The sequence below is a fragment of the Paramormyrops kingsleyae genome, chromosome 2, assembly GCF_048594095.1.
Source record: "Paramormyrops kingsleyae isolate MSU_618 chromosome 2, PKINGS_0.4, whole genome shotgun sequence".
Lineage (NCBI taxonomy): Eukaryota > Metazoa > Chordata > Actinopteri > Osteoglossiformes > Mormyridae > Paramormyrops > Paramormyrops kingsleyae.
In genome coordinates, this window is record NC_132798.1 from 16,857,646 (window position 1) to 17,142,917 (window position 285,272).

Below are 285,272 nucleotides of genomic sequence, written 5' to 3' on the forward strand. Positions count from 1 at the left end.
ATTAATTTTAAAGTACAGATAGTCTGATTATTCAGAAACTTCAGGTATTTGCTTATAAGAGTTGTGTAAAACAACTCCAGAATTAAGGTGCGTCCGGCCATTTACAGTAATAACAAAAACAGAGGGAGCGTTACATGCATAGTGGTGGAAGAAAATAGCTCTTCACAGTTACTCCATTCAGGAAAACTTTCGTCATCATCTGTAACCTTTAAAACAACTATTATCAAGTTTTAAAAACTGTTATTGTGGTATTATTGTTTTCAAGTATACAAAACTTCACTTCCCACGTGTCTTTAGAACTATTTTTTTCGTTCTTTTTTCATCAGCTTAAAAATAACCCGCCAGACATACTGTGCGCTCCCCAGACCCTTTCCTAACTTTCCAGGCGGTGGGGACGGGGGCGGCGACAGCGGTTTGACTGACGGCTTGTCTGACCAATGGCATGGCGCGCTGATGGCTGCGCGTTCCCGGTGCAGATGTACGGGCACCCGGGAAGAGCGGCCGGTGACGGTTTTGCGGAAGGGGCGCGGTTAGCTGTCACCGCGGCGCGCTCCCGTGTTTGCCAGGGCTGCCCCCGCTTTCGTAAAGCGCCGGATTTTGGTAAACTTTGGGCGAAATGTTAAGCACTCTGGGCGGCGGCGGAGGAAAGCCTGCTAAACCGTCGTTTGTCTCCTATGTAACTCCAGAGGTATGTAATAATAATGTAGGCTTCGGTCTAAAGGTGTTTTTGACTTGGTTGGGGCATGTGCGACTGAAAAGAGGCGATCTTGTGTAAAATCCATTGCTGGCACTGTGATTTGTTGTGTTCAAGTTAATTCAGCCCGGATCCTAAGCCGCACCAGCGACTACTCTGCGCAAACTAGTTATTTCACAAATCAGTACTTGGTTGTTACTAGTTGGAGACAAGGAAAAAAACACAATGGCCGGAATTGTGGTTTGGACACGGCTAAGTAGACCAGACCATCATGTAGGTGAACACCATTTTAACCCTCAAAAATCTGTTCAATCCAAAGTGGTCAAAATTAACGAGGACAGGTGGTTTCGTTTACTTAGTTGCTATGGTAAGTTTAAAGTATGGCTTGTGTAGTCCTCGTAGTACACTTATTAAGTCCTTTAATTATAATGCAACCGGTCTGTTTTGGTTTGCATTCTTGATGTGTTTCGGTGATAAGTTCTGCTTCAGCTGAATGCATAACCTATCTGATGGGCGATGGGAGAAGTAACAGAGACAGAAGATTGCAGAAGTCTTTTTGAATCGGTATCTGTGTGTGTGTGTGTGTGTGTGTGTGTGTGTGTGTGTGTGTGTGTGTACATGGCTTTGGGATTCGATCTCGTGCCTCCAGCGTTACTTTGACTTCCAGATGCAGGTTCCCATGAGAAAGGTCTTCGTCTTATTGCGGGATGGCGGACTGAAGGTGGGGAACGCAATTGGAGCGACACGTCTGCGAAGCAGCTCCGGTGAACCCCAGTTACTTACCTTGTACTCCGCAAAGCTGTGCTGCGTTGTGTCAGTGCTGAAGTTTTTTAGGTCTTGAAATTATTATTAAGTTACTTATTGGCAGAGATGCATTATTTTGAGTACATTCCCTTCTGAAAGTCCCAGTTTGCCCTGGGGAATAAGAGCAGTGGCTGACAAATCACAGTAAAATAACTTTAAAGAAATCGCAAGTCACAGATCATCCGCTTGTTTTACTTTGCAGACTCCTCAGAGTATGCAGCATAAAAAGGGAAGCGATCCTGGCAAATTAGCCTTGCAAAATGTGCCCAGCTTGAAAGGCTGGGTGTCTGTACTAAGAAGTTGTCATGTTAATATGGCATTTAAGTGTGGAAACTTTCTGTTGACCTCCCCAGATAAAAGTAGTGGCCTGTATTGCAAATACTTTCTTCCCTTGGTTATATCCACTTTTCAATCAGGTCTGTTCCCTGTAATCAGTCATTTGATGGCAACTGTTTTTGTCAGCGAACAGCTGTAGAAAATGCCCATTGGCACTGATGGGCGTAGATCTTTTTTGCTGAGTCTTTATTAGTCTGACAAGTGTGGCTCCGTAGCAGTTGGAGTGGAAGTTAAGGCTGGGGAATCTTCCCTGTTAGCAGCCGATTTTGGCTGCTTTTTAAAAGCTGTTGGCCGCAGTTGGGGGGGGGGGTTCCTGTGTTAACAAGTTGGGATTTAACCTGTAAAACACTATGACAAATTTCAGGATATGGCTTTTGGGTAAACTAATATCCCTTTTTTGTTTTTCTTTGAATGTCTTTGACATTTTATTTTAATAGTGATTATATTTTGTTTTATGTTGAAATGTATTCCTTTAAACTTTATTTGAATCGCTCTGCTTTATTATAGATGTTTTTGGCATTTTTCCGGTCTCCTGGCCATAAAGGGGTGTTTCATTTGTTACTGGTTCATTACTGGTGTTTCGTAGCGAGGTTGTGACAGGAGTGATACCTGTCTTTCACCTTTAACCAAGTCCTGTAGCGTATAAGGTCTCAGCCCCACATGCATCTCTCAGGAAGTGAAACACAGCATCCGAGCGCCACGCCATGCGGGGGACGGCACTCGCATCCTGCAGCTTTCACGCGTTGGACGTCGGTCACATGACCGCCACACTGCACAATGCCTGAAAAAGCGACATGTGATCTGTGCATGGCGGTGCTGATTGGTGTGGGTGACCTGTTCTGTGGTACTCCAGCAGAAATGGGTGGCAATATGAGGCTCAGTGGGTTATGATGCTGTGATTAATCGGAAGTCATTGGGTCTAATGCCAGTGTTGCCAGGCTGATGTCATTATTTGGTCCTTGAGCAAGGCTCTGGACTTCCAATAGCTCCATGGAGTGGCTAACCCTGTATTCTCAAAAAACATGTCGCTTTAATCAAAGCCTCGTTAAGTTAACTGTAATGTAAATACTTTAGCTACAACAGACAGCTGTAAAAATGGTCACATCTTCATTTGTTTTGCAAGAATTTGTTCATGATGATGCATATATTTTTTATTGCCATCTGATAATTTCATTAACTTAAAAAGAATAGCTGCTATTGGCCTATATACAATCTCTCTTCAGTGTTTTTTATGATTATATAGGGTTCTTGCACGGTTACATAGTGAGATCATGGTCTGAATCACATTAACGTCCCATTTATTAGAAGTAAAAATATTATTCCGATAAGGTCAGTTTTTAAACTCTAATTTCAAAATGAGTATGCAGTTTGGATTCAGAAATGTGGTGCTTTAAGCATCCAGAGCTACGTGCGTTTTAAATTAGCACTTTACTCCGCTGCAGTAAAATTGCTTCACGCCTGCATTTGAGGTGTGAAACATCATGGAATGTGGTGCTGTAATTGAAAATAACTTTGCCCCGAAAATAACTTTGCCCCATGCTCCGGCCAGAATCCACAGCAGTGCAGTAATGCTTTGTGTTAGTGACTGTAAACTCGTTCTGTGTTTACTTTGGATTGCATGTCAGTATGTTAGTGAATTTGAAGCTTATAAACAGCAGTGTTACTACGCTGCATGTTTTAAGCTTACAGACTGCTCATCAAAGATGGCGAATCCGGCCTCGTTATGGATGTAATGAATGCCGTCTACAGAGACTACAGTTGTGAGAAAGACAAAACATGATATGACTCCTAGCAGGTGGATGTGATGTTTTATATAAATTTCGGGTCACGATATGAGATGTTTCCGGAACGTCCTTTTTGCAATAAAACCAACTCTGTGCATTTACAGCTGTGCCTGTCCTTGATATTACAGTTAGCATTAGCGTCAACAATGAGCTGTGCTACTGTAGGTTTTTGCATGTTCTTTGCATTTCCACCGAAGACCTTGATTTGCTCCTGCAGTCCTGGTTAGGTGGGTCATCGTCTCCATTTTCCCTACTGTGTGTGTGTGTGTGTGTGTGTGTGTGTGTGTGTGTGTGTGTACTTTCCGCTGTGATGGACTGTCGAAGGTCTTCCCTGTTTCATCTCCTGCGGTTCCTGGGATAGGTTACAGGATCACTGTGGTGCCACATTGGATAATTATTTGTGGAAGATGGAGGGATGTTGCTGTTACATTAACCCAATGCCACTTAATCCGGACTGGCCTCCTGTAAAATGATGATGCGTACAGTGGAGTAACAGTTTGACCGGGCTGATGAGATTTTGGCTCTTTGTGCTTTTCTCAGCAATATCTATTGTCTTTATCAGTCTTCCTCTTTTCTGACTGATGTGTACTATACTATCATCTTACGCTAAGGGATTTTATTCTGTTGAACGTCATGTCATTCTGCATTTTTTATTTTGCTTACGTACAGGAAATAAATCAAACTGAGAAAGAATGCTCAAGAAAGGAGAAACATCCTGATTTGTTGCCAGGTAAGCTCTTAATTAGAATTAAATCTAGCTAGTTCTTCTTGCCTCAAATGTATGTAAAATAAAACTGTAACAATCCAATATGAAATAAAATTTTGATTTGTTTTGGCTTTGCACTGTATAGGTTACCAACGTGACCTTTGACCTTTAGGAAAGTCGCTGCCGATTGGCAGGTCTTGTTACGGCACTACTCCACTTGTAATTGTCTTGTCTCCAGGAGAGGTGATCTTCTGCAGTGCAGGGCCCGTTCTGAAGAGCATAAAGGATGATCTCTTCCAGCGGGTGGTTTACGGCACGCTGCTCTGCACCAACTTCCGGGTCTCGTTCATTAGTGACGAGGCTCCTTCAGATGAGGAGGCGGTGGGTGCTGGTCACGTCTTGGCAGGGTGGGGGCCTGAGGTGGCCTCTGTGCCTTTAACGGTAACTGATTGAGGGAGGTTTTTAGGTGCTGTTTCAGATAGGGCCGTGAAGTCGGACGAGCTACCTCAGATCTGTCTTTTTAGCTTGCGTTCTGTCTGTAACAAAGTACTGAGCCTCGGTAATAGGATTCGTTACAGAAACATACCTGTCGGAGGGCAAAACGCTTCTGAAAAATTGAAATATAAAGTTTTTCTTTTCTGAAGGACCCAGAGTCCATCATCGAAAGGTGTGGTTAGAACACAAATGGTGAATTAGTGGTTTATTTTTTATTTATAATAGTATTAGAAGTACACCAGAACCACCAGTATGCCTGATATGCTGCTCAATCCAGTATAAGTAGTCTGATCTGATGCCAAAAACCAGTTTGACGATGTTGATTCTGTCGTCTTTTTTTTACCCATTGTATCACCAGTAGCACTTCGGGTAGAAGGTAAAAATCGGACAATAGTAAAGCTGACGACGAGCTGGATCAGACATTTATTACCCATCGGGGAAACCATGGCTCATTCTTCGTGTTTTGAAAGCTGCTCGGTTGACCAGCTCAGTGTCTCCTTCAGTGTTCTGCCATCGGATGTCGGGAAAACAGTGTCATTGACGTGCCGGTGGTACATGGAGCAGTGTGGCATGATGGGAACTGCTACCCACATTCCTTATGTAACTCTTTGTCCGAATTCCTTTGTTTAACTCTTAGCTATACTGACTGTGGGAAGCAGCTAGACCTTGAAATGGTTCATGATGACTCATGATGTCTGGTTAACCCAACCTGGTTAGTAATAATAAATCCAAAATCTTGTTATATTTTTCAGGCCCAGCTATTCAAGAATAAGCTGTATGGAGAGAACGACATTCCTCTGACGTGTGTCGATCACATCTACGGAGGTACAGCTGATTGCGAGTGAACACAGTCTTGTGTAGGATTATTGTAGTGTTAGTGATTAAGAACATGTGCAGAAAACTCTATATGATAAACATATTTGATATGTGATCATTTGTGACCATAAGGTCTTTGTGCTTCCTAGTAAAGAGTGCAGGTTACCCATGACCCTGTACTGGATAAACAGTGATGGATGGATGGATGGATGGATGGATGAGTGATATGCGATTTGTGTCTGCCTTTCCTCAGGTTTCGATGACAAAAAGAAGCTTATAATAAGTGGCTTTGTGAAGAACAAGTACCCCTCCAAGATCATCGTCTGCTGCAAGGATCTGAGACTCTTCCACTTTTCCTTGGCTTATGCCAAAGAGGAGGACGCCAAAAAGGCAGGAGACCGAGCCGCTGGTGGAGCGACCCCGCCCCTTCCGGCTGCGTCCGTCACTACATACTGCTGCTGTTGTGTCGGGGGTCCTTTAAGTATTCAGATTTTATTTTATTTTACACCTCACAGATTTTTCAAGGGATTGTCTACCATTGCCTTGAGCCCAAATCACTGAAATGCGTGTTTGCCTTCTCCTATGGTGAAAAGACGCTTTTGAATAAGGGTTTGTATTTGCTTTTCTTTATATAAGTTGGAGTAGCTGCTGCTTTTGAAATAAGTTTGTCTTATAGGTTGCAGAGCTTGTCGATACTGCTTTTGAACAGAATATCCCCCTGGGATTAGTAAATTTTATCTAACCTAATCAACTAGTAAATAGTAAATAAAAATAAAGTTTTAAAAAGCCATTTCTTGGCAAAACTTGTTGTAGGCTTTCTACAACCAGACTGTTTTCAGCTCTGAAGTGAGTCCAGGTCAAAGGACCAGGGACAGTTTGACTGTCTCTGTGCTTCTGAAATGTCGCTCGGTCCTGAGAATGAGCTGATCATTCTGTTTTTTTATTTGTCTTCTGGGGGTCCTGTTATGCTCAAAGAAGTGACTGAGCTATTCTTTTCCTGGCTTTGCTGGTTACTTCCGAGTAAAGGTCCTCAGAAGTAGAACAACTCATTAAAGTAGAAGGAATTTTCTTTTTTTTAATTTCAGAGAACCAAACGAAACCAAAGACTGTAATGTTTGACACCTCAGAGGACTGGGCCCAGGAGATAAAACGCACCAAAGGCAATTGTAAGCTGATTTCAAATAATGCAGATTTCAGCATCTCTGCGAAGTAAGTCTGCCCGTTTTAGCTCGTGATGATTTTTAGCAGAGTTCTCACCTCGTCTTTTCAGTGTCTGCTTGAGATTTGTTTGGTTTGATTTGTTTGGTGGTATTCATGTAGAATCTTTGGATCTAGAATTGTTTCAGATGGAAGAAGTTTCGTTTGGTACATTGCTAAATCCATGGCGTCGGTATTGGAGTATCGTATAACAACATATAAAATTGTAAAATAAATAACTTATAAACCATAATGGGTCAAGAGAGGCAGGTGTGTAGCTGATAGGCAGTTGAGTTTAACCCTTTGTTAACGTAGGAGCCAATTTCTGTGTTTCCTGGATCTCCTGTGATTTTGAACTTCAGTAATGTGAACGTTGATTGTAAGACTGCAAACATGGTGAGAGCTGGTGAATTTTCCGGTGCGTTGTTACCCTGTCCTGTGGAATTTCTGAGTTGTTATGCTTAGATTGGTTCTGGAGAAGTAGGGTTAGAGTTTTATATAGTCAGTGGCCAAGGTGTGTAGCTGATGAAATGTTCAGCTGTATGAATGCGGCAGGAATTGTTGCTTTGATGAAAACCTAAATGTATTGTGGTGATATTTTTGTGGCTGTTCTCTTCCTCAGGCTGCCGCAGTTTTTCATTGTCCCCACACATGTTACCCAGGAGGATTTAACAAAATTCGACGGGAAAGGGATCCCGGTTGGTATTTTTAGGGTCATTCATGTTGTTTTGACCTCCATCTGTCTGCCATAAAGAGGGGAAAAATGTCTGGAAAAAACTTTTATGCTGTGAGAAAAGTGTCAAGCTGTGTTCAAGATGTACCAAATGATGTGAATGCTGCAATATGATGATGATGGTTATGAGGGTCCGTGACAAGAGAATGAACATGAATTGATAGCATTGTAGGCTAAGCTAAAACATGCTAAGCATTCATTACTCCATGCCTTGCACTTTTAAGAAGAAAACATTGACTTAATTTATGCTTTGTGTTGTGTTTCTCTTAATTCCTCCCCAGATTTGGTGCTGGTCCCATCACAGTGGATGTGCTTTGTTCAAAACGGCCTCGTTGCCACTCATGCAAGAAGATGCCAGCTCCCAGTTATACAAAAGCTATATGGAAGGGTATTGCACACTCTGTCTTGCCATTATGAGTGTTTCAAGGAAATAAGACCATTTTAATGGGGCTTAAGATTTAATGATCACTGAGCAGCTGAAAACATAACTGCAGATTAACTGTGAGCAGTAACAGTGCCTCTAGAGATGGTGGAGTCCATCTGGGCCGGACCCAGTACATGTCCCTGTTTGGGGACCCTGCAAGAGCAGGACAGATGGGGAATGTGCAACTAGGGCAAGGGAGGGGCGATGGATAAACTTGGGGAATTTCTCTCCATATACTTCGGGCTTCCTGTGAGGTGTAGGCCCCCAGTGGAGGGTTAGGGTACTGCACTTAGCTTGTTCTTGGTTCACCGGAATCTCCTGCAGGATGCTGAACGCCGTGGCGCAGACTCACCTGTACTCCGTGAAGACGGAGGAGCTGTCTGACTCTCTCCCGACAGTCCAGGACATCCAGCAGTCCTACAGCAAGTTCAAACAGTTCTTCCTGCTTGGTGAGATGCTACTGTACAGTAAAGGCCAGACATCACCATTACAGAATCGTACAGGGATATTTATCATAAATATATAAAACCATAACTTCAAACAGAAATTCAGAACACTTTACTGCCGGTATGTGCAAAGATACCGGAATTGTTTGTGGTTCTCAGTGCCACATGGGACATGGAAGTACAGGACAATGTTACATATTCTTAGTACAAGCTCTTCTCTGTACAATATACATGGAACTGAAGAACATACTTGAAATTACAAATTTACAGGAAGTGCGGTGCAAAGATGCCTTAAAACAAATAAATCTACATAACAGTACCTTGTGCAAATGACTGCAAAGTGCAAGGGAAACTGTAAACAGAGAGGAAAGTGCAGATTTGAACAGATGCAGAACAGATTGATAACTTGGCTTTTGTTCAGGAGCAGAAATGTAACCTTGTTTATGACCCTTTCAGCTCAGAATATGTATCAGCTTACTGTCCTCTTCTTTTATTTCCCGGCAGATAATACTAATGATTTCTGGATGACCGACGTGAAGTGGTTCTCCTCGCTGGAGGGCTCCTGCTGGCTGGACATTATCAGGTCGGCCCGAAGCCTTTATGATGGAGCTTGTGGTCTCCCTGATCTGCGCGCTGACTCCTGGGGCTTCTCTCCCGTAGGCAGTGCCTGGCCAAGGCCGTGGAGGTGGTCGAGTGCCTGGAGAAGGAGAACACCAATGTTCTGATAATGGGTCAGTGGAAGATCTGGTGCATTTCTTCTAAAAAAGGATCCATCCACTTATTGGTGGATTTTGCTAATTCATGCTATAATACTATTGCACCCATTTAGTTGATGGGTCATTTGAAGACGCTTAATTAAAGCTCCCTATCTGTATAATCATGGTATATCATGGTGATTCAAGGGGGGAGTTCTTTTGCCTCATACCCGCAAGCCGCGTGTGGAGTTCACTGGGGATTCCACCAGTTTCCTCCTGTGGTTTAGAAACGCGTGGTTAGGCGAATTGGTATCTAACTGGCCCGTAATGCATGACTGCGGGTCCCCTATGAGGGCGTCCCCTGCCTGGTGCCCCTTGCGTCCTGTGATAGGCTCTGGGCCCGCCGTGTCCCCCACTGGATAAGCGGTCATCTGTGGATGAGTGACATCTGCCTGCTGCCTTAGTTCTCTTGAAAGTCCTCAGACTGACTTAGTGCCGTTGCTGAAGTCACTTCTGATGACTCTGCTTCTGCTACAGAGGAAGAGGGTTCGGACCTCTGCTGCGTCATATCCAGTCTGGTCCAGCTGATGTTCGACCCGTACTACAGGACTCTTGGTGGCTTCCAGAGCCTGATCCAGAAGGAGTGGGTCATGGGCGGCCATCGCTTTCTGGACCGCTGCAACCATCTGCACCTCAAGGACAAGGAGGTGGGTGAGAGCTGAATGATCTTGCCGTCGCTTCCTTGCTTAGTAGTGGCTGCTCTTGTCCAAAGCAATTGTGATGTATTCTCTGTGGTCACAGTGATGGCGGGAAAACAAAATGACAGACATTGCGTTTCTTTATTTAGCGGAAGCTTTTGTCCAGCGGCGTACAGGTGAGGAGAGCTTGGGGTTGCTCAGCATCCCTGCAGTAGATGGCCTAAGGGCCTTGCTCAAGCGCCCAGTGGCGTTGTGATTACTTTGCCAGCGATGGGATTTGAACCCACACACTTCTGGATATGGAAGCTGATCCCTAACCCATTTAGCATTTAGTGTTACACACAGGGCAGCTAATGGTGTTACTTACTGGCATCTTAATGAAGGAAGGAGTTCGTAATCGTAAGCGATTTACACTCTGCTTTTTCCAGCCACTTTGTGCTACCGATGGTAAATGAGATCTCAGCCCATTTGGTATCGCTTCCTTTTCGGCAGGCAAATCGACACGGATTAAACGATTAACCCTCTCCTGACTGTGCCTTCAGCCTAGTTTTAATATTAAGCTCTATGCATAGCTCGCATCTCCACTGTGTGGCAGGTAATTCCTGCGTCTCACCGAACTGGACGTGATCCTCCTTGGTGGGAGTCTGTTCTGATCGGGCCGCCTTATTAAAGCTATATCCTGCCTTTTTATTTCTGCTGCTATTTATGTCTCTCGGCGCTGGAAGGGAGGAAGTGGAAGCGACGGCTCACGGGACAGTGAAAGGGTGTGAATGTTGGGCTGATCTGTGACCCTGAAAGGGGATGTAAGACTCTGTCTCTCTCTCCCCCCCCCCCCCCACCAACAGCAGTCCCAGGCCCCCGTCTTCCTGCTCTTTCTGGAGTCCGTCTGGCAGCTCCAGCAGCAGTACCCCCCCGCTTTCCAGTTCTCCGAGACGTACCTGACGGTGCTCTCCGACAGCATCGACGTCTCCGTCTTCAGCACCTTCCTCTTCAACTCCCCCCACCACATGGCCTCCATCGCCAAGGTTCCATAAACGTTCCGCAATAATTTTTTTCTGTTTTTAACTAACTCTCGATTCTTTCTGTAGGTAAATATTCAAAATACAGTTTCCGATTGAACAGTTCAACAGATATAAAGTCAGCCATTGTTACCCTGTAGTTTAAAGCCACTGATTAAGTTTAACCAGAGGCGATTTTAGTGGGCCCCTCCCCCTGCATGGTCAAATTTATTACCTTTATGGCAAAGTGTAAATTTAATAATATCAACAAAGAGAATTCAATAAACACAAGACCTTTATTTTCCCTTTTGTGAAAAGCAGAATGCACAAATAAAGCCGATTTGTTGTTGCAGTAGGCTGCCCCTGGGGGGCCCCCTCCTATCTCAGGGCCCCAGGCCATTGCCTGCCCTGTCTGTCCTGTCGCAGCGCCTCTGAGATTAACCAGTCTGCTAGGTGACTAGCATGCCTGCTAATATTGGGTGTAACAGGCTAACCTTTACATGGTGGAGGCATTGGGTGTGAAAGTGTGTGCTGTAAATGATTCGGGCCTAGTCGGGTCTGCTTTAAATAGCCGTGTTGATTAAGCTCATCGGATACCGCACACGGCCTCGGTCCATCTGCCTTCCTGCTGGCGAGTCCTGCCCAGGCCCGTCTTCCAGCATGATTTTCCGTCAGCTCACGGCCTCCGTCTCTCTTGGCAGGCCATGTTGGAGCCGGGACAAAGGAGCCCAGTGAACTGGCCGACGGTTTGGGACTGGTCTGTGCAGTTCGACAGCAGAGCCCAGGATTTCTTCATTAATCCACTGTATATGGAACGCAGCAGACAGGACAAGGCTCCAAGGAAAATGCCTCGTCCCAAGGTGCAGGCCGCAGGGATTGTGATTGGCCAGTAAAGCCTCATTGCTTCCTGGTTGGATAAATGATTCATTTATGAGCTGCGGGTGGGGGGGTGGGGGGTAAAATCAAATTATTTTGTATTTTACCTTTGAAAGTTTGAATATTATACGATATGAGCTTCGTTTTGGCTCCAGCAGGCCCTCGCCGACGCTTACGGGGGCGGCGTGCCGCAAAGTTAGCATTGATTCCGGAATCTTCTATTCTTCACTTTAGCATCAGCGGCACCAGTCCCTGCCCAGTTCGGCTTTCAAGTTCTCCCCGTCTGCCAAGAAAGGCTTCTTGAAGGACGAGACCGACAGCCTGAAGAAGATGCTGAGGGTGAAGCGGCTGAGCCGCTGGATGAACTCACCGGACTCCGCCCAGGCGTCCACCCGGGAATTCTTTGTGGCCTGGCAGCGCAGGCCGCTGGACTACCACGGGCTACTTCTGCCCTGCCTCGAGGGGCCCACCCTGCGCCTCTGGAGCCAGAGGTACCTGCGCTGGATCCCCGAGGCTCAGATCTTTGGCGGCGGCTCCATCACCATCTTGAAGAAGCTCGCCGACCTGTTGGCAGAGGTGCAGGACCTGCGCGGCAACCTGGACCGGCAGGCGTGCAGGGCAGACTTCAACCACCAGGGGGTGGTGGCGCGCGCTAAGTCTTCCATCCAGCTCTCCTCCGCGTTTCCCTTCACGATGCCCCGAAGCAGGTCATTTAAGCCTGCCATCCCCATCGGGCCACTGCACAGCCTGATTACGGACAGCCTGGCTGACCAAGAGGACGAGGAGAATCTGGGTATTGTTTGAGGACAATGGCATTGGCCACAGTCGACCGAGAACTGAGTCCTCACTGGAGGTGGTTGTTGGTTCTGATGCATTGTGCCTAATATTTTTAATCCTTGATGGTTAGACACCTTGTGTCAAACTGTTTGCCTAACATCTTGGGACTATTTTTGCGGGTAATTATTTGCCTGGATGCACAAAAACTTAACATTAATGTACTAGTACGTAGATGAGGTCAGCAGAACATGATTTGTTTGATTTGCTTTTTCTTATTTTGAGAGGGGTCAGTTTTTGTCATGTTTACCTGAGCTGGAATATGGTCTCTGTAGTAACGACATGAGAGAGGAGGCGTTGAACACTGGTCTGTGGGATTTCCATGTGCAGCTTATCACGGTGTCCATAAACAAATAGATTCACTGACAGGGCTCCTGTCAGGTCTGCCATTGACTCCCCATATGGCTTCGCTTTGGAAGTAATAAATCTTAAGTAAATATAACCAGCAGACCATTTGATGAGCATGGTTTGTCACTGCTTCCCTGATACATACACATTACCTGAGCACCAGGAAGCAGGTTAGCATTAAGCATTTTTTGTTTAATTACACAGTTTTCAGGAGCATTAAGCTTATGGAAGTTTTACTTACACAAAAATATTCTGCAAGCAGAAGGAAAAATGATTAAGTCAGAGATAATCAGATTGTAGAGGAGGTGGGTCCAAGCATCTCGAGGAGGCAGGACCAAGACATCTGATTGGTTGGTCCCACCTCCCATAGTTGCTTGGGCTTGCCTCCTCTACAATCTGATTGGTTATCTCTCAATCAGTCATTTTTTTTCTTCTGCCCTTAGAAAAATTTTGTGTAAGTAAAACTCCCATGAGGGAAGCTAGTGTGATGCTAGGAATCCGACTGAGTGACAAAACATTAAAATGACTTTATGACCTTTTTGGGTGTAGGCTAAAGCCTCTTTATACTTATTTTGGACCATTTATGCAATGTTGTTGCTCATTTTTGTGCTATAAGGATCCTGTTTTTGTATAAAATTTCGTTTCAGTGTAATTTTGAGGTTAGATATTTAAGACACTATAATATCGTTTTTAGATCAAAATATACATCACACGCCTATAATTTTGAAACCAATCCACAGCTTAGAAAAAAATCCTAATTTTCTGTTTTGTATTTAATATGGATTTATTTATCGATCCACAAATCACGCTTCTTCATATCAGCTGTTATTCCCACAGTTATGTCGGTTATGGGTCAGATTGGTTAGAAAAATAAAGGATTCCGTGATGTCGAATATGAACAAAATTGTTTTACAAAACAAACAATCCCTCTCTCCTAATCATTTGTGACATGAATTACTCTTTGTACTGAACTTTTTTGAGCGTATGGAAGTATTTTTTTTTTCTTTCTCATTTTTGACATATGTGCATATAAACACGCACAAATTACTTTTTGTAAAAAATTTCTATTTTGGAAAATGTTTTGATATGTATAGTCTTTATATGACATATATATGAAATAACTGAATAGCAATGTATATTTTTAATTGGATGTAAATAACATTAAGATCCGCGTGTGGTGTTGTCTTAACACACATTTGCTGATCATTTATTGCACAATAGTAATTCAGTGGGATGTTTCCTTTAAATGCCGTATGTCTTGTGTACATCTGGGGTCACCAAGTTATTATTATCTGATTATGAAAAGTGTCTCAAACGGTGGCGATCTGCTGTCTCAGACTGCGATGTAATGGGTTTGTGATGCATTAATGAAACCAAACCGGCATGGTGTGGTATGGAGAAACGTGTGAGATGAGAAATTACTTTTAGCGGAGGCCTGAAATTCATGTGGTTACATCAATTTCCCAACCCAGTCGTCGGGTCCACAGAGGGTCCTCGTTTTTACTCCCTCCCAGCTCCCTGCCAGACAGTCCACGTTTTTGCTCCAGGGAGCTGGGAGATCTGGAAACACTGGGTTAGATGGGGAGGCCCTCAGCACAATGCTACTCCTGAAAATAAGCTCTTCCTTGATGTTCTCCAGAATATGTCCAGTCATCTCCATTGTTTCCCCACTGACACACTGAAACTGCTCTGCATGTAATGTACACTGCTGATGTAAAATGAATGTTGTGTATCTGTCAGATGCATTTGGTATTAGGGATCAATGGGAGCAGAATGTGAACCACTTAAATTATTTATCATTGTTCTGTTCAGAACAAGGTCCAGTCAATGAACTGAAAGAAACTGATATAAAACTGTATATGAAGCTAAAGTGTGTGTGTGTGTGTGTGTGTGTGTGTGTGTGTGTGTGTGTGTGTGTGTGTGTGTGTGTGTGTGTGTGTGTGTGTGTGTGTGTGTGTGTGTGTGTGTGTGTTTTTTCTCTCAAACTTTTGGAATAATTTTTTTTATGGTTGTGGGGAGTCACCACAAGCTGTACAGGGTAGAGCAGAAACTGTCAAAACCTTTTATGTTTGTGTTTTATTTGGGTCAAATGTCACAATATTGTAAAAGTACAGTAGAAATCCTTACAGTGTTGGTTGAACAAAAGTTTATCTTTCTTCCTGAATGTGATTTTAAGTAAAAAAATATTGTACCAGTCAAAAATTTGGACACACCTACTCAAAGGAAGGTTTATTTATACTATTTTCTATGTTTTATAGAAAGACAACAAAACTAAAATAATTTCATTTACATTATCCATCGTGGGAATGGACTCAGAAGGTTGCTGGGTCAAATCCCGCGCTCCAAATCCTGTGCTTGGCAGAGTGATTCTACCATTGGGCTCTTGAGAAAGGCCCTTAAAAGGAATAGCTCTAGGGTCTAATAACTTTAGCAGGTCTGCCTCTGCTCTCTCAATTGTATGCTACCTTGATAAATGCATGTACTAAGTAAGCAAATGCTAAATCTTGTATTAAGATTCCTTGAAGTAGCTGCTTTTTGCCATGATGACAGCCTTGCAATCTCTTGGCATCCTCAACACCAGCTTCATGAGGCTGTGCTGCTTTCCCAGCTGTCCTGAAGGAGCTTCCACATATGCTGAGCTCTCATTGGCTGTTTCTCCGTCATTCTCCACTCACATCCCTCCCAAACCATCTCTAATGGGTTTAGGTCAGGTGGCCAGGTCATGTGATGTGCCACTCCATCGCTCTCCTTCGTCGGATGCTTGAGGGTGTGCTTTGGGTTGTTGTCCTGTTGAATAACAATGCAGGTATGATGGGAGGCCTGTCCAAATTTTTGACTGGTACTGTATGTTTGGTCGAGCCATTCGGAACTGGGAGATCACTGCATTTCCTGGAATTCTTTTCCTGGTCACGAGTCATCCTATATCCTGTTTACAGAATTCTGATGTTCATTATTCATAAACCAGTTTTCACCATAAGTATAGCCTTTGTAAAGAATTTAATATAGGTGTACAGTTTCCATTAACTTTTCTATCCTTGTTGACATTATATATTAATAAAACATGTAAATAAAGGCTATTTTTTGTACAAAGGACAGGCATTAATACAGGAGTACATAATGATATTATGTTATGTGTTTAATATTTTTCTTTTGATTTGGTTTCTCGTTTGAAACATTCTTTGAGGGTTTATTTTTTCAGATGTAAAGAGTTCCTATACTGGGTGATTTAAAGGGGAATTTCAGCCCAACATATGTGTATTCTGTGCTTTGCATTATTACAGTTTTTTCTTTGTTAAAACATTATTCTTCTGATGTTGGCTGTTTTTTATGTTATTATTTTAAAGTTTTCTTCTGAAATTAATAAGGGACCATCTTGCCTGGATGTTGATTAAATGTCCATTGAAAGTAAGGTTTTTGCAGGTTGTTGATTTTCCTCTGATATCATCATCAGTAGTCACCACATTCATTGTCTTCAGTCATCCAGCACCCAAAGCAGTTTCTGATTCTACGTACTTTTACCAGAAACCCTTCACTCCGAAGCTGCAAGTCCCACCTGATCTACATCAACTAATTGCTGCAAAGTCCGCAAAACTTCCGACTGCCATCTATGATTAATACACCAAGAACAAAGCATTCATTTACATACAAAAGTTTTTTTTTTGTGTAGATCCTTGAACATGAAGTAGAACTTTTAAAATGACACCAATTTTGGTGGAATTCCCCTTGATAAAAACGCCCACTTGATCACACACTAGGTGGTCACATGATGTTTTGTTCACAGCTCCATGACTACATTAAACTAGCTTGTCAGGAAGACAAATGTGGTTAAAAACATTTCCAAGGTTAACGTTTCATTAAAAAGAAGCACTTAGATGAGCAAACAGAGCAGCGACCAACACCTGGACATGCCTGAATGCACATTCTTTCCAAAAGTGCAATAAAATACTGACAAGACTGAAAATTGAAAGTCTCGTTAGCTATAAGAATTTTTTTTCATTGTTTGTCTAATACTGCTTAGTAAAATAAGTAAATTCTTTCAACTGCATAGGTATATTGCGAGTTTTAATTGTTTGCTGGTTCATATTGCAGAAATACTTTGACAGAAATGGTTTTGAATGCTCTGATTCTATCTGTAATACTCCTTTAATATAGTGAAATCAGTTTGTTTCCTTCCTCAGCCTCTTGAAAGTCCAGTTAAACCAACTGAACGATGATCTCCACAAAAAGCTTAACTTCCCTAAAAGGGGATTTTAAGGGATACCTGAGCAACCATTTGGCTTTCTGTCATGATTCATTCAATCCTGGATCATCTCTTCCAGGAGACGCAAGTGTTCAAAGGGTTTAAGTGCAACATGTTTCAAAGTGGACAGACATGTGAAGAGTTCAGAAGCTGAAACAATGTCTGGTTGTGCAGTTGGACAGATCGCTGCTAATTTAAAGATACTTTCTGTCACTATTATTGTTTTTCAATATCAACACAACTATTACTAAATATGCTTTAAACTATTAATGAAGACAGACATAGTGGTGTGTAGCTTTGTGTGTTAAGCCTCTAAGCCCATAGCCAGAAGGTTGTAGGTTCAAATCCTGTGCCTGCCAGAGTAATCACATTGATCCCACTGAACTTTTAACCTCTGCTGTTTACAGGACTCTACCAGGCCGTGCTCTTTCACCCCAAGCATTGCTCACTTGTATGTCACAAAAGTGTCTGCAAATGAATATGACAGACTGCATTATTTCTCTTACTTCCTGACTGGTAGCAAGAGTGGTCACTCCCTAAAAACCACCCTTATGCCTCAAAGAGTGACTTAAATGGGAAGAAATGCAAAAACTAATTAAAGGACGATGCGTGTCACGCGCTAAACCAGGAGTATAGTAAGATATGGAGGAGAGAGCCGGAGAACGGGAACTTTGGGTGGAAAATCTGCTGGTTAAAAAAACAACATATAGCACATGCTGCCACCTGCTGTCCTGAGTGCAGATTACAATATTTCCAGCATTTAAACACGCTCCCCAAACCTGTCATTGTTTTTCTTCTGAGATAATAATTGTATCAATTAATGAAAGTTATTAAGTTATTAAAGTTATTTAATTATAAAAATTACATAGTTTTGAAGGGGTAGAATGGAATAATTAACTAGTTCTCAGTGGTGTTCATGTTCCTCGGTTTCAATCTTGTTGTCCTTTGACTTGACATGGACATAACGGATGTGTATGGATCCTGTGGAACTGCGAGGTTAGTGTGTGACAGGAGATATTTCATTCTTCTGTTTCTTGTTTTAAGAGGACTATGCCTGCATGCAGTTCTAGATGGCGCTGGAATATGAATCGTACCAACCGTACTAACAATTCCTTCGGGTTAAATTCCTTCTAAATTTGTTCTTAAACTACATACCGGTATGTAGTACAGATTCCCCTCCTTCAAGTGTCACCATTCTGATTTTCTGGTTTGCTATGAAACATAGATAGATGCTGAATAGGTTATTTGTGCTGGAATAGGTTATCAAACCACAGCACAGGTGACCTAGCACTGCTATGAAAGGTGAACCGCATTTAGTTGTCTGTTGGCGGTGTCTGATGATGTAGGTATATTTTTAGAGCAGGTACCTCCCAATAAAAGAACAAATAAGCAGTGAATAAATAAATAGGACACATTGCAAGTTATCCATCCACCAAACAATTTCGACAAGTATTATGTAAAGTTTCACTAATTAATGCGATCAAGTAGCTGTAGCTGTATTTCACTTGAGTGCATTTTATCCACATGAAGTTCCACCCTTTTGTTCTGGAGAGGTTCTGAAGAGGAAAACTCGGGATAAGTCTAGAGATCATCCTCATCCCTCACGTTACCTAAAGGGGACCAATGTGTCACATCCACGGCTGTCGTCATCATTTCCACCATATTGGAGAAATAAGTTGGAGAAGGAGAGGAGTGGAAAGTGGAGCATAAGCGGACGTGAACAAATGATTATGCTGACAGTGCCGTATACATAGCAGAAAAAACATCTTAAGAAGCGTACCGGGGAGTGGATGCGTGTGCGGAAGCGCTGCACCGGCGCTGTACTCGCAGGGGGGAGGTAGGGATAGCCGTGTGCGTGCTCGGCAGCAGGGAGAGGACTCGGGAGTCCCTGTCAGGCTGCGGACCATGACTTCCCTAACGCAGCGGAGCTCCGGCCTGGTGCAGCGGCGCACCGAGGCGTCCCGTAACGCAGCTGCCGAGAAGGAGCGCGACTCCGCGGACGAGGAGAACGGACCGCGCCGCGGTGACGAGCAGGACAGCGACGACGGCGGGGACGCCAAAGAAACGCGGCTGACGCTCATGGAGGAGGTGCTGCTCCTGGGCCTCAAGGACCGAGAGGTTTCCGCGTTTTCTGGTTCTGCTTTTTTATCCTTATTATTTATTATTAGGGGTCCAAGCAGCGTAGCTGCAGGATGCCTGTTGTATTTTGTTCTTCTTATTACATATTATTATTTTTAGTGTTTATTATTGTTGTTGACCTATCATCATCATCATCATCATCATCATCATCATCATCATCATTATTATTATTATTATTCTCTACTATAATAGTTTGTGGCTGTGGTATAAAACAGTTTGATTACTTAACCGGCATGTTTAAAGGAATCTTGCATTAATAGAAGCGTAATTATTGTGAACTGTGGCTGTAGATAAAGCTACAAAATGTTGATTTGACAGATAAATCTCATGACAGCGAGCAGGAGGTAAATCCGCTTATTGGTTAGATGAATCGTAAATTGCTGTCATAAACACCCAGTCCTTTAGGGAAATGAGCCTGCCTGCCCTTCAAGGAAAGCGCCTTTCCTGCTTTATAAAGTCTTGTCTTCGGTGTTGCAGTTCCTTGGCTGAATTTACACGTCGCTAAATTCCTCCGAAAGCCTTTCGTAAAATCCCATAAACTATTGATCACCCACGCATGCTTTGACATAAGTCCGAATAAACGTATGTTTTTACGTGCCACAAATGATAAAATATAATTAGTACATAGCTATTTATATTCTCCTTTTCAATCAGTCTCACTAGCTGAGATGTAGCCTATTCATCATCATCATCATATTATTATTATTATTATTATTATTATTGTTATTATTATTATTTTTAACTTGGCTAATGGAAACTCCTATTTGAATCACGGCACGTGCACGTTGCTTTACATCTGTCTATAAATAATTTGGCCATCAGCCGACTGTAGTACATCCCACGCAACCATTATGCTTCATTTAGCGCGCATCCCCCGAAATATCCATCTCTCACACCTAGAAAACACCGCATTAAAAATGTATTCTCAGAAGCAGCTTCACCAGATACACAACGCTGAACCTTCGAAGTTTCACCTCCCTTCATTAGGCAAATAAATTCATCAGACAATGAATTAAATTCTACTTTCTACGACAGAAAATGTAGTTCTATATTTCCGAGTTGTTCGGCCCGTTTTTCTGTTCCTTTTTGTGAATCACTCAGCGTGTTTGCAGCAACTGTGTCAGTAAGCGGTTGGGATCAGGGGGCAGGGCGATCGGGCCACGCTGCAGATGGGGCCACGCTGCAGATGGTGCACCTTTATCACAGATTATTTTCGGAAGTCAGGTGGAGATTAAGTCAATTCATTCAGTGGTGTTCCTTTGAAATTTAAGATGGGGTAGGATCAGTGACTTAACTAGAAATTTGAGGCCCCTCTAGTATAATTTGCAAGGGAGAGGGTGGGGGGTTCCGGTAGATTTTGCCAGGCTTGGTGGGACCCCAACAATATAAAAATGGCCCCTAAAAAGCACCAGCCCCCACCGAATCTGCGAAGGGTTCCGTGCCCCTCCGACACCCCTGGGGAGGGTCTGAAATAAAGTGACTAATGCTGCTCTGTCTTTTTTTATGCTATTTTTTTGTGTATATTATGTCCCTAAAAACAAAACCCATTGCACTATTAAATATATATATATATATATATATATATATATATATTGAAACAGAATGTCAATGTTTTTGCAGGTTTATGTCACCTTGAAGGTTAAAAACGGTTGATTCCAGCAGTTCCTTTTGTTGAAACACAACCTTGTAAGATGGTGACTCAGGCCAGTGAGGGAAAGCTGTTTTCTGCTAATCTGTAGCAGGGATGTGCATGAGTCTGCTGTTAGATGGGCAGTGGTGGCTTGATGGTTAGGGTAGTGCACTTGTAATTGAAAGATTGCAGGTTTGAATCCCCCACCAGCAAGTCACCACTGAGGTACCCTGAGCAAGGTACCGTCCCCAAGCACTGCTCCCCGGGCGCTGAATTAACTTCCCCCTGCTATGTCACGGAACTCACATATGGGTCAAATGCAGAGGACACATTTCGTTGTTGCGCACTGTGTGCTGTGGTGTGTTGACAATGATCACTAAATTCTAAATACAGCCCTGTATATTCAATAACAAAAAATGGCTCTATGACTGTGACAGACAGGTGAGTTTGTGTCTGCAGTTCAGTCCCATAATGTGCAGTGCTCTTCCATCTTTTGGGCTGGGCTGTGCCTCAACTGTTGGGTGGTATCAGTCTGAATTGAGTCTCGATAGCAAGAGAGGGAACGAGAGAGGGAGAGAGTGAGCAAAAGTGAGAGAGAGACAGGGAGAGAGAGCTAGAAAGGGGTGGGAGCTAGAAAGGGGAGAGGGAGAAAGGATGAGAGAGAGCTGAACTTAGCTGACTGAAAGCAGAAGAGGTCACCAATTTCAGTAAAGCGTGGTAATGTAATCAGATCACTGTTTGCCTGATCAGCCACTTGAATGAGAGGGAGCCTGGAATGGTCATACTGTTGTTTTGTTTTTTTTTTTGCATTCGTGCAGTTTCAAGGCATAAGGTGTTTAGGGAAGCGGGACCTTCTGCTGTCTTTGTGGTATGGTATCTTGAGTTCAGGATTCATGTGATAGTACAGCACATGTTTCTTTTGGGAATTTCCACCCACTTGTCAAATGTTAGCGCTCTGGTGACTGTCAAAGAAGGCCGACCGGTTTGAGCTCCACGCCGGCTGTGTGCCGGCAGTTGAGTGTCTCCACAATGCTGGGGAAGAATCCTCAACAGGGTGTCTTAAATCTCTGCTTGACCTGGGAAGCCTTTGCCACAGTGTATTTGTTTGAGTAGCTCTTGAAGCATTACAGTTGGGCCTCACTGGAGTTTATTTTTGTTGTTTATGTAAACATGACAGTGCACGATTTCTTTCTTGATACTGTGGTCCAAGATTTCTCATCTTCTGTTATACAGCTAAGTTCAGTGCCCCCCCCCCCGCCCCCCACAACAGAGTCAGACAATCTGATTTAACATCATGATATTGTTAAACCAGTGTTTCCCAATCCAATCCTCAGGGAACCCCGTGCAGTCCACGTTTTTGCTCCCTCCCAGTTCCCAGCCAATCAGGAACACCGAATACCTGGTACAGGTGTGTTGGGAGCTGAGAGGAAGCAAAAACGTGGACTGTCCAGGGTTCCCCGAGGACTGGGTTGGGAAACACTGTGTTAAATGATTAAGATGCATGTGATTTGTGATGGACCTTAAATCCTGGGCAGGTGTGTGACTCTCATCCATGCAGACTGTACATTTTACATATAAAGTCCAGAGGAGCTGTAGCAGGTATATATGTGGTCGTATGGCAGGAATGAGCCCTGTTGGCTTAACGTGACTGAAACATGGTGACCTGTTGTATTGTGCTTGTATGGGGCTGAGCTGATAAGCAGGCCTGTCTGGAGGCGTTTGTCATCGTTTCCATCCCCTGATGTGCAGGAGGCTATGTGGCTGTGTTCTGCTCCATCCTGCTACCAGTCAGTGATGACTGCAGACCTGCTGTACAGAACTGCATGTTGTTGATAGACTGTAAAGGATAGAAGCTGCTGTGTTCTCATGGCAGGGGTGCAGGAAAGGGCGGGACGATTCCCAGGGTCCCTCAGTGATGGGGGCCCTAAAAAATTGGGTAATGCTTTACATTAACTTCAGCTTTTATATTGCATTCATAAAACATTCAGTACACCTTCATAATGTATTCATTAAGTATTCATAAAACATTCATAAACATCATGTATGTACCTTAACATCCTAACATCCCTTACCAGCTGTAATATACTGTACATTAATAACAAACATTATATAATAATAACAAACATTCTAATTGTATAATTATGTGTTTGTTATTAATGTATCTTAAAGCTGTTAAGGGGTGCTAGGATGTTAAGGTGTACTTGCATGCTGCTTATGAATGTTCTTTGAATGTATTATGAATGCATTATGAAGGTGTACTGAATGTTCTATGACTGCATTATGAATGCATTATGAAGGTGCACTTAATGTAAAGCGTAACCAAAAATTGGAACATAATTGAATTTGTCTGGATTGGGGGCCCAATATGATTATAACAAGCATCGCATGGATTCATTAAAATGTTTCTATGAGGCTGGACTGTTATTTTTTATAAATAATTGCTGTTAATGTATTTTAAACTTGATTTTGTACGCCATTCTTGGAAAGTAATTAGTTTGTCGTTCATTAATGAATTTTTCAGTGCAGACCTGCTGTTTAATTCTCACAGTCTTTGTCTTGGAGTTGCTCCTGGCAGCTTAAAAAACAGACATTTTCCAGCTCCCCAAGACACAAAAAATGTATTGTATGCAGTTATATATAGAAGAATAGATTATTTTAATGCTTTGCTTTCAGGGATCCTGAATCGCACATATTTCCTGCAGCAGATTCAAAATGCAGTAAGAATTGTAATTAGGAGTCAGTTCAACCATATTGTAGCCAGTCTATACTGCCTGTCCACTAGCAATACAAGAAAAACATTTAAAATTCTTTTCCCTGCTTAGCGAGCGCTAAAGGGCAAGGCCCCTGCTTATCTAAGAGAACCAGCCAGCATGTACAATGCGGAACCTCCACTGAGGTCCCTGACTGCAGGCCTCGCTGACTGCAGACCTCGCTGACTGCAGGCCTCGCTGACTGCAGGCCTCACCGACTGCAGGCCTCGCCTACTGCAGACCTCGCCGACTGCAGGCCTCACCGACTGCAGGCCTCACCTACTGCAGACCTCGCTGACTGCAGGCCTCACCTACTGCAGGCCTCCTTGCAGTTCCTCCCATAGACGCTTCAGCCTCAGGGCTTCTGCTCTATAGTTGTGTATGTGTGGGACACCCCCCACTCTCAGAATTTAAATCTGTCTGAGCCATGGTGTCACTCTCTCCTGCTCCACATGGCGGGATTCTTTGTACCCGGGCCAGAGTTCATGCCAAAACTGCAGATGGACATAACAGATCACAGGCAGAGCTACAGAAATGAGAGCTGACCCAGAGAGAGGGTCGTGACCCCAGCTTGACAGAAGATAGCAGAAGATATACAAACACATACACTACTGTCTGCCCTGTTTATTTTTTGTTCACATGACAGTGGGGTCAGACAGCCAGAGGACTTTACACCCCCAAAGGTGTTTTTTTTTCTTTTTTTTCTTTTTGAATCAAACTATGGCACCTTCTTCACTCTGTCAACATCTGGCTTTTGTTCTCTATTCACTTTCTGGTCATTTACACTATAATTACCCTAAACTCACATATGTCTCGTTAAACTCTTTTAAGTAGAGAAGCTATTTTAGAGAAGGCACAACATAAAATAAATGTAATTAATGTATGTACTTTTGGAAATTGTATAATAACTATTTACATTTGGGAAATGTATTTTATTTTATTTTAAGATGTTTTTATTTTACATCAGAAAATCTGAATTATAACCTTGAGTTAAGGGTGGAGCATAATTTGAACAAATTGTATGTATATGGGATTGTATGTAGGTTTTCATTTATTTCACATTTTCATTGTTTGCTCTTATATGGATGTGTTGTGGTTTCCAATCTGAGAGCTGATGTAAACATGACTTAAACACTAAGTACATTCAACAGCCAATTGATTAGGTGAAATTCGGGCCTAACCTAGGATGCATTTCACAGCCCTAATACTCACACCTTTCTCTCCCTACCGATTCCTGGGAATTAGTACTTTACTACAAAAGGGCAGTTTTCCTGAGATGTCAGACACACTCTGGCATTGATTGTTAGCACTTGTCCTCTTGAGCTGAAATATCAATCCAGCTGAGCATGCAGACAGGGCATCATTTGGGATCAGTGACCACCTTGAACGGATCGTCTCTAAGGTGGCGTCGTTGTCTGTGTTGCCAGGGTTACACGTCCTTCTGGAACGATTGCATGTCGTCGGGGCTCCGCGGCTGCATGCTCATCGAGCTGGCCCTCCGGGGCCGCGTGCAGCTGGAGGCCTGCGGCATGAGAAGGAAGGGTCTGCTAGCCAGGAAGGTGGGTGTGGGGGCCAGGCCAGCCGCCCTCGTTCACAGCATTACCTTACAAAATCACTGCATGCATTAGCAATAAGTGACAGAAATATTTTAGCTAATAAAACAGCAACTTGTTTCAAATGATAACTTTTATACGACAATTCGACTTTATTTACAGTCATGTTGTAATCCTCTGCTATGACTGGCACCAAAGATTGATACAAATATTGATCATTATTTGCATGGGAAAAATAAACATTTCTCTCGAAAGGTGTAATACGCTTAATTTTCGAATACCTCCATATTGTATGCTGTGTGCTTGGGGAAGCCTTGGTTAAAATGGAACACTTATTATGAAGCAAAATGAAGCACACCATAGCAGTGAAAAGTCGTGCAAATTTGCTTTTATGTAATCAAAACAAATGTTTTGCATCCTACAGTAACATAGAATATGTTTCCAAATTCTTTAGTGGTTTTTTTATCGCTTTGTCTTATTGCCACATAAGGGAGGGTGGGAGTTGTTCAGAGCCACTCAGCTATCCATTTTCAGTGACTGCTTATGCAAAGTTATCATGCTAATCTGGTTTGGATGTAAATCAGGATGCGCACTTGCACACGCACGCACACTGCTACACTAAAGACTGTTTATATCATTACTTCATTCCCTTGAGCTGAATCCTTTCAAGGAAACCCCAGACAAATAGCACTGAACCGCCAGATCCAGATCTGAAACTACTGCCACATTGTGAATATTCTTATATAACATGGTCATTGCAGTCAAGCCGCATTTCAGCACTCTTCACCTTGCCGTACGTTCTTCTTCCTCGTGACAAAAAAGCCACTCTCTCCTTTTAGGTGATCTGCAAATCCGACGCTCCGACGGGGGATGTCTTGCTGGATGAAGCTCTGAAGCACATTAAAGAGACTGAGCCACCTGAAACGGTGCAGAGATGGATCGAGCTGCTCAGCGGTGAGTAAAGACCCTGAGGAGGCTGCATTCCGCCCTCAACCACCAGGCACTAAATTCCTCCCACACCCAGAGGCTGCTCAGGGGCCTGAGTTCGCTGATCTTCCCTCAATGGGAATGATGCTAATATATCGATGCTTATACATCATAGCAGTTAGATGAATCTGAGTGGTAGAACTTTGCTGGAGGATCCATTGTAGACCATCTTGTAGACCATCTTGAACAGCAACATATGAGCCTTGCCCATCAAAGGTCCTCCACTGATGCAGAAAGGATGCTCTGTTGTGACGTTCTGCTGTAAATGAATATAGTTTATGACCTCATCTGCAGGCGAGACATGGAACCCCCTGAAGCTCCACTACCAGCTGAGGAACGTGCGAGAACGGCTGGCCAAGAACCTGGTGGAGAAAGGCGTGCTCACCACAGAGAAGCAGAACTTCCTGCTCTTCGACATGACCACGCACCCGCTGACCAACAGCGACATAAAGCAACGGCTCATCAGGAAGCTGCAGGAGGCCGTGCTGGACAAGTGGGTGAACGACCCCCACCGGATGGACAAGCGGATGCTAGCCCTCATCTTCTTGGCCCACTCATCCGACGTGCTGGAGAACGCCTTCGCCCCACTGCTGGATGACCAGTACGACCTGGCCATGAAGAGGGTTCGGAACCTCTTGGACTTGGAGCCCGAGGGGGAGAGCATGAAGGCCAATGCTAACGAGCTTCTCTGGGCCGTGGTGGCCGCTTTTACCAAATGAACAAGGAGAAACTCGGACAGGTGTGAACAGGCAGGACCTCTTGGTGCTCGCCTGCCATTCTGTTGGTTTGTTGGCATCGCTGACATGTTGTCACCTACCCCCTCCGCGACAGAGCCTTGCCGTTTCACTGCGGCATCTTAACGTTTAACCCTTAATCACGCTACTCTTGTGAATCTGGGACATGAAGGCTGCACACAAAATGATGCACTCTTTAAATGATACAAGTCTCTGTTCCTTGATGTCATGCGTGGTTGCCTTTGGGTTTCCAGATGTGCACATTGCTAATGTATGATCCTCGGTGTGGATTTCCACTTTCACCCATAACTGGATTGATTTGCTTTTTTTTTGCTGAAAACTGGATTGTTGGCAGATCTGACCACTTCTTCTTCTAAGAAAAACATTACTCCTGAGCCCAGATGCAAGCCAAATGTTTTTTTTCCCATCTTATTTATTTTTATTTATAACCTCCTTAACCTGGAGGCTAAGAAGATCATGTTACCTCATGCCATCTTAATATGGAATAAATGGCTTCCTTAACAAATGGGCATCTTAGCATGCTCCTATATAGCTGAATACCCCACGAGAGTTTCCTTGGAGGGCGGTTTTCTGGGAGAGCGTTGCAATCAATAGCCCCCCCCCCCCCCAGGTACCCAGGCCATTAAATTAATATGTATTTATAAATATCAGGCTCTTACTGTGATTACAAAGACATGTTCAACTCCTCCAGGTACTTGAAGGAATTGCATAAATGCTTTTAGCACTTAAGTGAATACCAGGAGTCACAGTGTGTGTGTATATATATATATTTTTTTATTTTATTTTATATATTTTTTTTTTTTAAGGATAAGCATTAAGGATATTAAATTATTCTTCCAGTCTGGTGACATGAAGCCCTCCCCCTTTTTAACGTCACTTTATAATTTAATCCACAATGGTGTGGAGGCCGACCACAGGTTTCATTGTGCTTTTTGGCATCTTGTTTTCATGTCTTTTCCTGGCTGAGATGAAGGTTATGGAACGGTAAACCTGCAGTGGATGGAACTTTTAATGACTATTCAGTTAAGATAAAACTATACAGATCGCACATTTATCACTGTAGGATGCAAGTTAGGGGTTTAAAATGCCTCTCATTTACTGTGTATGCGTTTGTTTTTAATACATATAATAAATAGTACGTGTTCATAACCACACAAATGGTTTTTCTAATTCCAGTTTTGGTTGATGTTTGTACCAATCAATTTAGTCTGAAAAATCACATGACCCGTCTGCATTCTTGTGATTGGATGATCTGGATTCAGGGCTATACCATTGCTGCCAATTCTACAAGCCCACAATGCACCTTTTTTCCAAATCACCTTTAGGGAGAAGGCTTCCCTGGCGGCATTGTTAACTCTAGGCTTCTTCATAAATCACAAAAGGTTTTGAGATTTCGTTTCTGAAAAAGTGTGCTGAACGGAGAACTTTTTGAAGTGGAAGCTCCACTAAGAAAGTACAAGAACAGAGTAGCTGGCTTGATAGTTTCCTTAATTTAAAAATACTTTAACTTTGTTTTTCATTTCAGCATTGCTCCAACATGTTTTAAAGTATACTCCTGGTATAAGAGACTTCCTGTGGGGACCATTAATAAATAAATATATATGTTTGATGTGTCATTATTATGGCTTGGCAGCCACATTGGGTTTTTGTCAAATGGTTGGAAATTTTCAGATGTTTGCTCACAAATGCTAATGGCAGAAATCAAGCTACTATTAAATTTTGCAAAACCACATAATTTTCCCCTTATTAATTTTAGTGTAGTAAAGGATTATAGTAGATTACATTCCATCATAGAACCTTATTTTATGTAAGTGTTGCAAATGGCTTTTTGAAAGTGTGGACTGCTGTTGGTTTATTTGTTTCACAGGTTCTTTCTTCAACTTTTCTGATAAAGTGAGGAGGTTGTATGTTTGATTCAGTGCATTTCTGTCTGTAGCACAAATGCTGTACATTACATCAGGTTGCTATGCTGGCCCTCTTCTCACTCCCAGTTGGCCCTCTTCTCACTCCCAGTTGTCAAGACATTAAGATGATGAACAATAATTTGCTGTTTTCGCAGAGAAAAAACACAGGCTGAGGGAGCTAGATGAAAAAGAGAATTCAGTATATAGCCCATAATTAAAATAATTTTTCCAGCTTTGATTTTACCAACATGTGTTTTCGTGGAGTTTAATGACCTCACGATTACGTTTAATATTTTTAATTATTATCAAGAATTTATGCTCAAACTATGTGAAACTCGCATAACTGTTTTTTTAATGTTTCAAATGTTGAAATATACAATAAAATTGCTGCTGTGAACCATTTGTCGAGAGACAGTTTCATGACTTAAATACATTGTTAGAGAACGGCATGCTGGGTAATGGGATGGAACTTTGAATTAGATAAACATTTTTGAACAAGATTTAAATGAGATGATATATATTTTATTTTGTGTGGTTCAGCAGAAAGATTAATGTCAGTTCCCAGTTAATATTATTTTTCTTGTATTTATTGTGCTAACCTAAACAATAATGGCTACCTAATAATAAGATCTTTTGATGAAATTCCAGATTACTATTTAGTACAAAGAACTGTATCGATGCTTTATTTTTATGATAGTACCAAAAACACATAAAAAATAAATCTTATGTGTGCATATCTAAAAAATACATGAAATATATACAATAAATAAACCGTAAAATAAACAAAGTGCCTGACACAGTTTGTTAAAATATCTAAAATAGTATACAATCAAAATGCCATTTCAAGGGCAACTAGTACACCATGAAGTGGCATCTGCATGGTGCCCAGCAAGGACGGCGTCAGGATACTGATTATAGACCTGGAGTCTGCAAGAGCTGCTTGTTCTACCCTTATCTGCCAAGGTTTTACAGTACTGTAGGCATATCGCACCATCAGCACATTTTTAAGTTCAACTTTTTATACTGCTTTTCCAGGAGGGGTGGGGGGGGGGGGAACCATTCGCTATTGGCGGACTTAGGATGATAATAAAGCTTCACGCTGACAAACTGGCCACCTGACTCACAGACTGAGCAAGTGTGACAGCTCAGGGAAGCAGTGTCGCGAGAAGGCGGAGTCTGGGCAACATCTGCAGCTGTAACACCGCTGAAGGGGCAATGTCGACAGCGGGCCCTGCTCGTGTGGGCACTTGTCTGGGTGGGGGTGGGGGGCAGGATGACATAAGCAGGCTAGGGAATATAGCACCAGCAGTCATATGATGTTAGAAAGGCTGGTGGGGGATGTACCCTGGAAGGGATGCTGAAATCGTCTCTTTTCTATAGATTAATGGGAGGATCGATAATCCATTCAACTTTGCCACAGATGCTTTCTGTTTCAGGTGCTCATTCTCATTCATATCACTGTCTGCAAATGCTGTAAGCTCAGGGAGAGAGATCCTGCAGATCCAGGAGTCTGAAAAGATCTGACGAGCACCGAAAGTGTCCCTCGCTGCTGGTGCTGGCAGCGTCCTCTCACGATCGAATATCTGAACATATATTGTTCAGGCACCTATTCTGTTAGACAGCACTTCATCATAATATTAAACGCATCTTGAAATAGTATCCCATGATGCAATCACACAACACACAACCTAGTCTACCGGTGACGTTTGCTTGCTGTGTTTCCATGCCGACAGACGACTCTGTAACAGTGAGCTCATACTAACACCTGGAAGTCCCATATGCTCACTATCTTTTCTAGAACAAACTGAAACATAAAATAGGTGTTTGAAGGCCTTGTTGGAGAGAAGCCTTTACTCGCTGATGGAATGAGAAGGATTGCAGACTGCAAGTGATTCAAGTCCTTGGATAGATGTTTGACACTGTTTTTAGCCAAGGTGTCTGAATGTTCCCCACCTCTTTGCAGTACCAGCGCGAGTTATAGGTGGTGTTGTCCCTGACAGTGTCTACACCTGGCCTCCTCAGGATGCATGTATGGCCCTGGGATGGGGGAATTCCAGTGCTGGTGGTGGCAGTAATGGCACAGCCATCCAGTCTGATCCTGGAGACCAGTTTTAACATCCCACAATGCACTTGGTCTGCATTTGCTTTGTCAGAAGCCATGCTGTTCTGCTGGCATCATAAATAAACCAGCAATAAGTACACTGTCACATTCTGACTGATCAGTCATCGTCAACAAGGGCTTAGATTTAGGGTATCACTTTATTAGTCATTTCTATACCCAATCCATAATCCTCACTAAGGTCCACAATGAATCAGCAAGCAAAACATTTTGTCTAATATTTTTAACTGCGGTTCAGTCATTATAAGTAATCAAAGATATATGTGGCTATGCTGCTCAGCTGTCTCTGTTCCATTTGAGTTTATTGTCCAACCATGGTTCAGTCGTTGATGTTTTGACCTTTGACCTGTATGTTTTGCCTACTAATGAATCAGGCCCAGGAATAATAGAGTCAATTTGTTTCCATTCATCACAAACTACATTCTTTAGTATTTACAGAAGCCAGCACTAAATCACCTAATCATTGTACTAATAATACACAAAATATCCAGTTTTCCATTTCCTTCTTGTAAGGAGATATGAATTTGGGTACTACTTAATATTAACAAGGTTGCACATTTTAGGATGCAAACTTACATCCTTCTGGTACAGTAGGCCATTTCCTGCCATGCACTTGTTGCGCATTAATGAGACAGGACACTGGGAGAACTGGGGAAACTGAAGGGATGCGACCTTCAGAAGCAGGACAGGCGAAGAAGAACGACATATAGTGGAGTCCTCCTCAGCGCCATGCAGTGTGAGTCGGACCTTACATGGTACCGTATGTTTGGAATACCATTGATAGGCTGGGAGGCAAAACCCAGCGTTCATTCGACAGTGTCCTCCTCATGGAGTATTGAAATAAATCGTTTAGACTTAAAATTAAGGTATTAGTGGCTTAATTTCTAAGTAATATGGAACATCTAAAAATCACAGATATGGATCAAATCATTCTTCTCACTCTAGCTGTCCCATTCAGGGTTTCCCAGCCCTGTCTTGGTTTAGGCTCCCAGCTCACCCCATAATGGGTAACTGGTACAAGATGGATAGATGGTGCATTTAGTCCCCATTTTCCTGTATGCATAAAAGCCCCCAGTCTCTGTTGAAAATCCTCACTTTTCAGTGGAAAAAAATCAATCACCAGTATGAAGCTAGCAGACTACGTTCATTTATCAGAGACTCATTTGTCCAAAACAACATGCAGGTGAGTACAGCTTAGGGTCAGAGCGCGGATTCAGGCAACACCCAGCACCTGTGGAGCAGTTAAGCGTAAAGGCCTTGCTCAAGCAATGATAAGATTACTCAGACAGGCGAGGCATTTCAGTCTACACACTGACCTACACACCAGTGGAAAAAATATGGAATATGTGTCATCCTTCCACAGGGGCCTAGCCAGTCCTCTCGGCATCCTTCGAATTTCAGTGTATGTGGAGCTGTAGTAAACACAAGCATCAACTAATATCACTAATACACCATTTCAGATAACATAAATACATTCAGGCTTGTTTATGTTTCCATTCCAGCTGTGGATGCGGTGAGCCTGTTAATCTGTTAGTCTGGAGCATTTGCCAAGAAAACAGGCTGATATGAGGGAATCGGAGAGGCATGAGAGAAATTGTCAAACCGTATTCAGCCATTGCGTGATGTTATTATTAACGATGGCGGGGTTAGGGCTGGGTGCGTGTCCGCGCTATAGGATTGCACCTGGTTTTGGCTCAGCGTCATGCCTGACGTTTGCCATTGGCTGTAAAGTCCGCTGCCAGTACTGGTGGGTGTCCTGCGATCTGGGAACGCAGTCTTGGCTAGCCGCTTAATTGCGCTTCCTCTGAAATAATAAAACGTCCTAGATTCCTATAAGCTTTTCTAATCAAAGCCATGTGGAGCCAGAAGACTCCTGTGTATCTCGTTTGCGCCGGCGTAGGTTGCATGGTCAAGAGCTGCAGTCACAAAAGAGGTTTGACGGCTGTCGGACCGAATTTGATTCCTGCGTGAGAAAATGAGCAATGGCGCTCTGGTTCACAGCACTGCTGTATGAGTCAGGGGTATGAGTAAAAACGGAGCCAAAACCACAGACACGGACCCAGTCCAGCGGATGGCCGCGGATTCGTGGGACCTGAGCTGCTCATCTGGCTGAAAGAGTTTTACGCATTGGCCGCACTGGTCAGGTAGCGGCTCTGAGCGGTGTAGGTGGACGCAGAAAACTGTAAGACACGCATTATTTAGAATAAAATATGTCATTGGTCATGTGTAACCTTATGAACACTTGCCGGGGAAATATGCATTTCAGCGAAAACACGTTTTCCATTACGCAAGAGAAAAGTGATTCGATGACATAACAAATGTTCAGGACATATTTTATATATTTTGACCACAAATACATTTCACTGAGCTCTGATACTGAGTTGCAATTAAGATCTCCTATACGATTGTTTCCAAAGATAGACCTATGGTTTACATGTAATAACAGGATATCTTGTTTTGCGATTTACTTTTTTGTCAAACTTACATTTAAAACGTTTGGTTCAGACACACCATGCAGTAATGGAGTGTTCTGAGGACTGACAATCGGATTTCTCTAAACCATCATTTCTAAAATTCTAAGACACGGTACATTTTCATATACCTTCATATATCTTTTTATAGCCTATATCTTATTTCATATGATTTTCTACATACATACACCACTTTATGTTGGTGAGCGGGTCTAATTATGCCCATATGAAGCACCGTACCTTTAAAAAGTTTATTTTAAAAAACTTTTAACAGAGACGTTAAGTACAGAGTATATTCGACTTAAATTAAGTCGATCACATGCAGAGTGCCGCGGTTATACGGCAAAACACAATGCAGTAAAGCCGCCCATCACTCGGGGAAGACTCCCCCACATATGAAGTATAGCTTTTTGAGCTATATAAAATCATCTTCCATTTTACTCCGGGGACCGCGGCGAGTTCGATTGGACACAGGAAGCAGAAGCGGGGCGACTCCTCCCTTTAGCAAAAGCTTTTTTTTTTTTTCACTTTTACGGGGTCTTACTCGTGCATTTAGTGTCCAGAAAACTGAAATAGTATTTCTTGCCTTCTTGGCTTGTTATTAATTTTTTGCGTTTAAGACTTGTAAGCCGGCTTCCAGAAAACAGTCAGAATGCATTAATTTGTTATACCGCAGCTCAATTCTTGGATCTAAGAGCCATACAAAGGTACAGCACAGTTCGCGATCGGGAAATTCTTAACGCTATTGGTTAATCTGTGCTGCGGGAGGAATCAGCTGCAAAATAACTTCGTGTGGAATTAGTGAGAGCTGCTGCTCTGTGTACATTACAGTTTATCCTGCCCCAGTGTTTCCCCCAGCCCGTTTTTTGTGCTTTCTGCTGGGACACTCCAGGATAACAACCAGCTAAGCAGACTCTTTGCAGAGATCTGTTTTGACCTGCTTAAAACCCACAAGAAACCCGATAAATACAACCGGAGCCTGTTCAGGTACAAATCCACAACCAACTGTGTGCAACATTAGTTTTTTTTGCCCTTTTTGAAATAGTTTGTCTTGGGTTACGTGGACCGCACAGCTTGTGAGGACGAAAGGAAGAAACGCTGGACGGCTTGGATCACTGTAGATGTGCTGCGATGACCAAGATACGATAAGAACAATGATTTAAAAACTTAACTGCGACGTGTAAGGGTTTGGGGTTATTGTTATCGATACATCGTTACTGACTTTGGTAAGTTTCTTTTTCTTGTGCCGCGATGGGGGGGGTTGGGTTGCTCTATTGCATTACAGTAATACGGTCCATTCAGTTCTATAGTGATAAATTCATATGAGAGGCTTATTTATTATGCCGATTGACGAGCTGAAAGAACGACACTGACACATCCGTGTACCAGTGGGTGCGAATGCAGATCACATCTGCGGTTTTTACTGTGTACTGGTACTAATCCGAGTTTCGTGGCACAGGTAAATTATTCCGTTTCAAGGACGAATAAAAGGCAAGGAAATCATGAATGGATATTAAAGCAGCATGCATGGTATATATCATAATGTTTCATGAACGTGAAACGGTTCTGATTTCATTTTTGACGTAGTTCGATATAGCCGCCTTGGTATTTCAGGATTCATACTTGCGTTTCAAACGCAGGTACCGATCACATTCCAGTGGTTTCATTTTATATAAAATGGCCGTATAACACTTGTTTATGCACCAGTGCTCAAATATTTTGAGGAGGTTGGATGCATCATTGGAGATTGTTTATAAAGCAGTTGTACTGTGTGACTTATCTCCCCTATTTACTCTGATTTGATCTAATGTGTGTTGAAACGCCTGGTTTGCGTTCTGCTTTTCCTCTGGCGGTATATTTGCGGAATCGGCTTCATTAATGACCGGGAGGTGCTGATTTGCTTCCAGGTTTTTATGCACGATCAGATGGTTTAATTGTGGCTTTCTTTCCCTCTCGTTTTCCTCCCTAACCAACTCTCCTAGCGGAGCTTCTGGCAAATCCAGGCATCGGGTTTCCCTGGGCGGAATAGCTGTTACACAATGAGGGTTATTATAAAACATATTAACCCCTTTCATAACCAGATGAAAGAGCGAAGCTTAATTTAAAAAAAACCTTTTAATAAAGTGAAGAAATTCTGCTTGTAGAAGCGAGACATATGGAATACATTACGTCAAAAATTATGTATACAGAATTACTATAACGCATATTTTATGAAAAGAACAAAACATTTTCTTTCAATGGCATGGCTTTATAAATATTATGATATACAATAAGGCCTTTCAGTCGGCGTGACAGATTGCTCCGAGCAAATCCTCTCCAAATGTTTAGCTCGTACAGACAATATGCATATGTCTTCCCGACTGAGATTAAGTTAAAAATCGCAGGAGAAGATAAACTAGCATTTGTAACTTTATTCCAAGCCGGGTGAGTAGCTGGAGCAGCAGGCGCCAGCGTGAAGACAGCCTCCACCCCGCGGGGCTCCGCAAGCCCGGAGGCAAGTCCGGGTTTAAGGCACTCCCTGCGGCTCTTAACTGCTTAAATAATGAAATTAAACTAAAACACACAAGGTTATCTTATATGGAACTGGAGACAAAGGTGTTGAACTATCAAAATAGCTTTAAAGAATATATGGCATTTTATTTTATATGGCGTTTTAATGCTATAAGCAGCTCGGCAAGCAGAATAATAGCCTAAATTATTAATTTTAATAAGGTTACGGATGTCTGCAGTCCTACCTGGTGCTGATTTATCGTCATGTGCCTGTTTTATACAGGCTACACTGCACGGGACATTTTTGGTGCTTGTCACCTAAATTAAATAGTTTTGTGTCGCGGTGGGCTATACGTCCAGTAACTGGTGACAGCGGAGACTGCGACAGTGTGTTCATTGGGTGCCCGCTCTCAGTTCAAAGCAGTTTTATTAGAGCGCGCTGTGGTTACGCGGCGGACCGAGACTCGGAGGCTGGGAGTCATGTGACCTCGGTGCATAATTACCCTCGATCCGCTGTCGGATGAAAGGTTCGGGTTGGTGGGTGGTATGGCGTCCCGCAGGTTGCGATTGCCTTCTTCACTGGCGTGGCGCTAGCTCTCCTGCCCTGTGCACTGAAAGCTGCAGCGTGTAAATGGCATAGGAGGGGTGTGCGGGACACCTTGATGCCAACTGCAGGTAGACACATGCATATTCAGTTCATTTACGGTTTATAGAAAATGACAGGACAGCTGGCAAGGTGGCAGGTTTGTTGCTTAAGTATGTATGAGAATCTGGACTTTCTGTGTGTCGTTTTAAAACAGGGTAGGTTGTGTTGATGAAGCGACAGTATAATTAAAATAGAGACTACAGAAAAGGTTATTCCTTGACAAAATTGCTTCGATTTACCTGTTTGCCAGCGGTTTTGCTGTCTTACCGGGAACTGGAGGATTTCTCTATGCCTTCTTGTAGCTGGGACTGTATGTTCTTTGTGAGATGTTAGTTTAAGCACCTGCGCTTGTCCACAGAGGTAACTTTACTACCAGTCAAAAGTTTTTTTGCATACCACAGGTTTTTAATACTTCTCATTTTATTTCATAAACTGCCGATTTTTTTATTCTTGTTAAGCATTGAAAAGTTGAGTGAACAACTATAAATGAAAATATAAGTCAAATAAAACAAGTTTTCTTTATAACATGGAAGGAGTATGTAACAGAGCGTGTCTGACATCCTATTAACTGGTTGTGTGGTGATGGCAGTTAAATTCTAGGCTGTCCTTTAACTTTAAATGTGCTACTTAACCGATTCATCCCATGAAACAGAGTAGTATCCCTTGTAGAAAGAATTATTCGAGTTAGCTCTGCTGTTATAACTGCTAGAGGATGTTACATTGATGAATCAAAGGTATGACATTTTCTTGCTAATAAAGGTCCACAAATGGTGAACATACTGTAAATTTATTTGTTAGCAGTGAATACTGGGTGTATTTTTATTAAATGTTAAGTGAATGACATGCAAGTGTAGAAAATCTCAGTGTGTGCAAAAACTTTTGACTGGTAATGTATATACCTTTACTCTGCATGCTGATCCACGCAGAGTTCCGGAAGTTGCTGCACCACATTTAAAGTTGAAATGTAGAAGTGTTTGTGTGGTGGCTCTTTGCTTTGCGCTGTCAGGTTGTTGTCTGTTCATGTCTCCCAGCTGAGAGATCTTGAAGAAGCTCAATATTAGAACATTATTGAAGCTGTACTGTGTGTACAAGTGATATAATTTTACTCAAAACAAAAGGTAAAAATTGAATAACTGTTTGTACGGCTACTGTGCAGTATTTCCACAGTGCTGTATGTTACAGCCTAAATGGCTTATTTACATATACATGAATGCCTAATTACCTTTACTTGATGTATAAACCAAAATTAAATGTGCTAAATTTTGCACATGTTGTTTGGCATTAATTAGTCTTGAGATAATTAATTTCATCCGTTTGCATAATGAGTAATGGCTCTTCAGTTTTCCATTATTTATTGAACAAATGGAAGTTGGCATTAGAGATGGTTGTGCTGTTGGGCTGGATGTGAAAAGCTGCTAATTAAAAACAGCCCCCTGAGGTGTACCTGTACGAGTCCCTCCCCATCTGGGGGGCTTCGCTCGTAATTTGCACGGCTCGGACGGCGCCGAAAGAGCCGCTGCGTTTTCGCAGCAATAGCCAGGGTGCGACATCCGGGGAACACCCTCCCCGGGAGAGTCACGCGGCAGGTTCTGACAAGCGCCGTGGAATCGGAGACACCGTGGAGATCGTTAGCGCGACTTTCATTTAGTTTTCAGATTTCAGTGTAAGGCCTATTTGTTGGAGAAGCCTCCGTGAGCTTTGGTAATAATCATTTTAACAGGAGGTCGTGTCAGAACAGCTCAGTGGTAATTACTCGCCCCAGCCATTCAGTGGGTTTGTTGCTTAAACTAGAAAGGAGTGATACTTTGGGATTCATGTGTTAAAGGCAAATATTTTGGTCGTTATGGTGAATATAAGAGAGGAGTAACGTAGAAGGAACTGATTATTGCTCCATTTAGCTACACAAACAGCTGAGAAAGTGCTGTTACAAAACATCCATTTTGTCTCTGTTGGTAGAGGCCAAATAGCAGGATTCTTCCGGAAACTTCTGTGGTATTAGTTTGTGCGCATAGCAGTGCCTCCAGGAAATTCCCCATAAGATGATCATGAGGGCAGAAATGGTCTCACCTTTGCGAGATGCAGGTACAGCCTTGAACTGCAGTAGCTGTGCAAGTAGAAAAAATTCTGGGGAAATTGAACATGTCGTGGGAGGAAGGTATCTGTGGTTAATCTCGTCCTTAGGGTATATCACGTACATAAGAGTCCTTATAAAGACTTCATGTCTTCAGGGTTTGAAACCGTGTTCTGTTAGAAACCTGCGACCTGTACACTGTCATGATTAAACAATAGGCCTGTCTAGCCAAATCAAGTCAAATTGTCCTACCATCCATAGACAGGTATACAATGGCACAAAATAATTTCCCCCCAGGACCCCGGTGAAACATGCAAACAGCAAGTGTGTGTGCATGTGTGTGTGTGTGTGTGTGTTTGTGTGTGTGTGTGTGTGTGGGGGGGGGAGGTGGGTGCAAAACACATGGAAGTGTGAAACAGGGGGGCTGGTCACAGGGGTTTGTATGCACAGTGAAGTGTGCATGTAGACAATAAGAACAGCTGCATTAAGGAGTAAATGAATGCAGTAAATATAGTGGAATGTAGTGTAATGTATAGAGGTTAAATAAATATAGTAAATTAAATTTCTATACAGTGCGAGTTGGGCAGGTAGATGGGATTGCAGTCAAGAGGAAGGAGATCAGTGATGGCGCTCACACACTGAACATAGCGATTCCCGTCTGCTCGGAGCAGTGCGATTTAGGGAATCTAACAGAGGCAGTTAAGTCGGCATATCAACTGGGACTGAAAGATTAATCATTTTAAAATTGTGATTCTACCGCTTTACACCACGGGGCTAACTGTACACAGGAAGTGGGGGCAGATGTGAAAACAAGTCTGATGGCGAAAAGGTGAAAGAAAAAGCTTTGAAAACAAGGAGAAAATGGTGTAGACGCAAGAACACCCCTCCTGGTGGTGGCTGGGAAGAGGAAAGAAATTTTTCCAACCTCAGCTTGAGGAATAACATTATCATACCAAGAAAGGAGCGACACAATGAATCCATAGTAAAAACGTTTGTTTGAAGTTGTTGTAATTAAGAGAAGATGAGGTTTAATTTTATGTTAAAATAACAAGAACAATAATAATAATCATAATAGGCCTAACAGAGAAATTTATTGCTCAAGAATTGCGAGAGAAAATCACTATCTCAATTCTGAGTGGGAAAAAAAAAGATTTATGTTTTACCCAGAATGGTGCCGTCCGAATGTGAGGCTCTCCTGTGATTGGATGGCTTAGTCTGCAGCTGTCCAGTGATTTTGATTCCTGTCTGCTCCCCTTTAACATTATATTTACAGGACAGTCTAGAAGAAGGTTGTGGGGGGTCTGAAGGAGTGTTGTGAGTGTACGGTATACGGTAGAAGGTGTAATTGAGTTTATTGAGGGACCTTTATGTAAACAAGAATACCATCCTTTTCGTTGGTTAACCATTTAGGAACTGTCTTTTGAATGACAGTCAACAAATGGCCCCCTGCCTCTTTAATCTGAGTCTTTGATCCAGCTTGCCAAGCCCCAGTTGCTGGGTTATACATTTTTCTTGAGCATACTTTACCCACCGTGCCCCATTGGCGGGAACCCAAAGCCATTCCAGCTGGCTTTGGAAATAAGGTGTCGAATTATGCAGGTTTTTTTTTTTTTCTTGTGGTTGGGCAGGATAAATTGTGAATGATAAATGAGAACTCACAGCAGACTGTCCCGTTCCACTGGTGGTGGGGGAGGAGATGCTGAGAACCGGGAATACTGAGAACCGGGCCCCTTTTGGGACAGAACGCCAGCCTGGTTCTGGCTCGCCTGATTGCGGAAAGTCGGCATCGGGTGTGAGGCGGTCGTGCCAGAGCTGTCAGGGAAGATGGGTGAGCGGTTTTATAAATCGATCTTAGGTAGGAGCTTGAACGCCATACCTGCTCTGTTAAAATGATTCCCGGCACAGGAACCAGAGAGCTGCGGCTGTGGCCAAACCAGCAGCAGACAGAACCTTTGATGGTGCCATTTTCCCTCTTTCTGGTTGGTCATGGCTGTGGGGTGAGACCCAACAGCGCCCCCCAACCCCCAACTTTGGGACATGCTGACAATTGAGTCTGTACATCTTTAAAAGTCTGGAGTGTGGAGCATTCCTTCTGACTGGCAAAATTAGACTTGTTCTCTGTTTGTTTACAGCAGCCAGATGTTTGCAGAAGTTTCCAGCTAGACTGTGTGTGAAGTAATTATAGATTTAATAATGCCAGTTAGGGACGGGAAGGCTTCTCTCCCCCAGCCCACGGTGACAAGGAACTTAACTGCTGACTCAGCTGCATGTACAGTATTTGCTGTTTGTCTTGCCGTGCTTGTAGGTGTTGCGGTCTGCTGTGTGACAGTGCGTAACTTACTATGAAACACACTGTGCTTTCATGTTTTTATTATGTTACAGAAAACAGTAGCTTGGAGCCTTGTTAGGGTGTGGGCTGTTTCTGATATGCTGTCAGAAAGCAACAACTCGGGGCAAAGGAAGACATATGAAGCAAGAGTTTGCCAGCGTATCTTGCAGCAAGACCCGTAATTAATCTGAGGAACTTGGCCGGAATCTCGGGGCAGAGTTACAGGCAGTATGTAGCATAGCTGCAAGGGGATCAGCCATGAAAATGAGGGAAAAAACACCAACATCATTAATTAGTGAGAGATCTTTACCACCGAGCTGTCAAAAGAGGGGAGATTCATTCCCGGATTTCTTATTGGCTGTAGGAGGGGGAGTGATTATAAACAGGGCGTGTGCAGAGCCGAGGTACTCTGGGCGAAGATGAACTGTCTCGGTTCAGTAAGGGGCCGAAGCCTTTAGCGTGGCCGTGTGTGTATTGCTTGTCTGAGACTTTGCAACCGTGTGTGACCTCCGAGGAATGCGTGAGGTCTGGGGCGAAGTGCGAACAGTTATAAAACACACGGCCGTCAGCTGGCTGGGTTTATGGCTGAAATCATAACAAACCACAGCGGTGAGAAAAAACAGGCAAAGCCGTTCAGTTTGCCCACATTCCCCAGTTTCATCTCATTAATTGGACTCCAGGTTAATTTGGAATCCTGACTCCGAATAGCGTTTGTTGAACTCATTAGCCTGAGGGTTCACATACTTTTTCCAATCTATACTGTGAATGTCTGAATGATCAATTCTATATGTATAACAGTGTTTCCCAATCTGGTGCTCAAGGACCTACTGACAGTCCATGTTTTTGCTTCCTCCCAGCTCCCGGTGGACTGTCTAGCAGGAAGCTTAGAGGGAGCAAAAACATGGACCAGCCCTGGGTCCCCGACGACCAGATTGGGAAACACTGATGAATATGAAAATGCAATAATGTGTGTTACTAGTCAATACAGATTGTGTTTGTTAATTTTTGTAACTTAGATGAACATCAGACCATGTTTTAAGACAAATTCATACATAAATGTGGATAATTCAAAAGTGTTCACATGCTTTTTCTTGCTGCTGTATGTTACTCCGGAGAGGAGGCCATTGCCTTAGCTTCAGGCGTGTTTACACTTTTGTCGCCACGGCTCCGGTGAACCTGGAAGCTCTTCCTGGCATTTTGAATCTGCGGGAGGTGGCAGGTAGGCGGCCTCTTATAAGAGACACAATCCTCTTGGATCTTGGGGAATAAGGAACTCGGATTAATGGGATAATCGGGACCAAGACCAGCTTTGAGTCTTTCAGTTGTGTAATGAGTCTTTTTGAAGTCGATCCTGAGATTGACATTCCGCCAACGGGTAAACCTGCCAAAATATATATCATGTACAAGTAGAGGAGGCGGGACTAAGACATTTGATTGGTTGGTCCCACCTCCTCTAGGTTCTTGGACCCACCTCCTCTACAATCTGATTGGTTCAGAAAGATAACCAATCATTTTTCATTCCCTCAGAACATTTTTGTGTAAAACTCCCATGAGCGATTAAACTGCCAAGCTATGTTCTGAATCTCATTATTTATGAAAACTATTATAAGGTGACCTTCTATAAATTGAGCCGGGCCATTAAAAGGATCAAAATGGCCCGAGGTAAGAAATAAATAAAATAAAAAAAAAAAAAAAAACTTTCCAAGGCCTTAAGCGCCTAAAGTGCAGGAGGTTTTGTCATTTTCGTCCCGTGTGCTGTGAGGGTGCTGTGAGGGTGCTGTGAGGGTGCTCCCCGGACAGGGTTCAGTGTGCTGTGAGGGTGCTCCCCGGACAGCGTTCAGTGTGCTGTGAGGGTGCTCCCCGGACAGCGTTCAGTGTGCTGTGAGGGTGCTCCCCGGACAGCGTTCAGTGTGCTGTGAGGGTGCTCCCCGGACAGCGTTCAGTGTGCTGTGAGGGTGCTGTGAGGGTGCTCCCCGGACAGCGTTCAGTGTGCTGTGAGGGTGCTCCCCGGACAGCGTTCAGTGTGCTGTGAGGGTGCTCCCCGGACAGCGTTCAGTGTGCTGTGAGGGTGCTCCCCGGACAGCGTTCAGTGTGCTAAGAGGGGGCTCCCCGGACAGCGTTCAGTGTGCTGTGAGGGTGCTCCCCGGACAGCGTTCAGTGTGCTGTGAGGGTGCTCCCCGGACAGCGTTCAGTGTGCTGTGAGGGTGCTCCCCGGACAGCGTTCAGTGTGCTGTGAGGGTGCTCCCCGGACAGCGTTCAGTGTGCTGTGAGGGTGCTCCCCGGACAGCGTTCAGTGTGCTGTGAGGGTGCTGTGAGGGTGCTCCCCGGACAGCGTTCAGTGTGCTGTGAGGGTGCTCCCCGGACAGCGTTCAGTGTGCTGTGAGGGTGCTCCCCGGACAGCGTTCAGTGTGCTAAGAGGGGGCTCCCCGGACAGCGTTCAGTGTGCTGTGAGGGTGCTCCCCGGACAGCGTTCAGTGTGCTGTGAGGGTGCTCCCCGGACAGCGTTCAGTGTGCTGTGAGGGTGCTCCCCGGACAGCGTTCAGTGTGCTGTGAGGGTGCTCCCCGGACAGCGTTCAGTGAGCTGTGAGGGTGCTGTGAGGGTGCTCCCCGGACAGCGTTCAGTGTGCTGTGAGGGTGCTCCCCGGACAGCGTTCAGTGTGCTGTGAGGGTGCTCCCCGGACAGCGTTCAGTGTGCTGTGAGGGTGCTCCCCGGACAGCGTTCAGTGTGCTGTGAGGGTGCTGTGAGGGTGCTCCCCGGACAGCGTTCAGTGTGCTGTGAGGGTGCTGTGAGGGTGCTCCCCGGACAGCGTCCCGTGTGCTGTGAGGGTGCTGTGAGGGTGCTCCCCGGACAGCGTTCAGTGTGCTGTGAGGGTGCTCCCCGGACAGCGTTCAGTGTGCTAAGAGGGGGCTTGCACTGTCACCTAAAGTGTGTAGCAGAAACGGCAGCTTTTCTAAGCTAGAAAGGCATCTAATAGCCATTTGCCGTTAAACTTGCGCTTTGATAGAATAGACTGAAAACACTGGGATCAAAACTGGCTGCCGGTCGTAGGCGCATTCACTTAAATTCCTGTTGTAATATCACTTGAATGTCAAGCACAAATGCAGAAGGGGGCTCGGCCGCCTCCTCGCGAAGGAGGTGATGTCATCGTTCATGGCGGAGTGACACGTGCTGTTCGCTCCAGTAACCGCAGGAATGCAGGATGCAAACTCTGCCCTGTAATAAGTGGCTGCAAAGCCCAAGAAAAGAGCAGCCCCTGTGTGAAGGAGCGGCGCTTCTCCTGGCCACGTCTGGAAGCTGCTTTTAAGCTCCATATTTCACATCTTTTCTTTAAGATTAATAGTGCAAATGGCTCACAGTGTCAGATAAGAGGAATTCCCAGGTGGGATCTGGTTGCCTTCCTACCCTCTCGCTTTCCCTTCTTTTTAGAAGGCTTTTTGTGTACAGGGCTGAAGCTGAACGCTGGATCTGGTCCACGTCTGCAGATTTGTGTTTTCCAGCCGAGCCCCCGGACACCTGGTCCCCGCAGCCGCCGCAGTCGGACTGCCGTCCTGAGAGGCCCTCAGCTGGTGTGTTTACACGGTCAGGAACGCTGCTGCACCGCGTGTCCTTAAGGAGCAGACTAAATATCCATTTTACCTTTTAAAATGTTAACAGAGGAGAACTGAAGTAATCTTAAAAGTATGCATTTGGAATAGTGATGTTTCATTCACCCCCCCGGGGGGGGGGGATTGTCTTTTCGCCTGTCCCATCTCACTCTCCATGAGATACACAAATTGGGTGTGAGCAAGGTTGGGTTTCTCGGCATATGGTTGGCCTGTGTCCCGGGGGGGGGGCGGGGTGCTCCTAGCCTGCTGAGTCACATGGGGCTGTAGGCTTGAGTCCTGCACATGCTCAGTGTGTATCTGGTGTTTGCCTGTTTTATGCTGCCTGAAAATGACTCCAGGCTCCACCTCCAACCGCGACCCTGCATCAGATAAGTGGTGGATGAATGTGATTATGTGCAAATTCTGTTGACCTTTTATCCTGCAATTCCGTCATAAGCCTGATTATAAACAGGAGAGCTAAACAAGCTTGATGCGTGACAGGATGTTAGTCGCACCTTCTCTGTCGCCTCACACTCTCTGCACTGTTTAGCTGGAGTCTTTTAGCCAAACTCCCTCTTGCACTTAGACACCACAGCACCACATTTGCTGGGACTCAAACCAACTACCTGTAGGGTTAGATAACAGGCTGCCGCAAGGTACAGCCATGGGAAATATTAAGAGACCACTCTATATTTTTCAACTAATCTGCATTTTTAAATCCTGGTTTAATCCTGGTTCTGCTGGAGGAAGGCTATACTGCGAGGCAGGCTGCTTCCAGGCTTAAAGTTTCTAAGACAGCAGTACATAAGAACAAGGTGAAGCAGGAGACACTGGCAATAACCAAAAACCAGCCAGGCAGAGGGCAGAAGCCACTTTCTAATGGCAGAGATGGCTGTCATCTTATCCTACAGTTTCTATGGAATCAGAGGATGACATCAAGTGACCTTCAATAGGAATGAGAAACATTAAGTGCAGGTATGAAGTCCACTGCTAGGACAGTTCGTATCAGGCTCCTAGAAGCAGGAGTGAAGTCCCATAAAGCAAGGAAGAAGCCCTTCATTAATGAGAAACAGAGAAGGTCCAGGGTACAGTTTGCAAAAAGATTTTTTTTTTTAATTACAGAAGCACAACCATCAATTGAGAAAAGACTGAAACAAAAAAATGTGCTGTGCTCTCTTTATGTTTTACATTTCTTAGAAATGAGAAAAAAGAGTTTGGTTTCACTTGAACGATGCAAAATCAGTGTTGTAGGTAATCACAACATGAATGCAAACTCAATGGAGACATTCACTTTTTAACAATAGAAAATGGTTTTTGTGTGATGCACGACTGACATTAAGCTGACAAAGGGAGGAGAATAGCAAGTAAGTTTTCTGAAGCTGCTTCTGGATCACTGCCAGCTCAATGTCATTATCTGGATAGAGGTCCTTGTGCTAATTTGTAGATTGTATATAAATTAGCTTGACATTCTGCTGCAGAAATATCTTTTAACAATTGTTATGCATAAAAGAGCCGGTATTGTGTCAGGATCTGTTCTAGTCATTCACACAGATCTATGGCTGAGACCTTTTCAGCAGATGGTTCAGGTCACAAGTCACTAATGCTGCCTTGTTATTGCATACTGCTATGAAAACAATGTTATTTTTTACCATATTTGGACGTCAGGAAGCTAAGGTGCTTATTGTTTCTCTAACCATCTTGTCCATGGTTGAGATGAGGGGCACTTAAATTAGGTCCCGTTATCTATGTGTATGGAGCAGAAGGTGTTTAGCCTGGGCAGTACAAGCGTGTTCAGTCCTGTCTGAGCCTATAGGGTCTCTTAATATTGACTTTGATGCCTCTCACCTCTTTATCCCCAGGACAGAGCGCTAGCATTAGCGTTAGCATGAGTGCTCTGAAGTTGGATGTCATTTATTGTTGAGCCACTGAAGTCATTAGCGTTTAGGCTAAATAAAATTGGAATTTTAATCAGGAGTCCTGGACTTGAGTTATGAAAAGCGGTAGCTATGAAATACATGCACTGAATGTGAGATAGGTGATGTGGGACCCAAAGCCATCCTCTCTTAGAAGGCTGGGCTCTGTGTTTTAGGTGGTGTCAATGAAGATTAGTGAATAATACATTAGTTTTATCCAGTAGAGCCCTTTGGATCTGGGAGGCTTCTGTTTGCCTTGACTGCCTGTCTGGATTTACCGGGGGACTGCTGCAGTCCAGACTGATCTGTTGGCGTCTGCATGCAGGCCTGTTCTCTGGAGTTCACACGTTCCACCTCTTGCGCTACCTTACAACAATTCGGGGAATTCGCTCAGATAGTTTGTATTGAGTGGGGCTGGATGGCGGTTTAATAATAGTATATCATTCGGGGCGGGGGGGGGGGATCTCAAAGACATGGGTTTCTGACCACGTTATCAGGAATTTTATGCGGCAAGTAAATTGTTTATCTCTGGGTACCGATAAGGAGTTAAACAGAATCAATATGAAACTTTGGTGTTTACGCAAGGATATTGGTCTTATTTATAACACAGGTGCCAAGGTTTTTTGAATGGATTCAGGGTATTTTGAGGATGCAAAATTCAAAAATCACATTACTTTTTGCTGAATTGCTTCTCGTTTTTGAGATAATGGACATCCATGAAAATAATGCATTCCCCCAATCTGACTTGTGTGTTATAACAAATGCAATAGCTTTTGGTCTGTCTTTTGACTCTTTAACAGTGTCTTAGGTAATGAAATATCCCATATAATTATTTTGTATTTCAATTTGTAGGCCTACAATACTATAGAAGCCAGAATTCAATTGAATTTGCAGAGGAAAGAAGTCAGCTACTGTACAGTATAAGTTTATCAACCCAGTCTTGGTTAATACCCAAAAAGTTCTGTCTTAGTAAGTGTGTGTGTGTGTGAATATATATATATATATATATATATATATATATATATATATATATATATATATATATTTATTAAGAGTGATTAAGAGGCATCCAGTCCTGAGTGTCTGCTGCCCTGAGTGTCTGCTGCCCTGAGTGTCTGCTGCCCTGAGTGTCTGCTGCCCTGAGTGTCTGCTGCCCTGAGTGTCTGCTGCCCTGAGTGTCTCCTGTCCTCTGCTTCCTGGAATGGGCTCCAGGCCCATTGTGATGCAGCATTTGATAAGTGGGATGGACACTAATCACATCTTCTACATCATGTCATGCATATTATTTCTTTGAATTCTGAATTCTTTGAAGTCAGAATACATGAACCTGAAATGAACCTGACTCTTGTGTGGTTTAGTTGCATAATTAGTTGCAGAAAGTATATTTGTGTGTTGTCTGGTGTTTATGATTAATTCAAGTTAAGTCAGTAGCCTTCATTTCATAGTAAAATTCCTTAATGGCTTTCTTGGTGCCCTGAACTTGGTAAGGCAGGCATGTCTGTAATCTGGAAAATCCATTTTGACGGTGCTTACTTTTGTTTTCTTGATGCTGGACATGTGAATCTCTGTGTTCTCTCTTTCTGCTGTTTCTCTTGTAATGTGGCAGCAGTTTGCCAGCATTTTCATGTGGTTCCAGGTGGAAAACATTGATATAATTAAAATAACATGATTCTTCCCCAATAAATTGGCTTCCCTTCAAGTCTGACTACAACTGTCTATGATCTTTGATGCAAATTCATATCCAGTTGGTAACCGGCTGTTTTCCAATGTACATTCAAATTGATGACAGTATTTATGTGGTTTTTGAGGCATTTAACCTTGCTTCAGGTTTATTTCTTATAATAAAATGACTAATGCATGGTAACCAAGATCTGAGACTTATGACTTCTAAACTGGTTTTTCTGTAGTTTTTGAAACCGTGGTGCTCTTGCCCTGTATTCTATCTTGTTGGGGACTTGATTTGGGCCAGATCGAAGACCAGAACCTGATGTGCTTTCACAGGTATGCTTACAATGCAGGGTGCTTTCACAGGTATGCTTACAATGCAGGGTGCTTTCACAGGTATGCTTACAATGTGACGTGCTATCATAGGTGTGCTTACAGTGTGACATACTATCACAGCCATGCTTGCAATGGGACCTGCATTCACAGGCGTGCTTACAGTGTGATGTGCTTTCACAGGCGTCCTTACAGGGTGACGTGCTTTCACAGGCGTGCTTTCATGGGCCTCTAGTCTTGTATTTTGTTTGGATACTTATGGTTAAGGTTAGGGCTGAGTAAGAGTTAGGGTTATCATAGTTAGGATTAGGGTTATTCCGATAGAAATGAATAAAGAGTCCTTCCACAATGATAGGAATATATGAACTGTGTTTATGCGTGTGTGAATCCACGCTGAACCATTGTGAGCCAGTCCCGCCTCCTCAGCCCCTTCTGGTGGGACAAAGGCGGGGACATGTCAGCTGTTTAGAGCACTCAGGCTGTGTCCTGCTGGAGTGCAACAGTGTCTAAAAGCTTGTTGACCCATTATCACTGTGTGGGTTTTAGGAAAGAAGGGAGGAAGATTTGAGGTAACCAACGGTGTCGTTGTGTATACTGTAGATTTCTAATGCTGATTTAGAATGAGTGGCAGCTGTTAGATGAGTTTGCATACCATCAGCCTCTTTACTGTAAGTTGGGATTGTAATTAATGGTGTTTAACTTAGATTTATTCGATTGAATATCTTGGAATTTATGAATACTTCTTTGTCTATTGGAACAACAGTGTTTTATTCTGTTTAAATTTCTGTACAATACAATTAAGAGAGTCATTGTGTATTGCAGTGAAGTGAATCAGGGTGCATTGGGAATCTTGTGCAATGAAGAGGTGAGTCACAAAGGGATGCAGTGACGTGAAATGAGGTGCACTGGTAATCTTATGGGTTCCACTGAAATAAAGGTAGCTGATTATGAGAAAGACCTCGGTGTGTATGTTGATGCTTCCATGTCCTACTCTTGCCAGTGTGGGGAAGCAATAAAAACGGCCAGTAGAATGTTGGGTTACATCTCTAGGTGTGTGGAGTTTAAGTCAAGAGAGGTGATGCTACGATAATTCCTTGGTAAGACCCCAACTAGAATATTGTGTGCAGGTTTGGTCACCATACCTTAAAAAGGACATTGCTGACTTGGAAAGGGTGCAACATAGGGCTACAAGAATGATTCCTGATCTTAGAGGAATGTCTTATGAGGAGAGGTTAGCTGAGCTGAATCTGTTTAGCCTCGAGCAAAGAAGATTAAGGGGGGACATGATCTAGGTATATAAGATTCTAACAGGTCTGGATGCCAAATGGCTACTTCAATATTAGTTTAAATACTAGAACTCATGGCTATAAGTGGAAATTAGCGGGAGAACATTTTAAAATGAATTTGAGGAAGCACTTCTTTACACAGCATGTATTTAGAGTATGGAATAGTCTTCCTGCTAGTGTAGTGCAAGCTAAAACCCTGGGTTCCTTTAAATCAGAGTTACATAAGATTTTAATAACTCTGAGCTATTAGTTAAGTTCTCCCCAAATGAGCTTAATGGGTCGATTCGCCTCCTCTCATTTGTAAATTTCTTATGTTCTTTTGTTCTTATGCAGTGAAGATGCGAGTCACTGTGCTTTGCAGTAATGATGTACCAGTCGATCGGCTAGTCCCCGGAAATGGACGATTTTTGCCTTGATCTGTGCTGACCAGCAATCAGTCATTCTTGAACTAAAACCATAATCATATTTTATATCTAGGTTTATTAACATTACAACATACATTGCAAAAAGATCGTAATCTATGTTATTGATCATGATAATAACCAAAAATATCATGGTATGACATTTTGATCATATCGCCCAACCCTAGTCTGTGTCCCCCACCCCTCGCCTTCCCTCCCCTCACTAATATCATGTGACAGTGAGGTAAAACACCTATCATATCTGTTCGTTGGAGGTTCTTTGCAGTGTGGGACAAAGACATTAAATTTGCTGTGTGTACGACATGTGAACAAAAATCCCGTGTACTGTAGGACATTTGGAATTACCAAACTAATTCAACGCTTGTGGAGCAATTTTCATTTTGACAATTTAAAATATTTATTTAAAATATTTTGCTTGCAAATATTTTTTATTATGCAGTGAAGAGGCGAGTCATTGTTGTTTGCAGTGAAGTGAATCGGGGTGCATTGGGAATCTTATGCAGTGAAGAGGCAAGTCACTTGTTTGCAGTGGTGAGGTTACAAAAGATGTTCCACCCAGTGTTGGTGCACTGCCAGGAAGTGCAGCTCCAGCCCCTGCAGTGCAGGCGAGGCGATGGTGTCTCTGCACTGTTCTACCTGCCTTCTTTCATTCTGCCCATGGGGTTTTTAAATGACATGTTTGACAGTATTACTTAAAGGTACATCACTTCACTGGCATGTCCTCTGTGGCAACACGGGCGAAATCACACAGCAGATCAAAACAACAGCCTCTCTCGTTCCCTGCATATCTGCACAATCACCACTGCGGTCTGCCAGTTTATTAAATTTAGATAGAGACTGTCAGATCTGAGCATGTGAAACCTGCCCTGGTTCTCTCGAGGGTTTCCATAGTTAATCGATGTCTTTCTGCGACATTTAAGGCTTGTCAGTCTTTGTGACATGGTTGGTGTGTGGTGTCAGAAACTGAGATTGATTTTTATTTGTTTTCACTTTGCTGCAGTTTTTCCCCATACAGAGGGACTTGTATATAAAAATAAAAAAAAAAACTTAAGCTGCTGATCTGTTTTCTTGTTATGCTGTAATATCAATGATGTTTAAATGTCAGATGCCAATTGGGACATTTTAGCACTGGTTACTTTTTGCCTCGAGTAGCAAGTAAACAGGATCTGCAGGGCTGGAAAATCCTGGGTTATTTTACTCTAGAGAAAAGCACTCATTTAGCTGCGGTCCATGTCTGCCCGTGGACCTAAAAATGCCTACGCGTGGTCTGCATCCCTCGCTTCGTAGCAGCAGCAACAAGGAGGGGAAGACACTCCGCATATCTGCAGTGCCAGCGCATCTGTCTTGGATCGACAGCAGCTGTACTTCTTGGTCTTTTGTTAAAGAAGAAATCGCAGCGCAGAGCTGGAAACTCGAGCTGCTGACTCGCTTGAGGTCCGGTTAGCTAGTGATCTTGTGGCTCGTCGTGGTACCGATTGCTAATATGATGTAAATTTTATTGTTATCAGGCTTTTCATCGTGTTTTCCCTCATTGACATGTAACCTGAAGTCTAATTTAACTCTCTTTGTGTTCACCTTAGGTGTCCACCTGAGGACGTTCTCTCACATGCTGCCTGCACCTTCCCCTGACTGGAGATGTTTGTCTGTTCTACTCGTCTTCTAGACGTTGTACTCGCATCTGCTCCAGCTTGTACCAGAGAAACCTGCAGGAGAAATGATGGCCTCTCTCCTGACCTCTAGACTTTCTTGACCATCTTAGCACCCCAAGATGGAGGCTGCCTCAAACCAGAGCGACCCCTCCTGCCATTCCTGGGATTAGTCATCCAGAGCTCCGGCCCTCGGCCCACGATGCGGGGCCGGTCCGGTCGGGCCCATTGGAGATGCCCATAACGCAGGAGAATGCCCTGAGCCACCTTGTTCTGCTGGAGCACTGGCTGGCAGAGCAGGGGCCCGAAGGTGGGGCAGGGGATGGGGGGCCCCTGTGCCAGGCAGCAGTCCACAAGTTGGTGGCCTACATCCAGCTGAACTTTGCAGAGGGTGGGTGTGAGGGCGAGGGGCCACCAGCCGGGGCGGCGGACGCGGCAGAGGTGGCAGATGTAGAAGTGCACGCTGTCTGCCTCACCCGGCCGCCAGAGGGCGCTGAGGAGTTTGGCCTCAGCTTTGGGAACATCCCTATATTTGGCGACCCCGAGGGGAGGAAGAAGGGGAGCAGGCGGAGGCGCAGGAAGGGGGACAAGGGCCCTGTACTGGAGGTGGGCTGCATCTGGGTGACGGAGGTAAAGAAGAGGAGCCCTGCTGCCCTCTGCGGGGACATCCGGCTGCGGGACGAGGTGCTGTCACTCAACGGCCAGCTGATGGTGGGGGTGGACGACACTGGAGCCAGGTAGGACTCTTTATCTATCACTATTTCCCTTCTCTCTTCTCTCTCATTTTTTCCTGTCTTATCTTTTCTCTCTGCCTCTGTTTTTTCTCTCTTTCTCCACCTGTTTTTTCTCCATCTCTTCCTCCATCTTTTGTCCGTCTCTCTCAATCCTTCTCAGCCTGACTTCTCTCCCTCGCCACCTGTCATTTCTCTCTCCCTCCATCACAGCCGCTGTCTTTTCTCTCCATCTCCATCTGTCTTTTCTCCCTCTCCCTCCCCCCATCTCTGTCTCTCTTTTCTCCTCCTCTCTGACTGTCTTTACTCCCTCTCTTTCCCTGTCTCTCACAAATCCTCTGCTGGCCCTTCTGAATAGTAAGGATCTCTTAAGGACATCACCAGTGGAAAAGCACTAAGTGGTCTCTGGGGTGGTTTAACCTAAGCCAGCCGTCTTAACGCCACACACGCCTGATGTATTTGGTCCTCGGCTCAGATCGGGGTTCCTCATCGCTTCGGAAGGATCCGCATATTTCCTGTCTGTTCCCGGCTGACAGAATCTGGCCGCTGATGGACCAGAAAGTCTGAGGCATTCCCGTAGCAGTAGCTCTGTAGCAGGTGCTGGCATTCCACCGATTTCCGACGGTCTTTCCGTGTCTGGATCGTGTCCCACCGTAGAATCCCTGGCAGTGCAGCTGCCCCTCCGAGCTGCCAGGCCTCTGAGTCTCTGGGGGGGGGGTGGGGATGGAGGAGGGGGCTGTCTTACAGCTGCCCAGCACTGCTCCTTCCTTGGTACTGCAGCTCTTTCTCCATCTCTGCTCTGGTTTGGGCCCTACATGGACATCGACCAGGCCACAGTCAAACAGGACAAAGGCAAGGTTTTGAATGACGGGACAAGTCTAACATACACATGGCTTCTCCTCTGGCTCTGCATGTGCTCAGCAGGGGCTTCTGTTTAATCCCTCCCAGCATCCTTTGCCCTAGTTTAAGTTGAATTCCAAATGGTTTTACGCTTCAGGCGAGATCGCGGGCTGTCAGCACACACTCCAGCATTAAATACCCCCAGTGGGTGATTTTACACCCGGTTTGTCATTTGGTGCCACCGTGGGAGGGTGGGGCCCCTGTTCATGCTTCCCACGCTCCCCAACCGCCCCACCCATGCTGGGAATTCCTGATGGAAACTGTTGTGGTGCTGCTTCCCAGAGCCCTGGGCCACGTGGTGTGTGAGACCATCACCCGTCTACTCCCAAGGCATGTATTCAGATTTGACCAGTGCCTGCCTGTGAAATGGCGGCACTGGGGGGGTGGGGGGGGTGTCTCTGGTGTCCCCGGCCCCACTAGGGAGAGATACGGCTGGACTTGACATTGGGTGTGGCCGCTATCCGCGGGGAGCAACATGAGATGCAACAGGCCCCTGTGGTTATGGTTTTGTGGTCTTTTAAATTTAGACTCCCCTCCCTCTCGTGCTTTTGAGGACTTGGGTTCTTAGGGACCGTCCCAAACGTTAAGCGCTAGGAGCCGGAGGGTCGTCCTCATGCCTTGTTGTGTTAGATGAGGTGTCTCAATGGGAAACTGACATGGGACAGAAGGTTGTGTGTTTGTAGACCTATTCTCTGATCTTCAAGGAGAGCAAGTCTCACCTAAGCTAAACCGCTACAAGCCGGTGTTTATCACTGCCTACTTCAGTTGTTTGCACGATCATTGTTATTTAGATGTTCGCTCAGATATGAGCCCATTTCCGGTGTGTCGCTTGATCCCTTTCTTGCAGAATCCAGTCCCAGTAGCTTGGTGATGGTGATACAGCTGTCACGATGAGCCGGGTTAGCATTGGTGCTAATATTACCGCGCTGCAGCTTGCGTGTGAATGAACAAACAGAGTATTTATGTGGGGGTGGACGGGTTCCTCTGGGGCTCTGCAGAATGGACAGCTGGGGGCTGGCCTCAGGGTCCTTTGGGCTCACGGTGTCCTGATTAGACCGCCGGCTACTTAACTGCTGGGGGGGATTCCTGTGGGGGGTGGGGGGGGGGCAACATTAACAATCCAGCCGAATCGCATTGTTTTGGATGGGTGGGGGCACACTGAAGAAGCTGAGGGGGCTGTAAGCCCCCCCCCCCCGCCCCGGCCTTAAATCCACCCCACACACCATGCAGGGTAGCAGAGGGTCACCAAAATTGTTGAGTTGAGTTTTTTGCAAAGCAGAAGACTTTTTGTCCTGTTTACTTATTCTGTTAAGTTTTTTTTCTGGTTTCCTTCACAAGTCTTAAAGCCCTGCTTAGATCATTCTGCTGCTACTGATGACTTTCATCCTCTGCATATCAAACAGACGGGTCAGTTTCTGAAAAAACGGGAACTTATTGGCTGGATTGCGCCTGTCCTTGATCCATTTTATCCTTATCTAGAATATTTTCGTATACAGCATGAGGTATTTTGCATTTGCATATAGGAAGGAGAAAGAATGCAGCTGAACAAGAAATTGGCAAGAGGCTTTGGTTAGTGGGCTTTTAATTAACAGTATAATTATTAAATTATCACTGAGCTACACATTAAGGTTGTTTTTTTTTTTATCACATCCTCGTGTTCAGAGCAGCCCTCCACGCTGTTTCTTCCCTCAGAAATTTCACTCAGCATCTGTCTGTGCCACACATGGACAGCAGGGATTTCCTCTGACAGAGGGCTTCATCGACAGCTAGCAGGAGACCACTACAGGGTATCGAATCAGCTTCAGTCATTGGTCTCCTTCCCTCAGGTTCAGCCAGGATGGTCAAAGCGTTTTTGAAGTTCAGTTAAATACACAGTTAAAGTTAAATACACGGGACGGTGGCTGTAATTGCGTTTTTTTTTTTTTGTGTTTTTATGACCGTTGATCTTTTTACCCAGTTAGGGAATTGCTGTTATCTAGTGACTTGCCCTCCCTGTGTAAAGATCTGTTAGCAGTTTCACAGAAGGGCCCATAAAGCGAATTGCCTTACAGTGCAGCCTGGACAGACTCTCGTGTATGTGGCCAGACCTTGGCTGTTTGCCTCTGACTTTGGCACCCAGGCGCCGCTGGAGTTGGGTTTAGAGGACGCAGAAGATCAGAAATGGTGGTTGATGCACCATTGATGCTCTGACTGTAAGGCCGGAGCCAGGCCACTGCGGGTTTTGGTTAGCGTTGGCAACAGCCTCAGAGCTGGGCCAGTTCTGTCTGAAGTGGAGCTTCCCAGAGACCTGAGAGTGAAGTGAGCACCCTGTGGATGAGGGGTGCAGCGTTCCCACACGGGTGTTACACTCCGACATAAAAACGCACATGGAGTGTGGTCGAGGGCCCTTAGGATGAAGCAAAGCGACTCTTTGAGCATATGATAATTTATGATCAGCTCTGCTTATTTGAGGATGATGGTTTCTGGCCTGGGTACGGCGAGGGGAAAATGCGGACCTCAGCAGAAAAGCCATGCGGAATCCTTGTCGTGGGGGGGGTGGATCGTGATATGGGCAGCTGCTCCATCTGGAACTCCACTGCTCCTAGAGAGGAGAAGGCGAAAGGGACAAGGGGTTTGTGTGGCTGTAGTTTGAGGCAGCCTGCTGAATGTGATCTGGGCATTAACCTTACCTTTTCATCACTGCTCCTGTGATTTAGAGCTGATTAGAATTAGGTGATCATTGTTGACACACCACAGCACAACAACGAAATGTGTCCTATGCATTTAACCCATATGTGACATCATTACATAGCAGGGGGCAGCTAATTCAGCACCTGGAGAGGGGATTCAAACCAGCAATCTTTCAATTACAAGTATGCTCCCCTAACCATTAAGCCACCTCTGCCCACAGTGATGGTCCCACAGTTTGGCCCCATACAGTTTAGTTGCCTTTAGTGCCCTGAAATCAGCACCGGCCAAAGGGAGTGTTACCGCTGGCGCCCCCTATCTGAGACTAAGTGAAATTGGCTTGCTAAGTTGGCGCTCCCTCAGGAAGTGGAGGCATAGGCAACTGTCTATGTTGCTGAATGGGGTGACTGGTAATGACAGTATGTCCCCCCCCCCCCCCCCCCCCACACACACACACATACGGGCTGTTTGCGTTTACACTGAGTATTGTGGTGAAAGCACACATGCATTGCACAGATGGGGTGGTTATCTCCCCCCAGACACCCCACCGCCCCTCAAGCTTCCTTTTCCCAAAACCACCACACCGCACTACCTCAGCACTAAGCAGCCCAAAAATACACCCAGAAGGACCACCAGGAAAAACACCCCATAATATGCTCCCGAACCTCCAAACCGAGCCTAGCCGTGCCTGCCGACGGACAAGGATTCAACTCTGCTGCCTGAATTGGCTGCCTTATTGTCGGCTGGCTAAAGCTCTGCAGCGCAAAACATCTGTTCATGAACAAGTGATTACGGTGATTTAACGAAGTTTTCTAACGTTATTCGGGAAGGCAAAAGTCTGTGCGTACAGTATATGCACACAAATAAAGCGTTGAAAAGTGAAATTTGAGCCAGCCCAGGTTTGATGGAGGCCTGCTTCCAGAGGCTTCATTCTTTCAGCTGCAGGAATTTCTGGAACTGAGCCCAGTGTACGTGAAAAGCGCACATTTTGCAGTCGCGTGGGAGCGCCCCCGGCGGCATAGCAGGGTGCATAGGCGTGTCTCTGTAGGCAGTCTGCGCATCCCTACCCCGGGACTGGCTCAGAAAGTGATACAAACGCAAAAAAACCAAGGAGCCTCACGTGGAAGCATATTTTGACAGTTTAATCTTTGTCCTCTGTGTTGCATTTGCTGGAGTAACATGTTAAAGGACACTTTAAGTATTCATGTCATTCAACTGTTCTCCGTTATGGAACATTACATTTTGAGTGGTACGAAATTTAATTTTAGGGGTGGTGTAACAGTTTACATGTCAAAATAGTCAAAAAAGTAAAAAAAAATTCATAATTAACACCAGAAATCTAAATATCATTCAAATGCTTGCCTATGCTATGCATTTTACTACAGATTGAAAAATCATTTTTTAAGTTTCTACATGATGTCATACAACAGAGGGAGGCCCTTTGAAGTACGGCTGGCACATGTGGGTCTTACTGTATCCGTCTGGCAGCCCTGCGTTTCACATCTGTCTCGCATTGCTCTGTTTTACGCTGTAAACCCGTCGTTTCGGTGCCTAACTGTGCAAAGAAGGACTGTGCAGTTGGATTTATTCGGATTTGGGCTTCGCCTGCTCCCCGTCGTTCCGGAGCTTCTTATGCAGCCGGTTTTAGGCGCTCCTGCAGCTGCTGGGTCTGCGGCATCCGGGTGGCTTATCGGACTGGGGGCTTTCGGCTCGGCTTTCGCTTAAATCTACGAATCACCGCCTAGTAATCTAACTATAATAAAAGGTTCTATTTGGTGACAAAAGCCCACAAAGTGTCACCGTACGGTGCGGCTGTTTGACTGTACATTTAACGGTGTTGGAGAAAATGTTTCGTCAGCCGGAAATTTTTAGAGGTCTGCATTTTTTACTTTGTGGTAAAACGTGTTTAAATTTTCAATCTATAATTAGTTTGTTTTAAAAGGTAGCAAGTGCTAAAATGATTTTCTGTTTCTGAAGTCATCTTTAGTGCGGTAATTCAACATAATTTTTTACAAACGTTTCCACTAGATGGCAGTAAAACATCGCTTTACGACACTTACAGAGACCTTGTGTTGTGAGCGTGTTGCTACTATCTGCGATTTAACCTACTCGATTTTAAAGTGACTGACTTTAGTGTGTAAAATGAGTAGAATGAATGATGAAAATAGCATAGCAAGTGTAGGTCTACCTTAAATGTTTATACGGTCCTATACACTTAATAAACTGTTTGCTAATGAATTTGCTTTGAATGTTGTGCAATCAAGATAATATAATAAATACATTTTCACGTGCGTTATTTATGTATATTGTCTTGGTTGTCCTTAGTTTGGCAAGCATGACACCCAAAGTAATTTCTTGTATGTCAAAGTACTTGGCATCAAATAAACTCCTCTGATTCTGTCTTGGTTTCACTGTGACCCTTATTACATAGAACGGGTGCAAGGCAGGGAACAACCCAGGATGGGGCGCCAACCCATCACAGGGCACATTCACACACCATTCACTCAGAGAGGGACACCTATGGGCAATTTGGTAACTCCCCTCCCACATGTGGGGGATACCAGGATACCCAGAGGAAACCCCATGATGACACAGGGAGAACATGCAAACTTGAACCCTGGCCCCTTTTGTTCCATCAGTCTTATATCATATAGTCTTATAGCTGCATGTTCTGTTATGGCTCAGACACTGTAACACAAACCCATAAATGGCCACATCAGCTTCTTGATTTTTTTGTTTATTTCAGTGTTGGGTGGAGCCCTCCCTTACCAGCCTGTCCTCAAAAAGCCTGTCGATTTTTCTGCCAAGTACTGGTGCCACGTGCTTCGGTTTGCCATCCTGACCCGAGGTGTTTAAATGCCCCCTTACACAGCCCCTTCCTTCCTGATCTGAGTTAACCATTTCCAACACTCCATGTATAATTTAACGGCTCAGCTTCCCATAATTTTTGCCAGCATAGACTGCGTCCTCTGAGCAGGCGTTGTGCGGACAGAATGGAATCTACTGCCTTTCATAACTGTCTGCTCATTCCACAGTCCATTCACATGTCACACCACCAAGGATTTTCTAGTCCAGTATAATTTCTTTAAAAAGAGCTTGACTGCTGACTTACTGGATTCATGCATACATCAAAATGCATACGTTACATTTATTTATTTAATGGATGCTTTTGTCCAAAATGACATTCAAATGAGGAAAGCTTATAGTCAAAAAAATCAGAATCAGGCAGCTTCCAGCATCAAAGATAAGATCAACTTCATTGATCCCTGGGGGAAATTCTTGTGCATCTCTGGAGCAGTTGTGGTTCTGGGTTTTGCTCAAGGGCCAACTGGTTTTCTAATTACTATGCCAGAAAAGGAGTTGAACCCATGACCTTCTGCACACATGCAAAATTCTTCAGCTGCATACCACCCATTCTATGCTTCTCATTCATTATTTGTAATTCTGTCAGAGAAATTTTCACATTTGTTTTACTTGGATTCCCTTTGAAGTCTGACAGCCTGACAGTCTGTTTTTTTTCTTTTAGTTGTGTAGGGAACCCTGACTTGGTATAATTGCATCAAGTCATTAATTAAGAAAATGCTTGTTAATATTTACCTTTCAGTCTGACTTTCAGTGTGCCTATGTTGTCTGCTTTGGTTGGTCCAGCGTGTGTCCTGGTTGCCCATGGAAACCAATATACAATCTGAGTGGCTCCGGGACCACAGCGATGCGAAGCGTTTGTGTGGTTATGCTATGGCGGCTCAGCAACTTAGTAATGATATTGTCTTTGAACAAAAGAGTATCGGGGATTTCACTAACAGTTGAATAAACAGGTCACAGAGACAGCATACCTCCAGCAGAATAAAGGCAAACAAATCTGAGGTCTTCTTTGTTCACAAAGAAATTATTTTAACAGCACAGCAGTAGCATTACCTTGTATCTGAATAGCTCTGTAAATAAACAGACTGAGCCGAGGGGAAGTGGTGCTGTGACCGATTTTTCATTTTTTGCTCAGGAAATGCTGGACTTTCCTCGCTGTATGAGTAAAGAAAATTGTTCTAGAGGCCCGGCGTTGGGTTTATAGAATCCATCACCCATTTCTTTGATTGCAGATTGTGCATTTCAACATAACTGAGTTTTAATCTAGTCCCATTAAATCTGAATCTCTTTGGATCATTCAGTTTTTTATATGAATTATAAGTTGTTTCCATAGTAACAGTGAGCACCTCTCCCTGATCTGGAAACATCAGTGATGATGCACCGTTTGGGGTACCGATAGTGTCTCTGTTGTGTCTCTAGTGCTGAGGAGGAGTCAGAACCCCAGAGGCAGCATTTACACAGGAAAAAGGAAAAACTTTATTACGGAAACTACAGAGGGGTGTAGGTCCTTATGTGGAGTTTGGACTCACGACAAGCAACAATGCCACGACTGGGGAACACAAGATATATATAAAAACGTATGAACACATATAAACACTGGTAATGAGGCGTACACGAGGGGCAGGTGTGGGCCATAACAATAATCTCATAACAAGTGGCGAGAAACAGCTGGGATAGACGCCAATGAAAGGGCACAGGATGGCTAGCAGTGACATCTGCTGGCCAAACAGGAACAGGACGGGGTTGACAGAGACAGATTGTGACAGTCTCCTTATATACATAATGGGGGGGGGGGGGGGGTTACTGTGTGCCGTCAATCACTGCTTTAAACCCAGGGCGATTGACAGCAGACGTTTCCACAGGCTACAGCTTTGGGAGCCTGGCTAATTCCAGCACTGGGTCTTGCAGCTTTACACAGCTCCGCAGCTCCTGTTCACTGTGTCTTCCTCAAGGGAACAGCAGCAGGTTCCCTGCAGGCATTTAGCTGTTTAGGAGTGAGGCTCCGCCCCCAAAGTACCTGCCGCCAATTTGCCCCATTGCCCTGAATTGTGGATCGTACGCACGTGGAATATGCTAACGCTGGCATCACCACTGAGTGAAGGATTAACTTGTTTCTAAATAGTTAACTAGTTCTCCGGATATTGGCTAGGCTAGCAGAAAGGGAGAAAATTCAGGTTTAAACTGGTTTAAGCTGTAACTTGAACACCATGTGAACATCTTTTCTACTGAGAATCATAATAAAACCTCTGTTTTTATATATTACGCATTGTATAGCAGAGAACTTTTGGGGGGATACTGAGCCATTATATCTCTGAGGAGCTTGTGAGGTATCTGGTTTTGGTTGAAGATGTCACCCTATTTCACATTTTCAACTTGATAACCTCACAAAGGTAGGAGTCGTTGTGAAGTAATTAGACTGAGTCTGGCTTATGAATAATGAATTCTTAATGAATTCTGGGATGCTGCTCCTGCTGATGTCGGGGCCAAAAGAGCTGGGGGTGGGAGACTGGAAAGGAGCCTGTGAGGCAGTGACTTTCTCAGGAGGCATCGACTACTATCACTGGGAAGGAATCTGTGCTTATACAGTAATCATCACAGTGCAGGCAGGGGCAGCTGACAAGGAAAAGGTTCTGCGTCAGATTCACACTAACTGCTTAAAAATGACCAGAATTGCACTTCTTTACTCGGTTTTGAAAAATGGTGATTGATCCTCCCCACACACAGCCATACACATCAGCACACCATATTTTTTTAACCTGATACTGTTTTGATGTTTATCTGTGTTGTCATTAATTGAAACGGGCAGCATCCTGCGCCCGGTTGTGGTACAGATATCCGGTTCCGGTATTGTGGCGTTTATGAATAGCCTACCTCCGTGACGGACGCATTAGGTCTGCGATGTATATATTCGTTTTGTCCTGTCGCAGGAAACACCTTTAAGCACAAATGATTACCTTGCAGAACAGGTATTTCCGAGGTGGAAAGCAACCGTGAAGTCTTTTCAGCTTGGGGGGCCATCCTGCTGTGTGTGCAAGTGCCCCCCACCCCACCCCGTCAGTACTCTGGCCCACGTGGGCTTGATTTGAAGCTGCTATTTTTCAGCTGCTTCTCTTCCAGAAGCTGCTTTTTATTTAATGAGAGCTGGACGGGCCCGGGGCTGCGGCTCCTGACAAGTGTAATGATAGTCTCTTGGCCCGTTCCTCTCCCTGCACCAAAGGCTGGAAAATGCCAAGACGCTCTTGTCATTATTCGCAGTAAAACCGCAGGCTCTCAAAAAGCAGGAAAATGCATAGGATTGGACCACATCAAGACTTACTGCGTTGCTTCGTGGAATATTCCCATTTTTATTTTTATTTATTAGAAAATCTGAATTTTTAAGACCGATCTTAATGGAAACAAATTTATCAGAACGCATTCCTGGATGCTTTTTAAACTTGTAAATAGTCCGAATTAATCTTAAACGTACAGTGCTTCTGTTCACTATAGCTAAAATCAAAAGCCTTTTCTTCCCGAGTTAAATACGTTTAGACATGCACGGCGGTAATATATTAGACATATCAAGTGACAATAGTTTTTTATGGACTGGGGCAAAATCCAAATAGAGACGGCGAAAGTCGGGAACATCGGCTACATTTCCTATAGGCTATAAGCGATTTCCTTACTAACATTCCTGGCAGGAAAACACGTTTTTTTTGCCATAGGCTTGTCTGCGTTGGCTTTGTAAAGAAATATTCATGTCCCCGACTAATAGATTAGTTCGATTCAAAGAAATTGAAGAATAAAAGCACTGTCTATTGTAACCACTGCAGGGTAGAAAGTTGAAATCCTCATATTTGCTGTAACCTAATTTATAAAGCGTAGCTTGATATCTGCCCGTCACGCGCTCCTTGCCTAATGATAGCGGTATTGGCAGGGGAATTGAACGGTTAGACATCAGACAAAATGCTAATCTTTTCCCCTCAGATGATAAGGGGAATATCATTATCATGGTGGCCAAACCAGTCGGCGAACCTGCGCTGACACGTCTCTGTTTCACAATTAGGTTTTAAGTCCGTGTCACGGCAGGGAGCGACGTGCACAATGCAGCAGCGCGGCCGTCCCCTAAAGTGTTTTTGCCAGTCGGATTATCGCCTTTTTGCGGCGAAGCACCCCTCCCATTCATAGCGAACACCAGCAAGTCCCAAAAGCGGCTGTCTGAACTTCTGAGAAGAGGCGGGGATATCTATATATGTTGTATATGTATATATAAATGCAGGACGCTTGCAATTCCCTCACAGGAGTCATTTTGCAATAATTTCTGGAGTCTTCAAATTTAGGGATCTCCGTGGGCTGTTGCGGAAGATCCCTGCGAATCACCAGAGGTGGGGTAAGGCAGCTGCAAAGCGGACCGTGTGAACATCTGGGCAACATCAGGGTGGTAGAAGGACGGCTGGGCTCCTGAAATAAAAGTTTGCGCTGCGGAAAAGTGAAGATGCACTTTTTTTGTTTCATACTAAAAAGAAAGTGAATAAAAAGACAGTGACTGCTGGTATGGACTTGAGAAAGTATCGCAGGTGATCAGATCGGTGAAGGATCTTCTATGCTTCTTATCCTATCAACTCTGGATTCAGTCAACACTCCTGAGTAGGCTGGCATAGCGACGCGAAAATGAGATACAAGATCGATCCAGGTATAGTAAATGTTTTAAAAAAGTTTTTCTCCTTCTCTATAACAGTTTGCATGCACTTTTAACATCTGATGAACTCATACGTAACTTAGATCGGTAGTAATTACCACCGGCTTAAACCTCTGCCGTGGTCCTGTGCCTGATTTCATGCGTCGTCTCTCTTGCGCGACGTAGCCGACATTTTACTTTTGAAATATAATAATGCATTTGTATTTTAAATAGGTTTAAGGTAAAAAGTGAAATTAAAGGAAAGTTAATCGTACTTAGAATATGTATATTTTGTAAAACGTCCACAGTCCCTGCCAGCGATTCTGCACTTGTAGCCCCCAGGTTGGGCGTAGGACCATGCTTTCCTTAAAGGCACCTTTGTCACTACTAATGGTAGCGATTACACCTTGATGATTGTAGGCTCTTCGGGCATTTTTGGAACGTGAGTACTAATGAAGGCTTGGCCAATGACCATTGTGTAAAACATGCGTGTTATTACAAGGCACGGCAATTGTACATGTGACTGTCGTTCTTCTAATGACAGACACGCTGGAAACATCAGTTACAATAACGGAGGCTTCTTCCAGTTCTCGGTAAACGGCTGCGTCTATGTTAACGCACATAGCTTAAGGTTTTGAAATGGAGTTACCCTCTCCAAGGATTTTAATCTATAAGAACGATTGGCCAAAGGGATTGACTCTCAATTGCAGTTTGAGACACTGCTTTTGTGTTCCTGCACACACACACACACACACACACACACACAGTGATTTTCCAAGCACTCAGAGGCAGAATTAAAGCATAAAGTCACAATCTGCCTGCTTAGTGGAGCCGCAAAGTGGGAACATTAACCCAGCAATTTTTGCGTTATTCAATTGGCCAGCTTTCGGTGAATTGAGTGAAATCGGTAAGACGATCCTTCATTGTTAGGGCCAGGAACGATTCTGTTTAGAATGGCACCTTTTTGAGTGAAAGATGGAGTGATCAGGGAACTTCACAGAGGGGCCGGAGTAGTGAGCGGCCAGGTCGTGTGCCCCCACTCATGGTGGGAGGGGTCACACCTGCAGAGCTGGGGCTCACACCTGGCTGGGGATTCTAGAGTCATTCCTCCAAAGACAAGATTTCAAGTTAGAGCAGTGTTTCCCAACCCAGTCCTCGGGGAACCTCAGACAGTCCACGCTTTTGCTTCCTCTCAGCTCCCAGCACACTTGTACCAGGTATTCAGTGTTCCTGATTGGCTGGGAGCTGAGAGGGAGCGAAAACATGGACTGTCCGGGGTTCCCTGAGGACTGGGTTGGGAAACACTGAGTTAGAGTAACATAAGGATAAGTGCCAAAAGACACTACGGTCTCACTCAAGTGTTTTGTTTTTAGGATCAAAGCATAACCATGGACAGAAGGTATAGCGGGATGTCCAAAGCGGCGCTATCCCGGTCTGAGCAGCTGCCATAGCTTTCTCCAGCCATTCGAGTTGGGTAATGCAGTGGAGGTTGCCTCCTGAATGAGAGGTTTTCATCTCAGAATTTTACAGTTGTGCTACCCGATGCCTTGCCCCACTTACATGGGAGGATGAGAAACAAACCTAAATTGCATCATGACTCCCATTGTTTTGTTGGAACTCATATCCATATTTGTGTGTCACCAGCATGAATGTGGTGCCCTTCTCCAGGTTGGAAGCAAGGGCAAAAGAAATTGTCTGATGTTTTTATTTGACATGTTCTTTTTGTGGCTCTTCAATGTCACATAACCCTCTGACAGCGTAACTCTGACTATTACTCTATTGTTACTTCTTGCTTGAAGCCAGTCCATTTATACATCATTGTTGTAGCCTTTCAATTAACTATGTAAAGGGTTATTACTTAAGCTTATTATTTAAACATTGTCAGTCTCTTTAGTATTTTTATTATTATTATTGTAGTGACACAGATAATTGGAAGATTATTGAGGTCAGCCTTTTCAGATCAGAGCGGAGAACAACCCTGAAATAGTTAGTCATGGTGTACAGGATTGACAGTAAAGTTACTCTCCTTTTAAGCCACATGGGATGCATATGGTATAAGTCAATATTGCATGTTTGCGGCTTAATTTAAGTTAATTAACGATCTTTCAGGATTTCATGGGAAAGCAGCTTCCCTCTGTTTACCAGACGTCGGGAAGGTCTCTGGGTTTAAGCCACAGCCAAGACTTGGTCTTCTTGCATATATATGGTCTGCTGTGACTCAATTTTCCTGCATATATTTGGACTGCTGTGACTCGATCTTCCTGCATATATACAGGCTGCGGTGACTCGATCTTCCTGCATATATACAGGCTGCTGTAACTTGATTTTCCTGCATATATACGGGCTGCTGTGACTCAGTCTTCCTTCATATATACTGTATGGGCTGCTGTGTTTCTTGTAATAATACTCTTTTCTTGTGGTAAAATTGTTTTGTTGTACACACAGCAGATAGGAGTTAAATCAGCTCTAGAGAGAATATACCAAGGCTTTTTGGGTAAATTATACGATGTTAAGTTGTATTGGAATAAAACTGGAAATAAAATGTTTGCTCTAGGTTTAAAATTATTAATTTGAGGTTTTAGGAGCTGGACAACAAACCTCTGACTATGGTTAGACAGCGTTCACAGAGATATGTTCATTTCCTGAGTAAAATAAGCACCCTGGTCATTGCGTGCAGTGTAAGCTCTGGGGGTAAATCCAGGGAGAGACGTCACAGCGGGGATTATAAGTGAAAGGAGAAGGAACGCATGGTGATGGGCCTTGTCCTCATTCCTGATGGATCGGAATGGTGCTCCTAGGAAACATTACTCAAGAATATTTCTATGGAACAATCCGGTCCGGTCTGCAATCCTAGAGCTGTTAGTTTTTCTTGTTTTTGTTTTCCACCCTGGCGATGGCGCCTACCCATAGCTAGACGCAGCCGGTTACATTCCCGACAGTTCCCCTTACATGCTTGAAGCGTAAAGAAGCCTATTAGCGGTATAGTGATATATGGTGAAGCACAAAGTGCCCAAAATGAAGCAGCATTAGCTTTGTTTCAGTCTTCATTGTCTCTTGTTCTTTAATTTGGGTTTCTATGTGAGAGTCAGTTTGGAGTATGGTAATGCAAAGAGGGGTTAGTTCCATACGAAGTTCAGATCTCATGTAATATGTGGAAAGGGATATCCTGAAAAGTGCTTTGTGGTTCAGTGTGTTAGGCGGCTGTGCTTGTAATCAGAAGGGTGCTGGTTCCAAACTGGTTTTGGCCATGTGGATTCATCACTCAGCTCTTGAGCAAGGCCCTTAATCCCCCCTCCCCCAGTTGCTTCTGTCTGACCCTGGTTTCCCAAAAAATGTTCATTGTTTTTGATGAAAGCATCAGCTAACTAAATGTAAAAATGTAATCCCATGATTGGGCCACAGTATTCTACATGTGTGTTCTACTTTGACAGAGCTCACACGTAACTCGTGAATCTATAAAGTAGGCCACTTTATAAGAATGAAATATTCTTTTAGTGAGGTAAAGTCAGCCCGTAGTGCTTGTTTGTTCTCTGTTTAGGGGGTTGTGCTGTAAGCATTGCCAGGCTTAATCGCTCCTGGCTTTGCTGCCACGCCGCTCCTGCTGTTAGGTCCTAACAGCAGCTGAATTTGCTGTCCTCCTGCCAGCCCTGGGCTCCCTCCTCCGGCTTCACGTTTGGACCTTATCAGAACCTGCTTTGTGGAAACAAATTCTTCAGTGTGGCAAGTCTAGGCAACTGCCGTGAACCCTTGGCCCACCTGCAGCTTAATGGAGGCTAATTGAGAACAGGCTAATGGAGACCTTCTCTGGTGGAATGTGGCGGTGGGACTGGAGAACTCTGCTCCTTCTGCTCCTGGGTGTGTTATCTAAATATCATTATCATGATTTACAGACATGCTCATTTGTACAGCTTAGTATGGCAGCGTGAAGTTTAGCTTGCTCGAGGCAACAGCATCACCTTCTCCTCTCTGAGACTTGAAGCTACATCTTGTTCCCACCTGGATCCTTATCTGCTGTGCAAGTGGTTGCACTCATAGTGTGTAATATTATCGTATTGCTGAATTCATGCTGTTATCCTCTTTGGAAGATAATAGTCTCCATCCTCATTGGCATTGTGTTCTAGAGGAACATAATTAGCTTTGCAATCATGGAAAGGGGACTTTGGGAAGACTCAGTATGATGTTTATGGTGTTATGTCTTTGGCTGCACAAGTCAGTCAGTTTGATTTCATCACTATGCAGCTCAGTGCAAGGTCTTTAATGCACACATGAAGCCAGAATCTAACAATTTCTTGGGCATTGAGGCAGATCATTCTTCTGAAACTTTTCAACATGATTCGAGTGCGGAACACTAGACAGCTACTTTTCTGGTTGGCTGACATGTGATGAATTAATGGAGTTAATCATTAGAAACGTCTCGTTTCTGTGAAAGCAGTCTCCTGTCTTTGTGCTGCACTGGACCAAATCCAAATAACATCAACTTGGGTACATGGCAGTAAAGAATTTCGAATAATGAATAAGGGTGAGGAACCAAAACCAACTTTTACCTCATGGTTATTGTGTCCAGCTTGTTCGCAGAGTGGCATAAATAACTCAAACTGCTTCAGTTAAGGGGGGTCCGTGGCTCTGTGGGTTAGGACTTTGTTCCTGTGATCAGAAGGTTGCTAATTCCAATCCCTTGGTCGCAGAGTGATTTCACAGTTGGGCCCCTGAGTGAGGTTCTTAACTCCAACTGATCCAGGTGCTGGATAAACCAGCTTCCTCAGTTGTATGTCACTTTGGATAAAGGCATCTGCTAAATAAATGTAAATAAATAAATCGACGAGGGAATGACAGATAGATGCCAAAGAGAGAAGGAACTTCAGGGTCCACCCCTCTTTTCAGCTGATCCAGATGTTATCGTTTGTGGCCCACACCCTGGATGCGAGACGGAATGATGTAATGGCTACATCAAATCCTGAGGAGCTTGATGATAGAGGAAGTTTATATTTTATACTTGTGCTGAGTCCCTGTGACCCTGCCCAGGAGAAGTGGTTTGAAGATGGGTAGGTGGAGGGATGGATGGATGGATGGATGGATGAGCAGTAGACCTGTGTATTTCGTTAATGATGTTAACAGCTGCAGGAGCAGTCTAGGGCTGTGTTGACAGTCATGTGATTAAGCTGATCATCACATGTCTCGTACAGGACTGTCGCCTTCCGATTGCGAGCATTTGAGTATCCTGCTGCATTCTTTCAGGCTAATCTGTTTTGCACACTGCTTGGAAGTACAACTCTGATTTAATGTTTTTGAATTATTTGGAGACAGCGTTTCTGATAGGGCTTGAGGGGGAAAAATACAATTCACAGAGAAACATTTTTATTTTTATATAATATGGTTTTATGTATACATTTTCATACAATGTGTAGATGTTGGAATACAAATTTTTGTCTGGGTGTCAATACTGGCTCCTGGAGGTTAAGCAAAATTCGAGGGTGAGAAATGCCCCTTTCTCTGTCAGAATCGGCCCGTTTTCTTTGTCTACATGGGCTTGGGTTAATCCTTAAAAGAAACTTGTGTTAGCAGCCCTTTCAGTGTTCTGGTAACTACCTCTGGAGTGTAATTACGCTAATGCCCCTGCGAGGGCAATCGATGGAAACACAGAGGACTTGCCGGGAGCCTGACGATCCTTTCAGTGGAGCCTTGCAGCTTTTTATTTCTGTTTTTTTTTAGCCCTCTCTTCTCTAGTATGATTTGTCTGCATTTACAGTAGTTTGTCTGTTTAGGCTTTGTGCATCTTTTTAAGGCTGGGTGGCTTTACTGGAGGAAGGACAGATATCTTTAAGGTGTTACTGCTGTTTTACAGGCTAAAAGTACAAGTTCATGGGAGTTTTACACAAAAATGTTCTGAGGACAAAACAAAAAAAATGATTATCTCTCTGAACCAATTAGATTGTATAGGAGGTGGGTCCAAGCAAATAGAGGAGGCAGGACCAGTCAATCAGAAGTCTTGTTCCCACCTCCTGCAGTTGCTTAAACCCACCTCCTCTACGATTTGATTGGTTATCTCTCCAATCTCCAGACCAATAATTTTTCGTCCTGCCTTCAGGACATTTTTGTGTAGGTAAAACTCCCTTGAGCAAAGTGGAAGCGACAGATAGCTATTGTATCCCTGAGCACATTCAGCTGTGGTTCTCGTCTCATAATTTGCCCCTTGAATGGTCACCGTGGCTAGCTTGTTTAGTGCTGCAAATACCTAATGACATTGTTTTCTAATCATTTCAGTCTGGTGTGGGTTTTGTTGTGGGTTTACTACACTTCACAATGAGAATGAAGTTGTTTGAATGATGTCACAATTGAAAAAGTTTGCTATTTGACAATGGATCACGATTTCTGAAAATGAAAACCTGGCTTGCCGTCATGTGACATTTTCTTGGGTTTGTTTGTATATGCCTTCCTAGTTTGATGCTCATAATATGTTATATATGAATCTTGGTAAGACCTTTGGGTCCAGTGTTTATGATGTCCTGGCCTGAACTCCCTACCTTGTTTGCTGTGTTCATTAGCTGCAAGACACAGGCTGAAACGGCTTTAATATTTCAGTATTGGCTGGACTTTAAATATTTTATTACTCTCCGACGTGCTTCCTAAAAATCTCTTCCTAAATATGAGGATAAGACATTTTTGCAATTCACAAAAAAACTCATTTTGAGTAGCAGAGGGTCAGTTTATCTTGAATTTGTTACCCCTGCTCCCATTAAAGCTTAGATGCTTATTTAATGCTTTTATCCAGAGAATTTTTCGTTTGTTGTTTTATTCCCATATTTTATTCCCATTTTCCTCCCTATCTGGGATGGCCAGTGTTTGTCTTCACTGCACGCCTCAGATACATGAGATGCCAGCAACCATATTTTTTATATTCTGAGGCCTGCAGCCACGCTTGGAGGAGAGTGCCACCCCATTGGTTCATCCAAGCAAAGCCGTTCAGCTTTGGGACTCTATGTTGCTTTGGACAAAGTCACTGCTAAATATGTTATTGCTTAAAATTACTTTCATAAATGGCGACTTCTGCTGCTAGTTTGTTTTTGTAACTTTAGCCAACTTGCCAAGAAAAGAAGCCCCAAGGAATCCGAGGCCGACTTCCACTCCTTTCCCAGGTACGCTCTCAGAATCTCAGCCTAGCCCGGAATGTCCTGGCAGGTAGTAGGTCGTCATGGTAGCACCGTGCGTGGTTCCCTTTTTGACAAGCTGGAAAGGCAGCTCACTATGCCTGGAGGCATATTACTAAGAAATCTCCCAAGTGGGCCACGAGTATCGGTTTTAATAAGCTGCCCCCACCCCCCACTAAGCTGCCCTCCCCTGATTTCACTGTGGCTTTCCCCATAGCTAATACTCACCCCGGTCACTGGACCCATGGAAACAGCTTTTCTTGGAAGCCCTGTAATCTGAGTCTGCCCTTTGTGCATTTAAACAGGTCTCCAATGAGGATGAAACTGTTGTTATACCTACTTGGTGATTAATTAATTTGCAGACATCCACATGATAGGGTTGGACAATCTCTTTCTCATTATGGTCTTTCATTGGAAGTATTATCATTCACAGGCTACATTTTTGTGTAGAATTAGGTGATCAGTGGTCATTGTTAACACAACACAGCACACAGTGTGCAACAACAAAATGTGTCCTCTGCATTTAACCCACATGTGACTTTCGTGACATAACAGGGGGCAGCTAATTCAGCGCCCGGGGAGCAGTGCTTGGGGGAGGTACCTTGCTCAGGGTACCTCAGTGGTGCCTTGCTGGGCGAGGATTCGAACCAGCACTCTTTCAATTACAAGTGCGCTTCCCTAACCATCAAGCCACCACTGCCCACGGTGTATGGGATGAGTGTATGTTTGCTGTCACAGGTGACTGGGCCAATATGGCTGCATATGACTCATGTTATGCTCTGTTGAATTTAATGGAGGTGAATTTTGGCATGTTGAGTGAGCAGCACTGATGCCTGGCACATCCAGATTGGCAGTTGCAGTTTCTGTTTTCGCCTCAAGCATAGGATATTGCACGTTATTCCTGTTTTTGTGTCCATTTTCTCCCACAAAGGCATGTGATGTATGTGCATTGATGTCTTTAAAGTACTGCCATCTTGTTCAAAGTGCACCTTTACGGTGCTTCCCTGGACAAGCTCCAGACTTACCCTGGTTTTGCTTTTGTGTGTGTATATATACATTCCCTTTTTCCTTAGGAATTCCAGAAAAGGGATGAAAAATGAAATGAAAAGGTTTTCTCATTTTTTTGTGCCCTTCAATATTATGAACACAAAAATCTGTCATGTGTTTTTAAGTCCTTCCACAGTGTCTTTGCTCAGTACTTTAGAGGGTCTGTGGAGCCTGTGTGCTTTTTCCCATAATGCTCTTGTCTGGCTTTCCGCCTCGTGACATTTCTCTGTGTCAGAAATAGAGCTCTCGGTCGCTTGATTAATTTTGGTTACTCAATCATTAAAATACATTGATTCACATTTTTCTTCTTGATAGCTCGGGAATATGGGAGAAGAAAGACTCGCACAGTGGATGAGGGTCCAAATAAAGAGCGAAAGCATCATTTGTGTGAAAGCACTAAACATTAAAAGTGAATGAAAATGCAGTCGTCTGTCAGTATTGCAAAATAGATCTTAAATATCACCACAGAACGACCGCAATGTAAATATATATTAAAATAAGACATTCAGGTACAATGGACTCACTCAATAATGCGAGATTAGCCATAAATATGTGCCATTTAGCCTCGCAGAGTAGCCTATCATCAGATTGGGTTAAATTATTTCGCCTAATTTATTTTCCTTGATTCCTGTATGTCAAAATAATTCCTGCTAAAACAAAGGTTAGTCCCGTCACTCACTGACTCAGCCGCATCATCTTACATAATACATAACTCACATGCAGACCTCATGCAAAAGCAGCAGCAGTAAACTTTAGATTGATTTTTAATTTATTTTTTACATGCATTAGATAAAAGGAAAAGGAAACATCATTAAAACTGCAAAACTTGCAGTTTCGTTTCCAGTGACTGAGTAAAAAAGTTTTAGCGTAGCTTATTGATGGTTTAAAGTGATCCCAGCAGACCATCGCGGTCCTTGACATGTGACCGTTGCACGTGCAAGAAATGCCATGTTGATATTAATATCACTCACTAGTGATGCGCGGGTCGACCCGTGACCGGCGGGTGCGGGCGGTTTTAGGAGAGACATTTTTAAAATATCCTGGGTGGGTGGGTGCGTGCGTGCGTGCGAAAAAGTTACAAAACACATTTCATTATCGATCAAAACGTATTGTAAACGGGGTTCGAATTACCACGAGGATCTCCTAGTTCCTCTCGCAATCACAATCAGGGAAATAAAAGGAAATAGAGCTATCCGTAGATAATCTGATAGAGTTCTAAGATTTGATGTTACAGTTTTAACAACTAGTGTGTTAACATGCGCGCTTGTGTGTGAACGAGTGGCCAGTGGCGACTGAGGCAGTCGTAATGAAAATGAAATTTGCGACACAGTCTGGGTCCATTTATCACATACGACCTAATTTTCAGTTGGCAAAGTCCAATCAGCCACCAAATGTATTTGATGAAAATTTTGAATCCTGAAATGAATTTTTAAGAAGACATCAGACATGTTGTTAATATACATATAATACTACTGTTATATGTTACCCATATGTGCATAAGTGTGTCTATAAATAACCTCACGTGGAGTCATTAACAAGTGCATTTGTAGACAATGAAACAGGAAGCTAAGACTTAATTAGCATATTAAAATTAAATATTTCTATCGTCTTGGAAGTGATTGTCTAGCTGTAGATTGCATTTGTCAAATACAGTATGCAGATTCAAATAAATATGTATTTACATAAAAATAAACCAGCAGAAGTGCATTTTGGGTAGCTGACATGGCATCATGCACCATACTAGGGATGTACCTGGCCTTGCAGCATGCATGCTGGGTGTCTGTGCAGGGGACTGTCTCAGTGGAGAGTCACTGTGGAAGTCAACAAGTGAGTGAGCCAAACAGCTGCTTGGTCCAGAGCCCAGGATCTCAGCAGCACAGGCTGGATCCAAGTCATGACTTACATAATGATAAAACAACACGTTTCGCTGGGAAGTTTGCTCGTTCCTGTGCTGCCATCATTTCAATGCAATCCCCCAGAAAAATAATTTTATTCAGTCATGCAAATTTGATCCTTGGATTGGGCTTGATGCTGGTAAATGAGCTGTAATCTTAATTTTTCTGCCTCTTTTGTATGAATTCTCACCTGTCTTTCACTGTAAGTCATGCTAGTCATCCTGTTTTTTCAGGAGTGATCAGAACAGAATTGTACAGATTTTTAGAGTTAAATTTTGCTTCGGGAAGTTTGATGTGATGGTGTTGGAAGGTATCGAGGTGTCTCCATAATCGCAGAGTCAGATTCTCAGGAACGTGTTTAGACACATTTAAGGACCTAATTGTTGGTGAATGCTAAACAAAGGAGTGTAATTAACTGTACAAGTCCGCACTCCCCTTCCACCCTGCATAATGGCTTATGTGCTGTTGTTGTTGCTCCTGTATCTCCTGCCTCCTTGGCTGTTTCCCTTTGTCTTTTTTCCCCACTTTTCACTGTGTTTTTCTATCCTGTCTGCAGCCAGAGTGTTTTCACTGAGGTTCCCTGCTTGTTTTGGTGATTTTTTTTTTTGTCGGGTTCCGCTTTGTCTGGTGCTGCAGTTGGGGGTGTAAGCAAAAGCTTTATTTGGCATTTGCCTGAGTGCCGTCAGTCTGACAAGCTTGGGGGGGGGGGGGAGCAGAGGGGTTTGAGGGGATTGGACGTAATCTTGAAAGCTTCACCGTATGTGGAGAACACCCAAAAATCATAAGCGGAGTGTCACGCCAGAGTGCTGCGTCACCCCTGGCCTGCTGTGACCCTGTAATAAGAGAGAGAGGGTTGTGTCCATTTTCCGTGGAGCCCCTGGAGGGGCATAGGCATTCGGCAGCACGTAACGGTGCATAGCCCCATCATCTGCCCAGTTTGGGAGGTCAGAAATATATGTTAGTCTCTTTACTTTGACTCTGAAGGCAGCCTTTTGTTGGCTGTGCTATCATTAACATCATAAATGGTGACAAAACGATGCCCTGTGGTGCTGGGAGTGGTTTGTGGCTAACTGGGGTAGGATGCTATGCCTATGCGCGGAAGGTTGCTGGTTCAAATCCAAGCGTCAGCAGAGTCATTTTACTATTGGGCCCTTGAGTAAGGCCCTTGACCTTTAATTCCTGCAGGGATTGTCTGACCTTGCTTTCTCAATTGCATGTCCTTTTTGATAAAAGCGTTTACTAAGTACATGTAACGCAGGACCTTAAATGTTAAATTTTTTTTAACTGTGATAATTAACTTGTCACATGACGTATCTTTAGCAGGAATGCATATTCATGATTCTGTTTGTAGTTCTAAACAAATCCACCTGCCAGGAATCACTTCTTAGAAGTTAAAGTCCATCCTGCGAGATGCCGCTTCCAGTTGGCGTTGCAAATAGTTAACTCTCTAATGACCTTACTCATCAAGCCGACCTTTTAGCCATTCAGCTAAATGATCCGTACACAAAAGCAGACAGAAATTAACCATGTAATCTCTTAAAAAGACCAAAAAAAATAGGATGATCTGCAATCATCACCTGAGCTCTTAGTGGTCACACGGTCGATTACAATAAAAGCTGGAAAAGGCTGTAGAGGAAACACAATAACGTAACACATACACAAGCCATTAGTGCGTCTTCCCGGAAGTGTTAGGAAAACCGTCAGGAGGTTTAGGTGATGACAACACATGACTGAAAGGTATTCATGAATAGTGTGCTGCTTTGTTGACATGTGCTTCGTTATTTTTGTTGTGTCCTGATTAAACAGGGCTGTCAGTTACTACGCCTTTACTATGCTTCATAATTATCATTCTGTTCTCACGACTTTTCCCGTTGAAGGCCACAGTTGCATTTCAAAATTATTTGTTTTAAATTACAGTACATTGCCTAATTGTAGTTGCAGGAGCTGAATGCTTATGCAAGCAACATTTCTCAGTTTTGGAAATTCTTTTCGAAGACTGGCTGACAAATAATTGATTTAGACTTTTTTCCGCAATAAGTTCGCTACTGGCAGGACAAATATGCATGTGTATCACTTTTTATTCAGGCCAATCCTATCGTCTTACGGAGGGTTTCAATCCTTCTACAAGGCACTATGTTTTATTTGGGTTTTATAATTTATTATGAGTGTGACCCTGAACAGGTCAAACAGTTACAGAAATGGATAGATGGAAGTTATTATTAGTTAAGTGGGTGGTTTTTAAGCTAATTAACATTGATTCTAATTTCCCACCATAAGACATGGCTGACCGTGCTTCTGAGTGCTGGGATTATAAATGCTTTTCAGAGAGTATGCATGCTGGGACAGCCTGTAACGTCCATCTGGCTTCCATTCTGACCCTTCATGGCGTCACTAATTTCTTGCACTTACTGTTCCATAAGGTCATTTGGATGTGAAAATTCACCAGGGGAACGTGAACATGACACACTAGCCGTAAACTGCTTCAGACTATTTCCCTCATTCAAGCCTTAAATGAACAAAGAGATGTAATGTTTCCAGACATGTCCCTTTCTTTTGTTTGTTACCTATGGCAATGCTCGCATTGTAGAACTAAATGTTTTTTTTGTTTTTTTTTTTGTTAATGGAACAAAATGCAATAAATATTTTCTCCGCTGACAGAAGGCTTTCTGTGTTGCTCGCATTAAGCACGCTCTGTCCTCGCTGTTTTTGCAGTTACCTGGCTGACCAGTGCTGGAGCGGCGGATGCATCTACTTGATCATGCTGCGTCGCATCAAACGCAAGGCCCCGCTCCCCCCCTGCGGCGGCGATGGCAGGGGGGGCAGCATGGGTGCTGTTAGCGAGCCCCGGCACAGCTGCCCGCCGGAGCCCGGGCCCGGCCCCGCCCAGAACGGCAAGCGCACACGTAAGCTGGGTGTGGTGTCCCGCTGCCCGCCCCCCCGAGGCCCCGCACAGGAGAATGGCTACAGCTCGCCTGTGGAGTCTCTGTCGCCGATGCGGCTGGACGGCCTGGCGGACACCCCCCCAGAGAGGGGGCAGAGGGCCACCCTGCCCGCGGGTCTTCATATCCGCACCCATAATGGCGTCCTTGTATGCACACCCCCTGCCCACCCACGGCTACGTTACTCTGAGAGCTGTAAGATCGACACCATGAGCGAGTTCTCGAGTCAGGTAAGCTCCAAGCACTCTTCCTGTTTTGGCCTTCGGGGGGCAGCACCGAGTCAAAGTCCATCAATGGGCCGCGCTTCTCAGTCCTACTAAACGATTAAAGCTGAAATGAATTCAAAACCCAATAGGCTGTCTGTAGCTGTCTGATCAAAGGCCCACATCTTTCTCCAGTCTTCATTGTTTACTTGGCGTTCAGAGTGCCATGAATTTACCCTGGTCTTGACCATGACAGCAGCTGAAATCATGAAAACTGCCCTCGTCACTCACACATGCAGAAATGGTCCTGGCTGCTTCAGGAGAACTGCGGCAGTTAACTGGGGAGATATGTAATCTGTACTCTGAAGAATAACTGTAAAAGTAACATGAGTTCTAAATCTTGCATTTGAAACACTTTAGGCCACACACATGTGACTGGTCTGCTATGCTAATGTGCTAATTCATTCCCACAGTCCCGCTTCTGGGTTGTGTGTACAATAAAGTGAGTAATTCATACCTCCAGTGTGGCTCCATGAGTCAGAAAGACTCCCTGGGGGGTGAGGGGGGGTGATCTTGCCAAACAGGTTGTTAATGTTGGCATCGGAGAGGTGGGGTGGAATTCGACGTGCGATGAGTCATTGTAAGTCTCCGTTTGTGGACCCGCACCTTGCAGCGTTCATCCGCGTGCACAATGGTCCTCGAGGCCACCATTGCGATCGTGAGGACGCCATGCTGGGACTGAGGGCCACTTCTCTGGGAGCAGGGACAGCTCTGGATCTGGCTCTGCTGCCTGGGAAAGGAACTGCCAACTTAAAAGCTAATCATAAAGTGAATGTAATGATTTTTATGATTAAATAGACAGTCAAGTACAGCATGTTCACATAAAATACCAGGTTTTCCTGAAGTTAAAGGCAAGTATGAGTAGCATTAGAATAATTCAGCAGCACCCTGCCTTGTCAGTGCAAATAACGATTATCTTTATTAAATTTAATATCGTACATTTCCCCTTAACATCCTGCAGTTACTGTGACTTGGTTACTGAGTGTGATCAAACTGGCGTGATGATTATGGGTGTAATATGCGACCTGCTCTGCTTGTATGTCTGCTAAATAAATAAATGTAAATGTGAATTTAGGTTTAATGAAAAATAGCTTCTTTATTTCTTCAGGTGTTCCTGTTTATGCTGGCAGTGGTATCTGAGGAGGAGAGGGAAGGATCAAATAAATCAGACTCTACTTTTCCTGAGACCAGCCAGAACATCTGTCTGCTGAGTGTTATTCAGCATGACATGTTTTTCCAAGTTACTGCAACACACATTTCAGTGAATTGTGATGTTGGTAAACCTAATGTAAGGGTGTTAGTTGTTAATTAATAAGAAGACATACTGGTTAAAAAACAGAGTATTTGCCAATCACATTTCAGGGGTTGTGTTTCGTAAGCGCATGGATTGTGAAGTAGCTCTGTAGTGGAAATATGTTTACAGTCACACCCACCATTAAATTATACACCACAATACAGAGTTTGGGTGACTGCATGGTGAAGTAAGCAAGTTTGTGTCAGTTCATCAAACAGCCTGGTGCTTCTGATATTGGTCTTCTATCCTTAATGACCTCCGGCGGTCACTCTGTGTGGGTTTCTGTCAGGATTTTTCCTGTGGCTTTGACCCATTCTGTCCCCACTGCGCATCGATGCATCCGTTTCTTCCAGTCCATACTGTCCAGCCGCCTCCTTCAGTTGAAAACTGAAGAAGATGAGGACGGTATATACTCGTACCCGTGGCCGTTGGGTTCCCTTGTATTTGCATTCCAGCATTGAATACTTAGTGAGTTACATCAAAATGCCAAGTGCAGGCAGTTTGTCACTCAGAATGACATGTGTAAGCACATGTGCTGGTTGTTAATGTGGGACCAGCACTCGTATGTCATGTGGAATAGCAGGAAGTGGTTTGCACTTGTCGGGTCTGAGCTTGTGCTGACTGCCGTCCCATGGCCCAAACCAGCCTGGAGATCAGCACACAAAGCCGTCGCCAGCTCAGGCAGGCGGAGACAGCAGAAACCACGAGGCAGACATACGTACATCCATGCTCTGGTTGGTGTTTATGGAGAAATGAAAGAACTTTTCTGGAAATTAAGCTGAGATTTTGGTTGACATATTCTAAAGAATAATTATCTTTAGGAGAATTTCTGGAATTCTGTTGGTATTGTTTTTTTCTTTCTGAAAAAAACATGGTGCCATTAGAATCAGAAACAGAATTAGAAGTTTTTCTTTACAATTACGACAATTTATATGTGGTGTAATCAGAATTACATTCTGCTCTGGGACAAAGTTGATTTTAGCTCAGTACTACTTGTAAAGGAAGTTTGTGCAGAATCTTATGCATATTAACCTATCTGATACTTCTATCCAAAGCAACTTACTGTTGAGAGAAGGTTACAATTGATATGTGCTCCCTGGGATTTGAACCCATAACCTTTGCACAATGTTCTACTACTTGAGCTGCAGGAGCATCAGCACGGGACTGGCTATTTAGCAGGCTATGCTGTGTGAAACAGCCTCCACCCCCCTGCCCCACACACCCACCACATGGAATTCCAGACACACAAGCTCGATCGCGAGCGCTGATAAGGAGTGAAAATGCGGGTTCCTGCCCGCCTTTGTTGTCCTGTTTACTTCCAAATTGGCCTGATTGGGATCAGAAGCTGTGTTGCAGTTTTGGGCTTGATCCTCACTACTGTCACAGTGATGTGACAAAATGAAAAAGGCAGATAGTCACAGTGGCATCGACCTGAGCACCCGTAAGGGGGACAGCTAGCCACTCTTATCCCAGTCCACCTAAGAAGGCCATGTTATCTTTGTTTGGATCATAGCGGGTGGCGGTGTGGAGACATGTTCAGGGAGGTTCCTGATTGGTCCCTCCTTAGCAAATGAGAACATTGCTGATAATTATCAAGTATGTGGGGTCCCACTGTGCCACTGGCTGATTTTCATGTCTGGTCATTTTTCTTACATTGTAGGTCATGAAACATTGCGAATGAATTTCAGTCTGTAATGTAATAAGCTGTCATGTCAGGAATTGTCTTCGTTGTCAATGAGAACGATTTCTTCCACCCCCATACTGCAGTAATTTAGTGGCTATAAGAGAAAACCAACAAAGAACTGACCGCCAGGCTGGTATCTCTGCACCCGAGTCATGTTTGCTTTGCCAGTTAGCATCGCAAGGTGTGATGTAGAGATCGCATGGAAGAGGACAGGACTCTATCAGGTTTAAATGTGATTTGTTAGTGTTCTCTTGTGGTCTTTCCGTTTCTACAGCCGGGGGAATTTTTGTTAATGATTTGATTGGTGGTCACAAGCTTGTCTCGTCGTCTTTGTTTGAAATGAGTCAGAAGTTGAGTAGCCAATCAGTGCACACACTGCAGCCCTTATCTCAGCTCAGTGGATCGAGATGGAGATTAGCATCGTTTATATGATAACGGCTGAGACTAGACACAGCCCTTAGGTACCTTAGCTGGTGTTGTACCCTTCCTGTTGGCCTTCTTGAAATATTTGAAGCTTTGGATTTCTTATTGTTAACCATCCTGGATTACGTATGTCGTTCCTAATTATTATTATTCTTAAGAATTGTTCAGTATGTCTGCACAAGTAGCTACTAATCTTTTTTTAATAACAATGATTCCAAATTAAATGAAACAACTCACATTGATATTTTCAGTACTTGTTAACTGACCTAAAGTTCTGAATAAATGAAGTTTGTAGCACTACAATCTAAAAAAATATTAAAGGCATTAATCTCTTTGTTTATAAAATGATTTTAGGTTTGTTAACTTTGTATTCTTGTGAAAGAGAGTGCCAGAGTTCAAGTGCTTTGTTCTGGAATGATCTGTACCCCTCAGAGGAAAGCCTGGGTATTTAGCTGGTATTTGAAGATTGTCTTGATGTCTAAGGCTGCAAAAGATTAGTGGATAAAGGCCAGTGTAATGGTACAACAGACGGCGTTTGGCGAATCCCCTTTGAGAAGCGCTCTCACGAATGGGGGCCATCACCTTAGCTTGGTGCAGGTCACTTTGAGAAGGTTAATCCCACACAGGATGGCTTCCTCGCCTTCTACCATCGACGTGTGTTTGTGGGTTGGTGATGTCGGAGGCAGACGCCGGCCGTGAGGCAGCTGCTGATCACTCCTCCGTGCCCACAGGTCAGGGAAGGCGGCCGTATTTGGAAGATGCACATGGTGAAGGGGCAAGACGGCTTGGGCATCCAGATCACCGGGGGCCGAGGCTCCAAGCGCTCCCCCCACGGCATCGTAGTGGCCCATGTGGAGGATGGGGGGGCCACCAAAAGGTAACATCAAAATGGCCCGTCCTGGTTCTCTCTCTACGAGGGAGACTCAGGAATTCAGCAGTGTCTTCCGGTCCTGGTAGAAGCAGTACAATTTCTTTGCTAATAGTTTTCTCCTTACCTTCTGCTTTTCAATGGGAACTAACTTGCCAGAACATGAAGGCACATTTGTTATTCTGGTAGATCATCAGAGTTGCTCTTTTTACGTGTGTAAATATTGAAAATAAGCTCCAAGTGCAATGATTGGTCAGCTGTGCGTCTCTGTATGGGCCGTGTCTTTAGACGTCAGCAATGGTGGGTCCAAAGCTAACAAATCTGTGGTGTAATGCTGCTCCCCGGATGTTGGCTGGCTCCCGGCCCACTCGGCTGTTCCTGTGTCTCCAGAGACGGCCGGCTGAAGGTCGGAGATGAGCTGCTGATGATCAACGGGCAGTCGCTGGTGGGCCTCTCGCACCAGGAGGCTGTGGCCATCCTGCGCTCGGCGGTCGGGCTGGTCCAGCTGGTGGTGGCTAGCAGGGTGAGTGCAGCTGCAGCTTAATGCAGCTCCTGCAGCGGTGCTCACGGATCAGCTGCAGATTAATGCAGCTCCTGCAGCGTTGCTCACGGATCAGCTGCAGATTAATGCAGCTCCTGCAGCAGTGCTCACGGATCAGCTGCAGATTAATGCAGCTCCTGCGGCAGTGGTCACGGATCAGCTGCAGATTAATGCAGCTCCTGCGGCGGTGCTCACAGATCAGCTGCAGCTTAATGTAGCTCCTGCAGCGATGCTCACAGATAAGCTTCAGCATTAGCTACTGGGCCATGCTACTATATGGCAATCCCTAGAGGACAATCACTGCTGTGTGCTCATGTTCAACTGCTTTAATGGAGGGCAGTTGTTCAAAAATACTCAAAATTTTCATGAAATGTTCAAGTTGAGGTAGTTGGCATTACCAATGTGGGATAAAAGTAGCAACACTTTACCAAACGTAATGAAAGCATAATTTGCAAAAGCAGCTAAAAAGGAATTAAATGGATCATTTAATTAAGAAATAATTCTGTTATTTTAGTGGGACATCTTTGGGAAATTCATTCTGCTGGGGTTTCTTACTTTGTTCAGTTTTGTAGATGTGAACCAGCTCATGGTAAAATACTAGTGTGATGGGATAGAGACATTTTGTCAAGGGACACCCCAAAGTTAACTGAGCCAACGTAAGAAGCAGCGTTAAGCCAGCTGTATGGAGTGCTACCCTACCCTACCCTGGCCTGACCTGGTGCGGACCCTGCAATTCTTGTGATGTCTTTGTTACATATAAGACTCAAATGTATTTTACTTTAATTGTTTTTTTTATGTCGGGTGAAGTTGAAATGTCATGATTTAATAAAAAGGACAATGATGCTACAGTGCATAAAGCTGATTATATTATTATAACGTGATGTGAGGGTGGTATCCTAAGTATGAAGTAATAAAATGCCTCACTACAGGCCCTCGGTTGACCAGATAAATTCTTGTCCCCCAAATAAATATCCTGCCCTCTGAAATAGTTGAGGAAATCCGTGTTATGAATGAAGGAAGCAGTTTATACTTCTGAGGTATTAAATGAAAAAAATGTTAAGGATTTGGAAGGTAGGCTTTGGCTTTTCTCTCGCGCGCATTCTCTGGATGCTTCTCTTTCCCCATCAGGAGGAGTCCAATGTAGATTTCCTGAAGTACCCGTCCAGCAGTCTGCCGGACTTGGTGAGCACGTGCTCGTCCCAGGACACAGATCTTTTCCCCTCGGGAGCCAAGCAGAGGTTGGACCCGGATGTGGAGGACGTGCGAGCCGGCAGCCCCCGCCAGTTGGCCCGTAAGCCGGTATGCCTCATCCGCCCCCATCTGATGTCCCCATCTCTGATCTCCCTGCCCCTTCCCAATGGATGTATGCCACACTGGCAGCATTCCTCAGCTGCTGGGGGAGAGGCAGTCTCTGGCCTCCTGCTGTCCTGACAGATCCCCATCGTTGATACACATGTTCTGGAACATTCTAAGTAGTGCACAGTCCTGTCTGTTTATGGAATGTTATTAAATCTCTTGAAAGTTAATTTGGTCACAAGGCCCCTCCATAATTTAGCAGAAATGTCAGTACTGTAATTATGAAACTAGTTCAACATGCAACAATGTTGCCCACTAGCAATTTGAAGTATCTTCAAATTTGTTTACATCAAAGAGTTTCAGCTACGTGCAGCAACCCGATATGAGCTTTAGGGGTTTAAGAAGAAACGTAGGTTTAGCGTAGAATGTAGAACTAGTTACAGAGTTGAACTGCTTTGTTTACATCCAGTGAAGGAGATAAATATCTAGCTTTTTGTCTGTCATGCTTGCTTGGAAGCCAACTCATAGAGTTGACCGAGCAGGTCAGACAGCATGCTCTCTGCTGTAGAAATTCCGGCCCCCCAGCCTGAAAAGCGGCCTGTAAACAGCCTGCTCCCCCATGCAGCAAATCATGTGAGAACACGCAGACAGGGTTTAATTACCTTACAGCTAAGGATTAATGTGACTAATGCGCCTGGGGCCTATATCACAAAGCGAGATTTGTTGGCTAGCTACATAGCTTGTTAGATTCTAAGGTACCCCCTGTTTAAATGGACTTTATCTTCATTCACCTGCATTTAGCCCAGGCTAGTTATCCGACAAGTTATCCGGCTAAGCAAGAAATCCTGCTTTCTGAAACAGGCCCCAGGTGGACTGAGAGATTTGGAACGCGGTGTGGTGGTGGCTGTCACCGTTGCTGGTTCCTGGTTTACAGAGTTTTCACAAGACTGTGTGGCGTGTGATGAATGAGATGCATCTAGTCAATGACATTTCTATGGCAAAGACACCTGGTTAATGAGAGAGGTTAGTGATGAATGGCCAGACTGCATAAAACTGACAGGAAGGCCTTAGGTGAAGACATAAGAGCTCAGCAGAACATCAGTGACATGAGCACACATCATCTACCACAGACGAGTTGGTGTACCTAATAAACTGTCCACTTAATGTGCATATCCCTCTGACAGTTTGACTTTGTGAACAGTTAATAATGTAAATGATATAATCTGTGGCCCATTCTGTATTATTAGACGTATCAGGTAGCTGTCACTCCTGCCAGGACAGGAAGAATGGAGCAGGGCAGGAAAAGTGCCCCAAACCTTTGCTGCTCCAGTTTGTGTCCACATTGTCTGACACCTTGATGTTTAAAGAGCTACCGGCAGATCTGCGACTTTGAGAGAAAATGTGGCTGTAATGGCCAAAACTCTCCCTGCGCTGGTTTGGAATATTTAGTTTGCTATGCCCCATGAGTCATTCCTAAACTCAGTCAAGCAGCGGAGAGCCAGCCAATCGGAGGGCAGACGAATCCACAATCAGATTAGTTCCCCTCCGTTTCTTAGAACTAAAACAGACCGGTGCCCTTTGGGTGTAATTATTCAAACTCGTTAGCTGAATCACAACAGAAACATGAAACATATGTTCTGAAGGTGCAGATTTGTTCGTCGATTTTCCATGTTTGTCTTTCTGGATTTGATTTTGGTGTAAACTTAGGTTTTATGTATTGGATATGAATAGGTTACAGCTGAGCTGAGCTCTTGGTTATCAATGACCAGGAAACAATCATGACTGTGTGTTGAGGTTCTTAAGAATTCTGCGGTACATTTCGGAGAATCCAGAATGCCGGCCAGAATGCTGGCCACTACACTTCTGTTAAACAGAAGTGTAGTGGGAGTAGTTTGTAAAACTGGTGTTATTGGACAATTAGACCATTTCCAGGATTTAATTAAGATTTTTTTTTGGCAGTTATGACAAGTAGATTCAAATTGGCTTGTTTTTATATAACTTCCCTTCCAGCCCTGTCACCCCTAACAAAAATCAGCAAAGCTTAACAAACATCAAGACAGGCAGCATGTGAGGCACAAGGCAAAAGTACAACGTCGCAAGAGCAGCATTGCAGGCAGAAACAACAGCAGATACACTGTCTGACTGATGATAATAAGGTGTAATGCAGCAGGTGGGAGGAAGGCAGCTCCTAGGGTCAACAGGAGCGGCACGTCTCCAGAGGCTCGCGGTTATCTGTGCTGCACACCTTCTGCCTTTTATGAATCAAGGAGATGGGAATGACTGATGAACATCTTGGCCAGATAGTGTATAATGAGCTTTCTTAGGAAGGGTTAGAGTCATCCAGGAAGGACGTTGTCTGTTTTGGGCTTGAGGAGACCTCGTGAAGATCGATGACAAATGATGATAAGAGAATAGTAAAGACTGCTGTGGCCATGAGTCTTTCTGTTTTTAGGTAAACAACATACAGAGATGAAGCAATCTACATGCTAATGATTAAATAGGCTGACCAGAGAAAATCCCTTTCAGGGAGGACACTTTGAGCTACTTCAGCTTTTACAAACTACCTTGAAACTGAATTTGTTTGGTCTGTCTTGTACTTGATGGGGTTGTTTCCTTGATTGAAAGACTCATCCAGCTGATTCACAATAACATCAGTGACACATGCATGATAATAGGAATCTGACCACTCAGCACGCAGCAAGGACTCGGTGCTTAAGTGGAATCCAGGTCCTTTTATTGAAATGGTGGTTTGCATATCCTATCCTAGCTCAAAGTGCCCCCAATTATGGATTATCTGGTCACTCTAGGTTAAATAACCAGTAATCAGGTTAACAGAGTTCCCTCCAAATTTGGTTTTTATTCTTTCTTTAACCAGAAGATCTCTGTGTTTACTTGCAAACTCACAGGGCACCTGGAGTGTTTGTGACAAATTTTTTTTTTCATTCATACAGCGATTTGCCACACACCATTGGGAATTGCGAAATCACCTTAGCTGCTTCCAGACAGTATCGCTTTGCATTAAGGGTTGTATTGCTGAGTGGGGGGGTGGGACGGGGATGGTGAAATCAAGTGCTGTGGTTCCCATGGCGATGATGCAAAACCTCCTTGATCTTAAAGTCATTTCTGTCGCTTACTTACCACAAGTAGCCGCATATTTCCCTCCTCTCCATGTTCCTCCCCGACTCGGCATCTGGCTTGAGTGTTTACTGTCTCTCTCATCTCAACAGTCGTCCTGATGAAGATTTACTCGGAAGGACTATCCTGACTTTTGCTTCTTTCGCAGTTCCCAGAGGCAGATAAAGTCCTGGAGCTTGGACGGACGGAGGAGCAGAAAGGGGGCTGTCACAGCCCATCACCGATGAAATTCCGAAGACGATCCCAAGGTCCAGAAGTTATTATATCTACGAATTGGTCCTTTTCTAATGTTTTTTGTTAGTAAAGGATTCAGCTAAAATATGAGGTCCACCTTATAAATAAAGCAAACATTGTGCCATTTACTGATGTGCTGGACTTTTGTAGCATTATTCTACTTCCTGCCAAACCACTTGAGTCTGTGGCTGAATCCAAGTCCTCTAGAGTATAAAGTTAATTTGTCTAAAATACGCCAAACTAGCATTCTGAGCATGGAAGCTAAATATTCAAGACACAGGTGGCATAGTGTTTAAGAGACAGGAACTGTGGGCAGTAGTTTCTACCGCTGTAGTTTTTTTCAACTGTTTTTAATACCAAGTTTATGGGTTAGTAAAGTGGTAAGCTCTTTGTGTTGCTATGGGTAACAGTGTCGGCTAAACAAAGCAGTTTATTAAATGTAAAATGTCAGCTAAATTAATTTTGTTTTTTTTTTATGTGGCTTTGGGTGTTTGTGATTAGTTGGCATTGCTGGTTATCTGTGTTGTGTTTATTTTGTATTCTGTTTACCATGTTTACAACGCTTACAGTTCTGGGCAACGTCTGCCATGTGAGAATTCACTGAAACTGAGCTGCAGTTAATCTGTTCCAGGTGGAAGCTGCCGCTTAGAGTCGGTCGGCGAGAACGACGAGCTGGTGGTGGAAAACGGGGACGCGGTCTTCGAGATGCCAGAAGCCCGCGGAGTACGCAAGCACTCACTGCCCCAACAGCCAGATGCCGCGGGGCTCCGGCAGGTCAGTCTGCCGGCTGTAAGCCTTCAGCTGGTCAATATAGTTAATGAGATATAATGGTATATAATCATGAAGATTCTGATGCCCTATCCACGAAAAGCCAGAATCACATTTCAAAGCTGCCAGATCAGGAGCCTATCAAAACCGGCATTGCACCTACTGGACTCTTCCCCACTTCCTGTCTGTGTGATACATGTGCCTACCGTAATCCCTGTGGTAATCGGGAATTAGATGCTTATCAGTAGGTTTATCAGCATACAGCTAAATTATAATCTCTAAAAGGTGTCTATAAACCCTTCTAGCTGGTTGGAAAATCACATATTGTCACTCACAGAATTGTATGTGCAAAGTAAAATAATAATAAAATAGTAATATTAATAATAAACTGGAGAGTGAAGCTCTTTCTGAGGTGCTACGTTTCCTTCACTTGAGCTTTGCAAACTCGAACAACTCAGGCAGAACTGTTTCTGGGAAACCGCTGAGAGCGGATCAGGTGAAACGCGTGAACTGCCAGCATCCGAGAGCTCGTGTGACTGGGTCGTCCCTCTTGTTTCCACGGCCGTCTTAGGAATACAAAATAAAGAAGTCAGCCCGGTCCCTCAGCACCATTCAAGTGGAATCGCCATGGCGACTGGCCCATCCGTCCATTATCTCTAATATCGTCCTGATGAAAGGACAGGGCAAGGTCAGTTCCTGCCGCAAAGAGCAAACACTGTCATAATCTGCTTGGGGCTGTAAGCAAACTATATTTTGTTTTTTGACATGACAGCGGAAATTGATTCAGAAGTCCAGCATTGTTTAAAGATTATGTTGGGAGCTGTGTTGTTTAGCAGTCAACACTTAGAATACTGCATACTGTTTAATCTGCAAGCTAATTTTTGATATACCTTTTCATGTTCCTTAAAATGTAGTGAGATATGCTAGTTTTATTGTGTCTCTGTACACATGAAATGCTATAAGCAACAGTAACAGTAACTTCTGAGGAACATTAATCAGACTGAATGTAATATACTTATTTGTCTATCCCCAAAGGGCCTGGGATTCAGCATTGTAGGCGGGCAGGACTCTGTCCGGGGACGAATGGGGATTTTCGTTAAAACGATTTTCTCCAATGGGGCAGCTGCCGCTGATGGAAGACTGAAGGAGGGTATGTGTTTCTCATTTAGGTTGGCAGTCTGAAATTGGCCTCGATTTAAATCTTGTCCTGAGGGATAAAAAGTTATATTAAAAGAGCGACTTGTCAAATAGATGATGAGGAGAATAAGAAATGGTTTTGATGGCCCAGTAAATCTGGAGCTCAGATATCAATCTGCCCCAGGCTGTGTATGAAGGTTTGGAGGGGAGTAGATGCATGATTAGATTTGTTATGGGGAGATATTGGTGCACACGGGTTAGTTATGGTCTGTAGTCCTCTCATAAAGAGACCACGAGAGGAGAAAATGTTCTGGATCACTGTAGCACGCTACTCTGTGGGTCTCATCAGGGTTCTGCTATCTGCTCTGTTCCTTCTGTCCCAGGAGACGAGATCCTGGAGGTCAACGGGGAATCGCTGCAGGGCCTCACTCACCAGCAGGCCATCCAGACCTTCAAGGTATCTGGTGGGGTGGACAAAAGATTTAAAATCCAATTATCTGAGTGATTGTCCCAATATAAAAAGGCATTGTAATTTATTCATAAAGAAACGTCATCCAACAAGGTCCTTCTCATTGAGTTTACCCAAGTAGGTCTCCTACATCTCCAGGTTGAAATGTGTCAAAATAAATACTGGACATTCACGAGGGTTGAGCAGGCGTTCACTGGTGTTCTCATTGGTTTCTGTTAATTAAACCCGAGACTTACGTTTCATTTGGGTTGGTTGGTATTTCGGTCATAATGCTTTTGTTCTAATTCCGGTATTTTCGCCTTACAGCAGCTGAAGAAGGGCGTGGTGACCTTAACTGTGCGCACGCGCCTCAGCAGCCCAGGCCTCGCCCCCTGCGCCCCCCCCACCCCCCTCTGCCGCTCCCACTCCTCCGGCCCGAAAGCGCCCCCAATACTGGGGGCCGAGGATGCTGACACCACCCCCCGCAAAGGTCCTGGTCCCAAAGACCGAATCGTAATGGAGGTCACGCTAAACAAAGGTATGTGGCTGCTCAGGTACACTGTACGACAGAGCAGATTGGGAACCAGGTGGAAGTATGAACAGGTGTCTAAGAGAAGCCCTCTGCACTGCCATTGGGGGGCGCTCTGTCTGTGTTTGTGCATTAATTATACTTTTATTGGCATTGTAATAGAAAAGGCCAAGTTTTTCCATCATGCTTTAAGAAAAGCTTCTTAGACCATTTTTAGAGTACAGGTTCTTGGCCATAAGTTCTTCATTTCTAGCTTCTGGGGGCCTTTGAGCATGGGCAGAGGCATTTTAACACCTGGCTGATGTTTTTATGTAACACAATCTGATTTTGGCAAGTTCCACGTGTCCCTGGGGCAGCGAGGGAGGGGTTTCGTTTCAACTTCTTTAACCAACCAATGTCTTCATTGTATGACATCACCACATTGGTCCTGTTTTCTCAAACTCCAGGCATCCAGCCACCTTATTATTAGTAGTAGTCATAGTAATAGTAGTAGTAGTAGTAGTAGTAGTAGTATCATCATTATGAAATAAAGATACACCCTTACATTGCTTTGTACAGCCTTTGCAGGTCAGCAGATTCCTATGTTATGTATCCATGACATAACCCTTAATGAAAGGCATACACAATAAAACAATCACTTTAGAAATATTTGCACCTTGTAGAAAACACTGAAAAACACTGGTTTTAATTACTGCGGTGATATCATATAAGGAAGACTGTGATTGGTTAAAGAAGAGATGTGCCCCTCCCTCGCTGACCCAGGGACACGTCAAACTTTACTGTAGACGTTTGGTGGTGGGGGTGCGTGTGTAACACGGCTGTGGTGTCTGGGGGGGTACGTGCCGTTTCAGAGCAAGGCGTGGGGCTGGGGATCGGGGCCTGCTGCCTGACGCCAGAGAGCGGCGTGCCTGGCATCTACACCCACAGTCTGTACCCGGGCTCCGTCGCCAAGATGGACGGCAGGCTCAGGTAAGCAGCCTCTTCCACGCCTTCGCTTTTATCTGGCTTTCGTCCATCACCTTTTTTAAAATTATCCATCTGGTACCACTTTACAATAAGGCTCCCTTTGCCACTTGTAAATGGTAGTAACTCATCAATAAAAAGAAAACTGTTATAACTTGTTTAAAATTGTCTATTGATAATTTACAAAGTGTCACAACCTAATTAATAACCAGATTATAAACCATTCATAAACTCTTTATATGGGTAGTATTATTGTAAAGTGGCAACATCCATCTTTATTGAAACAAAGATTCTTCCATCAATATATGATTGATAGGAAACTAAGATCGATGAAACTGCAGTGAGTCCCTGCAGTGAGTCCCAGAGCTGAAGTTTGAGTCAAACTTGGCATCTTGGGTGAGAAGAAAATAGCAGCAGATTTTCTCATAGTGCATTTATACCTTGTTGGCTCTCTAATTTGGGGAAGGGTAGGACAGCCCCCACAAAGCTTTGTCCCTGAAGACCTCCCTAACTAGACATGTGTCCTTACAGTGCATGTGACACGTCTGCATGATCTCACCCCGAGCTCATTAAAACGGGAAACGCAGCGACACCACACCTACGCTAATAGTAGTGGCTATGACATGTATTCACGGTGTCAGGATGCGGCAGACAAAGGAAACGCGTCTCTGAGTATCCTTGGATGTTTTTTCCAGCTTTCCTGAGCGCATGACCCTGCGGTTATAAGTTGTTTCTTCTGCTGAATCCTTTGTTAATGTTGAATGTCATTAGTGTTACGACTGATTCATTACAGTCTCTCTTCATCTTCCCTCACAGCCGGGGGGACCAGATCTTGGAGGTGGACTCGGTGAGCCTACGGCACGCGGTTCTGAGTGAAGCCTACGCCATCCTGAGCGAGTGCGGTCCCGGTCCGGTCAGCCTCATCATCAGCCGACACCCCAACCCAAAGGTGAATTTCTTGGCAACTAGCAATTTCTGCAACAGTGATCAAACCGGCGGCTGCTGGGTGACAAATACACATCCTTAATTGCTGTGCTATCTGCTGTTCCAACTTCAAATCTTAGTCTCTGTGATGTCCTATACCTCAGACTGAGCTGTCACGTGATGTATTCATCTATGTAAAGTCCAATGCACACAAGCTGAAGTTCTCATGCCTGTTAGTGCTGTGAGTTGTTGATGTGCTGATTACTGAATATGCCTATTTTATCTAGGAAATGATTATTGCACTTAATGTTGGAATGCAAGGTGATTTCAAATTTGAATTTCAAGAAATGGCTTATTTTTCTGGCTTGTGTTACAGCTTGTAGAAACAGAAAATTTAGGATGATAGGGCCGGGGTTGGAAATGGGGAGCGTGTAGCGATCTCTGAGCCTGGCAAACCTGAGACGCCCATGATAAAAGCACAAAAAAAACACAATGCAGACTTCCTCTCACTACATTCCAAATGAAATGCAATTCAGTTTAAAAAAACTGCTAATGTACGGATTATTCCGTAGCATGAATTATTTATACCCACATGTCTGTCAACAACATTCCTTCTACCTTATTTACATGAACGATTTTATGTCTACGCAAATTTTCTGTGGTTTTACTTTCCTGTGTTTTTTAGATGTAAAATGTAATGTATTGGTGGATTCTGGTGAAACCACACAGCCGCTTCCTTAACCAGTGAGGCGTGATTCTGATCTAAATCATAACAGAGTGGAGATGCCTGCCTAGTCTGTAAAGCCCTGCATGACAGGACACCTGTGTCCTTTCAAAGTTTACATTACTTGGAGGATGGCCCTTTTTCAGAGCTGAGCCCTGATTGGTCCACTCTGCACCTTTTTACTCTATCGGGCCGGTCAGTCGAGATAAGTCAGATAGAATGTTTTATTGCTGAAAACGACCAGACTCATTAAGACTCATTATTACTGTTAACGATCTGTAATGGGTTTATGACTGTTTAGGTCTGGGCTATGTTGCTACACTGGTTCAAATTTAAACGTTAAGAGAAAACGATACTGATGGCTGAATTTCTGTATTCAGATATGGAAAGTTCAGTTTCAGAAAGTTAAAATCCAGACTTTGTTTCAACCAGACCGTTTCGTGACTCTTCGTACTCAACTGGTTGGTTGAAACAAAATCTTGGTGTGGATCTGAACATTCTGAACCTGAATTTTCCACCTCTGCCTGTATGTTCCTAGGTTTTCCCAGTTCTGCATATGGTGCAATCTGATCCAACGTCATGTTCCAGAATACTTAAATAAAATTATCATCTAAATTTTAAAATGATAAATTGGGAATCTCAAAAGCAAGCCATTTGGAATCTGGGTCCATTACTTCATCCCTTTCTCCACTAGGTGTCCGAGCAGGAGATGGATGATGTGATCGCCCGCACCACGCACAGAGAAAGCTTGAGCAAAGACGGCCACTCGCTAGGTACGTGGCCAGTTGGATATCTGTTGCTATGACTGCTGTCGTTTATAGGGTCCTAATGCAGATTTCCTTCACCTTAAAACATGGATGTTATAAATCTTGGACGAGGCACACTTTATGAACTTTTAAGAGGATAATTATGTGTGTTGGGTAAGTACTGGGGTCCTTATCAGTTTTTGACATCCCTCTCTCATCCTGGCCGCCATTATGTTGGTGTGGCCTTGTGCTGTGAGTTTTTTCCCTTTTAGACATTATCTCTGTCCCTTTATCCCACCTGATCAGGCCTGTCCTGCAAAGGTTCTTCCCCCGCTGTGACTGCCAGAAAGAGTGATGGGTCCTCCCCTCTCAGCTGGACCATGAAGAGGTTCCTTGAGCCAGCAAGCAGGGTAAATGTGACGGTTTGACTTTGGGTTCCTGAAGTACATCCACACTCCTGGCTGGCTGGTGTTTATACAGGGATTACCCCCTGGATGGGTTGCCGGTCCATCACAGGGCACAGGGCTGGGGTACCGTACCCCCTGGATGGGATGCTGGTCCATCACAGGGCACGGAGCTGGAGTACCCCCTGGGCAGGATTACCGGAAATTTAGATTAACTGTGACCTTTCATTTTTCGGTCTGCCCTCATTGTCCAAATCAAATGTTACCTATGCATTAAATTTTCAGCTGTCACTGCTGTTCAGCTACGTACCCTTGCATTGTGTGTCTACACAGGAATCCTGGTCCTTGTCCTGAACCTTTCATTCTCTGTAGGGGTCCCTGAGCTCGGAGTCCGACGTTTTTCCTCAGTACTTTCCTCATGACGTCTCCAGCCAGTTCCCCCCAGCAGAAATCATGGTTTTGAACCCCAGCATCTGTAGCACTGCTGATCAGCCTACTGGTATGGGGTGTTTTTCAGCTTTGTGTAACTGCATTTTTACCGTAAACCTCCAGCAGGCCCGTCTTACCGTTTAATGACACGGTTCTATTGCCACCTTTCAGCTCTTCTTGGGGAGGGGAGCCGGCAGACCAGCGTGGGCAGCAGCACCGGTTCGGCCCATAGCCCTGTTCCGGTCCGCAACCCGCTCCGGCGGCAACTCCAAGTCGGCTGTTTCGAGGACAATGGCAGCAATGAGAGTGGTGACCAGCTGCCACAAACAGATAGTGGCTTTTACGGGAAAGCCCTATGCCCACAATCTGAGGACAAGGTCATTGTTGGGGGCGACGGCAGTGGGGTTGCCCCTTCCCCAGCAGAGGGCACCAAGGATGTGGACAGTTCGGTGAAGCAGGGGGCCAGTCCTGGGTTTGAATCTCTCATCATGAGTATAGAGTCACCCTTCCTTTCCACATTTGCCTCAGACCCCGAAGAAGCAGAAAAGAGCCATAATCTGCCAGGACCAAGTGATTCCCAGATTGAATCTGGACACACCCCTAAAATGGAGGACAGGGGCACCAAGGACACCTTGAGTGACATGTGTCCCTGCCCACTGCCGACCAACCAATCTGAGGGTGAGGACTTGTCCCCCTCGCTGCCAGGCCCATACTGCACCAAGGCAGAGGTGAGAGAGCTGACTGGAATATGCACCGTCGAAAGGATGGTCCTCCGGCGAATGGAAACCGATTCCTTTGGACTAGACTTGGAAGTCACGTCCTCCCCACTGAAAGTGCTTATCAAGGGTGTACAGCCAGGGGGCGTCGCAGAGAAGGTGAGTCGCTTAACTGCTTAACAAAACACAAGTCATTACAGAATTTTGTCACTTTGGTAGCATTTAGGGGAACTGCTTTTAACAGTTGTTCAAATTCAGCATCTGAAGTTCTTGTCTTTCTGTATCAAAATAGACAGAAAAATCAGTTACGGGCAGCATTTTTGATTGAAGGAGATTTGCGCAAACAGCGATTTACACAGGTTGCCACTTCGTTAGGTTTTACAGATGAAATGTAGCTTTGAGCTTTTAACAAGGTGAAGGATTTGCACGATGAAAATAAGAATTAGCTAAGCATATTGCTTATCAAAAAGCTTTCTGTGTAATTCAAACGCTAGAGCAGAGGATCTCTGTCGCCTGTGCATTTGTCAGACCAGTGAAATATCTTCCACGATGCCTTTTCCCCAGGAATCTGCGAGTAAAATCGCTGTTGGAGATGAGGTCGTGGCCATAGGAGACACCGAGGTCTCCGCCTCCTCTTACCAGGACCTCTACAGCCTTATGCAAAGCCTTCCCCTGACTCTAACCTTAGAGCTTAAGAGGCCAATTTCAGGTGAGCGTCTAATCCAACAGCTCTTTGTATCGGTTACTGTTCTGTAGCCTATAAAAATCCACTAGCTAAAAAACAGCTATGTGGACATGAGATAGATTAGTATATTGAGATAGTGTAGATTTTTGTACGATAATTTTGTCTTCTTTTAATAAGTTTGTCACTTTTGTAAAATGTTCCCCACAATCTTACTCCTACTGATTTCTTGATCTCGTTGTAGCAAAATAATGAGGAATTAGAGAGCAGTAGCAGAATGTGGTTGAATCTTGATTAGTTTAAACTGAAATTAAAAGAGCAGTCTTTCTTCCCTCATGCCGCCCAAAGGCGTGGGACTACGTCAGGTCTTTCCTTCCTGTCAGTATCTTTCCCCGCAAGGGAACTGCTCACAGCTGGCATTGTATAAATGGTGACTATCGACATGTTCATTCCTGTAAACTTGGTAGAGCACCTGAATGATAGCGTGCCCCCCCCCTGCCCGCTATCATTAGCCAATGTGCTATGGCATCATGTACAGATACCACCCCGCTGGATCGCTGTGAGTCACTTCTTGATCGCTGAGTGTTTGGCTGAAGCTGATGTCACCCATTGTAATACATATTGTAGATATGTGAGACGTATAAATTCACATACAGTGGATTTTGTTGCGGGTTTGAGTTTCCAGTTCTTACTGGAGAGCTCAGTTTGTTGGTGGATATTTCTACCCATAGTAGGCTTGTCACTGCAGTATCTTTGACCAATTAGGAACTAGCTGACTTCTCCCCTGGGGTGCACTGGGATTCTATCACCTCCTTGGCTTAGAGTAAGAAGTGCTCACAGCAATGGCAGCAACTAACAAGTCTGGAAAACATGCTTGTTTGTGTGTGTATGTGAACAGCTGTGCATAACTTGTGTGCGTATGTTTGTTTGTTTCGCTTAGTAATGAAGTTTAGGTTCATAAAACCATGTCTGGCTGCAGATCTGCTAACAAGACTGCCTGTGATTTGATAGTGATGCTTGTCAATCACAGACTGACAACCATCTCTCAATACACATAATGCCTGGAAATAGCCTTTGTGTTCAGTGTTTCACTGGTTTTAACCAGTAATTAGCAACTGAGTTGCTAAGGGGTCACCTCAAACTGCAAACAATGCTATGCTTTGGTAACAACAAAACATTACTTTCTTAGGGGGCATTTTTTGGCATTATTACATTCAAAATCAAACACTTAAAGGGCTTTGTTTGTTATTTGATGTTTCCCCTTCCCTAATGCACAGTATTGAACCTAGAACATCAGAATTATGATGAGTCAAATGCAGAAACTTGAGCATTATAGATCAAAACTGAGTGGACTACACAGGCTTTCAAAATGTGGAGCAAGGTTTTTGCTGTCTTTGCACGGCTGAATAACAGCTACATAATTCTGTTTTGTTTCTAGCTGTAGATCAACTGTCTAAGCAATCAGGCACAGACAGCAGTTCCAAAATGGAGAACACTATAACACAGCTGGAAAATCCTGAGGGTGAATTAAGGAGAGAGGACACCCCAGACCTAGGAAGCAATTCCATGGAGATTAATTCAACACAAACTGTCGAAACAAATCACAGGGATGAGATTCCTGCCACCAACATCGACACAGAGTTGAGGTCGCCGGAGGAGACCCATGAAAGTGCAGACGTAGTTGCTGCTGTGACTTCACATATTAATGGAACAACTACCTCAGCTGAGGATAGTAACACACTAATTAGCAGTGAATGTGGTACCACTCAACCTTTGACCAGGCCTAATGTTCTTGATTTCTCTCTTTTGGATCCAGGAAGTAAGGGCCTACTGTTGCCTGTCCGTAAAGAATTTCTGTGTAACTACTCTAGAAACTTAAGCACCCTCAATGATAAAGAAACTTCTGAGAGTAAGCACAGAAATAGTGATTCTTCAAAGAACATGTACAGTGTATTGGACAGCGATTCCGAAAGCGATTCTACCACTGAAAATTCTCAGCAGGGAGACAGCACAAAACATGCCAATCCTCAGCCGTGTGCTGGCAGCGAGGCGACAGACGAGGAAGGAGAGAAGGTGGAGATCTGCCATGTTGACTCCAACCCTTCTGACCAATTGAGCCAGACAGCGGATGGCAACCTCAACGATGGACCTTCACGCACTCTACCTGGGAATGTGAGCTCAAGCAACCAAAGTATGAAGATAGGGAACTCTTCTGATGTCTGTCAAGGGGAGCCTCTACTTCATTTACAGAAAAAAGATTCAAACTGCATTTCCTCCAGTCAATCAGACCAAGAACTGACCAGGAATCAGTCTAAGCCTCTGCATCATCAATGTCCTCCTGTGATATCCTACTCCAAGGAGCACGTGTTTAATGGAGTAAACCCATCGGTATCTCCCAAAAAACCACTGAACTCTCAAAATTCTCCATCCATTGGTATTTTTTTCTCCTCAGCACAAGAGACTTTCAATAGCAAAGAGAATATGTGTCAGTCATCCAGTCAAGTGATGGCACCACCAAGAATAGGAAGCTGTGAAAACAGCACTAAGATGTTGTGTCAGAAGGTGGTGACGTTCTACACAACATCAGTGACAGTTCAGCCAAATGAACCATTATCTTCAGATAAAGCTTCTCAGCTGGAACTGTCATCCACTCTAGCAGTTACAGAGTCAAATGGTCATGTGAATAGCGAAGACACATTCCTCCAAAATGTGTCAACTAAATCTACTTCAAAAGACAAGGTGGCAGAGAAACTGGAAATTAAAATTGACTCAAAATCATCTGCATCACAGGTACAAAGTAATTTGGGGAGAAGTAGCTCCATGATGTCATCTCATTCCACCAATGGTGTCAAGAAAGACAAACCAGAAATAGTAAGCAACTTGGTATCAAAATTGATTAGTCTCAGTAATAAAACTGGAAATAATGTGAAAGAAGAGAAAGAGAATAAAGGTGAATCTTCTGAGCCGAATAAGTCATCGGTACCTCCCCTTCAGTCTCCTGACCTCCAGTCTAAGACGGTTTCCGTCATAAACAGTCCACAGGAGAAAACTGCCCCTAAGTCACCAAAAATCTGTGACCATCAGCAGAACAAGACAGTGCCCAAGCCTAAGCAAACACAAAAAACTACAAGACTGCAGGCGGAAAATGTCCCTAAGGGACAATTTGGGGACAAAGGGAAAAAATCCACAGCTCACAACACAAAGGGAGACCTGGACTCCTTACCGAATGACCCCTCTTCTGAAACCATTTCAAAACCTGATGACAAGCCGAGATCAGTCACCACTCAAAGGAGCTTTATTGAAGTGCGACTCTCTTCCCCTCCCAGTTCTTCAGTGTCCACACCTGTTCTGAGGCAGAAGGGAATTCAGGAGAAGTCAGTCATTAAAACTGACTCAAACTGTACTTCTGGTCTGAGCAAGAGGAGTCTCTCAGGAAGTAAAGATACACAGGCTTCTCAGAACAGCCAGGCAGAATCTCCCACTGCTTTGGGTGGTATGCATCAGTTCAGTGCTGTTCCAGATAACACAGACCTTGATACAGAGGTTTTATTAGAAAATAACCATGTCTGCGTGAATAAAAGTCTGGTAGATGAAGTCTTTAAACCTAATAATTTAACAGAGAAAAGTGACAATCTTAATGCCAGCCAAACTAAACCATACTTTCCCAAGTTGGCCCGTCGAAGCTACTCCACAGATTGTAGCGTACCCCTAGACTCCAATTCTTTCTCTGTTCGGCAAAGAATTAAATCCTTCGAGAATCTGGCCAGCTTTGACAAGCCCGTTGTCAGGAGTATCGACACGCAGTACTACGCTCTTGCTTATACTCCGAAACCTCCTCTGAGCAGGAGGCTGTCTGGTTATGCCGGATGTGGAAGTTCATACTCCGTCGACAGTCAGACCTTTAGGAGGAGCGTTAGCTGGAGGATCTCCAGCCCACCCACCAATGCGCTTACAGAGAAGAAGCCCGTGGTCACTGCGTCTCAGCTGGAGCCGGCTCCCGTGGCACAGACACCCCCCGTAGTTCGCCGGAAGGTGGCCCGGGGCCCTTCCAGCTTGTCCCGCTCCAGACTCAGGGAAGTGAGGGCACTGAGCATGCCCGACCTGGACAAGCTTTGCACTGACGATTTTTCGAGTGAGGAGGTCGTGGCCACTTTCAAGACTGAGCCCACAAGGGGTGATACCAGCCTGTCAGAGTGTCTCAATGGCTCTATCTCTACCTCGTCCAAAACCTCGAGTTTCCCAAGGGCTGGCCCAAATGAGAAATCAGAACCAGGATTGATATCCAAAGAGTGCTCCTCTCAGGAAAACTGCAGTGACAAGCAGGCTTCTGGCAGCTGGTCAATCAGGTTTGTATGTTTTTTTTTTGGTTGATTTTGCTTTGATTGTGCAAGAATCTAAAAAAATTTACTTGTAGTTCAGGAAAAATGGCACCCCAGCAAAAAATAAAAGTTACAGAGTGAAGAAAATGGTTAGAAGCCCCTGAGTTTCTCAAGTTGTTGTAAGCGATGCAAGTTGCGGTGAATGGAAATGCAAAATTTATCATGTAACGTCTTAACTTTCCACGCTACTGTCTGTCATGGATTTTAGCCAATTAATAACCTTCACAAGTTGCAAAAAAGCTTAATGTTATACAGACAAATGTGATGTGGTTATGTATGAACTAAAATGTTGGAGGCAGGAAGACAGATTTATGTCTCTGGAAAGAGGTACACATGGATCATTGCCTTTAGCCAGTAACAATATAAATTACTCCCACTCAAGGTCTCCCAAGTTGTAATATTAATTACCATGATTTATGAAATATAAGCAAGCTGTTTATTGCTATGACTAGTTGAAAAAATTTTAAGCACCCAAAGAATTTTAATCACATATATTTTTTTTATACTATTTAAGAGCTAAACTGTGTGTGACATTCTAGCATGGTAAACCTGAAACAACCCAAGCGGTAATAAAGACTGCTTAATTAGATCAGTTAGGTAAATAATGATTTAAATAAAATCTCAAAGCAATTAGGTATAATTAAGGAGTAGAAACAACCTGTAGAATAAATGAGTGATATGTGTGGTCTGCTGGGCCTCTGGGATTAATAGCAAGGCCATGCTGGGGCTTAGATTAAAGGACTTTATAAATGTAATCCAGTAGGAATGGATAAGATTTAACAAAGGAGAGATATATATATATATATATATATATATATATATATATATATATATATATATATATATATATATATAACAAAGAAATAAATAAAAGCAACAAAAAAAATGATATCAATCAGTTGTATTGTATCATTCAGAAGTATTTTCTGACACACACATTCTCTCAATGTTCCAGAGTGGAGCAATCATATGAGATGCATATTGTACAGGCCTGGAATTGACTGTGTTTGCTGTGCTTCTGTCCCACCAGTTTGAGAGCACTGAGCACCTCGGCACCGGCCCAGAGCAAGCTGCAGCACCTGCTGAGCTCCTGGGACCCCAAAGCAGATGTGCCGACCCTGGTCCGGGAGACCGAGGCCCTGGCAGAGGTAACGTGGCCGCGCGTTGCTGGAGGTCTCTGCAATGTCTCATAGCTCTGAAGATTCCTGGGGTCCCTAAGCAGCATCAGCCATCAATGGTCTGTCTGAGGGACCTGAACTAGATGTTCTTCTGTCATGCTGTGCATTTACCAGGCAGCTTGAGAAACTTCTCTCATCACACCCATCCAGGGATTTTAAACCTTCAGTTTCCCATCTCTAATAAACTTGAAATAAATAATAAAAAGTAAAAATTTCTGTATCTGACGGTAATTAATATGGTTTAACCAAGCAGGGAATACACTACTTGCTTCTAACAATGTAAATACTACAGCACAGTATTGTTTTTGTGATTTGGACAATGGCTGGTCCCTGATTATTAGTACATACCAAGTATAGCACCAAGCCTGGTACCCACGCCAAGAACAATAGCAAGAACTGAAACTGGGCAGGTTTTAGAGGAAACTTTGTCAGACTAATATGGTTTTATGAAAGGAAGTTCTCAAAAGGTCTTTCAAGTTTTTATTTAGTACCCTTCAAATCATATGTATAGCTCTCTAGCAAAATATAAAATTACATAATATAACCCTCATTGCTGCAGTTTAATTTGTTATTGAGCAGTTCAGTGCTGCACAAGGTGACAGATTTATTATTTATTTTCCAATGTCTCTTCTGTTCCCAACCACCCAGGATAAAGACGATATTTACTTTGTGGTCTTGACTAAAGAGGAAGGCTCTGGTCTGGGTTTCAGCATTGCTGGAGGAGTGGACTTAGAGCAGAAATTCATCACGGTGAGAAATGGGACTTGTGTATTTTTTGGCAGCCAGGTGTGGTGATTTTTGACCTTTTTCCACCTTTGTGGATAATAGAATATTCTAGAAGTGTGTTTTCAAAATCACCATGCCCGAACCTGTCTGTGTAACTTATGTTACACATATGGTTAATTAAAATTTATTTTCAGAAACTTTCTGTGTTTCATTTTTTAATGAAATCTGTGATTTCACCCTCCCCCCAACCTGGATTGTGGGAAAATAATGAAAGAATATTATGTCTAAATGTGACCTGCAGTGCTGTCAACCTGATTCTCAGCAATTGGGAGATTTCCCAATATGCATCTTGTGCAGATCAATCAATTTTATAATCAGTACAAGAAAATTATTAGTTATATAATCATAAGGTATGCATGCAGATATCTGTATTTTGCCTATAATCATCAATGTTTGTGGAAAATACATATATCCAAAAAGTAAAAACATAATTAAATAATCATTAAAAGGGTTTAACAAGATGCCAAGCAAAGACCATGTGGTTTTGTTTATGAGTCTGACCTGAAACAGTGTTTGAGAGAGCGGTCGCTTGTATCATGAAGGAGCGTCAGGCCAACGTGACTGTACAAATTCCCTCCTTCAGTTTCTCTGTCATGATGTTTCTCCATATAGTGGGATATATACAGCTCTGGAAAAAAAATTGAGACCACAGAAACATTTTTAGTTTCACTGTTTTCTCAGTTTATGGGAATGCATCTGTTTAAATGATACATTTTTTGCTAAATCCAGCCTGACTCTACCCTGGTTCTCATTGATGAAGGGCTTCTGCCTTCCTGTATGGGTCTTTAAGGGTTTCTTGGAGTCCTAGCTGTCCTGGCAGTGCACTTCACACCACTTAATATTTCCCATTCTTTTTGAAGGTCACTTGAGCTCATCCTTTGATTTATGAGTCACTGTTGGATAAGTTGACGGTCATCTTTAGCATTAGAAAGTTGCTTCTGCCCTCTACCTGGCTGGTTTTTACTTATTGTCTCCTGCTTCATCTTATTCTGGTGTACTGCTGTCTTAGAAACTTTGAGTCTGAAAGCAGCCTGCAGCACAATGTAGCCTTCTGCCAGCAGAACCAGGAATAAACCAGGATTATAAGATTCGGATTCTTAAAAATTACAGAGTGGTCTCTTAATTTTTTCCAGAGCTGTATATAGATATTTTTTCTTTGCATGCAACTCTGGATCTAAAGTCTATGCAGTGCCTGTCTTCATGTTGTTTCTCATTTTCAGAGCCAGACACATTTTAGTGTATTTGAGCCAGTTTCCCTACCCTCTGCATAGTGATGGCCAATTTAAGCTTCATGAACCACTTGCTGTATTTCCTGACCCCACTAGATGGTGCTCTCTATTCAAAAAAGGGCTCAAAGGATGCCCCAAAGCAAACCAAGAGCACCATCTAGTTGGGTCAAAAAATACAGCAAATGGCTCATGAAGCTTCATTTAGGCATCACTACCCCTGCACTCCCATCTACCTTGATGAAGGAAATCCTAAATTCAGCTGTGATTCATCCTCAGATCTGTGCATCAGGCTAATCTGTTTGCTCAGCTGCCTAAGACTGATTTGCTTTATCCAAAATGGCAAAATACATAAAATCATTTAGGCAAAAAGGAAATGGTGTTATTGCAATCAGAACATTTTCAATGTCAGCGTATATTAATTGACCACCATGTGACTATGTGGACAGGTCCATCGAGTCTTCCCCAAAGGGGCGGCTGCTTTGGAAGGTACCATTCAGCGCGGGGACCGCGTAGTGTCCATCAATGGCACTGCTCTGAGAGGGACCCTACACAGCGAGGCACTGTCCTGTCTCTACAAAGCCCGGCGGCCACAGCAGGCGCTGATCGTGATCCGGAATGTGAAGGATGTGGAGCCTTCATCCCCCCGGCAGGCCCAGTCTGGTAGAACTGGAATACGGACGTTATCTTCCAGTGATGTAGCACTAGAAGCAGGACCCGGTGAGTGAGCATGTAGATCAGTGGATGATGCTTTAAGTATAGTCACTGCTTTACCTAGTGCGCTTCCATGGATTCATTCGGCTTTGTTGAGTACCCATGTGTTCAGCATGTTTTCATGTGAACACTTGGTGCTTCTGTAGTGTTTTAAATGACTGTTTAGGTGCCATGAAGCCTCTGCTCTTGTTTTGCAGCTGTGCAGGTGGGTCCAGATGGGGCACTGAGCGTGGAGCTCCAGAAAACCTCAGCGGGCTTGGGCTTCACCTTGGAAGGGGGGAAAGCTTCTGCCCAAGGGGATAAGCCTCTTATTGTCAAGCGCTTGTTCAAGGGTAATCCTGAGGAAGCATGACACTGCCTGGGCTGGCGATTATGGGTTTAACGTCTCCGATCTGCAGGGCCGCAGGATTACATGCTGTCTCACCCTGACATGAGTCACTTATGCAGTGCAGGGTCATGGTGAGACTGCAGTCAATTCCTGGAAACGCAGAACAGGAGGCAGGGGATTCCGGTCCACCACAGGGCGCGTGCGCACACACACACACACACACGCACACACACGCACACACACACGCGCGCACACACACACGCGCGCACACACACACACGCAAACACACACACACGCATATGCACACACACATACACACACACACACATGTAGGGTAAACATATCCTTATGGGGACCGCTCATTCATTTCAATGGGAAAAATGCTAACGCTAACTATGACAACCTTAAGGTTGTCATGTTGTGATTAGAGTTTTCCCCACAGAAGTGAATGGAGAGTCCCCACTAAGATATATTTATAAACCTGTGTGTGTGTGTGTTTGCGCACGTGTATGTGTGCGCGCGCATTTTGTGTATGTGTGTGTGTGTGCGCGTGTGTGTGTGTGAGCGTGTGAGCGGGTTTACCTATCTTTATGGGGACATGATAAATATCCGTTTTTTTCCCTTATGGGGACCGGTTTCTTGGTCCCCATAAGGGAAAACTCTATTTTATAAAAATCGATGACTGCCATGAAAAAACTAAAAATGCAAAAACTCTTGTATTTTGTTAGGTTACTTATGGTTATGGTTAGGGCAGGGTAGGGGTTAACCCCTACCCATCCCTAACCTTAACCATAAGTAACCAAACAGAATATGAGAAATTTTTTGTTTTTTGATTGCAGTGAAATTTAAAATCTAGTTTTCCCTCATGCTGACTGAAAAAATGTCCCCACAAGGTCAAAATAACAGGTTTTTAATCACATTGTGAGGACAATTGGTCCCCACATTACAGTATATTATATACATAACCCATACATTCACACACACAAACACAACCATCAGTCATGCCATTGAAAACCTTTCCTAAATTGACCCCAGTATTCGCAGTGACCCTCCAATAAAGCCATGTGTCTCTTCACTTGACCATTACCCCACCTCATATGGCTAATCACCACCTCATTGACTTTTTAAAAACAATTAAATTAATCAATTAAGTGAACTGGTGGTGAAATGTAACAAACACGTGGAATGACTGAGGTGCCCAGGAGGAGGGTCTCTAACCGTTCAAAAGATACCAGTAACTTTCTGGAGAAAAGAAGAAATTCATGTCAGTTTTTATTGTTACTCTTAATTTGCATATGCTGTAATGATGAATTGTAATTATTGTTCAGAATAAACATTTCTTTCCTTCCCAGATAAATAGCTTTAAACATTTCCTTTGACTGTCAGTGACTTTCGCACAATGATTTTCATCAGTAGGTTTCACAGAATGACAAACTTTACATGGGGAGCCATTGCCGTATACAGCAAATTTGCATATGATCAGTTTAAATGTCATTGATTTAAGTGTCCTTTTTGTTTTTTTCCTGGGTCTTCTTCAGGTGGCTCTGCAGAGCAATCAAGGGCCATCGACGTCGGAGATGAAGTTCTGGCCATCAACGGGAAGCCCCTGCAGGGTCTGATGCACTATGATGCCTGGAACGTTATCAAAGCGGCGTCCGATGGGACCGTCCAGCTGCTGATTAGGAGACCGAGGACCACGGTGTGAGTCGAGCTTCCCGACACCGAGCCTGACTGAAGGCGCGCAGTGCAGCGGACGGGGACCCACCAGTGTTAAAATAAAAGGACTCAACTACAGATCATTTCATACGCATCTATTAGCAAACTGCTTTAAGCACCTTAATCTGACAAAAGTAAACAAAATGAAGATTTCTCGTGCAGAGAAAAAAAACACAAAATTTTTAGAAGCTAACGACTCCCATCATAGACGGTAGGGACGATGTTTTCAGTGGCTACACAGGGTACCTCTGTCTGACTGTGCTGCAGAAGAAGCGTACTGCTTGGTTAGTGTGACTAACACGTGATACCTGAACACACTGCTGCCTGTGAGATTTCCACAAGGGTGTTTTTTCTTTCTGGGAAACGATAAAAAATGCCTTTGGGCCTGCATTCCTGACCCTGTGGCCAATGGGGGACACCTGTAGCAGGCTGATTCTGGGTGGCTGGCTGTTTTGTAAGGGGCTGACCTTGGCAATTGGTCCCAGTTAGAAGTTGATCATGAGAAATAATTTTCAAAACTGAATTCCCTTGACTGGCCTCCCATACTTGAAATGCTCCTGTATTCATATTTAAGAATCACCTGAGGGGGGAAAGGAAACTCATTCCATTACTTGGGGATTGTTGTTAATATGTAAAAACTTAACTGTAAAATAATGACAGTATGCTTATTTAGATGACAGTATGCTTATTTGTTTGTGTTTGTGATTTACACTTTCGAAAAGTGTATCTATTGTCCCTGTTAATGTAAATAGGCATCGACCAGTGAGGTTCAGCTGAGGTCTGCCAGTAAAGAATAAGCTTTTACCACTCTTGTTTGAGCTCGGTCAAAAGAGCATAATTCTCTGAACTAATGGTTATGAGCCCTGTAAGATTCAGAATTCCACAGTACTGTAGACATCCAAATATGAGGTTCCAAGGCGCTATATTTCTGTCATTTATTTTTGCATTTTTTTTTTTGCGGACCTTTTTTTTTTTCAAAACACAACCTGTTTTTCTGCATTTGTAAATGATAATAATAATAAAATGTATGCTTTTCTTACGGTTTTTGAGCCAGGTTTTCTGGAAGACCTTGTAAGAAATTAATGATGTAAACTCACCATAAAATTACACTTTTTAGCCACAACAATTGCACCATTATCATGCAAAAAAAGTCATGCAGTACCTTAGTGAAGAGACCAGATCACAGATGTTCTCTGTAAATTGTATACAATCCCCAGATAAGAATGTAAATTATATTCATCCAGTTCTGTTGAATATTGTAAAATGTGTGTAAGGTGTACTATATTCTTTTTAACCATTTCGTTATTGTGGATTTTGGATTTACATCGCTTATTTGAGTATGTGGTGACATAAAATTTAATATTAAATTAAAATTTAATCTGTAAATTGGACCCATACTAATATAATATCAGATTAAACTTAAGCTCTGTGGCTCCAAGTCATATGTTTTATGGCATTTTAAAACATGACGTACCAATCGCTATTAAAAAATATATTTTTGACTTGCTGTGTAGAATATTATATTGCACAATAAAAAGACCTGAAATGTCTCAAATACATTTTAAGTTAAGAAAATCCACTCAATAAATTAGTTTATTATGGAATATTAAGCAGGTGATATCTGTGATGCTTTTGATTGACAAGATAGAGCTACTTTCAGCTCCCAGGTTCTTTTCACTCATGTCGGATTTCCTGAGATGCCGAATTCTAAAGATGCCTCCTATCGTGTACCTTCAATAAAATGGTAAAATCACGATTATGTTTGACATCTAACATATGTCACGTAAATGGGTATTTGTTTTGCTACGTTTAAGTGTGATAAATATTGTAGCATAAACTTTCACCTTTCACCTTCTGGATGCTGAGCTCCACAAGATGTTTACAGGTTATAAGGACACTACCTACTGGGCGGAGATCCCGCGATGGACCCAAGACATCATATCGGGGTTATAACTGCCGGCTGACTTGAGAACGCTTAGGGATCCCCAGAGAGAGGTAGCGTCTATAGCCACAGAAAGGCAGGTTTGACCTGCTTGACATGCTGGTCCTGTAATCCTCACCAGGAGAGGCAGTATGAACACAGCAAAAGGTGCCCATTATTCCTATTGTTAGTGAGCCCTCTACTGGATTTTTCAAATAATGCATGATTAAATTCACTCCACTTTGTCCCTTTTTTCTGAAAACTTTCATGTTCTAAATTCTACTAATAGTCAGTTGGACCAACTGTAATGTGGATATCATGGCAAGGACAGTACTGAAAAACAAAGTGTGCAGTTGAACATCTAAATCTCCCTTCATTTCCACCGAATCTTATTTTAAAAGGCGTAATTCCATTTGAAGATCCAAGAATCCTTTATTTGTGACATACATGGTTAAACAAGTACAACATGTACTGAAATGTACAATCCAGCTCTAGGCATATTTGTTGGGCTCAATGGATGTGGTTGAACTTTGTAGGTCATCTGAGGAGCCTGGGGTTTTGGTTACCACATTCTGGAGCAGCATCCATCACTTGGCTTGAAAATGCAACAGAACAGAATCATACCGGGCCTGCAGCAGCCTTGGGACTAAATATCACATTGCATTACTCAGGCCCTTTAATACCAACTTATTAATGAACTCACTGCCAGTGTGCTCAAGAGTAGTAAAAATGCTTCGGTTCTGTAAATTTATCGATATCATCCATCCATCTTCTACCCCTGGTCCAGGTCATGAGCAGTCTTGAGACTCTGAGTGCACAGGGCTCAAGGCTGTGGTACTGCTTAAACCCAACCCCAGGCCATCACGGCGCACAGACTGCACATAAACACACGCGCACACACACACACACACACTACGGAAAATTTACAGACGTTAATTAGCCTAAGTGCATGTCTTTAGGCTGCAGGAGGAACCCTATACAGAAAAACATGTAGGGTAGCAATCCTACATTTGTGAGGCAATAGAGCCAACCACTGAGCCACCATAACACCCACTGCTACCACCGTATCAGAAAATCTGTCCCATAAAGCAGTACAGCTGCTTTTGAAATTCTATCCTCTCATAAACATCAACACGTCCTTAAAGCAAAGTAAACTGTACAAGTCCTCATTTCTCAGCAAAGTAGATTAAGATACTCCTAGTGAAGCATTTGCAGTTTTACCGTCGTCCCTGTCTTCTCCCAAGACTGTCATTATTATACATCAACGATGGGAGTTTTATAACCATAATGTTAGCGCTGTCAGATGTTTTTTGAGGCCTAGTACATGTTTTAGCGTGCAGAGGAAATTGTTTGACAAGCTGTCTGACATTTCCCGGTTCCCAAACAGTTTCAAAAATTATTCCGAAAGAAACACATGACAACAGCTAGCTGGAAGGTGAAGAGCTGTATCATCCACTCGGAAAGTTAATTTGCTATTATATTTATTTATATTCTAAAAAAACAGCTTCACTGCATTTGAAAGCAGATAGATTTAAGATATTTTTTACATTTTTCCCCATTTTCAAATGAGCGGTTTAAAACTGGCAACAAACGATCAATATCAGTTTCAGGTACATTCTTCACCATTCTATTTACACACTGCTAAATGCAAAAATTCTAATATTAAATTAATTTAAATTAAACAAAAAATATCCATGTTTTACCAGTTACACACAGAAATATGTAATGCGTTATGTCGTTATAACAAATTATTTGCTTTTGAAACCAAACAGAGTACATATGCAAATTGTAACAGTGTTTTTCAGTTATTAACTCAGCAAGCATTAGGTATAACTTCCTGCTCTTTTCAATGGTAAATGGATAATCAAAATAAATTACATGAAACACTGGGCTAAAGTCTATGCAACCTGTCAATGAAGGCTTTCCAAACTACAATATGACTTAAGATGATTTAGCAAACACTATCAATGTTTCATGTCCTTGACAATGACATAGATAATGCTAATGTATCGTGAACAGGTGATATTTTGTATGGTTATTCTAGTGTCTTAGTCTGTTAAGAGGCACCTTACAGAGGACCTATTTAATATATTATCTAGTAACATCCAGTATGTGTTTATTCATTCAACCACAGAATGGTCCCATTGCTTACGCCTGACAACACTGTACAGGTGATCAAGAAAAAAAAAACCTGTTTCTTTGCACCACTTTGATGGAAAGTATGTAGCTATAACAGGCTATACAAAAATAAAAACTATTATTATTGGTATACAAAGACAAAACTGGAACTACATTAAAACTAAAATAAAACCCTGATTTCCTTGACATGTACGTTAAGATTAGTGTTAATGATTCAATAAAAATCAAGCAAAATAAAAGTGTAAAATATGTTCCTGTACTTATGACTGTCACTGCTCCAGCACTGGTACACAGCATAAATACATCTATCTCAAATAAAACTTTAATTAATCCCTTTGGCCTTCAGCTCTTCTTGCACACGGCTTAGGTAACCCGCATCAGGGTAACCAAAGCTACAGTTGGGGAAAGGGGGGGGGGGGCATTTCCTTTAACAGATGACCATTTCATCCTTTAATCAAATTCATGTACAGAGATATATATATCGAACTCATTAGAACTTGAATGTCTTAAAAATCGAACCAACCAGTTTGGAAAAAAAAAATTACCTAGAACTCGATCTGAATCTCAGAAGTCAAACCGTGAACGCCGACCTAAGATAACTTGTACACGCAGGGAAATGAGTCACGTGGCACGTCTTTCAGCGGAAACAAAGGGTAAGACTTCAGTCTCAGCCTCGCATTCACTGTGATAGCATCATGCATATTTACACTAGCTGAATACATATATTTGGACAGTAAAAATAGTCTCTCATTGTCTAAATGTAACAGTAATTATTATTATATAATAAAATACATTTAAAAATAAAGATTTCTTATTAATTATTTTAATATTAATATTAAACCATTAATACATTTAATTATAATAATATTGTCGTGCCCAGCGGGGACGGAACGGAGACAAAGGCGCAGACGTCAGGGTATCGGAGGATACGGGGTTTAATTACAGGTAAGGCAGGCAAAACGCAGACGGACAATACAATGACCGGACTGGGGAAACAAACTGAAACGCGGACTAAATACAGAGGGCTAATGAAAACAACCTGAAACAGCTGATCACACGGGGATTCCACACGGGGTTAACGAGGGGGTGTGGCACACGGAAGGAGCGGACGATCGGGGCATGACACATTGTTTTTTTTTTTTTAACTTTACACATTGTTTGGATACATTTATTTGCTTACTTTAAAAATTACTGTTTTGATAAATGTGCCTAGATGTATTTAGTACAGTATATGCTTTTCTTTTTTTGTTGGGTTCATTTTGTGTTTAAATGCTAAAAAAAAAAAAAAAAAAAAAAAACATATTTCGGTGTAATTTTTTGAGGCTGGGAAGCAATTAATTGGTTTTCCATTATTTCTTATGGGGAAAATTTGATCAGAACTCAAACATTGTAGGATACGATCCGGAGTTCTGAACGGATTAATTTCAAGTTCTGAGGTACCACTGTGTGTGTATAATATATATATATAAATATATATAAATGTAATCAAACTACATTAAGCTGCTACATTGTGTCAGGCTATTCATCGAGGATAATGTTACACTTACTTGGTGGGTCCACCTTCCCGGGATGTTTTGTGGTGAATGTCATTCCACGTGACCACGTTCCTCCTGCCTGTGGTGGATGACTGACCAACAGTGAAGATAAGCCGCTGCTCAAAAGCCCGCTTTAGAAGACCGAGAACCTTCCTGCCCTCAGGCGAGTCAGGAAGAAAGGCAATCCGGGACACTCCTTCGTAGCTGTGGCCTGGACTGGGGTGTTCCTCCTGAACAACACAGAAAACAGAGAGATACATCCTGCACACAAAGAATGTAAACCGCTGTCAGAAAATTGCCCTCATAACCTGAAATGTCAAACCTAAGTATCTCATTATAGTAAAGAATATACAGTTTATGTCCCTAACCACAAATCAAGATTGCGTACAATACAACAATGTTGGGAATTTAAAAAAAAAAATTAAAAAAAACAGAAAAACTTGTTTAACTGTCATAGGTAAACAAAATTTGGTAGGTGGCACAGAATGCCAAAGCACTGACAAAACGTAGAGGCGACTAAGGAATTCATGAAACAAAATAAAAGTGATTTGAATATTAGCTTTTGGCCCAAAAAGATCTTTAAAAAAAAAAAAAGAAAAAAAAAAGAAACCCATAAGTATTTACCCATAAAATTAATTTTTAAAGACTACCTGAAATGAACTTGCACGTACTCACCCCCTGAATACCACTGGGTACGTAATATCGAATTATAATGGTTCCATATTTTTCATTTCCTGGTAGCGGAGTTGACATTGTAGAGACATCCATAGAGGCATTTACTGGTTGATTGCCTTTCAATCTGCCGTAGACTATCCCACAAACTGGGCAGACAGGTTTCGAAACAAAAGCCATCTTCAAGCAGTCTTTACAAAATGAATGATGGCATGAAGGCAAGGTTTTCATGTTGGGCATCTTCAAGATATCCAGACAAATAGGACAGGTTTCCTGTTCCTCTCCCTGCTTCTTCGTAGCTGCTGATGGACCAGGCGAATCACCATATGATTCTTGCAATCTCTGTTCTCCTACAATTCCCTGAGAGGTTTCCTTCTTTAATCTCAAATCATCTTCGTGGTTTTTAAGTAGATTGCTGGTGAACTGAAGTCCTGAACCTTTCTTTTCAGTTAACTTATTTTGCTGTGATAGAGACAGATTCGAGTTGTGTGTACGTGCCGTATTTTTTTGGACCTTCGTATGGTCAACGTTGTCTTGCATTTGGATGCTATGGGAATTTGAGCTTTTAAGCAAAGAGATGTTGCAAATAGTTTCCTCAAGTTTTTCAAAGGAGCCGCCAGTTTCATAGCGTTTACTGTTGATCTTTTTCATTTTTTTATTTAGAAACTCAAATACTCTCTGTTTCTCTTCAAAGGCTGACACATCAATAAAAAGATGTGGATTGGAGAATATCTGTAAGGAAGAATATAACAACACAATAAATTGCATAATCCAAGAAAGTCGTCAAACAGTTTTTTCAACTCGTTGTGGAGAATTACGGTGTGCCTTCAGTGTCAACGCTCATCAAGGATTCAGTTACGCTTTAATACCGCAGGTAGTTGATTTGCTGAATACGCGTAAAAAGAAATTTAAAATACTGCCACTTCAGATGTTTTGTGAAACACTGCATGGGCATTTACGATTACGTACGCATTTTTCTGTAAATCTAAGCTTGTTTCTGTAACGAAATTGGCTGAGTGGTGTCTAATATATATCTTTTAAGCGTAAAGCTGACATGTGCTAAAAAGCATCGACCTCGCTTTGATCGATAGTTAAGCTACTAAAGACAGTAGATGAGGATATTACGGGGTCGTGCTATAACCAATTGATTGTTTGCAACGCTTAATAACTAAAAATGAAGTACAAGACAACGTATGTACCTAGTATAATGGTGTGGGTTTATCCGAGGTTTGTTTAACTAAGTATAGTAACAATGTACACAAATTCCATAAACATTAACTGAAATGCGGTGCCTTCTAGTACAAGCTATGCATAGATCTAACGTAAACCTACGATTACGTTTAACCTGGTGATGCTACATATAGTTTTATCGTTTTAAAAAAACTTAATTTCATGCCAAGACTGGGACATCGAAAACTCGTCGAATTCATAAAATACGCGGCAATATATTTTTCATGTTTTGGTGCCAATAAGCACCTTATGACCGCGGAATTAAAAGCATGCGTTCATAACATGAATATTTCAACAAATTGCGTACCTCTGTAAATGGCGGGCTTGCCATGTTACCGGCGAAAATAAGATAAAAGATACTCCAGCATGGACAGAAATGTTGAAACTGCTACTGCAACAACAAACTGCTCGCAACCCAGGCATAATTTTAATTGGACAAACCGGGTAAGCCCGCCTCCTTCGGGCACACTCATTGGTTTATAGCAAAATCCATCAAATTTCACAAAAAAACGAGCGAGAACGAGAAACTTTCGCTTTTGCTTCTCAAGTGAGTCAAGTGGGTCTTTTTGCGCATGCGCGACAGAACATTCTGCGTGCTCATTAGCCAGATGTATGAAGAAAATGTACCCATGTGTTCGTTCGTTGTTTGTTGTTTGTCAAGTACTAGCTATTTATAGGAATTGATGTAAAAGGTTGCTGCTTTAAAAAATTATCTCAGATAAGCAGTTAAAAAGTGTGGCATGTCCCTAGCGCCTGATCTCAAGTATACCATATAGTTTATCTCAAAAAACAGCAAAATGGAATACGCAAAAACTAAAGAATTCAAATGTACTTGTGCAAATGGAAGATAAAGAATAATTTCATTTCAAGTACTTATTTCTGCCAGTACCAAGGCAGAAAGTCACTATATGCTGGCTGAGGTGCCCTATTCTGAAGCTTTCCCACCTAAGGTCCAGAGTGGCCTCTTGATAGCTAGTGGTTCCACAGGACCTATTATTAGCACTATTGGTAGCACCAAGTAGAACTGGCACACCTCTGTCTTCCACCAGACAGCAACCTGCCAATGATCTGCAGGGGCACTGCAATTCATGGAGAATCCTATTAATACTACAATCTACATAATTCCCTTTTCAGCAAGTCAGATACACTGCTTCTTACATGAATCTATTTGAAGGAGTGCTACTGTTATGTATTCATATCTGAAGAGTATGGCTGCAGCTTATTCAGTTTGTTGCTTAGCAAGCTGAAGACTAGACCAGGTTGCTGAAGATGGAGATTGGAGGTTTGGGGAAATAAGTTGTTTCGTTTCTGGATATTGATATTTTTTTTGTTTCAGATAAGTGTGCAACTGTCCAACTGAACATATTATTGCAACAATGTAATGTTCTGTTACACAGAAGCGCTATTAGCCAATAAAAGCTTTATTGTGAGTAACTGCCAGAGAATTCTAGCAATGGCATGGACAGGGGAAGCCATGAGTACACACATTGGACACAATCTGGGGAATTACAAACACACCACTACAGGGAAACACTACATTCAGCACTACATGAAAAGTGACACCTTTACATTCACTGATATAATTTCTACCTGTGAGGGTACAGTTACTTGTCACTGGGGGCTGCCATTTGTACGTACCTTGAGGAACAAACCTGTACCAGAGCTGTACCATTTTGTCTGACAGTGTATTTACACAATTTACAGTATGACACTATGCATACTGGCCTGTGAGTACATTAACCACCACCAAAGACCCATGGTGCCACATTATAAATGAATTGCAATTCTGATTGACACTGTAAAACTATTATAGATTACAGAATCTATTAAACCTGCATTCCCCATTAGTGTTATGCTTTTTTCCCTATAAACCTACATCACACATTTTGTTTCAAGATAAAATTGCACAAAATAGGAAAGGCTGCATCTTTGTGCAAATGGGGCTGGGGGGGGGGGGCATTTTGGATGTAATTTTGGTGAGAAGCATGAGACGGAGGGATCCATACAGACCAGACTTTAATATTTATGCGGTCACACTCTGAGACCATGTAAACCTGAAGAATGATGAAGATGTCCTGGTAAAATGGCCTTCTGTGTCTCATAAGTGTTTTCCCTAAATGTATTATGTACCAGAACACCCTAGGCCAGCTTTGTAGTGAATCTGTATATTTTGGACACTCAGAAGGAAGTCAACAAGCATCTCAGTAATCAAGTTTAGCTTCCCTATAAAAACTGCTGTTACTGATGTGGTGATGCACCCAGGTGAGCAGCTGGACATCCTGAGAAAATGTCACCTTGGGCCCCTGCTCGGATTGCCCACCTTGGGCCCCTGCTTGGATTGCCCACCTTGGGCCCCTTCTCAGATTGCCCACCTTGTGCCCCTGCTCGGATTGCCCACCTTGGGCCCCTGCTTGGATTGCCCACCTTGGGCCCCTTCTCAGATTGCCCACCTTGGGCCCCTGCTCAGATTGCTGACCTTGGGCCCCTTCTCAGATTGTGCACCTTGTGCCCCTGCTCGGATTGCCCACCTTGGGCCCCTGCTTGGATTGCCCACCTTGGGCCCCTTCTCAGATTGCCCACCTTGGGCCCCTGCTCAGATTGCCGACCTTGGGTCCCTTCTCAGATTGCGCACCCTGTGCCCCTGCTCGGATTGCCCACCTTGTGCCCCTGCTCGGATTGCCCACCTTGGGCCCCTTCTCAGATTGCCCACCTTGGGCCCCTGCTCAGATTGCCGACCTTGGGTCCCTTCTCAGATTGCGCACCCTGTGCCCCTGCTCGGATTGCCCACCTTGTGCCCCTGCTCGGATTGCCCACCTTGGGCCCCTTCTCAGATTGCCCACCTTGGGCCCCTTCTCAGATTGCCCACCTTGGGCCCCTGCTTGGATTGCCATTTTCAATCGCTCAGTTGGTATTCCCAAGGCAGGGTTGGGGCCCCTACAAATTGCTGGATCCCCTGAATCTGTCATGGTCTCCATGCCCCTCCGCTGCCCCTGGATGCACCTGTGAAACAAATGATGTTGCATTGCGAAAAGTTTGGCAAGTTATATTAATAGCTGAGTCCTCCGTCTGGGCAATTTTTTTTTTACATTTGATGTTCTCATTCCAAATTGCCTCATAGTTGCTCATAGATCTCCGGTACAGTATTTGGTGTCCAGTATGTGGGGCTAGAGGTGACATCCCTGTTATTTTAAGATGATGTTGTTCTTTTGGCTTTATTTGACCAGAACCTCCAGCAAATGCTAAATTAGGCTCATAGTTGACCTGGCAATCTACATTCCTGTCCTCACCTATGGTCATGGGCTGTAAATACTGACTGATAGAACAAGGCTGTGAGTACAAATAGGTCAAATAAGGTTTATTTGGAGGGTTTCTGCTTCTCATTTAGATAGAAATACAAATGCTAATCTGGCACTGGAACATATCCCAGGCCGTGCTGGAGGGATTATATTTCCCAACTGATTTGGGAGTGTCTGGGGGTGCAGAATGAGCTAGAGTCTATAGCTTTGGAAAGATTGATGTGGTCTGACCTGCTTAGCATTGAGACATCTTCATTTTCATAGTCCAAGCAAAACACGGTGTTATTAAACAGCCGACTTTAGAATAAACATATTGAATCCCCCCCGCATAATAATTTTAAAAAATGAATGATATAATTTCTTCCAGCAGGGGCCACTATTGATCTGCGGCAAATGTTAAAAAGTGCAATTTTATTGCTTTTGCACTAGGTGGTGCTATAGGTTTCCAAAATAATATACTCTCAAATTCTATAATAGGAAAAAAATCTGTTGTAAGTATCAGACCTCTAGCTTACGCTCTAATACATCTACTGGTTGTGTACTTTGCTTTTAACAGTAACAGAAATCTAGCACGATGTGTGAGTTGATGTTTTTTAGTCTTGCTGAAAACACAACGATGTAATTGTTAGATTAAAGTTGTCTGCATCAATAAAACGTATTCCTTATATATAAGAAAACAGATCCCATTTGTCGTCTGTGATGAGCAAATACTTAATTACATTTCTTTTTATAGAATAACTTCATGGTTATCCTTGACAACTAGGCGCTAGGACCGAAAGCTGTATGTAAGTCACGCTTTTAACGACACTGTTTTCTATTATGTTGCTAATTATATGGTGCTCTGAGTAACTTAAAATTAATTATAAGGTGCTCGACCAAGAGCGAGGCAGTGCTATTGAAACGGCTCAGTATTCACAGAACAGGCCACCTGCAACAGGATGAACTGAAAGATATAAATTCGGTTTTTGTGAGAAGATTAAAAACCTTCATCCAGTTCTGGGGACATTTCCTGAAATCGAGAGAGCTGCTCCTTCGTAAGTACATAAAATGTGTTCTGGAAATATACAGATATTTTATTATAACAATAAATGTAAATAGAAGAATGTATTTATTTTAAACATTTCAACTTGGCACAACGAATTAACGAGAACAGTGAGAAACAATGCGTTCAAATCAGTTATATTTGGAATATTTACAATCCTGCCATTTCTATTTATTAAACGAACGTTCATCAGTTCAGTTTGACTAATGCAGTACCTAATGCTGCATTCAAGATTTCTTGTTTCTGGTAGTTATTAAGCATTAGTTATTTTAATTAAAAAATGTCTACATCTATGTTGCTTTTAGCATTCATTTTCTCTTCGCAGTATTTGAAACGGTAACTATGAAGCTTCTTTGCTAATTTGATTTAATAATACGTTTAATAATTAGTTCATAATTTCACCTTAAGACGAGACTGTCCGGTATTTCGCCTGCTTTTATATGACAGCAAAACTTACTTTTAAATAAATATCTAAACAAACTTTTAATGTAAAAAAACTTTTAATTATAAAACACAAACAGAACCATAATAATGTTTGTAAAGCAATTTCGACCAAAGTGACGTTTGGTTAGTTATTTGATTGAGGTAAACAGAAAGCGTCTCCCCTCCCTGCCGCTGATATGTTTCAATATAAAATAAGATAGTGTAAACAAAAGTATTTTGGCTGTAAAAACAGTAAATAGCATGAAAAATGAATTTACACGGATAAATGCAGTTCATTTATGATTTGTAATATTTTTGTGTTAGCCAATGAAATGATGAGAAGAATTTATATTTTTTGTTGGCTTAATTTGTTTTAATTTGTATTTAGCTTCCAAGAGCGACAAATATTGTTTTATTGTATTTTTGTTACGTGTGTGTTATTTAGTAGTGTGTTTAAATGTTTAGTGTGCCTATATGTTGTTTTAGTACTAAACACGTCTAAACGTCAAATATCCATATTTTCAAACTGCGTACTGCACTTGCGATTCACGTTTAATGTGGTAAAATTATTTAGAGATAATTATACCTGCAAAAAAGGATTCATCTGGAGCCGACAGGAGGGAAAACATCTTCGGATGAATAATTAAAAATGGGACATATATATATTCATTTTGTGAGAATAGAACGATAATGTGGTTAGAGAAATACTGAACTAATTATATCATTTAATGCATATGCCATGATTCCTATATGCGGCTTCGGCATCCCATGGCGTACTGTATGTTGTGACAAGTAAGACTCAACGTAACAGTTTGGTTATAAGTATTTGTTTGTTTATTTATTTATTGTTTGTTTGTTTGTCTGGCGACCAAGGGAAAGATGCATCCCTACTGTGTTGCACTGGCTACAAGAAATTACCTTTTGTATAACGGTATCCACAATTTCCCCTGAAAGGTGCGCTATTGTATTTTTTTTTTGCCTGTGTGCTACGATAGGCCAATGTATAACACACCACACTTTATTTTTTCCAAAACAATTGCGAAAGGCCCTCAGAAAGGATTTAACAATAGTGAAAGTATTACGAAAAATCGGATTGAGGAGATTTGGGCATCTGTTAAAAGCAGCCAATAGATTTTACATTAGTAATATTGAATTTAGGAGGACAGCGGCAGATCGAGTAAGGATTAAGCACAATTTATAATCTGATCAGAGGAAAATCCGATGCTCGAAAGCTGCCCGCAGTACTGTGACGATCGACGATTCTTCAACTGCGTCCGTAAATCTAAAAATTCAAGTTCCCGTTACAGTGTAAAATTAGAAAATGCAATGCATTATAGATGCACAGTATATTCTGTCATCGGTGTTTTTGGTGCCGGACCCAATTAACACGTTATCGTTTTCAGCAATCTGCAGCATTCAGACATGTTCATTAATCTTTAAACCGCGCAACATTTAATTCCTCTTTAAATTCCTCTTCTGAGCCGCCGGTTCCTCATAGAAAATCTTTTAAGCACAGCATGCATAGTATGCGATCCTAATTTCTGAACGTCACGATAAACCGTGACGATAGGTAAAAGGCAAGAAAATAAATAGGAAAGATTAACATTATGCCACATTTTCACAAGCATGCTCATTGTTTTCTATGGCTGTACTTACTAGTGTTAGTTTGCTGATGCTCCCAGTGGGTAGTACAATGAAACAGAGCGGGAAGCGTAATGCCTTTCAGGTATCAGGATGGTCTCCTTTTAATCAAAGAAATATCGAATAATCTTGTCTTAATGTACCTGTCGATTTGCTTACTACCATGGGGTCTCAAGAAGCATATAGTCGATTCGTTGGGGCAACCGGATTGGCTTTGATTTTGAGTGATTCCCTGACATTTTATATAAAACGTTCAATTATATGCCTATCTATATAGGATAAAAGATTATTCACGTTAAGTATGTCGGGCACATGACCCAAAACAAAGGTTTGAGTTTTCATATCAATCGATTATTCATATCAATCGATTAAACGCTCGCAGATTAATAACTCGGATAAATGAAGTCATTGGGAGAATAATCGTTTCGGAGTACGAACATGAGATCTGTATGTTGGTTTTCAGTGAGAACAATATGATCAATGCAAAGAAAGCGATGGATTTTGTGTTTTGGCAGAGTGTTTGCCTGCAGCCAGTAGCAAAGAGATAATTCTGGCCTATTTGGGAGGCGCAGTGTTACGCAGTGTTACACGAAGCGGCCACGCAGGGTCACCCCGCTCCGACACTCGCTTTGTTCTCATTAGAGTGTGACATTTAATGCACAGTATGCAACCATAATAATATGCTGGTAAAAGCCTGCACAGTAAAAAGATGTGAGTGTTAACAGTTTTAAGAAAATTAAAACGTCTTAAACGCCTTATTTAGAACGGCCAAAGACAGCATTTTGCTATGCTATTGCGCATAGGTTGATTAATTTTTGTTATTAGGAATAGTTACTAGAAAATCTGAGTTAGAAAGTATAGTAGTGTTTTTACTTAGTATGAATTTCATTAGCATTTTATGCTAAATGACGTACGTAAGCCTGCGTTGCAAATGTATGATTTACCTCTTACGCGTCTTTTAAAAATCTTAAAATTATTTTGCGCTTTTTTTTAACAACATCAGAGAACTTTAAGACTAGTAATCTGTGCGTGTCCATAACCATTTGAAACACAGTTAGAATGAAGGATGTCTAACTGTATTTGGTTGTCTAAACGTTATTTTCAAAAATTAGTTTTTAGTGATGATGAATTTTACTTATACACACGAATATTATACTAATGTTAAACCATAGGCCTACAACACTCAAAAACGGCCTACAACACTCAAAACAATGGTCCCTTTCCCGTGTTTGAGATATAATCATGAGATGCACGAATGCACAGTTAAACAGTCAAATTAAATGAATGTCAAAATGTCACATCTTCCCTAAGACACAACGAAATGCAGAATAATTATAGTAATTAGTCCAGCTGTAAAACTTTCCCTATTTCAGCAGTTGTGTCCTTTGTATTGTTTTTACAGCTAGCTGCCTTTTTAAAATATCTGGTATAATTCAGGGCTTTAAGTCGTACCCCTAAATGTTGAATTTTAAAATTCCGATTGTGTAGGTCTGTAGCATTTTCCATTTTTCATAGCACATAATATATTCAAAGTTTTTAAATCAACAAAAACAATGCATTCAGAAAAAAATGTCAGTTTAAATAAATGTGTGTTTTATAGAACAAAATCATCTTTTGTACATGTTCAATGAGAGTGGCCATATCTATTTTAGCTTCCTGCTTGGCCTTTCATAACTTACAAACAGGTTTATTTTGCTATGCTAATGCTAATATAAAAGATAGACTCTTTAAAAATGTAAATGTAGATATTAAGCTTCCTGGTCAGACTTTTATATGATTCGTTTTATAGAGTAGCGCTCAGCTTTTACACTATAAAGATTAACAGTGTTTATTTATTGTACCCACCAAATGATTTTTAAACATGTCATATTATATTAACAACCACGTATGTCTTCAAATGGTTCTATTAATTCTTGCTCTGACCGTCTCAGTCATGCGTGATGGTTACAGTAGACACTGTTAATGTGAGACGTACGCCTTAATGCAGTCAGGACAAGCCTCCACCTCAACCATTAATTGAGCGATGTTAGCAAACTTAGGAGGAGCTGTGCTGGCGTACTGAATGCTTTGAATAACAATAACATCTCGATTGACATTAGAGACATTATGTTCATGGGGAACGTGGTTTGAGAAATGTGCAGAAGGTACCTTTCAGCCACTGAGCAATAAGACTACAGTCTGAGAGCTTGTGTCTGTGTTGTTATTCTCAAGAGGGTGAAGATGCTGTCGGAGATAAACACCATTATCGTACTTCTAGCAACTATGTAGCCCATATATATATATATATATATATATATATATATATATATGTGTGTGTGTGTGTGTGTGTGTGTATGTTGTTTTACCATATATCATTTGTTATATAAAATCTATAAACAGGGAGCCTTCCAGTGCAGCGTTGTAAATAGCCAGATGCAGAAAAACCATAAAGTTCAAACTTGTTTCAGATGTTTCAAACTATTGCTATTAGGAAAAACAGATATTGATGATAAGTATGGTGATAAGTTCCCAGTTTTTTGTGCAAAACTGGAGTTGCTGGGATATGGGACATCAATGAGATTAATATGTAAGTGGAATAACGCATTAGATCATCTGTAGATTTTATATGTATCTCCGTCTACTAAGCATCCCATTCAGGGTGGGGGGGGCCATGGACCCTGTCCCAGGCAGTGCAGCCCTGGGGATGCCTGTCCATCACGGGGCACCCGCATGCATAATACAGACAATTTAGAAATGACACTTAGCCTAAATGCATGTCTTTGGACTGTAGGAGGAAACTGCATTACCAAGAGGTATGACTTTTATTCAAAACTTCATTGACTTTTTTGCTATAATACATACGTAATATCACTGTAAATATATTTCACTGCTGCATATCCTGGCTTGCATGTCTTTTGGCACAGCTCACATACATTCCATTGGCAGTTGCACATTTCTGCAGATGAAATACTGTTGTATTGTCATACCATAGTTCCAATAAGTGAAATTCAGAAAATTATCTCAATGGTCATTAAACTAGCTTCTAGCTTCAAGGTACCGCAAGTATATATAAAAAGCGGTGCATAAGTAGATTTTGTCATCTAGGAGATCTAAAATGCTCCTGCACAAGCTTTTTGACTTGGTCTTTCTCTAAGTGGTGGTAGGTGCATCCCCCTTCATCCTGCATCACCACCTTCCTTATGGATCTGTTGGGGGTGTTAAATAACAGCTGTCTGACTGGACTGTGCAACCCAGAGATGCAGCCATCTTCTGCTCTGCACATGGTGGAGGGGGAAGGGAGGAACTGTGGATGGCCAAATGTAACACAGACCTGGGAACCCCTGACCCTGGATTCAAATCTAAATTTGCTCTTGCTAAAAACAGCCAAAATGGGAATAAATAACACAATTCGGCATATAGCATAAAGCGTGTAGCTGCAGCCAGAGATGCCATGTGAGCCCAGGGTATTTCAAGCTCATTCTGGGGCGCTGTTTTTCCAATGCTAATGTAAACAACCATTCATGGAAATCCACTTCAGATCATTGGCCTACGCTGATGAAATGACACTGTGGTGGATCTGAAGTAAGCCGGAGAAAGAAACACAGGAGCATTTTTACCAACCAATGCAGATCCACTGTAATAAATGAAGGCCTGTCTGACAGCAGGTTAAGGGTGAGAGGAACCCAATGAGGCAGATAATTTCCATGGCAACCAAAATAAACTTCTTACGCTAAGCCAGGTTACACCTCTGTTCTCCCCTTGCTTCATCTGTGGTATGTAAAAGCAGAAATGATTCAGGCATAAGTCGCAGAAAGGAAGGCACTTTTCAGTTCCTGTATTTTTCAGTCTTTGGTGGATCATGGGAAATTTCTGCAGCTGAATAACTAGACATTTTCAAGAGAGAGTTACTGTTATTTTAACAACTTTTAAACATTAGGTGTGATGCTTTGCAAATGGTGCTCTTATGCAATGGAAGTATAAAGATTATTTGTCCTGGATAAGGGGTGGGATGATGAATGTGTGGATGGATTGATGGATGGATTAAATTCAATTGAAAGCCTTGGTCCCAGGCTGTTTAAATTGCATAAAATAAATAGCAAAAATATTTCTAATTGCTAGTAGGTATAATAGCAGAAAAACATTAGTTCAGTCAATGCAAGGTCATGGAGTATTTTGGCCCCTTAGTTGCCAGTGTTTATGTTCCCGTTTATAACTCTCGTTATAATAGCCTCGTTCACGTGACACGTGCAGAGCACTTTAGTATCTGCTTTGGCTGCGCGGCGCTCGTTGACATCACGTTCACATGGCTGTCAGTTCACTATGCTGCGGTGCTCACGTTACAGGCACTTGAAGTCGTTCAATCAGTTTCACGAAACGAATGGTTTCATGAACCACAAGCACTGCATTCTCAGAACGAATGAAATTTATTGTCATAAGAACCTATTCTTCCCCTATTATGTTAATATGTTAAGAAACTGGAATTTTGTTACTTTGCGGTTGTACCTTTGCCAGATAGCCCTGTTTTGTGCAATATTAGAATTATTAACTCATGCTCAGTCATATGCAAAGATACGGCAATAAAGTGTGATACGTTAATTGAACAAATCAGTATATTTAAAATATAGTAGAAAAGATAAGAGCCGTTTTCATAGATTTTCCCCCGTCCAAATTAAATAGGCGAAAAGGGACAAACAGGTCCCCCCCAATGAACTGGGCACAGGGAACTGTGAACCAAAACATGCATGTTGCACTTTCCATATGAGAATTAATATTTGCTTGGTTATGCAAGAAATAAATACCCTTTGAAAACAATGCAGAGGGTTTCATTTTGGTCTGCTTTAAAAATGTATTTTGAACTGCTGAAAAGAATCAATACATAGAGTAGTGGATTTCAGAGATAATGCGGGAAACAAAAATACAACAAAGCCCTATCAATCAATTACTGCACACTTCTGCCAAAGATATTAGTTTTCTTGTCAAATTGTGAAAATGTACTTTACCATATTTCTAAAGGACTTGGACATTGATATCTATTCTTCATCTCAAATGTAAAAATTTGAGATGAATGATAACAGAATTCTATTGAGAAGTAATGCATTGAGGTAGTAGGCTTATGCATTCTACTCATTATATTAGCTACCACTTGTGTCCCACAGTGTAAACTCCTATTGGACAAAACAATAAATTATTTAGAGTATGTCGTCCCCATGATATACGACAACTTTTCCGAAAGCCAACCTAAATCTGAAAAATAATATTTCTAAATTGCGTTAGGGAAATAAATGTTGTCTAGCTAAGCAATTTCGTTTTTTTACGGCGTTTTGCCTTAAGTGTAATGGAATCCATCAGTTATTGGGATAAGATATTATCAGTGAAATAAATGTAGTTTCGGGTATTTTTTCGGAAGCGTACCGCTCAGCTAGTCAGCAGTACATTGCCCGAGGGAGCCGACATTCACGTCGTCAATCGGCAGGCCAAACCGCCCATTCCGCCACGGGCCGGTCAGTCTCCAGCGCCGGAGCGACTGCGAGGGGGGGCGGACAGACCTGCCGGGCTCGGGCTTCCTGCAGTAGGCGGCGTTGGATTTTGCTTTCTTTCTGATGTTAGTTTTTTTCAACGCTTACTATACATTACGACAAAACGTAACTTTCAGATCACGCCATGTAGAAGTGAATCGTGCTACCTACGTCTATGCAAATGAAATCGTTTTGACGAGTCGTTATACGTACTAAAGTGAGCCGAGACCCACACTACGGTGTGTGGGGTTTACTGTTATTCAAAGCCCATTTTCGGCCGACATAAAGCTTTTAAACGTGCCGAGAAAACTGCATTGTCACGCCACTCCAGGCCTGTCAGCAATGAAATGTGTGCATCGTGTTATTTATATCATGAACAGGCCTCGAAATTAAATAATGGTTATTTAAATTTTATAATAATTACGAGTTAATTGTTTGCTCAGCTGTTTGCTCTTTCATTCATGAGAACTAGTTTGGAGCTTCTGACTTCAGCTGTGCATCTGCCTGTATTGTTTGTGGGTGCGTGTGCACCACTCAGCTCCCAGCATGCTCAGCGCCACTGAAGCTCAACACGTATCACTGGGGGGGGTTTGGTGCCCAGAGGTGAGCAGATGCACCCTGAACATATATACCTGGATCATCTTGTGTTCCTATATACACACACTGGGCATCTGTGATAATGATTACATTTGTCAATAAAAATCAAGTTGATATTGGTCAAGTTAATGCCAGCTATTTACAAATTTGAAAATAAAATCATAGGAAAGCTACATGAGACTTTAGAAATAAGCCACACTGAAATCTCCCAGTGTTCTTGTACTGTTCCATAGCCATCGTCACATGGTCGTTGTGAACTGACTGATTGTGTGTGTTGTTGCCACTGATGAACCCCCCACCCCGACTTGAAGTGCAGTGCTGTGGCTCGGGGCGTGGCTTGGGGAGGGGGTGGGGGACACGGCAAGCATCCCGGTACCGGGATGAGAAACACCAGTTACTCAGCATCTCTCCAGTACGGCTACTGCCTGAAACATTAATGACAACACAGGAAGGGGAGCCTGAAGGCTGTGTAGCTGTGACAGCGATTCTGACGCTCAATGGGGGGGGGGGCATAAAGCCACTTATGTTACATAATTAAATGCTTATATACATTTTATTATTTTATTTATTTATACACATACATACATACATGTATACTGTACATACACATGTATACATACACACATGCATACACACACACACACACACAAACACACAGTGTTTTGTGAATAAATAGATTTATCACCTGACTTCTGAGTTTTTCAGCATCTGAGGATATCATCTGTCTACAGCACAGCCTCACTTGCTGTCTCTGGTCCTGGCACTGTTGGTCTATGCCACATCAGCACAAAGCACGCGAAGGCACACCTTTGTGTGTGTGTGTGTGTCGGGGGGGGGTTGTGTTTGCTCTGTAACAGAAATTTATTTTGGCCTTTAGCACTGGTGTCTCTCCCAGGGTTAAATTGAAGCCTGACACAGTGCCAGTTTTGGATGCGGTTCTATCCTCGGCTGACAGATATTTGGGTTTTGTGTGTAAGGAGTACAATCCAGCATACAGTATGATGAGAAACTGATTCATCAGTGGAATTCAGGTGAGATAAGGGGAGATTTTTTTTTGAGCTTGAAGAGTATAGCATTCATTCAGAATCTAAGGGAGCAGGAATTTTATTTAAAAGCAGGCAGATGTGGCAGGTGCCGTAGCCCTCGGCTACTCGAAGCAGCCTTGTCACGTCTCCCCATCGGCCCTGAGACATCAAACCTTGGGCAGCAGGACAATAATGAAGAATGAAATAAATAAATCATGTGAATAATGGAAATGCAGCTTTGGGTGGCTACTCGTTTTGATGTTCCGACGTGAACCAGAGATGGAGGAACCTCCTTGAAGACCAGACCCCACGTGTGACTGAGGATAAAAGAACTCGGATAAAAGTCAGCGAAATGACTTTGGCTCATCAAAGACCATTTCAGTTCCTGCACGCCACTCCATGCCTCATTGAAACAAAAAATATTTGTTGTGGGAAAGATCACTCACTTTAAATAATTAACCTTGGGGTTTTCCTCTTGGGGGGGGGGGGGGAGCTCGCTCACTGCCTGAAAGGGCTCTTAAATCAATCTTGCTTATTCATTTAAAATGCAGCATTTGTTTTGCCTGTGCGGGACACTTTGTGTTGGCCGTTTAAAAATGCACAAGGAAAAGTGCATAATAACAGGAAGGAACTAAATTTTAATCAAATTAGAATAGCACTTCAAAGGGTGTCCTGCTTTTCTGGACTGGTTTGCCTTTATGGATGGAAAGAGGCTATAAAATAAATGATTTGGCAGAACAAATGTTTCAGCTACTTGCCAAATATAAAATAAAACGCCCCCTGAGGTATGTATAAAGTTTAGCTGTGAAGAAATATTTATTTGGAAACCTGAATTAGATATATTTTCAAGCACATTTTGTACCAACATAGTCAACAATAGCCCTTCCTGATCAGGTTGGAAGGTCCCTTATAAAACAAGAGGATGTGAGAACATAAACAATGAAAAAGCTACACGTGCAGCTTGGCAGTGGCTTGCTCTGAAGACTAACGAAAAGATTCCTGAATGTTCATTGGACAGAAAGGCCATATGGGTGATCATAAGTTCTAGAATGAAGATCTGGCTTGCACCCGGTCCATTCATTTCAGTAATTGGTTGGCTATGCGCATCAGCTATTGTGCCAATTCAATGCAAATACAGGAAAATCATAATTTTAACTTGAAAGGCTTTTAAATCAGTATCAGCATTGTACTCATTGTACAGAGAGTGCTGGAAGAGAGAGGCTGACTGCGGTTTACCTTTGAAATGATTGATCACTTGTGAGCTGGCGTTAATTCCAGGGACACGTCAGGAGCCTGACCAGCAGGACCAACATGAGCTGCATCACCGATTTGTTTGCTTCTGCTTTCCAGTCATTTTGCTCTGACATGACTGTTGGTTTTTAGTTTACCCTGATATCGTGCTTAGATCATGGAGCAGTTTAATGAAGTGCATTTGATGGGCGTCATAATCTGCTTTAACTATTAAAAAACTTTTATATGACAGGACAAATAAAGAGTGGATTATGTTCCTTCCAGAATTTTGCAACTTCATGTTCCCTGTTTTTATTTTTTTCAAATGTTTGCAAGATTTTCAATTTGTGTATTTGATTAAGTATTTGTCATTCAATTATGCTATTGCAGATGTTTAAAAAATTATACAATAGTCACATTTGGATTTTGTATCATATGGCTTTTTGGTTCAACAAAATATATGTGACTTAGGTGTCTTAAAGAATAAATTAGATGAAAATTAGATTTATGTGTTTAAAATGTTTTATATTGTTTTAAAACAATATAAAGGTTATATCACTTAAATTTTTCTTAGTCTGCCAAAATAATGTGTTTATGTGTTTAAGTGTATTACTATAATGATACAATTATAACGGAGAATTTCATTTCTCATTAACCTATTTTATAATGAATGTGTGTATGTGTATATATATACAGTATATGAGTGTGTTTGTGTGTAAACTGTGTTTAAAATGGTCACAGGTTTATTATTATGTATAAAAACTCTACAAATGATACTGTCAATTCCTTCACTAAGCTACCATACTCACGTCTTCTAAAAGCGGCACCTTCTGAGCTGACTGGAACTCGCCGCTTTGCACAGGAATCTGCAGGTGATTTTATTGATTTTTGTTTTCCTTGCAGAGCCGATTACATAAACATACTTGTCGGCTGTGTCCGGCAAGCCCATTAAAGGACGCTTTTAGACCGTCCCATTAATAACGTTAAGTGTACCACCAGCAAGGCGTTGATTTACGTGAAAAGGCAGCAACGTTTCTTGTCAAAATACCAGGGAATAAGAAACGATAATTAGCTTGGTTCGGGGACTGAATTATGAATTAATTGCCTCCCCTGAAAAAACAGTCGACGTATTTCTGATGGCTTCCCTAAAAGGGTGAGAAAAAGGTCACTTTTTGCCCAGTATCTGCTAAGTTTTTTAATCAATATTTATACATTTTCCCGCTGCGCTAACAACAGTTGTGCTCATTTGTCCTCGGGTAACCATAACAACTGTCAAAGGGACTCTAAGGTGAGGGTACTGACCTGTCTATATTTCTTTGACCTCCGAGGCAAATAATGACCATAAAGTACCAGATGTAAACAAGTCCATAAAAACGCTTGACAGAAGAGCTTTTAAATCTAAAATTTACTCAACTGGGCAGCCCCACCCCTCCTTGGCAGTTACCCTTCTTTGCACCCTACTCTACCTCGCCCATTTTTATTATCGGGATACAGAAATTATTTTCCTGTGCTGTGTTGTGTAAAGTGCAGCGCTTAAGGTTTCTGTTTCAGGTCGATTTGTTTTCCTCGTCCGCAGGTCACCCTTCGCTTCACGGCGTTCGCCATGCGTCCGGCCTGGAAACGCCGGAATGTGTTGCACGGTTCCTGGGAGCCTCTGCTCAGGATATCGCTGATGGGGTGTGAGGGCAGGGATTCAGTATCAGCCCATCTGTCTTCGTGCCAGAAGAGTTTACAAGTCGATTGTACCTCGGTTGATAAAAAAAAAAAGAAATCCTCCAGACAAGATTTAGTGGGGGGCGCCCTTTCCTCCCGTCGCCCCCCTTCTGCCGGGAGGATCAGTCAGCGTGTGCTATTTTTTTTTTTTTAATCTCCCAGGAAAGTGCCTTCTGTCTCATGTTATAACAAGATGTGACATCCAGTCCGCTTTAATCAGTGTTTAGAGTAGCGGTGTGGGTGAGGGCTAGGTGGCTAAGCTTTTAGCTCCCGGAGTCAAAGACCCACATCTTCAACAGGAGGGACATGGAGGGGAAGCGGCGCTTCACTGTCAGTGTTATATGTATATAAACATGTAGGGCTTTGGGGGGGGGGGGGGGGGGGGTAAAAGAAGTTTCATTTCACCACAGGGGAAACAACATTTCTTAAAGCTGGATTTAGAACAAATCCCCAAGCTGAAGGAGCAGACTGGGACGGTCTGGGTCGGACTGGCCGGTCCCCGCTGGCCCTAATGTAAACCACAGGACATCCCTCCAGCCTGCCACTCTCTGCTAAATGCACCGCTCCCATATTAATATTGTAAAAGGCCATTACGTGCCCGTAAAAACCTCAGAAGACAGATACGTCAATTTGCAAGGTCTTCGCCTTCGGGAAGCAGAAGCGGGGATAATTCGCCATTAAAAGGATTGGTTCATTATTCGCGCTTCCCAGGAGCGCATAAAGGGGGAGGCCGTCTCACTTAAGCAGCAAATCCTCGCTCCCCAGTGAAAGGTGCTCCAGCAGCATGAGTTTTATTATCCAGCTGGAGTTTGCCGCTGAGATGTTTGTCGGGGTATTAAACCCGCCGTCGCCACGCGTGGCAATCCGTCAGCACCACGGAAAACTTCCTGGCCGAACGGCAGCGTGTAAATCAATTAGGGCCCTGACTTTTATTGGGAGGAGTATTACTGGGTGTTGATGCATATTTCATACCCACAGCCAGACAAAATGCACATTATAAATTACTAGCTCTGCTATTTGCTAAGAAACAAAAGAAAAATTATTGTTTGATTGTTGCCCAGTAACTACTATTGTTAACGATCAGTATTTAAAAGTATTTATTCTTTTCCTCAGAAATAAAACAAACTCACCATTGTGAAATGTTTTTAAAAACTTACACAAAAATTGTTCTGATTAATGATTTTTTTGTTACATATGTGAAATGAGCATGAATTTGGACTAAAGCTGAGAATTTATGCCGAATTTTGAAACTTTGCAACAATCAGACTCCATTGTGGTATTTATTTATACCTTTTCTAGTGTTCTGCATTTAAACTAAATTTACTTTCACTTCATGAATGGATTAGATGTTTGTTAAATGTAACGCTGATTTTACCCAAATGTTTCATCAACAAAAGAACATTGACAATGCTGGTTTTATTGAACTTTATAATTGTATAAATCATTAACCCCATGCACTTCCCACATTTCATGAGTTGAGGATTTATTTCTATGAAGATGGTTTAACTACTATCTTTACATATAAATGGTGAAAATGGCTATAAATACAATATAATTGTGAAACTAGTGTTGTCTTTCTGCTGTAATCTATCATATATACCTTGTAGAAAAGAACCTTTACATCATTTATTTTTAAATTTGAAAACAAGGTGAGCAAATAAACATACTAGAATTTCCATCCATCCATCCATCCATCCATCAATCCATCCATCCATCCATCCATCCATCCATCTATCCAGCCATCCATTTCACATAATTTCACGAGTGAGCTTAAAAAATAAAGCAGGTCTTACTCCGGTCCATGTCAAGCAAACAGACCATCATGTAAAATAGATTCACTATACTATACATACTACAGAAATCTCACAATGTAACTGGACAAAAACACCTCATGATAGCCGGTCTGGAATCGGCGGCTTTGCCATGAAACAGAAGTATGTGGCCTAAGGTACACAGCTTCCCCTTCACACCATCTTTTTTTTTAAAATCATGTCACCAGATGGTTCCATTGAGGGGTGGGGGGGTCACTTAGCTGTTAGCTTGTTTCTATTTGCTTTCAGCCCAGAGACGGGGGCTGTATTAGTCTAATGGTTATAAAACACCTGCTTTGTAAATAAAACAAACAAAACATTCTGAAAGACTGAAAGCAGAATACCTACGTGATCAGGTTAAAGGGCCACCTCTCTGCCGTGTTCCTGGGCGTCCAGGAAGTACCAGCAGATGTCTGGAGCATAGAAAAGGACTTGATCTCATCGCTGTGAAAGGGGGCCACACAATCAGTCGCAGCTTATAATAGGATGTTTGTTAAATCAGACAGAAAAAGCCATTCACTGGGGAAGGATGCTTACCATCTAGTGGTTATACCCATCTTGGGTTTCCGGTGGCCCCCTGTGTGGGGAGGCAGCCTGTGTCAGACACTGTGTGCTACTTGCAGATCTGTCGGCTGCATGAACAGAGTATGTTGGGGTGCATGACACACTGGGCTGTATGAAACACTGACCTGCGTGACACCATGAGCTGCGTGACGCACTGGGCAGTGTGACACTTTGGGGTGCATGACACCCTGGGCTGCACAACGTTACATGCTGTGTGACAGTCTGCACTGTGTTACATGGGGGGGCTGCATGACATTATGAGCTGTGTGACACTCTGGGCTGCATGACACACTGGCCTATGGGACGCTCTGGGCTGCATGACACGCCGGGCTATGTGACGCACTGGGCTGCATGACACCTTGGGCTATGTGATGCACTGGGCTGCATGACACTGCATATTCCACGCTATCCCATAACATTCTGAGGACAGTTTGGGACACTTGGTATTGCAGATCCAACCGTAAAAATAAAGAAAATATCTGCAGTGCACAGTGCTGGTGTGGATGTTGTGAACGAATTTGCAGGTGTCACATTTGTGCAGAAATGTGAAAAAGTTCCCCTGACCTACCCCTTTGTACCAGCAGACACAGAGAGTGGGGCATGCCTGTTTCCTGTCAGCAGGAACTCCCAGTAATCCTATTTCATGCCCTCCCAGCACCACAGACCAGATTTGGCAAATAAATATACTTTGGTAAGAGCACGACTGACAGTCTTTTCTGCATCCGCCATATCCGTGCATGGGATGGCGCAGGTCATTGGCCTCGCATTCGTATCTCCTGTATCTCCTGTATCTGCTGGCCACGCAGGTGAAAATAAACACAAACAATTCATCCAAAAGCCACTGCTTTACCCTAAAGCTGACTCCGTCATCTGCTCACGGGCCTTTAAAGACTTGTGCAGTGTCATTATTTGCCATATATGCGAAAATATACACCAAAATATAAATACAAGCTGTGTAAATGAATAACGAATAGTTTCAACATTAATTAGCCTGTCAGGAAAAGTAATTGACACTATAGCCAGGGATTAATTCACTTTCAGGACTTTTGTTAATTGCAGGTATTAATAATGTGAATGTATCCCATCAGCTAATAACAGGGGACACAAATGAAAAGCAAAGCGGCGTATAAATGTTATTTGTTGTTATATTTTGGATTGAATAATTCACACTTGACCTGTACTTCATGCTGGCAACAACATTTATGTATCATTTACACAATTATATTAATTTTTTTAAACTCCTTTGTATGTAATGTGCTGTGTTTTGATATTTTTGTGTGGCTAATAAATGCTGTTGCCAAATGGTAATTAGTTTTTGATCTTATTCATGATAATTTGAGTGACTCTCTGTGTTGGGCAACACTTATATACTTAAACTGGCAGGATTTAATCGCATTCTTTCTACTTATATGACAAAACCTCTACATCAACCACTACATCACCTGACATTTTACAAAAATAATGTATTTAATTTATTGACTCCTAAGCTTGGACAGCAATTTATTAACTCATAAGTACTTTATAGTCTAGGTACTAATTGCAGATGTTTATTTCTGCGCTGTTTCTGAACCGCTGGAAAGCAAATTTGCCAATGAAATTTCTCTCAAAGTTACATGCAATGTTCCACTTATGTATGACGACTGAACATGCTAACAAGCACCAAAAAAAGATATAAATCACCTATTAGAGCAGAATATATTCATTCATTCATATATATATATATATATATATATGCATTCACTTCTGGATTCAGTGTGTCACTGATTGGTGAAATAACTGTGGTTTGGCCAGTTGGACTGAGTTTTGAAGGACTTTGATCTCGTTTGAGCTTCTCCTGCAGCCAGCCAGGCTCTGCGGTCCTTGCAGGTGGAGTAACTGAGTGATCATTAACCTGCCTCACTAGCGGTGCTCTGCTGGTCTCCTGGCCAGTGCGGAATGAAAGGTCACTGCTTCATATTGTCAGCACCGAGCAGGCTAGACGGCCGCCTTTCCAGCCGTGCCTGTCCAGCTGACTCTGCACCTTCCCATCAGGGCTAATCAACTCACTTCAATGAGCTTTAACCTGCTGTTCCTATAGGACAGCTGGGAGGGCGAGGGGACACGTGGCAGGTCTGGACGCCCCAAGGACCTGCAATGCCACCTCCTTTTGCTGTTTGTGGCCTGCATGTGCTGATTGGACAAACAAAGACAAGGGTCACGGGAGGGCGGAGTCAGATGTCCGTATTGCAGTTCATTAGACCCCGTGTCATTGGCTGGAGATGTGTCCCTATCCGCTGGTCTGACCTTTATGGCATATAAATGTTTGTGTGTTTATGTCTGGGATGTACAATAACATAAAACGGATCACTTTATTCAATTAACTGCAATTTCATGCACAATTTGCCTGTGACAATTTATTCAATCATTAACAGATAAGCGGGAAACAGCACGGAGTTTTGCATGCCGTCAGCATCACGGGGGAAAATGCATCCCTGAAATGCAGATGTTCGCGCCGGTCATCTGCAATAACAGATCGATGCAGACATTCACCTGACGAGTTTAATTAAATACACTCAGCAAGTCTATGAGCAATGGAGCTGGAAGAGAACTGCGCACAATTCAGTGCAATAAATAGCCGTTTTTGTGCGCTGAAGGTTAATTTATGTAATTAAATCTTCATTAAGAGCCAGAAGTACCTGGCCAGTCTTTAATCTTGCTAATACTGTGTTGTTCATTAAACAAATTGGCCCAGAAGAAACACTGAAGTCACCCTTCATTACAGTTAAAAAATATTCAATTAAAATAACAGAAAGTCATTTTACTTGAGATCTCTACATTGCATGTATTAAAAGTGTAGTTTAAAAATTAATTGATGTCCTTGGATTTAAGCAGTGATAGGAAATTATTATCATATTAATAGTAATAATGATCAGCTCTGTAATCAGCCATTCTTTTTGTAAGTGCTCTTTTATTCATTTTTAGTTTTATTCTTCATAGCCATAAGGCTTTAGAAAATCACAAACCTCTTTAAACTGATTGAACTTGACTTTTTTTTTTTAAAAGATGTTATTTAGACTGGCCTTATTAGTCCTTTCTAGTTGATGATGTTCAGGGAAACTCATAACATATCAGGAGCTTAGCAGTCAGATGAAGGTCTCGACCTTCATTTGGGAATTGATTAGCGATCAGAGAGCAGCCACAGCACCGTGCTTCTGTTTAATTGAAGCTTTATTCTTTACTGCTGACTTAAAGACATAGTAAGTACTTACAAGAATAACTTAATGATCTCTAGGAGTGCGCATGTATCAATGCAGCCAGTGGAAGCCGGAGGTCATGCACGGGGTGCGTCCACCGGCCAGCTCCCTGATCCGTCACAGGAAATAAATGCTTTATCTCAGGCTTTGCTGGCTGGCGGACTTTCAAGGTTCACTATTTCTCCGGGTTAACCAAGAATCAATAGTGCTTCCAGCCTCAGAGTGGAGTGCAGTTTCTCTATATCTGTGACCTGGTTTCATACAGTGCATGGCTGGTGCAAACCCAAGTATCACCTGCAGTGACCCCCGACCGTAACATCTTCACTTGTAGAGCTTATCAAGATGTTCGTAGCTTTATCATGGACTGAAAAGCAGGTGTGGCTTTGTGTAAACGGGAAACTATTATTTTGAGAGAACACAGCCATTCAGTGTAGTGATAAGGATGTTTAATGCGTTGACACAACAAGAGAGGCACAGACTGTGAGACCTGAAGAGTCATCCCATTACTGATTTCTCTACTGTCCCAGTTTCCCAATATGGAAAAAATAACATTCCTGTTATAAGAAAGACCATTTTATGGCAGCTCTGCTGATTATGTTTGGCTCTATGCTGTAAATGGCAGTTTTACTTCAAGGAAGATCTCGTCGCAGACAAATAATTAACGCTATTATCACCCTGGGTACACAATGGCCAAATTGGGGTCACTATTCATGATCTTCGCGTGGTCATCTTCAATTCCAAGTGTCACCCTTAGTGTCTGTTCCCATGGTTACCAATCTGCCTAGGCAAAGGTCAGCAGGTGGTGCAGTGGTTAAGAGTGTGGCCTTATGACCAAGAGGTTGCGGGTTTGAGTCCCTGGGGGGTAATTGCTGTTGTTCTTGAGCATGGCACTTATCATGAATAGCTTCAGTAAATACTCCAGTAGCAAAAAGGCAAATTCTTCAATTGCGATGTGTTTGAACAGCTTTTGTTGTGATGCCAACGTGGTGAATCAGTAGTAAAATTATCTCAACTTTAAAGACAGATTTGGCATGTTTGGCGATTAAGAGCATAAATGGATAAGATGCAATAAGATTAAATATTTTTTATTGACCCCAGAGGGAAATTCTTTAATCCAAATGGAGAATTATGAGAAAAATCATAATTAATTTAGGCTTGAAATCAGTTTGCACCAATACTGTATTTCTCTAAAATATCCTGCTGAGGCAGTGTAGCAATACCAATCTTAATCTTTTATCTTCCTGTGCCTGAGGTTGGCAGGTGAAAATAATTAGTGGTGGTAATTAAACATAAATTGCTGGTTTCATGCGATAATAGAGTGAACAAGCAAGCAGGAATCTCCTCCTGATTAGTGTCATCAAAGATGGTCTGGAAGTGTGTAGAGGTTTTACCAGTTCGGGTGCTGAAGATCTCCCTCCATCGGTTTGTCTGCTGTGCTGCTGAAGCTGAGGGGGGGGGGGGGGGGTCAGAGCCGGTACCCCGTCTGAGTCCACGGCCCCTCTGACGCAGGTCCTCTTTAACGGATTTTGACATCGATAGAAACTCCCACCGCTGGTGCCCCAGTCTGCCTTCTTGGGCCCCCGCCGTTTGCCCCCACTGAAGATCCTGACAGCTTACAAAAGTGGTGTTTGTAGCTGGTGATTGTTTTAGGATCAAAGATTCCCTGACTTGACAATAAATGTGGTTTCAGTTCCCCCAGCTAAAATCTGCCAATATTCAGAGGGCTAATTATTTGTTAGATTCCTGTAAATAAAGATAAGCCAGGTGAAACTTTCACTTATTTTCTTAAAAAGGCTGAATCCAACTGCGCTAAATTCCCCGCACTCCTCCCTTTCTTGACTTTGCCTCTGACTAAAAACATTCAGCACCCAGCCCCCACCCCGGGAGGAATAAAACAAACGGAACAGTATCAGAGAAAGCCGCAGTATCTCACGGGCGCTTGGCCTAATCCCATTTCAGTGCCCTGCCTGTGTTTGTTCAAAACCATGGAATGAGTCAGGGGGTGGACTCACGGTGCCGCTCACGGTGACCCAGTGGGACCCGACAGCACCTGGCTGGACGGGCGGCAGGCAGGACAAAGCCAGCTGGGGGGGGGGGGGTAATTACTACAAGGTATTCTTTAGAGGACCAGATGGGACAGCGGCACAGGGCCCTTGGCCCCTCCCTGTCACTCACAGCGTAATTCCATTGAATGATACACTTAACCCTCCCACCAGCCAGGCCTCTCAGCCCTGCACCGCAACTTCATTTCAGCCAATCTGCATGCGTCTTCCCTGGGGGACTTAAAGGACCAATCGGAAGCCCAGAACTGCTCCCGCAGAGCCACGTGCAGTAGCAGACACGCCCCTCTCAATGTCAGCCGGGGCAAAAAAACAGACAGGAAAGCAAAAAGATGTATGAAGCGAGTGATGAAGGAAAAGGGGACTGAGCTTGTTGAAGGCAAGGTCAAAGTTGGGGGAGCGGGGAGGAACCCCCCCCCCCCCCAAGATCAGTGTGGCCACCTGTTAGACAGAAACGTTCTTTCTCACCTCGTCTTGTTTCCTTGTAGGAGTCTACATGTCTCCTCAGTTACGTTACTGAGCTTAAAGGTCAAACTTTAGCAGAATAAATAACTAAGTGCCCTTTTATATATTTTTGCTTTTTTTTTCAGGCGATGTGTGATTCAGCAGGTTCCTGTTCCTGCAATCAAATGCATACGGCTCAAGTCTGTGAGTCGACAAAGTGATTTCATTGTTGGCCCCCGGAGCGAGTCCCTTAACCCCTAATTGCTGCAGGGACTGTCTGACCCTGCTTACTCAATCGGACGTCACTTTGGATTAAAGTGTCTGCTAAATAAATAAAATGATATATATCGATCTGCCTCAGAACGCAACTGATTTTTAAAATATAGTGCACAGGCTGCATATCTCTCCATTTTGATCAGAATGATCAGAATGTAAAATTATAGCATGTTTCATGCTTTAATCCCTCCTTGATCAAAAAAGAGGGAGAGTTTTTTTGAGGGTGGGGGGTGAGCATGGGGGAGGAGGCAGCAGGACTTGTGTCAAGCTATAGACCCAGCAGTTAGCTGCCCAGGGTGGGGGCTCTGTGTCCTAATTTAATTACATCGCAACCTTGCCTGTATAATTCAGTGCCCCCTCACTGCCTCCCCCATTTGTCTCCCCATGATGAATATTTCATTGTTTACCCACCGTCCCCCCAAAGCCGCCAGAGAACGAGCCCCAGCCTTTTTGTGTAGGGTCGAGTTCAGAGTGCCTAAAAAAGACTTTTATATTAAAATCAGGGATCGGCGATGAAAGGGGATGAGGCCATGGTGTGGGATAGAATGGTCTTTTTGAAGTAAATTGTTACATTAGGCAAATTTATGGAAATACACTTTGTAACACTTTGCTGACTGAACTTCCATTTAAACCAAAATATTTATAAAGCAAGTCGTCAAACAAACGCGGGAATATCGGCGGCTTAAACAATGATCCCGCGGCCCCCCGGGGAAGAGGGCGACGGGCACGGCCTGAATCTAGGTGTCTGCGCCTGATTTTATGACCTGTATATTTTGTATGGGGATATAATTTGCACAAGGATGTATTTTCAACATTTTGAACACAATGTTGGGTGGGTGGTGGGGGGGGGTTCAGCCAACAACGGTCAAAATGATTTGTATCAGGGTCATGCGCATATATTTGATCCAATCATTTTGACACGTTAAAACGCCCCAAATGTTTACACTCACGCGCTGCCGTTATTGATCGTTCTCTGTGACGCTAAGGCCAGGAAACGCCAGCAAGCTCGGGGTGGGGAGGCGGTGAGCGGGGGAGTGCAGAGCGTAATGGAGGCCGGCTAATAGCTATGAATCTTAGTCAGGGCTTTCCGGAATTAACTCGCGAACAGACGTGACATCGTTTGTAGTCCAGGGCGTCGGGGGGGGGGGGAGGGCGGGAGGTCGAGGATACAGCAATGCGCTACCTCCCTGCAGGACCAGCCGGCCGACCCCCGGGCAGAGCTCTGCTCGCCGATAAATCAAATGTCTGAGGGCCTCACCGGCGAGACAAAGCAACGCGGGGTTAAAAGCCAGCGGGGCAGATGGCTGCAGCTACACGTGGGGCGGCTAACAAACCCCCGCCGGATACTCGGGGCCGACAGCGGCGGCCTGCGGGGGCATTACAGACTGGGCCCAGGCAGCTAATTAGCTGCAACTTTATGAGCTGCAAGACAGCATTGCATGCTGGGTAGCAGGAACCAATGCAGAGCAAATTTTCAGTGCTTTCTGGAGTATATATTTTTTACGTTAAAAAATCAGTGGTGTGTGGCTCAGAAGGTGAGAACGCCATGCTTGTGATGTCGCTGGTTTAAATCCTGGGGTCGCCAGGGTGATTTCACACTTGGGCCCTTGAAAGAGGCGCTTAACCTCCAGTTTGCTCCAGGGACTGTCTGACCCTGATTCCTCAAAAAATAAAAAAAGTTCATTGCTTTGGATAAAAGATTCTTCTCAGTAAATAAAATGTCAATGACAAAGGCAGAAATCAAAGAATCATTTGCACAGTTCAGAGTAATGGACTAAGCTGCTGAGTGCATCAAAGAATGAAAACATATCGGGAAAGAGACCTAATCATAATCCAAACATTTACCCAATTAGGCCATTTAATCTTCCCCTTTTGGGAGTCAAGCAGAATGAAAACACTATGTGTGTTTGGTTTGTCTGAGTGAGCGGATGCCACACGTTGTAAGGACCAGAACTAACTGCTGGTAGTGTAACCTCACTGGTCTATTTTAAAATGTCTTAATCCATCTCAGATGAATTCTTGGTGAAGTGCTTCCTGTGACAGGACATTAAATAGGCAGGTAAACAATGAGCTGCTCTCTGCAAACATGGCCTTTAGTGAGAGGATTTAAACTTCAGCTTCTTAAGACTGTCCTATTGTGACACGGCTTCCTTTGAACATGTGAAACCACAGGAATGTAATTTTCCACAGTGCCTGGTGCCAACACAAAGCGGGAAGAGTGATCACACCTCAGAGGGAAGATTGATCACACCTCAGAGGGAAGAGTGATCACACTACAGAAGGATGAGAGATCACACCTCAAAGGGAAGAGTGATCACACCACAGAGGGATGAGAGACCACACCTCAGAGGGAAGAGTGATCACACCTCAGAGGGAAGAGTGATCACACTACAGAAGGATGAGAGATCACACCTCAAAGGGAAGAGTGATCACACCACAGAGGGATGAGAGACCACACCTCAGAGGGAAGAGTGATCACACCACAGAGGAAAGAGAGATCACACCTCAGAGGGAAGAGAGATCAGGCCACAGAGGGAAGAGAGATAATTCCACAGAGCGAAGAGAGATCACACCTCAGAGTGAAGAGTGATCACACCACAGAGGGAAGAAAGATCACACCTCAGAGTGAAGAGAGATCAGGCCACAGAGGGAAGAGAGATCAGGCAACAGAGGGAAGAGAGATCAGGCCACAGAGGGAAGAGTGATCACACCACAGAGGGAAGAGTGATCTCACCATAGTGGGTAAAGTGATCACACCACAAAGTGAAGGATGGTGACACCACACAGGGAACAGTGATCATACCCCAAAATGGGAAAAATGAAAACACCACAGAAAGGAAAACGATCACGCTGAAAAGAAGAGTGCAGTCATACCAATGCTCGAAGAGTGACCACACAAAGAGACAAGTGAAAAGTCAGTGAAAGAGAGAATTGCCTTTATTCTAAAAATTCTAGTTTTAAAAGTGACATCTGCATTTTTAAAATTAAAATATGTAGAAATTAGAGAAATGTAAAGCAGTAATCCAAATCCAACATATCATGCATTGATCAGAGACACTTTTTTTGCCTTAATATTTTTTGCATAAGTGTATCCGGTGTAAATGTAAAACGTGAAGCCGTTCCAAACACACCGCACCCATCCTATTGCCTCATCCCTCAGAAGCTTCCAGATGCCAGGCGTAGGGGGGAGTCATAGCGGGGGGGAGGGGCTGCCTGACACGACCCCGCCTGTGACAAAAGGAGGCCGGTGAGTTATAGCGCCACCATGGCGCTAATTAAAACTGCTGCTTGTAACTTTCATTGCTCCCCCCCCTCTTTTCATCGCGGCGCGTGGATGACGGGGGGCCTGGGCACTAACAAGGGGCCAAATTGAATAACGGGGCTTGTGCCCGTCCTGGCGGGGCGTCACCAGTCGAGGCACTGGAATTACACGCTGGGTGCCCCCCCCCTCCCCTACCCATTGTGGACTTGATTGATAAACGGTGAGAGGGGCTTGTCAAAACAACAGGCCTGCGCCCAGTGGGACGGCAATATGGCCCATTTAGTCACCCGCGAGGCTCCGCCCCCCCCCCCCCCCCCCCCCCCGGGAATTGTCACGGAAAATTAGAGTGGGCTGCTAACCAGGCTCCCCACTTTGGGGAGCCCCCGCCCCAATATGCAGATCAGGCTACCGCCCCACAATTTAGCAACAAATGTATCAAGTGAAACAAAATAAAAGGCAGGGAAAATTGCTGGGGAGGAATTGGGGAGTGGGGGGTGGAACAAAGATCCGATGGCCGGGTTCAGCTCGGTCCCCCAGCCAGCTGTGGAGCCCCTTTTAGCGTAATTCCCAGCAGCTCCCAGGACGCTCGTGCTGCCCTGAGCCGTAATCCGTGTCCCAGTTCGTGTGACAAATGGAACAGTGCAAAATATTGCATTATATATTAAGTGCCTTGAGTCTGTAAATCACTGGATGCCGCCAGTAGGGAAGCGGCTGCTGCACGGGGTCCTAATGCCCGGGGACCGTCCACAGAAATGCCCGTCCTGCACGCAGATCTGTCTCACAGAATTAAATTAGACGCGTCCTCTGTCCTAAGACTACAATGCAGGGATGTTTGTCCCCCTGATGCGTGCCTGTATATATTCAGTTTCTGTGCAATTTTTAAAAATAAAAAATAAACAGAGAAGCAGTCCAAAAGCATTTTACCAAAATATCAAAGTCATCCAGTCCGTATTATAATTTCAGCGATATTTCTCTTGTATTGTGCTATGTAATTGCACTTTATATAAGTCAAAAGAATAAAACATTTTTGTATTCTTGGATTCACAGCCCCAGGGTCCGGAAATGAAATGGTGACTAGTGGAAAAAGCATGAGGTAACAGTTACGCTTTTAATCAGCTGACTCAGAAACTGTGAGTTTTTGCTGCTGGGGCTGAGTGAATGTTTCACGCTGTGATTGGCTGGTCAGGTCAGGCAGACGCGGCAGTGCATCACCAGGGAACGTGAACACTTCTGTTTTTCTCCACATTGCCTCCTTAAGCAGGCGGCACACCTGCCGTCTGACTGTGGTGCAATTAGGGGCAGCAAGTGGGGGCACCCCTCCTCCCGCTGGGGGCAGGGCGGTGGGGGGGGGGGGGGGGGGAAGAGTAGTGAGCTAGCAGTTATCTGACAGCCAATGCAAATAATATTTCATAGCATCAATACAGCACATATATTCAGTAGTGTATTTTTCAATTGTCCTTATTTGTTTGTTTGTTCGTTCGTTCGTTGCATGAATGTATGTATTAAGAACATAAGAATTATACAAACGAGAGGAGGCCATTCGGCCCATCGAGCTCGCTTGGGGAGAACTTAACTAATAGCTCAGAGTTGTTAAAATCTTATCTAGCTCTGATTTAAAGGAACCCAAGGATTCAGCTTGCACTACAGTATGTTATCAGGAAGACTATTCCATACTCTGACTACACGCTTTGTAAAGAAGTGCTTCTTTAAATCCAGTTTGAAATGTTCTCCCGCTAATTTCCACCTATGGCCACGAGTTCTTGTATTTGAACTAATGCTGAAGTAACTATTCGGTTGAATAGCATCCAAACCTGTTAGAATCTTATAGACCTGGATCATGTCCCCCCTCAGTCTCCTTTGCTTGAGGCTGAACAGATTTAGCTCAACTAACCTTTCCTCGTATGACATTCCTCTAAGACCAGGAATCATTCTTGTGGCCCTACGCTGCACCTTTTCTAAGGCCGCAATGTCCTTTTTAAGATATGGTGACCAAACCTGCACACAATATTCTAGGTGAGGTCTCACCAAGGAATTGTATAATCTTAGCATTACCTCCCTTGACTTAAACTCCACACACCTGGAGATATACCCCAACATCCTATTGGCCTTTTTTATTGCTTCCCCGCACTAGCGAGAATGAGACATGGAAGCATCAACATACACACCAAGGTCTTTCTCATAATCAGCTACCTTTATTTCAGTAGGTCCCATAAAATACCTGTACTTTATATTTCTGCTCCCTACATGGAGTACCTTACATTTGTCTATGTTAAATTTCATCTGCCAGGTGTCGGCCACCGGGTTTATAGATAAATATGAGCACTGAGTTTCATTAAATATCCCCATTTCTGTGTGATGTTTCCGATTAATTTTGGCCAAAAATTAAATTAATACATAAATATGGTAAAAAAAAAAATCAGAATGTCTTCATAAACAGGAAATATACAGAATTTATAATATATTACAACAACCATAATAATTTTTTAAAACTGTAAATTAAGAAATTAATATTTCAAAATATTGAGACTGGTCTTTCATTTCAGAAAAAGAATTCCAGTTAAATATGGATTAGTCTTTCAAGGTGTTTTCAATTGATTCAAGCTATTAATTAATGAAGCGGGATTGCGGCAAAGGGGCAAAGGGGCGGCCCCGAGGTCACATGGCGGCGAAGGGGCAAAGGGGCGGCCCTGAGGTCACATGGCGGCAAAGGGGCAAAGGGGCGGCCCTGAGGTCACATGGCGGCGAAGGGGCAAAGGCGCGGCCCTGAGGTCACATGGCGGCAAAGGGGCAAAGGGGCGGCCCTGAGGTCACATGGCGGCGGAAGGGCAAAGGGGCGGCCCTGAGGTCACATGGCGGCGGAAGGGCAAAGGGGCGGCCCTGAGGTCACATGGCGGCGGAAGGGCAAAGGGGCGGCCCTGAGGTCACATGGCGGCGGAAGGGCAAAGGGGCGGCCCTGAGGTCACATGGCGGCGAAGGGGCAAAGGGGTGGCCCTGAGGTCACATGGCGGCAAAGGGGCAAAGGGGCGGCCCTGAGGTCACATGGCGGCGAAGGGGCAAAGGGGCGGCCCTGAGGTCACATGGCGGCGAAGGGGCAAAGGGGCGGCCCTGAGGTCACATGGCGGCGGAAGGGCAAAGGGGCAGCCCTGAGGTCACATGGCGGCGAAGGGGCAAAGGGGCGGCCCTGAGGTCACATGGCGGCGAAGGGGCAAAGGGGCGGCCCTGAGGTCACATGGCGGCGAAGGGGCAAAGGGGCGGCCCTGAGGTCACATGGCGGCGAAGGGGCAAAGGGGCGGCCCTGAGGTCACATGGCGGCGGAAGGGCAAAGGGGCGGCCCTGAGGTCACATGGCGGCGGAAGGGCAAAGGGGCGGCCCTGAGGTCACATGGCGGCGAAGGGGCAAAGGGGCGGCCCTGAGGTCACATGGCGGCGAAGGGGCAAAGGGGCGGCCCTGAGGTCACATGGCGGCAAAGGGGCAAAGGGGCGGCCCTGAGGTCACATGGCGGCGGAAGGGGCAAAGGGGGGCCCTGAGGTCACATGGCGGCGGAAGGGCAAAGGGGCGGCCCTGAGGTCACATGGCGGCGAAGGGGCAAAGGGGCGGCTCTGAGGTCACATGGCGGCGAAGGGGCAAAGGGGCGGCCCTGAGGTCACATGGCGGCGGAAGGGCAAAGGGGCGGCCCTGAGGTCACATGGCGGCGAAGGGGCAAAGGGGGGCCCTGAGGTCACATGGCGGCGGAAGGGCAAAAGGGCGGCCCTGAGGTCACATGGCGGCGAAGGGGCAAAGGGGCGGCCCTGAGGTCACATGGCGGCGGAAGGGCAAAGGGGCGGCCCTGAGGTCACATGGCGGCGGAAGGGCAAAGGGGCGGCCCTGAGGTCACATGGCGGCGAAGGGGCAAAGGGGCGGCCCTGAGGTCACATGGCGGCGAAGGGGCAAAGGGGCGGCCCTGAGGTCACATGGCGGCGAAGGGGCAGCCCTGAGGTCACATGGTGGTGCGGGATGCAGGCATGTCCAGCGGCTGGGGAGTCACAGATTCGGGGAAGCTGGCGTGAGATAAACTGGAGGACAGGGAAAGGGGGAATGGACGTCTGGGTGGTTTATGTCCAGCCCAGACCACTGGTGACCCCAGTCAGCGATGCTCCTGGGTCTTCACAGAGCAGAAAGACACAAAGAATTCTTCCGGACAATTAGGCAAGGTCACGCCACTCCTGTCTGAGGGGTAAAATGGGGTCTTGCAGGGGGTTTGGACTCAAGGAGGGGGATTCTCACCACTGGCTGCATGTGCTCTCTCCGTGTTTCTGCAGGAGGTTCTCCAGGGACAGGAAGTGGAGAGACAAGGCGATGGAACAGAGCCTGGTGGAGGGGGGGGCATTCCTGTCCGGACCGGACACCCGGCACTCAGAGATGTCAGGAGATTAACTGTCATTGTCTTTTTTATTATTCCCTAAGAATGACTGACAAGTGATTCCAATGAGGGGAAGAACACAGCCAGCATTCACTTCACGGGCTCTGAACGAGCATGTTTCAAAGCAAAAGCAGACAAATGTGTTTTGAGCAAATTTCATATGTTTATATATAGACCGTTGTTTCTGTTCATAGTGCCTTTCATTAAATCAGTTCTTTATCCTCTTTTTATGCACCTCTGCATTTTCCCCTTCCCCCCCTTCATGCCTGGATTCCATTGTTTTCTTGCTCCCTCACCCCCCCTCCGAATTACCTGCGTTGTTGGGATCTTACCCATCTGACCCTGATCTTGTAAACACCTGCACCTTTACTTCTCTACTCTGTATACTAAGAACAGAAGTACAGAGGACAGTAAAAATCCCCGGAAGTCATTCTTGCCCCCCCCCGAAATATCAAGGATATATTGGTTGCATCCTCGCCAAATGAGACCAATCCCATGATTCATTGTAGCCCAAGTTTATTCCTGGGAGCTGCTCTTGAGAAGACCATAAGCACAATCTTTGCGTTCTTGATATTGAGAAACACCTCTTGCCTTGGTTACGTTGGCTTTTTTGGGTGAGAGGGGGCTGTTAGTTTGGAATAAAGAAGCTGCATTCTTCAAATATTTTGCCTGTTTGGCTGCACATCTGCACCCTGTGATGTGACAGGGCCCCACATCCATATCCACGAGGCCCCCCGACCTTAAGACCCCTGCTTCCTGTGCTGCAGGCTCCCTGTGACAATGTACTGGATGGATGGATGGTCAAACAGACAGACGGAAGAATGGATGGATAGATGGATGGACAGATGGATGGATGGACAGATAGATGGATGGATGGACAGATAGACGGATGGACAGACGGGTGGATGGACGGACAGATGGATGGATGGATGTGTATTTTTAGCTTGAGGATGCCTATATTATGAGGCTATCTAGATGTTCTGTTATTTCTTTATTTCTTAATTAGTTTTTTTCTCCTCAGTTTAAGCTGCCTGTTGAAATCCTTGCAAATGAAGCATGGATGGGGGTTGGCGGTTCGAGCAGGTTGTCCCAGAGCTAATAATGTCACTGGGCAGCTCTTACAAATGGCAAGACAACTCTGATCTTCCTACCATGCCCCTAGCACCAGCAGCTCCACCATCCATCCCATCCATCTCATCCATCTCATTCATCTCTACACTGCGTCTGCAGTGAAGGCCGACGCTCCTTCAGATTACATTAAATTACCTCAATTAAACTGTGTGCCAGCCACTCTGACTGCTGTGGTCGTTCCTGCGGAGGGAGGATCCCTGACTGTCTCTGCATGGAGAAAACTGACTGGATTAGAGGTGCTGAGGTCCAGCTGCAGAATTTACCATCTAGCTGAATGACATCGCCTCAGTGCTCTTAGTGACAGGAATTCTAACTCAATCTCATTCAGTAGCCTTCTTGCCCTTGATGGGATGTATCCAACAGGAGGTAACACCTCATACGAATATGGGAGGGGTGCATGGCAGCGAGCCTGTCATAAAGAGAAATAAAAACACGCCCATGACTCCCAAACATACCCCAGGAGCTTTATATGGACCTAGAAGGCGTTTCTTCGGATTGTATGAGGAAGACAGAGCATTCAGAGGAAATCTGTGCCATCGCATGCAGTGTCCAATCAGATCCCAGGACCACAAAGCTGGGAGGTGACAGCCCCGCCCACTCTGACTCAGCTAGGAGTTGCTGATTAGTGGGTACTTTTTGGTGCATGTTAAATGAGTTTGTACGGCAAAGGGGCATGTCCAAGGCAAGGCAGTGGGCTCTCACATAAATAGTTCTGTTTGCATAATTAAAGAATCCATGGATCCTGTTTCAGACAGGCGGGCGACGGGAGCGAAGGACGGCAAGGAGCCGTGAGGGTGATTTACGAAGATCCAGCGTCGACACGCCACCATATTTCAGATGTGCGAGTGCCTGGAAGTTGGTGCCACAAATCTGCCCGAGGCACAGCACTGTGTCACTGTGACAGGGTGTCAGTCCTGAAGGAGTCAGATGCCACAAGTGATGGAAATTCAGTTTTATTTATAGTGATGTCACTTCCTGTTACACCAAGAAAACTTGCAATTAAAAGTATAAAATGGCAGACCCACCTTATATAATTATCTATAATTATAAAACATACGAGTCATATTATATATAACACAGCAAATAATTCCATCCATCCATCTTTCAAAGGGTCACAGGGAGAGCCCGTATTTGTAAATAAAATATACACAGAATGACAACGGATCCATTGCTGTTTAACAAAGATTAGTGGTAAGTCATTATGCAAATCCATAATTAAACCATTAAACCCAACTGGGACATAAAATATTTAAAGAATCACATTGTGTTCAGAAGAATAAACCTTGGCATGCAAGACTAACAAAGCGAAAATAAAATTAATTTAAAATGCTACGAGACACTGTGACATTGCACAGAGCAGACGTGGCACTTAAAGGAAAACGTCAAACACACGGTACTTAACAATGGAAACTTTTGTTTTCCCTCCATGGGGGGCCAGTTTACTTCTCTCTTAAAAGCTGCCCAGAGAAAGACAACATTTATCCCCCGCCTCCCCCGCTCTGGAGATTACCTCAATGTTTACCCAGTTATTAATCCTTAATTTCCCCTAATGCACCAGTGACAATAATTCACCCCTTATGCTAAGCGGCGGCCAAGGCCGGCTCCATACGCGGGTAAATGGTAATGTAAATAAGGCCTTTCAGTTCACTCTCAAAGCAGAAGAACGCCACGAGAGCAACAATGAGTACATGGCTGCCTCACAATAAGCATTTTACCGTGCCTGATTGTGTGAATGCGCGGCCCGTCCACGTCCTCCTTGTTAGGGAACTTCTGTCCCGGTGACTAGATAGAGCTGAGGCTGCAGCCTTCGTCGGCTGAAGGGCTGGGTGGCTTTCGATGAATGAAGAGAGCCTGAAAAGAGCCGGGGGTGAAGTGCAGACACCTGCCGGGCTCCATTGAGCTGGAAGGCCGCGGCGCGAGGCGTGCGGCGCCCTGACTTCATAGGTCACCCGGGTGCGTCGGTTTATGGCCGCTGGCGCACACAAAGGGCCGGCAGGGCCTCGCCGAGGCAGCGAGGTGAGGGCGACGTGAGGAACGGAGTGTGTCTGCCAGCCTGCAGGAAGGACCTAAATGGAGAGGCTGCTTTAGCAAACAGATGAAGGCTGCGATACAAAGGACAGACACACCTCTGATACTCCAGGTCAATTTGCCCATTGTGTCTGGGAACAGATACTGAAGAGCGGGAGCCTGCCTGGAAGATCGTTGTAATATAAAGCAGGACCGAGGATAATAAGCAAGCACAAGTGCAGGTATCATCCACTGCGGCTCGACCCCATTATGGATAATCTTAGCACAACAACCAGATGCAAAGATGGCATTTTTAAAAGTGCATTATTAATTAAACTTTTTTTTATCATTATCACAATTGTGATAATGTGCTGTACTGGTTCATCCGCGTTGGATATATAGCTGATTTTTTTCTTTGCATGTCAGTAACTCATCTATCAAGTTAAATAGTGGATCTTTCGTTTAATCGGTACCAGAAACCCAGGATTCATTGCTCAGTAGTAATACAGCTCCAGTTTCTGTTTGGGATATGTCAAAATTAATTAATTAAAGTTGTTTTTTAAACACTTTTCCACAACAAGTCTATGATTTTGATATTAAACAGGTAAGGGGCCCAATGGTGAACCTGTACAATGATTCATCAGATATATGAAAAAAACAACAAGTAATAGTGACGAAACAGGCCATTTTGTTTAGCTAAGTCGAGACGTCAGGCTGGGGGTAAAATTATGTAATGAAAACTGCATCAGAACTATTTCAGTTTACAATTCAATATGAATATTTAACGGTTAGTTTTGAAGAAAAATTGTTGTAGAATTTTCACTGTGCTTAAAATATTTTTTCTTGTCAGCAGAAATAGCCTTTACAGTTTAATACTTGACACCGTGTTGGGTGTCACTCCTGAGTATCCTTGGCCTAGTCGGAAGCCCCAGACCCAGCAGATACCGATCTGTGAGCTTTGCTTGCGGCTCAGACTTGTTGCTCCTGGATTATGAGACTTTACACTCCAGCTGGAGTGCTTAGTTGTTGGACGACTTGGAATAGATGCACATTTTTGGCTATTGTCCAGTTTTTATGATTTATCTGTTTTCTTGCCTCCTGGTTCCTTGTCCTGCTTGTCCTGTACCCCTGACACCAGTAACCATCCACTCTGGAATCCTTTCCTCGCACACTTTCTCCCATTACCTTCCTCCTATCCATGCTGGTTACCTGCATCCTGCAGGGATTGTTGGCCAGGAAGCCCGGCATCATGAGTGGGAAGATTCAGTTCGGGTGTCTTGCACAGGTCATGCCTGGTCTGGCCACAGTAAAACCTTAGCTATGCACTTTGAGTCCCATTGTGATACTGAGAATGGGAGGGTTCTAAAATAAAGGAACTCAATGAGAAAAGTTGCTCTACTGGTGAACTAACTTTTTCCACCCCAGACATCTTACTGCATATCGTTACTTCTTATACTATGGAGAGCAAAGACGTGTAGTTTTGCCGTAAAAAGGGCAGGCATAAGGAGAGAGATTACCTGTGCTGTGACGATCTCCTGATCTGTGCCTGTGGGCTATTGTCTAGGCTTTCAACATCCGTGCTTGACCCTCAACCTTGGCCTTCATCCGCATACAGGTAAACACCCTTTGATGAGACTGGTGACCAGTCAGGGCTGTCATTGATGACCCCCCTCTTTGTGCTAGCTTTGTGATGCAGCTGTCCCATGAAGGACGTTACGGCTTCAAGGGAGGCAAGTGTTGGTTGAGCACTTTCACAGTTGGATTGTATGTCGAGGGGATGCTCTTATTCACAGCAATGGTGCCATGTTTTGGGAGAAGAGCCCCGGTCCACTTAACAAAGTAAGGAGGCGTGGACAGAATGCTAGGCATGTTTCCTTCAAGAGCGTCACAGGTAGCCTGATACGATGAGAGATAAGGCAGGTGGCTCTAGAGTTACAGGGTTTCTCTACATCCAAACCAATATGTCACGTAAAATGAATTACACAGCTATCCAGCTATCCTGAGACAATAGAAGGAAAGTATCCAAAGGCAAACATCTTTGGGCGAGGAGGCCAAAATAAGAATCGAATTAAGCAGAAGCTGACAGATTAAGCAGAGCTGACAGAAGCGGTGGATGCTATAGACATTTGAGGTTTATGTTGCCATTTATGATGGTATCAGATAGCAGCGTGGTTAAAAATTCAAAGCACACTTGTGGCTCGCATTCCAGCTGAGTACTGCTGTTGTACCTTTGATCCAGAAGGTGAGCTAGACTGAGCAGAGATACCTGAAGTCACACATTTGGAAGTTAATCACTGTATACCAGTGGTCTTCCACTGGAACATTTCCTCTTAAATAGAAGTTAAGTTGGGGTTGGACCCTGTTTGTTTTCTTTCTGACTTCCTCCACCTATTTGTTTTGAGACGCGTCATTACACCAACACACTGATCTCCCAAAGGACTACAGAAGAAATGTATGTTGCTTTCAAATTGCTATTAATTGTTATTGGCAGCCTGACAGATAAGGTTTCTTTCTGTTCCAGATTTCTCAAACTAGAAGACATTTGTTCTTCCACTCTTAACATCTGTCACCTCTGGCTTTTGCGTCTACTTTTCCTGAATTCGACTCAACTTTAAGCAAACATCAGAAAAGAAACAGGACTTTGGCAGGCTGGAAAACATTCTAAATGGAGTATTTTGTGCTTGAACTGCCTCAGGGTGGATAAATTCTTTGACTGATCCACCCATGCATGAAACTTCTGGACGGTATCGGAAGGAGACTGATGAGCTGACAAAAGACAGGAGAAGTTCAGGACGGAGAAGTGGCCGGAGGCAGAGGGAGGGAGGTGTCGTTTTCAGCAAAGGTCACAAGGAGCGTGAAAGCCTCTTCGTATTCATGCGGGAGAGCAGCTAATTCCTCCTGGCTATCAGCTAGCGGCTCCTTGCTTGAGTCGCCTGAGAAGTTCCGGATCGATGGCCAGGTCCCAGCAACTCTTGACACAAATCTTGTTGTCATGTCACTGCATCCTGCTCCGGGCAGTCACATCACCCGCTAAGTGTTCCCCTGCCTTCCCCTTTAGGTGTGGACCCCACGCTAGGCGGAGAGAATTGTAAGGAGGATACTTCAGTTTTATTGACCACTGCTTGAGCAGCTCTTCGAGGTGCCGTTTGAAATGCTCATAAACAAGATGACTTGGGGCAAGATGAAAATCGCAGCGACCCGCCTGGCACACGATGACATCTTAAAACATCCTGATTGTTGGCTGACAAAGCCACAGATACTGCTCGATGTTCCGAGTCTAATTATCATTTGCCCGCAGAGAGCCTGAATGATCCAATCAATCTGGCTTCCTTGTAAAAGTTCTTAGTGCCCAGACTGTTTGTAAACAAGTGAGATATAACTGAGGCAGACTGAGATTGGGGTTTATACCAAGGGCGTAGTCAGAGATGAATGGATAGAGGGCTGACGGCAAACAATTCACGGCTTAAGCCAATGAATGCACATTTATTTGGAGCAGTTTAAAAATATTTTAGGGGGGAGGAAGTACCTGCCCAAATATACTGTACATAGCAGTTTCTCAGTAACTATTTCTTTAGGCACAAGCCAATTTACTCTACAAGATGCAGGGTGTTGACACAGGACTGATCTACACTAACTGTAATAACCAAGGTCAGTGCTGTGCGGCTCGGCGGGCCGATGCTTCTGTGTTTGTCAATGGAAGGTTGCCGCCTGGAGCCCCAGCCTTAGTGGACCAGTTACACACCTGTGGGCCCTTGAGCAGAGCCCTAACCCCCCAGCTCCAGAGGTGGGGGTAGGCAGACAGAGAATTAATAAAGTGTCAGTATTTGCTAAAGCTTTGAACTTTTTTAAATAATCCAGTCATAACATATAGTGTGTGTATGTGTGTATGTATGTGTGTGTGTGTGTGTGTCTGTTTGTGAATAAGTGTGAATCCTGTGACAGTCTCCCGTCATGCTGAACGTTTCTGCTCAGATCTGGGATCCGAACCATCGTACTAATATTGCATCATCACTACAGCAGCTCAGTACAGGTTCTTTGACAGTGAGTTTCACTGTATACTGGAAAAGCTTTGAAGGGGCAGCAAATGGCTGTATTTTGTAAAAATGATCAGATCTCTACGGCCTGGTCTGTGTTCCTTATTTATTTGAATACTAATATATAACAATATATATAATGCATTCCATGCAATTTGTATATTACATATTTGTGCATTTATTTATTTCATGATTGGCCTTTGTGGCAACTGCCAGTTGCATGGTACTTGAGCTGATGCATACCGGCCAGTCACTGTCGAGTCGGGTGAACCTTTCATTTCAACACCTCAGAGGCACGGGGACAATTTCTGTAAGTGTTGGAATGTACCCGGTGGTATCTATGCTAAGAAATCTTCACAACACCAGCACGGAGCGCATTGTGTTTGCAGATAGCTTAATGCAAAGCCATCTAAAGGCTGCATTCATGCTCATAAAATGAAAGGTTTGACCTCACATTGCTCACATTTATGTCACATTTTGAGTGTGTGTGATGGTGTTATATTCACTCTCTGGCTGTTATAATCTGTCATCATTTGCGTATGAGGCTCAGATTTCACACTAATTCAGAAATACCCAATCTGTGTGCTTTCTGAGGGTTAGCTTCATAGTTCCCAGTGCCTTTGATACGGTGCATATTCCAGTGCTTCACGTGGTTTTTATTTAATTCCCTAGACCAGGGCTCACCACCCTTTTTGAAACTGAGAGCTACTTTACATGTACTGAGCCATACGAAGGGCTACCAGTTTGTAATGCCCCCCTAAACTTATCTAAACTTCATTCATAATAAACATGTTTTAAATGCCTTTTTTTAAGATATTGTCATTTTCAAATCTATATAAATGCAAATGTGATTAAAGAAGAATAGCAACAGGATAAAATTTAATTTTAGATGCTGCTCACTGGTGAATTGTGCTATTTTTAGAACAGGTCCGCGGGCGACTCATGTGGTCCTTGGGGGCATCTTGGTGCCCGCGGGCACCATGTTGGTGACCCCTGCCCTAGACAGTCAACTGTGTCACTCTTTGAATCTGATATTCAAAAACACCCCCCGAATGAATATAATCCAGATATTAGTTATACTAGATATTCATCAGTTAATTCTATTACTGCACGTGAGCATGGGGGTGGGGCATTTCTCACCTTCACCAAAAATTACCAAAAAACACTAAGTTGTGCACTTCTCTGATTCACACCTGACCGTGATAAGAAGACGACATCATTTAAAAAATAACATACGAAATATATAAAAACGAGGGAGAGCGTGGCGGCCACTTTGACATCATGAATATAAGGGCTAGATGGGATCTCTTTAATCTCAGACGAATGATGCTGCGGTCTGAGCCTCAACAGAAATCAGAAGTTTATGAAAATGTTTCCTCTTTTGTTTAACTAGTTTAACATCTCTTCCTCTAAAGTTTAACTAGTTTCCATTAGTGGGTCTTAAATCTGGACTGATAGTAAAGTAAGAATCAGATCTTAGCCTGTCAATTCCCAATTGTACAACAAGACAACATAATGAAAAGAGGTACAGGCTCAAACAATGAAAGTCCAGAGCCCAGTAGTGATATTACGATTGGATATCTTCTGAATTAAACAGAAGCTTAAGATGATCAGGATTTCATGATGATGAGGATGATGATGGTGAGGATTATGATGATTATAATGACCATAAAAATTCTCATTCACTCACATGTACTTACATCTACAGTGTCATTCATCATGCCGTTCATTGATAAAGTTAAATAAAGTTAAAAGTCAGAATTTTACTGCGAGAGGGTCCATTGTGCATTGTGTTTAGGAGTAGTCAGATTGTAGACCCACTGGAGGGGAAATAAACTCCACCATGCATCTTGGTTAATCTCCTCTGACACTTCACCACCCAGGTGTCTCCAAATAGGCGTCTCCACATGCTTGGGTCCAGGGACACAGTCTCTGCCCTGAGATAGTGCAGAGCTCAAGAGGTGCAGAGAGCACCATCTGCCAGACGGCGGGAGGTGACTCCTTACCCCGTAGCCATGGCCTGGGGGGGGTCTGGCGGTGGGGTGCAGATGGTCTGAGATTCGCTGCAGCCACAGGGCCCAGATTGTGGCATTTCAGCTTCGCAAGTCCGGCCATTTCTGAAGTTGTTAGAAAGGCTGAGACTGGCAAGGTAGACAGTTTGCTGTTAACTCCTCCAATTTCCTTATGTGATATACAGCTCACAGAAAGTCTTGGGACGCTGGCATAATTCAGTAACAAAGTTGCAGACTGGTTTTATAACGAAAGTCCATTGACAAGCAATGTTTAGCACATCTGCACAGACATTTTCTTTTTATTAAGTGTCATAATTTTTTTTTGACTGATTCATTCAATTCTGTTCTTGCCATTTTGCTGTTGATTGCAATTAGGCATGTAACGATGAATGGCGAATCGGTTAAAAATCGATGTAAATGTATGACGATTTAAATCGGCTGATGCGGAAAATGAATCGCTACTTTAGGAGTACTTTTCGGTACTTTACTTGACAGAAAAACTGGTGTAATATTACGTTTGATTTCACAACATCAGTTCGACGTCAGATGTCACTGCGTATTCACTTCAACGTCGTACGTTAGTTTTTGGTTTTGACCGAACGCGATCGAGATGGCGAGCGAATCTGAAATTGAGGACACACCATCCCCGCCCCCCCCCCCCCCCCGATCTTAAATCGGCGGTGTGGCAGCATTTTAGCTTTCCGGTAATCACATACGAAAACGGCGAGAAAAGCACAGAAAAGACAAAAACTGCGTGCAAACATTGTAAAAGACTGTATTTGTAATATACACAAATAACACAACGAATCAGCATGTTCACCGGCAGCTCAGTTCACCACCGCCAGAGCGAAGATTATTAAAAGGGCAAACCACGCTAAAAAGCAGCACATGCAAGCCTTAGTTTATTTGGTAACGCTTTATATTAAGTGCACCTTCATAATGCATTCATTATGCGTTTATAGAACATTCAGTGCACCTTCATAATGCATTCATATAGAACATTCATAAGAAGCATGTAAATATACGCCTAACATCCCTTAACAGCTTTAATATACATTAATAAGAAACATTACATGATTATACAATTATAATGTTTGTTATTATTATATAATGTTTGTTATTAACGTATATTACAGCTATTAAGGGACGGTAGGATGTAAAGGTGCATACATGCATGATGTTTATAAATGATTTCTGAATACTTAATGAATACATTATGAAGGTGTACTTAACGTTTTATGACTGCAATATAAAAGCATTATGAAGGTGCAATTCAGGTAAAGCATTACCATTTATTTGAAGATTTTATTTATTTTGATTTTGGTTTTTTTTTTTAAACAGAATTTTATTCAATTTCAGTTGCATGTTAAGAAGAGGACAGTTTAGAAAGATAAAGAAATATTTTAAAATAAATGTGTCTGCAGCTCATTCTGTTAAAAAATCATGAGAAAATCATATCGTGACCTCAGAATCGTGAATCATATCGAATCGTGAGTTGAGTGTATTGTTACATCCCTAGAATTAAGTATAAGACTGTAGCAGCATTTACTGAGTAATTAGCTTTTCCAGGTGTCCTAATTGCCCACGGGTAAGACCTGCCTCTGACTGTGGTGCTCCAAGTGCTTATCGTCCCACGCCGTCTGCTAGAAGGAGGGAGACTGCAGTCCTTTGTGAGGCTGCCTGCTCCTCTATGGTGGCGTGAGTCGTGTATGTCCCATAACACCCTGAGGGGGTGTCCTCAGCCACCCTGTGACCTGTGACGGCCACGCGCTGGGCACCTGCCGCACTGCAATGTCACGCGTAGGTGGCGTGTAGGCCTGGTGGCCTCATTCAGGCCTTCCTCTGGTAGCTGCCGGTGAAGGGGTCGTTTCACTAGTCAGTGAGTTGTGATGAGGTGCTTCACATATCATTCTTAATGTCACATAAATGTAAGAATAGATTCTCGATAGATAGACAGATTCCAGATAGGTAGATAGATAGATTCTAGATAGATAGATAGATCAAATGATTAGGGGACTAAGCGCTGTGCCTCTGATCAGCGAGGCCTCTAACCCCCCAGCGCAGTGGCGCTCCTGCAGGTCGCTGCCCTTCACTGCCAAGCTTGCTCTTACTTGCGTATTTCCACACTGGGATCAATAACAGATTATTATTAATTGATTTATTCCAGATAGGTAGCTTGTTTGCCTGATTTCAGTAATGTAATACAGAGATCAATATGTCAAGCTTCCCACCAAAACCCCTTCCGTTGCCTGGTATTGCCTGTTCATTGAACTGCAGCTCAGTCTTGTGTAGTGGCTGCAGCTCTCTTTCCCTTCTGACCTTTTGCCTAGTCTGCCTGTCTCATTGTTTCCTCCATGCCTCTCACATCTGTCCCTCATGATGCTTCCGCTCCTGATCTTGGAACAAACTTCCAGAGCTTCCTTAATGCTGACTTCTGTTCTGGGTTTCTGATTGCTGACACTCACCCCACTGTTTGGCATGGGGGGACCTTCTGCTTGCTGTGGTGAATTGTCAGCCTCCAGGATTTTAGAAATGAAATACTCCCCCCCACCCACCCCACGTGTATAATCTCTACATCCTGGAAGAGTAATTGGTGGTGGCTGCAGGTTCCTGGGGTAAGGTGTGTGTGTGTGTGTGTGTGTGTGTGGGGGGGGGGGGGGGGGGGGGCGTAGAAGAAGGAATAAACCACACAATCAATCACAATGCACCCCCTCACCGCCTTGGTACCTCTGTAAACCTCATTAATAAAGTGCAGTCCAGTTGAGTTCATTATGGAATTGCTTCACAGTAATCTGGATGTCTGCCTGCAGACATTGGAATTTCGGAGATTCGGTACCTTTACACCACATGTACATTGGATGTGAAGTACAACCCCCTCCCCTCCCCAGGGGATGGTCTTTCTGTGAGATATCCCCACAGTCCAATATCCAACTGAACACTCATCATGCAAGGACTAGTGGTCTTTAGATCTACTGAACCCTCCTTCAACTTTTCTCATCTTATCTTCTCTCATCAAACATCCCCACTAACACCATACATTAATGCACACATCAATAGCATCCAGGTTTTCCTAAAAATACCCATCACATCAGGCTGCTCTGACCAACGAATAAATCTCACAACCTCAGAAGGTGCCATAACAAAGTTTTTCCAAAGTAGTGCTCCCATGATGCATTCTAACACCACTTAAAACCATGTGCCACAGCTATCCAAGCATTGTAACACTGCTTAAACCTTGGGTAACAGCCAGCTAAGTATTCTAACACTGCCTAAACTCTGTGTAACAGCTACCCAAGCATCGTAATGCTGCTTGAACTCTCTGTAACAGCTAGCCAAACATTGTAACACTGCTTAAACTCTGTGTAACAGCTAGCCAAGCATTGTAATGCTGCTTGAACTCTCTGTAACAGCTAGCCAAACATTGTAACACTGCTTAAACTCTGTGTAACAGCTAGCCAAGCATTGTAACGGTGCTTAAACTCTGTGTAACAGCTAGCCAAGCATTGTAACACTGCTTAAACTCTGTGTAACAGCTAGACAAACATTGTATCACTGCTTAAACTCTGTGTAACAGCTAGCCAAGCATTCTAACACTGTTTAAACCTTGGGTGATAGCTAGCCAAGCATGGTAAAACTGATTTAACCCTGTGTAACTCTCAAACAAAGCCATATCATTCACATGAAAGTGAAATATTCACAATTGCAAAAAATAGTCTTCGACGGCACCATTGAACATCATGTCTCTTACACATGCTCTCATTGTCATGTATGCGCTCTCATGCTGATGTGCCAGGCTGTCAATAGGCGATGCCTCCAGACAATGCTTGTTTTAAATAAAACACTTCCTCACTTCCTATTAAGTACTGAAACATTAGTCCCTGAAACACTTACATTTATTTTGCAGGTGCTTTTATCCAAAGCGACTTACAGTTCAGAAAGCAGGCTTTACTTAAACAGTTAAGGGCCTCAATCAAAGGCCCAGCGGGGGAATCTCCCTGCCAACCCTGGGACTGGACCCAGCAGCCCTCTGATTACAGACACAGAGTTCTAACCTGCTGAGCCACACTGTCCCCCAAAACACCCACCGTTCATGCAGATGGGCAGAGGACAGTAAAATATTTCTACATGTGTTTAAAATTGAAAACGATCCCACACACCCATGCTCCTGTCATAACCTTAGGGGTCGTTCCCCACACCTCTTCGTCCAAAAGGCGAGTCAGGTTTATCCACTGATTACAGTGGCCAGTGACTTGTAAAGCAGTTAAATCAGCTGGAAACCAGTTGTAATGCTAGCAGCCTTTAGTGCAGACTGAATCATCCATATAATAGTAGACATGCAGGTTCCCTGATGAAAGTTATGACATATATATAGATATATATGTGCCTGGCCACTTGGCCGAGAACTGCACATCACTGGCACTTACTCGTTGTGCCAGACAGTGTAATCGATGACCGATTTCCACACAGGTCTCACATTGTAATGTCCATCTCTCCAGGCAGATAAAATAGGCCACTGATTTGTGACTGGAAATGTTGCGTGTGCATCTTGAGTGGATCTACTGGGAGGTCAACGATGCCATTCTGGGTCAGGTGATCATCCATCTGCCGGTAGTGGTTTTTGTCACAGTTTTTTACAACCTCAGAAACACCTGACATACACATGCCTTCTCCACATCTGTCTTGCAGTTGCTTGTTTCCCAGTTATTACGAATCCTGACATAGTCGGGTGTTTTTGAAAGATGTTTGAAAGATGACACTCAAGTCAAAGCAACTGAAAAGAAGCATAATAATCATAATATTATTGTCCTAATTTGTAACTGCTTATTACCATTACCCAGAACATGTGATCTCTTCAGTGTCTTCAGGTTATGGTATACAGGGGCGCAGTGACAGGACAGGCAGGGCAGTCAATCGTTGGTGGGGGCTGAGCAGGGAGGGGCCCCCGAGGGCATTTAGCGTGACTACTGAAGAAGAAAAGGTTATTCAAACGTGCTGTTCAACTTTGTGTAATGCCATTTTATTATGAAATAAGAAAGATTCTGTCTTCCTTCAATGCAGCATAGAAATTTCATACACATTATCTAAGGGTTAAGGGAGGCTGTCATTTTCATTCGGTTATTCTCCCTTTTAATTTCAATGTTTAATCCTAGTCAGTAACACTCCTGCCTGCTCCCATTCTTTGTTTTTTCATAGCCTTTAATTACCGTCAGATTCACCATAAATGAGAAGCGTGTTTACTTTTCCTTTACTCCCCAGTACATACGCAATGTGTATTTTATGTTGTGCATTGTATATGACGTGTTACAGCTCTATTTTCTAGACCTATACTGTGTCGTTTTAAATTATAATACATTTTGATTTCCCCCATTTTCTGTGTTTTAAGACATTCCTTTGCACAAACTGTTATCCACTCGGATAAACTTAGTTACGTATATAAAGTTCCCGTTCACCCACATTACACTGCTGCCTTTTCTTCTGTTAAAGATGTTTCTTTAAATAAATTATTAATGACAGCGACAGGTAGAGCGGCCCTATACATTTTTAAGTACACTTGTTACATATTAGTTGCTGATATCTCGGATTTTAGATAGTTACATGAAAAGCATATAGATAATGTATTTATTTTTTTTAATGTCCTCTTTTATTTCCATTTTCCAATAGCAATGTGGGCGCAGGGGAAAAAAAAAATAGATGAAACAAACTTTTATAGACAAAAAAACTGTAATAGACAAAGCTATCTATCTATCTATCTATCTATCCATCTATCTATCTATATATTATATATATATATGTGTGTGTGTGTGTGTGTGTGTGTGTGTGTATAAAAGTAAGAAAAACAAAGCAGACAGATATGTGTGTATATATATATATATATATGTGTGTGTGTGTGTGTATATGACAGAAACTACTTTGCTTTTCTTACTTTTGTAACATTACGACTATATCAAGACTAAAACGAATGAACAAGCCGTACACAGTTCATTACAGAATGATTTCAATGCCCTCGATCTGTAATGACCATTAGCGAAATATCATCATCATCGCCGTCATCATCATCATCAGCGGCAGCAGCAGTATCCTTCTTCTCGTCATTTCCCTCGTTACTGTAGGCTACTTACGCAGGTTCTTCGTTGGTGACTTTGCCGCGCGAGTGACTTGTCTTGGGGACCGCGTGAGTTACGGGCGGTGGCAAAGCATCGTGCACAAGCTAAAGGTGCAGTGACTAATAGGAGGCAGTGAATCATACTAAAGCCCACTGTGGACAGGACAGTCTCTCAGTGCAAGTCTATATATCAGCGCGATACAGCATGAAACCGCTCGATCACATCCGGCTATACTGGCACCTGCCTCTTGCCTTAATCTTCACTGGGGAATGCAATTACCTGCAAGCAGCCCTAAAGCGGGGAAGCACGTATCAAACACCAGACAGATAAGGAGTACAGTATGTAAACCTCTAACACTAGGCCTATTATATATTAGATTTGTCGCGTTAATTTGCCTACATTTTGTGAGGTAAGATAAACGGGAGTCACAGGATGGGAATACCTTTTTCCCTGCGACAGACTGTGGATTAATGCAGACCAAGAACATCTATGTAACGCCGAATGTAATATTTGGGTTTAAAAAAATAAGAAATCTATTATTGCTGTTTAAATCTATATGAAGACACCAAACCAATCAAATATGAAAATGCGTTTAAGAATAAACTCTAATTTTAAGCATCAAATAATTCAAATATATACATTTAACAAAACGAAATACACAATAAGTTATTTATCTTCTGATGAGTGAATAGTAAAGTTAAATTATATTTTGAAAGTATTTTAATGTATTCGATTACTATGGATGATTTCAGATGCTTAAAATGAACTCATGCTCTCGTTAACAGTATAACTGACACAGTACATTCGTTTTTTTTTAATCTTCGTTGTGTCACATTTGCATTTCGCCTTTGTTAACCACAGACAGACGCACATGCTCTCTATAACGCAAGAGGGCGTGTTTGCGTTCCCAGCACATAGCAGTTTATTTCGCAAATTGGGTTCAACTGTCTGGCCGTGAATATTTTCAAACACTATCGTGAGTATATTATTTATATATTTAATAAGTGAAAATAGGTTGTCTATCGCTCCCTTGCCTCTGCCCGGCTGTAAAACTCGCGAAGGCCTGCTGTTTAGGTAAAACACTTGCCTGATACACCTGAGAGGTATTAACATTGTTTTGCCTGTAGAGCTGCCCTCGCTTTGAGTATAAAACCCCGCGTCACACCTTGTAACACGACAATTAGCTGCGATAACAAAAATTACCTTTGTTTTCAAAGTGAAAATCGTCAAAGCGTAGCATTAATTCTTTTCTCTCCCAAACTGCTGTGTCTGAACATTTTGCAAAAATGCAGACAAGATTTAATCAGACTTTTTTTTCAACTAAAGAGAAATTATGGTCATTTAAGCATCACAGAAAGACACTGGTAGCAGTATGTAGGCCTAACGTCCATTATGCACGTACAGGTGCATGCATTATAATGCCCATGCAGGTGCATGTTTTAGATTATAGGAAGCGCCTCTTATAGGTCCTATACAGTCCTGGTGCAACGTTCTGGAAATGTACAGTACGTAATTGTATTAGGTAAACAGTGTATAAATCTCCCTCCATATCACCAATACTACTTGCGAAAAACGTGCAAAACAGCACATAAATTAATACGCCAACATGTAAAGTCATAATCTCTTTTTTTTTAGTATTTTAAAGTAATTCAGTACATAGCTGGTCCTTTACAGAAAAAAACTACAAGTCTATAGATTTCTTACAACAGAGATGAAAGCGAGCAAACGCAGGGGAACGCGCTTCTTAGGAGGAGAATGACCCGTAGGATACGTCCCAGATGACTACTACAGGACTTGGGGAGTTGTAAGGTAATAATAGGGACAGTTGTTCGCTTCTTCCATGACCAATCAGCTTCCCATAAAGATGACGATCGCCTCCACTACGTCAGGCCAATGGCGGTGCAGTTAGAGTTAGAGCACACGCTATGGGTGGGAGATAAGGACACGAGTGCCCCGCCGGCACTGGGACTAGGCATTGCGGCGTGCGCACACACCCCTACTTTCAACGCGAACAATACGGTCCGGAGCAGCCCTGAGACGCCTCGCACCCTTTAAGTGCTGCTGAGTCCTGAAAACGGCGGTGGAAAATCGCAACATCACATTTCGCTATAGTGCAGCACCTCGTTTTTTAAAAGTGGACCTAACGCCGCCTTACTTTCTTGACATGGGAGATATGGGTGATCCGCCGAAAAGTAAGTGGAACAATTTGTGTTTTCTGATATTTTAAAAAATGAAACTTTTTTCCAGAAAAGAATCGGCAGAGTTTTAGTTGAAATTGAACGAGGACCTTTTCCCTCTAATCTGGGTAACAACTGTTTTCTTAATAGTTGCGTTATAGTTGCGGAAAGACAGTGGGCAAGTTTGTTATAGACTCCTTTATCTAATTGTTAAAAATGTATATGTATTATCTGTGAATCAATAGCTTTTTACTCTGTTTCATTACGTCCTACAGCTTTCTTCATAGCCTAATGACATTTGTCAGTTTTCCCTAAGTAGTAATTTAGATAGAAATTGCAGTTGCAAACGGTGTTTGAAATAAACTTATAATAATAATAATAATGTTATGATTATTATTATTAGTAGTAGTATAAGTTGTATTAAAATAAAATAACAAGTTCAGAAATTACAATACAACTATTGTTATTAGTAATATGGTCAAAGCAATACAGTTATATTGTTAATCCTATTATTACAATATTACCTTACTTTCTTATTGGGGGCATTTAACGTCTGGACAGCTATACCGTAAAATTATACCTCGGGGAAATGTTTTGTTTACATTGTGCTAAGCAGCATTTTACGTTCTGTTCCTAGAAAAGCGCCTGGTCTCGCTTTGTGTCGGGTGTGGAAATCAGATTCACGACCAGTATATTCTACGGGTTTCTCCGGATCTGGAGTGGCACGCCGCTTGTTTGAAATGTGCAGAATGCAATCAGTACCTGGACGAGTCTTGTACCTGCTTCGTTCGAGAGGGAAAAACATACTGCAAAAGGGACTACATCAGGTGGGTCCGACTTGTGCGGGGAAAATAAGTCCTAAGGTTTTTTTAGAATTATCAATGGACTGTTAAAGCAGATTACGTATTTTGTGTATATATAGGCTGTATTTAGAACATGTCTGAAATGTGTAAAAGCTTTTGAAATCAGTATTAGACGTCCATTGCACAAACGTCGGAATTACAGCAGTTGTAACATTTTGTAAAAACATATAATTAAACAAATTGTATTTGTTAGATGCAGTAGGCTACTCATTATTTTAAAGTATTTTCATGACAAATGAAATATAATTATAATCAAAAACAATTTAAGACCATCGAATTTGGCCTATATGTTTGTTGAATTTAACTTTGGATTTTTTAAATTTACATGTCAACCTTGAGAAACGAGATGGGTCTACTTTCTAACTATTTATAGATATTATTATTCAAACAATGTTTTGATATTTAAAAACAAATCAAATGCACAATGTTGTGTTCGCTGTAATTATCACACACAGACATAATATTTTCATTCTTATCCTAATAATAATAATAATAATAATAATAATAATAATAATAATAATGTCGCGTGTTGCGCGTTACAGAGATTTCGCCCGGGCGTTGCATTCATCACTGTGAAAATTGGGAAAATGACACAGCTCCGATGTTTTCATTTAGCTTAACAGCGTTTTCGTCCGCCATGTGCTGTTTGTCTCGCAGGTTATACGGTATAAAGTGCGCTAAATGCAACATCGGCTTCAGTAAGAACGACTTCGTGATGAGGGCGCGCTCCAAGGTCTACCACATCGAGTGCTTTCGCTGCGTGGCCTGCAGCCGGCAGCTCATCCCGGGGGACGAGTTCGCCCTGCGCGAAGACGGCCTCTTCTGCAGGGCAGACCACGACGTCGTGGAGCGGGCCACGATGGGAGCAGGGGACCCCTTAAGCCCTTTACACCCAGCAAGACCATTGCAGATGGCAGGTTGGTTGCGCATTCTACCGTCGACAGTCTGCATGGAATTGGCAGCTCACACCCTTAGTCATCTTAAATTTATGATTGACTTAATTATTATTTAATAATTATCAGGGTGCCCCCAGTCTGATAAAATCAATTGATCTATTTCCGGAATAAATTGTAAAGTAACTGGTTGATCATAATCAACCTAAATATCATGAGGGTGATATTTTATTTTACGTGCTTGTTTTATTAAGTATAAAGGGGTGACGTTCAAATGTTCTACAGAATTAGATAGGCAATCGCAAGGTCATTTTGCATAATATTCCAAATGCTCGTAGTGTACACAGCATACCAGAAATCTTTTACTCAGCACTTTGGTCTTGAGATAAGACTTTCTTATAACGTTTTGCTAGAAAGAACAGCACTGCGGTATTAATTTATTATTCTGTCAAGCTAGTTGCGCTGTCATCAGTATTAAGTGAAACATTTAAGAAAATAACGTTTTTTTGCATGTGTATGTATGGGGTGGGGGTGGCGTGGGCACAGGGAAAAGACTCTAAAAAAAGTCGTTTAACGTGAACCAGACATCTAAATATGAAATTGGGGAGCCCAATGTCAAAATGCAAAGCACAATGTGTCGTTTTGTTATGATTGTCCTTCCACTGTGTTTAGACACACCTCCGTCTGAAACAACATAATAAGTTTTTATTTATTTTTTAATCTATCTATCTATCTATCTATCTATCTAAACTTCTGATACTTTCAAGGTCAACTACGCTACTATACATAACGTTATAGCACATTTTAAGTAAATATGTACAGATTTATAATTGCGATTAATCGATAAAATTCACACTAAAACCGTAGATTCATGTCATTGCCATTCAACCACCCAGAGCAATCATATTTATACGTAGACCAACGGTTTACCCCTAATAATAAGATGGTGTGACTTCTTAGCCTATATTTTCTCCTTAATCTTCGCAGCAGAGCCCATATCTGCTAGACAGCCGGCACTTCGACCTCATATTCACAAACAGCCCGAGAAAACGACGCGGGTCCGGACGGTGCTGAACGAGAAGCAGTTACACACCTTGCGGACTTGTTACAACGCCAACCCGAGACCCGACGCTCTCATGAAGGAACAGCTGGTAGAAATGACGGGGCTCAGCCCCAGAGTTATCCGGGTCTGGTTTCAAAACAAGCGCTGCAAAGACAAGAAGCGGAGTATACTGATGAAACAGCTACAGCAGCAGCAGTCCAACGATAAAACGGTGAGCGAAGAGCAAATAAAATTGCTCTTAAGGTAAAAAAAAAATCAACTTGGCACGAAAGGCAAATAAACGGAGGATATATTAAATGAAGAGGGATTAAAGACGGCGCAAAAGACAAAATGAGTGCAAAACAAAACTGGACAATCGAAGTGAGAATCATTCACTATGTGTGGTTACATTGACGTTATGTTATTTAATGTTTATGTTATAAAGGAGGCCTCACTGTCAGGGGGGGTGAATGGATATGCTTGAACACTAGATATCTTTTCCTTATTTAGCGGAAGACTGTGACTTGTGGTCGGGTCTCAGTGTCCTGGCATTCCAGAGATTTTCATTTTTTTGCCGTTTATAAATTTCCCTGAATATTTTTTTCTCTAAAATTATACATTACATTTTGGAGTTCAGCGTAAAATGCAGTGGAGGGTGCATCCACATAGCCTATGTTTTGTTAATATTAGTCTTCTTTTGTATCCGGCCCCCTCCAGAATATCCAGGGAATGACAGGGACACCAATGGTGGCCGCGAGTCCGGAGAGACACGACGGTGGTTTGCAGGCAAACCCAGTGGAGGTGCAGAGTTACCAGCCGCCCTGGAAAGTCCTGAGTGATTTCGCGCTGCAGAGTGACATTGACCAACCGGCATTTCAGCAGCTGGTGAGTGCCAGCAGCGGGCATCGTGCGTGGGATTTACCGCACCAAGGATCGCAGCCTGTCCGCTTTCCCCAAGACAAGATCCAGTTAAGATAGCGGATCGTATAATTTCAGCAGCTGGACAATGCTTAACAAATATGCCTCGGCTCGAATTCACTTTTCTTTTTGGCATCGAAGATGTTGAATTATTCCAATTTTTTTTCAGGTCAATTTCTCGGAAGGTGGCCCAGGGTCCAATTCAACTGGGAGTGAAGTTGCATCGATGTCCTCTCAACTACCAGATACACCGAACAGTATGGTGTCGAGTCCCTTAGAGGCGTGAAGGAACTGGACTAGTTTTTAAGAAGTTTGGGGAAACGTGGTGTCCATAAGAAGGATACGAAAAATGACGGCGGTTACACCCCTTTGCGCCGTAGTTTTTACATGCGAACACTACAGCTAATTCAACTGCACGAAGCCTCTTTATTTAAACGACCTCTGGTTGTAAGTTAACACTGTGAAGACAATCATAGGAATTACACGAAGCTGAAATGCACCTAAACGTACACCGGGGGAGTCTGCGGAGTAACTCATGAGAAGATCACCAAGAGTTGCAGGGAAATTGTGTGCTTCTGGCCTGTGAAATATACGGACCACGCCTCAACTTGATTAAACGGTGCTGCCTTTTTGGAGCAGAAGTTTGGCCAGTGCTTTTGCCTAACAAGGACGAAGAATCACACGAATGAGCTCCGCAATCTTCACAAAATCAATAGACCTGGAAGAAATCTTCTATACGTAATAATGGCTGGCGGATTTACACGGAAGTGAAAATATAGGCATTGACACGAGAAAGCAAGAGGAGAAAAAACTGGTAATAAAATTATTTTACATTGATGACCCAACTTTCATTGACCCGAAAGTAAATGACAATTGGAGAGGGATTTACAGATACCGCTCTTAATTTTTTTGTTGAATTATGTCAAAGCCCAAGTACTAAAGCATCGCGACGAGGTATACCTCTATTTTGCCACAAACATCATGGGAACATTTGAGAGTTTGTCGTCAGTCAAAGAACATTATTCTCGCAAAGATGTGTATAGTTATTGGTTAAAATAACCAGTGGTGATTCTCTTTATTCCTGTACTAAAACTATGATTATTATTTATTGTCAAAAGACTTGTCACTTTTCATAGGCTTTTGTTTGCTGAGGTAAAAAGAGGTATTGTACTGCGATCTCCGAATTATGTCAGATTTTATGTGTCTTGTCTTTTGAGGATTATGTATGATAACGCCATATGTGGAAATACATCTTAAGGATTATTTCACTAATAAAAGTTTGACATAAATCGTACAGTGCGGTATATTCTGGACCTTTTCTTCTCGGTGATATTTAAATTCATAAGAAATAATACTAAAATGAACCAGAGGTTTGTTGTAACGTTTCGTTTTCATTTTCATTGCGCAATTGGTTTAAATTCACGTATATTTTTTCATCGTAAAATATGTCATTACGCTTGTGGAAAGTTTTAAGTGGAATTATTTAATTTTATTATTTTTAAGTTATTTGAAATGTATTTGTAATTTAAAGAAGCTGTACAGACGCCAATAAGTATGCTTCGTTTACATTAAGTCACATACAGCAACATTTCGTTTAATTAGGCCTACTAAATACGCCTTTTTTATTTTTATGATTAAGTTTTGATCACACGTTTAAATGTATTGGTCTTGCAGACCTCGTGCATGTCTGAGAGCGGCTATTAACGCGAGGATGGTTAGTCAATGAGATTGATTTACTCCGAAGAAAAAGTAGCGGTTTCTCCAACGTTAATTTCGTGCGCCATTTATTTTGCACAAAAATACGAATGACGCAGATTTGTAGTTCAGGCTGTAAAAGAAGAATCAACCTTCTGATCCGTTTCAGAGTGGAAATAATATTATAACAATATTTATGGACTTCCTGCCCAAACATTTACCGTTTATAAAGCTTTTTGAGAATATCTAATCTAATTATAAAACATGCGTTTTAATCAAATAATTTTTAAGTAACGTGCAAATGTAAAAGTGAATGCGATATTTTCTTTAAAAATCTTGCACGCACCAAGAAATGAAATATGTCACGTAGGCCCACATATATTACATGCGTCATCAATTAGAGACCCACCAGGCGAGTCATGAAACGGTTTTTACGGTGCTGCGCGCCGGCCCACTTGCCTCACAGGTTGGTTTTAGGATATAGTAGATCTGAAAATGTAGTACATTACTTATCTATTTATGCAGTGGTGAAAACAGAATATCAAGTTCCTATTTTCTGTGAGTGGTTTTTATCAAATGTTTGACGTACACCATAGATTAGACCTGCTTTGTCATTTTCGTCCGCTGGGTAAAATTAAGCTACTAAACTACTTGGATATTTGCGCACAGACGACATAGGCGTGTAGACACTTCATTAAATTTTGCAGTTTGCAAATTTTGCATTTGCAAGTTTTGCATCTAATAGCTAGGACTGCAGGTGTAGGTCTACCCATATTTATTTTAAAATCTTCTTTCATTTGTTATGTTTATTTTATAGAAGGTGATGCCAAACCCGTTGCCGTGGCAGTCTAACGTTATTATTTCTGGAAAAGGTGACATGGCAGATTTAATGTAAATCCTAAATCCTGACACACAAGTGGATGCAGAGAAATGTCAGAGCGGGTGTTGCAGCATCCAGTGCGAATAGCTGTTAGAGAATTTCCGTAGGTGTCGCCCCTTAATACGAGTACCTACGTCCTTTTTACATTTCATCGTAAACGTTAAGAGGAAAATTAAGCGTATAGGCTAGCCTATATCCAGCTATGTCGTTTTGGAACGGTAAAGCCGACGTAATCTACAAATTGGGCGGTTTACTTATTCAATATAATTGCTTGAAAATAATACATTGATAGGCCTATCATATAAGTAAAAAAAATCTAATAATTTAGTCAATAATTTTAATGCAAATTACACGTGGGTTCTGAAATACGATGGTACAATAGCTAACACGTATACATCACATTAACTATCTGATTATCTATTTTAATCCCTTGAACGCTTGACATAGCTGGACCTTACAGACCAATTACATTAAACTGGGTATTATTTTGCCTGAAACCTGCAGATGAACAGTAAGGATGGCGAAGGGAAAGACGAACACATAACCGAAATATAACGACAATGACGCGTCAGGGGTCATGTGTTTAATGGCTTCTGATATTAAATCATACTGCGCCTATTCCCATTGATATATGAATCCTGCTAAAATAATAATTTGCAGAATAACAAAGTGATGTGTTCACGTGGCACATTGGGATCCATCTATTTGATTCGGTTAGTTCATTTCGTACCAAAGGAATGTAGTTTTTCTTTTGCGTTTTGTGATTCGGATCTGGGCATTGCACGCGTTTTTATCCCATTTTCCCCAAGACTCCAACCACCCCTCTTCCCAAAGGAAACAGTGTCTCCCATACCTGGTGCTCCAGTACACAGCAGTACACCCACACTGGGGTAAAGATATCAGCGTCCTCTGTCCCAGTGTAATAACAATGTCACCAAATGTGCTTTAGTCGCACTGCGTATTGTTTTTTCGAATATTCCACTAACTTTGAAAGTATATATTCATTTTTTCTCCGAATATTTATTTTATCATATCATATAATCATATAATCGTATCATATAATCATGTAATTTATTTTACACGCACCCACACATAAACTACTGCATGAAAATGATCTCCACTTCAAGAAGGATTGTGCGATATTCGTCGAGCTGTGAGGTTGGAATGAAGTGATCTTAGTTGCGGATTTATTTTAATTTTTCTCCGACAGGAAGACTGAATTTACTTCACAGTCCTCTTTGACAGTATTGGGGAAATGATTGACTACGGAGGCTGTCTGTCAGTGGGCTGACTAACTTTAAGTGAGGATAAGCATAATTTAAAGTTGCGTTACTATCTCTGTGTATTAATAATATGACCTATTTCGTATTAAACCTACAGGAATAAGATTCAAATATACATTGGAAGAGGTCATTATGTTGAATGCCATATGGAGTCCACGCAATAATCATAAAGGAATGTACATACTTAGTACGCTGGCTGCGGTTAAAGAAAAAACCTGACTTACACATCGCCCTGGTGACTGACCTTCAGTAATAGTGTTTTTTATTCTTTTTTTTTTCTTAGGAGTGGTGGTGGTGGTGGTGGGGGGTTCAAGTTGAAACATGGCTGAATGTGTGTCATTGAGGAGATAATCTGTAGTTCCTTGACCCACTCCTACAAACAGCCTCCCAGAATGCACCTCTCCCTGCATTCAGCTGACTGAGGATCTGAGGCTGACGCGAGCGCTGGAAGGGTTAGGATTGGCTGCTCATCGGTGCTAAGTACAGCGAAACTGAAACAAACAAACAATCGTTTTAGTCACTGTCACCAGTCTTCATTGTTTGGTTATCTGGAGGATCTAGCTCTGTTACTTATTCATTTGATCCACTTTTCATTTTAGATTCACAAATCAAAATTTCAACATAAATTATAAACATCATTCTGTCTGCCAAAAACCAGACAAACATTCTTTTTGTATAATTGAATGAATGTAAGGAATAGAATTTAAGGTTAGAATGTAAAGGACTTAGGAAAACAGCATGTAAGTGCATTTGGAAAATCCTTTTTATAAAAATGAAACTGTTGTCAGCTGTATAAACTATAGTGTAAAAAGGGTAAAAATTATCCATCTATACACTTTTTGTTTAGGTATTTCGTTCCTTTCATTATATGCGTACTATTGTGCCATGGATTGGATCAGCATGAATAAAATCCCTAAATGTCAATTTGCCTGCATTTCCAGTCATCTTACCTTGCTGCCCTTTAATGTTTATTAAAAAATGCATATTTCCTTCAGAGAATCTTAATTGTGTTATTCATTACCTATAATAATATGTTTGCTTAAGTAGCAGGCTTGTTTCAGCTGTCTTCTCCAAATAGCCCATTAAAAATTAAAGGAATAAGTGCCTTTTGTACGTGATGTAAACTTTCATGTACACATATAGCTCAAAGCATTATTATTATTAAATTTTATCAGTTATGTGACTATATGCTTTTACTACAAAGCCAGACATAAAATATGAAAGAGTTTTTCTCTTTGCCATTCAGTACTGAGGTGTCCTGCTGGGTGGGCGTCGCTTTCTTTGCAGGTCAGTATATCAAACCCATATAATCTGCTTCCTGAAGTAAGCCTCCTCAACTCGGCCATCAAGGACTTCACCTCAGACCAGAACTACACTCTCTCTCTGCATGTATAACATCGAACATGATTCCTCCAGACAGCTACATGGACAGACTTGACCATATCTCACATAACCATCAATCCAGGAAGTTGAAAGTCATTGGTGCTACACTGTCAGAATAAAGAGTACCTGTTTGTACCTTTGCTTGTCACTGGGGCTGTACCTTCAAGGGTCTGCCAACTGTACACTTATGGTGCTTTTCCACTGCATAGTACGGCACGACACGGTTCAGTTCAGCTCACTTTTGGGGGGTTTTCCACTGGGAACAGTACCTGGTACCTGGTCCTTTTTTTAGTACCACCTCAGCCGAGGTTCCAAGCGCGCCGAACCGTTACCAAAACGTGACGTGTAAACTCTACTGGTCACTGATTGGCCGGAGAAAATCGTCATTACTGTGTCACTGAACTTGCGACACGAGACACAACAGACCCGCTAGATTTTTAGCACAGCCAGCGAAGGTTCGGACGCACCATCAGCCTCTTTTGAAACAAACTCCTTCGTCTTGCTGTTAAAAACATCCACATGCCGAGAATGAAGAACACCATTCCGTCGATATGCTCCATTGTTGTGTGTTTGTTTGTGGCGCGTTTACGATGATGTCACGGCAGTAGAGGCGGCGCAACTATAACGACACGTGAATAATCCCGCCCACTCTAAAGCGGCACTAAACTGCAGTCGAAACACAAACCGAGCCGAACTGAGCCAAACCAAGGTGAGCTGTACTGAACCGTGCTGTGCCGTACTATGCAGTGGAAAAGCACCATTAGCTGTAGGTAATTGTACCATTTAAGATACAAAAATGGTCTTCGAGGAACATTTCTGTACCATTGATGGTACAATAATGCTGTTTGTACCTTTGGCATGTTCCTCAGAGTACATTTCTGTACCTTAAAAGGTACAATTACCTACAGATATAGGGTACAATTGGCAGACCGTTGAGGGTACAACCCCAGTGACAAGCAAAGGTGCAAACTGGTGCTATTTGTTTTTCTGAAAGTGTAGCACACAAACTCACTAAGGGAAAAAGCAGTTTTCCCTCAAATAACCTGTTATAAACATCACCAAGATTACATTGCTGAAGCTGAAGCTGGCAACCACGCACTTACAGAACTACAGCATCACTCAGAAAATGAGAAAAACTAAGAAGACACCAAACACTACTCTCCAACTCACATCAGTACCTTGGCTGCTTAATTGAACAGGGTAGCAAATTTTTCTGCGTCCGCCTCTTAGCTAGCTCAGTAGCAAATTTAGATCTAGTGAATGCATCTATCTTGATCTCTGTCACTTAAACATAGTTTTGATTATGGTGCAGAAAAAAATACAATGCTTATTATATTGCATTTTCAACATAAAATATCTGGAGCGATTGAATTTCATTGCATAAGTTGATAATGTGCTTATGTTAACAAGCTTTGTTTTACTCTGCTTGCTGATCAAATATTATATTTGACTAATGCTTTTGGCAGATAAATGGAGGAGGACGATTTGCTATTCTTTCATAAATTGAAAAAACTAATCAACATGTGCATGTCTTCTTATAAAGCATCAGTTATTGTGTTTATGAACATTACCGTTCTGGATGGTTTAATGAGGATGAAATTTAGGTAATATTACATTTGGTCTTAAGAAAATGAAGAGGGAAAACTCTGCGTCTAAACATTGATTAGATGAGTCACTCACCTGGCAGATGTAGTTACTGAGCATGTCCCTGCAAGTATCACTTATCAGATTAAAAGGCAATCCTAATCTGCATCCTATCATTAGTTATTAATAAGTTATAACAAAAAGAATGATTTTGTAAGGTAATACTGCATCACTGAGACCTGTCATTACAATCACAAAAGAAGACCAGCAGCTACAGGAATCCTTTCAAATGTGTTCAAATAGTATTCCTCCTAGATCCCTCCGTCCATCTTCCGGACTTCCATTATCCATTACAGGTTTGTGAGGAGTCATAGATTCATCTTACTGGACCAATTATCATGTACGAACAAGTACTGTGAAAGCGGATTCATGGATTGTATCTCACCGTCTGTAGTAATTGAATTAATGTTTTGGTCATTAGGCCTTTATCAGGCAGCAAAAGTCTGTAATTTACCCTAGAGAAAGTATCTCCAGTTTGAAGGTTTAACCCTTTAACCTGAGAGTCCCCAGAAGCTGTGCCCCTCAAGAAGTAACTTTGGGCTGATCATTTATACTAAGCTATTTACTCTTTTTATAATTTTTCTGCATGTCTCATAGCTGCAGGAGATTCTCCGGCAGACCTGTCAGGTTTGTATAATCAACGCTATGTTTAGAAGCGTTGCCTGAACATCCCTACTTTTAAACATGACGCAACCCAATAAAACACGCGGTAGATCCAAAGTTTTTTTCACCGTGGAAATAAGCCGGTTTAGCTGGTCACAGTGTAAGGGACAGAATTGTCTCATAACAAGACAGGGTCATGCTTTTGAGGACTGGTTGGGCCCCAGCGACTTGTGAGAGCTATTGTCTTTCCTAGAAGTGGTGTCATGTTATCGCTCATTCAAGGGTTCCTTACAACAGCGAAGAAAGCACTGTAAGACTTATCGAGGAGTTTAGATGTGGTCCGCAGAAGCAGAAAGCTGCCTTTAATCGTGTCACAGAAGTCATTGTACGATTCTGGGTAAAGTCCAGCCAATAGTAGATAGTCATATAGTTAATGGAAGGAATTTATTTGTATTAATCTTTAAATATTGCTTGTAATCTTTAGATGACACAAACCATGTTCTGTGTCTACAAAGCATGTTCATTCAAGAATATAGTGTATTAAGTAAATGATGGTTCTGGAAGTAAGTTGTCATTAAGCGTTGTTTGGTAGTTTACCTGAGAATTCATTCACAGACTGCCTGGATAGGTGAGTGGTATCTGAGGAAGCCTTACGTAGCTCAGTATAACATGTGGCAACATTGGTTTCATCGATAGCAAATATTATCAGATGGCAGTAATATTCAATGCTGTCCTGCAGTTGGAAGTCCTAACGTTCTGAAATATAAACATGGAATTTCATTGTGAGGAAGGAATTTAAATGTTAATGGCATTTTTTTCTGGACTAAGTGTCAGCAGCATGCTGGGGACCATCACTGGAGCAGAAGTGCAGTGTGCAGTGTATGCAAATAATACCAGTTAGGCTAGTCTATACACTGAGCAGTAATGAGGTCCTGGTTCTTGTAGCTATTGAGGTCAATGTTGCATTTTTACAACAGAGAATGATTCAGCAACATATTTAGGGAATGTATTAAAGGAATGCAGTATAGACACTCCTCATTTAACGACCGACCTCTATAACGACCGCGTGGATGTACGGCCAGCTCTCTGACTGCTCGGGACTGTATGCAAACCTAAGTAATGCATATTAGAGCTGATTTCTTCTGCATATTTCAGTATACAGTACACTACTGTATAAACATTAATAAATATACTGAAAATGTTATAAATGATGCAAATGTGACATTAAAACAATATCTAAAGATGGCTGACACAAACCCACTACCAGTACAGTATGCTTGAGATATCAGTAAGGGCGGGCCCCTCACTTATCGACCGATTCGCTTAATGACTTAGTCGTAAGAGCGGAACACGTCGTTAAGTGAGGAATACTTGTATACCAAACCAGTGCCATTTCCAGTGCTTCAAAATGAAAGAAGACATATATAATATAAGAAATGACTTCAAATATACAAACTCTTTGCACCTGCAGACAGATCACTGTCAGTGCCTATGGAAAAGTAGTCCTTAGACATTATTAACCCACAACATGACATCCGGCGGAAAAGCACAGGCATTAACGTCTTCACTATGATATGTAATGTTAAAATTTTGCTATTACACTATATAATTCTTCAAAGAACACACACTACCAATCATAAACTCTACCACCGGGGTTTCACTCAAAATAACACCAGTCAGCATTGTTTGTCCTCTTTGCATGACTGTTTCCATGTTCTATGATCTTGCTCATATGTTCAAACATGTTGGTCAAGGTCATCAGAAATCCATGGTTCAATGTTCCAATTTATCATCCCTGGTTTTGGTGACAATTCTACATTACAAATTCCCAAACATCTCATCCCTTCATTGTTTTCATTGACTATTGCCAAAAACTATATTATTGAACTGGAAAGACTGAGAAAAAATGATCCAATTATCTAACTGAATGGCTCAGTTTACTAAATGATCACTACAGCTGGGAACAACTTACAGCATCCTTGAATCCTTATCAAATGTGTTTGTCAAGTGACCTATTTATGAAGCCGAAAGAGTCCCCATTCACAGTGTTAATTGGCCTGAAGTATGATGTCACAGAGTATCTTTTAAGATAACAGTAATATCTTAGCACCAGCTGTGTGGAAGTAACTGCCCATTCCTTGTCGCAGTTCAGTGTTAGTTTCGCTAATTTGTGTATAAAAATGAATCCCAGAATTCCATTCTCACATCAGCCTCATTTCTGCAATACTACAGTAAGAAATGACTTTGGACAGATCAGCTTTACATTGGTTTTTGATGCTTAACATTTATTAATAATAATGATAATAGTCAAAGTCAACTTAAAATTGTTACAGAATTTGTTCTTGCTTCAAAGGGCGTGAAACTGAACGTGGCGCGGGGTGACACACGTGGGGCGTGGGAGAGGGACTTATGCACTCTCCAGTTCATCCATCAGCAGGCGAGGAGGGTAGAGGCTGCGAGGCCAAAGCTGCCAGGGGCAGGCAGATAAAGCGGGAACTTCAGAAAGCAGCTGGTCGACACAATGAGTGTGAAAAGGCAGCACTGAGAGGCTTTGAAGTGAAGCGGGCAGGCGGGTGAATCTCGGCCGGCGCTGAAAGGCCACACTCCATCCTTTCAGAGCACACAGGCGGGGCTCTGGCATGCCGGGGATGCTGCACGGCACGGGAATAACGCTCTAGCAATACAGGAATTTACTCGACACCCCTATGCTCAGGAGGGACAGGAGAAATGCATGTGAATGCCACATGCCACACGTGTGCTGGTTATGCAATGAACACACCCAGAGTGCAGTTTAATCTTATTAGTGCTGAATTTAATCAATGTAACTGGACAAAAATACTTTTCAGAGAAATTGTGTGTGTCAGTGGCAGCATGTCAGCTAAATTATGCTATTCGTTCCGGGAATAATTAGTAATTAACAGCGATTAATAGTAGCCGAGGGGAGGAAATTACAATGAATCACATGTTTTTCAATTACATTAGCACACTGTAAGCTGCTTTTGGATTCTATTAGCGATTCCTTGGCTCGGTCACTCTGTAGGTATGTGCTGAGTCTGATGAATAGGGCATTGAGTGATCTGCTTTCTTTTCATCGTAAATTTGGTGGTAAAATTATATAGCAACCCTCTCCTTAATCATGGTTTCTGCTTTGACAGATGCCACAAAAGAATGATAACCGTATCTTGGACTTGCAAACCATTATTATCAAAATAATGGTGCCCGTACTGACTGTGTCTTTGTTGGGATTATGTTGATCTTGATTAAACTGGTCCAAAGCACAGTACTAAATACACTGGCCTGAAGGATAGACTTGCTGTAGAGCTACTTCTTCTGTCTACATATTGTACCCTTTACACTACCAGTCAAAATTTTTTTTCCCACACTGAGATTTTCTACATTTGCATATTACTCACTTAACATTTCCTAGAAATACACTCAATTTTCTTTTGCTAACAAATAAATGTACAGTATGTTCAGCATTTGAGTACCTGTATTAGCAGGAAAATGTCATATCTTTGATTCATTAAAGTAGCCTCTAGCAGTTATAACAGCACAGAAAATTTGAGGCATTCTTTCTACTACGGACATTAAATACTGCTCTGTTTCATGGGATGAAACGGTTAACTAGTTAATTTAAAGTTAAAGGACAGCCTAGAATTTGACTGCCATCACCACACAACCAGTGAATAGGATGTCAGACACGCTCTGTTACATACTCTTATATTTTCATTTATAGTTGTTTGCACAACTTTCCAATGCTTAACAAGAATAAAATATCTGTAGATTATGAAATAAAGGGAAAAGTGGTAAAAACTTGTGGTGTGAAAAACCTTCAACTGATTGCGTATTTTGTGTTATTAAACCTTAAAGCACCTAAAGACTGTGTCCAAAGTTTAGCATTTGATTGCCATAAATGCCAGAGGTGGGGACTCGAGTCACTGACTCAAAACTGAACTCGGACTTAAGTCACATATTTGATGACTTGTGACTCGACTTGGCAATGCTGATGGAAAGATTAGGACTCGACTTGGACTTGAGGGCAGATGACTCGAGACTTGGACCCTATGACTCAAGAAGACTTGAGGTTATAGCCCCCCCTCTGGATACCATAGCATTAATATTATAAATACAGTGTATAGTAATCCTCTGTTGTCTGCATTTTCAGTTGGCTGGATACAAGTTCTCCTGAGGTACTTTATTGGAAAGAGGCATCACTCTCTGCATATTCACGTACGTTAAAAACTGCATGAGGACAACTGTGACTGAGTGGAGACTCTCTTTTCAACCTACCTCTGCCTATGAAGGATTTAACCTACACCATGCTGTGGTAGGTTTTTGCTGCAACAAAAAACTGGCATAGGTAAGGACTCAAATTACGTGACTCACAAGTCGACTTGGACTCGAGTCACAAATTTGATGACTTGTGACTCGACAGCAAAAATGATGCAATGTTTTGACTGAAGACCCGCCAAGGAGTGACTTCCCATGCCTGATAAATGAAGTCATTGTATTTATCCTGTAAAACATTCTTGTATAATATTAAAAGGCAAATAACGAAGAACCCTAGTTGCAGTCATAACAATTTCGCTCCAGTGTTTCCAAATCCCATCTTCAGGGACCCAAGACAGTCCATGTTTTTCTTCCTTCCAGTTCCCTGCCATACAGTCCACATTTTTGCTCCCTCCCAGCTTCTGGCAGCAAAAACATGGACTGTCTGTGGGTTGCCGAGGACCGGACTGGGAAACACTGATCTACCTTATTAATCTACACTGCAGGATATTTAACAAAAAATCCTCCCTCCAAAGAAATGGTTTTGTGATGCTTCTAGAGTGGACATCCATTACAAGTCACAATAAGAACATATTCTACTGTGCGTGACCAAGAAAAATCATAAAGTCATCATAAAGTGATTACACATGCCTCCCTGACAAAATAAAATTTTCAGTTTCATTCTCTTTTCACCACTTCTGCATATAAATTATGCCCACTCTGATTAGCTGTAAGGTTAGAAGTCACATCAAAAATGTAATAAATAAATAATGCTCAATTGTTGAGTGTCTGAGGATTCAGCACTGCCATTACTATCGGCACCGAGGCCTGTCTTGAGTCTTATTGTGATTATGCTGAACGTGCAGCTAACGGATAGCGAGTGATGTGACAGAGTGGGATGCAGGAACGTGAGGAGATGGAGACACCTTGAGCTGGAGGCCTGGGTGCTGGGCTTCAGGAAGCCACAGGCAGAGAATTGGAGCTCTCCTGCCTGCTCGTGTGGCCCTCGGCCTACAGTATAGTACAAGAGTCATTATCAGCACCAAATTGGCTGTACAGGAATAATAGAAAGGTCTATTGAGTCCGAAAGCATTAGTGCATGGCTGTCCCAGTTGACTGGTTCCATGAACAAATGATTGAGGTGTACCCTTATTTAATTTTTTATAAGAGCTATCTCCTTTGGACATCAGCCACAGAGATACAGGGAGAATAGTGTGTTTCCACTGCTTTTATACACCATATGTAGAGCAACAACCATCAGCACCACAAATAAACTTTTCTGAATGTGCTGTCAAAAAGCCCACCCCCTCCAAAGAAATTTCTCTCAAAACGATGGCGTCTCGTTTCATTGGCTGGGGAGATAATGTGGCTGATGGTGTAGCAATGGCGCCCCCATCATTGTCAGCCTTATCGGGGATCTCCCCGGGATGGGAAGAGCCTCGTCTCTGACGTGCCTCTGTCAGTTTATACCACCTTTTCAGTCCCCAGTGCAGCATTAGGGCCAGAATTCATGGGTGTTTTCACAGTGCCCTGTTAAGCTCACAGTTGCCACTGACAATGTTACAGATCTTTGCTCTTTTTTTTTAATCATATAAGACACTTTGTATCAGCTGTTCCATCCTCTGAGCTTACCTTAACTGAGAAGAGATTTTATAAAATTTTATATACTTTTTATGTAGTTACGTTTAAGATACAGAATCAGCCAAACACCTACTGTAAATCAACGTTAAAGCCAATTTTAAATTAGTTTCTTGGAAACATAACTTGCCAACTGCAATAACTGAAACTGAAACATTTTCTATACAAATAATAACAATAAAAACAACAATAACAAGTTTTGGTAAAAATGTTAAATCAGTTGAGAAATTGGGCAAGTAAAAAATATATTTTGCTATATAATTCCAATGCAAAAGACATTGATTCGGATTTCTATTTTTATTACAGTAATATAATAAAATGACTTCCACTCTAGCTACTGATACCACGCGCTAAAGTGACTGTCAGAGGACCAAGGCGACAGCGGGACTCTTGCATGCTACATATGAACTTAAAAATCATAATGACGCCAATTCACTAATATCAATTGCATTTTAAATATCATAACTATGTCTTCTTTTGTCTTTTGAAATAAACTATTAAAACACAAGTACTGCTTAATATTCCAGTTCAGTACTGAAATATACCTGCTAGCATATGTACACAAAATAGCTGAAAAATTAATTCAGAAATGTATTAACTATCCTGTTAAGTCCCAAGCTGTACTGGTAACTATGCAAACACGCAGTGTGCAGGATCGTGCTTTCACAGGTCTCAGGGGCTGCGCCAGCACTGCGACTTCACTCTCACAGAATCACACACTGAAATCTGACTTTCAGTAAAGCCCCCCAAGTCCTTGATCTCTACCACCTGTGCAAGATCGAAAGACTTTGGTGAATAGCTGTAACAGTCCGAAGTTAAATGTGCTCAGAGTTCTTGGTATAAAAATTGGCGAACATCCATATATGCCGCAAACTCATTCTGCTGTGCAGAGCCAAAGGGAAGAGCAGCCTTTATTCTGAAGGCTGCATCAGCCTGCAGCTGGCTGTTAGGTCAGTCATCGTTAATAGAGCCTGCCCCAGTTAACCTTGTTACCATCCACTGGACAGAGTTTAATGTTCCTTCTCCATTTGGAGAACAGGGTTATTCATATTGGTCTTTGTGCAGTTTGCCTGTAATATAAATTATTTACTTATTCTTTATACTGTAATTATGCATCAAATCAGTATGTCATGAATCTAAACATTAACAAGTCAAAAGAAGATGCAGCTATATTCTATTACGGTAAATATGAATTAATATATTACAGTACGTCTTGTATTTTGTGTCAAGTACAATTATGGAAATTAGAATAAGCAACAAAATTCCGTATTGCATGTCCCTAAAGGAAAATGCAAGATAGCTGTTTTGTGCACTTGATATTAATTTGATAATTAGGCAGAAATTGTGATACATTCATGAGACGGAAATCTGCCGGGTCATTGGACCAGTACAATTTTATTTGTGGCCATTTGATTCCATAACAAAGAACTGCAATGCAGAATGAGTCATGCAATGGTTACTAATAGTGCATCAGTGGTGGCATGGAATTGCTACATTAAATATTAGCTGTAAGCTAAGCAGAATATTATCTTTCAATGTGTTTCTTTATTTAGTTAAGTTATAATTTTAGTTCACTGGTGTTCAGAAAGCAATGAAAAATAATGAAATCCGACTGAATCAGTGTGTTGCTGTCCTGAATTATAACGAGGGAGAGAAAAAGTCAGGGAAGCTGATGTGAAGTAAAAAGTGGCCGGTGTGAGTAACGTGGACGCTGACGTCTAACACCTCTATCCTTTCGCCATTTGCGGAATTGTAAAAAGCACTTACACAACTATACGAACAATGTACCTTTTTAAAGGTGCCGAGTCTCATGTTTAACGTACACTGTTCCCGTGAAGTTGCCTACATAAAAATGACACCAGTGACGGCTGATAAAGATGCAGGCATCCAAGACTCCCAGGTGCCATTTAAAAAGCAATGTGCTGGTTTTTTTGTAATTATGTGACTATATGTTATTAAAATATGTATAGAAGAAAAGCTTAAGAGAATGACGTGCCGCAGGTGGGGGATTTGCTGGTGATGTCCCTGCCCTGAACCCGCTCACAATGGACCGACTGCGTCGTGTGTTTTCACACCCCCAAGGCATTTTCAAGTGAGCATATAAAAGCAATTAATGGAAGCGTCAACCATTCAACCCATTAAAAGTGATTCACTGGCGAATTCCCTCAGCCACCCGCCACAAGGCCACTGATCGCTGGTCCCGTCACTGGTGAGAACAACCTCCTCAATTCACAAAGACGCGCCCAGTGTTCACAGACTTGGAGAACGTGGAACACGCAACATTAATGCACTTAAGGTTCTTCTCCTTCTGGTGAGAGTTGAGATATAATTCCTATATAAGTGAATAAACAGATACATACATGATGACAATAGTAGGGGTAAACAATGTTTCCTGTTACACATGGACGATAAATCCCTAAAGGAGAGCGTGGCCACTAACCCAACGCACACGCAAGATACGCCATGAACAGAGGGGCCCCCTTGAGGGGGGACCCAAACCTAACAAAGACACAGGGGAATCTACAGTTGCTGTTTTCACTCTTTATATATACAGTACTCAGTTTGCTGTGTCGATGCGCTCTGTAATTTATGGAGATGGAGATTCCACTTGAATATGCAGGTGAATAGAAGTCTGTCAGTGTACGGTGTGAAACAAATGCACTTTCAGAAATGACCAAACCACGATAACCTAAAGAAAGAAAGCTAACGGTCTACCTACCATCATCAGACACATATTTAAAAATGCAGTTTTTGTTTTCTGCAATAAAAATATCTGACTATAGGGAAATGATTCTTAAGATGATACTAAATTGTTTGATATTTGTGGAAATATGTTGTCTTTGTGTCAGCACACGTTTTTTTTTTTTGGTTAGATGGCTAAAATGTTAGGTAAAGCAGAAACATGTACGGGGTGGATGTAGGCACATGTCATACAGAGACCACCCCCAATAACTAACTGAATGGGACGTGCCAGCAATTCATGCTTTGCGATAAAATTGATTCCTTCCCCTCTAATTTGCATGACAGAGGGGGGGGGGGGCTCCCTCTCCTGTAAAAAAAAATGTGTCTTTCAGCAACACAACAGTCAATTGTAGCATAAACTGCTGGGTGGAAACATAATTAAAGTTAAACAGGGTGGATTTTTATTATCGACCACAGTGGTTAATGCATGTATGAATAATTACAAGGTACAAAGATGATTATTTATTTATATGAATACACACACAAGCACACACACACCTACATTAAACCTATTTGCTTATTTTTATTTAATATTTATTCACATGCAAACTGACACTCTAACCTTAATCTATTTTTTTATAAGAACATAGTACTTAAAAAAAAGGAAAAATCTTTGTGTAAGAATGTGACATTGCCTTTATTGCAGCCAGTGGTTACGTTTCTTTTTCTTTTTTTTCCATGAGATAATGGTAAAACGCATAGACAGGGAAGTGGGTGGCAGCAGCTGGTGGATGGTTCGTCCACCCCCCGCCCCCCCCCCCCCCACACCCTTTCCATCTCACAGACGGGGGCTTCTCCCTGGGGGGGACGGCTAGAAATGGCCCACTTGCCGGCGATGTCTGGGCAATCTCCCGGCAGACACGGTGGTGGCATTAGGCCGCCGGTCGGAGCACAATAGCGGAACTCAAGCGGGGAGCGTATTCTCGGCAACTTAAAACTAGCCCCGGAAAATAAAGACACAAGAGAGGACAAAACCAGGAGTAATTCCACATCACTGATGATTTTCTTTAATTTTTATATTACGATGCAAAGGATCCTGTGTTTAGCGAAGAGCAGCAATGCAGGAACATACATTTTAAACAAAAGCAAAACAAAAACAAAAACGAAAGTTATTCATTCATGTATGTTGAAAGACAAATAATGTAAAATCTATTTGAATTAATATTAGCTTTTGCACCAGGAATTAATGAACATGTCCTCAATTAAACACTAATCTACAAAACAACAACAAACATGTTTTCAGAGTCAAAAGGAAAGAAGACAAATACAGATTTCATTTTGTTTTCTTTTCGCCCCCCAGCTTCCCCTGTAGACTTCAGTTTGCAAGCTGGGGGATGGGTGGGAGGGGGGCTCTTCAGCGTTAACATTCCCCTTCTAACAGTAATGATCCTAAAAGCTGCAATCAAGGCTAGGGAGGGGCAGTGAGGACCCCGCTCTGCCCTGCCCGGGTAACATGCCGCCCATTAGTCCGAATTATTCCCCGAAGGATATTCCCTTTTTCCTGGTCCCTTTTCTCAGATGTATTTTTTCTTTTATTAGAGACATATTTCACATCTGTTGATGCAGCTCATTCATATCTCGGACTCCACTGGTGCTTGGAACTAGTGGAAAATGAAGTTAATAATTCAGTGATTATTATTATTATTATTATTATTATTATTATTAGTGTTTATATAAAGAACCAAGACAGAGAGGCCATGAGGACACAGTTTGGATGGGGGATATAAGATTGGATATAAACACTGGTGATGGTGATTATCCATCCATCCATTTTCCATCCATCCATTATCCATCCATCCATCTTGTATACCCACTTGTCCTGTGCAGGGTCTCAGGATCAGGATCCTATCCTGGAAACAACGAGCACAAGGCAAGGAATAACCAGGACGAGGCGAAAACCCACCACAGATGATGACACTTATTATCATCATCATCATATTTTGTATGTTTACAAACAGATTCTCAAATAGTTTGCCATGGTGCACTATAGATGAGCACAATTAATCAACTCACTAATGTCCTTTAACAAAACTTAAACAAAACAAAAGAACTACAAAAATACCACGACAGTAAATTATACCTAGAATACAATGTACTATATATCTGAAATATATATACTGTATATCTTCCTGAGACCCCACCCATTCATTTATGTCCATTGTAGTGGACATTTTATTTTTGCATCTATCTTTTCACTGATGTTGGGAAACGTATTTATTCCTGTCGTGCACTAAAGAGGACATGCTGTGAAATTAAAAATAAAAATTAATTTGAAAAAATCTAAATTGTAAGATGTCTTATTTCCTCCAAAGACAAATAACCTAAAATTGAAGGACACTTTTTTCCTTGGGTCTCAGGAGGTTAATTACATATTTAATAGTGATAAATACAGATACAATATATGAGTATATGAGCGATGGGTGGATTTCTGTATATAACATGCACATCTATAAGAGGACTGAAGACGTGCTTTCATGCTGCCCACGGCGTCCGACCTCTTTAAAGGAGCCGGTGGTGGCTGAGGTGAATGTGAACGTTGATCAAACTTGATTTCATTATGTGCAGATTATTGGGCCTCACTTTCAATGGCTAGTCTAAGGAGGTTTTTTTGGGGGGCGGGGGGCAAAGTCAAAAGTAAAACCCAGGGAAGGCCAGAACCAGCTGGGGAACTCGGTCATCCACAAAAAAAAGCTTTTAATTAGCTGAGTGAATGCGCTTTGCTGAATATGTGAAGCCAAGCTCTGCTAACATTAAAATTGGTCTAATTTTCTATGGAAAAAAAAAGAAAAATCCCATCTGAGCAGGCCTGACCACAGTCAATCACGTTAAAAGCCGCTGGTGCTTAATTTGATTTACCAATATAAAATGCAAATGAGGTGATTAAGTGGAGTGGGGGGCCAAAGGAGGAGCCTCTTCAAACCATCAAGTCAAATGTGAACAGACAGTGAACTGGCGGCGGAAAGAATCCTTTAGCGTATTCGTTTGATTAGTGCTACAAAAATTGAATTAGCTTGGCTAATTACTTGACAAATTGCGCCGCATTACTGAAAAGCAAGGTTTTTTTTTTCTCTCTCCCAATTCAAAAACCCCCATGCGGATTTTCAGACCAAATGGTACCTGCCAATATGTGAAAAGCATGATTAAACAAATGGGAAAAATGGAACAACAGTCCCTTACAATGGCAAATGAGATAATGCCTGTAATTAGGCAGGGCACAAGTCTACATTCATGCTACATATTCCACCTCTACTAGACTAGCGTCCAGGATGAACAGTACCTAATTATACTGTACATCTCTCATTTCAAGGTCTACTTCAGTCATTTAATGGCTATATCAAATAATGTCACATGGAATAAATACAGTCTGATTCTCCTTTCTGGTCAAGGATATTCAAACTTAAGAAAAACCATGGCATTTTGTTAAAAGAAATACACAATCACCTATGAATAAAATTTTTACAGATTAAACAACAAGGTGATACTCACTTTTATCAGCAAATTAGATGTTTCTTTATTTTTTTTTTAATAAATACAAATGTAAACAAAAAATTATAAAACCAGAAAATAAACAGTTTGTATGGAAATGAAAGACAGTAAATTAGAATCCACAAGTTTCCTTTGCAAAACTTTACATCTGAACAATAAATCATCCTCCAAATTTTAAAGTATTTACAACTGTTAAAAAATGTAACAGTTGCCACAAGAAGTCATATATACTGTAAAGTGTAAGCGAGTTCTTTAGGAGCTCTCATGTATCAGCATGTCATGCTCATAAATTAAACCTTCCAGAAGCTACCACAACCAAAAGGAAGGCTTACGTAATGATCGCTTCTTAAAATGCATTGACAAGATGACTGCAGCACTGCAGGCAACATTGATATTGTAAGAGAGAAACTCCCCAAATACCTATCATTTGTTACACTGCATGTTATATTTAAAAATTAATAACACCACACTGACCATTTTGCATTGGTTTTGAAGCATCATCACACAAATAATTTGGATTCACCTTTGTGATTGCATCAGATTTGTTATAAATTCTTGAGATACACCTATGTTATGCATGTCAATATTTTGTCTTCCTGTGAATATTTGGTTAACAGGTATTAGAAATATCTTCTAAGAATTCTTCTAAGACCAGTGATCCTTTGAGGAAATCATATGTATTACTTGTCCTGCATCCTTAATTTGGCAGTAAAGGTATTCATCATTTGATTTATACGTCAGTTTTACTGCATGTATCTATAATACGTAACTAATACTGATTTGAAATCCCAATTAAAAGAAGCAACAATGTACTCACTGTGTAATCACTGGCAGGCAAATTCTAAGTATGTGAGAATAATTTCATTACATGAAGCAGTAAGATGTTTCACTACATTTGCAGGGTAAGATATGCTTCTTTTAATAGTGCAGTGTTTCCCTCTGATCTCACATCTCACTTCTAATTGAGGAATGTGCCAGGATCTTCCTCAACATGAACTATAAACAAAGGATTGCATGTTGTATGCGCATGACAATAATGTCAAATAAAACACTATCTAATTGAACAGTGGAGTGCTCTGTAGGTATGAAAGGAGTATGATGTATCTTGCTGTTACAGCTGTATCACTGCCCTGCTATCAGAATGTTGGGGAAAGGAGCCCTTCTTTTTAACTCAAGATTGTGGATGGCATCTAAATGGGGAACAAAAATTACTGCATCTCTCTGGTATGATGTCATATCAGCCGAGGAAAACTACTAATGGAAAACCCACAGCGTGATGTGAGCAGCAGGTGATTAAGAATGTGAACAGAAGGTTGTTGGTTCAAGCCCTATAGAAGGGAATCAACTAAACAAGGAGAAACTGTGAAACCTTCCCACTGGTATAAGGATGGGAAGGAAACTGTATTTTAACAGAAGAAACAAAAGTATCATTAGAGCAGGGAGATGCATCACCTTTAGGAGAATGCATTTGGAAGAGGCATCAACGAGCCCAGAATAGTAAAATACCCCAATAATATGAAGTACTCCTGTGCTGTTTGTGGTTCAACATAATTCAGTCTTTTTTCAGCCTGACTAATCGTATGGGAAACCCCCGACTGCGCTCGTTACATACCTCTGTAATTTAAATACTATGGAATAAAGACGTTTTAAAGTGGAGTGACTTATGCTACTTTGAATTCAGTGTAATTCATCAGTTGGTTACAAGTCTGAGATCTGGCAACATTAATAAAAAAAAATAATAATAAATTTGACTTGGTTACTTGGTTCCTGATAATAATGTTTTTTTCCATTTCCAAAGGTGAATAACCTAAACAGTAACAATGGACTTTGTTGTTTAAATGTTCAGAGAGACCAAAATAATAATTAGCAGCAGGGTTATCAGGAAACTGTGACATATATATGTATGTGCAGCAAAAAAGAGTAACAAAGGGGACCACCCCCCTCACACCCTCACACCCCCCCACTCCCGACTGGCAAAATTTACCAAGGGGAACTAGTTCAGCAAAATATTTTCTATGAACAGCATTCGGGGCCCAAAGTCCAAGGCAAAAGTTTTATCCCAGTCCAGTCCTGATCAAGCCTTGTACTTATTCTTCATAATATTGCATATTGAGCTATTCTTACATGCGGTCAGACATTCCGACCCCTTTACAGGCTCCCCTTGTCTTGCTATGGCATCGCACAGGTGATACATTTGAAAAACCTTGATGCTAGAGAAGATTATATCCATGGTAGCTTTAAAACGGTCTCCACAGAATACTTCTCCTTAGCAGATCCCACTCAACAAGTGTCCCGCTGGAGCCTGTCTCAGTCAGCACTGGGGCACCAGGGTGGGGTCCTCCCCGGACAGGATGTAAATTCCACACCTACTTAAAAATTCAAATAAAGTTTTGATTTGCGCCCGTTTAATGCACCTAACCTTGGCCAATATAATTAAATTAATTGAAACATAAACACAATATTGCATATGCCTGTTTTATTACCCTTTTAATCACTGGCTACATTTTGCTATATACAGTATTATATATGCGTAACATTATATATTGTGTGATATATATACATAATTTATAATTTTATATACATGTTTATAATTTGCATTTCCTTCAGTTGCTAATTAACATAGTTTTAGCTGATAATGTTTATTTAACCACAACTGTATTTTGAAATTAGTAAAAACTTCTAAACATCTTTGTCCTGTTCTTTTTAGAGCAATTAATTAACCAGTGACTCCTGGGGATAAGAAATATATGATTGTTGAATGGAATTCAGTCATGACAAGAAATGCTTTCGTTTGAACTATGATTTAAATGGCATCTAATGGTGCCATAAAATAACTGGATGAGACAGAAAGGAAGCGAACATGTGCTTTACACTCGCCAGACGCCCTGCCCTTTTTCTGTCAGACACCCCCACAAAGCAGAAATATTTACAGTTTTGTTCAGTTCCAGACAAGGTTAGGATTCCGGTTGCATGCAAGATTTTTATGCTTTGCTTAGATTGGTTAACACCCAAATCATTCTTTTAGCAGGGATGCTGTAGTTTTTGATAGCGTTCTGTAGCGTTAAATCATCTTAAAGGCACAGAAACCGCTGTCACGTGGTGTTTCGCCGAGTCAGATAAATGAAGACACGGCAAATTTAAGGCTTCACTACATGAGCATTTTAAGACGACTCAGCTCGATAACATACCAGTGATTTGCTCAAGGTCTGAATAAAAGGCAGACACCCGTGTTGTGTGGCACCCATCAACAGAAGAAAAGAGCCCCTTAAGGGAAAGCAGCCAACAGTACTTCACCCCCCCCCCCAGCCTAATCCATCCACGTTAGATATCAGTATCATTTAATCTTTGTATTCGTATCAATCAAAAGCAGGACGAATGAACTTCTGAATAGTTTCTGCATGCATGTACATTTAAAAATACCAAGAAGAGCATGACAGACAAGTAATTAGGAGAGATTCGGTCAGCGGGGGCAGTTTGAAGTTCTTATGTAACATATATTTCTGCAATAAAACACTCATCATCAGCCAGAAAAATGCTAGTACACTTCGGGTTGGATGACTGACTCAACAAAGAGAAAAAATATAGGAATTGCATATATATATATATATATATATATATATATATATATATATGCGCATAATTAAAATCAGATTGGGCTAGAATGGCAGCCTACGTCATTGCTGAAATGACTATGACGTTAACTTATGATTTCAGGGAGAGGTATGTTTTTAAACTAAAACACCTTTACTAGTCCTCACTTAAAATTAAATTATATTAAATTAAATTATATTAAATGTTTTAAACATGCCTAATCTGGCATGTTTTTGTGCAGCTGTGACACCATCTATTTGATATATAGGATAGATAAATACCGTCATACCCTATCTTCAGTATTATGCATTTTGCACGGCAAACAGCACGTCTGTTTATGCGCTAGGCTGAATGCCGGCTTAACAGCTAATCAAGCGCACTTTGCGACACGGACAGTCAGCAGCTTTTGGGAGCTCTAGTTGTGCGACTACAGTATTCGAATGTTACTTGTAGCGCAATTCAGGTCCGTCCGTTGCGCTCGTTCACCGGCACCTGTTCATGAACCTACCAACAGGATTGCAAAGCCCGGTAAACAAAGGTGAACGAAGTCAACGACGCTATTTGTATTTATCCGATTATTAAACCCATAATCCACTCGTTCAGAAAATGCTTGTTTTGAAAAGTTAAAGGCTTTAATATGGGAGTAAGGGTACTTCGATTAAACCCACAGTACCGGTCGTTTCAAGTGGTGATAAAAGATTAGTATTATGAAATGAATATAGATATGGTATGAGGATAAGTGACAATTCGGGATATTATTGTGTTGCAACTGAACATGTAAGTACCACTTTCTGAGAAATCCAGATTCAAAGCTCTCATATATTATAAAATATATATATATATGTTCTTGATATAGTACAAATGTTGCACCAGTGATCAAAGGGGGATAGATATGAGATGAAACCATCTGATATTTGTAAATACCACATCTTAAATGCTATCATTTTTGAAATATTGAAGATATGACACGTATTTCACGCTACTATGTTTTATGATTAGTAAGCCTAATTTACTTATTATGGCACTTTTTTCATTGCTACATTACATTTTACATATTGCCACAAAGCATTACAGTTTTCAAATAAACATAGAAACAAAAATAATTTATAGGAAAGGCAAAGTATTATTTCCTTGATTAATTCATGATGGAGAACAGATTCTGGAAACATATTCTTTGTTTCAATGATATTTATAAACACGTAATTATATAAAATAACACTATATTTCGTGAATGATGTTCTGTGATGACGTTCTGTGATGATATTCTGTGATGATGTTCTGTGATACATTTTGCAGTGGACACAATACCTGATGTTTTTTCCTCCTTTCTCCATTCTTGTTCACTCTTTCTGTCTTGTTGGATTAGGTTTTCAGAATGTATGTTTTTCAGTAAGATTACAGACCTCTCACCCCAATCTTGTCAACAGCCGAGTTGACATCAGTTTGCTGGTGACACTCATCTGCTAACAAGAACTGGCTGAGAAGCTACTATTATCACACAATAACATCTACGGCGTTCCCTTTCACAAGCCTAGATGCCTCATTTAGTATTCCAGTCCAGATCCTACATGAAATCTTCTGACTAGAATACCAAACTTCTGTCTTCCTGAGGTAATCCTTTCTTTTTTGTAATCGTCTTTTGTACGTGGTGATCTCAGCTTTCAGAGTGACTAGGGGCTATCCCTTTACAGCATTGAATAATATTCTACAGAGCCGATGGGTCCAGTTTTTCTCCACTATGGCTTTTTTTGTTTGTCCATGAAACCTTCAGGTGTTTCGACTTTACTATCAACTACAATTTTCTTTAATACACAGTGTTAGGCTTCAGATATTGCAGTGTATTCCATGAGATTCCCCTAAAAAGCAGCACTGCATGGAGTATGTCACCAGTTAAAGAAATGCGAGGACACTCGCTTCAATGGACGGTTTTGTACAATGCTTGTGTCTTTCAGTAGTGTCTGGTTATTGACAAAAATTAAAAGAAAGGCCAGCGGCCTGGTGCCGGCCTCCATACCCCAGGGTGCCACTGGCCCATCTCCATAAAAAAGGAAGATAAAAAACGTTCTTGTGTGTCAGCATGTCACGATAAAGTCATAATTGTCAGGAGAGCTGCATCATCGCATTGCTATGCATGGTTGTGGGAAACATCCCATCGCTGTTCATTCTTGCCACATGAAAGTGCTGATGATATCTCCCTGGTTGTTATTTCTTATAACATAGTATTTAAGGAAATTAGAGCTAATAAAAGGAAAAAACAAAGTAAACACATGTCACAGAGTGTGACACAGAGAAATATAACAATTGGCCCTTAAGGTTGATTGCTGAATCTCGGTTTCATCTGTGGCAAGACTGATAAACTATATATACACTTGTTTTTATTACCATGGTAAATGATTGGACGTACATGTCAAACTTTTATTAATTCCAATTCAAAATCATTCACTACACTATTTTATCTGTCGGTATAAGAGTTGATAGTCAAAATTTCCCTCTGTATTCTCTCTGTTAATATACCTACTGTTCACTTCCTTATTCTCTGTTCCATGTTTTTGCACCATGAGAAATGAGTGCAGTAAATCATTCACAGATAAGCACATTATTGTATTTTTCACTTGCTAAATATTAATAGAAACAATTTAGATAGCGCTTGACTCCTCTTTAAACATGAAGCCTTATTCGGGAAATTACGGAGATTCCACATTTTAAAATTGTTGCATATTATAAAACTAAATGCAGAAACTAATAACAAGGGTGATTCCCAGTGTTTGTGAGGAGGTGCTGTTTAGCGTACCAGTCGGTTGAACAAAAGGGGAAAACACTAACAAGCCCATTCCGGGGTCTATCGTGAGTGTTTTCTATTTTATTTCAATGCTTTGAATTAACTACGGCCCATAAAGCACCGCGCACATTTTCCCTCTCTCAGCGTGTCAGTCCCCAGCAGCCCAGGTAAATCTCATTTCTACTCCAGTTTAATGTAGGGTAGCTATTGCATTTCCCAGTGGCCTTTGCTTTGGCGCCCAAATTACTTGTATTATCAGCTGAAAGGTGGCAGGCACGCAAACAGAACGCGGCACCCTGAGGTTAATAATAATCATTGTTTTTCCAGCCACTCTTTAATCCGCTTGCTGCCTAAAAATTGACTCGCCTATTTTAAATGGAAATATTTATTGGCTTTCATTGAAACAACGATTTTGTGTTAAAAGTTCAATAAATAAAGAATATATTCGGCCATCTTGAGACAAAAAAGGTAGCCACGCATCTCATTTGTTGGAAAGACACTTGAAACATATTTGTATAAAAAAAGCCCTGTTTGCAAAAGTCTGCTCAGCAGTGCTGTACGAGGTGTGTACCTTCCTGCTGTCTGTCTGCGCAATTTAAGCGCTTCTACTGCACTGAGCTTAGATAATTTAGCTTTAACAGAATAAAGGTTAACTCCAAATGCATGGAATATCGCGGTACATTTTTTCATTTAAAGTAATGCTCAAAACAGTTTAGAAACAGAAGGGAAATATAATGCTAATTTAAATTTTTGGCAATAAGGTGGTGGTGGGGGGGGACATTGTAGTGCACATTAGCTATCACCAGCAGTGTACAACTGTGCCCCGCAAAGCACCATTAATAATTGCCACAAGGTATCGTGTTGGATCCATTTCCCATAATGCATCGGTTACAGGCATTAAAGATTTTCTGACAGGCTTAAGTGGAGGCACACAAGAACATAAATTGCTATCGCATGTCCTGTCTGAAAAGAGATAAAAGACAATTACACTTGGCATAACAAAGTAATTTCAACAATGAAGGGAACATAGTTTATACTGTAGTTTGCCAGAATCTAATTGTTGCTACTGTGATAGTTGCTGCATTCATGAATTGGTGTTAAATTCTCAAAAGGCTTCCAACGACGACACTGACAATATCAAGTAACGCTTAACACATGCACTGGCAGGACGTCCTCCATATTAAACATGCACAATAAAACCTGCCACAATTAAGATGTAAGACTGGCTTTAGATGCTTTCCCTTATCGATCGGAAATGAATAAATAAACTCAAATGCAACAGTAGGATAGGTAGCCTTTGTTTTGCTATGATAAATGCATCTGGCGCAGGATAAATGTGTGGTAAGCTTTGCGGACAATAAATGAAGCAGCGATGTCAGTTTTCGCAGTGACCCTAAGCTCTGCATGCACACGTTACGCTGCGACATTAACGAGATGCGGCTATATCTTCGGCCATCGTCACCCCAGGCTCCCCTTTGCACTTTGGGTTAGCTTCTTCATTGCGCTTTAGGAGAGATTCCTGGCATGGAACGCCATTCTCCACCAGCAGACTTCCTGAAAACCCTGCTACCTCCCATCCTTTCTTTCTGCCTGCTGCTTTTCTTTCCTCCAGGACTGCTGAGGACAACGGTAGAGTCGAGAACCTAAACCAGGCTGCCTTGTCTCATGATAACTGGGGGACTCGGCTTCTCTTTCCACTAATCCCTTTGTCACACCCGACACGCTTGTATTTATGTATATAGACAAGCTCATATTTGTGTGCCTTTACTCATATATCTCAACGCTTGCTAAGTAGGGGTCAGGAGTTCATTTTACTGTGTTCCAGATCAGCTAATTACAGTCCTTCTTTTGACAGTAACCTGTTTCATGCTTTGTAGCAATCTTGCCACATTATTATTACTATTGGCTATATTTCATTGAACAATCGACTACGCACATTATTGGGGCTGCAATGAAAGTTGCTGTATAAAGCCAAAGTTGAGAAGTTTTATGTGTGACATAGAAGAACTGAAAAATTTGGTAATGTTAGATGCTGCTGACCACTTTATCTATATATGTATGGAACGTGTTTTGTTTGTGATATAGTGTGCACAGTCTAGGTAAAAAAGCAGTAGGGTGGCTGGGGTACTGTAAGCCAGTTGCCCCTCTACATTCTACACATCTATGCATGTTCCTTTCAACAAGCCATTTCCTTCCACAAAGCAGCCCCACTGTCTGTCTACTTGTATCTATTTTGAAGACGAGCTTGCAGCAGTGCCTCTACACACTATATCACAAACAAAACACGTTCCATACATATATAGATAAAGAGGTGGGCAGCATCTAACATTACCAGGGATTACAGACCTGCCACATGCCCCATGTCCAGGGGCATGTGTCCCCTTCAAATGGGGAAGAGAATATACTCCCTATTTAGTTTGGGGTTCAGAGTCCACCATCTCTTTTTTCCTCTATTAACTTAAAAAATCACAATGCACTTTCAGTTCCGGCAGAGCACGTTTATTTTTATATAACGCCCTTCCTAATGCGTGGCGGACGGCCCAGAGTTTACGGCGTCGCACATCAACACGACGGAAGCCAATGTAAATTTCGGTGTGGAAAAAGCCCATGAGGCAGACACCAGAACATCAAAGACCTCTGATACAGACTGAGGACAGAGAATTATTTTGGCCTGCCCCCCCCCCACCCCACAAAAAAGCATCATATAATACATATAAATGACAAATAAAAATAATGTCCATAATTAGTAAATAAACCATGTAACTGCTCTAACGGCTTAAGAAAATAAATATAAAACTGATCCGCAACACTTAGTCTCCTTTTTGTACAGGCAACGTACTCCCATGTCTGGGCCAATAAATGCCTTTTGTAGGTGTAATCTTCAACCGATCGCCTAACTCAGGTCGCATTTAACAAAGGCATTAGCTGCACTCATCAAGCACACAATCAACCCATATTAATACATCCTCACTGCTATTTAAACAGAAATGTTATTACTATTACAGAAACGTGTCACCGGCTGACACTACTGTGTACTTAATAAACATGGATTTGTGAAAATTCACGCTGTCGTTAAGAACAAACAGTTTGTGTCGGATAACAAATAATGTTACTGATTTTAACACTGGACAAGGCTGAGTGCCAAGGTATAACAGCATGACCCAAAATTTTGATTTATTTATTGACACACAGGAGCAAATCGAGATGGAAAAAAAAAAGCTTTTAATGGCCATTGGCAGGAAACTCACTTCAGAGGACATATGTTGCTCTTGAAAGCTAAAGGGTTGTTAGTTCTGAGCCCCACTTTACTGCAAATGTCTTTATTTTAGGGCCACTCAGTTTCATTTTTTCAGTTATTAGGTTTATCGTGGGTGACTTTCTGCTTCAGCTCCCACAGAGTTTTACTGCTCGGAGACCGTAGCTTTGCTAAGAGAGGTTAGCCGCCCGCCTTGTGCGTGTGGCGCGCCTAAAGAGCTCTTCCTGTTGCTAACACCTGCGTACATTTTACCCCCTTCGAGCCGCTCAGTTGGTATGGCCCACGAGGCTGTCCGAAAAAGGGCAGAACAGGGCCACATGCACTGTAGCTTAGCCTAGTGGCAACTGCAGCATTAGTGATGCACCAAAATAGCTAAAGAAGCAGTGCATGAATTAGCATTCTTTCTAAATGCTGTGCATGTTTCTGATTCATTTCTGCATATATAAATATGTAACCAGTCACCCTGAAACCTCCTCTGAAAAGTGACTTCTTCCTTCTCTGAGGGAAAGTGATCCACTTTATTAATGAAGCGAATGATTTAACATAAGCCAGTACAGGCTGTGGCTATAGTGGCAGTGAAAGGTACAAGCTACAGGAAACTGCTGTTTTATACCATAGCCGAGCCCTTAGCATCGACTGCTGTAACAAATAAGCTCCTTAATACACAGCAACGAGCAAAAGTGGCCCACGATAATTGCACAATTAAAAGACCAGCTCAAAACATCAACAGTTAATTAGCATGGCATCATGTAGGCTTCTCTGAAAAATAATAATGGCTTTTGGTTCTGTCTAATTAAATATAAACAATCAAACTGCCCTGTTTTGAAAGGGTATGTTAGTTTAACCTCTAACACATTTATGGCTTCAATGGCTATGGTTTGTTGAAACGTTTTTTTTTGTTTTGTTTTGTTTTGTTTGTTTCTTTTTTTTTTTACATTTTTGTGCCATTAATCATTAATCCAGACTATTTTTCATAAAAAATATATTAAACCTCTTTCCATGGAGTTAAACTGTCCACCCATCCATCTGCTAATTCCTCTCCTGATTAGGGTCATCAGATCGAGTCTAATAAATATTCTCTTAATTACTGGAGAACATAAACCCAACCAATCATGCATGACATTCAGTAATTAAGCATACAACCAACAGGGCATTTAAATAACATCAAACAAGTTAATAATGTCCCAAATATTATTATTGAATCTTGCAAACCTGAGATCTTGTCTATAGCTGGACTGATATTCAAACAACGAAAAATATATGAAAAGAAAAATCATTAGGTAACACTTTTCTTGAAGGGGCAGAAATAATGTAGTGCTACACTCTTACTTAACGTATTAATTAACCATAAACAAAGTATTAGTTACGTACTGATCCCATGTTAGTTCTTCATTAACAAATCATAATGATTCATGTATTTCATACAGTTACTATATTTGTTCATGATTTGCATTTGAGTAGCAGCTGAGTACCTAAGTTACTTGTGCCCCCTCAAGTAAAGTGTTACCAATGATTTTCATGTAGGTAACTAGTGACACTGTGAATTCATCATGCACAGCATAATTTTTCTCTGGATAGGCTTATCAGCCTTGACCCTCACTTAAGTACACACCCCAGGACGTTCCGAAGTCCCCACATCTGACTGAGCGGAAACCGTGCTCAGCTCACCATCTACTAGACTTTCCGTTCCATCTTTCAAGGAAAGTAACCCACTTCGTGAGGTGACATGCATCCCTTATGCTGAAGTCTTCATCAAAAGATTGACCTAACACACTTATATCCTATCTAAGGTGCTGCCTGTGATCCGATACTGACTAAGCGCCTATGTGAGATGAATAGATAATAACATTATCTCTTAGCTACTATCTAACTGTATCTGTTACTGTACATTACCGCACCTGCTTTTGTGTCAGGATACTGCTATGTTAGCCTGGCACGATGTGGTTAAATGCTAAAATAATAAGTATGGGTCCCAAAACATTTCCTTTTCTTACGTGCACTTAACCCGACTCTTTGAATTATCCTATGGTAGCTCTTGCCACTGCCTCGTCCTTCTTTCGCAATGTAAATTTAGCTAAAGATGAATGATTATATGCAGACAAATGCAGTTAGAAGAGTGCGACAAGCTGCTTTTCAATGATTTACAGTGTCGTCTTGTAACATTAAGCATTCGGTGCTGTCACATCATTTCCCTAAAAAAAGGCCCGTGGTTAGACTTTTGTGAACGTGACACTCCAGTCTGGCACACAAGTGTAAGGCTATTGTTTAAGGCTGCTTTCAGGAACCAAGCTTCTGATGGCTCGTTCCTTTCAGAGGTGAATTTCTACCATTTGTTTTGCCCATATCAAGTTTAAAGTAGCATTCAGTGCGCGTAGGGTGGGGCACGACTGCAGTTTGGATTTCCCAACTGGGCCTGTGTTTCACACCTCAGCAGCAAAGTGAGATTGTAATAAAATATGTTTAAAGGTTGTAATACACATGGAATTGCCAAATAGTAGCTCAGTGAGCCTTCATTGACTTGAACTCCACCTGCCTCACTGCTTCTTCTTTTGTAGTTCTCAGTTAAAACAACTCATTTTATAGTCTGCATAAGTACTTACACAAGTCTGATTTAAAAACAAAAAAGGGCTTTTCCCATATAAGGAATATAATCCTTTCAAATTAAGTGTTAACCACACAGATTTCCAGTATAAACACAAAATAGTGCAGCTGCTTACACACATTTTCCCCATGAAGGGTGTGTTCATCTTTGTTTATTGATCGATAAATATTTGCCTGACACAGTAGCTAGCTGATTATGACATATGTCAGGAGACATGTTCATGATGTATTTCAGAGATTTCTAACTCCTGTCCAAAATCCGTGAAACAAGTGATTATTTCTCGATCTATTCCATAGGTATTCCACTTTCCCAATTCAAGGTTGAAGTTAATAAAATCCAAGCATTTGCCAAATTATTATTTTTTCTGATTTCAGTTCCCTGTGAGTCTTGAGCATCTCCTGCTGAAAACTGCTTTTTTCTTATAATTTTTGCTTCACAAACAGCAGGGGCGTCAGAAGCATTCTGAATGTGGGGGGGGCACACTGGCATAAAACTAATATTTTATGTTAAATGTGGTGGGGTCCAAACAAATAATTATGAAATGTGAGGGGGACACGTCCCCCTCAGATGTAATGGCCACGACGCCCATGACAAACAGACTCACCAACCTCTGTTGGTTTCTAACTTATGGTATCCCATGATTCCTTAGTCGACCAAAAATGTAAAGCACAATCTCAATATTAGCAAAATGTATCCTGGGAATTTCTTTGTTCCATCCTGAAAACAAAGTACAAAACCCCCCCTACGTACACATTGCCGGGATGAGATTCTCATTTTCTGAATGGATTTTACATTTTGCGGATTATTAATTGGGTTTCCGATCTGTTCACGGACAAATAAACCGGGCCTTTTAGCATCCAAACACTTGAAATGCCCAGCACCACAAATCTTCCCCATTTTATTGCCCACCCCCACCAGGTGTTTTTCAGGAAGTTCTCCCAGCACCTGCGCCCACACGACAAGAGGCTCTGAGCTGGTTTGTCACGGTCAGGCAGCTCCTTGGAAGCTGAGTATCGGTGACACAAACCGCGGGAGGCTTGAACTAAGGTAGGGTGTTCCAGGGGAACGGGACCAAGACACGGCGCATCCTGTATTCCGATACCCTGCACGAAGAATGCTCCCCACGCCGGCGAATAAAAAAGGGACCTGCCTCTTTCTCTGTCGGGAACCCGCTCTCTTTGTGTGGGCCGTATCGATGTCGGCGTTTTCCCACCGTGGCGAATTGACCCAGGATCCTGGTACTGGTGACTGTGTAGCAGACAGCTTCTGTCTGCAGAACTTAAGCACGGCTGCCCCCGACCCTGCCTTTTCTGACTTAGGGCTGACGGCGAACGTCTGGGCTTGAAGATGATTTCAGAAGATGTGTTTGTTAGCATCCTAAGGATGTATTTGTACATAAACGGAAATACATAAAACCTGAAGCCCAGTTCAACAGTCTGGAGCTCATTTATTGAAATATTGAATAGCAATGGTTCTTACTGGTAATTGACCAAAATATATTACAGAATTATTCTCAATAACTCTATAAGATACACGAGTGCTGTATTTACGTCCATCTAATCATGAGGTTAGTACAGTGACTCAAAAAACATGGAAGTCATGGATGTTGTATTTAATTCATTTAAAATATTACCTTAATTTTCACCAAGCATTCAAAGTTACATGAAGAAAATACCTTGACAGTAAAATATCACACTATTCGGTAACATGTAGCACATAATAATTATAATTATAATACATAATTAATAAATAATGACAACTATAATTTAATTTAATAACTAGTTTGCAGACATTTGCTACCCATTTACAGAAGTGTCAGACATGGTCTAAATTGTTGTCCTGCCTTTTAGTGACTCTCGGAATCAGAGCCTCACAATGAATCATACTATTGCATTGCTATTTTAGTAAATACATGTCCATTCATAAAATTACCCATAAAATAAACAACAGGTGCCCATTCAGTCACTTCCTGATGGCTTATCCTGGACACTTCCATGGATAAATTACAGCACAGCTCTTAATAATGCATTTATAGCATCTTTAAAAATCTTTTATACAGAGCAGTTTAATGTGCACACAGTCATATTTGAGTTGTTAATTTCAGCTCTGGTATAAGATGTATGTGTATGTAATGTATCTATATATAAAATATGTAAGATTTACATTGCAGTAAGAGATATGCTTTTGAATTTTTTACTGCTATTTACTGACAATAATAACCATGCGTTACTTAATCTAAGTACTAAATGAAGATCTTGGTTATAAAAAAGGTACATTTTCCAAGATGGTGGCACTCAACACAATAGCTAATGATTATTTTCTCTGGTCATTTTTTCATCACTGATTAAATAACCTATAGCAAATCCTGTCTAAATTGTAAAAAAGGCCTTCATGTGGTTATAATTATTTGTAAGTATCTGTAATCCATTGGATGGGAATTCTTCCACAAAATAGAAACAATAATACAATAGTAAGGATTGTCAGTCGTGTCCAACCCTAAATGTGGGCCTTTTCACCACACATTGGCAGCTCTTTTCAATTCAGGACAAAATGAAAACATTAAGAGAACAAACAGAGCTGACCCACAATCGCGGCATGCAGAGAGGGTCATAATTAACGTGCTACAAAACTGGATGCGCTTTTAATAGACCAGATGCATCATTAATTGTTGTCGGGTGTGCTGTATTCGGGAATTAACCGCTTTTCGAGAGCTTGGTACGCCACTCTTACAGGTTAAAAAACAATATAATTCATTACTGAGTGACCATGCTCACGGCACACAAAGTTAAATAAATTCGCATTGTAAGCTCACCAAAGTCCTTCAGAAAGCGCCTGCGTCCTCGACCCTTTGTATCGCCGTGAGACCCTCTCCTGTGTCTCTCTCAAACTTTCTGGCCCTTCTGGTGTGGCGAACGCTAAGGATGTTGGACACTGGTTCGAAAACTGGCTCGTACGTGGGTTAGACTTTATGCTACTACATGGGAGGGGGTGGGGGGGAGAAACGAATTTCTGAACCGGACGCTATGGATGTGATGTATCTAAAGGTGATGAGGTGAAAGGTCAGCCCTCCTAAATTGTCCTCACGATGGCAGCACTAAAACCTAACAAAAGTACGGTGAACCAAGAGATTTGCAAGTTCTGCAAGTTTTCAAATATAACTAGCTATTCGTTTGACTGTGTCTACTATGAGTGCCACATACATTCATTTTAGATGTCATTTTTCAAAAATAAGAATACAGTATCTCAATTCAGCACATTATAGAAGTAATCAACACATTTCTGCCAAGATTCACACAGATCTCCATACATTGTAATTATATTGTTGCGGAAATTGCGGAAACCGTGATTAAAGGATATAATGACATCTGACTCTTTAAGTACGGATCTGAATCCAGTTATTGTAGAACCATCTACAGAAAACGTGTTTCGCACAAGCTAAGAGACTAACAGCAGTTTCATGTTTTTCATGATGCCCGTTGCATAAACCATGCTCAAAATAATAATAAACTAAAACATTTTATGGCTCCAAAGCATATAGAAGACACATTTTTTTATACACTGAATATCTGAGAAATTTCTGACATTGCCACATTGGTAAATCTTTATAGAGCAAACCCTTTAGTTGCAGTACTTATATTTAATGTGCTGGACTGGTGCACTTTTCACTGCACGGTAATTGCACTTAAAATGTTCTTGAGCTTCGGGGATCTACAGGTTGTCTCTTAAGTGGTTCTTTTCTTAGACAATTACACAGCTGTAAGGCTGAGGGACCTCCACACTACAGTTCCTCTCCGTTCAGTGGTATGCATGCGGTCCAGGGCATGAGCTGATGCACGGGGCATACAATAAATGTAAAACGCGGTTTGGCAGCTTCCAGAGGACCAGTCACCCGGAACTGCCGCAGTCCAGCTTCAGCCCCACACAAACAAAGAGTGTCGGCCATGCGAGAGCATGTAGATGTCGATGGGACGCGTAAAAACAGGGATGAAATCCATCCAGGGCAGCATCAAAGCATAACAACCAATGAGGCTCGTTTTGCAAGGTACGACGAGTCACAAAATGGTAAAAAAAAAAAAAAAAAAAGAAATGGTAAAAATAAAGCCAGGCGACCGTTCTCCACGCTCTTGCAATGCATCTCCGTTCCGGAAGCTCCACCGCACACTGACTCTCACACGCCCACACACACACAGACACACACACGGCCAGCAACATCTGAGCCAGTAACTTTAAGGAGCTTGGCTTACCTTCAATAGCAAACACATGTACGTCCTGTAAATGGAGGGCCATACAAGGCTTTGCCCACGAGGTGCTGAATCTGAAAGGTGCGAGTAACAAAAACCTCATTTGAAATCACTTTGCCCCAGCAGTGCCTTTTATCCCCATCAAAGAATCTTTCATAAACACAACAATGCCGTTGCCCACCTGTTTAATGTTTCTCCACCTCTCCTCCATTTTTCCACCCAACTTCCACAGACAATACGAAAAATGCAACTCTAACGGGTCCTTGAGGCCCACGGCCCTAGAAAAGGCCGCCTATTCATTCCCGCACACCGAATACTCGACTTTGTGTGGAATCAGTTTCCGTCCACCAATGAAACTGAGCTGGGGCCCCGCAGAAAGCAGCTTTAGAATACAAGTTTGAAAGAAGACAGCTTTACTATGAATGAAGTCTATGTTCTTTGTTGTTTAAATGAAAACTGTCTGTTGCCATTGCCAGTCCATTCTGCTGCAAGGGGACTGAATTAAGTAGGTGTCCATTTTAACCTCCATGGACATCACTTAGGGGAAAAAAAAAACAAAAATGGCTTAAAGAATAATCTTATCGCACAACGACAACTTCTGTTGCGCCTCCTACTATGTTTAAAAAAGGCCTGCAATTGCATACCTTGTGGCATTCTTTAAACATCACCGTAAAAATTGATTACAAAAAACGATTACAAAAAAAGCAGTACATTATTATTATATAGTTTTTAAAATTTTGAAGCATCTCACGGAGCAAATGTTATATGAATAATTAATATTGTAACAGAAACTCGTACTCAACAAAATGAAATGTAACTGAAACAATGTTGCTTTAATATAGCATAAAATTGAGAGTTAAATAGATAAAAGAAGACAAGTTTTGAATGGCTACTTTAGATTAAAACTAATTTAAAAGCCCAGTCAAATATAAAAGACCAGCTACATCAGTCAAAGAAATGAGGACAGCGAGATCCGCGTTAAAGGAAAAATCATAAAATGTTTGACATCGAGCACTACAGAAGAAATCGAGGATGCTGATGCCGATCTCACACACAATAATCCACACTGAATGCTCAGGTGATACGGCGTCTGCATTATGTGGGAGACAAATACACAAAATGGCAACCAGACGCCCACAGAGGCTCTGTTAAAAAGCAGGTTGCAAACATTACGGCTTAATAGGCCTTTGTGGCTATTCTGGGCCGCGTTCGAAGGGTGCTCTTGTAGAAGGCAGCAACGTTCCGTCAAGGACCTGCTCTTTGTGTATGTGTTGATTGGGGCTCTTCGCCCATGGAGTCCCAGGTGAAATTAGGTCAGGAATGGCACTGTAATACAGGTCAGGGCTTTTTACATCAGCACAAAATGGTCCCATCTGCCATATTAGCTTGGCGCTGCATCCTCTTAGACGTACCAAACCTTTTAAGTGTACTAACACCTGGTTATCAGCTTTTCTTTTTATTGTTTTGTTTTGTCCCCCCCCCCCCCTCTCACTGTGCCAGCTTTTGGCAGCAAGGTTGTCGGATCTCCCCCGAAGTGCAAGTCGCTCCCTTTGTACACTTGAACAATTTACTTTTTTTTTCCCCCCCTGGTGTTATTGTGCTATTTTAGCCACCTGGAAGCGCCCCTGAAAAGGAGGTGAATTTATGCTTTCACCGGGGCCTTTGTTTGTTTGCGTGTTTCCCTGAAAGCGCCTGAACCCCGGCCACTGACTTCGGTGCACCTTTTGTGTGTCTGGCTGCAGGCGCAGCATCGGCAAGTGAAAACACAGCGGCGGCGAATAGCGCCTCTTCGCAAAGGAACCGGCTGCATGGACTGTCATCCTCGATTGAGGAGGCACCCTTCGCTGTCGCCCTAGATGCACCCGTCTCGCTGTGAAGATCCCGGTACGATTCTGTCGAGTCTGGCACCCCCTTGCTTTCCTTGAGAAAGTGAAGAACTTTCCCTCATCTTGGTGGCCGGGGAACCCGCGAGCCACAGGATGGGTGGCTGATCGTCTCTGGCGATGCGTGTCGACCTTTTTTCGGCTGTCAATAACGAGACACACGACACCGGGGGCAGTTCAGGAGACACAGGCTGGGCTCTGTGGGCTCAGGAAAGTCACAGCTTTTCCCTCAAAAAAATAGAAATGGTCCGAGAAGATCCCATGGTCAAGTCTACAGAGCCACGGGCGGACTCAGAAATCAATCCACACTGTTCTCTATGTCACCTCCTCCGCGAAATCCCACAGTACGGAACCCGGCACCCTCACCATTGTCACCGCAGGCTTATTGAATTTCTGAAACAGTCTAGTTAATTGTGTAAGCTTTGTCCAGTTTGTTAAAGGATATAGACACGCGGCTATGGGAAAGTGAAATTTATTGGACATCCAGTGTCCCGCAAACAATGAAATCGATAACTGTCATCTCACATCTGACAGACTTCCGTGGCCTTTTGAGTTACCAAGGAACACTAATAAGACAGCGCATTACTCAATAAGCCATATTAGAGTCGACATACCCACCGTCACAGATTCATTAAAATTATTGACGTCTTTCAATTTAAACCAGTAAGTTTGTTCATGTGTCAGTGTACTTTTGACCACATTCCATCCTATGGGACTGACACCTAAAGACTTCATTAGTTTGATTAGGGACATTTAAACACCCCTTCAAGAATTAGCAAAACAATTCCTATAAAATGGTTAAAGACTGACAGAGTGCATCAATGACTGTTGTGCAGTAGACAAGAACAATGGAAATGGTACTAATTAACTGAGTAGTTATACATAGGCATAGACATATGTTATGGAGCAAATCACTCAGAGTCATAACGTGGACAGTAACACAACCTAATGACAGGTGCGGCTGTTAGAAAATAACTTCATGTTTATGCCATTTTCCAGACGCACTTCATCCTCTTTCTGAGCCAGAATTTTTTTTCAGGTCAAAGAATAAGCAAAAAGCTCTTAGGAGAAAAAGACCTGTTTTCTCACTGTGCTGCTCGATCCCAGCGATACCCCCGCAAGCGCCCAAACAGTTGAGCGAGAATGCAAATATCGTCAAGATAAGGAAGTGGACCAGGCAGCCACAGGTGACAGAACAGAGAAAGTCTCATTAAGTATTAATGAGATCCATCTCCCTGCCACAAGGCAAAGTCCTCTGCAGCCCTCTCTGCCCTTATTCTGCGACAGACAGTCTAACAGCTGTGTCCAGACAGCCCGGGCGGCTGGATTTAAAGCCCTCACACAGTGCACAACTCCACTCCCACTTTCAACTTCACATTAACTTTCTTGTAGTGCTATTAATCACGAGAAATCTGTACCCAGCCTGGTGTGTTTCATTATTATGACATATTACTTAGGGCCCATCAATTTATTGCAAACCCAAGCACCAGTTAAAGCTTTGAACATCCTATTGTATTTGTAAAAACATGCATTGCTTATGTGGTTTTGGGAGTGTAGTAATCATGCCAATTCAAACACACATCTGCTAATTTTCCAAGCATTGTAGTATACTGTACAAATATTGCAGAATTCTGATACTAAGCAATAAAAAAATGGCTCAATAAAATTTTAAAAGGGCATTAAAAGTAAAAAATAAAAAAAGCTCAAATATAGCGTTCAGGTTAATTACAACTATTATAACTGTAATATTACTGGCACTGTGCTGTAATCATCCCTGGACTCTGATTTGTAACACTGTGGTATTGATAACCCAATTAGAAGAGACACCTACTGGTGAACAAGCAGCTCTCTTACCATCGTCCATGTTGCCTGTCAGCTTCTCCACTTTTTTTTTCTCTCTCCCCCCATGGTCCGTATCCAGCTGCTGGGCGTTTTTTCAATCTCCCATCCAGAAATAAAAGAAGCTCTTGTCCTGTGTGATCCCTGAAATAAAGATGTCTGCTCATGGACTTGTTTTGATGTCCCTGTGGCCCTTCATTCTAATCAGGCTAATGGAGTTAGCAGGTATCCTATTGATTTTTTGCTGTCGATAGATTCCTGAAAGACTAAGAGAATTCCACATGGGTCAGTCCACCCGGGATCTCCAACACACACACACCTATTGCCCGTTTCCCTTCGAGAAACAGTATCAAAATTAATTTAATGTCACTTTCTGTTCCTTGTGTCTCCCTGTCTGATGACACACGGCGTGACCACAGTTCCTGGCAGATGAGGTCTTGCAGCTGCCCTCCACGAAACTATTCACAGTCTTGTGTAAAAATGGGTACGGTTGGCTGATTTAACTCTTCTCCTAGGGATCAGATGACATCCAACTAGATGTCATAAGCAGCACACGGTGACAACTCACTTATCGCAGAATCTGTCCTCGCACAATGCATTTGTCACACAGGTTCTGACGGGAACCATTTTTCCGACTGCCTGACACCGTAATTGTGCTTAAAATCTCCTGCACGTGTTTTACAGGCATTCTGCATCTGGGTGGAAAAACCCATATTGCTCTGTAAAATAAGACTCTGACAAGATGGAAAGAGGCATTTCTGTTTTTCTATTAAATCTTTTCCTTGCAGAAGATGATGTTCCCACATGCGACTGTGCTGATATTCACCATTCCTCTATTTCTGCTCCATATAAATCAGGGCAGTTCTCCTTCAATGATTGAAAATACTCCTGTTAACTACACCAAATTACAGCAGTGGAAGAAGGTATAAATAAATCACTGATAAAATTATTGTTTAGGTGATTCATAGATTCAAGGGATTGTTCAGGAGTGTGTGAAAGCTGATATTTAATGGATCACAACATGCCATTACAGAAGTTGTACAAGGTCACCATTATAGATTATCAGACACTGGCAAGCTAATTAATTTTTTTTCCGGAAAATGGATACTTAATTTCTGTTAACTATTCAGTAATGAAGACCCGGGTTATGCCTTTATTTTCACACCTTTCCAGTACACACATTATTTTCTGAGAATTTAACTTTTTTTCAGAAAAAGACATGGGTGTGGATCTTATTAACTGGAGGCACTTAGAGACTGGTTACAGGGTAGTGGCTAGACCAGTTTATTGGAGAGGCACTAGATCACCAACCAAAAAAGCCATTCCTGCAGACAGAATAGAAATTCTTGAGGACAGGACATGTTAATAAAAACAGCTATAAGGGACCAGCACTCAGTGTTCCATCATCATCACCATCATTACAAAATTGTTCATCACCATCATCAACAGGCACCATGACCATCATCGTCAAAATCATATTCATCACCATGACGATCCTTCTTCTCTTGCATGTTCATATTTGCAATAGAAGGCATTCATAAGGCCGCTGCATGCAGCCCACTTCCAAAAGTCGGAGCCTAGTGGATATACATCTTATTTATTTAAATTTAAAAACCTAACCTGACATTGGCTGTCCTTGAAAAAGGCAAACAGGGCAAGAGAAGACCACAGAATGCACTCCACTGCAGTTACAGGGAATTAATGGGGACATTAAAATATTATTTTTCAGGTCTTAAGAACTGCACATGGATTACAGCATTTATCTATACTTAAAGTAGATCAAGGTCCAAAAATACCATATACTTTTTCTATAATTGACATTAGTATTGACCTTAAGAGATCTGCCCCAAGAGTCCCTTAAAGTATCACTAAAGTAATGTTCAATTATGAACACCATTTATTATCCTCCAAGAGGCAAAATTACAGGGTGATGTTAAAGTAGCACAGGGGTATCTCTATCACTTTAATATTAATGTCCTAAAAGGCTTTGGCCACTTGGAAGAGATGACCCCGTTTGGAAACGAGGGCCAGGAACTCCTGTCAAACCACATAAATTATCCCCACGACAAAATATTTCACATCTCTAATTCGCTTTTAAAAATTTTAATAGCGAGTCATAAAGATGGCCACTTTACCGATGCATGAATACAGAATTCTCCACGTCTCATACAGCAGCTTTTAAAATTAGCATTATTGACTGTGATGCATTTACCTGCTCCTCGATAGTTAATGAAAGGTTAATGGTGAAGTCAGAACACAAGCTTTTACTTAAAGCAAGTTTATCGATTGGACAACTTGTTCGTGAGGTAAAGATGTGCAGATGGGTGTATTTTAGAATGATGAAATATCGTCATATCAATTTCACGGAGCGACTCTGATATACATGCAGTTAATAAATTAATCAATAGCCATGATGCATCTTATGTGTGTGTTTGTGTGTGTGTGTGGGGGGGGAGGTCATCTGTATAGTTTAAAGTTTTGTTCAGTTTTATACCATAATTCAAGACAATGAAAAGCAACTGTGACCAGACAGACAAAAAAGATCCATTCATCTTATATAAATCCTGAGATAATTCAGTAATATAGATTCACAAAACAAACATTACACACTGAACACACAGAATATATATATACAAATAAATACATCCGATAACAGATAACGCACAGTAACTTAAAATACTGGAGGCTGAAAGAAAAAAAAATTGGTAACACTTTGAGGGGGCACAAATACTTAGTACAAATCATGAACAAATATAGTAGCTACTTCAAACAAAACATGTGTCACGATTCACTAATATTAAACAAACGTGAGATCAATACAGAAAGACTGAGGAGGAGCTTCTTCCCGCAGGCGATACGGTCTCTAAATCAGTACGCCACACAGTACTGATCCATTTTGCACATCCACACATACGTTTCTTGCACTGACTCTAGACATTTGGGACATTCATTAACAATAGTGGTCACTGCACACCTGCACATTCGTGGACATTAGTTATTTATTCTATTTTATTCTGTTTCCCTGATGCACTTAAGTCACTTTAAATATGACACTTTCAGGCATATTTGCACACCCCCTGGACATTTCTAGTTATATTCACTTCATTCCCAAACAAAAATTCCATAATTCTATATTTTCTATATTGAATAGCTAGGTTTTTCTTATTTTTCTTATATTGTATATTTTGTATTGTACAGATATTTTATTCTCTCTTAGTTAAATTTACTTTCTATTTAAAAATTTAATCTCAGAGACTACCTGAAATTTCCATTTCTACAGAATTACAAGTATATGTTACCACATAATTATGCAGCTTTTGATGTAGCTGATTATTACAAACAAATTTTTCATTACAATATAGTTTCCTGTGACATGGCAGTGATTATGACCTCCTATCAATACTATCCCTTTCAGAACAGCTCTAGTCATTGTCTTGAAGCTGTTTGTTTCAAGCCGTGGTCTGTACACGTCCTCATCCATATGTACTTCATTGAACAGGCCCTTAACAATCCCACCCCAGCTACATCCTGCAGTGAGGAATAGCCCAGCTCTCTTTCCTAGTTATTATAGCCAATACTAGCTCTGTCCTGTGAGTCCTTCAGTAAGGCCTCCATTAAAATCCACCCTCATACTCTTGACTAGCAGTCATCCACAGAAATTTTCCATTGATATAGTCCAGTCAAAAGCCTGGACACACCAGAGTTGCCAAATGTCATAGTTAACGCGTTAACACGTGGGATGAATTTTAACTTAATGACGCGTTGTTATTGTTTTTTATTGTGTTAAGGCACAATCGCACAGTTTACCATGGATTTTGACGTTACGACACTTCCATATCCGTCTGAGCAAAAGGACGGTTTGGACAAAGCATGCGCGACAACACGTTTTATGCGTTTATTTACGACACTTGATGAAGTCGGAAAACAAGAAGAAAACGATAAATCCTTTAACGACAAAACGAAGTCCTTTGCTTTTTTATCACTCACTACAAGACACATTACAAATGTATCTTTTAAATAAATTCCACCGTTGCGAACAGCGAGCGCATAAAACACAAAAGTCTTCAGATTTCACCCATAAAGGTATTCATAAATAGATTAAAAACGTACGTATACATACAGTATACGTATACATACAAACTTTCCTATCCCTTCTGCTGCTTCTTTAATATTTTTTAAAATGTAAATTTCTAGCCATGTCTAATATCAACAAATGCAAACTTGTACAATATAATGCTGCCTGACTGCAATTTAAAACAATTAATTATTGTTCACCTTCTTGATGTATAGCCTACAGTACGTCGTGAAGGAATGCAAAAGCGACTCTCGCTATAAATGTAACGTAACCTCTATCTATAGTTTACTTTCGCCCTGCTGTTTCCCCTTCTTATTTCACTTTTTAAATTAACTTTGTGCTGTAATTAACTTGCTCATATTTTTCTCTTCTTTCCCCGGTGTTTCCGCTGCTAACATTCCTGCGGTATTCAGCTGCATGATATGACACTAATAGTTTATATTACGTTAATTGTCATTTAATTTATCGGTCGTTCTTAAAGCTCTAATAAAGTGAGCTTACGTATTTTCCAAGGAAAAGAAAACCAGACTTGGTATGTAAACAGAACAGGCATTTAGTTAGGTGGGGGTGATTTTATCGTCATGGTGTCGTGTGGGATTGGGAACAAAACGATAAAGTCTCTCGGTTAATCTATCCTCTGTCCACCTAGTAACATCAGCATAACTTTCTGATACGGCTTCAATGTGGACCCGAAACCGTGATTACCGTCTTCGAGAAGACCGGGGGCTGGAGAGGGGGGTTTTCCTTGTTTATTCAATACATTGACATCAGTTGGCAGTACACGACACCCGTTAGTTTGCCATTACGGATATGGTTGCCATCTCAGTCTTGTCAAATTCCTGGACACCCAGACATCGACCCAAAATATTGTATATAGGGACACCATCCCAAAGGTTTGTTTATGTCTGTCTGATATGGAAATTATTATCCTACATGGCAGTGTAATCTCCAGTATTTTGGATGCATTGTTAACTGATTTACTCTATTGTGTAATAGCTTATTCTATGTGATCTCATACCTTACATCTTACGTTTTTACACAAAATAATAATTAAAAAATGTATTGTATCAAGTAACCTGTAGTTTTATACTTAAGCCACCCTAGTTGAAAAAAAAAAATATTCCGCAGTAATACTTCAACTAATATACAATATCCACCAGTCACTGTTTTAAAACATCTGAATTCATCACTGAAATGAATTAAATTTATTATAGCTTTGCCCCTTTATAAGAGTGTATGTTTTTATAAAGCTTAAATCAAACAACATATATTAAATACACATCAGCATTTCTTGAAATTCCATTGCATGCCTCTCTGCTGCAGACCCTGGCTGGCTTGGTGGGTTCCTGCATATAAAGCGTGGCATGGAAAATGACGATTGAAATGCATTTCAGTATCTGTAAGGTCCTCCCTGTCTGTTTTGCCACCCATTTGCAATGTAACTTCGGCTAAAGACACAGTATAGTCCCTTTCTGTTAATCAGCTGTAGCTCTGACTAGCTAAGATTTCGGGACATTCTGTGTCCTGGAATAAAATTAATTTATTCCAAGACAGACAACTGAAATCCGGGGTGGTCTCGGAAAATCCTGAACAGGTGGCAATCCTACTTATGCAAGAGTGAGTGGGAATGAAAATGTATCTGTGCTGCTTTGTTTTTACCTGATTGGTTAACGGCTTTCATATGTGAAAGGGGGTCACACACTGGGAGAGAATCGCTTCAGGTACAGTAACAAACGCGCTAAGTTAGACTGTGTTACGTACAGTTTGGCTGTGTGCAGTGCACTTTAGTTACATTGCTGAGTGAAGTACTGGAGACGGCCTACTGACTTAATTTAGCAACCGATAAAAAAAATCATAGTTATAACTGTAACTGAGAAGAAGCCTATATTAATTCATATAATTATTGTTTGTTTAACTCCATTGACAGAGAGGGAACATGCCATCACTAAACAAAAAGAAATCAAAACATATGTATCACAATTGTCTTTCTGCAGTATTTTCACTAGTACAACCTCCTTCAAAGCTGCCCCCACATCAAACCTCTTGATCCACAGGAATGACTGGATAGTTAAAGTACTTACTTAAATTAATTTTGAGTTGTTACATTTTGGTATTCATTCATTTAAGGAATATACCAAGTCAAGACTATTATACACTGTCTGCCAGGGAAAATCCTGTTATCAACTTTGATGTTGTACACTTAAACAATGCTTTAACAATAGCTAGCTGCTGCTTTATTTGTCTGACCAGCAACAAATTTTCCTGAACATAGTAAACATTGTTGAACATAGGTGAACATAATTGCAATTAATTGCACGATTAATCACTTGGTTCATGCAGTTAATCATGAATGACATTAATCAAACATTAAGACAAATCATATATCTTATCATATATCTATGTGTGTGTGTGTGTGTGTATGTGTAATAGCTCTTGGCAGACCTAGGCTTCAAGGCAGTTGAACCGACACAAGGCAGCTTTGCTCAAATGGGGCGCTCTTTTCAGCCCTTAAATGGACTGCATACAAACAGCAAAAAAAAAAATAATAATTCAGTGCTGTTAATTTTGAATTTTTAATAATGAGTCCAAAATATAGTGCTCCCAGAGCTTATGGTATAATAACTATGTACATACAGGGACATTAGTTTGATGGTTTGTATATTATATAAAAAGGTCTTGATAGGAAATTTGACGTGCAAAATGTACAGTACAGGCTTGATAGTAATTTGCCCTGCAAAGTATACAGTACATTTTGTTTACAAATGGGTAATAAATAGCTTTTATATATCATCGTGCAGGCTAGCAGACTTATGCAGAGTGCAATATACAGTATGTAAGGCTAATTCTGATTATTCTTATGTCTGAACACAGTAAAATTTATACAAACTAGATCCTTTCAGACTTTCTAAAGCTTGGTCAATTATTACTTCAAAAGTTTTATGTGTGTTCTATCATATATTTTGTGCTGCATACTTACGTGTACTTTTTGACTAGAAATGGTTAGTTGGGGTATACAGTGATATTTTTATGATTGATTTCTTTATTGTATTTAATTTGGCAACAGATTGCACAATTAATGCACACATACTGTACACATAAACATACAGATTCATATCACATTCATATTCTTATCTATGTGGGGACCGTCCATTAATTTCTAAAAAAACAATCTGTTAATTTTTGTTGAAGTTGTTACCAAATAAAACGAAGAAGCAGGCTTGTGTAAATCATGATGCCTGTGGATTTTTTTCTGATCTGTAGTGAGATTGCTTTTGTCTTCTATTTACGTTGTGACCTGGATTTTGCTTTTACTGTATGAATTTCACATGTTAGAGAGAGAAATAATATTAAACAGAGAAATAAAATCGTTACATAACTTGTTATAATAAAGTTAGGCAATGATTAAAACGGGTATCCAGCCTGCAATCTAGTTTTCCAAAGTCTGATAATCTGTCTAGATAAAAGTTAGTTAGGTAGGTAGGTAGGTAGCCTAGATACTGAGTACAAGCAAATAGATTCATCAGCATGATTATGTAATAATTTTAATTTAGATGGATGATTTTCTGGACTGGGCTGTGCTCTTTAAGGTTAAAACAATTTTTCTTAATTACATAAATTAATTGGATGTATTTGGAGTAAGAATTTAGCCTTAATAGCATATTTTATTTAAGGATGATGTTTTTATATTATAACTGATGAAGAATTTGATGCAAATGAGTACATCAAATGTACCTGAAGTCTCTTTGTTTCAGTCCACTGATTACTGGTCAGTTCCTACCTGTCCTCCCAAAGTCTGCACCCTTGTCACAAACGGCCTACTATGCTTTGTAATACGTCAGTCACTGTGCAATCAAACCAAGGTCCCCAGCATTACAAAATGCCACTGTAACGCTGGCACATACTAATGCTGGGTACAGCCATAATCTTCTTTCACTCCTGGAAAGTAGCCTGCTTTGGCTGGATCTTGTAAGCACATTTTATTTTCCAATGTAGAATTAATGGAGGACAGGAATACTTCATTTTTCATTTAGAAACCTTCTATGGACTTCAGAGTGTGAATAGACTGAATTCTTACCCAACAAGCCATTTTGAGAGTTATTGATTTTATGTCAGAGGTAGTGACTGACTCACCATTGCATTGATCCTCTTGATCTTAAGCTAATTTCTGGAAAACGCTGACATTTGACAAACTGAACAGAAGAGGGCACTTACAGAACATATGATCAGCTTAACTGCAGGCATCTTTGCTGTAATTGTGGCTGTGAAAAGCTCAGCGTCAAGGTCCTGGTCACCCCTGAAAGACCAGCTCCTCTAACAGAGAGTTAATGGGCAAACTTCTTACTAATAAAAATTGCACTGAGGAACTAAGTTTAATTTCCATCAGTCATTTTTTTCTAGGGTACAAGGAGATTTATAAATTTAACAATGTTAGGAACATTATGTACAAGATGTTTTAGTCACTGAACCATTATTAGTTCTGATCTCAATTTCTGTGGCATACTCCCAGTGTGGAATACACTTAGATGTATAATTATCTTATTAAAATAATTTCCTCTAGTAGAACTCATTAGTCTCCATATTAATTTGGAGATTATCAAAAATAGCCATATTTTCTTTTCTGCAAAACAATGTGAGTGCAAGTATGAATAATATCTTCCAAACTACAATTCAAGGTCTTGGTTACCAGTTGTTACATTGGAACATTTTAAACAAATAGGCCTATTCATCCACATGTTGCTTATTTGTAATTTACAAATGTTTAAAATAGAAAATCCAAATGTTTTCTTACATGAAGTATTTCAAAATGCTAATTAAACGAGTGTTTTTTTCTTCAAATGTATCTTTTTATACATGGTATGACTGGATAATTAATATCAGTGTTTGACCATACAGTCATCAACAATTATTTTTTATGTCAGTGTGTTAAATTCTTCAGTGAAAGGAAGAAAACAACCATCCGTTTATGCAACAGATTTCAGTAACATTACCTCGAACTGTGAATTGTAAATCAATCGATCAACAAAATAATCCATTTTAAAAATATTTCTTGCTAAATGCAGTTCACCATACCTTACCATAAAAAAACACCAAAGAGACATTTCAGAGAAACAGACAAAAATCAGTTTTAGGATCTGTGACCCCTTGACAAAGTGGTAAAGTTAATCAGCAATTCAAACATTCAAAGTAGAATATAATAATGAACAACAGGAATTATTCTGTGCTCTTTGCTACAGTATGACCAAATTGCAACAGGAACTTTAGTTGTGCCTTCGATAGAATCTGAAGTACTGCCTGTATATTTAATTGCTTAGCATCTTGCTGTTTTCTACAGCTGAATATCTTAGACTGAATTATCCCTCATGCATTTCCTTTTCAGAAACCCACTCATTTCCATCACTGTGTAGGACCACAGGAATAATTATGACCAGTGTTCTGGGAGAAGCTGATCTTCAGTGTCCTGTTGGACACCCCTTGTGTTGATGATTTTTCTAGGACGACATGTGACTCTCACTGTCACACGATAGTCCTAATGTTGGTAGGAAAAAGAATCCGACATTCCATAGGATATCTTGACAGAGCTGTGGAAAAACATAACAGGAGGGCAAATGACAGATCTGCTTGCTGATAAGATGAACAAGACAATATGTGAGAAGGCTGATGCTGGAATGTGAGTTTCCCCATATAAACAGGCAGGCGGTCCAAATAGCTACCAAGCATCACGCGTCTGGACGGCTCTTCTCAGCCTGTACCGGGCCGGTTCTTATCACTGATTTTTCTTCAAATCAGTCCGGTCAGCAGACTAAGTGCAATGACAAGGTGATGATGTCGAGTGCTGTTGTGGTCTAAAGTGAGGTATGGTGTAATCAAAACAAGGTGAAAGAATTCATAAAATACAAAACTGACAAATTTGGTCGCACAAAGCCAGTACGTTTCTGTGGATATTATGGGTGGGGACTGTAAATGCTCCCTCCCTACCCAAACATCTGATACATTCCAAAATACACTGCAGCTCTACCTGTGTGGGGTTTGCATGTCTCCTGTGGCATTGTGGGCTTCCCCTCACGCTCCAAAAACATGGAGTTAGTATGTCTGTAGTTGTAACTACGTGTGAATGGTGTGTGTATGTGTGCGTGTGTTTCTGTGTGAGTGGTCATGTGTATATTACATTATGGGAACCAAATGTCCCCACAATATAATAAAAAATCTGTTATTTTGACCTTGTGGGGACATTTCTTCGGTCCCCACAAGGGGAAACTCAATTTAAAAAAAATATGTGACTGCAATCAAAAAGCTACAAATGCCAAAAGCCTCGTATTATGTTGGGTTACTTATAGTTAAGGTTAGGGCTGGGTGGGGGTTAGGGTTTTCATAGATAGGATTAGGATTATGCTTCTAGAAATGAATGGTGAGTCCCCACAAAGATATAGATAACTAATCTGTGTTTTTTTGTGTTTGTTTGTGTGTGTGTGTGTGTGCGTGTGTGTGTGTGAGTGTGTGTCTCAGTGCCCTGCAATGGGTTGGCTTCCTGTCTGGGTTAATTCCTTGCCTTGCACCCAAAGCTTCCAGGATAGGCTGCAAATCTCTCACGACCCTGCATAGGATAAGTGGGAATGAAAAATGGATGGATGGATGGATGGATAGATAGATGGATGGATATCCATAAATTGCACAAATATAATTCTTCCTATAATTTACCATAAGCATACACTTAACAAGGCTATCATAAATGGAATATCATAAAAGACTATGAAGTGTTTTCAAAATTATTTGATTAGATTTTTTTGCTTCTGAAAGACCATCTAAACAATATCTTTCCTTGTATTGAGGAGGTATTGATGTATATTTTCACAGTCAGGAATAGAAACATGAATTGTCCCTTCAGTTTTTTTATCAACAGTAGTTCATCAGCTGCCTATAATTTTCTCTCAGTGAGGGCCAAACATACACACCAGCCCAAATGTCGTACAAAAATAATAATTCAACAACAAGGCAATATTTACTGTTTCCAAATCTATGTTTACGCAGCAGTTGTCACTGAAGGACAAAAAGGAAAATTGCTAATAATGACTGGTTTCAGCAAATGCAACACTTTTATGTAAATGTTTGGAGCGGGAATATGACATGGGGAAACAAAAGACTGTTTAGCGGAGACAACGGAGCGGTGCATTAGCGGGATCAATTAAACAGAACATCTCTTTAATAAACAGGCCGCAATGGAGTCACCATAGCAACAAGACTCCATGGTCACAGTAATTAATTATATATTTTAAAAGACACAAAGACCATATCTGTGAGCGCGAGATGACTCCTTAAGGATTTCATGTTCCGCTGACTCTCACGCACCATTCAGATATGCCAGTTCAGAAAGTTACCTTGGCAAAAAAAGCATTTTTTGTCTAGTGTGTCGCTAAAAGCCGTAGCGGCTAATGATGAAGAGCACTGGTGTATCTATTGATCATATCTCAAGCGTGCCTCATTCATTCTTTTGTTCACATTACACACTTGGATGATGGGAAAATTAGCATGGTATTGCTGTTAGAGGTAATGAAACCATTATGTCCTGTGGCAGTTGCACCGTCTGATAATGATTCCTCCATTTTCAAATTAATTAAAAACACCTGAACAGTTGTATCCCCATAAATGTGTCTATATATATCATACTATACACACAATGTAACAGAATAATAGCCACCCGTCCATCATCCAGGGTCATTGCAGGCCTGCAGAACATGCCGGGCACTGCAGGGCACAAGACAGGGGCTCTCCCTCGACGGGGTGCCAGTCCCTCACAGGGAACACACATGCAATCACACATCATCGGAGTGATTCCGAGACGGCAGCTGGCCACACTGTGTGTCTTTGGCCGGTGGCTGAAAGCCCGAGTGCCCGGAGGAAACATACAAATACAAGGAGAACATGAAATCTCACAGAGTGTTTGTTCAGGACCCAAACACACAGCTCTGCAGGTGCGAGGCCACCTCGCTAATCACCAGCTGTGATTCAAAACTAAGAAGAAGCTTGTTCATTTCTATGTGATTTTTTTGTTAATACTTTTAAATTCTTTTGTATTAATTTCAAGGTGTGTTACGAAAGGCAGCTTCTTGGCATTTCACATCTGTATGCCTTATAGTTTGTACTTATACTGTGAACACTGGGAAATAGAAAAGCATCAGTATTTAGTGACAGTGTTCCTTTGACCTATAAAAAATGTGATATTTGGGAGAAATAGATGGAAAAGAAATTAGTGAGAACCCATTTTGTCCTCCTTCAGACGAAATGCACAGAGTGCTGCTTATCTGACTGATCGTATAAGCTTAGATAGCGGGAATCTGAAGGGAACGCGGCAAACTGACCAAACGCAGCAACGCGAGGCAATGGAAGGGGGCAGGAAAAGCATTTGTATTGAATTTGGGATACATCAAGACCAATTAGGAGCCTCGAAATGCAATTGCTGGTAATGTAATGTGGTGAGACACATGACTTCTCAGCATTTCTGACTCGTTAGGCCAGAGCAATGCCTGTCAGGGCTGAAAGCTGAAAGATTAATCATCATATTCCTGAGGAGGCTAATGGTCTGGGCTGAGCTCCTGGGAAGCAAATCCACATAAGGACATACGGAACAAAGTCTGGGAGCAGCCATCCCAGTCAAGATGGTTCTGTAATGCGCTCAGCATCGATTGGCCCACGTGAGCGCGATGGTGATTCGCTTGGTGTTTCGTACGTCCCGCTTTCGCTGGATGGTCCACATTAAAGGAGCTACACCTGGATGAAAGGGGGTCACTTTATGTTATGAGTCTGCAGCCCTGGAATGCACGCTACCTCTCTGGCATGACAACAGCTAAATTATCTATTAAAGTTTGCAGCAAGTTCATGTATATATACTGGAAGATTTTAATTAATTGGAATGAACTGTACTAGGGAATACTAGGTTTATTTATGTACCCATTCCAACACTTCCAAGGATAGTCATAAAATCGTCAGCTATACAGTACATACACAGTATATACACTCACCTAAAGGATTATTAGGAACACCATACTAATACGGTGTTTGACCCCCTTTCACCTTCAGAACTGCCTTAATTCTACATGGCATTGATTCAACAAGGTGCTGAAAGCATTCTTTAGAAATGTTGGCCCATATTGATAGGATAGCATCTTGCAGCTGATGGAGATTTGTGGGATGCACATCCAGGGCACGAAGCTCCCGTTCCACCACATCCCAAAGATGCTCTATTGGGTTGAGATCTGCTGACTGTGGGGGCCATTCTAGTACAGTGAACTCATTGTCGTGTTCAAGAAACCAATTTGAAATGATTCGAGCTTTGTGACATTATCCTGCTGGAAGTAGCCATCAGAGGATGGGTACATGGTGGTCATAAAGGGATGGACATGGGCAGAAACAATGCTCAGGTAGGCCGTGGCATTTAAACGATGCCCAATTGGCACTAAGGGGCCTAAAGTGTGCCAAGAAAACATCCCCCACACCATTACACCACCACCACCACCAGCCTGCACAGTGATGGATCCATGTTCTCATTCTGTTTACGCCAAATTCTGACTCTACCATTTGAATGTCTCAACAGAAATCGAGACTCATCAGACCAGGCAACATTTTTCCAGTCTTCAACTGTCCAATTTTGGTGAGTTCGTGCAAATTGTAGCCTCTTTTTCCTATTTGTAGTGGAGATGAGTGGTACCCGGTGGGGTCTTCTGCTGTTGTAGCCCATCCGCCTCAAGGTTGTGCGTGTTGTGGCTTCACAAATGCTTTGCTGCATACCTCGGTTGTAACGAGTGGTTATTTCAGTCAAAGTTGCTCTTCTATCAGCTTGAATCAGTCGGCCCATTCTCCTCTGACCTCTAGCATCAACAAGGCATTTTCGCCCACAGGACTGCCGCATACTGGATGTTTTTCCCTTTGCACACCATTCTTTGTAAACCCTAGAAATGGTTGTGCGTGAAAATCCCAGTAACTGAGCAGATTGTGAAATACTCAGACCGGCCCGTCTGGCACCAACAACCATGCCACGCTCAAAATTGCTTAAATCACCTTTCTTTCCCATTCTGACATTCAGTTTGGAGTTCAGGAGATTGTCTTGACCAGGACCACACCCCTAAACGCATTGAAGCAACTGCCTTGTGATTGGTTGATTAGATAATTGCATTAATGAGAAATTGAACAGGTGTTCCTAATAATTCTTTAGGTGAGTGTATATATATATATATACATACACCTACACATATATACACTACAGGCAGCTAAGCAGCTAAGACACACAGTCAGAAAGCCACATGCTTTCAGACTACAGGAGGAAACCAGAGGTGCGTTTCTCAAAGGCTCCTGTGAGCGACTTACATGGTTGGGATAACAGATTCATTTCACCCTGGGAGAAAACACTAAATCCACACATGAGATAGGAGTGGCATACGGCAGAAAAGCCCCAGAAAAATGGGACACCGGTGGTCCCCGCAGCATCATAAATAGCGATTTATGTCTTGACATCACTTTCTCCCTAGAATGAATACCTTCAGCTCTTCCCTTTGCTTTATAAATGGGCTGTACATAAAGACAAAAGGTTCTCTGTATACAGGAGTGTCTACCAGTTCAACGGCAGCAACAATGTCGTTCAGCACTTGGGCCAGAGGTCAAGCAGTGAGTGAACCCAACAGGTAACGTCACGTGCCCAATGGGAAGACTTTGTTGCATTGTGAGTGTTGTCAGTGTGTCTAATTTGCATGCCACTCGTATGAAAGCCGGGGGGTTTTGGTCACAGAAAGGTTCGTCCAACTCCGAGGAACCGTCATTCCATTATTCTTGAGGTGGTGTCCTTTGCAGGCGTTAAAAAAAATTAAGTTTGCCACTAATGAAGCTGAGATCGTGGAAACAAAATTACTATGATTTATAACAGTTTTTTGTATATAATGTGATTTACAACACTTTCAACCCAAGGGGGAATAATTAAAAAAAAAAAAAACATTCAGGCAGTGGCCCAAATGGATTTTCAACTAGGCCCTAAACCTTTCAGAGTGCACCGATGTTGAATAGCTGTTAGTTGTTGCCATGCCAACCTTCGCCGGAGGAACGTTTAGCGGTAGACACATCACGAGAAAGCTTTGCCTGATATCTTCAACCTTTTTGCTCTAAAAAGATTCCAGCCTCCCGCACTTATTAAGAGCTAACAATCAGAGAGGGTGAGATACGCAGTGTCCCCTCCATCAGCTGAAAGTGGGTCATAAAATGGACCCATTTCACTGCATCGGCAGATTAAAAAATATATGTACTTACATTGTAGGCTGCATGTAGAAACCCTCCCCTAGGTACACAGCTGGCAGTTATGGGGAGTTGCCTGGCTGACAGGTAGAGAGGAAAACAGCTTTAAAAATGGCCTGATCGCATACACCTGCGCCTGCAGGACACTGCCAATTTCAAGAGGGAGAAATCGTGTCTTTTAAGAAACGGTTATCAAGCCGTCAAAATGGAGCAAGGACACCTTCCAGTGTCCGACAAGGTGAATATCGAGCGAGGGGTGAGGCTTGATTTTCCAAACACTTGCGCAGCAGTGCCGGAATAGCGTTTGCAGCTGCGTTATGTAATGTGTGCATTCAGCAGCAATCCGCTGGCGTGTGCTGTTCAAATGGCCTGATGGTGTTGTTTAGGATCGTCAGTGTGTTGTGATGAGCTAAGGGTTGCCAATTCGGGCAAATTCAGCATTTGAACGAATCATTTAAAAGAAGAAACAAATGCTGTGATAGGAATGACAGAGGAATGAGAACAAAGATCTTTAGCTGTGGATATTATAACATCAGAGAAAGACTAAACCATGGGTAGCACAAAAAGGACTTTCCCGAACATGTCTACCGGCTTGCTTGCGAAAACTCCTCAACTTCATCATATTAGTACCGTGATAAAATTCCTGAACAAAAAACATCGTGCAATGACACCAAGTAGCAAAATATGCTCTGTTTACATTGTCATTTTTTTGTTTTGATACAGACAATCCATTGTATGCTGGATATCAGAAGTGCAGCGTTTCCGATCAGCAAGCCGAACATGCTTTGTTATCACTAAACTGCTTCTAGCTGCTCTTTGTCTTGCAAGAAGAAAGATAAGAAATGAAAATATGGCCATTTATACGCCTGGAGGCCTTATCCTCTCTATTTGTCAACACATCATTAAGGAGCAGGAGAAAATAATTAGCTGTTTTCTTGTGTCTGACTCATTGTGTCGGCAGTTGCATTGTCCGGCCTGGGGTGATACAGGTGAAAATGTCGTCTGTTCTCATAACTCAGAAGCTCATTTCCCTTTTCATTATGCCACAGAAAAACACAGGAAACTCCAGGAAACTAATCACCCAGCGAAAGATCAGTGACGGCTATTTCAATAAAAGTTTGCTTAATTAGCCTCAATGACTTTGGCGATAAAATTAATCCCCACAACTTGACTGTCATTATGAAATAATAGACCTTAGTGGAAGAAACATCATCTACTTTATAGTATGAAAACTAGCAAAGCAGTGACATAAAGGACGATTTTATCGAGAATATAATATTTGGATAATCTGAAAGGATTGTCTAACTTCTTTGTGAGGTATTATATGCTATTGATTGCATAAGTAGTTTTTCTGTCCTCTGCGCTCTATCATCTGACCTGTGGGACTGGTTTTTAGACCCCTGCAGAAAAGCCGCCTTCCCCCGTTGGCCCCCCAGCTCGCATTGATTTATTCTCAGGCTCCGCGAACGAGGTCTCGCTTTTAGAGAGCCAGGCGAGCGACACGCCGGCTCCTGAGGTGCCCGGGGGACTCGCCGCGTCCACAATAGCGCGAAGGATAAGATTTGATTTCACCTCCCACACTTTAAAAACAGCCGCGGTCCGGATGTTGTGCTCTCTCTCGCGTGCACGGCCTTCAGGCTGCTTTTGGGAGGCCTAAAAATGACTGACAGCCAAAACGTGCGGTGAGGTGTGCAGATTAGGATCTGAAATGACACTAATTGTGAGCTCAGGTTACAACCCACTAAACAGTGTAATATATCGCTGCATATGCGTACGATTGAAAAGAATTTGAAACAAAAATATTTAATCTGAGTAGATCATAAAGAAAGTAACCACCCGGTTTTAAAGAAAATCTAATAAATATCAAAGTATATATATATATATAACTTCCCATATTCATAATATTGTAAATGACTGTATTACTTATAGCTATGCTTGTGAAGTGTGGATTCCTACCCAAGGTTTAAAAATGTACAAGCACATTATCTTGCTATAATTATGTATATTTAGTTATATTATGCATATTTTATTTTATATATGTGATTATACATTTTTACCCATTAACACCATTAGTAACAAAACAGAAACTATGAAAAAGAGTACTATTACGACAAATTTACCTCATCAACCAATATTTTTCTTTGTAACTGTGATCACAGAAGCCTGTACAGCCAAATGTGAAGATGGGAGAGTTTATTTGGAGAGTCAGCAAACAGAGACCCAAGTCGGTAGGTAGCAATTCTGGTCGTGGTCACCGAAGCCAAGAGGCCGAAAGCCGGGGGGGTGAGCCCGAAACGCACGCCAGACTAGAGAGGTAAGACCATGGGGAAAGTGCGAAGGGGGTCTGGAAGGAGGAGCTCAGGACCTGGAGAAGGACAGAAGGTTAACGCTCACCCAACACAGAGATGGCGCTCGGTGAGTAGCATGGAACAAACAGTATGTACTGAGGAATAGACCAGGAAGGTTTAAATAGGCAAGCGGCAGGCGATGATCATTAATTAGTTATGCTTGTTAACTCACAAGGCCCGTACCATTACCATTGTACCAAAAATGTGAAAAATATATGCTACTCAAAGATGCCATCTTGTAATTATACATGCAAAGAAAGGTTCCCCAGCTGTCTCAGTCTGGCACCCTGCAGTAGCTGTAAGGGTCCTGACATGTTATTTGGAGGTAATTATTTATTCATCAATTATTGACTATGGACATTGGCATTGAATAAAGAGCACAGATCAAACAGTGCAAAGAGTCAAGCAAAGCTGTCTATGTCGGTCTTTGTATTTCATCTCCTAGTGTCATGTCCCCCTCCGGAAGAGCTGGTTGAGACCGTGGGGGGAGACTGTGTTGAAGCTGTGGCTGTTTATATTGCTGCAGAGCTACTCAGATCTCTGATGCCCTGTGAAGGGCGTGAGTTCCAGGCAGAGTGGCTGTCTTGTCACCCAGTGACCCAGGATCTTCTTTGGTGGAAGCTTTTCTCCCCACGTATAACCTCAGGCATGCAGCATATTAGGGTACGAAGGGATCAGCTGATGGTCAGACTGGCCACCTCCAGGACCCCATCAATCCAGCTCTTTCTAGCACATTCAAACATGTCTGTTTCCTGGACCTTCAGATCTGCATTTCCAGAATTTTCAAACGAGAATAAGGAAAAAACTGGCTTTAACGTCAAAAGTATTGCTGTGGTATTCTGGTTGATACATTACTGTAGATGAATATAAGTAAAATTACTTATATACTTATTATATATAATTACTAATTTAAAATCTTTTTAAAAATAGCATGCTTATACTTAGTATTTAATACTCATGTATTTAAATTCATTACTGAAAACACTCAGACACCAAATTGCAGTAAAACTTCAATTTCCTGTGGCTGTTCTTCAGAATTCCTGGTATTGGGCTTTCTTCGGATTTTCTATGGCCTGACATCACTTCCTGAGTCTTTAATTGTCAAGATGATTGAGACTTCCAGCTAACTACCTTAATCAGGTAGTGTTTTGAGTCTGATAAAGGAGCAACGATTCAAACAAATTCAGAATTGATGTGTCTGTATTACGCTGGATGAAACCGTAAAGCTCATAAACAGATATTGTCGCACAGAGAGGCAGTCTTGCAGCATGGCTGGGTGTTAGAGTCTGACGGCTTCACTCACTTTGTTTCCTCCTGACATTTTCATCAAGGGTTCCCTTCTCATCTGTTCCTTTGTTCTTTTCTCTTAACACGACTGATCAAAGAGTGAGAGAGAGTGAGGGAGCTGCTGAACGCTACCGGGAAAGCCCGGTGTCTCAGTGCCGGACCGCGGACAGATGTGGGCCTTATGGATGCCAGATAAGCGGGTATCAACACTGTGTGCTGGTAACACCCTACCAAAGGAGTCTCCCAGAAATGGAAAATAATTATGTCAGACTGCAATTTCATTGATATAATTAAGATCCCTGCTGAAAGGGGCCAACTTTTGCCCTAAATCGCTGGCAGCAGTTGATGTGGTCATTGTTGCAGACAGATATATATTGACTTCAGACTAGGAAGAATCTGCAGGTGAGACCTACCAGGACATCTGGGACGCGAACACAGGCCAAAACAGAACCATGGACTAGGTGAGAGGAAAGATAAACACTCACCTTTTAGGTGGATGGGACAATAGGTCCCGCATTTAAACACCACAAGTAAACCTGTGAAAGTAACCCCCCCCCATCCAAAACGCACATTCATTTGCAGATAATTATTAGCAAGGTTCAAGACAGTTAAACCTGTTTATGTCTCAGCCACAGCGCCCCCTATGGACATACCGCAAAGGTCCACACATGTGAAGCAGCCTGACGTGGATTTCAGACAGACATAGATATATATCAGCAAAATACTCATGAAAGTGTCCGCCGTCTTTGTTATGCTGATTGATGACATGAACTGTCATATAACGGCAAGTTATCTGTGTTGAACTCAATACCCACGTTTGTCACACTGAGACACTCTTAACTAGGGCATATCAAACTCCCAGGGCTGTTTCTCAGAATCTTTAACCTCATGGAACATGTTGCATTTTAGATTGAGTAGAAAAGTTTTTTTGTGCAAACCAGGTGTACTGTATGTTAGAAACAGGGTTGCCAACTTTGGTCAGCTGGCTAGCATGAGATGATCAATTGGAGACAAGTACACACACATTTACATGTATGTAACAGTCTGATTACCTTGTAAATAGTCTGTAGTATTTGCACACGACCCCAACGCGTTTGATGTAGCTAATTTTAGGTTTACAATGGAATAATATATATTTCCTGTAAGATTTCTTGTGTGAGTGTGAGTCTGAAGGCCAGATGAATGACAGTGGGCAACCTGGTAAAAATGATGTATCCTGAGTTCATCTCAAATTGTATCCAGTGCACAATTTTTTTTAATCAGACCAGTTGCATCGTGGACTTTTATGCCGGTGCATCGATGCGAATCCATTAATCTTACCATCCATACTTATCATGAATAAATGGAACACACATCAGAATATTGAATTATTTGGATATAAACCCTTCATTGATCATCCATAACTGCATACCCAATACATGGTCATGGTAAGCCGATGTCACATAATATAAGGGACAAAGCATTGGTTACCCTGGATAGAAAACAAGTCCATCACATGAGACACACTCACACACTATGGGCACCCTGTGCCTAAAGCAGCCACCAGAGTGCCTGCAGGAAGCCAACACTAGCAAAACGCAAGCGCTACATGCGCAGGACAGGGGTGGGAATCAAACCCAAAAAACACACATACATACAACATAATATAATATAATATTATATAATATAATAATAATATAATATATATGTCTTTATATATAACCCAGAGAGCACACAACATTGTAATGACTGTTACAAGCCCAGGCACATCAAACATAAAATGTCTTATACAATTAGAGTTTTAACAACTTTAACATGAGTGTGTACTACACAGTCACCTTTTCTTTTTTTGCTGTTTACTCTGCATCTCTATTCACGTGCATCTCAGTGTTTTTGTGCTTAAAACAAGGAGGTGAAATCTGAAGCAACAGCACTTCCTGAAGGGTTGCCTGTTTTCAGTTCAGAAAGACAAGTGTGCATTCATTTAAGTCAACACTGGTCAGGGGCAGTGCCTTTCAGCAGACAGTGGCTAATTGTTTCCCCTCCTCTCAACCCAGAGAGACCTCCGGACATCTTCATAATGACATCTCTCGTTGCAGACAGCTGAAAACCCAGCCCTGAACTTGGCATCCCGGTGGCCTCTCGCTTGCAGTGTCTTTTCTGAGTGCTTCTTACGGGCTTAAAATGGCCGCCGCTTACGTAGAGGGTGATACAGGGCAAAGAAAGAAGACAGAAACCCAAGCTGGTGGGTATGCAAAACCATTGTCAAGCCGGACAATAGACAAAACCAACATTGGCTGGAAGGGGAAACCTGACTCTGCAATCTCGGCTAGACTTTTTGCACTGATAACAGCCTGAGTCCTGCCACGGCCTTTTTTTTTTTTAGGAATATGGTAAACACAGAATCCAGTAAGGACAGGTCGCTCTTTCCCTGCCCCATCTTCAGCTTGATGTGACACTTAAGTGGCAGGACAACTGACAAGAAAAGGCATCTCTACGCGCATTACCAAGCAGCGTCTCTTCAGCACTGTTGGTCTAAAATGTCAGGGCAGGTTTTTAACAACAAAAAAAGACAAAAGGGCAGACTGCAGAGATTTGTTGCATTTTCATTACAATGGCAGTTCGCTTGTGCAGTGAGGTAATCACAGGTCTAACTAGGCCTGAAAGCTGCTGTTTTTCTAAATGTGTAACTCAAAACTTCCCCCCTTTCACAAACGAAGCTATGTTTTCCTCACAATGAAGCTCACAGTGGCAAATTGAAGCACCTTACCCAGTAAAAACATTTACAGTTTCTACAGGAAGAACGCCACTAACAAACTGAAATAACGGATGGATCAAAGGTGGCCTGTTAGGATGCTTTCTACGGCAGCAAACGGTTTACATAAGCTTACCTGCTACTCTACACAACAATCCTGTTTCCATATAAAATATCAAACCTTGCCATATTTTATTATGATTATTATTTTTCCCCTTAGATATGGGTTGAAAACAATTATCCTTTAACAGCTCTAAGATGAAAAATGTACACCTTTGTGTGTATTTGAAGACACCATCCACTTGGTCAAAACGAAAACGTTTATTCTCTGTGATTGGATTCAGTCACCTCCTGTGACCAGATGCAAGATCAGCTTATTGACACTTATTAAGCATTGAAATATTAATTGTTCTTGTTAAAAGCTAAATGAAACAGGTTCATCAAAAATGTCAAATATTTTCTTACTCAGAGCATGAAATTATGCTGGTGAGAGATGCATACAGTACTCTCCAAGGACATACTTACCATAAGGCAATGGTAGGCAGCCACCTGCAGCCCCGAAAACTACAGGCCCCATGAAGACTGAAGTTTGAGACTATGCGCTACCCAACGTTTTTTAACACGAGTGATGGCCAAAATGACTCCTTTGTTGGGACACAGTTTGTTTGATTCAGTTCACCTAAAAGATTCATTCTGATTTGTTGAACAGCTTGTTCAGTGCTGCTTCCTGTTTGCATAAAATATATCTGAAATACTTCTCTTCTGATATATCAAAAATAGCCTATTATTTAGGCTAAATAGTCCAAGAAGTAAGATAAATACTAAAAACCACTGTTACGTCTAGGTGTTGATTCGTCACAGGAAAGCCATCGAAAATGGTGAATAATGACAAAAATATCCAAATGGATTATTACGGTTCTTTATCTCAAAAGTGTATACCCTAAAGGAACAGGACAAGCGGGGATTGCACAATGAGGTAAACGGGAAAGGTACAGGTTGGGCTTAAGATGACACCAAAGAAAAGAACGGAACAAAACAAAACAACCCTATCACTTTGTTTTATAGTTTAACCTATCCATTTGATTGAAAACAAAAAAACAAAATCTAACTATCTGCGCTATGGCTGTATAAGGAAAACCTACAGGAGGTGGTGTCCGCCTCTAATCTAGTGTGTCTAACATCAACAAGTTCTGCGTACTGCATAATGTACCTGTATGAGAAACAAACAGGAATCAGATGGAGAACATAGTACAGTGGTACCTCGGTTCTCGAACTCACTAGAACTCGAATTTCTTGAAAGTCGAACAAACCAGTTTGACCTAGAACTCGATCTGAATATCAGAAGTCGAACCGTGAACGCTGACCTAATATAAATTGTACGCGCCAGGAAATGAGTCATACTACAATGCAATTCTTACTTGAATGCCTTCTTCACAGGCTGGACGATTAACCAAATAAAGCAGCGCAACATTACAGTAACTAACAATGAATAAACCACTAACTTACATGTACTATTAGAGCATTTATGTCATTTATTTAAACTTTATTTTACCAGGTAAATTAACTGAAAACCAGTTCTCACTGCTTTACGTGATATTCGGGAGAAATAGCAGATTACGCATCGGAACTGCCTGGGATACAAACGTCATGCGTGTAACTAAACTCTTCAGCCAATAAGGGCAAAGGTGTGTCGTCACGGAGGCGGTTCCAGTTTGTGCAGTCGGGTGAGAGGTCGCAATGCATCTAACCATAATGCATTGCGTCAGGATCAGAACGCGTTGCTTTAAGCCTGCGCTGTAAGCAAGTCGAACGCACCTGTTCATTTTGTGTTTAAATGCTTAAAAAAAAAAAAAATTAGGTGTAATTTTGGGGGGCCGGGAACCAATTAATTGATTTTCCATTACTTCTTATGGGAAAAATTTGATCAGAACTCGAACTCTTTAGGATTTGATCCGGAGTCCGGAACGGATTAAGTTCGAGAACCGAGGTACCACTGTATATCAAACGGCAATGGAAAAAAAACCTAATATGAATCTATACTGACTCAACCTGACCAAAATAAACAGGGTGAGGTGTATATATCAGATGGCCTACAACCAGTGGAAGAAGAAGCACAGTAGCAGCAAGTAGCAGATCGGCTGGCATGGTCCGTCTTGGACCTACAGAGAGCGGTAAAGGAGAGAGGAAAAACAAAACCCGACGTGCCACTGCACGTAACAGCCACCCATAAGTCATGTGACGAAAAAATATGCATCCATCCATCCATCCATCCATCACCATAACCGCTTAATCCCAACCGGGGTCGTGGGGGGGACCGCAGCCAATCCTGGGAACAACGGGCGCAGGCAGGAGGAAGAAATATTTGGTATTTAATTATAGTCTAAGTCTCTCAACATTGTACCTACTTGTTTGTTAACAAACTTATCAGCTCATCACATAGTCAGCTACAGAGACCAAGCACTAGCAAAACTTGGTAAAATCATTTTAGATCATAAAAATGTTGCACCTCTACAATCATATTGCAGCATATGGGAAATGACTGTTTATGTAGGCTATATACTACACTAGTAGATGTATTTCAGTTACGACCATGGTGGGGTTCTCTTGTTCAGTAGACTATCTGAATTTCTCCTTCACCGACTCCAGCTCCTTCATTCCTTTGGGTCTCTCGTTCAGAACTAAACTAGGGACTAAGCCGTTCGTTCTCTGTAGGCATATACGTTCAGCCTAAGGTTTAGTTTCCAGCCAATCATATGCTGGCTTACAGTACGGCCTTACATGCCTCACTGGATCTCACTGGATCTCACTGGCCATATTTGAGGAGGGAAGCAGCTTTCACGTCATATTTCTGAGGAAGAACGGAAGAACAAAAAGAACGAATCTCTACAGGGAGGTATACGTGACTGGATAGTTCCTGTAAGGGACAAATTGTTCACAAATGTCACGCCATTATTTAACTTGGGATTCTACAGGTTGTTTCACTAATCAGCGAACCAGCACAAAGTAGCCTGACAGAAGAAGAAATTGGCACAAAGATACAAGACTAACATATATCCCATGTCTATGATATTAGCCCATTAGTGGCAGACAAATTGTGAACAGACATGAAGAGAACACGATTAAATACACATATACAAAGGTCATGGAGGTATGTGCTCCTTAGACCAAGGTTCAAGACTAACCTTTGCTAAAGAGAGAACGGTTGGACATCTAAAATTTGGCCAATCGATCCACCAGCGCAATACCCCCCTCCCTCTGATCTATGAATTTTATCAACAGCACCCCTGCCCCAACCTGATCAGTAAGTTTTACTGGTAAGCTAATCCTGGGGTATGGGCACAAGGCAGGGAACAACCCAGGATGGGGCGCCAACCCATCGCAGGGTACATTCACACACCATTCACATACACACCGTACGAATTTTCCATAAACAAGACAGCAGTAAAATCATCACTTTGGAAATCAGCTGATTAAATTAACTTTTTCCGGTACATTTATACAACGTCTTTATGCCTAAAAACAAGGAGGAGCCGTTACCTCCTTTTACTGGGTTTTGATTTGAACTCACCAAATGCTTGAAAAAGTGTCATATTCTACATGACTTTTTTGTTTTTCAATCTAGATGTTGTGCAATTTAGTATACATGAATTTTACGTTTGATCATAAGGGATTTTTTATAATAAATTATGTTCCAGGAAAATGGGAGGCTGTCTGGTATTAGTCTAACTGAATTAAATTGTTTCTTTTAATTAAGCTTTATGATTGGTTCCGTGCTCATCTCTCAAGTCTCACATGTATGCAGGCACACGACAGCAAGAAACATATTAAACATTATGACCCAGAATTATAAAGTAAGTGCTATTAACATTTTCATTATTGATGACAAAATGAAATTTTCCAAATGACTTGAATTGGTGATTAAAAATTGAGGCTTGTTTCTATTCATTTGTTTTCTCCTGGCCTGGACATTAAAAAGCGTTTGATTCAATGTTCTGAAAATAAACCATTGAAATAAAAAGTTGCATTTATTGCTGTGATTATTGCTGTGTCTTTTTTTGGTTGTTATTTGACCAGAAAACCCTGTTGGAGATTAATAAGAGATTGTTAAGGCCTTGTGTATGATTCATTCATAACCCTATTTTGGCCAAACAGCTTAGAGTTACTGCATAGGTCCAGCATCCCAAGAGTCTGTTTGTAAGATACAGCTCTTACAAATGTGTGTGTAAAATATACATTATTTTTTGCAAACAACGGCCTGGTTCTTCTCTGTTTCTCATCAATTAAGGGCTTCTTCCTTGCTTTTTGGGACTTCAGTCCAGCTTCTAGGAGCCTGATACGAAGTGTCCTAGCAGTGCATTTCACACCTGCACTTAATGTTTCCTATTCTTTTTGAAGGTAACTTAATGGCATCCTCCGATTCATGAGAACCTGTCGGATAAGTTGACAGTCATCTCTGGCATTAGAAAGTCACTTCCGCCCTTTACCTGGCTGGTTTCTGGTTGCTTCCAGTGTCTCCTGCTTCACCTTATTCTTGTTTACTGCAGTCTTAGAAATGTTGAGCTTGTAAGCAACCTGCCGCTATGTGTAGACTTCTGCCAGCAGAAGCAGGATTATACTAGGATTTAACAATGCCAATTCTTAAAAAATATGGAATGGTTTCTTAATTTTTCTAGAGATGTATGTTATCAGTTAATGATAAATCATTTCAGATTCAGGTCTATCATTTTTCCATCCAGAGTCACAAAGAGCATTAAGCGCAGTGGTTCTCCGGCTGCAGTATGGAGATGAAGTTGACAACGAAGTGTAAAATGTTGCCGCAGCAGAGATCTATGTGGTCAAACGCATACAGCATAGTGTCCGCATCCGTGTCTAAACCATGTTTCCCTTCTGCTAGGGCTGCTCCCAACTCCTGTAGGGAGTCACCTTCTTTTTCACACCCTGCAGTGTAAATCTGAACACCAGTCTGAGAAAAAAAACACAAAGGTATGTTCATTCTGATATAAAAAAAAACCAAGATTTTGACCATCATTCTCCCCTTTTTCAAATCGTAGTTTATTCGAATTGCAGCCTGTATTCTGATACAATCATGTTGAGGTAACATTGCTGAGCTCCCAGAGTATATGGCTATATCATGTAGAAACATTAATACAACCATGGATTTTATGACACCGCACCCATCCCCCCAATATCCACAAGGGTGTAGCTCACCGCTCACCTCTTCTCCTGTGGTACCTCAGTAAGAATGTCCTGCTCCTTCATCCCTGTGTTTCAGCCCACCAGAAATACATAATTCATTTCAAATGTGCCTCTAGAGGAAAAGCTCAAAAAAACTGGTAGCTGTGGCTAAAAACGGTTACATCAAATGCCACAATGCATTTTAACACTTCGTAAGAGTCGCGCCAACTTTGTCAATAGCGAAACATCCCTCATTATTTTGAACAAAAGAAGTTTGATTGATTGATCAAGTGCTGGCCTCCCTGTGCACACAGACAACACAAATACAAGCACATCACTGTTCCCAGCAATTAAATTTATAGGTTTTATTGCCTTTTGTTGTAATTATAATGAGAAATCTATGAAACACAGTCCCGCTCAGGTTATTCACTCTGAGGAATATTGTTTAAAGATTAAAAACAAAATACCACAGTTTATCGAATCATAAAAGAAACAATGCATTGGATTTCTGCTACATTTAGGGAATTAAATTCCATAAATGTAATAAATAATTTGAAAGGGAGGGTGCAGCTCCCTGAAGCAGTCTCCCTAATGGGCAGGTGTCTCCTGCAGATCTGACACTAATGGATTGCTTTGTATGTGTCTGGGAGGCAGAGGGAAGAGGATTGGGGGACTTAAAAGCCAGAGAAGCGTCACACAGATGGATTTCGGCATAAACACCGGTGCTCCGTCCCTGAGTCTCTCAAGACAGACAGGTTTAACTGGTATCGCGTGCAGAATTTCGGAGCGGTCCGAATGAACACAGACGAATCTCATCACAGAAGAAAATGATCAGATATTAATGTCGTTTTCTTTTCCCTCAGATGCTCTTCAAATTTTCACACGTGTCATTGGAGGATCCTGAATTTAGGCAGGTCATTTCTGAGAATCAAAGTATCATTTTCCCAACTTGTATGGAAAAGGCCGCTGTGTTATTTAGACATGATCGCTGCCTAATTCCATGGGGCTAAGGAAGCGCTCCCCCCAGCACATTTAAATGCTGCTGGGTAAAATGGGTGATTGACGGATAAAAAAAGCACATGTCTGCACCCCCTAGAGATTCCATTTAATAATTAAGCTATAATTAGGAGCTGCAAATATTCTTTTGAACTATTTGTTTATTTACACAAATGGAGATGTTAAGATGAGTGAAACTAGTAAACAGTGTCATTTACTGCAGTGAATGCTTTGGTTTAATTTACACCATCCCTTTTGTTTGTTATCTGTGACAGGTGACAGGGAATCTCACCAATTGGAAATTCTTGACTTATTTACACTCACTGCTTCTTGCAAGTACAATTTCATACTGCATTCTCCTGCACTTGAAAATATTTTACTTTTGTCTTGAAGGGTTGTGTCCCAAATTCAGATAACCTGTTATTTTTGTTGAGGTGGGAGATCTGCAGTTGCTAGGTTCTGATTTGCATCCGCAAAGACACGTGCAACATTGCAAGTTTTTTTATTTTATTTTAATGATTTTATTGAAATAGATGTTTTCTAATCTTAATACATAAAGGTATACAAAAATTATAACAAAAAAGAATGGAAAATGAGAGTGGCAATGACATTTATAAAATATAGCTCACAGAGGAATTGCTTATACTAAATATTTTTTTACATTTACAATGTCTGTATTTCACAATAAAAAATGAAACCAATGCACCAACAACCACTCAATTAAGTTTCAGTCTACGTTAGAAATCAAATTTGTACAACACACTTGCATGGTTTTTCTTAACAATTTCTCATAAAAGATTGTGTCTTAAAAGGCACATCAAAGGATTTCTTCTGATTCATATAACGAAAAACTTATTAACGAAATTATTGTTGTTGTTGAATGTTTGTTTTCTGGTCCTTAAAATATAAATATATACATAGACACCACCCCCATTTGTGTGTGTGTGTGTATGTGTATATATATATGTATATTTATATATATTATATATATATATATATATATATATATATATATATATGTGTGTGTGTGTGTGTGTGTGTGTGCGCGCGCGCAAAAACAAAAGACACTATAAATTTTCCACTGGACAACAATGACAGAAATTCTATTAATTATTTCCCATGGCAACAGGACACAAAGGCTGGGGATGGATACAGAGGGCTTGCTGGCCGAATCTGCCTCCTGCTTCCTGTTTCTCATGAATACGCAGCAGCACTTTTGATGTCTACTTCAGGGCGTAAGCCTACAAGGTAATTACATGCTTCCCAACACTCCAGTTAAGTGCACCAATAATACAGTGAGTGCATGTGCGCTCTAATCTGTTACCTGCAATCTAAAAGAAGACGCGGGGTAAAAACTACCAGAACCAGCCCAGCGATCTCGCATAATTCTATTCTTCGATGACTGATACTGCTGGAAAATATGTGAATATAATAACTCGAGTAATAATTCCAAAGGGCAGCATGATATCTATGAAAAAAATCCTTATTTTTATACACATAGATAAATGTACTTTCCATTCTCCAGTCTGATACACTGCATTTAAGCATAAATAATATAATTTGCATTTTTGTCATCGTTTTGCTCATAGGTAACAATTTTTTCCGTTTTAATGCTGAGGTAAGCAGCCAAAAGCACGTTGATCATTTACTGACAGAAAACAATGCTTTAATCAATAAAAAGCGTCCTATCTCGTGGTGTCATCTAGTGGTCATGTTGTCTAACTGCACGATCAGATCCGTGGTACAAGCAAATTGATTTCGCCTAACTAGGGAATCTCTTTAATCTACGTTACACTTCTTTCCAAAATGGGTTCACGAGTCGGGTCAGCGACAGAACGATCTGACCCTGGGGGGTCACGTGACCAGCTCTCCCCTAGACGTCTCACCATCTAGAGGGCCAGAATTAGGGGGAGGGGCAGAAATAGGGAGATCCCCCCTCCAACACTGTAGGGTGTTCACATCTTCAGTATTAAAGCCCATGTTAGGATAGCCTAGCAGACAGACCTTCAATTTGAATGGATTGACACAAGATGGTCAAGGAAGGAGAAAAGAAAGAGAGAGCACCCCCCCTCTCAGTCTCCCCATGAAAAAGAGATGGATGTGATGGTAATAGGGGGAGAGGTTGTCATGATTAGTCATGTACCAACAACCCAGTCACACAGTTAGCACATATAGCTCCCTTCACTGCTCTGCTTGAGTTGTTATATGTTCCCATATTACAAAACAGAACAAACAAAATAGTGGACAAACAATCACAATTAGAATGTTGTTTCTTTTGCTTGAATTCAGCCTATTTTGCTTCATTCTGTCAATTCTGTACTTATTAAATTAAATCTTCATACTTAATAAGCATAATGGAAAATTAAATGCAGTCAACTAAACTAATTTTTAGTCTGCTTTTCCAGCCGAAGCTTCTTGTAATTAAAAATCTTTTAACTTATTTTTACAAATTTTGCTGTGAAATTAACCAATGCTTTCAGGCATGTAACCATGAAATTCTATCAGTTCCCGATCTACACCAAAAACAACAGATGAGGTGACTGACTAATTAAATAAACGAACTATATAAGTTTAGGATTCATCGCATGTGTGCTCAGCAGGTCACTGTGCAGCCTGTGAAAGGTAGAACTGGGTGCCTCCATCCAGCAGCAAACACGGCAGCTACTACCTTATAAAGTCTGTGGTATGACACATAAATCATACCACTGGTTGACAAATTATGACAACAGTATATCATATTACAGACGTAATATTATACCGATCAGTGTCAGAAATTACACCTGTAAATTTAGAAATACAGTAGCGACATATTGCATTTGTAAAAACACAAATTCGACTGCCGTTGATTTGAATGCAGGGAAGTTGAAGAAAAACATGATTTCCTCGGAACTGCCTCAGCCACGTTGTGTTTGAATTATGAGTATTGACACGGGCATTTAGACTGACAAAGGCACTCGACGGGGGGTGGGGTGGGGGGCGAACAGGACTCGTGGCAGCTTCACGCCGGGTCCGGCAGCTCGGGGGGCATGAGGCTGGGACGTAGATAAAACCAGATCAGAAGTAGCACATGCCGCTTAGGCGGAGCAGAGATGACACAGAGCACCATTCCTGGGGGGTTCAAAATAAATCCTCTGCACTGTACATGAACTCAGGCTGGCTAATGAGAAATAAACACCTGCAAGCGCGATGACGGGGGTATAACGACAGAAGCCCCGCGCAGCACAGGTTGAATTACGAAGCGGTGTTATTCTGACCCCCCAGCTCTGGTGACGTGAACCTTGGCGGCTTGATATGACACGACATCCTTTGAGTCTCCGGGCTCGTATGACGAAATCCTCTGAAAGCGGGCAGCTGAGCTGTTTTCGGGCGACGCGCTTGACCGGCCGCGCCGAGTCGCTCCTGTGTGACGGGAGGATGGAAGGATAATTAGCGCGCTCTTTTCCGGAGACCTGTTTGCTGCAGCCTTGTTTCTCCAAGTGCTGCACTTTGGGTTTTTAAAACCTTGTACACGCAGGTACTACAGTCTGGATGTGACTAAAATTCAAGGAAGGAAGAGTTTAAAAGAAGTGAGGTTATTAACTTTTTTCCCCCACATTGCCACATTAACGTCTTCAAAGCCTTTCATGTGCTTGAATTCCTCCTTGGACTGTTTAATTTCAATAAGAATAATGAGTCCATATACCCGTCAGTGTCACATACATTTTTGTTGGCAGCTGAATGGATTAGACTTCGGCTGCATGGCTGGCTCAGGTGACAAAGTGAGAAGATGATTGCCTTCAGTGTCACTGCCACAGAAGCTTAATGACTGGAAGAGGCCCGGATGCCTCTCCTGTGAGGATATCCCCGCCGACACAAAGTAAACTCTCTGTGTCGCACAGAGACCGGTGTCGTGGTGACAGATGGCTGGCGATGCTGCTGATGGCTGATGGAAATGTCACCGTCAGCTGCCAGAGCTCAGCGCAAACCTTGCGTGGACAGGGGGGCACGGAGAAGGAAAATTACATCATCATCGAGATACTGCTCGTACTGTTGGATCAGTCATCTGTCACCCGCTCGTTCTTTTGTTCTCCACGCTCTAATCATCTAACCATTTAACCAATGAATCTATAATTTCAGAAGAAATAATTCAGCCAACTGCGATGGGTTGACGCCCCATCTTGGGTTGTTCCCTTCCTTGCACCTATAGTATCCGGCATTGGCTCTTGACCCCCCAAAACCCTGAATTGGACAACTGGTTACAGAAAATGAGTGAATGAATGATTCTGACAACAAAAGTGTTTGACTGAATCAAAAACGAGATATTTTTTATCAATAATATATTGCAACAGCCACGCATAAAGATACTGAAATGCTTATTTCATGTTTGCCAGAAACAATCAGAAGGTTTAGACTACGGCTCCCAAAATGCAGTGTGAGCAAAACTGGCCTTTCAGAGAAATCAAGGACTGAAGACATGGGATCGTTTGGCAGGCTGTGGAATGTCGTCTCCATTCGAGGAGAGTGATGTTGAGCCTTGACAACGGGCACCTGTGAGCTCACAAAAGCTAGGTGTGTTCCTTAAAACTCAAAAACTCACAGAATCCAAAAGACTCAGGGCTTTCCCTTAATCACCACCGTAGAAACTTGCATCATGCTTCTGAAGGACAAGGCAGTGCCGTTCTCGCTCAAAGAACGTGCCATTACTCACAGTTAGACAGTTGTTTATTGAGACTGTTATATTTAGTGTGAGTGTGCGTCCGAAAATCTTTTAGCCACATAATCCCTCTGAACAGCCAAAACACACTAATGGCTAAGTGGCTCAAATGGGAGCTGGAGATAAATGTTTGGAACCTGTCAGGTAAATATTATTGGTCGCTGCGAGCAGCTAATGCTATTTTAAAATCAATGGGGCAGAAACACAAGAGATACAAGCGATACAAGCTAAAAGCAGCACAGTCACAAAGCCCAAGACAAATCTGATTAGCAGCCATTTGGGGTTCGGGGTGGGGGAGAGGCAGGATGAATAAAGCAGCCTTCTGCTGTGGCAACCCTGCTTAACCTCTTGATTTTCTGGGTTCAAGTCCAATTAACCTTTAAGAGGAAGCAACAGACTTCCGACGAGTTGAGTCGATAGAGCGCAATAGCAATCATTTCATTTTCTGCATCATCAAAAGACAATGGCCCCACCTCGACTGGTTGGTGTTCCCCCAAAGAAAGCCATTTATCAAGGCTCTGGTTGAGCGTCCTGGGTTGACAACAGCAATGTAAGATGTGCTCCAGTCGAAGACACAATAGCCCATCTGTGCCATGAATACAAGATGGAACCAAATGCAGTGCTGGTCCCCTCAGCAATGTGAAGTCACATGACCAGGCATAGTCATGTGACTGTAGAGATTCAGATGTGTGATGTTCATGGTCAGGGCTATGCATTTACAAGGATGGTTTTGAAAATATATACACAAGCATACTTATTACTTAATGTTCGTCAGGGTCAGAGGGAGCCGGGGCCCTATTGCAGGGAGTAAAGGGCAGAAGACAGGGGTACAACCTGGGTGGATTTCCTGTCTATTACTTGAAATTTAACACCTAATATCTTAGGTATTTGGATATTCTTACGAGAAGTGGGGCAAAATGTCACAAATTCACTTGTAAAATTTTGCAGATTTGATAATGTCAGCTCCGCTAAGCCATAGTGGGGTGTGTCAGTGATAGATTGATGACTGACCCAAGGGTCACAGCTGATGAATATTTGCAGGATCTAATTAAAACAAAAAAAAAAGTGAAACTATTAATTTCATCCCAGTTCCACTGGGTACAAGGCAGCCCATGTCACAAAAGTATAAATGAAGGATTTCTGTGAAAGAACTGCATTTGATCATTGGGGGCTGGCGTGCATGTTTGAAAAGGTGTCAAGGGACGATGTGTGTGAAACATTCTGGAACTTTCAATTAAAAGGTCTCTATGGCACTTTGGAATTCTCACATTGTGACACTGGGTACAGTAATGGAACACCCCCTCCCTCACACCTGTTCCAGTACCATAAGGGATCCCAAACCATGCAACTTCACACCTGTGTATCAACTCAGAGCAGCAATAGACATCCACAGGGGTGCCCCCCCCCCCACGACCAATCCAATTGCAAGAGCAGCTTAGCAGAATTCCAAATTCCAAATACAAACAAGACCAATGTCCACCCATTTCCAGATCAAGGGTGACATGTGGCGAGATGTTTTCGTGGGCTGATGTATGAAGCCACTGCTGGCCCCCCAGGCACTCACCCCCATAAAATGAAATGTGATTAAAACATGTCCATCTGTTCAGCTTTACGGGGGTCATAGATGGACTTAGTTCCTTGATCTCCGCCTCTTAGGAAAACAGACGCCCCCTGCTCCAGCTCTCTTGGGGGGGGGGGCAGAGCTGCTCCTTCTCTGTCCTCTAACAATGCCCCCCCTTTAGGAAAGGGCCAGGGGGCCGGTGGTGACATGTCTCCCCATTCTGATGCGACGAGGCCAGCATCTGCATATGGGCCGTGAGGGAGCCCTTAATCCCATTGTCTGCTGCAGGGGGACACGCGTCTGACACCATATAAACATTGTTTGATTGTTTGCCTCTTTATTTCCTGGTCCCATGTGACAGATGCTCTTTTATCTATCGGACTAGTACAGAGGTCTTGATCTCAGCACCCAGTGAGATTAAACGACATAGGGCACTGTGTTTTGTAAGGGAATGAAATAAATCAATCATTTAATAAATCATTTTAACTTTTCTTTAGATATGCACTAAAATCTTAATTTGATATTACTAGATATTACTTTACTAATATTACTAGAAAATTAATTCTTGAAAACAAGGCCCAGTATTAAAAAGAGAGAGATTTATATTTAATCTCATTGATAAGAAAAAAGGAAATATCTCTTTTCATCCGGAATGTCAGTGACAGATAGAACACTTAAATATAAAATAATGATTTTCTGAATAAAATATAATTCTAAATAACCTAGATAGGACCTTACATGAGTAATTCAACGTATTTTGTTGTACATTTTTTTTAAAATGTAATCCAGCTGGTTAATTAATTACTTTAAAGCTGTTATTTATGTATAGATAATGTCCCAATGTCCCTCCTGCTGGATGCACTTACTACAGGGTGGTTTTCAAGATTTATTCAGTATTATTACTACTGCATGCGTGACACTCCTAACAAGCCAATGAAAGCCTATTAAAACATACTACAAATGACACTTTCTGGCCTGCCTTGCTCACACACAGTAGTAGTCTCTTGCTGTGTCCCGCATTTTACAGCCCCAAAGACCTGTTGCCAGTAGGATGGACTACAGAAACTACGTTGGTGGTCCTCTGCTACTCTAGGGAGACCCTACTGACAGCTTATTAAAATGTAAACTAGTTCACGCTGTCCGGTTAAAAAAAAAAAAACACACAGTAACAAAAGTGAAAGCATCTGGTTCAGTGGCCTCCTTTCAGGTAAGATAACATTAGTTAAGATGTCTTTTTTTAACCTTTCGACCCATGGGTCTCCCACAGTAAGATGAGTTATTTTCCCCATCGATCCAGACCAATTCTTAATAAAATAAAAACGCCTTTGATAAAGCACTTTCTCTTAGAGTGCCCTCTCGCAGTGACTCCTGACAGGAGGCTTGCGGTCTTCCAGAAAATCAACTTCCCGGGAGCTAATTTACAGAAACCACAAAGGCCAAGGGGGGTCCTTCCAGGAGCCCCCCGGTGACCTCTGCTTAGGCAGCAGATGACATCTGACCTGGCTCTGAAATCTATCAAAAGATTTCAATTAAACGCTGGCAGTCCTTCTGGCAGGTGGATCTCTGGCTACGTTTGACCTCGCCGCGGCGGGAAGGAGTGACGGCCCGTTCAGAATGACGGCAGAGACGCGATCCCGCCGATATCACTCTCTCCATCATCTCGACCGAGGTCAGCCAAGAGGAAAATGAAAATTCATGCAATCTTTTGTGCGTGTGTCAGCTGCCCTCTTCTTCACACTGGAGAAGTTTGGTTAAACCTGTGGGCCAATGTTTATTTGTAGTAGAACTTATCATGAGTATTATATGTGATCACATTGTCAACACCAGCAATTAATACCTAAATATTTTCTGGTTTAGTGAGTCATAATACTCCCATCAATAATAATATAGAGCATGATTAATTTAGAGGACAAGTAACTCAGTCATGTTCGTTGATGTAATTTTGACTGGATGGGTGATGGGACTCTCTCAGATCTGCTATAGTGATACAACCATTTTCCAACCATTTGTCCATAACAGGTTTGCTGTGTTTCCGGTGCCGACTTTAATCATGATTTGCAAAATAACTCCATTTTCCCTATGCATCTGGTTTGAGCTCATGGCTCTGTGGATTCAGTCACCATTCTCCGAACTCCATTTGGCATTGTCATCCAGCTTGCTGAAATAGGTACAAACAGAGGAAGTCCAGTTCCTCGTCTGAGGTTGGCAGAAGGAGCTGACATTCTGTTTTTTCTTGTTTTAGGAGAATGTTGGCATTCAGATAAGGTCCAATTCCAGGAACGGTGGCTTCCTTTCACATGGCCTCATCCTCCTCGCTCAGCTGCAGTCAGGACTTCCGGGCTGTTTGGGGGCTCTTCCCAAAAGTCTGGCACGTCCTCTCTGAGGATCCATACTCTGCACCATTTTCCCATCTCCCTATTCCCCCAGTATGTGTTGCACAGTTTGCGATAATACTGCTAACAGACATTTCCTTCATGTCAAGATCATTAGGTAAACAAACAGTTGTTTTATCAGTGTGTTTGTTTACTCTTTTTCTCAAGATTGAAATCTTGTCTTATTCTATGTATGTGTGTGAACAATATACATATATTTCATAAATAGAACCATATGAAAAAACACAGATACATGTACTTTCTCAGATTAACTTTCACTCACATACCCTCTCTTTATGTACCTGACCCTGAGACTTTGCTCAGATTATTAATCTCCAGTTGTTGTCATTCTTTTAAAAATAAATCATAAACAAGCCACTTTCCATACTGCAACCAGCTGAAAAGTCCCTGTTCATCAGTGAGCTGAAAATAACCGTGGACAACATATCTACCAGGCCAGACAGGAAGTCATGTGACTACATGATTAAGACTCTTAATTACAGCTTTTTAAAAATTTCTTTGCACATCCACACACTGTAGACATAGCAAAGATAAACCACAGCCAAAACTGGACTATTCAATATCCATTGTTACTCGTGCTTATTATACTTAGGAATAGAGAATAGAATAGTGGCACTGTGTCCCAGTGGAGAGAGTGGGCAGTTTTTACATACCACATCTTGCTCTCCATTAGAGACACACATAGACAGTATTTAATGATGAGACTGGAGGGTCCAGTGTCCAGCGCTTCTGGTGAAGGGGCGTTTGGGACCTTACTCCAGGGCTTAAAGGTGATATGAGTACTGTGCAAACTTCAGGGCTTGAACCCACAATGTTTTGCACATGAAGTACACAGCACCATTACTCATATTATGCTAGTGTGTGTGTGTGTGGGTTATGTGTATATTACATTGTGGGGACCAAGTGTCTCCACAGTTTGATAAATATAAAAAACCTTGTAGGGACCATTTTTTTTAATGTAATCGCTTATCCTATTCAGGGTTGCAGAAGGTGCGGAGCCTATCCCAGAGGTTATAGGCACAAGGCAGGGAACAACCCAGGATGGGGCACCAACCCATCACAGGGCACACTCACACACCATGATTCACACCTATGGGCAATTAGGTAACTCCAATCAGCCTTGACATGTTGTTGGACCATAGGGGGAAACCAGAGTACCCAGAGGCAACATGGGAGATCACACATGGATTCATGGCGGAGATTCGACCCCCTGGTTCCAGAGGTGTGAAGAAACAGTGATATCGATTGCATTACTGTGCCACCTTACTGCAATCAAAAAATGTCAAAAGGCTTGTATTTTGTTTGGCTGCTTGTGGTCAAGGTTAGGGCTGAGTAGGGGTTAAGGTCCCCCAACCCTAACCCTAGCCATGTGCTGGATAAACACTTAACAGCTGTATGGATGGATGAATGGATATTCATATTTCATAAAGTGATATTATTACTTTAATGGACTGTGTAATTCCATGCAATAATAGTGTTTGCTGTGATTTCAGCATATTTTAAAAGCTGATTTGGTGAAACTTTTATGGCTGCAAATTGTCAGCGACGGCTACATACCCTTCCAAACGACATCAGGTATGAAATTATTAAAAACCTACAGATCTGAAGAAAGGTACAAAAAAGCTTCCATGTACTGTGGATCTACCAAGTCATACACACTGCAGAACCCAGGCAGCGTCTAAGTTGGACCAGCCATCAAAAAATGCAGCCTGGCAAAGTAAACTGGCAGGAAACTGTAACAACAACAATGGCTCTGTAAACGCTACAGAGCTCCACCCCTATGGCGAGAACCCTGTATCCCATAGAAGTATGTGGGGTATTTCACACACACAGGAAATCATTCTTAAACTCAAGCTGTGCCAACGTCTACATGTCTCAACCATCCCAAAAAATGTGGTACATTAAAATCAAAGTTCTCTTACAAGCCCTTGTTTTTGAAGCAGGTCTAGCCCACAGATTTCTTCACAGGGACGGTAGAATCATTCAGCCAGGATCTAAGCTGATAGGTCAGATCGACGTCAATATGTGCACTGTCGGCATATTTCAGTTTTGGGTGTTACTGACATTGCGTGCAATGTACATGTTAGTTTTCAAGTTTTACAATGATATTCTGAATAAAATAACAATCTGAAAATGTACCAAGCACAATTTTGTAATTTGCCAACCAGAACACTGTAGTGAGGGTCAGAATTCTTCTGCCACATCGTTCTGCCAGACCTGCGCTGTGCCAAATGTAACTCTAAATATATCGTTAAATCCATGGTAATTATTGAGGATGACATCAGGTGTGTTGTTACTTTTTTTCTTCATCATCTCCACTTAACGTGGATAAACCTCACAGCAGGGAGACAGTTACACCTACATTTAGCAGATCGCATAACCATCCAGTTTTTTCTTGACGCTCCTTTGAAGTTCATCCAAGGAAGGGCAATGCGGGCAATTGGGCAGTGGGCGCGGAAAAACGACGGAGTCCCATTTTGACAGGATTTTCCGCTTCATTTGGCCGTCGGCACTCATCAGTACCCCACGCGCCACCCTAGGCGATACAAATTAGCGGAATGGGCGAAAGCCATGCGGGCCGCCCCCAGGACCTGAAGCCCGCACTTGACAGCCTACCTACAAGGGCGCTGTCAATATTCCCAATCAAGCTTCTTTAGCCTGTTCCCCTAGGTGGCTTTTGCCAGAGATGAAAGGAAAAGTCCCCCCCCCCATCTACTAGGTCGTGTCGGCAAGATGGATTCTGGGGGAGTTTTAAAAGTAACAATGGCCCTGCCCGTGGGACACTTGTAATTATTGTCCAAGGCAGCCGCTCCTCCTGCTGTGGGGACTTTGTCTGGCAACGCGACCCCAGGCTGGGTGGCCGGCTCCAGGTCGCGGCTTGACAAACCGCGCCTCTTCGATCGGGGTTTCCGTTGACGGCGTGGCCTTTGTGTGCCGGGGCGACGCGGGCAGCCCTCCTCCGGGGCATGGCAGATTGAACCTGTCAGGCGGCGTTAGACAATGGTGCCGGAGACTTGACCTTGGCGGGACGCGGCGCCCTCCGGTGGCTAATTCAATCGGCGCTTTAATCAATGAGAGTAATTCCTCGTTTGTTTAAGACTAATAAGGGGGAGGCCTCGCGAGGCTTTGAAACGATGGCACGTGACCCAACCCGCTGCCTCCGCTGAAGTACCACCCCCCTGCCCCTACGTCACAGCTAGTGGGCAAGCCAGGGGGGGGGGCGCCGTGAATGTACCAGGCTTGTCGCCCTCCATTATAGCAGAGTGACGTTTTAACTGATATACTCTGCGTCCGATGAACCAGCATCCTGAAAATTCAGCACTTAACGTATTCAAGGAGTTTAAACCCAGGGTCAGCCAGACATATTTATCTCTGAGGAGAATCACTCAAGTTGCCGTGAAGAGGGCGACGTAAAATAAAACAGCCACCATCGGCGTTACGGAAAGTGGAGAATGGTGCAAGTTCAAGGTCTTAACTGATTGGCCAGCTGGCCTTAATCACACTCCATCTCCTCGTCCAATCATAGTGATTAAATACGTCAGTCTCCTGTATGACTCTTCCACTGCTTCTAAGTCACAAGAGTCAAACTCAGCACTTTCTTTGTACACCAAACATGCAACAGAACAAAGGCTTTTCTTTTTTCCCCATGAGATCAATTCGATGCTTCTGTGAAAAGAGCAAGAGAGAGAATTAAAATTGTTTTTCTCAGTGGTTGGTTTTTGTTCCAACTTTGCACTTAATTAATTGGATTTGCTGCAGCTTCTTTTCAAATAGCCATCTGGACGAAGGAGGTTTCCTGAAGACGTGCAAATGAAAGTTGAAGCTGATGAATGAAAACTTCATTACGTTTATTGAAATTGTTACTGCCTGCTTTACTGTTGACTTTATTAGCAAAGCTAATAGTCAAGTTGAATACTAAGGTGTGACATTAATTAATGTAAGAAAAAAAAACATAAAGACTTATAAACACAGCTAATGTCCAATCAGAAAATCCCAGCAGAGATGGTGCATGTTGACATCAGGATGTGATTTTCTGAGCTTCACCTTGTGTCTATCCTAGCTTCCCAAGAGCCAGAAATTAATTTTTGTCCTCTGTAGAGGACATTATGTTTTTGCTCACATCTATCCTACTATAAACACCACTCAGTTAAGTCCTGTTGTCCCTTAAAAAGGACGGTTGGCTCTTTAAGATGACATCACATGGGTGGGAGATGTGACCTTGCCAACTTCCTCATCCTGTCAAATCAATATTTTAAATAAAATTGAAAAACTTGTTTTTCCCCTGGGTCATAGGAGGCTAGACTGTAATTAGTTATATTGAAATCAGAGTATTGTGAAGCAAATCCAGGTACAACGGGCTATTGCAGCAGCCCGTCTAATGGAACTGAGCAGCAGAGTCAGAAAATGCAGCGTCAATGGACAGAAATCCAAACCTTGCTGCTTCACCTGCCTGAACTGCTATGAAGAATTGTGTTTATTCTGCACATGGATGGACCAGTTTCTACAGCATACTAGCAAACTGGTTTCTGCTCTACACAGGTGGGTCTTTCTGGTATACATACTGTTGAAACAGATTGCACTGAACTTGGATGAATCAGTTTAGATTCTACACTGATAAACCAATTTGATTACACATAGATGGACCAGTGGACACTCTTTACTGCCCTGTTGAGTATAATATTAATATCAAATCAAGCAGTACAAGATGGCCATTCATTATTTTGGAACACCACATGGTTTCTATGATGTAATTTATTAGATTAATGAATAATTCATTAGATGTGATTAACCCAGATTATCGCTTCACATCTGCTAATTATTGAGCAGGCCAGTCACCTAAATTAATAACTGATTTAAGATCTTTACCCATAACACGTCTCACAAAAAAATGTACAATCTCAGAAGCATGCAGGTGAAACATCGCCACCATTTACTGCCGCCTTCCTTGGGGGGGAGGGGGGGGGGGCGATGAAGAGAAACTTCTGGAGAGGGAGTGTCACAATACACCGTGAGGGTGTGATCTTACTAGAGCCCTACTCCCTGGTCGTTCACAGTGAAAGATGCATATCACTTAGTGTGGATATAGGAACTGCTTAATGTCTGCCCTAAACCCACATGAAGTCCCTCCATCTCTGCATGGGCCACAGATCCTGTTTGCCCGGAATGGAAGGTTGGCTGACCTAAGTGAGCAATGCGAAAATTTGACTTTTTTCCTCCATTATTGATTCACGGTTATTATGCTATTTGGAAGTTGCTCTTAGGCTGATAGTCTGTGTGATCAAGTGAGATAAAAAGTACATTATTTCGGTTTATTTTTAACATACATCCATCTGTCATAGCTGCATTTACAGCAGCACAGCTTGTCTTTATAACACTATATTTATAAAAAAAACAATGGTGTGTTTGACACTTTTCAATATAAAATATTCTTCTTCTTTCCAGAGTAGCATATAGATATACTACATACTGCAGGTGTATCAAACAGAGGTTTGAAATAATGTAAGTATGGAGGGAGTCAGGAGACAGAGCAGGAGGTGGAAAGGGGAGCCGGCCGAACCCACGAGGGCAGGTTCAAGATCAAAGCAGACACATTACTCTTTGCAACCAAAGTAATTTCTTTGTATCGTAGCCCCAGTACAAAGAATCATTGATTTTTACAAGTCTTGTTCTTAAAGAATCTTTCTGGCTAAAATCCATATGTGCATTTCATCATTTAGCTGTTAGAATAGATTAAAAATGTTATCAGATGCTTTCTCGTCTGTTTGTGTCTCCGTAGGACCGTGTGGACCAGGTTTCCACAGTTCCGCCCGAGGATGAACAGCAGGAATGAGGTCGTGTCGGGGTAGGACTCACCCATTACACAGCGGAGGCAGAGCTCTGTGTGGGATCTGGTTGGAGATGCAACCAGCTGTTCTTTACCTGGGAGGAGAGACACAGGGCTACAGCTTACTGGTAGTAAAGCGAGACAAAAAACAAGCACTGTGAGCCAGCTAATGATCCAGGGAATATCAGAGGAGCACAAAGTGATCAGATACTATAGCACATGTACAGTATACAAGTTAGCATTTGCTTGTTTATTTTTACTTTCAATATATTTCTTTTAAATTTCACAGCCCACCCTTCTACCCATTAATTCAATTACTTCCAGGAAACACACAGTTCAACTGTGAATAGTTAACAACGAACAGAAACAATAAAAACATGTTTTCAAATTTCTTGTAGAAGGATGTGTTTGTTAACATAGCCATTGGTCTCCGTGGTGGAAATCCCAAAAATCGTCATTTAACTTTGTAAGTCAAGACATCTACACAGCAGGGCTTTCCCCAGCAGAGATTTTATTTTTATTTGGAAATAATTTTGGAATTTAGCACAGAGCCAGGCGAAGCAGGGGGTGAGGCGGACTCCACAGTTGGCGTTTATCCATTGTGGAGCGCGTCAGGAGTGCCTGACCTGAAGATGTAACTGTACAAACCAGAGACAGAGAACAGAGGTCCTTCTTTTCTCTGAACCCCCCCGAATACTCTTGCTCTTTGCACAGGCCTCCAAGGCAGGGCCATTACTGCCAGGGTTTCCGGTAAACAGCACATTCGGGGTCTGATGGTCGTATATGGTCAGGAACAAACTTGACTGGATTCACCTTCTGTGTTTTGTATGTCTGTACGGTTAGTCCTGCATGGTCAGTCCTGCTATAGCACGCCTAATGTGTGCCTGAAAATCCTCACGTTCAGTAAAATCACAGACAGAAATATTCACGTTCAATGGGAAAAATACCGTTAGGGGAATGCAACCTCAAAACAAAATTCATAAAAAATAGTGGGGAAGATGGCCAGTAACATAATTATACGTATTTTAAATAAAAAATAATAATGAATTAATGAATTAATAAATTATAAATGTATAAATTATAACTTGTCGATTGCCGAGAGCTGGGAATAGTGAGTCACAGCCGTCATGCAGCTGGGCCCTGAAGGCTACATGGCTACAGGCAGTCTACGAAAAGCAAATGTAAATGAATTTCAAAAACTTGTTGTATGTTTTTATGTGTTAATTTCTCAAAGACTTTAACCGGTGCAATGTGTGGATGTACAAAAAGTTTGATTATTTTCTATTTGAAAACCAGTTTGACCGATTGACTGGAGAGGACTGGTGAGTCACCATTGACAGTGGTTTTTGAGTTTCCATTGACTGGGGTCTTTGAGACCACATTGACATGGTTTGAGACCTCTCTGATGGGGTCATTGAATCCACATTGACACCGTTTTTGAGTCCCCATTGATAAGAGTTTTGAGTTTCCACCGATAGGTGTTTTTGGTCCCCATTGATGTGAATTCTGAGTCTCCATTGACAGGAGTCTTCATTTCCCCACAGTTCCACGCAGTTCACGGCTCAGTCCGGCCGTCCTTTCTATAAAATGGCATTCCCAGCATTCCTAGCATCATCCATATGATTAGAGCTTTGACAGCTTTTTTGTTTTTCTTCTCACAGAGGTCTGTCTGCAGTTCATATCACCGCGAGACCATTTTGTTTTTATAAACTTACATGTATAATGTACTTCTTTTGTAGAAAAACAGGCACGGAAGGTACATCACAATGTCCTTTTGGAGATCGGCAACATGAAACACGGGGGCCGCCTTTGTAGCCGGCGAGCCAGAAGCCAAATTACCGTCGTGGAGATTGCGAGGCAGGGACGCGATGAATGGAGCACGGCTCGGATGCTCACGCAGCCCTCCACATGAAAAAAGGCCAGCCTCTTCAGACTCCTCTCTCCCTGGCCCGTGTCATGCTCTGTGGCCTTGAAGTCCTCGCAGACCGTATCTGCCACCCTTATTTATTTATTTGTTTGTCCATTTATTTATTTATTTCTCCGGTTTCGCGGATCGTCGGCTGTTTACTATAAAGCCGACGTAGCCTGAAGAGATGTAGGCAGGAGATGTTTTATCTCTTGTCGGGGCCCGTTTCAATTAAATTAATGGATCCATTCAGCTTCCTCTTCCACCCTTTCAGCCGCTGCTGCAGCGAATACATTAAAAAGATCTTGTGCCTTAAGATGGTGCATCATGGTATTAGGCAAGGCTCTCATTTTACCTCCAACTTCTACTTTTGCGAGTAAATCAAGTAATTAATGAGATCTCAACTCAATGGGGCACTTCATCAGTATGTTGTAGAGGGTACACAACATCAGGTGGAAAAAAATGTATTTCTGCTTTTATCTTGGTGTGCGTGCAGGATTTCTTTTTTTGCTCAAATGCAGAGTTCCAGTAAAGCTTAAAATATTTGCCTTTTTGCATAATTAGTGCTGTTTTCGAGTCGAGAGAAAAAAAAAATACCAAATGGATTGGCAGGCCACAAATTTCCAGCAAATTGCAAGAATAATTTTCTAATGGAAAGAGGGGGTATTTGTTATTTGTTTATGTGAGTCTCTTTCCTGCCTGCTCCTTCCACTGTAGTGATTGCAGTTGACATTTGAACCAGAGAAAGACAGTAACAATGCATGTTAAAATTATACCAAATACTACCTGCATACAAGAGGAGAAATACACTATGCAATAGTGCAGATTCTATGGAGTACAAGTGTAGCTGATATACACAATAATAAATAGTTATATTACTCTTTTTACAAAACATGCATTTCATATATATGTGTGTGTGTCTGTATATATATATCACAAGGAAGGAAGCACTACGTGTTGCAAAAGCTGCAATGAATGGCAGCTAAGCATTTACTGCAAAAGGAGTTGATCAATTCTCATCCTGCCATAAATATTTCATTGTGTGTGTATTTTAATACTCCTTTGGCAGCAGAGAAGCAGCAGATAAGGCCCTGTGTGTCAATAGGCATCACAGTTTTCTGACTTTTTTTCTTTCTGACAGGAACAAAAGGCGTGACCTGCGTTTTGCACCCATTTACGGCAACACCTCCAAAAACAGCATGTCAATCTAGTGAAAATAGAGGAAGTCCTGTCCACATGAGAATTCTTTCTGAAGCATACTGGCAATAGTATCTGATTCACACCTTCAACTAAACCCACATCACTGTTTCCATCTGTGGCATCCCTCTCCTGCCCAAATTCCTTTATTCCAGAAATAGAAATGGCAGCCAAAATCCAAAGACAAGCTTCCATATTTTCATATGGATCACAGCAGTGACCTTGAGAGTCACAGGGGTGAAAGGTCCCGTGTCAGGGATAAGGGATACGTAGAATGCTGGCTGAAAACAACTGGATGGTATGAAATCATTTGGCTACAGCTAATTGGACACCTGAAGGAAAACAAACTGTAGGAAGACATGACTGACAATGAATTTCTCTGTATCAGCCTGTAAAACAAACACATAACATATTTTTGTATTTTAAGTCAATAATCTATGGCACTATTTACAATTCTTCAAAATTCTACCATAGATTGTCAGTCCAACTGGGAATTTACCAGATCACCAATCCCATTTCACATGTCCCCAGACTCACATATAGCCCATGCCCTCACTACTGCCCCCTATCTTCTTTGGACGCTTGCTGACATACCACGCCGCGCTGCATCTTTCTTCGAATCTCACTAATGGTTTCTCTCTCCCTAGTTAAAACCACTTCCTTCTCTCCCTTTGCCGATAAGGGCAGCCATGGGCTGGTCCTGATGGAGACAGCTGTTGCTCTAGCAACCCCATGAACATTAAAGACCCGGCCAGAAAAGGCAAAACAACCGGGTTGAACCTTGCTGAATGCACCCTACAGCAAATGGTACGCCCATCTCCTCCATCAGCCTCTCTCCTGGATGTCCTGGGCTTTCTCCGTTATCATCCACGCGCTGGCCCTCGAGGAGACGCCAGGCAGGGCACTGAGTACCCAGAACCTCACTCTGGCGTTCCAAGTCGCTCAAGATGAAAGATGCTACACAAAGACACGTGTACTGTTTTTTTTCTTCCTGCCCAGAAATGCAGGCTTTGACTGAAAAAAGCACATATGCGGGCCCCCATACTCACTGTAGATTAAAGACTTCATACAAAATACACAGGTGTGCACTCTACTTGTCCATCAACCCTGAACAAAGACAGGAAGGAGGAAAAAGGAATTAGGAAAAGCAACCCCTGCTTTCCATCCTGAACATATTGTCAATAAATATCTCCTGTTCACCTGGTTGATGGCTGCAACCATCAACCGATATTTTTGTCTCATGGCTCCAGCACAGAGCTACAGCAGCACGGGGTGAGTTTCAGAAGAGAGAACGTGTATAATTCCAAGAGCACCGTCAGCCGATTATTGACGTTCCACGCCGACCGTTCTCTCTGTGAGTATAAGGTGTCGGGGGGTCTGAAGGTTGGCGCCAAGCTCGATCCTCTTAGCACCACAAACCAGAATTAATTGCAAATCAATCAAACAAAGTACAACGGATCAGTAAACCAGTTAGGAATTTTATCTTCTCGTTCAGTCTCCTCTACTTCACTTTCAGCATATTTTTTGCGTTGTTAATATTTCTTTGAAGGCAATGCTTTTCGATATACGCAGCAGGACTTTTAAACACTTAAAAATCTGTAAAATGTGGCACTCATCTAATCAGTCAGATGTGTAGGATGAAAATGCATTAAGAACTGGCTGCGATAAATGAACTTGTGCCTGAAGTTGTGTAGCTACCACAAGAGGTGGAAAGGCTGGGAGATCACAAGAAATGTATAAATCCTGTTTTATTAAATTATGGAAAATATTACAATGAGTTTTATACAGGGAACAGCTTAAATAATAAAGATAGAGGAAAAACCAGCTTCATACACTGAACCACTTCCCTTGAGGAGATCTCAAGGAATTTTAACATCTTGTATGTAAGTATTTTATTTAATTCTCTAATGCGATTATCAGAAATGCATATATGTAATTACATTTGTGTGACTTGTCAAGCTGTGGTTTAACAATAATACTAATAGCATATAAACCACATAATTTTTCACATAAAGACAGAATACTGTATCATATTATTAAATCCTTTACATCCAGTCTTTGAATGCTGCCATTTTCTTTCAAAACCATAAGAGATGTTTAGAACCAAATGTCAAAATCATATAAATATACAGTCAAACCTCCCTCATCCGGGCAGAATGGGACCAAGGGGTGCCCGTAAGAAATGCCCATAACTTAGAACTACATCAACTGTACAGTACAACGTACATGTACATGTGTACACATACAAACTACATGATATTTATGAGGTGCAAGGCTTATAATAGGATGTTATTTCAGTCTGAGATAGCAAATCATCCCGTTTTATTCTTGTAGTGGTCATCCAGTTTTTAACCAGCATTAAGTGAGCTGGATGATTTTTTCTTTACTCTTCCAAATATTGCCTACCGTAGACTTAGCCACTCCAAAATGGTCTGCAACAACTCTGTGTGATTTTCCTTTTCGTATGTCTGTAATGATGTCGAGCTTCTTTTGGAGGGACACGACACTATACGCTTCCTTTCTGAAGCCATGGATTTTGCACAGTTTGACGCACCGCCTCCACGTGCAGACTCCGCCCATAGCGTCGTCCTCTACCTCGCCCTCCATTCGACGTTCGCTCCGCCTCGACGTGTAGACTCCGCCCACAACTCTCTGTATGCGGCATTCGTCACTTCCGTCTTCCGAAGTGAAAAGCCGACCGCAAGACGTCTCGAGAGCTCTGGGGGGTATTCCATGAAAGTAACTAGTCAGACTCAACCTAGCTCCATCTCTAAACTTAGTCTCATGTCGTTCCACGATTGCTGTTCAGTTTTAACTAATGAAGGCTCATTCAAGACAGACTTGCATAGTCTCACTTGGTGCGCATACCCGCGATATTTAAGAAGCCCAAATAAATGGATAAACGATAGATCGACCAAATGAGTCGGAAAAGAGCGGTGTTTCTTTCCGCTGCAGAACAAACACTGCTGATGGAGCTGTATGAAAAATATAAAGATAAAAAAAGGCAATACTGTGGCAATAAACACAGCCAGGTAGTTGGCTTGGCAATGAATTGCAGACAGAATAAATGCGTAAGTTACGTAAATGTTACAAGTGCTTAGTACAGTGGTTTATGCTGTCGCCTTACAACGCGAAAGTTCCTGGTTTGTAGCCAACGGGGAATCTTCTGGGTTGATTTCACCTCTCATTATTACTGTATAATATTATTTGATCTCCGTAAAATACTTTAAATCACATCCGTGTGAAATGTTCTGCACAAATACCGTATCATATCTTTGCTATTTTAGTAGTAAACTTTCAAAGTACAGCGACTAAAAATATAAAGATATCTTCCTGTTCATATTATTTTAACGGATGTTTTTCCAGTTACAGTCATTGCATTTCATGTTTCACCTTTGTAATATGCGTACGTTTTTATTTTACAGAAAAATACCGTTATAACGGACTTCAAGGGACCTGGCAAAACAGTCCGTTACATCCAGAGTTGCTGTATGCCCAGGGGCCTGTTTCACAAAGCAGGATTACTTGCTTAGCCAGATAACTTGCCAGATTTAAGGTAGTCTGGGCTAAATGTAAGTTGATGAAAATAAGGTCTATTTAGCCCAGACTACCTTAAATTTGGCAAGTTATCTGGCTAAGCAAGAAATCCTGCTTTGTGAAACAGACCCCAGGACACCATTTACTCATGTATGGAGTGAGATCAGTGCCAAATATACGAGAGCGCAGATGCATAGCTGAACCGAGCAAAACAGACACTACGAGCACGCATTGTGCCTTTGAAACGCAGATAAGAACGCTCGCTTCTCGCAGCCTCGCGCTCGATTTACCGTTTCTTGCGCGCTTCTCAGTTTTTTGCTCGCTTCTGAAGTCCTTGCGCACTTCGTAATTTTCTGCTCATTTTGTAATTAAAACAGGAAATTACGTCAGAGATTCAAGGCGTGGTAGCTGATTTACGAGACTGTCGATTGAAAGCGCGCAAAAGGGTATGGCTGCAGAATTATGTTTTTCAGTTAAGGCAGGGGTCACCAACTCCGGTCCCGGAGAGCTACTGTCTAGTAAGTTTTCTATTCTACCTGGCTTCTGATGAGCCACACCTGTTCCTGGTATTTACCTGAGAACTAGTGTGGCTCATCAGAAGCCAAGTAGGATAGATAACCTACTGAATAGTAGTTTTCCAGGACCGGAGTTGGAGACTCCTGAGTTAAGGCAACTACTAGCCAGTTAGCTCACGTTATCTTACTGTAAAGTAAATATTTCTTGTTTCAGACACGTTGATGGAACGGAACTCTCACTTAAGCCATTTTTGTTTTGCGAATTTATGTTGTATGCTGTTGTTTGGATAGGGAGTAAGGTGTAGAATGTTTTTGTTTTCTCTGCTCTTAGGTAAGTTAGCTTTCGGTTGCTTTCGGAAGCTGGGTTTTGTTTATTGTTTTCGCTATAGTTACTGAATAAAATACAGTCAATAAAAACAGAAAAATATATTTTAAAAAATACCTTTGTCCACGTGTGTTCCCTTGTCCATCGCACCCTGTCCTTCCCTTACTCCACGTCCCCTTTCCCCTCTGTTATGCCCCAACTCTAGACTGGGGCTCAACAGCTCTAGGGACCATGACCATAACCCAACCACCAACAGCTGTTGGTTGTGTAAAATAAATATGCGCATGCCTAGAGCTACCCGATAGAGGGAGGTGTCCGTACATTGGAGGTCTGGATAAGGGAGGTTTGATTGTATAGTTATGTAAATTGTACGCTTGTAATAAGATTACAGATATTAGGTCGAAAATTAAATATTATATAGATTTTTAATTCTATTGTAAAAAATATTCATATACACAGGTTATATATAAAGTTAGATAATATTAAAAATAATATGATTATATCGACATTATATTATTATGATTATATAGACAAAACTGATAATCCATTGTAGCCTAATGTTTTTAGTGGCATTTGTGCTGCAGGCTGCAGTGCAGCACACAGGACAGTGAAGCTCTCTGAAGCTGAGCCGCGCAGCCCTCTGGGACATTAAAGCTGACCGGCGCCTTGCCATGAAGCTCCTGAGCGCAGAGCTGTGGGGTGGGGGGGGGGGGGGTGCGCCAGGCGTAGGCCTCACCCCCGCCAAACCGATCCTGTTACAGAAGGTGCTCAGGAATCTTGAGCGACACCCTGGCCGTCGCCTGGACACCCTAGAAGCGGTTGCTGGGAAATCCCGCGAGGGTGGGGGTCGCTTTTCTGGCTCCCGCCCATCATCACAGCTGTCTGATCTAGCAGCTTTGGCCCGGACGCTGTGCCCTGGCTCCAAGCCCTCTCTTTCCGATGGCTGGTCAGACACATGAAACTCTCACTGTCCTCTCCACTCACAGCACACACTTTGTTTATAACTCAATACGCTCTAATGCAGTACGATAAACTGCTTTCGGCCTGCTAACATCTGCAGAGATATAACAATATTAATATAACAACAATAATAATAATAATGAAATATTTTATCATTATTGTTATTATTATCATCATCATTTTCCTTGTTGCTGTTGCTATTATCATGTTTACATGATGTGAATGAACTTTAGTAAAATTTCCATCATATACTGTATACTGTAAATATTACAGACCTTTGAACAATTGTAATGATTTAAAATATTAACAAGAAAACCAATCAATCAGTGTCCAGGACCATTTTCTCAATTTTCAATAGAGATACTGGAAAAACAGAATTTCCAAAGTATTAAAAGCACTTGTTCATGAGCCGGGTTCATAATTATGAGGTAAAGAGATTGCAGTGAGATGACAGGAACTTACTGGCTCTTTTTGCTCAGCCTGAGCTCCCCTGCTGACTGCCTTTGTGTTACATACTGCAGGTAATCAGCTGACCGCCAAGTTTTCCTGAGCAATTTTCAAAGTGCCGGTTCAGGATACGACACTGTGTACAGATATTATCTCTATACTGAACGTTAATTCGTCAAGGACCTTCCTGGCTTTGAAACTTGCTTCTAAGTACTAACTTTAATGCAATTACTCAGCAAGCGCCTTTATCTAAAGCAATGGAAAATGGAAAGTAGGGTCACATTAAGGCCCTTTGCTCAAAGCCTTAATGCTGAAATCACTGTTGGGATTTGAACCGGTGACCTTCTGACCACAGGCCACCGACATAAAAGACTTACTGGGTAACTGAATGAGTACCACATATAAAACTATGAAAAGGAAAGCCTACTAGTTGATCTGCAATACACCTATGTACTGGACAGATTCCATCTATGGATGGATGGATGGATGGGTAGTTCCCTCTACCTTAACAATTTGATGCTATTCAATTCTTTATATTATTTTTTATTACACACTGTAGGCAGAATTTGATGTTTAGATTTGCATGGGCAAAAAACCCACATCCTGCTCACCTTATGTGTTAATATGTAGTAGTATTGATCCCAAAAGAAATACCAAAAGAGCTTCTGGGGAGGGTGACTGTCTCCCATTAACCCCCCCCCCCCCCAACTCCATCCATGTTACACAAATAACATAAACTGTTCTCTTCAAGCTGCAACTGCAATTCGCATTCCGGCAATGTTGAGCACAGAAATGGATGTGGGTCCAGCAGGTGGTGCGTTTTAATGGAGCGTGATGCTTTTAATCAAGCACAAACCGCAATGCCGCCCGTAAGTCTCTCGTACCCTTACCAACGATGTATATTTGTGACCTGTCCGCTGACCCTTGACTTAAAACAATTAAGACTCACAGTCTTTCTGTCACCTACAGAATAAATCTTTGTTACAATTAATAAACTTCACCATAATATTGATATTTGTATTGATCCTTTTATACCAAATAATTACCTATTTAAAACTGGCTGGAAAAAGAATCAGGCTGTCAAAAAAAATCTATATTAACGCATTTTTATCATATTAGATTGTGTAGGCATCAGTTCACATGATAGATAGATTCTATCACAATGACCCTATCAAATTACACTGTAATATTACTGTGTTATTTGTTTATACTGTAAGTCTTGATTGTGAAATATATATAAGCTTCATTGTTATTAGAAGGTCAGTTAACTTAAGGTGTTTCAATGGAAGTTGGCATATAACAATCAGCTAATTGAATGACACAGTGTAATCAAATTTGAGCTTCTTAGATAACCCATGGACCGTCACTAAATGATCTGTATTTTTGTTAATTAATTTTGTGCCACATAAATAGCTAACCAATGATCCATTATACATCTACACATAACAATGGCTGTTTGTATCACTTTTTGTTTGGTCTGGGTTCCTAAACCTCTCCTTAGGGCCACCTCAGCCATTCCATGTATTCATTAAATTTCATCATCAGCTCTTTTATTTGATTGTTTTAGTTAGTTTAAGAAGTCAATGAAGCAATGATTAGCCAAACAAGGTGTGCTTGTGGTCAAATCAAAAAGTAGATGGGTGTATTGGATGGTTGCTACAAATACTGGGGTGACTTTAGGAGAGGTTTTAAAATGTCTCTATTTGTGAGCACACATTCCAGTGAAAGAAATTATACTGCTAGAACCTTACTTGCTTTCCTACACGTTGCAAAAAGATGGCCAGAAGGAACTTTCCAGCTCGTGACAGTGCTCTGCTTAGCTGTGGTGTATTATGACCTGATTAGCCCAGCTGCAAAGAGATAAAAAAAAATTAAATAAACAATAATGGGTAATTACCCAAATCATGTATCAGAGAGACAAAAGCATTAACAGCAATGAGCTGCTGGACGGAGAGATCACCAAGGCACCTCTTGGGCTGATGGAGGCCTCTCGCTGTCAGATCAAAGGGCTATCAAACCCATATACAAATGCATCTTACTCGATTATTTTGCTTGTACATCACCTAAATGAAGGGCTTCTAGAATGTAAAGGTTGTGTTGTCTTTAGCCTTGGATAGTCAATCAGACATGAAATGAAAACATAGCTACATCTATAAAGGCATTTAAGAAGATGATGCTGTCCTACAATTTGCGGCCTTTGATAAACATTTTTCTATTGTCTCCATTTGGCTGCACCTCACTTGAAGCCATCCGAGATGAGGAAATATAAATAGGGTAAAATAACAGAGTACTTTGTTATGATTCACGTGCTTCCCTGGACATTTTTCAGCATTTAAAAGTCAAATTGTGTCTCCATTGTGAAATTTGTCTTTCATGGCATGGCCAGGCGATGATGTGTCTTATGGTGAGGAACTGCAGGAGCAGGGTCCACAGTGAAGCTGTACACACACACACACACACAGTTACTTGTCACTGGGACTGTACGCTGAAGGGTCTGCCATTTGTACCCTTAGCTGTAGGTAAATGTACCTTTTAAAGTACAGAAATGGACTGTGAGGAACATTTTTGTACCATTGGGGTACATTAATGTTGTTTGATCAAAACTGTACCAGGGCTGTACCCCTTTTTCTGGCAGTGTATGAATGCCATAATCAATATGTGTGTGTGTGTGTGTACATGCACACACATTTATTATGACATTGGTCTTGGCTTTTACGCCCATCCGTGTGAGGTGCTGTCCACGCTGCTGACTCCGGTCATAACCCCTTTGTGCTTTAGGTCCAGGTCCCCTTTGTGCTTTAGGTCCAGGTCCCCTTTGTGCTTTAGGTCCAGGTCCCCTTTGTGCTTTAGGTCCAGGTCCCCTTTGTGTTGTTTTTCCCCAACCCGCTTCCACAGTCTCCACCCGCTGCCCGGGGTTCTGAAAGCTACATTTTATTCCAGGTGTATTTAGTGCTATGCAATTTTAGTGTAAAAATTACAGACCATACAAAAAACTGTGGCATTGGCAATACTGTTGCAGGAGCAAAGAGTAATATGAAAAAGACGATGGGGTTACGGCTCTTTGGCCACCTCTGCATTTCCATTAAATCACCTGTTCCCATAGATTTTCCTATTTTATGGTCCCTAGAGAAAGACTTCCTGTTGAGCCCGGGCAGTCAAAAACCATTTCATTGTAACACACACACAGACACACTCACACACATATACATACTGTATATGCATATATGTACAAATACATGCTGAGCACTTGAGTGGTCATAAATTCTGGTTCCATGTTTAATTTCATACTATGGCTTATATACAGAATGTAGGCATGCAGTCAGGGGTGCGCTGCCTTATTCTCAAGACCTTGAGACACTAAGCAAGACACAACATATCATTCAAAAATGTGGCTGTGTGTAAGTTGTTCTGTACTCTGTTGGTCAGATCCACTTATGCTTTAACCATAACCAGTCAAACAGGTCACAGAGGAATTTACCGGGGAAGCAAGTTACCAGCCCACAGAACGTACATAAATTCATTCACACATACATACATACATACATACACACACAACAAACAAACAAATAAATAAATATTTTATGAAAGCTTGTGATTGTTGCCTGGCATAAATCATTTTTTAGCCTCCAGTTATATTCAGTAAATAAGTATCATCCAAAAATATTAAATGCAATTCTTTTGCAAATGCATTGTTTTTGTGACCTGGTAAAATAATGTGGATGACGGATTCTGATGGCATGGACAACCATACAAAAATGTTATCGTCCAAAGTTGGGGTAACACTGCCCTCTTGTGTTCCATGGAAGGACTGCAAGCCAATGCAGCTCTACCATAGCATGACCTCACTGCTGCCTCGGCTCCAAGACCCATGCATCACTGAATTGTAACAAACAGGGGGTTGGCCAACAGCAATATGATCCATCCAACCATCAATCCATCCATCTTCCAAGACCTTATGCTGCAGAGATGTCAACAAATATATGTCAGTATCATTTTTATATATAATGTTATCATTAATACCCTAAAAATCCAAGTTGTGAGTATAATTAATAAGCAGTGATTAGTCATTAGTAACAGCACTTGGATATATACCATGGCGTAGAAATAACACTAACAATAGTCATTCTTCCACTACAACATTTGAGCGATATCTGCTCACCACCAGGGGCATAGATTTGGGTGTGGACGGTAGGGACATGTCCCAAAGATTATTGTGGGAGTATCTACCGATGTTAAACCAAATCTGCACCCTTGCTGACCACCCAGAAATTTTCTGAAATGGAATAACAGATGTAAGGTTTATGAAAACAAAATAATCGAATAGGCTAATCGAATCGAAATCAAAAAAGTATTTATAGTACCGCTTTCAGTTAGTCTCTCTCTCTAAACCAATATGACCCAGCCGTAAATAGGCCTACGTCCTTCGATGTCAGAGTGTGTATGTGATGTCAGAGTGTGTATCTGTGACACCGTATGTGTCATGTTATGTAATACTTTATCTAAGGAATATATATAACTAATAAGGATAATTCATCATCAGTCAATTACTACATTTACCATTTTATTAGATAAAGCATTTATTCATAACATGCTCATTATAATAACCCAGTAACGTGTTTGTCAATATCCGTGATTTAAATGAAAAGAGGGGTGGTAGGCTAATAAAAACAGAAAGTGTTTTTTGTCATTTTTTCCTCTGTGGATCGAGAGATTATCGATTTTGTAAATGTTTTCTTTTTACATTCCTGCTGGTGAAATGCCTTTGAACATCTGGGCAGCTAAAGAAAGACAGTAGCAAATAAATCGGATGAAATCTGTAAGAAGATTAGACCTGGCGAGCTTATAAAAAGAGCTGGCAAAAGCTGAGCGTGAATTAAATTATGCCGCGAAAAACTACAGCTGTCTTTAAATCTCTCAATCTTACATCAAAGACCCTACACTGGATTTGCTCGGGAACAATAGATTTGCTCGTTCCTGATGCTGATGGTTTAAAATGATGTTTAGTAAAACTAATTGCGTCCTTTTGCCTGAAAGTTATTTACAACCATTTAAAAAATAATTAAAGAAGAAAGTATTAACTCAATTGATTATTAGCATACAACAGAAGATCAAATTATGGATCACTGTTCTGACCTTTGATCAACGGACCGGGAAGTTTAATTAGAAACTGATAAGATTTTTTCCCTCCATTTCTTCCTAAGCTCGAACTGTGGCTTTTTTCTGACATGTTGGGTAAACTTGTACTAAAATGGTCCGTGTGGCACATGCGTATTTTTCACACGTATTAGATAAAAATAACCTCGCTGGTATCGTCATTAGCAGAATAATCTTTCTGTTTGCCGACACAGCGGGGAAATAATTACCTTGTATTGCATCGCAGAGGGCAGAATGCCTCCGGTTTTGCTGAACCTTAATGCTCTGCTAAACCACTGCCGCACTGAGCGCTACAGACGCCGTGAGATTTTAATTCACAAAGTGAGTGCAGCACGCAGGAGTGAACATGATGACTCATCATCTGACTTTGCCCATAACTTGCACCCCCAACCCCCCCCCCCCCCCCCCCCCCCCAAATCTTGCAGGTGAAAAAAACACACCAGGAGCTAGGAGACCAAACACCTCCAGGAGAATGAGTGATGTACCTTGAGGGGCTGAATTGTAGCTCATCACTGTTCAAAGGAGGGATACAAAATCAGCCAGAGCACAGAACCCCCACCAGTCCAATGCACAATCATTTAGCAGAGTGGAAACATAGGGCACTAATCTGGCAGAAGACACCCCTTCACCTGCGACTATGTCAGGACACCCAGCACTGCTGGGGTTTCCAGGAAGTCCTTTTCAGAGCTCAGAGTAACTCCCTTGATTCTAAAAGAAACGGCAAGATAGCAATCCTTTAAAAAATCAGAATGAGAATTCGATTTATTGGCCAGGTGTACTAGGAATTTGTTTTGCCAGTATTGGCGCATACATTCACAGACAACATGCAACATAGGGTAAGAAAAATAAAGTGGGCAGTAAAAAAATAAATCGAATAAAATAGATTTGAGTAAGTTAAAAAGAACTGATTAGAACCAGGTCCCCACTATATGCAAATAAAGAGTGTCATACATTGGGTATAGATGTGCAGACATAGCAGCAGCAATATGCAAAACACCCAAGAATTTGGGGAGGTTCAGAATAGGGCAAATATTGTGGGGGTGAGCTCATGACTGACTGATCAGCATTACTGCACGTGCATGTGTTTAAGTGGCATGTTCGTTTGGAAGCATGTGACAGCATCCACTGTATCCACTGCATCTGTATCATAATTTTGAGAGCTTGCGGTTATGGATGGAGAGTCCTCACAAAGACAGCTGTACACAACATGAGTGTGTGTGTGTGTGTGTGTGTGTGTGTGGTTCAGGTATCCATTGTGGGGACCAAATGTCCCCATTAATGTGATTAAAAAGCTGTTATTTTGACATTATGGGGACCATTTTTTCGATCCCCACAAGGGGAAATTCAATTTTATAAAAATCTGTGACTATGATCAAAAAAATAAAAATGCCAAAACGCTTGCATTTTGTTTGGTTACTTATGGTTATGGTTAGGGCTGGGTAGGGGTCAGGGGTCATAGAAATGAATGGATATTACCCAAAAAGATATGAATACAGGTCTGTGTGTGTGTATCTGTATGTGTGTGTGTGAGAGACAGAGAGAGAGAGAGAGAGTGTGTATATGTAGGCCTTTGAGCGCATGCATGCCACACTTTTAGGGTGATCGTATTGCCAAGGTGACGAGAGACTCTGGCGCCCATGAGGGCGCCCCCCCGCGCCCCGCAGAGGGACATCGGAGCCCGTCAGCAGCCCCAGGGCTCTTCTGACACCGTCTGATGACAGCGGGGACAGGCTCCTCCCCCAGGCCTTGTCAGGTCGAGTCACGGTCTGTCGTCGGGCTCCGACGACGAAAGGCGATACTGCCCTGGGTGGCCCGACGGGCCAGGCGTACAGCCCCAGGGAGCCCGGACTGGCCCGGGACGCTTTCACGGGCCCTGCAGGACCACGACCGCTGGGCTCATCACCTGCAGCCGCCATTCCATTCAAACAGAGCACCCTTTACGCATGCTGCTCTAACACCAGCATGCATAGTCCGCATCACCTCCCCTCCAAATAAAATGTGCTTGATGTTATCATGTACTGCTCAGTTTAAGCCTCCGTCAGTGAACTTACAGGGGCTTCGCCGAACAGCAGCTGGTTTATCTTCTCGAATGAATGTAAATGTATTATAAATATTACATATGTACTTCATGGCAAAAAGATGAATACAATCCTTTTTTGTTTTATGATGTTTAAGAAATTGTGCCCAATGTCAGTTTACATGGTGTAAGATATTACTGCGATGGATGTATAAAATTAAAGGCAACATTCTGTAATGTAAACAGCTTTAACGGGTCACCAAAGGACTTTATCTAAATGGGGTATTTAATAATGAGCTCAGTGGACGGGGAGGAACTGAATCTGTATGTTACCTGAGTGCAGTACTCAGAATCCAGAGATTTCACTGCAATGCTGAAAAAGCTCTATTGACTGTAATTTGATTTTCATTTTAAACATGCAATTACAAAATTAGATACATAGAAAAAACTGAAATATTGCAAAGTTGTATCACAAATGTGTAATTTTACATTGAACTATAATCCTGTGAGCATCTATGCATGGATTTTAATACTTCAGTATCATATAAACAATATTGTTATATATGATATATACTCTATATATAAGAATGTATATATTCTTTCCATGTAATGCTGGAATATTAGACAGAGTACACAGTTTACACAGAGTAAAGTTACAGACAAAGAGCACTCATTGTTTGCATTCTAAAGTTTCATGAAAAACTGGAAGCATACATTCATGGAAAAAAACAGACAAATCATGAGGATTATGACACAATTTATCTGTGTATCCTAAATATTTCTGGCTTTCTTGTAGATCACAGGTCAGGACCTCCAGTAATATATGAGGGATATTTGAATATTAGAAATAACGAAATTCAAAGTGATAAAAATGACAGGCTATTTTGACTCAGTTCAACTTAGACTATTGACAACTGTATTTTTGAGTATATATGGACTATATATCGCTTTGTACAGCATCTCAGATGATACATACTGCATGACAGTCTGCGAATTGATGCAGACGCAGACATGCACAGGCAAACGTGCATGCGTAGACATGCACATGCAGACATACACAGGCAGATATGCACGCACAGACGTGCACAGGCAGATATGCACATGCAGATGTGCACAGGCAGATATGCATATGCAGATGTGCACAGGCAGATATGCACACGCAGACGTGCCTCAGAGGTGTTCCTGCCGGTCACTGCCCCCCTGGATCCCATTTTGACGGTAACACTTTGCGCAGCATGCGATCCCATTTTTTGGTCAGCGAGGAAAATGTCTTTTACACGCCGCCCCTGCGGGGTGCCTTCCTGGGCCGGTGCTCGCCACCGTGGGGGGGGGGGGTCCGCGCCGTCCGGGTCATCGGCGCGGCTCGTGGGGGCCTGTCACTCAGGGAAGGGGGGGCATGCCGGGCCTCCGCTGGACAGGGGTGGGAAATTACATCTCGGTGCCGAGTGCTAACCCCCCCCCCCACAACAGAGCTATTTGTCAACACGTCAGGTCATGGCTCCGATCCCGCCGTCAGAGGAAAGGCAGCAGCCATCGCGGCTGCTTCCCCCTTTATTATATGCTGTGTGCCTCTGACCTTGTGTGGGCCCAAAGGCGCAGGGCCCGGCGTCTCCTGGGGGAGACATCTGACCCCAGACCATGGTCAGCTCATGTATTCTGTCCCTTAGTGCCTAAGAGGGCTTCATTTAGGTTTTACTTTTGCATTTTAATAAAAATATAGCTGATAGACACAGGGACAAATATTACGTTCATATTTTTTTAAAACTTATAGATTCATTCATCCATTGTCTAACTACCAAGTCAGGGTGATGCATATTCATACATACATATATGCTGTATATATATATATACATTTACATATATACATTTGCACACGCACACACACACACACACACACACACACACATGGCATTGCTGTGTTTCTCTTTCCAGAAACAGGTGGTAGTGTTGGGGGGGTGGTTTATAGAAAATTGTTCTAACACCACACGCGCATATCTGAGTTGAGCTGTCCTCACTACAAAACACTCCAGCAGTCTCTGTGGTAACTTAGCCATTATCGGTTTATTGGTGTAGAGTTGTGACTGTTGATTCATTTGACTGATGGTAATGTTAAGCAGGGGGGGTGGGAGGGGCAGGCCCGTTCTGTCCGATTTTACAGCCTCATCTAGACAGAGGACACACCAGGTCGTGACATTTGCTGATAAACAGAAGGTACAGTACTGAACTTCAGGGGAGATAAAGTGCATCGATCAAAAGCGCAAGATGAAATGTCTTTTCATCATTTGAAATGTTTGATTTTGTAACTTTGGAGGGACTGTGAACAGACCTGAAGAGTTTGGTAGTTTTGTTCTTCTGATAGACATCTAAGCCGCGGGCGTTCACAAAGGCTGCCAGAATCACAGGGGGCTTTTTGGGGGCTACATTTTCGGAAATAGGGGGGTCTGGAGGGGGAAGGATCCAACACAAATTCAAAGAGAGAGCAGCCAAGGGGCCACTTAGGCATCTGGTGCTGCCTCGACTCCTGGGGATGAAACTAAACAAAACACAGCAATTTAGACATTATACAGCTAACAAGGGATGGTGGGGAATCGCCAGAAGCAGGACTCCCCCCCTCCCAGGTCATCATACCTGCCCCCCACCCGCGAATTAATGCATTAATGTAGCTGGAAATACATTTTTGAGTTGTGCTTATCAGATGAGACTACATACTGAAATGTCCTTGGGTGTATATTAAAGCAGTCACTGACGTTCATTAATGCAATTAGTCTGTAATTTATGGCTTTTAACAGGTACCAGTATCAGTTTGCAGGTTTATTTTTACATTTTCATTAATGGTTAATGCTCTTCTATTTGATAGCTATAGCTTAAAATCCTAATGAAGAAAAATATGCAAAAATTAGTCTGCTTTCAATAATAGCCAGACCAGTTCAGTGCTTCTTTAATTCCATTCAGACAGCCATCAAATACATGAACATCTCGCAGCTGGCAAAGGAACTTGTAGGGATTTGCCAGATGGAGCTAGTGTGTGTGGGCCCAGGAAGGGAGGTGTGACATCAGCAAGAGGAATATGAAGATGATGATGAAGATCATGAGGAATAAAAAGAGGAAGAGGAGTTATAGCTAGGGATGCTGGACTCTCAGGCATCTGTCAGTCAACGTGACCGGAGCTTGTCATAGCTGACATCATCAATTTAACAAAAGCAATTATTTTAACATTTCATTGGGGGGGCGTCCCTTTTTGTGTCATGATTTCCCACTAAACTCCAGCAAAAGGCAAAGGTTAAAACTTACTTTCTTATAGGTTGGTCAGAAAAATGAGTTACTGGAGGGTAGCCTGACATTACATTGTATTACTCTGATCAAGGTGCCAGTATGAAATTTATAAATAATGAGGTAGGGGGGAATTGTCCTGCTACCGTGAGCAATTACGGAAAACCCACACACAAAGTAATTGAATGCACAAACATGATTTTATTACAGGTCAAGAAGCAACTATGAATAGAAAACATAAACACAGGGATTTGTTTGGCTCGAATGAACATGTCATCACCATCATAGAGCAGTAACCATGAAAAAATTATTTAATAATGAACAATTATTTGCATTTACCCCTAAATGTTCTATTACTGTTGAATAGTGTAAAAAATAATAGTAATAAAATAATGTGTGTGAAATTGACTCATAATTAACTGACTTTCAGGTCCCTGTCTTATAAGGTTTACTTTAGCAACCATTTAAGCATATTTACACGTTTCTTAAGATGACAGGCAATCTCTTTATGAAAACAGGGGCAGATTTCAGTGTAGGAAGGTCCCCCAGGTAGGGAGCCCTCGATTAATGATCTGGAAAGGCACCTTTCTTTCCAAAGATTAAATAACGCGGACCGGACGTCACTGTCCCTTAATGAAGTGACCTGCTCCGATCACCGGTCTGCCATTGCTTTCTTTTGCTGTCACGTCCTGGTGGCTGTGATTCCAGGCAGAAAAATGCGCTTCATCGAAATCTGATAAAAGATGCCCCCCCCCCCCATCTCATAAGTCGGTAAATGCCATCTTAGATGGTCAACTATTCCTGATTCGTGCCTTTGCTGGTATGTTAGGGGGGCTGTGTCTTTGTTCCATGTCATTTGAGGGCAAATCATTGAGACGGCAACATACAAACCCAAGGTATTTGGGGCGACAGAAACGAGCTTCAGCAGGGATTCATTTCTTTAGGGTATTACCCAAAAAATATGCCCCCTCCTCAAGGCCAGACAAAGCAACAAAAGGGAGAAGATTAAGAGAATTTTCTGATGCACACACGTTATACCCCCCCCCCCCCCAAAGCAGATAAAGAAACCTCAAGTCCTATAAACACCTAATAAGGTGCAGAAGGTTGCAGATGTTTAAGCATCTGCAACCTTCTTAAGCAGGGAATCAGTCTCATTTCTGTGTGCTGTAGGACATGGGATCATGTGGTGCCGCGGCCCAGATGCTCCAGAGCAACATCCATCCTGCCAAGTTCATGGAAAAAACTTGTCTAACATAATGAAGAGTGAAGCTGAAGATTTTTTTCAAATTGCTATCAGACACTGACAGAATTTTCGCCTCCTTATTGGGATGATCATGGAGCACTAAATTCTACTACACTCTGGACCTTTGCCATAAATGCATATGGATTGGCAGGACTCTGGCTGAGAGTGCGTCATCCCATGCAATATCCTGCCCAAGCAGCATTTTAACAAGTTGTTCCACAGGAAATACAATACAGTTATTAGCTTTACAACAATTGATTGCAGAAAATAAGGTCTTGTTTCAATTATTCAGCTAAATTGAAAATACTACAATAAAAAATTCCCAGGAAATGACCTTTGTTACAGCTCAACACAGTGTGATAAAATGGCAGTATGTCATACCATAATGTTTTAGGCTAGTTGTTCAGATCTGAACCTAGACTGCTCATTGTGATGAACTGCTTTGATCTCAAATATTCAGAAAAGACAAAATCACCTGGAAAACGCATCACTGCTGATAAAATCGTGCTTCTTCAGTCCAGGGGTGACAAATACAATATGGTTGTGTGACGTCTAATGTTTCTTTAGGTGCAAGATTAAGTTCCTGAACTGAACAAGAGAAACTCTTCCTTCCCACTACACCTGAACAGTCTTTTTACAGTCTTACTCCATAGTACTGACCATGCAAGCCAATGAACCAAAAAGGTAAACTGGTCTTGGATCCCTACCTGTTACATTCTTAAGATTCATCAAGCAACCAAACACATGCACACGCACTCACACACATGCACACATACTCGCACGCACACGCACACAGGTTTTTCGGAATTTATTTCACCCCATAAGCTTTTAAGATCCTTTTATCCCAGGAAGCTGGTCATCTTCATGTGTCTAAACTTTCTAAACCAGAAAATACCTCACAGCCCCAAACCTGTATCAACAGATAAATAAGGATCAACCCAGAGCCCTTTTGATAGGTAGATTATATCAACTCAATTTGGCTAGACTGGTTAAAATTAGCTTATTATCAAAGGAATATTATATATGAAATACATTAGACAAAATCACATTTAGCCAAAATTCCCTCAGTCTAAAAAGATCTTAATGGCCATTGTAAAACACATGTTGTTGAAATGTAGCATTTATGTAGCCTATGTCCTGAAATATTAAAATATTCATAATAGAGCTTTATAATATTCTTATTGTCTGCTATGCCTTTACTTAATAATTAAATCAATCTGTTTCTATTAACCAAATCGTTTATTTGCTAAGTTTGACAGTTTCCGTGTTTTCACAAATCGTGTACCTCAGTTCATCATATAACATTTCTATGGTTTTGTGAAATAGGCCTACATAAAAATGTCACTGCTGAGAAGAAAGTCAACTCTGTTGACAGAATTCCACTGTGCACGGAGAATTTTTAAATGTTGAATGTCTTTTTTTTGTAAAATGTTATTAAATTAATCTATTTTATCAATTAATCAGTAATAAAGTTTTAAGATTCATTTTAAGAATATATCGTGCATTAATGGCCCTATAAGCGATAGAGGAACACGTGTCCAGCTTGGACATCTCCAGCGGGATGTTAAAAGCACAGAGAGTCCCGGGTGCACTTGCCAAACCGATCTGCCTCATTCATCACTTTGTTTTTGTTTTACAGCCACGGTTATCTGATAAATAAAAAAGGTTGGGGAAAAAAACTCGCTACACATCCTTTAGTGGTGCCTCCCTTTCCCTGGGACAATAATATTGCTTCACCGCCCCGCAGCATCGATCAAACGCCGCACAGATCGCTGCACCTCCAGGGACAGAGTCCGTCTTCATCAACATCACGTCTGTTTGAGCAGAAAAACTGCCCTGTGTAAATGATGTTTATACTTCTGGTCCGATGTCTCTACTTAGTGATACAGCCCGTTCGGCAGGTTAGCTTCCGCCTGCCGCTCGGCTGAAAGATTAATTACCCGTCATTTCTGCAGGAGAGCAATAACGCTGTGACCGGTGTGCACGGTGACAATTTTCCGTTGCAAAATTGCAGCAAACTGCCAAATTTGATGAATAATACATGCGTGTCAAAATACGTTGTTTTCAAATTATGATTTTTCTACCATGAAATGCTGTCAAAAACATAAAGTGCATGTGTACATATTTGTAGCATATATACTGCACACATACACAGTATATACAATGGGCATCAAACATTAACAGTTAGCCTTCTAAGTGATGTAATGCTTTTAAAGAGACAGTGCTATTTTAAATTAAAAGATTCTGCTCCCAGAATACTAGAATATAAAATGCCAGATATTTATATCCAGTTATACCATAATCATAGAAAAGGCAGCAGGTACTTATAATATAAGACATACGGGAAATCAGCCACCAAATATTGCAGATTACATGCACCCCTCTATCGCTCAACAGCTGAAACACTCAGCTGAATTCTCAGGCTTTCCCTTCTGCCTCTCAGTCAGAGCCATGTGACCCCAAGCGCACAGACCGCCAGCAGGACCCTGAAATGCTGTCTACACTGTTCAGAGAACCAACACATGAACATGGTAAGCTAGCTCCTACTGGTCCACACGCACCCGTCCCAGTCACTCACTCACCAGCAGGAAATTCTGATAAGATGCGGGGGCACTGTGCAGGGGGGGGAGTTAGGATGTTTGAAGGGGCCCCTGAGTAACAGGGGCCCTAAGAATTTGGAACATAACTGCATTGGTCTGGGTTGGGGGCCGAATATGATATGCTTTCATGGGGCCCAGAATCTCCATCCGCAGCCATGATAAGACGCCTGCAGTTCTATGCGTAATCGGTGGGTTTTACATGATCGGTCACTGTTCGTTGAATGAGTCAGGTAATCATTCTGGTTTTGGTCACACAACTAAACTGAGCTTTATATAGCCCTACCTTTATTCTCACTCACAATCTGCTCAGCAAACGTGCAGCGTGTGTAGGGTAAAGTTTGTCTGACTGATAAATGTGAATCTCCTGTTAGTTTTAAACCAAAAACTTACTACACACGTGCTCTGTAAAAATGACATTTGCTAAGGTAGGAAACTACAGAAGGCAAATACACATAGCATATTTTTACAAAATATAGTGGGGAAAAAAATTATTTTTATAAAGTGATTTGAAAGAAAGGACCCCTTTTTATGACACACACACACCAAAGCAGGCAGCAACTCTGCCGCCATAACAGAGTGTCACATCTTCAAAGGTGGACACCAGCTTTTCATGTAGTGCTGGTTCCTCCACCAGAGTGCTGACAATGGTGAGCCTCTACATATCCTCCATGATAGGATTTTACAGGACTGTCTGATCTCACAGGCATCTGAATGGACGCCTAAAAAGTAAGTAAAAGGAAAAAAAACATTGATTCATTTGCATGACAGATGGAATTTTCATGAAGTCCACCATGCTTTTAACTAATAGCTATTTTCATGAACTTATAAAAACTTAACACAAGTTTCTATTCTGCCCCATAAAGGCAAAACACCATAACTATGCTGACACTGAAGCCGAGGGGATAAAAAGGGTTTTTGCCTTAATTTTGGTGCAAATTTTGTTAGCTACTGTAATTTCCACACTGTCTTTTCTCTAAAATTTAGTATATTTGAACTAAGATATGTTGCTGAGAGAGATAAAATAGAGCTTAAGAGTCAGAATTTTGGTCATAACTCAATTTTGATGAAATATGCAATTATGCCCATGTAGGGCTGCATACTATAATTGGAATGTGAGCAGCTTTAAGTGTGAAGCACTATACACACACACACAGACACACACATATATATATATATCCTCCTGAGACCCAAGAAAAAAGTGTCCTTCAATTGTAGGTTATTTGTCTTTGGAGGAAATGACATCTTACAATTTAGATTTTTTTCATACTTATTTTTATTTTTAATTTCACAGCATGTCCTCTTTAGTGTACAACAGGAATAAATATGTTTCCATACATCAGTGAAAAGATGTGAAAACAAAATGTCCACTACAATGGACATAAATGAATGAGTAGGGTCTCAGGAGGGGATATATATATATATATAAAATGTTTTCTTTTCTTCCTTGGCCTTAACTGCCCGCTCCCTGGGCACCTTTGAGCCCGTGATGGAGGAGCAGGGCAGCAGCACTGCCTTGCCGTGACACCGGGGAATGTCGGCGCAGGGAGCTGTGGTGACACCAGGCTGCTTAATGGCATCCTGACAAACATCTGCCTGCCTCTCCCGCCCCATCAAATATTTATCTACGGTGGAGGTTGGCGGCAGTGCGGCCTTATCGCCATGCGCACGGCTTATATAAACACTTCTCACATGCTCGGCACCAGCTGGCCCAGCCTCTTGAGTGGGGAAAATGACTTATTTTCTCTGGTCTTGTTCCAAGAGGCAGTGAAGCACAGTGATGCATGCTGACATTCAGCGGACTGATAAGACCTCAGGCCTTCTGACGGCTCTGATGTGGAAGAAAAGAGTCGGGGATTTCAGCCACAAACCCAAAGACACACATGTACATGTGGCCACTACTGATCTTGTAAACAGGACAAAAGTTTCCTCTCATGTTTTATTAGCTGTTTAGTTCATTATAATTGTGTTCATTTAAATACAAAATGTACAGAACTGGATATTTCATTTTATTGGCTGTATTCTTGGAAGCTACTATGTAGCACTATTGATTCTGGATAACCAGAGATGTTCTCTCAGTATAACATTTAGATAAGACTCCAACCTGACTGTAGTGTGTGTATGTCCTCTAACATCCTGTCCAGAGTGACAGTCGATTGCAATACATTCTATCCCACCAAATGCCCAGAGCCTTAGTAGTTCTCCAGATTGTTTTGCCTGTAAATGTTGTAAAACAAATCTTGCACCTCAAAATACAAATATAACAAAATTACAAAAATAACACTAAAATAAAGGAAGACTTTTTGAATAGTCCAATCCCATTATTCTGAGAAATGCATCGCTAGGCAATTTCGTTGTTGTGTGAACATCATACTGTACTTACACAAACCCAGATGGTGTAGCCTGCTATACAACTAGGCTACAGTAAACTTTTTTATAAGTAGAAAGAGTACACTTTAAAATAACGATGAAAAGTACAGTGGTGTAAATACATAAACCAGGAACATATCTGATTATTATCATTATGAAGAATTATGTACCCTGTATATTAGTATGTGCTGTACTTGTACCCGTCTGGCAGCACAGTGACCCTGCTATGCCAGCCACCCTCTGCTCTATATCTCAGTACCTTCGCTGATACTTTTACCCAAAGTGACTTACATTTTCTTCTCCGTTCTTCTTTTCCTGCTGCGTATTTTACTGCAGCAGTTGGGGTTAAGTACCGTCCTCGATGGTGCTACAGAGGTCCTTACACACCACGCTACCTGCCTTCCGTACTGAAAGGAGACCCCCGTTTTCCACTTCAAGCCCAAGAAATACGTCACTTATGGTGCGGAGAAATAAAGCCTGGGGGCAAATCGACTCTCTCACGTGTCACCAGGACAACGCATCACGCAATAAGTGAGGACTTACCAGCCCCGGGGCGTTAGATTGGGCCTGTCAGGAATAAGCTCAGGGCATCCCGAGTACTGCCCTTTGGGTCAGGGTTAGGTTAAGTAACTCCATGTTCCCATATAAGTACTGTTGTTCTATAATTAAGCTAATCATCAAAGTGTGACCGTCTGGTGCTTCTCTTTGGTTTTTGGAATTAGTTCTGGAATTATAACTCTTCTTTCAATAATAATAATAATAATCCAAACAACATACATTATATGATTATATGATTATAATTATTGTTATTAATGCATATTAAAGGTGTTACGGACTGTTAGGATGATAAGGTACACTTACATGCAGTTAATAATGTAAAGCATTACCATGAAAAGTCATACTGTGTTGATGTTTTAAATGCAAAGTCATGAATTTAACCAGTGCTGGGTAGTAGTGTCTTTACTATGAATGTGAGTGAACATCAGCGATCGTCCTTCATCTACTTCAAGTCTTGAACTCCCTGGGACAGATGCTGCATTTATGTCGGACATCCCACAAAGCAGGCTTCACCGTGCCGGTTCCCTCTGTAGCCGGCATTAAAAATTGGATTAGAGAGGATCAGATTAGATTAGGCCTGTTGGATTTAAAGTCAAAGCTCAGATTATTCAGAGTCTAATCTGCTTTTACTGAAGTGCCACGAGCTTATCAAACTTGAGCAATTTATGCCGTTTAGTGTGTTCCAATTCCTCCTCTTGACATTTTACTTTGATTATTTAATAGTTCATTTTAAGCAGCCAGCATTCATGGTTTGCAGTTCCCCGCAAATCACCTGACTTTTACATTTGACTTGCTGGCTTAGCACTGATTCCCCATCCCGTTGCTAAACACATCAGTGTGCTTTTTAGGAGATTGCCTTTCAGCTGAGGGGCGAACCGTCTGATTTTCCAGTTTAGAGACACGGTACAAGTATCATTATAACAGGCCGAATTGGTCGCTTGGTTATCTCCAGTGTAAGACTGACAGCTATCACTCTTCTGGGATTGGTAAGAAATCGCTTTTATACAAAAGTTTAATGGATCCTTGTGGTTATGTAATAAGGACGAAAATTCCAGTGCTCTCAGATATTGTCTGTATTCCCATGCAAGAAATTTTGACTCCTTTGTGAAATCTTAGAGACCAGTAACTGGAATGTCTCATTCCTTACTATTATTAATACTCTTTCTATCCTACTAAATCTTAAAACTCGTAAATAATACATTTGTCTTCTGTTTTCCATGGTTAGAATTCTTATTACTATTTTAATGCACAGGAGAGAGGACACTGACAGGACACAGATACATACAGTAGTAATAACTCAGTTATGACTGAAGCACAAAATCATAAATGATGAATAAATCCAGTTGCTACTTAAGATAAAAGATGCGTCATGTTTCACTAACGAACAAATATGAGATCAGTATTTCATGCACTATTCATGACTTCAGTTGGTCCTTCAGTAGTTCCTTCAGTAGTTCACAAAGGTTTGCATAATTAAAAGATATAGTAACAAAGAAAGGAACAGCTTGAGAAAAAACATGCATCCCAAATCACTAATGATGAATTAACATGAGATCAGTATGTAACTAAAACTTAGTTTATGGTTAATTAATACAGCACCAGTTATGATAAAAAGCAGGAGGCATGAAGATGAATGATGTGAGTGGTAGCGTGTTTGTGAGAGAGGGCTGAGGTGTCAGCCCAGGGTTTTAGAAGCATAAAAAAGAAGTAGGCCACCATAGTCAGCTTCAGCCTTGCATGTACACGACATTGGGATACTGTATGTCTCTCCATCCATCCATCCATCCATCCATTTTCCATAACCATATCCATCCATCCATCCATTTTCCATAACTATATTCATCCATCCATCCATCCATCCATTTTCCATAACCATATCCATCCATCCCGGTTCATCACAGAGCCTCCCCAAGGAAGCACCAATGGATTCTCTGGATAGACTCCCAGTCCATCACAGGTCTACCTGAGGGTATAACAGGAACTGTTCATCTTCCACAAGCTGATGTGACCTATATGAACTGGCCTTCAGTCTTTTATCATAACTGGTGCTGTATTGCCATGGATTGTGTCTTTGTTAATATAATAATCTTACGAAAGATCTTTATTGTAGTCAACTCTCAGTGTTATCATTCAGTATTCATAAGGTAGATAGAATATAGATATTTGTGAGAGAAGAGGGACTGTTTTTTAATATTGCTTTGGATATAAGCGACTACTGAGGTGGGGGCATCTTATGCTTTATTTGAGCATGGATCCTCACTGAGAGTAAGAGTGGTCCAGCTGTCTGTAAGGAAACAGACCCCCCCGGATCTACTTTCATCCCACCTCACCCATATGGTGCCTGCCTGGGTCACGACACCGAGGTCAGTGACAGAGTAACAGATCCTTCCTGAGATGACTCTGGCCAGGCCACTCTCCAGATTGACAACACCGATCTGGCTCAAGGAGGTACAGCTACAAAGGGAGATTAGGTTTGGGGGGGCACAGATTGTGGGGGGCGGGGGGGTGAACTCCCTGCTTTCTGGGTACAGCGAGAGAACTTTGCCAGAAGCGTCACTGAATAATATTGGTAGCACTGCTTTGCTTTAAATTCATAGTTCTCATGAAACATCGCAGATTAATTTCTCATAGATTCATAGACACCTATGTTAAATATATAATCAGAAACATATAACAGATTGCTTGTGCAAAAATAAGACGCAGCCTTCAAATAACGCTTCTATAAGCTAGCTAAAATACTTACATAACAGCTAAATACAAATACAGTATATACTGTATATATCATCAAAATGTGCCCTGTCAGCTTAGCTAGAGTGACTGTCTGTTGGTAAATAAACTTCAGCCGCTGCTACTATTTTTTTCTCTGATGTTTACCGATCCTTTTAACGATTCAGATGTTTCCATTGTTTCCACAGGGCAAAGGTCCCTTTGAAAAAATCAATTTTATTTTGATTTGATTATAGTTCAGATTTACCACACAGTACCACTTGTTCACATTTATAAAAGACACAGATATAAAAAATGACAAATTTTACTCCTAAGTATGAATTTGGATCGATATTTTTTATCCTGTTGGTTGCATGGGGCAGTCTCCATTTCAATGTTATTCCTTATCCGATAATGGCTCCGTTTTCAAAAGCTGCATTCAGAAAGGTATGTATGTTTCACAGAGACAGAAATAAACAGTCAGTTTTCCTGAACTTTTTTCAACCTGCTGTTATTTATACGTTTAAGTTAAAGCGTACACAGAGCATATAATACCAGTGTATCATGGAAATCAACAATTCAGACCTGATATAGGACTATCAGGTCAGACTGATATTTTTATTCACACGTTACATTAGTGGACAGCATTTCAGGATCTAATGATTGTGAAATTGTTTAACTAATATTGGTCACCCCGTTGGCGGACAAGACACTCTGGTGTGATTGTCTGTGTAGATCCTTCCAGAAGGTGAGTCTCAGATCTAATTAGTCGCCTTCGAATCGTCGTCGTGCGAATAGTTCACATTCAGCTCCTCTCTGCCCTTCAGCTGGGAAGTCATCCTTGCCCATTGCCACGTTTACCCATCTATCTGTGTCAGAAAACCTGTCTATTGAAACCTCTGCTGTGTTTTCGCTCTCATTTTGGATGACTTTCTTGGCTGCAGCAATGCCACTAATTGTTTGTGATTCCAGCGTTACCCCTAATAAGGCACCATTTAAGTGCCTGAAGTGTTTTCTCTCACTCCAAATTGCATTTTAAACCAGTTCCTCACTCAAACTATGTACAGGCCTGGATGTATTGTATAAAAAAGTTAATAATGAAAAAGCCAGTGTGAAATGCTTATTAATCACAAGCAGAATGTTAAGCCCACTGTACTGTACCGTAATTCATACTGAGAGAAGAAAACTCATATAAACACATCAGCTTTTCAATGGCTTTTATTTCCAACGCTGGCGGTCAACTTCAACTCTTTTTATTAATTACTTGTCTCTTAGGGAAAGTCACAGGTTTGGAATTATGGGCGCACGGCAACACAAATCTCCCCCGGCAACGGGTTCTGGGATTCAGGCCATGTCTTTGAAGCTGACACTGGACAGAGATTCTCTCCGGCAAAGTGCTTCAACCTGTTGCCTTTCAGTAACAGCATCCCTTACGTCTTTATTTTGATGTGGCCTATTTGCACATGATGAATAGTTGCTGGAAATTGGTGGGGAAATCGACAAGATGATTAGTGTGAATAAATTACATGTGTAACAATGAACATATTACAACTTTAATTTCTCAATAGCACTGTTAGCAGTCTAACTACGGTCTAGTTATAGTTTACGGTCAGTGTATGATCCAAGCTGCCTTTATCATATGAACTTACTGTCAGTAATTCTGCAGTTTACGTAATACTGTCTTCAAAACACCATAGCCAGAAACATATTTCTATTGTATCATGTTAAAAATTCTTCTGAATGTGATGGTCCTCTTTCCTAATATGTCAAGCTTGGACAAAACTGATACAGGTATATGCATTCAAACAATGCCAGGTGATACAGTGGAAACATAAAGCATTTAAAAACATCTGAACATTGCATTTTAAGTTCAGTTTGGTCATTCATTCATCCATCGATCTTCCAGCTACTTATCCAGTTCAGGGTTCAAGTCAAGGCAAGTTTATTTATAAAGCACATTTAGACATTAATGTTAATCCAAAGTACTGTACAACAAAGAGATTCAAAGCTAACAAGACATACTAAAATATAAAAAGACTCAAATGCTATTTAACAAAAATAAAAGTTTTAGGGCATGATTTAAAAGTGATGATGCATAATAGGGCAAATTTAAATAAAACATTTAGATAGCGATGAAGACAGATCAACGATGATAGTTTCAGTAGTTTTAATATCTATTAACACAAAAACTAAAAACATCAAGCAGACCCAAAAGGTAAGGAGTAAATAAGAGTTTTAAGCGATAATTTGAAAGTGGTAATGCAGGGAGACGGGGGAACCTGGAGTGGCAGGCTGTTCCACAGTCTGGGGCCGGCAACAGGAAAATGCATGATCACCTGGAGGATTGACAGAAAGATTTGATTAGAGGATCTAAGTGACTGAAGAGTGGAATGAGAGTAGAGGTGACTGGAAAGGTATGAAGGTGCCAGACTATATAGGGCTTCAAAAACAAATAAAACATTAAAATCAACTCGAAATTTAACAAGAAGTCAATGCAGAGATGTGTTGCCACAGGTCAACTGAAAGCTGAAAGTTGTTGAAAAAACAAAATATTTCTCCCTATGTTTGTCATAATAACACTTTTCTTTAAACACCTCCGGCAGAAAAGCATCTTCCTTTTGCCGGGTCAGGAAAATTTAGCCAGAGATGACCTCAGGGAGGATGTCTGGGATTTTTGCAAACACACTCGCACAGTTGTATGCTGTATTGTGTCTGCCTGTCTGTAGCTGAGCACAATAAGTTAGCAAAAGCCTTCAATTTGTGTGGTGCATCTTTGCTGCCCCCTAATGGTGGCACAGCAGAGTGACTTGATTGGTAGTGCTGCTGTCTCTTGCCTCTTTCTGAGTTCGGATCCAAGCCGTCTGTGTGTGCCTCCATGTTCTCCCCACATCTGCGCGGTTTTCCTCCAGCTTCTCCAGTTTCCTCCCGCAGTCCAAAAACATGTGGTTTGCTGAATTGGTGCCTTTAAATCGCCCATAGTGTATACTCTCTGCCTTATCCCCTGTGTTTTCAGGGATAGACTCAAACCTCACTGTGACCTTGGACTGGAGTCATGATAGATAGATAGTCTGATCCATCTGCCGCAGGCAGGTGTCACATGGGCGGCCCCTTGGCCTGATCCAGCCGCTCCAGTCCTCAGCAATGAGGATCCAGCGAGCGGGATCACCCTCATGGAAACGCGCCCCAAGGCTGTAGTGCTGTAACTGACGCTCCCTCATAATGCAGGTGATTGACACAAAGTCATACCAGCGGTATCCAAGGATTCTCCAAAGCGACACAGTACCGAAGCAGTCCAATCTTCGTCCCAGATCACTGTATAGTGTCCATGTCTCACAGCCATACAGCAAAACAGGGAGCAACAGGAGTCTAAAGACTTGGACTTTCGTCATCTTGCAAAGATATCGGGAGCGCCACACACCCCTTTCAAGCGACCTCATGACCCCCCAGTGCTCACCCAATCCGTCTGCTGACTTCATAGGAAGAGTCACCAGAGACATGAATGTCGCTTCTGGGGTAAGTGAACCTCTCGACAAGGCCGACATTCACTCTCCAGACGGACACACTGCTGATGGCTGTGCCCAAGAGGTCATTAAAGGCCTGGATCTTGGTTTTTATCCAGGACACTCGCAAGCCCAGACACTCGGACTCCTCGCTCAGTCTCTGGAGAGTCCTGATCAGAGCCTCCATTGATTCCGCGAAGATCACAGCATCATCAGCAAAGTCAAGATCAGTGAATCTTTCCTCACCAACAGATGCCCCACAACCGCTGGACCCTACAACCCCACCCAACACCCAGGTTCAGCCTCCACTCTGCCCAGTTAGACGCTCAAACACCAATCCTGGCTTGTTACTGGCTTGTTTTTGTCTCCCAGTCAGGTCAGTTGTCTGCTAGACTGCAGCAACTCTCAGCTGGACCTTTTAATCTCAAGACCAGTTGATCAGCTGCTGTCCAGGAGGGCCCTGATTAGCAGGGCGATAGCTGAAGCGTGTCCCAGCAAATCTGTCCAGTCGTGGCATGAATGAAATATTACAGCTGTGCTTTGACATTGCCAATTACTAAGAGATTGCCCCACGTAACGTCCTTCTGTAATGTTATCTACATAATGAATCACATCACTAATGATGTGCCCTACCTCATCACATCATCACAACCTGCGCTTTTCACAGCAAAAAAAAAATATATATTTTAAAAAAAGTGTCTTTCTGTCAGCTTGTCATAATTCAAGCTTCAGTGCATATGGGAGAGAATGAAGAATTAATTGCACACAGGGCAGGAGTTACTCTCTGCTATGACTAATTCATGCAAACATATCAGGGAAACAACCTTTGCCAATTCAATTTACGAGTTTAAAGCTTTTTAGTTGTGCCTTGTCCACACACGTCTCCTGCAATGCCAGATGCTAGCCTATGGGATTATGTAGATGCCCCCCCCCTCCCAAGCCAGAGCTATTGATTGATTAATTACTCTGCTGATGGACTAACAAATACTGACCTTTCAAAGTCCAGCAGCACATATCCCAAAGACCGTAATCTACATCGATCTTTTAATGGAACATCAAACCTGCACTTATCAAACATCATTGTGTTCTACAACAACTTAGTTAAACTGGGATCTGATGCCCTGACCTTCCAAAGACATAAACCACCAGCACGTAGTGGGAATTTGGGCTCTTATTCTATCACAGACCTGTGATTGTTCACTAATATCCCGTCTGTTTGAAGCTGTATTCTCACTTAACATTTATCATGCCAATTGCCCAAAATGAGTTTATCCTTAAAAATGCATTTTGCCATATTTGACAAACATGAGTTCATCAGCATCGTTGTTCCACGGTGGTTCAATGGTCATTCCCTGTAAGCAGCATCTACGTGCATTTTTATTTGGCAAATGCCTTGGTCCAAAGCAATGTACAGCGAGGCAAACGGCACATGACACACGGCTGTCGAGGAGTCGACTAGGCATGAGTGCGGCTAGGCTGAGCTTACAAGGAATGCCCAGGTAGAAGTGTAAGCAGAATACAGAGCTACAAGACAACATCCAGCCAAAGCAAGAACCTAATAAAACTACTATTCAGAGCAGCAGAAAGTGCAACATTAAGAGAATTCCGGGAACCTGGAGTGGCGTCAGGCTAGTGAAGGTATTCCTGAAACAGATAGGTCTTGAGACACCAAAATCAATCCAGGAGTCAGCCTGGTCTCATGAGAAAATTCTAGGTAAGGGTTTATGAGGATGTAACTTTACAACCCCCCCCCATCCCCCCCCCCCAACACCCCCACGGGAGGGAGGTAAGGAGAATAGCCCAGAAATGGATCGCCCTGCCGCCCACGCACAACGAAACAGCGTGTAAGCCGTGCCAAGGGCTTCCGGGGGCAGAAGTGGGTCCCTCAGTGGGTGCTGCCCACGTCGGGCCTAATGGGACATGACAGAGAGCATAATGCAGCCAGTAGATCCTGAGCAGGCAGGAGTAATGGGTCATAAATTCAGGCCCTGGAGTAGAAGCTGTCAGAGCAAGGCAGGGCGCAGGGGCCTAATGTTTTTCATCCATTTACCCCCCCCCACCCCCCCAGGCTAAAAAGACATCATTGCGTGGGGTGCTGCCCTATGACCCCTCCCCCCCCACCACCACACTCTCTCTACCACCCCACAGTAAAATCCAGCCATCCGTGCGGAACGGATGCCGGCCTCTTTAATTAATCATGGCATGATGGCGGCGACCCGCACCTTTGCATTTCATCCGCTGGCTGCGGCCCGGGCTTCACATCGATACTTTCCGAAACGCTAAAGAGGACCAAAGGCAGGCAGAGCCGACCCGATAATTAGCTGGAGGGAAGGCCCCCCCCCGCGGATGTCACACCGGGCCTCGCTCCGCAGCCCCATAAAGCCCATTGTTCCGGCCTCCTCGCCCCTCCGCCTCGTTCAGCTCCGCCTCACCTCCAGCGCCCAGAAAATCAGTGCAGTTCAGTTGCTTAGTAGACACATAAAAAGCCCAGAAAATAAAATCTGCTCAATGAAATGGCCCTAGCCTCCTTCCATTAGTGAAATGGAGTTTCCCCATTTTTAATCTGCTCTATCAAACAGAGCACAGTGTAGTTTTGCTATATGTACAGCAAAGAATAGCCAAGAATGAATTATTATTTTACCTACATTTCAAGAAAACAAATCTGTCATGGCAAATGAAAGGAAAGATAAATGCAGCAGTTTTGAAATTATGACATAAAATGCAAGCTGCACATAGCAGTGCTGGAAGTAGCCCTGGCACTGTGACTGGGTTCGACACACGATAGATCTTTCAAGATTTTTTGGTATTAAACCATAAAAAATAAAACTGCTAATTATATATTATTATGATATTATATACACTCACCTAAAGGATTATTAGGAACACCTGTTCAATTTCTCATTAATGCAATTATCTAATCAACCAATCACATGGCAGTTGCTTCAATGCATTTAGGGGTGTGGTCCTGGTCAAGACAATCTCCTGAACTCCAAACTGAATGTCAGAATGGGAAAGAAAGGTGATTTAAGCAATTTTGAGCGTGGCATGGTTGTTGGTGCCAGACGGGCCGGTCTGAGTATTTCACAATCTGCTCAGTTACTGGGATTTTCACGCACAACCATTTCTAGGGTTTACAAAGAATGGTGTTCAAAGGGAAAAACATCCAGTATGCGGCAGTCCTGTGGGCGAAAATGCCTTGTTGATGCTAGAGGTCAGAGGAGAATGGGCCGACTGATTCAAGCTGATAGAAGAAGAAGTTACAACCGAGGTATGCAGCAAAGCATTTGTGAAGCCACAACACGCACAACCTTGAGGCGGATGGGCTACAACAGCAGAAGACCCCACCGGGTACCACTCATCTCCACTACAAATAGGAAAAAGAGGCTACAACTTGCACGAGCTCACCAAAATTGGACAGTTGAAGACTGGAAAAATGTTGCCTGGTCTGATGAGTCTCGATTTCTGTTGAGACATTCAAATGGTAGAGTCAGAATTTGGCGTAAACAGAATGAGAACATGGATCCATCATGCCTGGTTACCACTGTGCAGGCTGGTGGTGGTGGTGTAATGGTGTGGGGGATGTTTTCTTGGCACACTTTAGGCCCCTTAGTGCCAATTGGGCATCGTTTAAATGCCACGGCCTACCTGAGCATTGTTTCTGACCATGTCCATCCCTTTATGACCACCATGTACCCATCCTCTGATGGCTATTTCCAGCAGGATAATGCACCATGTCACAAAGCTCGAATCATTTCAAATTGGTTTCTTGAACATGACAAAGTTCACTGTACTACAATGGCCCCCACAGTCACCAGATCTCAACTCAATAGAGCATCTTTGGGATGTGGTGGAATGGGAGCTTCGTGCCCTGGATGTGCATCCCACAAATCTCCATCAACTGCAAGATGCTATCCTATCAATATGGGCCAACATTTCTAAAGAATGCTTTCAGCACCTTGTTGAATCAATGCCACGTAGAATTAAGGCAGTTCTGAAGGCGAAAGGGGGTCAAACACCGTATTAGTATGGTGTTCCTAATAATCCTTTAGGTGAGTGTACGAGCATGTATTGTTGCAAGTGAACAGAAATTATCTAAAGTAGATATCATTTCAGTCTTTTCTGGATTTTTGGCATCAAAACTACTTCTGTATCAGGTGTCTGAAAATGACAGGATGACATACACCAGCAGGACCCAATAGAGGAGCTTTACTATCAAATTCACCTGAGATGCCTGGAAAATAATTAAACTGTGACATGCATTTGGCAATAAAGGGCCGTGTCTCGCCACCAGAGCTGTGACGTCCACGTCCCATTCAATAGCACATCCATTGTGCAATTACATTCAAGTTTACCAGAAGACACATGTTGGAAGAAATGGCTGATGCTTTCCCAGAATTCCATTCATCTTGTCAGCCTG

The 285,272-nt window shown here is 42.2% G+C and overlaps 5 protein-coding genes and 1 long non-coding RNA gene across 17 annotated transcripts; 5 read left to right on the plus strand and 1 right to left on the minus strand.

Moving 5' to 3' along the window:
* Positions 1 to 484: 484 nt before the first annotated feature.
* On the plus strand, positions 485 to 16,293 carry LOC111855129 (myotubularin-related protein 12). Its single transcript, XM_023833822.2, has 16 exons — positions 485 to 688; positions 4,288 to 4,348; positions 4,563 to 4,705; positions 5,572 to 5,644; positions 5,889 to 6,025; positions 6,151 to 6,244; positions 6,721 to 6,844; positions 7,455 to 7,530; positions 7,847 to 7,953; positions 8,314 to 8,438; positions 8,940 to 9,018; positions 9,096 to 9,166; positions 9,668 to 9,837; positions 10,674 to 10,853; positions 11,528 to 11,686; positions 11,937 to 16,293. Exons 1-16 carry the CDS (start codon positions 617 to 619, stop codon positions 12,504 to 12,506), a joined length of 2,241 nt encoding a protein of 746 aa, XP_023689590.1. The 5' UTR covers positions 485 to 616; the 3' UTR covers positions 12,507 to 16,293.
* A 2,455-nt stretch (positions 16,294 to 18,748) lies between these two features.
* Positions 18,749 to 29,244, plus strand: LOC111855138 (Golgi phosphoprotein 3-like). Of its 2 annotated transcripts, none has more exons than XM_023833853.2 (4): positions 18,749 to 19,242; positions 25,071 to 25,202; positions 26,036 to 26,150; positions 26,478 to 29,244. In XM_023833853.2, the coding sequence occupies exons 1-4, from the start codon at positions 19,030 to 19,032 to the stop codon at positions 26,900 to 26,902; spliced, it is 885 nt and encodes a 294-aa protein (XP_023689621.1). In that variant the 5' UTR covers positions 18,749 to 19,029; the 3' UTR covers positions 26,903 to 29,244. The 2 variants fall into 2 exon arrangements, with proteins under 2 accessions (XP_023689621.1, XP_023689622.1); XM_023833854.2 differs by having other exon boundaries at positions 18,749 to 19,212.
* A 4,716-nt stretch (positions 29,245 to 33,960) lies between these two features.
* LOC111855115 (PDZ domain-containing protein 2) lies at positions 33,961 to 106,803 on the plus strand. 5 transcript variants are annotated; one of them, XM_072706897.1, is made up of 25 exons: positions 33,961 to 34,658; positions 51,753 to 52,555; positions 76,432 to 76,888; positions 81,054 to 81,199; positions 81,581 to 81,713; positions 82,860 to 83,030; positions 86,311 to 86,410; positions 87,028 to 87,170; positions 87,736 to 87,852; positions 88,200 to 88,314; positions 88,685 to 88,758; positions 89,077 to 89,287; positions 90,130 to 90,247; positions 91,058 to 91,190; positions 92,584 to 92,662; positions 92,942 to 93,045; positions 93,412 to 93,538; positions 93,640 to 94,343; positions 94,749 to 94,893; positions 96,305 to 99,212; positions 100,276 to 100,393; positions 101,072 to 101,173; positions 102,885 to 103,155; positions 103,347 to 103,481; positions 105,016 to 106,803. In XM_072706897.1, the coding sequence occupies exons 2-25, from the start codon at positions 52,053 to 52,055 to the stop codon at positions 105,180 to 105,182; spliced, it is 7,281 nt and encodes a 2,426-aa protein (XP_072562998.1). In that variant the 5' UTR covers positions 33,961 to 34,658; positions 51,753 to 52,052; the 3' UTR covers positions 105,183 to 106,803. The 5 variants fall into 5 exon arrangements, with proteins under 5 accessions (XP_072562998.1, XP_072563006.1, XP_072563005.1 ...); XM_072706905.1 differs by lacking the exon at positions 33,961 to 34,658 and adding an exon at positions 36,447 to 36,597; XM_072706904.1 differs by lacking the exon at positions 33,961 to 34,658 and adding an exon at positions 44,315 to 44,535.
* On the minus strand, positions 101,673 to 113,120 carry LOC111855116 (probable E3 ubiquitin-protein ligase DTX3). 6 transcript variants are annotated; one of them, XM_023833795.2, is made up of 5 exons: positions 112,998 to 113,120; positions 111,464 to 112,192; positions 110,801 to 111,018; positions 107,818 to 107,922; positions 107,527 to 107,709 (listed from the first exon to the last, which is right to left on the minus strand). In XM_023833795.2, exons 1-4 carry the CDS (start codon positions 113,019 to 113,021, stop codon positions 107,829 to 107,831), a joined length of 1,065 nt encoding a protein of 354 aa, XP_023689563.1. In that variant the 5' UTR covers positions 113,022 to 113,120; the 3' UTR covers positions 107,527 to 107,709; positions 107,818 to 107,828. The 6 variants fall into 6 exon arrangements, with proteins under 6 accessions (XP_023689566.1, XP_023689563.1, XP_023689565.1 ...); XM_023833798.2 differs by lacking the exons at positions 107,527 to 107,709; positions 107,818 to 107,922 and adding an exon at positions 101,673 to 101,837; XM_023833797.2 differs by lacking the exon at positions 107,818 to 107,922.
* Positions 113,121 to 116,502: 3,382 nt separating this feature from the next.
* Positions 116,503 to 129,499, plus strand: LOC111855114 (uncharacterized). Its single transcript, XR_002840812.1, has 4 exons — positions 116,503 to 116,564; positions 116,720 to 117,020; positions 128,236 to 128,311; positions 129,016 to 129,499. It is a non-coding gene; the product is annotated as an uncharacterized lncRNA (long non-coding RNA).
* A 32,935-nt stretch (positions 129,500 to 162,434) lies between these two features.
* Positions 162,435 to 167,676, plus strand: LOC111855113 (insulin gene enhancer protein isl-1). 2 transcript variants are annotated; one of them, XM_023833789.2, is made up of 6 exons: positions 162,435 to 162,681; positions 163,304 to 163,493; positions 164,187 to 164,446; positions 165,410 to 165,696; positions 166,182 to 166,349; positions 166,552 to 167,676. In XM_023833789.2, the coding sequence occupies exons 1-6, from the start codon at positions 162,654 to 162,656 to the stop codon at positions 166,666 to 166,668; spliced, it is 1,050 nt and encodes a 349-aa protein (XP_023689557.1). In that variant the 5' UTR covers positions 162,435 to 162,653; the 3' UTR covers positions 166,669 to 167,676. The 2 variants fall into 2 exon arrangements, with proteins under 2 accessions (XP_023689557.1, XP_023689558.1); XM_023833790.2 differs by having other exon boundaries at positions 165,413 to 165,696.
* Positions 167,677 to 285,272: the final 117,596 nt, after the last annotated feature.

Bases quoted from the DNA above. Each gene is read 5' to 3' on its own strand.
- LOC111855129 (XM_023833822.2), top strand. From the start codon at position 617: ATGTTAAGCACTCTGGGCGGCGGCGGAGGAAAGCCTGCTAAACCGTCG. The intron at 7,531-7,846 runs GTTGGTATTTTT...ATTCCTCCCCAG, and splicing joins TCGACGGGAAAGGGATCCCG to ATTTGGTGCTGGTCCCATCA. The intron at 9,019-9,095 runs GTCGGCCCGAAG...TCTCTCCCGTAG, and splicing joins TGCTGGCTGGACATTATCAG to GCAGTGCCTGGCCAAGGCCG.
- LOC111855138 (XM_023833853.2), top strand. From the start codon at position 19,030: ATGACTTCCCTAACGCAGCGGAGCTCCGGCCTGGTGCAGCGGCGCACC. The intron at 19,243-25,070 runs GTTTCCGCGTTT...CTGTGTTGCCAG, and splicing joins TGGGCCTCAAGGACCGAGAG to GGTTACACGTCCTTCTGGAA. The intron at 25,203-26,035 runs GTGGGTGTGGGG...CTCTCCTTTTAG, and splicing joins AGGGTCTGCTAGCCAGGAAG to GTGATCTGCAAATCCGACGC.
- LOC111855115 (XM_072706897.1), top strand. From the start codon at position 52,053: ATGCCCATAACGCAGGAGAATGCCCTGAGCCACCTTGTTCTGCTGGAG. The intron at 52,556-76,431 runs GTAGGACTCTTT...CTGTTTTTGCAG, and splicing joins GTGGACGACACTGGAGCCAG to TTACCTGGCTGACCAGTGCT. The intron at 88,315-88,684 runs GTATGTGTTTCT...CTTCTGTCCCAG, and splicing joins TGATGGAAGACTGAAGGAGG to GAGACGAGATCCTGGAGGTC.
- LOC111855116 (XM_023833795.2), bottom strand. From the start codon at position 113,021: ATGGCAAGCCCGCCATTTACAGAG. The intron at 112,193-112,997 runs GTACGCAATTTG...TCTTCCTTACAG, and splicing joins CAAGCCCGCCATTTACAGAG to ATATTCTCCAATCCACATCT. The intron at 107,923-110,800 runs GTAAGTGTAACA...CTGTGCACTCAG, and splicing joins CGGGAAGGTGGACCCACCAA to AGTCTCAAGACTGCTCATGA.
- LOC111855113 (XM_023833789.2), top strand. From the start codon at position 162,654: ATGGGAGATATGGGTGATCCGCCGAAAA. The intron at 163,494-164,186 runs GTGGGTCCGACT...TTTGTCTCGCAG, and splicing joins TGCAAAAGGGACTACATCAG to GTTATACGGTATAAAGTGCG. The intron at 165,697-166,181 runs GTGAGCGAAGAG...GGCCCCCTCCAG, and splicing joins AGCAGTCCAACGATAAAACG to AATATCCAGGGAATGACAGG.